Genomic DNA, 288,358 nt, shown 5'->3' with positions numbered 1-288,358 from the left:
CAATGTAGCGCTTTCTGCAATCCACAGGTCTTTTAAGCACAACATCTCCAAAGAAACAGCAGCTTTAAATGATACACTGGACCCGATGGATTTCACAGATATTTACAGAACTTTACATGCAAACGCAACTGAATACACATTCTTCTCAAGTGCACATGGGTCTTTCTCCAGAAGAGACCACAAACTGGGTCACACATCAGGTCTTAATTGATACCAAAAGATTGGGATCGACCCTGTGTATTTTCAGACCATAATGCTTTGAAACTAGAACTAAATCACAAGAAGAAGTTTGGAAGGATTTCAAATATGTGGAGGTTAAGGACCATCCTGCTACAAGGTGAAAGGGTCAACCACGAAATTAGAGAAGAATTAAAAAGATTCATGGAAACTAATGAGAATGAAGACACCACCATTCAAAATCTTTGGGATACAGCAAAAGCAGTCCTGAGGGGGGGAAATACATCGCAATACAAGCATCCATCCAAAAACTGGAAAGAACTCAAATACAAAAGCTAACCTTCCACCTAAGGGAGCTGGTCAAAGACAGCAAATAGATCCTACACCCAGCAGAAGAAGAGGGTTAAAAAAGACTCGAGCAGAACTCAATGAAATAGAGACCAGAAGAACTGTGGAACAGATCAACAAAACCAGGAGTTGGTTCTTTGAAACAATTAATAAGGTAGATAAACCATTAGCCAGCCTTATTTGAAAGAAGACAGAAAACACTCAAATTAATAAAATCATGATGAGAAAGGAGAGATCACTACTAACACCAAAGAAAGGACCTAGAGTGTATTCTATATGTTAAGCAAAGTCAGTCATTCAGAGAAAATACCAGATGATTTCACTCATATGTGGAATTAAAACAACAACAACAACAACAACAACAACAACAACAACAAACGAATATAGGGGAAGGAAGGAAAAGAGTGGGAGGTATACTATAAGAGATTCTTTAGTACAGAGAACAACAGGCTTGCTGGAGGGAAGGAGGGCATGGGATTGGCGTGGTGATTGGCAGTGAGGAGGGCACTTGTTGTGATGAGCACTGGGTGTTATAGGTAAGTGATGAATCACTAAACACTAGTCTTGAACCAATATTACAGTATATGTTAAGTAACTAGAATTTAAGTAAAAACTTGAAAAAAGTAAGGAAAGAAGACTCATGGAATGGTAAAGCTTGCAGGGACCATGGTAGTCCAGTAGCAAGCACCTTGTGCATTAAAAGATGAGGAAGGGGCGCCTGGATGGCACAGTCAGTTATGTGACCAACTGTTGGGTTCAGCTTGGATCCTGATCTCGGGGTCATGAGGTCGAGTCCCACATCGGGCTCCGTGCTCAATCTGGAGCGTGTTCTCCCTCTCTCTCTAACTCCCCCTTGTGCTCTCTCTCCCTCTCTCTGAAAAAAAATAAGATGAGAGAAATAAATCACATTTTCAGACACAGTGCAGACCCTGGAGCTACAAAGCCTCACCTATACCACATGCACTACCCTGCTTGCCTCATCTTTCCTCAATCTCCCTTTTCTGCTCTCTCTTCCTCCTTTTTCTTTCCTAGACACCATATGCTTAGTGAGGCCAGAGGACCAAGAGCTAAAAATGTCCTGGGTGTGGCCCTTCATAAAGGCTTTCAACAAAGGCACTTACCTTGAAGTGGAAGCCATGATGAGCCAGAAACAGAGATTTGTCTATATGTGCAGAGTCAAAGAACCTGTAAGACAGCAAAAGTCGATTTTTTAAAATTGTATGCTGGGCCGCCCGGGTGGCTCAGTGGTTTGGTGACTGCCTTCGGCCCAGGGTGTGATCCTGGAGACCCAGGATCAAGTCCCACGTCAGGCTTCTGCGTGGAGCCTGCTTCTCCCTCTGCCTGTGTCTGTGCCTCTCTCTCCCTCTGTGTCTCTCTCATGAATAAATAAAGAAAATCTTTAAAAAATAAAAAAATAAAATAAAATATGTATTCTTTCATTGTAAAGGGCCTTAACTATCAATTTCACTTAAAAAAATTGTATGCTAATTAGCAAGGAATAGGACCTTCTCCACCATTTAAGTGAAAAAAAAAAACAAAAACAAAAACAAAAAAACCAAAACACATTTTTAGCCTAAAGTTCACCAGCAGTAAGCAGAGGATGGATTGAATACACACAGCAGAGGGGGTCTAGGCAACTGGCCAATCAGAGGGAAAAACAACGAGCCCTCCACCTCCTGCTGAAACATATTATAGGGCAAAGGTTTTCACCGTCAAAACTACTGGCATGTGGGCCGGATGAGCCTTTGTTGGGGGGCTGTCCTGTGAATTACGGGATTTTAACAGCTTTCCGGAACTCTACACTAGATGCCAGTAAAACACGGATCCCCTACCTGTGAAATCAAACATGTTTCCAGATATTGCCGTACGTCCCATGGGGGACAAAATTGCACCTGGTTGACAACTATTATTCTATCTATATCAAGACTACCAATAGATCCTACTGTAAAAAGGAAATACTGTCTACTAGTGCTGCCCAATATGGTATGTGGTTATTACATATCTGATATATATGGCGAGTGTGATTGAGAAAGTGAATTTTCTCAATTATATAAAATTTTATATAATTTTAATTAATTTTAATGTAAATTGTCACATGTGCCTGGCCAGTGACCACCGCATTAGTGAAGTCCCGGATGTATAAAGAGCCAATTATGAAACAACGTTCTCTTAACAACCAACAGGTCAAAGAAGAAAAAATTCTTTCATAGAATAACTTAAGGGGGAAATTAAAAAGCATCTTGAGGCCATCTGGGTGGCTCAGTTGGTTAAGCCTTCGACTCCTGATTTGGCTCAGATCAGGATCTCAGGATCTTGAGATCGAGCCCTGTGCCGGGTTCTGCAGTGAGTGTGGAGCCTGCTTAAGATTCTCCCTCTCCTTTCCCCCTGCCCCAACCCACTCCTGGGTTCTCTTTCTTACATAAATACATAGTATCTCGAAACAAATGAAACAAGGAAACCCAATATACTAAAATATTTAGGCTGCAGCAAAAGATTTCTAGGAGAGCTTAATGCTATAAACACATACTGAAAAAAAAAATATATATAAGTATCTCAAGGAACTCTAGAAAGAATAGATGAATGGATAAAGAAGACGTGGTACATATGCGATGGAGTATTATACAGTTATACAAAAGAATGAAATCTCGTCATTTGGAATGACGTACATGGAGCTAAAGAGTAATACTAAGTGAAATAAGTGAGTCAGAGAAACACAAATACCATATGATTTCATTCCTAAGTGTAATTTAAGAAACAAAAAAAGAATGTGCAAAATAGCAAAAGACTCAAACTTTTCCTCTAAAAATAGGATCAAAATAAAGTTCTTTACTCTGGCCTTTCCATCAAATATAGTACTAGAAAACTTAGCCAGAGCAATTAGGCAAGTAAAAGAAACAAAAAACATCCAAACTGGAAAGGAAGAAGAATAATCATATTTGCATATACCATAATCTTATACGTAGAAATCGTAAGGATTAAAAAAGTTAGAAGCAGTAAACAAATTCAACAAGGTTGCAGAAATGAAAACCAACACACCAAGAAGCACTTGCATCTCTATATGTTAACAATGAACAATTTGAAGTGGAACTCAAGAACACAACTCCATTTACCACAACACTGAAAAAAGTAAGATATTCAGGAATAAGATTAATGAAAGAAGTGAAAGAATCATACACTGAAAATGAGAAAACATATGTAAGAGTAATGTTTTAAAAAAAAACCCAAAAATAGGGGATCCCTGGGTGGCGCAGTGGTTTAGCGCCTGCCTTTGGCCCAGGGCGCGATCCTGGAGACCCGGGATCGAATCCCACGTCAGGCTCCCGGTGCATGGAGCCTGCTTCTCCCTCTGCCTGTGTCTCTGCCTCTCTCTCTCTCTCTCTGTGACTATCATAAATAAATAAAAAAATTAAAAAAAAAATAATAAAAAAAAATAAAAAAAAACAAAAATAGATATCTTGTGTTCATAAGTTGATAGACTTAATATTTTTTTATGAGAGACACACGGAGAGCGAGGCAGAGACACAGGCAGAGAGAGAAGCAAGCCCCGTGCAGGGAGCCTGATGGGGGACTCGATCCGGGGACTCCAGGATCATGCCCTGACCCAAAGGCAGACGCTTAACCACAGAGCCACCCGGGCGTCCCGATGATAGACTTAATATTGCTGAAATGTCAATGCTGCCCAAAGTACTTCACAGGATCAAAATCAAAATCCCGATACCATTTTTTTTCCAGAAATCGAAAAATCCGTCCTAAAATTATTTGGAATCAAGGGAAGCCAAATAGCCCAGATAACTTTGAGAAAAAAGAACAAAGTGGGAGAATTCACATGTCCTCATTTCGATACATTGTCCAGCTAAAGAAGTCAAAATAGCATGGCCCTGGTATAAAGGTAGGTCTACACAGACCAGTGAAGTGTAACAGAACCAGAAAGAAAGCCTCATGTATATGGTCGGGTAATCTTCAAAAAGGATGTAAAAACTACTCAATAGGGAAAGGAGAGTCTCTCTAACAAATGCTGTTGAAAACACTGAGTATCTACATGCAAAACAATAAAGTGGGCTCTTGCCTGACATCATGTACAAAGACTTAACTCAAAATGTATCAAAGAACTAAACGTAAAAGTTAAAATTGTAAAACGCTTGCAAGGAAACATAGGGAAAAGATTCACAATATTAGATCTGCCAATGATTTCTTTCTTTTTTTCAACAGGCTCCATACCCAGGGTGGAGCCTATTATGGGGCCTGAACTCACAACCCTGAGATCAAGACCTGAGCTGACATTGAGTCATATGCTTACTGACTGAGCCACCCAGGATCCACGGACCTGGCAGTGATTTCCTGACTACGATACCAAAGCACCAGCAAACAAGTAAACATAGACAAATGGGGTCTATAAAACTTCAAATGCACCAAAGGATACAATCTAGAGAGTGAAGAGACAACGAATAGAATGGGAAAAATATGTGCAAACCATGTATTTGACAATAAGTTAATATACAAAAAACTCCTACGAACTTCGTCACAAGGCAACAAGTAGCCCAATGGAAGAAAGGACGAAGAGCCTGTACAGACATTCCTTGAAAGAAGATGTATAAATGGCCAATGAACCTATGAAATGATGCTCCACATCACTAACCATCAAAAAAGGCAAATCACAACCACGATGAGGGTCACCTCACACCCATTAGGATGACCACTGTTAAAAAATAAAATGTTGGCAAGGATATGGAGAAATCAGGACACTTGTGCATTGCTGATAGGAATGTAACATGGTGCAACCACTATGTAAACAGTATGAGAGTTCCTCAAAAAAATTAAAACTACAACTACCATATAATCCAGCAATCCTATTTCTGGGGTACGTGTAGTCAAAAGAATTGAAAGCAGGGTCGCCAAGAGACCTCCATCCTCATAGAAGCATTCTGTATCATAGCCAAGGGCTGGGAGCAACTCAGATGTCCATCAAAGGTAAATGGATAAAGAAAATGTGGTGTATACTGATTTTTATTTATTTATGAGAGACACACGGGGAGAGAGGCAGAGACACATGCAGGGAGCCTGAGGGGGGACTCAATCTCGGGTCCCCAGGATCAGGTGGGGGTCAGGGAGGGGGTCCCAGGAAGTGAGGTCACTCCCGTGACACAGAGCCCAACAGAACTTGGAACCCCCGTGACCAGGCAACCGCATCTAGTGCAGCCCCACCTCAGGCTCACTTGGCTGGAGACATCCGCTCCTGGAAGATGTTCTCCTGCTGCCGGCCCACCTCTGGGGGCTCTGGCTCCCAGGAACCCCAGGGGTGCCGCTTGTTCCAATGCTGTAGGCTTTGGCTCCAGCATAAAAACCAACGCCTCAGGGCGTTTATCAGGAGGCGCCGTCAGGTAAGCCAGAGCAGGCCAGGCCAGGCCCCCTGTGCCAGCCATCCTGGGTGGCCCCATCCCCTCCTCTTCAGCTTCAGGGAAACAGGGATGTGTGGGCAGGTGCATCCAGGCTGGGGGACGTTGCAGGGCGGCAGGTTCCCCGGTGATCCCTTCAGGGTCACCCTGAGGTCAAGGTGGGCAGGGTGCAAACAGGGCTCCTGAGGTCCTCTTACCCGCCCCAGAGTCCCCCCGAGGCCCTGCAGCCGCATCCCTTTGCTCTCCTTGGGGCGGGGGGGTGCCGCCTGCGCTGTGGTGTGTCTGGATGGGGGCCGCTGGGGGTGCGGCCCAGCCGAGGCGGCCGGACCGGGCGCTGAGGCCTCCTGCCTGGCTGCCGGGCACTGTCTCCACAGAGCTCCACCCGGGACAGGGGGCGCGAGCGGGAGGAAGGGGTGCTCTGCCCCACCGCCTCGAGGAACTGGGAAGTGCCCTGCGCAGCTAACAGAGGCCAGCGCGGGCTCAAATGAGTGCAGGGGCCGGGGCACCCCCGACACCCGGGTCCCCGATGCGGCACGAAGGGCCCCGGGTCCCAGAGGCCAGCCTGCTACTCCCCTGGGCTCCCCCCTACACTCCTGCTCCCACATGAGTCTGCATTCCCCTGCTCCCCACACTTGCCCCAGGGCCCTGCCCCTGCCTGGGCCAGATGCAGAGTCCCTGTGCACAGAGGTGTAGGAATATCAGAGCAGAGCCTTCAGGGGCGGCCTGGTCGCCCAGGGGTTTAGCGCCTGCCTTCCGCCCAGGCCCTGACCCCGCAGGCCCGGGATCGAGTCCCGCCTCGGGCTCTCTGCACCAGGGCTGCTTCTCCCTCTGTCTGTGTGTCTGTCTCTCTCGGTCTCTGTCTCTCTGTGTCTCTTGAGGTCCTTGTACTGATCCAAAATTTTTTGAACATTTATCCTCTAAGATTGTTTCTTTATCGGATAGTTTGTCTTGTTTGTGTAAGAGACAGGCAGAGAGCAGGGAGGGGAGAGGGAGACCCAGGCTCCTGAAGCAGACTGGGCCCCAAGCGCAGGGCCTGCCAGGGCGGGATCCCAGGGTGCTGAGGCCACGACCTGAGCCACAGCCCAGAGTCAGAGGCTAAGTGACTGAGCCACAGGCATCAAGGCCCGGGTTCCTGCCGGGGGCACTCCTGCCCCCCACGGCCCCCGAGAGCTCGGGCTGCGGGCTGCGCTCCCACCCCAGGCCTCCCGGCGGCTCCATGCACGTCCCCTCTGTCCCACCTCAGGGTGCAAGGGCCTCGGCCGGGAAGGCGCCTCCCATCTGCCCGACGAAGCCCAGCCGGACGGAGCTGCTGGAGCAGGAATTCCAACAACTGCTGCCCGCCTTGCTGCGCAGGGATGTCATCTCCGTTTTCATCTTTTTAGACAACTGTCATGGATTTGCCACCACCGACGAGGTGCTGGATCTGCTGTTTACGAAGTGAGCACCTGCGCCTCCGCAGCCCGGGGTGGGCCACCTGCTGGTGGGGAGGCGGGGAATGGTTCTGAGCTGCCCGGCCTCGGGCCGCTCCCCCGCCTGGAGCAGAGTCCCCCAGGGCACAGTGGGGTCCCGGAGGGCAGCCCCGGGGCCTGGCCTGTGGCGGGTCGGCCAGAGGGGCTGTGCCTGTGCTCCGCAGCCGTCCTCCTCCCCCGTGACGGGGCCTGTGCCTCCTCCCCACCGTCACCGGGGTCCTGAGCTGGCCTCTTTTCGCATTGAAAGGGAGGTTGGAGAGTCCATCGGGGGGCTGTGTCCTGGGGCAACCACACAGGGGGACCCCGGGGTCCCCGGGCGCCCAGGCCCACTCAGATATCGGCCGTGGGCCTGGCCGGAGCCTTTCATGCTCAAGCATTCAGGAGGCCCCGGCAGGTGCGGGCGCTTCTCCGGGGGCTGCCCGTGGCCCCCCGCACAGAGCTGACGGCCCCCGGGGCTCCGGCCTAGTCGGGGGTCAGAGGTGACAGCCCCCACGGTGAGAGGTCGCGGCCACAGGATGATTCGTGGGATGCCCCCGCCCTCCCCTAGATATGGGTGCATCGCAGCTGCGAGTGGTGGCGACGACGCGGTCCTGCAGCGCTGGAAACTGTGAGTGACTCCGGCCCCTGCCCGAGGGCCTTCCCTCTCCAGGAGGGCAGCGAGGGGGCTGTGGGCCGGGGTGCTGGACCCTCACCCCACACATCTGCAATTCCCGTGACAGGGTAAAGGTCTAAGGACCCTTCAGGAAAAGAGGAAAGGAGAGCCGTGAATAGGGTGTGGGCTTGGTGGGAGAGCACTGGGACCCCTAAGGGAGACTTGCTCCATGCCCGCCCCTCCCAGCCCTCTGTCTGCCCCACCCTGGGACCCAGAGCAGAGGGGGTGGGGAGCATCGCACTCCCCAATCTGGTGGCACCTGGACCCAGTGCACAGCAGGTTGCCACGAGGGCCATTGAGGGCTCACAGACCCGGTGGCCCTGGCCCCCTGGGAGACGGCAGATTAGAGTCAGTGGAAGGACACCCCCCGGGGCCCCTCATGAGGGAGGCAGCGCAGAGCCACAGGGAGGGAAAGTGGAGGTCCCAGGTGGCTCCTGGCAAGGCCTGGCAGGACACAGAGCCCGAGCCCTCCTGGCTTGGACCTTCCCAGAGCGACAGTGTGTGCAGTGAGGGCAATGACAGGCCAGACGCCCCCCATCCCCGGACGCCTGCCGGTGGATTCAAGGGGAAGTGGGCAGGGAGCCAGGCTGAGGAGGGAGCCCCGCTTCCCAGCAAAGACCGTGATGGTCACACCGCTGGGCGTGGGCTCCCCCGCACAGAGGCTTCGTGCCAGCCCCTCCTCGGGGAGCAGGCCTGTGGCAGGCAGGACCGCCAGGTGGCGGGTGGACGAGGAGCAGGACTGGCCTCCGACAGCCCCGCGCGGGAGGCCGAGGCCCCGGGTCCTGCAGGGCTTCCCCGGGACACCTCGGTGTGAGGGAGCCCTGTCTTCTGACGCCTGTGCCCACCTGTCCCTCCCCAGGGCCATCTGCTGCATCCTGGAGACATGGATGGACTATTATCAGGAGGACTTTTGTCGGCTCCCCCAATCTGCCTCCCTGAAGAAGATTCTGGAATTCATAAGGCAGCGCATGCCAGGCACAGACGTGGAGCTCCGTGCCCGGCGTTACCTGCAACAACTCAGACGCCTCCATGCATCGGAGCCAGAGGCTGGGGGTGAGGAGGCTTGGGGGTGTCCGAGCTGGGGACAGGGTGGGCCCCACGGATCCAGCGTCCGTGCAGCTGGGCCGGGAGCAGGGGTTCGGCTCACACCCCATCCCCACGAGCTGCAGGCTGGGGACACCTCCCAGGGCTCTTGTCCCCCCACACGTTGAGCGGTGGGAAGAGTGTCCTTGATTTGGGAGGGACGTGGAAAGTCCGTCCTGGTGGTGATACTTTGTCTTCTTGCAGCTACAGCTTCGGCCCGAGCAAAAGACCCTGAAGCACTTCCAGAGCCCGCCCCAGCCCCAACTGTGGGGCCTGCTGCCTCGAATGGGCCTGAAGTGCTCGAGGCCGCCCTGGCTGCTGGGGCTGAGGGCTTGGCCCCAGCTGAGGTGCCAGCTGGAGAGGCGAAGCCCCTGCAGATAGTGGTCACTGCTGTAGATCACGGCTGCGCCCTGGACGAGCCACGTGCACCTGCGGCCACCCCGGAGGAGGAGCAGGCCCTGGCACCTGCAACCGGGGTCCCCAGAGTGCCAGAGCCGCCAATTGCCTCTGGGACAACTGGCTTCAACCTCTGCGCAGCCCCCTGACCTCCTCGGGAGCCCGCCCCAGCTCCCACCGCAGGGCTCGTCATGCCTGCAGCCCAATGGAGGCTTGCCCTTCCCGTGTCATTTCACTGTTTCTATATTTTGACTTTTTCTTTAACCTGTGGCTTATGAGTTTTATTGTAATAAAGTATAAGTTAACTTCAAACAAAATTCACTCTGATGCTTTTAAATTATACATCGTGGACCTACACTTTAGGTCCATTCACAGTGTCACAGGTCCCAGAGCCCAGGGCGCCAGGGGACACAGCCCAGGATCGGGTGCTCCCCCGGGTCAGGCAGAGGCCGGGAGGACACAGGACAGCCAGGTGGCTCCTGCCCCCGGGCGGCCCGAGCTGTACAGATCGGCGGGCCCGCCCCTGGAGCATCCAGGCCCCTGCGCACTGGGAGCTGCGGTAGTCACTGCGGGAGCTGACTCCAGGGTTGCACAGCTGGCCGCCCCCACTGTTGTTGTCCCTCCTGGTGTCACCCTGTACCTGGGACTGAGCAGGGGCCTCACAGATAAACAACTCCCACTGAGCCATACACCTGGCAGGGGCCTGGGCAGCTCCCCAGGTGCACACACCTGGGCCTGGGCAGCTCCCCAGGTGCACACACCTGAGAATCAACACAGCAGGCCCCTCCCCCAAAGACCAGCTAGAAGGTCAGGGGAAAGGCAAGGTATTGACCAAGCAGCACTGGAAAGTTCCAGGGGAAGCCGAGGGATTGACAGTATATAGAATCAGAGGATACTGCCCCTTGTTTTTTTCTTTGCTGTTTGTTTCTGTTGTTTCCCCACCCCCTTTTTTCTTTTTTATTTCTTCTTTTCTTTTTTTCTCTCTCTCTCTTTTTCTCCTTATTCCTGTACAACTTGTTTTTGGCCACTCCGCACTGAGTAAAATGGCTAGAAGGAAAAACTCACCTCAAAAGAAAGAAATCAGAAACAGTCGTCTCTCCCACAGAGTTACAAGATTTGGATTACAATTCAATGTCAGAAAGCCAATTCAGAAGCACAATTATAAAGCTATTGGTGGCTCTAGAAAAAAGCATAAAGGACTCAAGAGACTTCATGACTGCAGAATTTAGATCTAATCAGGCTGAAATTAAAAATCAGTTAAATGAGATGCAATCCAAACTGGAGGTCCTAACGACCAGGGTTAACGAGGTAGAAGAACGAGTGAGTGACACAGAAGACAAGTTGATGGCAAGGGCGGAAACTGAGGGAAGAAAAGAAAGACAATTAAGAGACCATGAGGATAGGTTAAGGGAAATAAACGACAGCCTCAGAAGGAAAAATCTACGTTTAATTGGGGTTCCCGAGGGCGCCAAAAGGGACAGAGGTCCAGATTATGTATTTGAACAAATCATAGCTGAAAACTTTCCTAACTTGGGAAGGGAAACAGGCATTTAGATCCAGGAGATAGAGAGATCGCCCCTCCCCCCCGCTTAAATCCATAAAAACCACTCAACATTTAACATTTAATTTAATACTGGAACTTGCAAATTCCAAAGATAAAGAGAAGATCCTTAATGCAGCAAGAGACAAGAAATCACTAGCTTTTATGGGGAGAAGCATTAGGACAACAGCAGACCTCTCCACAGAGACCTGGGAGGTGAGAAAGGGCCGGCAGGATACAGTCAGGGTCCTAAATGAGAGGAACCTGCAGCCAAGAATACTTTATCCAGCAAGGCTCTCATTCAGAATAGAAGGAGAGATAAAGAGCTTCCAAGAGAGGCAGAAACTGACAGGATATGTGACCACCAAGCCGGCTCTGCCAGAAATATTAAGGGGGACCCTGTAAAAGAAAGGGGAAGTCCAAGGAAACAATCCACAAAAACAGGGACTGAATAGGTATCATGATGACACTAAATCCATATCTGTCAATAGTAACTCTGAACGTGAATGGGCTTAATGACCCCATCAAAAGGCGCAGGGTTTCAGACTGGATAAAAAAAAGCAAGACCCATCCATTTGCTGTCTCCAAGAGACTCATTTTAGACATCAGGACACCTACAGCCTGAAAATAAAAGGTTGGAGAACTGTGTACCATTCAAAGAGTCCTCAATAAATGCAGGGGTAGCCATCCTTAGATCAGATAAATTAAAGTTTGTCCCAAAGACTGTAGTGAGAGGTGAAGAGGGACACTATATCATACTTAAAGGATCTATCCAACAAGAGGACCTAACAATCATGAATATTTATGGCCCGGATGCGTGAGCCGCCAAGTATATCAATCAATTAATAACCAAAGTTAAGACATACTTAGATAATAATACACTTATACTTGGTGACTTCAATGTAGCGCTTTCTGCAATCCACAGGTCTTTTAAGCACAACATCTCCAAAGAAACAGCAGCTTTAAATGATACACTGGACCCGATGGATTTCACAGATATTTACAGAACTTTACATGCAAACGCAACTGAATACACATTCTTCTCAAGTGCACATGGGTCTTTCTCCAGAAGAGACCACAAACTGGGTCACACATCAGGTCTTAATTGATACCAAAAGATTGGGATCGACCCTGTGTATTTTCAGACCATAATGCTTTGAAACTAGAACTAAATCACAAGAAGAAGTTTGGAAGGATTTCAAATATGTGGAGGTTAAGGACCATCCTGCTACAAGGTGAAAGGGTCAACCACGAAATTAGAGAAGAATTAAAAAGATTCATGGAAACTAATGAGAATGAAGACACCACCATTCAAAATCTTTGGGATACAGCAAAAGCAGTCCTGAGGGGGGGAAATACATCGCAATACAAGCATCCATCCAAAAACTGGAAAGAACTCAAATACAAAAGCTAACCTTCCACCTAAGGGAGCTGGTCAAAGACAGCAAATAGATCCTACACCCAGCAGAAGAAGAGGGTTAAAAAAGACTCGAGCAGAACTCAATGAAATAGAGACCAGAAGAACTGTGGAACAGATCAACAAAACCAGGAGTTGGTTCTTTGAAACAATTAATAAGGTAGATAAACCATTAGCCAGCCTTATTTGAAAGAAGACAGAAAACACTCAAATTAATAAAATCATGATGAGAAAGGAGAGATCACTACTAACACCAAAGAAAGGACCTAGAGTGTATTCTATATGTTAAGCAAAGTCAGTCATTCAGAGAAAATACCAGATGATTTCACTCATATGTGGAATTAAAACAACAACAACAACAACAACAACAACAACAACAACAAACGAATATAGGGGAAGGAAGGAAAAGAGTGGGAGGTATACTATAAGAGATTCTTTAGTACAGAGAACAACAGGCTTGCTGGAGGGAAGGAGGGCATGGGATTGGCGTGGTGATTGGCAGTGAGGAGGGCACTTGTTGTGATGAGCACTGGGTGTTATAGGTAAGTGATGAATCACTAAACACTAGTCTTGAACCAATATTACAGTATATGTTAAGTAACTAGAATTTAAGTAAAAACTTGAAAAAAGTAAGGAAAGAAGACTCATGGAATGGTAAAGCTTGCAGGGACCATGGTAGTCCAGTAGCAAGCACCTTGTGCATTAAAAGATGAGGAAGGGGCGCCTGGATGGCACAGTCAGTTATGTGACCAACTGTTGGGTTCAGCTTGGATCCTGATCTCGGGGTCATGAGGTCGAGTCCCACATCGGGCTCCGTGCTCAATCTGGAGCGTGTTCTCCCTCTCTCTCTAACTCCCCCTTGTGCTCTCTCTCCCTCTCTCTGAAAAAAAATAAGATGAGAGAAATAAATCACATTTTCAGACACAGTGCAGACCCTGGAGCTACAAAGCCTCACCTATACCACATGCACTACCCTGCTTGCCTCATCTTTCCTCAATCTCCCTTTTCTGCTCTCTCTTCCTCCTTTTTCTTTCCTAGACACCATATGCTTAGTGAGGCCAGAGGACCAAGAGCTAAAAATGTCCTGGGTGTGGCCCTTCATAAAGGCTTTCAACAAAGGCACTTACCTTGAAGTGGAAGCCATGATGAGCCAGAAACAGAGATTTGTCTATATGTGCAGAGTCAAAGAACCTGTAAGACAGCAAAAGTCGATTTTTTAAAATTGTATGCTGGGCCGCCCGGGTGGCTCAGTGGTTTGGTGACTGCCTTCGGCCCAGGGTGTGATCCTGGAGACCCAGGATCAAGTCCCACGTCAGGCTTCTGCGTGGAGCCTGCTTCTCCCTCTGCCTGTGTCTGTGCCTCTCTCTCCCTCTGTGTCTCTCTCATGAATAAATAAAGAAAATCTTTAAAAAATAAAAAAATAAAATAAAATATGTATTCTTTCATTGTAAAGGGCCTTAACTATCAATTTCACTTAAAAAAAATTGTATGCTAATTAGCAAGGAATAGGACCTTCTCCACCATTTAAGTGAAAAAAAAAAACAAAAACAAAAACAAAAAAACCAAAACACATTTTTAGCCTAAAGTTCACCAGCAGTAAGCAGAGGATGGATTGAATACACACAGCAGAGGGGGTCTAGGCAACTGGCCAATCAGAGGGAAAAACAACGAGCCCTCCACCTCCTGCTGAAACATATTATAGGGCAAAGGTTTTCACCGTCAAAACTACTGGCATGTGGGCCGGATGAGCCTTTGTTGGGGGGCTGTCCTGTGAATTACGGGATTTTAACAGCTTTCCGGAACTCTACACTAGATGCCAGTAAAACACGGATCCCCTACCTGTGAAATCAAACATGTTTCCAGATATTGCCGTACGTCCCATGGGGGACAAAATTGCACCTGGTTGACAACTATTATTCTATCTATATCAAGACTACCAATAGATCCTACTGTAAAAAGGAAATACTGTCTACTAGTGCTGCCCAATATGGTATGTGGTTATTACATATCTGATATATATGGCGAGTGTGATTGAGAAAGTGAATTTTCTCAATTATATAAAATTTTATATAATTTTAATTAATTTTAATGTAAATTGTCACATGTGCCTGGCCAGTGACCACCGCATTAGTGAAGTCCCGGATGTATAAAGAGCCAATTATGAAACAACGTTCTCTTAACAACCAACAGGTCAAAGAAGAAAAAATTCTTTCATAGAATAACTTAAGGGGGAAATTAAAAAGCATCTTGAGGCCATCTGGGTGGCTCAGTTGGTTAAGCCTTCGACTCCTGATTTGGCTCAGATCAGGATCTCAGGATCTTGAGATCGAGCCCTGTGCCGGGTTCTGCAGTGAGTGTGGAGCCTGCTTAAGATTCTCCCTCTCCTTTCCCCCTGCCCCAACCCACTCCTGGGTTCTCTTTCTTACATAAATACATAGTATCTCGAAACAAATGAAACAAGGAAACCCAATATACTAAAATATTTAGGCTGCAGCAAAAGATTTCTAGGAGAGCTTAATGCTATAAACACATACTGAAAAAAATATATATATAAGTATCTCAAGGAACTCTAGAAAGAATAGATGAATGGATAAAGAAGACGTGGTACATATGCGATGGAGTATTATACAGTTATACAAAAGAATGAAATCTCGTCATTTGGAATGACGTACATGGAGCTAAAGAGTAATACTAAGTGAAATAAGTGAGTCAGAGAAACACAAATACCATATGATTTCATTCCTAAGTGTAATTTAAGAAACAAAAAAAGAATGTGCAAAATAGCAAAAGACTCAAACTTTTCCTCTAAAAATAGGATCAAAATAAAGTTCTTTACTCTGGCCTTTCCATCAAATATAGTACTAGAAAACTTAGCCAGAGCAATTAGGCAAGTAAAAGAAACAAAAAACATCCAAACTGGAAAGGAAGAAGAATAATCATATTTGCATATACCATAATCTTATACGTAGAAATCGTAAGGATTAAAAAAGTTAGAAGCAGTAAACAAATTCAACAAGGTTGCAGAAATGAAAACCAACACACCAAGAAGCACTTGCATCTCTATATGTTAACAATGAACAATTTGAAGTGGAACTCAAGAACACAACTCCATTTACCACAACACTGAAAAAAGTAAGATATTCAGGAATAAGATTAATGAAAGAAGTGAAAGAATCATACACTGAAAATGAGAAAACATATGTAAGAGTAATGTTTTAAAAAAAAACCCAAAAATAGGGGATCCCTGGGTGGCGCAGTGGTTTAGCGCCTGCCTTTGGCCCAGGGCGCGATCCTGGAGACCCGGGATCGAATCCCACGTCAGGCTCCCGGTGCATGGAGCCTGCTTCTCCCTCTGCCTGTGTCTCTGCCTCTCTCTCTCTCTCTCTGTGACTATCATAAATAAATAAAAAAATTAAAAAAAAATAATAAAAAAAAATAAAAAAAAACCAAAAATAGATATCTTGTGTTCATAAGTTGATAGACTTAATATTTTTTTATGAGAGACACACGGAGAGCGAGGCAGAGACACAGGCAGAGAGAGAAGCAAGCCCCGTGCAGGGAGCCTGATGGGGGACTCGATCCGGGGACTCCAGGATCATGCCCTGACCCAAAGGCAGACGCTTAACCACAGAGCCACCCGGGCGTCCCGATGATAGACTTAATATTGCTGAAATGTCAATGCTGCCCAAAGTACTTCACAGGATCAAAATCAAAATCCCGATACCATTTTTTTTCCAGAAATCGAAAAATCCGTCCTAAAATTATTTGGAATCAAGGGAAGCCAAATAGCCCAGATAACTTTGAGAAAAAAGAACAAAGTGGGAGAATTCACATGTCCTCATTTCGATACATTGTCCAGCTAAAGAAGTCAAAATAGCATGGCCCTGGTATAAAGGTAGGTCTACACAGACCAGTGAAGTGTAACAGAACCAGAAAGAAAGCCTCATGTATATGGTCGGGTAATCTTCAAAAAGGATGTAAAAACTACTCAATAGGGAAAGGAGAGTCTCTCTAACAAATGCTGTTGAAAACACTGAGTATCTACATGCAAAACAATAAAGTGGGCTCTTGCCTGACATCATGTACAAAGACTTAACTCAAAATGTATCAAAGAACTAAACGTAAAAGTTAAAATTGTAAAACGCTTGCAAGGAAACATAGGGAAAAGATTCACAATATTAGATCTGCCAATGATTTCTTTCTTTTTTTCAACAGGCTCCATACCCAGGGTGGAGCCTATTATGGGGCCTGAACTCACAACCCTGAGATCAAGACCTGAGCTGACATTGAGTCATATGCTTACTGACTGAGCCACCCAGGATCCACGGACCTGGCAGTGATTTCCTGACTACGATACCAAAGCACCAGCAAACAAGTAAACATAGACAAATGGGGTCTATAAAACTTCAAATGCACCAAAGGATACAATCTAGAGAGTGAAGAGACAACGAATAGAATGGGAAAAATATGTGCAAACCATGTATTTGACAATAAGTTAATATACAAAAAACTCCTACGAACTTCGTCACAAGGCAACAAGTAGCCCAATGGAAGAAAGGACGAAGAGCCTGTACAGACATTCCTTGAAAGAAGATGTATAAATGGCCAATGAACCTATGAAATGATGCTCCACATCACTAACCATCAAAAAAGGCAAATCACAACCACGATGAGGGTCACCTCACACCCATTAGGATGACCACTGTTAAAAAATAAAATGTTGGCAAGGATATGGAGAAATCAGGACACTTGTGCATTGCTGATAGGAATGTAACATGGTGCAACCACTATGTAAACAGTATGAGAGTTCCTCAAAAAAATTAAAAATACAGCTACCATAGAATCCAGCAATCCTACTTCTGGGCTACGTGTAGTCAAAAGAATTGAAAGCAGGGTCACCAGGAGACCTCCATCCTCATAGAAGCATTCTTTATCATAGCCAAGGGCTGGGAGCAACTCAGATGTCCATCAAAGGTAAATGGATAAAGAAAATGTGGTGTATACTGATTTTTATTTATTTATGAGAGCCACACGGAGAGAGAGGCAGAGACACAAGCAGAGGGAGAAGCAGGCTCCATGCAGGGAGCCCGAGGGGGGACCCGATCTCGGGTCCGCAGGATCAGGCCCTGGGCCGAAGGCGGCGCTAAACCGCTGAGCCACCCGGGCTGCCCTCTCTTTCTTAGTAAAGAGAGATTTTACCCCATTACAAACACAGTATGACACAATCCCTTGTACATTTTCATTAGCTTAGTCTAGACCCCCAGGTGACTCAGGGGCTGAGCTGAGCGTCCACCTTCGGCCCAGGGCCTGATCCTGGGATCCGGGATCGAGTACCCCATCAGGCTTCCTGCCTGGAGCCTGCTTCTCCCTCGGCCTATGTCTCTGCCTCTCTCACTCTCTGTCACTCTCATGAATAAAGAGATAAAAATCTTTAAATAAAAAACAACAACAGAAAATAATTCGCTTAGGCCTTTGCTGGAAGGTGCTGCTTGTTGCTCAACTTAGGTGCAAAAGTTTTAAAATCACAAGCCTATGTTTTCTCAAGGTAGAAATTTAATACCTACACACACACACCCACACCACACACACACAGACACACACACACACATGCTCCTTTTCCAAAGATGGTTAATAAAATCTCACTGAGAGTTTGGAAGGCTTTTAATTATAAGACCTAGCGAAAAAGCTTTCTAAAAATGATTTGATTAATCCTACTTAATAAAAAGTAGGATTCTAAGACATGTAGTAATTTGGGAACTTTTATGATAGAACTAGAGGCTGAAAATGTTCTTGAAGTCTTTGGAGAAACAAAGAATATAAATCCTAGTCCATGCTGAAAAATAAAAACTCTGTTGTCAGATTTATATTTGTTCAATAAGGTTTGATGGATTATTTGTTAGATAAAAATTACTTATAGATATCCAGATATCACAAGTTGTATATTCCTTGTGAAATTCAACCATCAATCACCTTACTAATTGATAGTCAACAGTATCCAGCCTAGGGTTTATAGGTGCTAGCTATATGAGTTTCTGATGTTATGAATTAGGCAGTGGAGGTTCAGTTCAATGTATCTATCTCTTCTCCTTTAAACTTCAGGATAATTAATACATAACCGTAAGCAAATTCTTTGTGTTAACAAATGTAAAAGAGATGCATTGTTTTCCAACTACCTAAATAAAATGACAAAACAAATGTAAACAGAAATATGAAAATAAGAACACCAAACAAACAAAAAGTAGGATGCCACCAGAATTATAGGCTAAAATTAATAAGCTAGATCAAAAAGAATTGTTCATGATAATAGTGACATTTTTAACCAAAATATCAGTCATAAATCTTAAATCAAGAAAAATCAGAGTATTGAAGGTTATAAACTATTAAAAAGATATTAGAATATAAGAATTAGAATTGGAGTATAAGAAAGGACTACATTAGAATATAAATAGTAAGAAACAGGAATGAAATTAGATAAATTATGATGTAATACTTTTGATTTTTATAGGAGCAAGAAAGAAAATAGATTGAGAATTGTAACATTAAACTATGCATTTGATATATAGGTCAAGCTCAGTTCTTTACAAGAATATGTCTCTTTTAAATTGCCCATAAAATGTTTTTAAAAAGTAATCATGTCAGATTTAAAAAGTTAATAAATTAAAAAGGTAAACTTTTTAATGATAGTTCTATTTTATATATTATGTTCTCTGATACAATAAAATAAAACTGAATATTAGCAATAGACTAAAAATTGCTTTCTAAAAACTTTGTGGAAGACTAAAATATATTGCAAAATAATTTCATGCTCAAAAAGTAAACCAAATTACAATTACAGCATATTTTTATTACAATATTTAGTGTTAACACCTATAAACTGTGATAAACTAACAGACCAGAGGCAAATTTTATGTCATTACACTATTTTCATTATTAAGCAGAATTAAAAATGAATGAAGAAAATGTGAGCTAATATATCTAAATCTGGAAATTGGAATAAGAACAACAGAGGTCTTGAAACCTTGAAAGAAAAACCTAATGGAATAAGAAATTAGAAGTTTCATAAAGATTCAAGAAGAGTTTAAAATTATATAATAGAAAGTTGAGGATTGGTAAATCTTATTTTCCATACTTTTTCACACAGCATTATGCATTTAAGATTTGATTTGGGGGTGGGGGGTTACATTTTACCCTTCCATCAAGGCTCTCTGTTCACTGTTTCAGAATAATGACCACCATATTTTGTTAGTGTAGGGCTAAGGGTGGGCTGCTGCAAGCTGGGCCACTTTGGCATTAAGATTATTTTGAGTTAAAAGTAATCAAAACCCAGAAAGTATAGAAAAAACCCTGTGCTTCCCCATTCACTGCCTAAATGTACATTGGAAAGGAAAGCCTGTACCAGGATGAGAGCTATTAACAAAGACTCCCTTTTGGGACGCCCAGGTGGCTCAGCAGTTGAGCTCTTGCCTTTCAAGCTCAGGGTGTGATCCTGGAGTACTGGGATGGAGTCCCACATCGGGCTCCCTGCATGGAGCCTGCTTCTCCCGCTGCCTGTGTCTCTGCCTCTCTCTCTCTGTGTGTCTCTCATGAATAATAAAAAAAAAGATTTCCTTTTACTTAAGAAACTTATCCACATGCTAGGACAAACTTCTTTTTTTGGAACATCTCCTTTTACCTTCCTGCTAATGGTATTCTCTCCTTTGTGTTCTCAAACGCTTCCCCTCTCCTTAGCTCACATTAAGCTTCCCATTGCCTCCTTGTCTTTGTAATCTCATATATATGTGGATTTCCCCATAAGTCCGCCTATTAAATTTGACTTTCTCCTGTTGATCTGTGTTATGTCAAATTGATTCTAAGTCCAGGTAGAAGGAGCAGAGGACAGAGGAAGTTATTCCTTCCAACAGTAATAATTCTCTAATCCATGATAGATAGCTGTCTTCTTAATAAATATGACTTTTATTAACACGTTTATATGTTCTGGTCTGGTCCTCTTGAAATTTTCTGTAGCTTGTACCTGGGGCCTTGATTTCTACCTTATTCTTTATATTGTCAAAAACAAAATAATTCTGACTCTTAATAAAGATGGTAAGGCAGACTTTAATCTGGATTCTACAACAATGGGGATTTGTGGTATGGTGGGGAGAGGTTGGGTTCAATTCTGAATACAAGGAAGAGTGGGGGTTTCCAGGCAAGAAACAGACTGGGGGCTTGCTTGGTGAGTAGAAAATCACTCAGAGGGTAGAGTGTTTGCTAAAGAGACCCAACAGGACCCTTGCTGATGGCAGGCCAGATGACCAGATGTCACCTGAGGGGGAAAAGGGAGGATCAGGAATTTGTTCAGAGGTTCTGACTGACCGGATCTCATGGTGGGGGTGCCTGGCTGGCTCAGTCAGAAGAACATGTCACTCTTGATCTCAGAGTCATGAGTTCAAGCTCCATCTTAGGTGCAGAGATTACTATAAAAAAACAAAAACAAAAACAAAAAAAACAAGTTTCTTCAGATACTATGGGTGGGGAATGAATTCTGTTTAAATTGATCCAATGAGATTCTTGCTAAAAGTAGACTCTACAGGATGAAGACCCAAGCCCAAGATCAGCCTCGAGGAGCTCCCAATGAGCCTGAGTACAGTTTGGTCAAGAAGAGAATCTTTGTCAATACCGAGCCCAGCCAGATGGTCTCTACTCCCAGAGGTAGTGATGAGGGCTTCTCCCTCCCACATCTCCGTCAGTATTAGTCATTATTCAGTTTTATGATGTTTGCCAATTTTATGGAGATAAGGAAATACCCTTCCTTACAAAAGGAAAAATGTTCTCTTCTATCCTCTAAAGTTTAATAGCTGAGATGTGGGAGTGAAACTGTCAAGAGACAGATTAACAGCAGAAAAAGATCTATTCACATGTACACAGGAGCCAACAAAAGAAGTGGCTAGCTCTCCTAATGGCTACATTTAAAGACTTTTTAAAAAGGATTTATTTGTTTATTTGAGAGAGAGAGAGAGAGAGAGAGAGAGAAAGCAGGTGTGTGAAGGTCAGAGGAAGAGGGAAGAATCTCATGACTCTGAGATCACAACCTAGGCCAAAACCTGGAGGCCTAACCAAATGCACTATCCAGGGGCCCCTGTATTTAAAGACTTGTATACCTAACCTAGTAAATAGAAAGGGAGTGGAGAGAGAAATGACTTCTATAGAAGAACAAATGACTTTCTTTAGGAAAGACAGTTGGGTTTTCAGAACAAATGAGAAATAAGAGAGTTTGTCATAATGTTTGTCTATGAAGCTGTGAATGATCTTTCTATCTGCTTCAAGGTCATAAAAGAACTCCTGGAGAGGGCATTTATGAAAAGTTTACCATGGTGTCTCTCTGTGGTCTCTCTCCTGGAATAGACACTGCTTCAGAAAGAGAATTTAAGACAGTCCTCATTTCTCAGAAATTTTTGCTTTTAGTCAGTTAAGGGAAGCTTTGAGAGGGCTTCTTTTCTTTCGGTATCTGTTGAATATCAAATACCTTGCTCTTAAAATAATTTCTATACCAACTCTGTCTGAGTAGGTCTCTACAACATTTTCCTCTTGTCATGTTAAGTTGTAGTGCTCCAACTTTCATTAAGGTTGAGCATAACTTCTTCAGCCCGGCAGGCTTTTGGGTCTCCTGAAGGACCTACCTATTCCTATCTCCTTGTGGAGCATGTCTGTCTTTGGAATTCAGTTATTTCATTAATTTGTGACCTCAGGTCCCAATGAGTTCAAGAAAGTTATGATTTTGTAATTTATCTAGGAGAGGTGGTAGTCTCACAAAGGGGGAGCTAGTGTGGTGGTGAAAAGTGCTACAGCAGAGAAGAATAGTCTCTAAATTTGGCTTGATATGATGTGAGAGACCAATGTTAGGAAAATGAAGTGAATGAAAACCAGAATGCAAGGAGATAATTATAATCATGGAGATGATATGGTTATAGTTCAAAGGATAGAACAAATTCACAGTTAAGATAAATATACCGGGTTTCTTCTTCTTTCCCTTGCATGAAAGCTCACCAATGTATATACAGGCTATTGTATATGATGTGCAATGTTGGGGTTTGGGAAAGAACGCTCAAGAAAGAATTCTCAAGATGTCTTTGGTGCAAAAAGAATAGTTTTATAAAACATGGAGACAAGGCCTGTGGGCAGAAAAGAGCTGCTCGGAGGTTGCGAGGAGTGACTGATTATATACTTTGAAGTTGGTGGGGGGGTGTTAGGGAGAGTGCTAAGTCTCTAAGGAATTTGAAAGCAAGGTTTCCAGGACCTTGAGGAGCTAGCTGCTGTTAGGATGAGATCATTTACTACTGTGTAGTAAAACCTTAGTCATGAGAGTCATGAGATCATATATATATATATATATATATATATATATATATATAAAATCAGTGGGCCATATGCTTGGAAGATGATTGTTAATATATATCTTCCTGGAGGCAGGGGGTAGAGACAAAGGAAGTTTCCAAATGGATTTTTTATAGGATTCTCGAGGTCAGGCTAATTTCAAGTTAAGATTGCCTTTTGCCCCTATCAAAATATTAACATTGACACAGCTAAGCTTCTTGAGGAAGGTCACTCTGCCTGTCCCAAGTACTTGACAATGGACTGTAAGTTGTAAGGAATTTTAATTTTTTCTATATTTCTTTTGCCTTTTTTCTCCTCATTAGTATATATAGTGGTTAAGTGACTGAGTGTGAAACCAGGCAGCCTGGCTTTGGATAGTGATTCTCCTTCCTCTCAGCCACATTATCTTGGGCAAGTTTCTTCTCTATGCACCAGTACCTGATCTTAAAATAGGGAAGTGAATACTACCTGCCTTGTGAGATTGTTGCAAAAATTAAAGGAGTTCATCCATAAGTCACTGCATCTAAATACATATAGTGTGTCTGTCACTCATTTTATCTTCCTAAGCAATTTCATCTCCATTTTTTCCCACTGTTTTAATGTAGAAACTTAGAGAAGTGGCTTTCCCAGGGTGACCCAACATTATATATTAAAGACTGGACTGGAAACTTCATGCTCTTCATCTCCAGGAAACTGGTTCCTTTCTAATGCAGTTTTGCTCTGGTCACTTTTTGGGACTTTTCCATGTCTTTAAAATTAAGAAGTTTGTTAATTATGTTCTATATTCACTTCTAGCAATAAAATCATGTGATCTAAATACAACATGAATTTACAAAATACACGGGTTCGTATTAGATTTAATTGTCTGTGGCAATTCACTATTATACTTCATATGCCTAACCATATGCTTATATAAGGCAAATCTTTTTATTGATTTATTTTTTTGGTTAAAAATCAAAGGAAATTTAGGTAGTTTAATGCTTTAATCATGATTCCTATTTGAACTTAAAATCATCTTTTTATGCCTTGCTCATATCCTACATTCTCTAAGAGAAAATTCACTTAATCCAATCTGTCACACAAAGAAACTTAACTCTACAGATTTTTACCAGCATTCAACAGTTAATATCCCTAAAATAAATACCACCAAAGCCTTCTCTTCATGTTATTGCTTATGGTAGGTTTATTGGTTGCTTTTCTGTAAGATATATTTTCTTTTGCTCTATACTAAAAAATTTTAAAGTCATCTACTTATAAAATCAGCTGTCAATAGACCTAGTTTAAATTCTGTATCACATAACCATAAAACAGGTATATTTTGATTAAAGAAAAAAAGATTAAAACTCAGCATAAAGCTAAGTTAATTACTACTATGGCAGTGAATATACATGATTTATAACAGATATTCAAATGAGTTTTAAATTGATCAGAATTCAAAGTTTTCATTCCATCTTTATAATATTCAGCTTTAGAATTCTCCTATGGCAATATGGTAATGGTAGCATATTAGTGAATAAATCTTGAAATAAGAAGTCAGCATTTATCTGGTAAATACTGTTTCAGCAACAATCATTAAATCCCTTCTTTTCACTATAACTACTCCAATGACTCTTTAAATACTCAAGTTTAGCATTTGACCTTTTATACCTTTAGGTTGAAAAGTATAGTTAAGTAATTAAATGTAGTAAAATGAGTTCAATCCATCAAATTATTTTAAAAGAGAAACAGTAAATGCAGGGCTGATTATAACTTTTAACCCACTGGTGCTACTATTTGAATAGTCATTCACCAAAGAAAAAGAAGTAATGAAAAAATGAATCAAAACACAGAAGCACAGTTTACTAGGGTATTCTTTTAAACTTCACTACATAGTTTACGCTTTTTTTTTTTTGCAATAAATAGCCAGCTGAAGTAGAGTCCAGAGTGATGCTAAGAGCATTTATTTTCATGGATTATTAAAAGACATGCTTATCATAGTAAGGGATAGTAGAATATACCACCCCAAAATATGCCACTTTGGCAAAAGGAATATTTTGAGTTAAAGGCACTTGAGAAGAAGCAGATATAAGAAAAGCTCTCTGCCCTCCTCTATTTACCTAAAAGCAGGATATAAATTTGTAAAACTGTCCCTTTCCCCTATCAAGTATTCCCTCCACTCTCTACCAGAGAAAAACTCTAAACCCAGGGTAGCTCTGAGACAACACCAAAGGAAACTACATAAGAAATCTTGCTGAAATTAGCCCTTAATTACCATTAGTTTCCCCCATATTATTTGCCCTCCCACATTTGCTGCCCCTAGAAGATCAAAGTCCTTTTTCTTTGTTTTGTTATTCCTTTAAAAATGTATTGTGTTTTTTGTTTTGTTAAGATGCCTGTATAAGTCCAGCTTCTAACTACCCATTTGAGTTACTCATTATTGAGCATTCCAAATGAATGTGGGAGTGTGTTAATAAACTTTTGTTTTTTTCTTGTTAATTAATCTATTGTCTAATTAACAGGACCCCAGCAACAGAACCTATGATGATAGAGGGAAAATATTTCTTTTTCTCTCCTCTACAATAGAATGGCAATACAAAAAAGGTTGGGATTAGTAGATCTATGGATTTAATTTAGATTTGTATGGAAGGAGGAGGAAGAGATACTTGACTTCCAGCAAAGAGGCTGAAATAAAGGGAAGAAATCTAAAATTAGATAACAATTTTAAAAAATGAGTAAAACATCCCAAATGATGATTCTTTGAAGGATTCATAAAATGGACACACTCATGGGATTGACTAGTTGAAAATTAAGAAAGGGAAGATGAAAATAAACCAAATGGAGGATTGATTAGTTCCTTCATTTTCTCAGTTATGCACTGAGCACATGCAAAGTGCTAGGCTCTCTTTAGAGCAGGTTGGTAGCAATAGCAAAAAATAACAGACCAAACTCCATGTCCTCAAGGAACTTGAATTAGGGTAGGCAGAGACAAAAAGAGTTAAAAATAAGTACAAAACTATGCAGTCAATTGGAGGATGATGAGTTCTGTGATGCAGAGTAGAGTGGTAAGGGCGAGGGACCAAGAGCCAACAGTTGTAATCCTAATTATTCAAGAAGGCCACAATGAGGGAAGGATATTTGAGTGAACATTTGAATGAAGTGAAGAGTAAGTCAAATGGACATTTGAGGGAAGAGTGTTTCAGGAAGGGGAACAGTGTAATGAATTGGGGGAAATTACCAGAGAGAGAATTATAGGTAAAAATAATGAAAGTGTGTTATGAAAATATACATACCACTAAAATTCTAGTGAGATAGGTTTATTTCCAGAAATTGGTGAAACTCTGGTTGAAAATAGGTGGATTTCTGGAGAACTATAAAAATTCCAAAATATGCAAGGATTAAAAACTCTGAATACTTATGCATGAAAATAACTAAAGGACCTCCCAACACAAAAGCAGAAGCCAAAATGGTATTACACATAATTTTTGCCAGATATTCAGAAAATGTCTATATTAAGTTTCTGGGGCTGCCATAACAAAATACCATAGACTGGGTGATTTAAACAACAGAAACTTACTTCTCACAGATCTGGAGGCTGGAAGTCCAACAGCAAGTGTTGACAGATTAGGTTCCTCCTCAGGCGTCTTTCCTCGGCTTGCAAATGGTTGTCTTCTCTCTGTGCACCTTCTGCACATGGCCTTTTCTTTCTCTGTGCATGTACACACACACACACACACACAACTGGTGTTCCTCCTTTTATAAGGACATCAGTCCTATCAAATTAACACCCCACCCTTATAACCTCATTTAATTTTAATTACCTCTTTGAGGATCTTATCTCCAGATACAGTCACATTAGCAGTTAGGGCTTTAACATATGAATTTTGGGGGAAAATAAAAGGCTTATTGTAACAATTTATTTCTTACATTTTAAAAGTCATTCCATTAAACACAAAAGAGAGAATTCTGCCCAGTTCATGTATTATCTATGTACTTTTTATTCAAAAACTGGACAATAAAAATAAAAGAATACAAATTATTTGCATGTGTCACTTAAAAATCCATGAAAATATCCCAAATAACATATTACCAAATGCTATTCTCCTGGATATTTGGAAGATGCCATTATGTTCAAGGAAGATTACTCCAGGAATGCAAGAGTGATTCAACATTAGAAAATTCTGTCAATGTAATTGACATTAAGAACTTAGAAAAAATAATAATGCTGAAGAAAAAATATCTAATGCTGAAGAAAAGCATGTCCTTATGACCAAGGATCTTAGACAACTGAAAATAGAAGGGAATTTCTTTAGCAGTTACACAAAAGTCACCTATTTAACAGAGAAAATGTAAATACCTTCTCTTTAGTAGTATTGTAATCAAACTAACGTGAGTTTAACTCTCTGGTAAGTCACAGATAGAAACACACCAGGTGGGTTGTTGCAAAAAGGGAAACTTATTTGCAGCAAATAAGAATTTGGAGAATTACTTCCAAAGCTGTGACTCTTTGAGCAAGGAGGGTGCATGGGTTCCTTTTATTTAAAGTCAGGAAACATATTCAGAAAGGAGAGCCTTGTCATCAGATGTAGAGGTGGGCAAAGGTCATGCATGCGCCCTTAAGGAAACATGTCTCTACATACATTGTATGTCATGGAAAAAAGCCTTGTGCTCCTTCTTGGGCAGAGATTTTAGTATTATAATGAGGTAGAGGTAATTGTTGGTCCCTCCCTTGTCCATCTGCAGAGGCATGATTTGGGGTTCAGCCCAGACTGGGTGTACTGGGCAGTCCCCTAGATTATTTTTGTATTTAAAAAATGCACTCTAGGGGTACCTAGGTTGCTCAGTGGTTGAGCATCTGCCTTCGGCTCAGGTTATGATCCCAGGGTTCTGGGATCCAGTCCTATATTAGACTTCTCAAAGGGAATCTTCTTCTCCCTCTGACTATGTTTCTGTGTCTCTCCCTGTGTCTCTCATGAATAAATAAAATCTTTAAAAAAAATAAATAAAAATGCACTCTAAACTGTGCTATGGATTATAGATTCTAGGGAGTTGTCAAAAATATTTCCACCAAAATATATAAAATGTGGAGAATCTATATTATACACCTGAAACTAATGTATCACTGCATTTTAATTATATTTGATTTAAAAAAATAAACAAAACTTTAAAAAGCTATCTATCTATCTATCTATCTATCTATCTATCTATCTATCAATCTAATTGTGGGAAGATAGTTGGAGATGATAGTATCATCCTGGTGAAAATAGATGATAACATTCAGTGACGCAGGGGTAGCATTGAAGCTGGAAAGAAATGAGCAGGAGATAGTAAAAAGTTTTAGTAACTAATGAGATTTTTGAAATGAGGAAATTATGATGTTGTTTTGGGTTTGGGCAATTGAGTATATGATGATGCCATTTAGGAAGGGAACCAGAGCAGAGGAGGTATTGGGTGGAATACGCTAAATTTATTTTGGAGGCACAGGAAAGATAAAATATCATCTATTCAAGATAGAGATGATCTTTTCAGTCACTTAGCTATTATGTATCTTTTTAGTTATATATGCTGATGTTTGCATTCTGTTTACTCTGTGCTTCCTGAAATTCTGTCCTGGTCTAAGTTGAAGGTTGAGATTGTCAGTTTTTGCTGTTGGGTATACAGAAAATCTGAATACATAGAAATGAAAAGCAATTTTAAAAACCCAAAGTGGAGGGGCAACAGGGTGGCTCCGTAGTTGAGCATCTGCCTTTGGCTCGGGTGGTAATCCTGGAGTTCTGGGATATGAGTTTGACCTCAGGCTTCCTGCAGGGAGCCTGCTTCTCCCTCTGCCTATGTCTCTGCTTCTCTCTGTGTCTCTAATATATGAATAAATAAAATCTTTTTTTAAATCCCCAAATTGGAGATTAAATATACCCAAATTAAAGAAAGATTGTGTCTTTCAAGGGTTAATGGTTATGGGGAAGGAAGCTATTATTGATTGATGGTGCTATAAATATACTCTTTACACTTAAAATATTGTTTTAAGTCTTGGTTAGAATTTATGATGTCTTAAATCTTAGATAGAATTTATGATGGCAACAGATTGTTAGTGTGAAAATAAAGAGCCACAATGAAAGGCAAATGAATATTTATTTGGGACTGCAGACTTGCAAATTGGGGAGCACAGATTCAGGTAGAAACACAGTGTCCTGCTTGTAGGGTCACAGCATAAGAGGAAAAGGAAAGGAGCCATTACTTGGGTTGAAGAAAAGAAAAAAGAAGAATTTTCCATGGGTGTTAACAAGAAAAGTTACTCAGGGTTTCATGCTGACTCCTGATTCTGTCTGTAGCAGGTCCACAAGCATTCTTGTGATTGGGATGTCCATTCTCCTGCTTAAATTGCTTAAAACAATTTCTGTTTTGTCCAGTTCAAAGGTCCTGGCCCTGTTCAAACAAAGATGAGTAAAGCAGTTTCTCTGCAGTGGTTGCTCTGGCTCTATCTTGAGATGGCTCCAGTCATGTCATTTTTTTTCACAAGGTATAAATGCTGCTATCCCAAGTACTTCATGTTCTCTAAAATTTGGTATAGCCCCTAAGAAGTAAGGTCATTCAAGAGCTTAATAAATATGTTTTTAATGACTCCTGTCTTTTACATTAGTACATGCACCTAGCTATTAAGTTTAATTGTAAGGTCAAAGAAAATGAAAAAATAATGCCCCATCCTGAAGTTAATGAGATTTTAAGTTAAGTTCTAGTCTCAGTATCAGCCATTCCTTATAGCTAAATGTTAGGAATGAAATGCCATGATGTGAACAGTTACAATGTGATTTCTTTTACAGGGCAAAAGGTTAAATTGGAAGTCGGTGAGGTCAGAGTTGGTTCCCCATCTGTGAATAACTTCCAGTTCTGCTCTGGGTAAGTGGTTTAATCTCTATGCCACACAATCTGAGCACTATGAATAAAAATATATAACTCTGCCCTCTATAATGCTGGGATTTTGTAATGCTGCCAGAAAAGAGCTTTAGGGTTTTTTTTCTCAACTACATAGTGAAGCAGGATAGCCAAATTTATCTCTCAAAATAATTGAAATTAGCTGAGTTGTGTTTGCATATGGAAAACTGGGTTTGTGTACGTTATAGAGATTCCTTTTGTTTTTTTCTGCAATGATGCAAGTGGTACTTTGTTGAAAATCTTGAAAATATGAAAAAAATGAACCATGAACAGGCAATGAAATGCCATGTAATTCCTAATTCTACCATCCTGAGATATTGGCTAGTTTCTTCCATTTTTTCCTTTTAAAATAATAAAAATATATATAATGTTAATACACATTAATACTTTGAATTTATTTTCCATTTAACATTATATCATAAGTATTTGTATTTTCTTAGAATTTCTTGGAAGAATATAGTTTTTAATTGTTGCAACATACTTGGAAATAATACTTTATCTACTGTTTGTTAATTTTGCTTTTAATTATTACCTTTCACAAATAATGTTTTAGTTAACAATCATTCAATCATTTATTTGCTTAAATCTATTTTTCTTGGGATATACTTCTGGGTATTGATAGATTTCTTAAAGAATAGTATGATTGATTATCTGACTCCAGTAAAAAGAGTAATTAGCAAAATGTAAAAATTTAAAATATTTAAGTGTATACCATTCCTTTGATACACGGAATACATTGATCCTTTTAAAATTTATTAAATGTTTGTTCTTTTGTTTTTGAGTTTTGAAACTTTAAAAAATTAACTCAATACTAAAACTATGTTAAACTTAGGAATTAAAAAAAAACAAAGTTAGGAGAGAGGTTGTTTCTGGTGTTGTGATCTTGACACAACGTGATCAGTGAGGAGAAGGCCCTATTTCTAGAGACTGAAGCAAGAAGCAGATTATAATGTGGTGGTACAGTGGGTATACACTGAGCCATGAGCTCAGTTCTTGGCTGAAACTGCTATGGGGCTTTATCCTCTTAGATCACATGGTACTTCTAGGTGAGATTCCTCCTTCAAATAAATTCGTGAAGTTTAAGTTCCAGCAAGTAACTTGTTTCACAGAAGGGATTACTAGCGTAATACCTGTTACCAGCCATCAGCCATCATGATTGAAACCATGATAATATTTTTGGCACAAAGCATTGGGCATGAGGGCTTTCAGGTTTGTGGTATACTTTTTCCTTTGTCCGTTCTATTGCTAATAGACAGGTCTATATCTCTAGAGTCTGAGAGTTAAAATTACGCAATTCAATCTATCCATATAGGAGGATTAAGATGTATCATTTCTCATAATAGATTTCTAGCCATCTGTAATGGGCTGGAATTAAAACATCGGAGTATGAATATATTAAAGGAGTTAGATTTCATAGTATTTTTCTCTTCTCTTCTCTTTTCTCTTCTGCTCTTCTTTTTAGACAGAAAGCACACTCATGCATGCACATGAGTGAGTGGGGGGGGGTAGAAGGAGAGGGAGAGAGAGAATATCAAGCAGACTCCATGCCCATCACAGAGCCTAGTACAGGGCTCAATCTCACAATCATGACCTGAGCCAAAAACAAGAGTTGGATGCGTAACCATTAAAATCACCCAGGTGCCCCCATCATATTTCTAAAGTATTTTTCTGATTCCAATATTTAAATAGGTATTTTTGGTTAAGTGCAGAAAAACAAAAAGTGGGATTTCCCATGATCCCACCTCTTCAACATATTAGAGTTACTGCCAACACTTCAATGTATATTTTTTCCAGTCTTCTAAATACACATTTGATTATTTACCTAAAGTTTTTTTATGCTACAATAATAGTACACTGAAAATAGATCAACAGAGTTTTCTTGGTCATATTTGCACATCCATTACAGATCAGCTGAATGTCAGATCTTCAGTATCTTGATTCCAGAACCCAGGCTGATGAGCAACTTCATATAGGCTCCTCTTGTCATGGAGGGACAAGTTGGAGAAGAAATAGGAGTTGTCTCTTCCACCTTCCACTTGAAAGTGACTCATGTGCCTCTACTTACACGTCATTGGTTAAGTCAAGTCACATAGCTGAAGAGGCAACTTAAGAGTGTCGTCAAGCTATTGAATAGATAGGATGATTCATATCTATTATTAGCTTATCCAGTCATCGGAGAGCAGCTCTATCAGGATTGACTGTTCAGAGACAGTAACAGCAGAAATGTTCCTGTTTAAAATTGAGTCACAAAAGCCAGATAGTCTTTTATAGAGTTTATTTATGTTTATGCTCACTTTGTTTTTTAAAAGATTTATTTATTCATTCAGAGAGAGCGAAGAGAGAGGCAGAGACACAGGCGGAGGGAGAAGCAGGCTCCATGCAGGAAGCCTGATGTGGGACTTGATCCCGGGTCTCCAGGATCACACCCCAGGCTGCAGGCGGCACTAAACCGCTGCACCACAGGGGCTGCCCTGTTTATGTTCACTTTGAACCTTTATATTCTCTGCAGGTAATGCAGTAATAGGATGTTAGGATCAACTAGAATGAAAATAGTAAATTTGAATGTACAAGATATTAATTTCTAAAAATAATTTTGTTATGTAAAGTAATATCAATATTTTTCTTCTTTTAATTACAGCAATTTTAGTCAAAACATACATTTTGTGGGCTAAGCAGTATAGGATATGGCACATGGCTTAAATTTAGCAAAAAAACTTGTCACCAACTAAGTAAAATGCAACAATGTAACCTAATCTATTTACAGCAGTTCTTCTCATTGTCAAATATTATTCCATTCATTTCATGATAAATTATACTCTCCGGGTCAGAAAAAGATGTTTAAACAAATAACTTTAGCAGGTTTCTGATATCACTCTGTTTTGTCTTCTGTGATTTTAATTATTTTTTCAGGATGTATATCACTATGAATTCAAGCCCTATCACCAAATCAGGTTGCTAACTAATTAGTTTCATATTATGCTACCATCATCATCTCCTTTGATATGATATCTTTAAGACAATTTCTATTTGGCTAATGCACTCTTTATCTCTCCTACTTTAGGCTTCCTCTAAGTGAATGGATAATGAATGTATTATTCTATTTTCATAATTTCTAAAGAAGAAATCTAGTAACTCATGAATACATTAGGCTCCTTTACCAGCACTAGTACAAGTATAAATGAAGAAATAGAATAGGAGGAAGAACTACTTTTTGATAAACAACAAAGTGATTTTTTTGTACTGTTTACCTGAGCCAGCAACTGGGTCATAATTATTTTGAACCTCAAAAAGGAGTTTGAAATCAGATTCCTATACAAACACTAAATGACACTGACCTGGAGTTCAACAAAGAAACATTTGAAAAGATAAAAAGAAAGATGATTGAAACAATGTACGTATCTCTCTTCAAATTTGTAATGTTACTAACATTTCTGCAAAGTTTCTGTATTGTATAGTACAGACATTGTACATTTCCTGATTATTGCTGATATTACCTGTGTTTTACAGAAGTCTGAGGGATCCAGACCAGCTGTTAAATATGCACAGCCAATGGGTCTGTGTCTTAGATATCTAGGGATTAAGGTTCTAAGTAGAATGACTATAACTGAAAATAGAGCTTACACTTGGGAACTCTGTTGACCTCTTTCACATGGATCACTCAACATTGTACAACTATTAAAATGGTAGAAATTCAAAGTTGGCATTAGGGGTATTATGATCTGAGAGAGGGGAAAATATTCCCTGTATATGAACACATGACATTTTTCCCATCACCTGACTCTTAACTTTCTCTTCTGAGAACTGTGCAGGGAGGTGTAAATGACTAGCTGGGAAAGGTGGTATTTGTTAGCATCACAAGTTATAATCCTGTCTTTGGGATTTATGTTAAGAATTTCACAGGAAGCAATTCTTTTTCTTGGGCACAGATGGGTCTAAATGAAAGTCTGAAGAAGGTAGTTACAATCAGCATATTCCTACTTTTTTTCAAATACTTTCTTCTTTCCTCATTTTAGCAAATGATCCTAGAGCTGTTGCTAGCACCCATGGATCTCCTGGTATCCCCAAACCCTTCCTTTACCAGATTTCTGTCCTCTTTTAAAAAAAAAAAAGATTTTATTTGAGAGAGAGAGAGAAAGAGAGAGAGAGAGAGAAAGAGATAGAGAGAGGAGAAGCAGTGGGAACAGCAGAGGGAGAGGAAGAAGCAGACTCCCTGCTGAGCAGAGAGCCTGACATGGGGCTCAATTCCAGGACCCTGGGATCATAACCTGAGCCAAAGGCAGACTTAACAGACTGAACCACCCAGTCAACCCTCTTTCTATCCTCTTTGATTCCTCTCCTTCAATGTCTGATGAATCTTGCTTTCAAAAAGTCAATACCATACCAAGGATGTTATAAAATAATCCACAATTACACACTGTCAGGTGAAAAGATTTTTCTTCCTAGGGGTTTTTGCATCTTAATGCAGAGCAATGATTAACCTAAATGAATCTAATATGGTATAATTTCAGGCAACAGAGGGTAGCCCCCTTAGGAAGAAAAGGAGTAGATTTCTAGGAATTTCCAAATACCTGTGTACTTAGCTTTCATTAGATGTGAGTTCTATACCCAGGATTTTAATTAAAACCAAAACTTAAGATTCATCTGGAGGCTGGCATTAGAATATTATGAGATTGGCATTAGGACACTTAGTGTTGTTCAAAAATAAAGGATTAAATACACTTTGATCTGTTCCACTGCCAGTGCCAGTAGAGAGTTACATGATGGTTGCTTCAGAACTGTGGATTCAAGCAACTGCAGCACATACTATATTTGAAGAGCTACAGATGGGTTTTCTCAAATCAATATCCCAGTTCAAAGTAGGAATTTAGTTATCTTTCTTAGAATTTTGCAATCTGGGGATCCCTGGGTGGTTCAGTGGTTTAGCACCTACCTTCAGCCCAGGGCATGATCCTGGAGTCCTGGGATCGAGTCCTACATTGAGTCCTACATTGAGTCCCGCATTAGGCTCCCTGCATGGAGCCTGCTTCTCCCTCTGCCTGTGTCACTGCCTCTCTCTCTCTCTCTCTCTCTCTGTGTCTCTCATGAATAAATAAATAAAATCTTAAAAAAAAAAGAACTTGCAATCTCTAGTTGACCTGTATTTAAATAAACTTATTTCTCATTATTTAAATCAACTTATCATTTTAAATCAATTTTGTTTTTTTTTAAATTTTGATTTAATAATCAAAACTTAAATTAATTTAAGCTACAAAAATTTCCTTCTAGTTTTTGCATATTTTAAACTAGCTAGACCATTCACTTGAGAAAACGTTATTAAATGAAGGAACAGTTTAAATACATTCCAGCAGGGCAGTCAAATGTAGAATTAGATGTTTTAAATTCTTTCCAGAATTCTGATCTTATACATCTCAGAAGACTATTCTATAGTCTACTTTGATTCTATTACAGAGATGCTGTCTTCTGTTTCCTGTTCATAAACCTGCTTGTAGGAGAGAATTTCCAATTTATGCCAAGACCGCAAATTAGCACAAGCTGCTGCCTCCCTCCAGCAAATCAACCCTAGGGAAACTATGGAAAAAAACACAATATGGCTTCATAAAAGTGTGAGAAATCTCTAAGAAAAAAGAAGGCTACTTAGAACTGGCATGTGGCAAGGCAGGTAGATGACTGTAGCCAAGAGTAACAGGGTTTTGGCTCAGCTGTTACATCATATATGAGAAAAGAGAAGTTTAAGTAATATCCTTGCTACTCCCTTGCCTTCTTTCTTGTTGTAGAATTTGGCAATGGTTATCCAAGCCAAAAGGCCAAGACTTCTAATGGCCCAAACCCCTATTGGGGGTGTCCTCAGGAGTAAAAATCCAAGGAGGGCAAAATTATGACAGGGTAAAAAATTAGGAAAAAATGTACTGTAAGGACTGACCAGACTTTGCTTCCCTTCTGTCAGTCATTTTCCTTGAAACTTCCAAAGCTGATGGATGACAATCTAAGGAGATGCCTTTTCCTTGGTATTTGAAGATAGAACTTTTAAAAGGTTGTTTGGTGTGGTGAAACCAAATGGGAGTGATTAATTCTGGCTTGTGGTAAATTAAATTCATCATCCAAAAATCTATCCCTTCATCTATGCTTGACCTCAGAAGACTGATCTATGTAGGCATTTTCTTCTGCCTCTCCCCAATTTATAGTAACAGATAAGCTATCCCTTCTGAGATAAGCCAAAATATTAATAGCAGCAATAAACTAATAGCTAAATTTCTTTAAATGAATAATTATAGGAATATAATATCTTTAAAATAAAAACTACAAAGTGTGTCAACATATTATTAGCAGAAGTATTAAAATTGATGAGTCAGAATTTGCAATCAAGTTAATAAATATGCAAATAGGGTCAAGGAAAGGGATTATTGATATGGAACTAGAACAAGATGTGATAAAATAATAATCAGGTAGAAATATTAGGTGCAAAAACATTAACAGAATAAGGGAATAATAGATTGAATTAAAAAATGGATACAGATAAAGAATAAATTAATTCATCATTTGTAAAATAGTATAGAATAATTTTCCTAGAAGGAGAAAAATAAGGTAGAAGAGCAGAAAATATGTAAAACACAATAGGTACAAACATTCCAGATAACAGGAGAGAAAGTAAAAAATTAAAACGGTCAAGGTAAATTTCTAAGAATTCAAAGAAAACATTTCTTAAAACTCAGCATTCCATGCAGGGTCAAATAAGTCTCAGGCATTTTGCAATGTCTGCAATGGAGCCTAGTGGTTGTGTGAAAACTTATGAAAACTTATGAAACTTTGCATATCACTTAGATATGCATACTCAATGTTTAGGAATTCCTATGGGGGATAGAGATAATCCTTTGAAAGGCACAAGAAACCACATTAGGGATAAATTTTCAAGTTGGAAAATATGGCTGGGGACTAGTTTGGTCACAAATAAATGCAGAATCCCAGGAAGGTAACAGGATATTGTTCTGATTAAGAAAATGATGAGGGGACACCTGGATGGCTCAGTTGGTTAAGCATCAGACTCTTGATTTTGGTTCAGGTCATAACCTCCAAGTCATGAGATTGAGCCTAGCTTCTGGTTCTGTGCTAAGCAGGGAGTCTCTTTGAGGATTCTCTCTCTCCCTCCTTCTGTTCCTCCCTTTTGGACATGTGCACTCTCTCTCACTCTCTCTAATAAATAAAAAGATGAGATGAGGTAAGATTAGGTAAGTCTTCATATCCATTACCTTTACCAGGACAGAGGACTCTGACTCTACCTCCAATCCATTCTCCTACTCCGTGCTGTGTTCTGCACCACTCTAGGACTTACTTTGAGGTCTCTTATATTCACTCTGAGTCTGGAGCACATGGCCTCTGTTTCTAAGTGAGAACTTTTTCATATCCTCTGGGACTTTCTCTGTGGCCTGGAGGGCATACTATGCTTTCTCCAAGATCCAGTGATGTATCAGTTCTCTCTTATTTTCCTGCTCTTCTCTCTTCCTCTTTTATTCTGGGCTAGGGAAGGTTGCTTTTGATAAGCTAAGTAGTCTCCCAGACCTTTTCTTATTTCTGAAACATCACTTTTAAAAGTCAAAGTTCAAGAAATTGGATCTTTTATTGTCTATATTGTGTGTGTGTGTGTGTGTGTGTGTGTGTGTGTGTGTGTGTATAGTGCTCTTTGAGTTTGAGGGAAATCAGTAGGGTCCTACACAACAGCAGCAGCATGCATTTTATGTGTGTGCTAATTCTGGATAGCAACTTCTGTTCTGACTTGTCTGTCAACTTGATGCAACTATATTCTTTCCGTTGCAAGAAAATTATCTAAGCATAAATTATTTTGATATAGGGCAATCTATTCTCCCATCACAGCTCTCTGATAGGGTTCTTCTACTATGTAAAATTTTAGTGTGTTTTCCCTCTAATTGAGGCATGACACATATATTGTAAAAGGACATAAGGTATACTAGTTGGAAATACATTAGTCATAAATTAAACCTCAATGAATTTTTATGTAGGCGTATGCATCTTGATAACTCCATGACCCTAAAATGTTCTCTTGTGCTGCTGTGTCATTTAATATCTTCCTCCCATTACAAAAGTAACCTATATTCTCACTTCTTAACAATATAGTTTGTCTCTTCTTGAACTTTGTATGAATGGAATAATAAATTCATAATTCATAATTCATAATTTTTGTTCTTTCACTCAATATAATGCATGCAAGACTCAACCTTGCATATGTCAGTTATTCTCTATTGTACTGCTGTGTGGTATTCCATTGTATGAAGATGCAGTACTATCTTTACATAAACTGAAAAGAAAGAGGGCAGAAGCTCAGACTTGCTCAACCTGCTGTCTGCATGAAAAGGTTACATGGTTCTCATAATAGAGTACATCAAATCTATCTTATGTTGTATGTGGTTATATTGTCACCCATTAAAGATTGTGAGTTACTGGAGAAGAGGAATATGTATTGTCATATTTTCTGTGTCTTAAAAGTATCTGATATAGTATACAGTTTACTGTTTGTTTCTTCAAAGGTTAAATATAATTCTCTAAAACTGAATGGTATAATAAATTAAATGTTATTTATGTGTGCTATTGTATATCTTTGCCCAAATAATATCCCATGTTGAGGATTTACTTAAAGTCTAGCTGTACTAATAAGAAAATTTTTGAAATTTAACAATTTTTTTCAACCTGTATTATAGAAACTTTCAGAGAATGTATAAATTACAGAAATATTTACATAGCAGGATTGATTGGTAGAGAAAAAAATCTAAAATAATTTGTAGAAAGAATTATTACTGACCATTCATAATTATTGTCACTGAAATTTTAGATTATGAAATGATTTAAGTAAACTTTTCCCTGAGTGACCTATTTTCATAAATGGATTATTAAAGTAATTATGGCATTTGGATAAAACATTAGTGTTTAAGAGAGCATAAAATTTTGCTTTGAACAGGCCATGTATGATGGTTGAATTTGACCTGAGAGGCAAACCAAGGGGGAAAGATAAATGTTCAGAAATATCCACAAAATGGTATATACCAAGATGGTATATATATATAAGCCTTCTGCTTATATTGTGATTGTGTCTGTGGTTCATTATTTTAGGTATTTTCCCCTTATATATAAATATATCAAGTAACTTCTATTTTTGTGTAGATTTTCTAGATACAAGAAGAGATTTTAGTTAAGACAACATATGCTTGTTCCTAGTGCATTACATTCAGGCACGTTAAAATCTGGAGATGTGCTGAGGAAAACAAAATGCTATTAAAGTTTCTGTGTCTCTGATATCCCCAGGGAGAATTCTCTCAGTTGAAAAGTTAGCTTTCACAAAGCTACTTCCAAAGCCATTCTGCGGCTTGCCTCCTGTTAATGGAACTTTAGTGGAAATAAAACCAAGTGCATGAGAAAAACAACAACAAAATTTCTGTTCCAGACTTTCAAAAGACTAAAGTATAAATGAAATGCTGAAAGGAATGTGAAGAATGTATACAATGTATTAATAATGGGAAATTTACATGATATTTGAAGGAAGATTTGATGCAAGAAATGGAAAAGTCCCTTCAGCTGTGGGCTGTGCGGTCTTTCCTATGGCCATTGGAGGAGATAACTTCATGTTTACATGTGAACACGATACTTTTCAATAGCAAATGATAGGATGTGGGTTGGAAAAATTCTTCATGTGAACAATCATTTAGGGAGAAGCTGTAAGATTAATCAGAATACTGTAACAGTTAAATGTAAGTAAAATCTCCTCCCCTTCCAGAAAAGAGAGATGGAATTCCTAACAAAAGATTAAATTAATTAAGGAGAAAACTATATATGATTTTTATAATCAGAAGTCTCTTTTGGTTCGCCATATAGCAGTGTGATACTCAAGATTCATTCTAACATTCTCTATGCCAGAAATAGAGCTAAAACAGGAACTAATCTGGATATTCCAAGTCAAGCATTCAAGATTGTGGTTGATTCATGAATAGGTGCAAAGAACAATTGTGTCTTATAGTCTATCTGTATTGATTTTAGGCAAATTAATTTGTTTCACTGTCATTTGTAAGAATAGCTAGACTCCTAATTTTCAGGCAGGTTTTGCTGAATAAAAGAGCTAAGTATGAGGCATGTCTTCAGACAAATGCCTGAAGTATAAAAGGCTTTCACGTTGTTTTCATTTAGTTCTGCTTTTCTGCATATTTTTGTTTTGTTTTAAATACATACTTTTTATTCACAGACATTTAATGAATGGCTCAGTTCTCAACTATACTTTGATAAAAATGTAAATCATTTTCTGAAACAATAAACAATGAGGATGAAACATAAATTCTTTAGGAAAATATCTTTGAATAAGAATGATTGAGTGTCTTGTTTTCAAAAAGGTCTTTTCTTGGAACACACTAGAATGTGTTCTTGGAGACATCTGTCTGGGGATGATAATTGCATGATAAATGTTGGTAATTTTTCATATCAGAACAATCTTCATCTAAGGGAAGTTATCTCCTTTTCTAAAGTTATCTACTTTTCTACAAATTGGTAATTTGTTGGGATTTTCCAAAAATCACATTCTTAAATTAAAAAAAGAAAATAAATAAAATCTCCCCTTCTCCCTTCTAAAAATACTGAACAAATTTTTGTGGAGCTGAGTTGGATTCGGATAGAAAACACCTTTAGCAATATACTCACTAAAACTTAGATTTATTAATAAATAGATCCTAAATCACTGGAAATTTGCCCATAATGATTGATTCATTATTCATATGATTCATTCCATAATATACTAAAAAACAGGTAAAAATTCTTAGAGAAGTCGCAATATTCCTCATACCATAAACAATGAGATTGTTTAGACTGAGACAGTAACTTATTAAATTTTTACATTATTGGAAATTGGTGTCACAAACATGACCCTCCCCTAAATTTATAAAACCATGTAGAATAGTTTGGTTTTAAAGGATATTCCTTTTGTAAATATATCCTTCTGTTCCGTAAATGTGTTTTTGTTGAGACTGTGATTTATAGTGATTGGTCAAAATGACAAAATAGTAAACTAAAAGAGAATATAATCAAAATGAATATTTTGAGAAAATTAAGTAAATCGAATACAGAATTAAAAATGAAATGAATTCTTGCCTGCCAAATTTCAGAAATTCAGTAACATTTACATTTTATTTGAATTGTGTAACATGGTACATTATACTTAGACATGGGATAAAAACCTGCTTTGATTCAAATCCTCCCATTTATAGCTGTGTGGTCTTTGGCAAGTTACCTATGCTTTACGTTACTTTGATTTCTCAACTGTAAGATGTAGATAGCAATAATACCTACTACATAGTACTATTGTGAGGATTACATAAATAAATGAAAGCATGCATGTAGAACAGTGTTTGGCATTTAGTAAACACAGAACAAAAGTGAGTGTATTAGCACTTTCTTAATATTATGAAGCTTCAGTTCTAATTTAACTCTAAGGAGAGTCTTAATTTTGCTTTGCACATTTTAGCTTCTTGGAAATCCTCCTTCATGAACTCCATAATCAGCTCAATCTATATTTGCATTTCACTGATGGGAAGAAAAGTGCTCTAGACCAGGTGAGAAGTAGCATCAATCTCATAAAGCTGAGCTCGGAGGGGCTCCCGTGGTGGCTCTGCGCGGAGGGGGCTGCGCGGCCCCGGGAGCAGCTCGCAGCGGCTCCGGCAGAGGAAGAGGCTCTGTGCGGAGGGGACTGCGCAGCGCCGGGAGCAGCTCAGAGGGGCTCCAGCGGCAGCTCCGCAGAGGGGGATGCACGGCCGGGAGCGCGAATCCAACAGTACAGGCCCGGGAGCACTGGGTTCCCGGGACACAGCCCAGGATCTGGCCTCCCGCCGGGACAGGCAGAGGCCGGGAGGGCCCAGGACAGCAAGGACGCTCCTGCCTGGAGCTGAGCAGATCAGCGGCCCCGCCCCGGAGCCTCCAGGCCCTGCAGACGGAGAGCTCCATAGTTACTGTGGGAGCTGAATCCAGAGCTCCAGAGCTGGCCCCGCCACTGCGGTTGTTCCTCCTGGGGCCACACGGGATAAACAACCCCCACTGAGCCCTGCACCAGGCAGGGGGCAGAGCAGCTCCCCCAAGTGCTAATACCTGAAAATCAGCACAACAGGCCCCTCCCCCAGAACACCAGCTAGAAGGACAAGTTCCAGGGGAAGTCAGGGGACTTAAAGTATACAGAAACAGAAGATACTCTCCCGTGATTTTTTTTTTTTTTTTTTTGCTTTTTGATTTGTTTGCTTCCCCCACACTTTTTTTCCTTTCTTTCTTTTTCTTTCTCTTTTTCTTCTTTTTTTTTTCCTTTTTTCTTTTTCTCTTTTCTTTCCCTCCTCTCTTTTTCTCCTTTTCCCAATACAACTTGTTTTTGGCCACTCTGCACTGAGCAAAATGACTAGAAGGAAAACCTCACCTCAAAAGAAAGAATCAGAAACAGTCCTCTCTCCCACAGAGTTACAAGATTTGGATTACAATTCAATGTCAGAAAGCCAATTCAGAAGCACAATGATACAGCTACTGGTGGCTCTAGAAAAAAGCATAAAGGACTCAAGAGACTTCATGACTGCAGAATTTAGATCCAATCAGGCAGAAATTAAAAATCAATTGAATGAGATGCAATCCAAACTAGAAGTCCTAACGACGAGGGTTAATAAGGTAGAAGAACGAGTGAGTGACATAGAAGACAAGTTGATGGCAAAGAGGGAAACTGAGGAAAAAAGAGACAGACAATTAAAAGACCATGAAGACAGATTAAGGGAAATAAATGACAGCCTGAGGAAGAAAAACCTACGTTTCATTGGGGTTCCCGAGGGCGCCGAAAGGGACAGAGGGCCAGAATATGTATTTGAACAAATCCTAGCTGAAAACTTTCCTCATCTGGGAAGGGAAACAGGCATTCAGATCCAGGAAATAGAGAGATCCCCCCGTAAAATCAATAAAAACCGTTCAACACCTCAACATTTAATAGTGAAGCTTGCAAATTCCAAAGATAAAGAGAAGATCCTTAAAGCAGCAAGAGACAAGAAATCCCTGACTTTTATGGGGAGGAGTATTAGGGTAACAGCAGACTTCTCCACAGAGACCTGGCAGGCCAGAAAGGGCTGGCAGGATATACTGAGGGTCCTAAATGAGAAGAACATGCAACCAAGAATACTTTATCCAGCAAGGCTCTCATTCAAAATGGAAGGAGAGATAAAGAGCTTACAAGACAGGCAAGAACTGAAAGAATATGTGACCTCCAAACCAGCTCTGCAAGAAATTTTAAGGGGGACTCTTAAAATTCCCTTTGAAGAAGAAGTTCAGTGGAACAATCCACAAAAACAAGGACTGAATAGATACCACAATGACACTAAACTCATATCTTTCAATAGTAACTCTGAACGTGAACGGGCTTAATGACCCCATCAAAAGGCGCAGGGTTTCAGCTGGATAAAAAAGCAGGACCCATCTATTTGCTGTCTACAAGAGACTCATTTTAGACAGAAGGACACCTACAACCTGAAAATAAAAGGTTGCAGAACCATTTACCATTCAAATGGTCCTCAAAAGAAAGCAGGGGTAGCCATCCTTATATCAGATAAACTAAAATTTACCCTGAAGACTGTAGTGAGAGATGAAGAGGGACACTATATCATACTTAAAGGATCTATCCAACAAGAGGACTTAACAATCCTCAATATATATGCCCCGAATGTGGGAGCTGCCAAATATTTAAATCAATTAATAACCAAAGTGAAGAAATACTTAGATAATAATACACTTATACTTGGTGACTTCAATCTAGCTCTTTCTACCCTTGATAGGTCTTCTAAGCACAACATCTCCAAAGAAATGAGAGCTTTAAATGATACACTGGACCAGATGGATTTCACAGATATCTACAGAACTTTACATCCAAACGCAACTGAATACACATTCTTCTCAAGTGCACATGGAACTTTCTCCAGAAGAGACCACATACTGGGTCACAAATCGGGTCTGAACCGATACCAAAAGATTGGGATCGTCCCCTGCATATTCTCAGACCATAATGCCTTGAAATTAGAACTAAATCACAACAAGAAGTTTGGAAGGACCTCAAACACGTGGAGGTGAAGGACCATCCTGCTAAAAGATGAAAGGGTCAAACAGGAAATTAGAGAAGAATTAAAAAGATTCATGGAAACTAATGAGAATGAAGATACAACCATTCAAAATCTTTGGGATGCAGCAAAAGCAGTCCTGAGGGGGAAATACATCGCAATACAGGCATCCATTCAAAAACTGGAAAGAACTCAAATACAAAAGCTAACCTTGCACATAAAGAAGCTAGAGAAAAAACAGCAAATAGAATCAACACCCAGCAGAAGAAGAGAGTTAATTAAGATTCGAGCAGAACTCAACGAAATCGAGACCAGAAGAACCGTGGAACAGATCAACAGAACCAGGAGTTGGTTCTTTGAAAGAATTAATAAGATAAACCATTAGCCAGCCTTATTAAAAAGAAGAGAGAGAAGACTCAAATAAATAAAATTATGAATGAGAAAGGAGAGATTACTACCAACACCAAGGAAATACAAACGATTTTAAAAACATATTATGAATAGCTATACGCCAATAAATTAGGCAACCTAGAAGAAATGGACGCATTCCTGGAAAGCCACAAACTACCAAAACTGGAACAGGAAGAAATAGAATATCTGAACAGGCCAATAACCAGGGAGGAAATTGAAGCAGTCATCAAAAACCTCCCAAGACACAAAAGTCCAGGGTCAGATGGCTTCCCAGGGGAATTCTATCAAACGTTTAAAGAAGAAACCATACCTATTCTACTAAAGCTGTTTGGAAAGATAGAAAGAGATGGAGTACTTCCAAATTCGTTCTATGAGGCCAGCATCACCTTAATTCCAAAACCAGACAAAGACTCCACCAAAAAGGAGAATTACAGACCAATATCCCTGATGAACATGGATGCAAAAATTCTCAACAAGATACTAGCCAATTGGAGCCAACAGTACATTAAGAAAATTATTCACCATGACCAAGTAGGATTTATCCCCGGGACACAAGGCTGATTCAACACTCGTAAAACAATCAATGTGATTCATCATATCAGCAAGAGAAAAACCAAGAACCATATGATCCTCTCATTAGATGCAGAGAAAGCATTTGACAAAATACAGCATCCATTCCTGATCAAAACTCTTCAGAGCGTAGGGATAGAGGGAACATTCCTCAACAGCTTAAAAGCCATCTACGAAAAGCCCATAGCAAATATCATTCTCAATGGGGAAGCACTGAGAGCCTTTCCCCTAAGATCAGGAACAAGACAGGGATGTCCACTCTCACCACTGCTATTCAACATAGTACTGGAAGTCCTAGCCTCAGCAATCAGACAACAAAAAGACATTAAAGGCATTCAAATTGGCAAAGAAGTCAAACTCTCCCTCTTCGCCGATGACATGATACTCTACATAGAAAACCCAAAAGCCCCAAGATTGCTAGAACTCATACAGCAGTTTGGTAGTGTGGCAGGATACAAAATCAATGCCCAGAAGTCAGTGGCATTTCTATACACTAACAATGAGACTGAAGAAAGAGAAATAAGGAGTCAATCCCATTTACAATTGCACCCAAAAGCATAAGATACCTAGGAATAAACCTAACCAAAGAGGTAAAGGATCTATACCCTAAAAACTACAGACCACTTCTGAAAGAAATTGAGGAAGACACAAAGAGATGGAAAAATATTCCATGCTCATGGATTGGCAGAATTAATATTGTGAAAATGTCAATTTTACCCAGGGCAATTTACACGTTTAATGCAATCCCTATCAAAATACCATGGGCTTTCTTCAGAGAGTTAGAACAAGTTATTTTAAGATTTGTGTGGAATCAGAAAAGACCCTGAATAGCCAGGGGAATTTTACAAAAGAAAACCATAGCTGGGGGCATCACAATGCCAGATTTCAGGTTGTACTACAAAGCTGTGGTCATCAAGACAGTGTGGTACTGGCACAAAAACAGACACATAGATCAACGGAACAGAATAGAGAACCCAGAAGTGGACCCTGAACTTTATGGTCAACTAATAGTCGATAAAGGAGGAAAGACTGTCCATTGGAAGAAAGTCTCTACAATAAATGGTGCTGGGAAAATTGGACATCCACGTGCAGAAGAATGAAACTAGACCACTCTCTTGCACCATACACAAAGATAAACTCAAAATGGATGAAAGATCTAAATGTGAGACAGGATTCCCTCAAAATCCTAGAGGAGAACACAGGCAACACCCTTTTTCAACTCGGCCACAGTAACTTCTTGCAAGATACATCCACGAAGGGAAAAGAAACAAAAGCAAAAATGAACTATTGGGACTTCATCAAGATAAGAAGCTTTTGCACAGCAAAGGATACAGTCAACAAAACTCAAAGACAACCTACAGAATGGGAGAAGGTATTTGCAAATGACGTATCAGATAAAGGGCTAGTTTCCAAGATCTATAAAGAACTTACTAAATTCAACACCAAAGAAACAAACAATCCAATCATGAAATGGGCAAAAGACATGAACAGAAATATCAGAGAGGAAGACATAGACATGTCCAACATGCACATGAGAAAATGCTCTGCATCGCTTGCCATCAGGGAAATACAAATCAAAACCACAATGAGATACCACCTCACACCAGTGAGAATGGGGAAAATTAACAAGGCAGGAAACCAGAAATGTTGGAAAGGATGCGGAGAAAAGGGAATCCTCTTACATTGTTGGTGGGAATGTGAACTGGTGCAGCCACTCTGGAAAACTGTGTGGAGGTTCCTCAAAGAGTTAAAAATAGACCTGCCCTAGGACCCAGCAATTGCACTGTTGGGGATTTACCCCAAAGATTCAGATGCAATGAAACGCCGGGACACCTGCACCCCGATGTTTATAGCAGCAATGTCCACAATAGCCAAACTATGGAAGGAGCCTCAGTGTCCATCGAAAGATGAATGGATAAAGCAGATGTGGTTTATGTGGAATGGAATATTACTCAGCCATTAGAAACGACAAATACCCACCATTTGCTTCAACGTGGATGGAACTGGAGGGTATTACGCTGATGAAGTAAGTCAATCGGAGAAGGACAAACAGTGTATGTTCTCATTCATTTGGGGAATATAAATAATAGTGAAAGGGAATATAAGGGAAGGGAGAAGAAATGTGTGGGAAATATCAGAAAGGGAGACAGAACATAAAGACTCCTAACTCTGGGAAACGAACTAGGGGTGGTGGAAGGGGAGGAGGGCAGGGGGTGGGGGTGAATGGGTGACGGGCACTGAGGGGGGCACTTGATGGGATGATCACTGGGTGTTATTCTGTATGTTGGTAAATTGAACACCAATAAAAAATAAATTTATTAAAAAAATCTCATAAAGCTGTCAAGAGATTTGAGTATATAAATCACTATAAAAGTACCTTATCTTAGTATGTAAATTTAACTGATACTTGCACTTTTTAATAAATGTTTTATTTCTATACATGTTTTTGGGTTCCTGTCTCATAGATAGCATGTCTTTTGCATCTACTAAAGGAGGACCAGCTGACATTTTTTTTAAGTTTAAAAGCATTTTCATTAGTCTGCTCTTAAATATGATTCATTTACATGATTAATTTTTTTAGATGAATACTCACTTATCTATGAGAGGAGGGAAGAGATTTGTATCAGGCCCAGAGCTTTTTCTTGAGGTATTATCAGATTTATAGGTCACACTTTACCTGATTGTTCTACTCCTGAGTTGGTTAAATCCTTTATTAGATTTGTGGATGTCTTTTTTGGAAAAATGTCTATTCATGTCGTCTGCCCATTTTTAAACTGGATTATTTGGGGGTGTTTTCGGTATTGATAAGTTTATACATTTTGTTTTTGTTTTTTTTTTTAAGATAGCCAGTAGGAATAGTTTTTTATTTCCAAGCATGAGAGAATGTGTGTACCTTAATAAATACCTGTTCTAGATCTCAATATATAACTTTAATTTCTAATTTGATTTAGATCAATTTCTAATGTTGGTATGCAATTCAAAATGACAATAAAAAAAGCACTTGAAATTGATGGACGTAAACATCAGTATTGCTTACATAACAGTCAGTTCTTAAAACCCTCAAACTTCAAAACACAAAAATAAATTTCCATTTATAGATTCCCCCTTCCAGCTCCAAAAGTGGTTAAAGTATTCATCATGTAAAATGTAGGTGAAATAAGTAACAATCACCCAGGGCAGGTATCAATTTAACACACAGATTTTGTGTACTGCTTTCATATTTTCCTTTTGCTTCTCTTCTAGATAAAAAAAAGCAGGATATCGTAAATATATTCTCACAAGTAAATTCTAATCCAGGATACTGGCCTTTTTGAGCACTTCAGAAAAGGTGAATCATCAAGAGAAACTCCTGAGACACAGCAATTTTCAGCATGCTACAGGAGCCACCAACCATAAGCCTCAGGAGTTCATCCCACTCAAGATGGACCAACTGTGCTATTCATACAGATAAGCTCAATCTCCTTGACCAGATAAGCTGCAAACACTCCACTAGCCACCATTTAGTTCAGAACATTTTTCACATTTTTTAGCATAGTAATCTCCCCTCTCAGGAGAGGCTAATTCAAACCCACTCATTAGCATCTTTGGTTACCAGGGCAATACAGTGAGTAGATGTTGTTCATAATGGTTCTCCCATGGCTATGTAAAGATTGGAAAAAATCCTATAGGTAGATATAAGTGCAACCTGCATTTTCCAAGCTCCTTGTAAGTCTTACATAAAGTCCAGTTCTTTTTGAAATTTTGTACATGTCCATAGCAGCCATCTCTCCATGGGACCAGCCATTAACTTCCTATAATGCAGGTCATGTGATTCCTCCAGTCCCCCTCCAGGGCAGGCTAGGTCTCCAAGGGGCATACAAAGGACAAGAACATGTCCAGCTGGTTCTTCACAATAACTTCATCTGGATGTAGCTTGTGGGGTAAATAATGAGCCAAGGTCGGGATCCCTGGGTGGCGCAGCGGTTTGGCGCCTGCCTTTGGCCCAGGACGCGATCCTGGAGACCCGGGATCGAATCCCACATCGGGCTCCCGGTGCATGGAGCCTGCTTCTCCCTCTGCCTATGTCTCTGCCTCTCTCTCTCTCTCTGTGTGTGACTATCATAAATAAAAATTAAAAAAAAAAAATAAATAAATAAATGAGCCAAGGTCATCTCCCAGGCATCAACAGGATACACTCCAAACCCTGAGAACATCTTCTGAAGGATAGTGTCCAGCTGAAAGTTGTACCAGTCACTGTTGAAAAGGATCACCTCAGACCTCATCTCTTGGGCATTAGCTGTTCGGATGACTACCACGGTCTTCTTTGATCCAGGAGCTGGAACACTGCTCGACGGATATTCCTAAGGCGACGGATATACACTTCCAAGGGGAAGGTGCTGAAATGAGACCATATAGCTATGGCAATCACCGTGTTCTTCCCTCCCACGATGCCATTCAGCTCATTTGCCACATAACAGAGCTCACTGCTAAAGACAGTTGTAAAACGGATGGGTGGACAGTTGTAAAACGGATGGCTGCGATATTTGAGCAGGATGTTGTGCTTCTGGTCCACCGCAAGGAAAGGACCCACATTCTTGGGACTTCCCAAGTTAAACTCCACTAAATCTGGAACAAAGGCAGTAAGGTATTCAAACCACTGCCTGATTGTTGAGTCACCAAATAAATACACCACTTTTCTTTGTAAGCATTCTGTAATGTTGTCAGGGTCATTAAACTGGCACATCTTAAACTTTCTGGGCCTCCATTGATCTTTATAATACCCAGAAGGAAAAATTCCTGAGCCTTGAGATAGTTCTGAATTCTTCGTTTCTTTGATGCTTGTGGGAATCACAGTCACCCAATCAGGTCCACTGGAGTTGATTGGCATTTTGATATTGACACCACTCAACCTGATTACAGAAAAGCCGTAGTTTGAAGAAACTGACCCACATTGTCTGGCTGTGTCTTGATCACCCATGGCTGACGCCATGGTACCTTCACTCCTCAAAACTCCATTTCTTTGTTCTTCTGATTTGCAGGTGAGCTTTTAGTTTTGCAGGTGAGCTTTTAGTTTAATTTGCTTCTCTTCTGCTAGTATCAGTAAGAGTTCTTTGTATGGAGGAGAAGCTGGGGTTGATTTAAGTACATTCTTCAAAGGACTCCTTTTTTTTTTTTTTTTTTTTAATGCCTGGTTCCCAAGAAGAGATGCTTATTAGAACTAAGAAATTAGAGCTTACATCTAACTTTCCTTCCAGTGTAAAGTCCTGAATTCAAGCAATCGTGAAAGCAGCACTTATTCTTGTCTTGCCATATTCAAATCATAGGTTGATACTTTTTTCATTTGTATACCATTCTTCCTTGCTGTGTCCTCAGGACAGTCTGACACCAGGGTGACGGGGAAGCCACCTCACTTCGGTCTATTCCTTCATCTCCTTTCTCAGCAGCGTCAGGCCGAGGCACCGCCAGCGGCCTGGGATCCCGGCGAGGGCCACGGGCCAGGGCGCCCACATCACACCCGGCAAGGTCGCACGCTCGTCCCCCCACGACCTGAACCCGGGGGCGCGGGGCCCCGGGGCGTCAGTCAGCTCAGGGACGCCGGGAGAGGTCCGCGCGCTGCGGCGTCGCCGGGCAAGTGGCCGCGCGGGCCGGAGGAGGGGCCCGGGGACCTCGGCAGCGGCCCCGGCGCCTCAGGGGTCGGCAAGTGCGGAGCCGGGGCTTCTCGGGCCCCCGCCCGGCGCCTGCGCACAGCCGCCCCCCTCCCCCTTCTCCCGCGCTCCCGGGGCGCAGCCGTCCGCGGGGCTCCCTCCGGTTTCCGGGCATCCGCACGCGCAAACCCCAAGTTTATACATTTTGAATACTAATCCTTTATCAATCACATGTCACTTGCAATTATCTTCTCCCATTCCATAGGTTGCCTTTTAATTTTGTTGATTTGTTTCCTTTGCTTTCAAGAAGCTTTTTATTTTGATGTAGTCCCAATAGTTTATTTTTGCTTTTGTTTCTCTTGCTCCAGGAGACAGATTTAGAAGAATGTTGCTATGTATGTCCAATGTCAGAGAAATTACTGCCTGTGCTCTCCTGTAGGATTTGTACAGTTTCAGGTTCACATTTATGTCCTTAATCCATTTTGAGTTTATTTTTGTGTATGGTATAAGAAAGTGTCCAGTTTCATTCTAACGTAGATAGCTGTCCAGTTTCCCAGCAACATTTGTTGCAGAGACTATTTCCATTATATATTCTTGCCTCCTTTGTCAGAAATTAATAAACCATATAATTGTAGATTTCTTTCTGGGCTTTATATTCTGTTCCATTTATCCATATATCTATTTTTTATGCCAGTGTGATACTGATTTGATCACTACAGCTTTGTAATATAACCTGAAGTCTGGCTTGTGATGCCTCCAAGTTTTTATTTAAAAGTTTTTATTAAAAAAAAAAAAAAAACTTTTAAAAACTTTTAAAACTTTTTAAAAACTTTTAAATAACATTTTTTATTAAAAACTTAAAAACACTTTTAAATAAAAAACTTTAATAAAAATACTTTTTTCATCTGTATTCATCCAGCTTTGCTTTTCTTTTTCAAGGTTGCATTTGCTATTAGGAGTCTTTTGTGCGGGCAGCCCTGGTGGTGCAGCGGTTTAGCGCCGCCTGCAGCCCAGGGCGTGATCCTGGAGACCCAGGATCGAGTCCGTCAGGCTCTCTGTGTGGTGCCTGCTTCTCCCTCTGTCTGTGTCTCTGCCTTTCTCTCTCTGTCTCTATTAATAAATAAAACAATTTTTTTAAAAAAGGAGTCTTTTGTGGTTCTATACAAATTTTAGTATTGTTCTATTTCTGTGACAAATGCTGGTGGTATTTTGACAAAGATTGTATTAAATCTGTAGATTGCTTTGGGTAATATAGCCATTTTAACAATATTTGTTCTTTCAGTCCATAAGCATGGACTGTTTTTCCATTTCTTTATGTCATCTTCAATTTCTTCCATCACTGTTTCATATTCTTCAGAGTACTGATCTTTTACCTCTTTGGTTAGGCTTATTCCTAGATATCATATGGTATTTGGTACAATTGTAAATGGGATCAATTCTTTGATTTCTCTTTCTGCAGCTTCATTATTGGTGTATAGAAATGCAACAGGCTTCTGTATATTGAATTTGTATTCTCTGACTTTACTGAATTTGTGTATCAATTCTAGCAATTTTTTGGTGGAGCCTCTTGGGTTTCCTATATAGAGTATCATGTCATCTACAAATAATGGAAGTTTCACTCTTTCTTGCCAATTTGTATGCCTTTTATTTCTTTTGGTTGTTTGCTGAGGCTAGGACTTTCACAACTATGTTAAATAACAGTAGTAAGGGTGGACATCCCTGTCTTTTTTCCTAACTGTAGTGGAAAAGCTCTCAGCTTTTTCCCATTGAGGATGATATTAACTATGGGTTTTTCATATATGGCCTTTATTATGTAAGGTATGTTCCCTCTACACCCATCTTTGTTGAGGGTTTTTATCATGAATGGATGATGTACTTTGTCAAATGCTTTTTCTGCATCCATTGAAAGGATCATATGGTTTTATGATTTCTTTTATTAATATAGTCTATCACATTGATTTGCAAATATTGAATCACTCATGCAGCCCAGTAATAAATCCCACTTGATTATGGTGAATGATTCTTCAATGTACTGTTGCATTTGATTTGGTGGTATTTTATTGACAATTTTTGCAGTTATATTCATCAGGGATATTTGCCTATAATTCTGTTTTTTAGTGGAATCTTTGATTTTGATATTATGGTAATACTGGTCTCATTAAAATGAACTTGGAAGTTTTCCTTCAATTTCTATTTTTTGGAATGGTTTGAGAATAGGTCTTAACTCTTCTTTATACATTTGGTAAAATTCCCCTGGGAAGCCATCTGGTCCTGGACTTTTGTTTGTTGGGATAGTTTTGATTACTGATTCAATTTCTTTGCTAGTTATTGGTCTGTTCAAGTTTTTTATTTCTTTGTGTTTCAGTTTGGGTAGTTTATGTTTGGTAATTTATATGTTTCTAGGAATTTACCCCTTTCTTCCAGGTTGTCCAATTTGTTGGCATGTAGTTTTTCATAATATTCCCTTATAATTGTTTGTATTTCTGTGGTGTTGGTTGTTTTTTCTCTTCTTTCATTTGTGATTTTATTTATTTGTATCCTTTCTCTTTTATTTTTGATAAGTCTGGCTAGGGGTTTATCAATTTTATTAGTTTTTTAAAAGAAGCAGCTCCTGGTTTCACTGATCTATTCTACTTTTTTTTTGTTGTTGGTTTCTATATCATTTATTTGTGCTCTAATCTTTATTATTTCCTTTCTTCTGCTGGCTTAGGCTTCATTTGTTGTTCTTTTTTTAGCTCCTTTAGGTGTAAGGGTAGCTTATTTATTTGAGATTTTTCTTGCTTCTTGAGATAGGCCCATATTGCTGTAAACTTCCCTCTTGGAACCACTTTTGCTGTATCCCAAAGGTTTTGAACCATTGTTTTAATTTACATTTGTTTCCATGTAATTTTAATTTGATTTCCCAGTTGAATCATTCATTGTTTAGTAGCATGTTCTTTACCCTCCATGTATCTGGTCTTTCCAATTTTTTTCTTGTGGTGGACTTCAAGTTTCATAGTATTGATCAGAAAATATGCATGATGTGATCTCAGTCTTTTTGTACTTGATAAGGCCTGATTCATGATCCAATATGTGATTTATTCTGGAGAATGTCCCATGTTCACTTGAAAAGAACGTGTATTCTGCTGCTTTAGCATGAAATGCTCTGAATATATCTGTTACGTCATCTGGTCCAATACATCCTTCAGAGCCATTGTTTCTTTGTTGATTTCTGTTTCCCACTGTTTCTTTGTTGATTTCTGTTTAGATAATCTGTCCATTGCTGTAAGTGGAGTGTTAAAGTCATCTACTATTATTGTATTATCATCAGTGAGTTCCTTTTGTTTGTTTTTAGTTTTGTTTTATCTATTTGAGTATTCCCATGTTGGGAGCATAGTTACAATTATTAGATATTCCTGTTGTACAGTCCCCTTTATTATGATATAGTGCACTTTTTCATCTTGTTACAGTCTTTGGCTTAAAGTCTAGGTTGTCTGATATATAAGTATTGCTATTCTGGCTTTCATTTGGTGTCCATTTGCATGATAAATAGTTTTCTATCTCTTCATTTTGAATCTGCAGGTGTCTTTAGATCTAAAACGAATCTCTTGTAGGCAGCATATAGTTTTGGTTTTTGATCCATTCTACACCCCCTGTCTTTTGATTTGTAGCATTTAGTCTATTTACATTAATAGTATTTATTTTTTGTTTCTAATATTTATTGTTTATTTTAGAGGAGTGAGGAGGAGCAGAGGAGATAGAGTCTTAAGCAGACTCCATATGACCTGAGCCAAAACCAAGCTTGGACACTTAACCAACTGTGCCATCCAGGAACACCATTCACAGTATTTATTGATAAATTTGTATTTAGTGCCATTTTATTACTTGTTTGTAATTGTCTCTGGAGATTTCCTCTGCTTCTTTCTTATCTTTGTCTCCTTTGGTTCTTCCTTTTCACTCAAAGAGTTTCCTTTAATATTTCTTGCAGAGTTCATTTAGTGGTCATGAACTCTCTTAGTTTTTGTCTGGGAACTTCTTTATCTTTCCTTCTCTTCAGAATGGTAGCCTTGCTGGATAAGGTATTCTTGGCTGCAGATTTTTCCCATTCAGCATGTTGAATATATCATACTACTCTCTTCTGGCTTGCCAAGTTTCTGTGGAGAGATCTTCAGCTAGCCTTTTGGGTCTTCCCTTATAAGTTAAGGATTTATTTTGTCTTGCTTTTATGATTTTTTTCTTTATCACCATATTTTGCAAATTTAATTAAAATATGCCTTGGTGCTGACATACTTTTGTTCATTTTGATAAGAGTTCTTGGTGCCTCTTGGATTTAGATGTCTGTTTCCTTCCTCAGACTGGAAAAAGTTTCAGCTATTATTTCCTCAAATAGATTTCCTTCCCTCTTTTCTCTCTCTTCTGCTGGGACTCCTATGATAGAAATGTTGTAAAAAAAAGAAAAAAGAAAGAAATGTTACCTTTGATGTAGTCACTGAGTTCCTTAAATCTATTCTCGTGATCCACAAGTCTTCTTTCTCTATTTTGTTCAGCTAAACATATTGCAGCATTGAAAGGCTTTAGTGAAATCTTTCTTATCTCTAATAATTGCTTTCTTGAATCTATGGAGGAACTGAAAAAGCTTTATTATTATTATTTTTTACAAAGCTATTTACTTATTTTATTGAGGTAAAATTCACACAATGTAAAAGTAACCATTAACCATTTTTAAATGACCTATCCAGCAGCATTCAGTACATTCCCAATGTTGTTACTAGACTTTTTTTAATATTATTTTAATTAGTGATTATTTACATATAACACCATAAGTGAGTGCCCTCCTTAAGGAAATAAAAACCTTTAATGCTTGAAATGAGATATTGTTAAGACTCTTCCTCATGTTTCTGAGGAAGAAACAGTTTCTGTTTTCCCCAAGTTTCTAGATAGTAACTCTAAAATAGGAACTGTCACTGTTTGCAGATTTTAGAAAGCAGGGTCCACACTTCTGTTCACTCAATAATCTAAAATTAGGAAAAGGAATAAGAAGGAGTAAGTGGATGCATACAGGGTATAGACTTTTTTTTTATACTCTCACTTTGGAGCAGCCTGTCCACAGTATTTAATACTCCTCACTCCTTCCTACTATAAGCTTCTTGAGGCAGCTCAACAAGAGACAATATACCACTGCCCATGTACTCTCTTGGTGAACATAGGGCAAAATTAGTTGTGGGGGCAAATTATGTGGAAGTTAGATTCTGGCCATGTGTCAAACTATGTTCTGCAATCTAGTTTTGAACAGCAATAAAGTTAATATTTTTCATACTTCTGAATTTTGTGCCCTTTTCCTTTTTCTTTTTTTCCTTTCTTACTTTAGTCTTTTTTTACTTCCTCCTTTTCTCCCTTTTCTTTTGTAAATATTCCATGTATACTTAGAAGAATATTTGTTATAATGTCCTAAATATGAATTAGATAGAGTTGTTGAATAATGTTTAAATTCCTTATAAATAAATCCTTTATTGTTTTTTATTTGGTTGTTCTGTTAGTTACTGACAGAAGTATATTAAAATTTCCAACTCTGATTAAGGATTTGTCAATTTTTCCTCTTAGGTCTCTCAACTTTTGCCTTAACTATTCTGAAGCTATGCTATCAGATATTTTCAGATTCAGGATTGTTGTTTCTTCCTATTGAGTTGGCCTTTCAATCATTATGGAATTTACTTTTTCAATTTTTTTTGTCTTAAAACCTATTTTATCAGATATTAATGTATCCACATCAGTGCTTAATAAATGTTTTCATGATAGTTGCTTTGCTTTTCCATATTTTCTTTCAACCTATCTATATCCTTATATTTAAAGGATATATACCCTTGTAAACATAATAGATTGACTTTTTAAAGAGCCATACTGAATATCTTTGTCTTTGCAGTGTGTAGTATAGGGGAGGAAAACCTTTCCCTTTACTTTTCTAGGGTTGATAGCTGGGTCTGTGAAATAAATTGACAACACGCAGATTAACAGAGAAAACTGACAACACGCAGATACACAAATTTATTAATTTTTTTATGTGCACAGGGGCACACATGGAAAAAAAGTGAATATTCAAACAGTAAGATTTGAGAGCTTATATATTCTCTTAATAGGGGAAACGGGGTGAAATGAATGTAGACAACTTAAGAGAGAGTCAATGATTTCCAGAAAAGATGAATGGGCCTTTAGAAGAATAGATGGAAAGTGTGATTGTAACTAAGTTTGTTTGGGTGTGGTACTGACTTTGAATCTCCTCTCCTATGGTTCGAGTCACATTTTGCTGGTTGGTGAAACTCCTGGAAAAGGAATTATGGCATTTAAATTCCTTCTGGAGGATCGGTCTTTAGGCAGGTAAAGAGAGTCCTTGCCTGCAGAATTATTTCTGTGGTTTTCTAATGGTGTGTTTTCTATTTACCACATTCCTTCTATATTCATTAATTGGAATTATTCCATTAGAAAGAGTTGCCTCTTTTCATTTATTTTGTTTGTTGTTTATTTACTCTTTTATTTTGTTATTAGAGGCTCATAAATACTTACTGTATTTGTTGTGTTATAATCCAATATTATTATTTCTTTTATTGCTCAAATTGTTCCAGCTTTGTTGGGAAATCGGCAACTGTGTCAATTTGACATGCTTCATCCTTCTTTTGTCTTTTGTCTTTTTTTTTTTTTTTAGCACTTCCTTTTTTACCACAAGATGTTCCAGGCTCATCTTATATTCTTGCATAGTGTCTGTTCTAGTCTCTAATGAACCATTATTCCAAGTACTTCTGATTCTTTTTGTTAGGGAAATGCACTTAGAAATAATTCATTAGAGTCTAGGTGTCAGTATCTCACCAAACATGAGTCTTATACATAAGTCTGTTATGTTCTGCTCCATGTTCCAGCCTTTTATTTACCAATGAACCATTCATGTAGAATTAAGCATATAACATAATCTATTACTGCTATTTTATATTATGTACTGCTCCCACATATACTTTTTAGTTAGATACTGATTTAGATAACAAGCACTAGTCTAATGATTTGGTTGAACTAGAATGGCCTCAGAGTATCTAAAAATTTTTAAGGAGCAGATACATTTTCTTGGAGACAGTTTATTTGACATTCAGCTACATGACTGACAAATGGTTGAAATAATGAACCCTGAGGGTGTCTCTATGTTTGAAATCACATAAAATAACAATTAATTATTAATGAATAAATCCTGGATATTGTTTTGACAGGGATCAATATTTAAGTTAGCAAGAACAGGATGAAAGGAATTGATTTGTGGTCAAGCTCAGATGCAATTTCATTCAGGTACTGTTTTTGGTGAGACAGGAATTCCTAAAGAGCACACAACATGTAGAGCTGACAAGTTTCACTCAAGCATAGCAAAGAGAGGAAAGAAAATGCTATAGAAGGAAAAATAACTCACTAGGGTTTGAGACTATAGAAGAAATAGAGATAATAACTTCAAGCATAGATTTCTAACAAAAACATAAGCATAGAAGAATATGAAGAGAAATTGAAAGAACTGAAATATAGGATCTTAAGAATAGTTAAATTGTTTACCAACATATGCTTTCATCAAAAGAAATGAGTCACTTAGAATACTGAAGTTCAACAATCACTTTTTGAGCACCAGCTATAGGTCAACTAATGAGCTAGGCAATGGGGATGCAGGGAGCATTATAGGAACTGTCTAGCATTACACCCACCTGCCAGTCTCAGCCATAGGTGGAAATGTAGTCTCTGCTAAACCTGTCAGACTCCCTCCTGGGAATATAAATGCTAAACAAAGGTTAAGAAGGAGATAAATCTGTTGGGGCTAAGCCATTTTAACAATAAAGTTCATGAGTTTTCCTAGTTAGAGAAAAGCTGCCTTGATTCCAGTTTTTTTTTTCTAAGGCCTGATAATTTTGTTAGCATTTCTTTCAATATTTTAAGCTTCTCAGTATCTTTTAAAATATACTTCCATTAAGAAATTATTGCTAGCCAGAATCAGCTTGCCAAGAACCCTAAATAACACAGTCATTGGATGAATTTTGTCATCGTGAAATCCAAATACATGTTTCTAACCCTTTAGAATACAGCTCCCTATGACATTCTAGGAGACGGAAGCTAATTCAAGAGAAGAAATGAGCCAGTGTTTATAGAGAAGTAGGCAGAATTAGTCTGAGTCAAGAAAAGTGAGGGTGACTTTCTATAAGACTGGGGCGGGGGGGATTGCAGAGATACATGTCTTCACTTGCAAGTTGGTTTTGGATAAAGGTGACTGAGATATGTCTGTAGAAGAGAATTATCACACAGACCTTGAGTAGTAGAGGCACTATATGGTTAGGTCTGTAGTTACTGAAGAAGACTGAATAAAGAAGCATTCCTTAGTCCACACATAGCCAAACAGACTTCTCAGCAACTTTGAAGAGCAAAAGAAGCATTGGTTATTATGGTGATCAGCATGGCCTGGAAGCAGGCTTCTCTGCCATTTTTATGCAAGCCTATATGCCCTCATATTCCTTTACCAACCTTGGAATAGCAGAGTCTTTCAACATTACAGCTGAAGTGTCATTCTACATTAATATAATGGGTAGAAGCTTAAGACCATATTTAATTTGATTTAAAATAAACTAATAAAAGCTAATATGTATCAAGCACTGATTATAAGCCAGGAACTCTTCTGACAGCTTCACATCTATTGACTTATTTAGTCCTTACTTTATTTTATAGATGTAGAAGGTCAGGTATAAACAATGTAGCTCAAGATCATATGGTGCATATTCCAGTGCAAGCAATCTGATTCCAGAGTACCACTCCCACACACTGTGCTATATATATTTTTTGTGTGTTTGTGTATATGTTTTAATTGTGAAGTATTTTAACCATACCACAAGAATATAGAAATAAATTCCCTGTTTTCCTAACTTTTAGTTGTATTAAATCTTCATTATATGTCACATTTTCTTCAGATATCTTTGAAATGACCACCATCATGAATTCAGAGTATTTTTACTACATATTTATGCACCCATAAATATTATTTTAAATAGTTAAAACACTTTAAACTTACTCAGAGGGGGCAGCCCCAGTGGTGCAGTGGTTTAGCGCCACCTGCAGCCTGGGGTGTGATCGTGGAAACCCTGGATCGAGTCCCACGTCGGGCTCCCTGCATGGAGCCTGCTTCTCTCTCTGCCTCTCTTTTGCTCTCTCTGAATAAATAAATAAATAAATCTTAAAAAAAAAACTTACTCAGAGGGCATCGTATTAAATATAAAATTCTGCAAATTGCATTGATGGAAACAATAATTTTCAATTTCATTCATCTTAAAATAGATAGCATTACCTCATAAAACAATTACTATAGTATGTCCATTATAATTCCTTTTTTTAAATCAATAGGCAAGTAATTTATCCTATTTTTAATTTTTTTTGAAGATTTAATTTTTTTTATTTCAGAAAGAGAGAGACAGCATGAGTATGGGTGTGGATAGAGGGAGAGGTAGAGAGAGAGAAAGAGAGAGAGAATCCTAAGCATTATCCTAGGAATCTCTGTGCTGAGAGCATGGAGCCCCAATTTATCCTATTTTCATTTTATTTTTTAATTTAAATTCAATTTGCTAACATACAGTATAATAGCAGTGCTCATCCCAACACAATTTATCCTATTTTTAATGCTTGGATTCAGGAACTGTATTTATTTAGCTTTTATTTTTCTGAGTGCATATTTGATAATACATATAATTGATGAATTGTATATTTTAATTATAAAAATATTCTATATAAGCTAAAAACTTTTTATAATTGTGAGTCACCACAAACTCAAAAGTAGTGTGAACAAATTAAGCATTTGTCTTTTCTCATGAAACAAGAAGTCTGGAGATGTAATTACTGGCACTTGTTCAGACTCAGGAATATCAGAATTGAGGCTTCTGTCAATTTCTCTGAGCTGAAACTAACACACCTACTTTTCAAGCAGGAACAAAGAGAAGGGGAAAAGCAAGCAAGCAAGAGGATGAATGCATCTAGAATCAGGAAAAAAAAAATCATCCCTATGTTATCCAAAGGAAAATGAGTGTTGAGTGGCAGTGATAGCCAAGTTTTTCACTCCTCAGTTGAACCTATACCACCTTCCTCCCACTTCTTAAAATCTTTTATGCTGAATGTAATGATTTTATATGAGCAGTATAATTGTATTACACAAATTAACGATAATGCAAACCATTTGAAAATCTCTCTGAAAAGGACTACTGAGTTTGATTAGAATTCTTAAAATCAATAACTAAGAGATGTGAGAATTATACCCACATTTACTGATACATTGATTACCTAAAAATTGTCTCCTACTTATACACTAAATAAATTTCTTTTTTATTTTATTTTATTTTATTTATTTTTTTTACTAAATAAATTTCTGATAAAATATTGGCATAAGCATCATTAATATTAGTGTGAAAAATTTAATAACTCTCCAACACTACATAAGCAAGTTATTACATAGCTATACAATTAATATTTTAACCATTAAAATAATATTTTGCAGAAATAATATTTAAGCCATCACAATATATCATGCAATATGATACAAAGTGAAAAAGGAAGACTATGATGTTTTTATTTGAAAAAAAGTACATGGAAAATGGATGGTAATAACATGCATTAAACATCAATAGGGTTGTTTTTTTTTTCAGTAAAATAATGCACTATTTATGGATATTATTAACAACAAGAGATTCCACCACTTAGAACATGTGCTGCATGAATAAAATAAATGAAAGAAATCAATAAAAAATTCATAAACTTTAAAATTTTTATGACAATTTCATAGTCACAAATAAAACTAGATAAATTTAGAGGTGTTATTTGAGCCATAGACTACACAGTTTTAAAAACTGTTAGCATTTCCCAATGACATAGGATGTGAAAAAGATAAATATTCTTTTATAATAGAAATGATGCCAAATGTAACTACACATGAAGTATTATTTTTATCAAGTTCAATAAAATTCAGGAATAAAACACATAGCTTTATGAATAAATATGCTAAGAAAAATATTCATAGGGAACAAAGCAATATTTTATTTTATTTTATTTTATTTTTTTTTAGATGGTTTTATTTTTATTTTTATTTTTTTTTAAATTTTTATTTATTTATGATAGTCACAGAGAGAGAGAGAGAGAGGCAGAGACACAGGCAGAGGGAGAAGCAGGCTCCATGCACCGGGAGCCTGACGTGGGATTCGATCCCGGGTCTCCAGGATCGCGCCCTGGGCCAAAGGCAGGCGCCAAACCGCTGCGCCACCCAGGGATCCCACAAAGCAATATTTTAATGGAACAAAGTTTATGTTGTTTTTCTTGGAAATATTTTTCCTATTCTAATTAGAAAGGCTATCTTCAATATGCTGTTACATCTGCATATGTCCTGGTCTCTTAGATTCCTAAAGAAATGTGGATGCCATAGAAATGATTAAAGAATGCTTAAAATATTGCTTCTCAGGCCATGTTCTTCATGCATAGATTATAAGCCAATATGAAAATATTGGCTTGCCTAAGATTTAAAATCTTTCCTAATCTGATATCATGCTTGATAGAGTACATTCCAAAAGACTAAAACAGCTCTTTTTGCTGATCAAAGTTGCTGAGACAGATACAATAAGAAATAATACAAAGTCTGCTCAGTGGTAGAAGTTTTTCCACAGGAGAAGAAAATGTTATGATGCATGAAGATGTTCATTAATGTGTTATTTTCAACAGCAGAAACTGAAAATATGAATTGTAAATGCATTTTCTTCTTTTTGTCTGGTTCAGTATACTGAATTTTACTATTTTAAAAAATTTATATATTTTTTCCCTCAAATTTTCATTTAAATTCTGTTTAACTAACATATCATGTAATAATGGTTTCAGGAATAGAATGAGTTTTACCATTATAGGAGGAAAAGAATTAATGAATTTTCAGAAAATTCCATTTAAAATTTAGAGCCCAATATGGGAAGTATTATTTTCTTATTAAAGATTTTTATCTTTATTCTATCTGGGCATGATATTATTCATGATTTTAAAATTATATTTTCTTGTAATATCAAAACAAGGGACTGATACTTTGGATGTTAAAATATTTTTATCAGAATATTTAGTCAGACATTTTATCAGAATTTTTTAATCTACAGTTATTTAGAGTAATGATACCATGTTTCATCTGACTTTGAATAATTTAGAAAAATAATCTTTATAGTGTTCAGATATTATTGTAGGAACATGTATGATTGGTATGGCTCTTAGTCCACAAGTTTAATTATGAAAAAACAATTGCTGGCTTGATTTTCATTCCTAACAATCTTTGAGTCAGAATAGTTATCACTGTGTGCTTTTATCCCTTACAATGTCTCACCAATATTTGGGAAGTTTACTTAGCCCCTGGAAGATGAAAGGCCTTTAGTTTCCAGGACAGATCATCATACATAATCTGAGTAGATTATACTGTCCCAATGGCAGTGGACCCTTGACCTTTTGTTCCACTTGTGTATCATCTTTGAGGTCCTGCTTTCCTGGTGGACAGAAGCATATCTCTGAGGTCTGGATACCTCACAGACACTGCCTTGGAGGAGTGCTTTAGATTCAGATCCAGACTTTGAAAACTCCCTTTCGCCCGCCATTTGGCAGAAACCTGTATCTCTGCTGTTAAGATCCTCTCTCTGTTCTCTCCCTTCCCCAGGTCTCCTATCATATTCTATTCATTTTGCTTAGGCTTTTATAAAAGACAGGCTACTTGGAGCTATTCTTGATTTTATAGCTGCCAAAATCTTTGACTCAAGAAGCCAAGAAGTCTGGCTACAAAACTGAAATAAAAAAGCATATGCAAATATGAGGGGAATTTAAAAAGCAAAATAAAATCTAGTATCTCAAAGAATAATGTATTAGAAATTAAGTGCCAGACAGTACTTAAATGCAGGGATTTAAAAATAGTCACTCAGTAAAGGTTGTTAAAAGTTGAAAGATGAGGGGATCCCTGGGTGGCGCAGCGGTTTGGCGCCTGCCTTTGGCCCAGGGCGCGATCCTGGAGACCCGGGATCGAATCCCACATCAGGCTCCCGGTGCATGGAGCCTGCTTCTCTCTCTGCCTCTCTCTCTCGCTCTCTCTCTGTGACTATCATAAATGAATTAAAAAAAAAAAAAAAAGGCCCTCTAAAATCTTTAAAAAAAAAAAAAAAAGTTGAAAGATGAGAGTGTTTGTTGAATTTATGGCTGCTGACGTCCACATGCCTCTAAATGCCATGTTAGCATCCACCTATAAATATGGGCCAGCCCTTCAGTCTGGAATGATGTTGATCTCAGATAAATCGCTCTCTTGGAGAGCCTGGTATGTTGTCCTGGAGCCCTTCTTGTTCTGATGCTCTGGTCTCTTGGTTCTTGGACTCTAATTTGGTTGTCCAGTTCTTTATGCTAAATGAAATCCCTGATCTCTGTTGCTAATACCTTGGCCCTTTGAAGTTCTGGAACTGCTAGTTGTTAGAACTCTTCTGGTTGGGATCCGGCTAAACTTTTAAGCCTTGATCTGCAATCTGGATTTGTGTTCACAAATCCACCCTTGGATTAGCATTATCTCTGCCATATTCCTATAAGACCCCTTCATCATTTGAGATATTTGGAGTGGACTTAGAAAACTATTTTAGTCAATTCTGCCGGAAACAGCAGAGTGGTAATTTCAAAAATATTTAATGGACGCTCCTTCTCTGCTGGCCTTATGGATGCCCTCACTTCTGCCCTTATTCTGATATTTACGTAAGGTATTAAATAGAATATAAAGAAGACCTTGATGGAGAAAAAAAACTAACTGTACCTTTCATATTGGAAATTTACCAGTTTCAAAGACACTGTTGCCAAACGGACTTGATTTTTATTGTTGTTGTTGTTGTTTTTAATGTTGTTGTTGTTGTTTTTTACCATTTCATACTGGTCGTAGTGTTTAGGTTTCTTTATTAGAAGATAATTTCAAAAGGGCAGCACAAGTTTGTCCTGTAACAAGAAAAGCAGATGTTAAGGTCAAGAAGCCACTGCCAAAGGGATTGTTTGCTGAGAATTGAAGATAGGCTTCCTGTTTCAAATGGTATCTGGGGAAATTTCCATTAACTCCAATGCCAGTAGAATGAAACTGAGTGAAATTGGCAGGTCAGAAATGTTATGCCAACATCACAATAGGTAGTAATTTCCTTTGTCTCTCCTTTGCTGTCCACACATTATCCAAAATTTATTCATTGCAAACAAAAAAGCAGAGTAGCCATTCTTCCACAGCAAAAACATATTACTTATTGGGATCCAAACCCACATATCACATTCTAGATTCATTAGGTGAGTATGGCTCTCATTAAGCGGGTACAGTTCTCTGTATGGCAGTGATAAATGAGAACTATGCAGAATTTATCTATATATCTACTCCCATAACACTCAGTGGATAAAAAAAGAATCTTGGTAGCAGACAGAAGAAAAGATTTTCATTTTTCACAAGGTTCGGAGTATTTAATAAGTGATAGGAAGAAATATTATTGATAACACACAAATGGCTTTTAGAGACTGGAAATTATAATAGAAGTCATACTTTTCAATTGTGTGTGTGAGAAAGATTTTGAAAAACACTTGAGTGGTTAAAGCATGTGACAATGGTGATTACATGCTCCTTATTTTGACAAAACCTGTGTCTGGATAGATTTTTACTATTTGAGGATAAGTATAAAGAAAATATCATGTTGGAACATAAAACAACATAAGGTGAAATTAAAAGGGTATATTTTTTATTGCTGCAGTAACAAAATGCCACAAACTTAGAGGCTTATAGCAACACAAATTTGTTATCTTATAGTTCTGGAAATTACAAGTCTGGGATGGGTCTCTCTGGGCTAAAATCAAAATATGGCCAAGGTATGTTATTTCTAGAGGCTCTACACACAAATCTGTCTCTATCTTTTCCATACTCTAAAGGCTGACTGCATTCCCTGGAGCATGGTCCCCTTTCTCCGTTATCAAAGCCAATATACAGTTGAGTATCTTCCATGTTATCAACTCTCTGATTCTCTCTCTGTGTCCTCCTTTCAATTATATGGACCCTTGTACTTACATTGGGCCTGCCCTATTAATCCAGTATAATTTTTCCATCTCAAGGTCAATTAGCAGCCTCACTTACATCTGCTACCTTAATTCCCTTTGCCTCATATCACTGGATTCTGAAGATTTATTCTTGGACATATTTGGGTGCCTATTATTCAATCTGCCACAGAGGGTAATATACTTAATACTGATTGTAGATTCAAGGGTGGATAAATTAAGAATCAGAATAAAAGGGATGCCCGGGTGGCTCAGCAATTGAGTGTCTACCTTTGGCTCAGGGCGTGACCCCAGGGTCCTGGGATCAAGTCCCACATCAGGCTCCCTGTAATAGTGCTGATGAAAAAAGGGACAGGAAAACAAAAATAAAAATAAAGACAATGCCAACAATGTAAAAATTCAATAAGGATACATCCAGTTTTCAGTTCTATATGTAGGGAAATTTGGAGGTTGGCACCTAGGGCTGACAAGTAAAAAGCTGAGCAGTCTGATAAATCAAGACCTGTTATAGAATCTATAAGAAAGCCAAGGACACAGGGCAAACTATTGCTCCTGAGATTGGAAAGACAAGTGAATACAAGGAGTCACAAAGAGCCATGAGCAGAAACCACCACGAGAACCAGCACCAGGGTAGAGAAACCAGAACTATAATTGGAAATTGCTGAATGCTCAGTGTGGACAACCTTGAGAGTTCAAAGTCTGAGGGGAATCCTATGAAATTTAGCTCTAGATTCTCATAGTCAATATCACAGCAAAATCCTAGGTGGTTGTCAGAGGTGGGGTGCCAGGGGGTATGGAGGATATGGGTGAAGGTAGTCAAAACAAACTTCCAGGTATGAGATAAATAAATTCTGGGGGCCTAGATATAGCATGGTCACTATAGTTAACAATATTGTGTTGTATTGTATATTTAAAAATTGCAGAGAGAATTTAAAGTTTCTCCTCACAAGAAGAAAATTTATAACTATGAGGTGATATTAACTAAACTTACTGTGGCAATCATTTCACCATATATAGGCATATCAAATCACTGTGTTGTATACTTTAAACTAATAGGATGCCATATTTTGATTATGTCTCAATAAAATGGAAAAATTATTAAAATTCATTAAATGGGTATATAAATATGAAAAATAATGCATATAAAATTATATATACATATACATATATATGGTATCTTGAAATAAAAGTCCTCATGAAACTTTGAGGAGATACCTCATTACCATATTTATAAGGTGGTATACGAAAACAATATTCCAAGAGGAGGCAAGATGGTGGAAGAGTAGGGGACCTCATTCCATCTGGTTTCTTGTAAGTTAGATAATTATCAAATCATTCTGAACACCCATGAATTCAACCTGAAATGTAAGAAAAGAAATGCTGGAACTCTACAAGTAGAAAAGCAACCACTTTTTGCAAGGTAGGAGGTGCAGAGGAGTGAATTTGAGGGGAGATATGGGAAGATAAATGGCAGGGGGAGGGAGCCTCAGTCAGAAGGTTACCAGAAAGTGACATAGCCCCAGAGCACAAAATTGCAAACTTTTCAAAGTCTGCTCCAGTGAGAGACATCCCTGCCTGAAAGGTGCTCAGGTGGTGAAGCAGGGCATAATCCTAGGTGGGAAAGTGTGGTCTCAAGATCCCCGGAGTCACAGAAAGAATAGGGGTGCCTAAGCCAGCAGAGCTCCCAAACGCTGGAAAACTTGTTTAGGTCAGTGAGCCCGGGAGGGGTTTCTCAGCTCAGTTTGCTGTAAACTGAGAACTGAGGCCCCACTGGGTGACCCTTCTCTGTTTGGGGGCTCTGCAAAGGACAGGAATGCAATGACCCTCCACCATCCCCCTGGGAGGGGTGGAGCAGGAACACACATCACCAGGTGACAGCTCTCAGTGTGACAGAAAAGGAGTGATCCTTTGCCTTTCTCTGGAAGGGGCAGGGCAAGTTTGGGTACCTGCGCAATCCAGTGCTCTCTGAGCCAGTGCCCTACAAAGTGCAGGACCATGGTGACCTTCTGCTTTTCCCCCAAGGGGATCAGTATGGGAGTGCATTGCAGGAATCTGCAGTGTGGCACACACAAAAGTGAAGAGCGCTTATCCCTGAAGGTTTACTGAAGAGAGGGGATCCCAATCTTTCAGCTCCAGAGCTGGAGATGGAGGTGCAGCCCTTTAAAAAAAATTCATCTCTAAAGAAAGCCTTTAGGAAACAAAAACCACACAATGCAACCAGAGACATCTTACACCGAGCCCCACCCCCTGGCTAGAGGAGGTGCAACTCCCTCCAGGCAAAGACACCTATGAATCAGCACAACAGGCCCCTCCCCCAGAAGACCAGCTGGAAGAACAGGTCTACAGCACCTTTACAGACCACACAGGACTACAAAATTTCAGTGCCAGAGGAAAATAGTATATAGAATTCACATTTTTTTTCTCATGATTCACTTATCTTCCAGTTTAAAATTTTCTATTTCATTTTTTTTCTTTTTTTCCCTTTTTAACTAGTTTCTTATTTTATCAACTCTTTGTTTTCAAGTTTTTAACTTTCATCTTTTCGTTTACATTTATTAGATATATTCTTCACTTTTCGCTTCCTTTCACCGTATTCAATTTTATTTTTGTATATATAAGTTTGGCTTTCTTTATAATTTTGTGATTTAGTGTCTTCTGCATGCAGACCAAAATATACTGAGGACCAAGTGGATCACCCTGTTTTGTCCACCCTGTATGATTATATTCTCTCCCCCTCCTACTTTTTTTCCTTTATCTTTATCTTTTTCTTTTATTTTTTGGATTCTGACCTCTTTAGAATTATCTAATGTGTATTGCACTTCGATCATGGTTGACATTTTTTATTCTGTTCACTCCTTCATCCATTCGTCTCTGGGCAAAATGTCTAGAAGGAGGAATTCACAGCAAAATAAAGAACCATAGGTAATACTCTCTCTTCCATAGAACTGATCTATATGCGTAAGGTAAGATGTCAGAGCTGGAATTCAGGATAACAATTATAAAGTTATTAGCTGGGTTTGAAAAAAGCATAAAAGACTCTGGAGAATCTCTTAGTGCATAAATGAAATCTAATCAGGTCATAGGTAAAAATGTTCTGAGATGCAGGCTAAATTGGATGCTCTAACAGCTAGGGTAAATGACACAGAAAAGAGAGTAAGTGACAGAGAAGACAAGTTGATGGTAAGGAAAGAAGCTGAGGAAAAGAGAGAAAAACAAGTAATGGATCATGAGGGAAGGGTTTGAGAAATCAGCGATGCCATAAAATGAAACAACGTTAGAATTACTGGGGTCCCCGAGGGAGAAAAAAGCTAGAGAGAGAGGGACAGAGGTATATTTGAGCAAATCATAGTTGAGAATTTCCTTAGTCTGGGGAAGAAAACAGGTATTCAAGTCCAAGAGGTAGAGAGGACTCCCTCCCCCTAAAATCAATAAACATAGAACAATACTCTGACTATAATAGTGAAGCTTGCAAATCTCATAGATAAAGTGAATATCCTGAAAGCAGCTTGAGACAAGAAACAAAGACAATCTACAGAAACAAGGACTTTACAGGAAATACAATGGCACTAAATGCATATCTTTCAATAGTTACTCTGAATGTAAATGGGCTAAATACTTCAAAAACACAGGGTATCAGATTGGATACAAAAAGCAAGACCCATCCAAATGCTGTCTAAAGAAACTAATTTTAAACCTAAAGACACCTCCAGATTGAAAATGAAAAGGGTAGAGAGCCATTTATCATGCTAATGGATCTCAAAAGAAAGCTGGAGTAGCAATCTTCATATCAAATTAGATTATAAACCAAAGACTGTAGCAAGGGATGAAGGAGGCCACTATGTCATACTTAAAGGGTCTTTGGAAAAGGAAGATCTAACAATTATCAAATATTCATGCTCCTTACTTGGGAGCAGCCAATTATATTAACCAATTAATAACCAGATTAAAGAAATACATTTATAATAATACAGTAATAGTAGGGGACGACTTTGACACCCTACTCACAGCAATGGACAGATCATCTAAGCATAAGATCAACAAGGAAACAAAGGCTTTGAATGACACACTGGACCAGATGGACTTCACAGATATAGTCAGAGCATTCCATTCTAAAGCAACAGAATACACATTCTTCTCAAATGCACATGGAACATTCTCCAGAATAGATCACATACTGGGTCACAAATCAGGTATCAACCAATACCAAAAGATTAATATTATTCTCTGCATATTTTCAGACCACAGTGCTTTAAAAATTGAACTCACTCACAAGAGGAAATTGGGAAGGAACTCAACCACTTGGAGGTTTAAAAAGCATACTACTAAAGAATGAATGGATCAACCAGGAAATTAAAGAAGAATTTAAAAAATTCATGGAAATGAATGAAAATAAAAACATAAATGCTCAAAACCTTTGGGATACAGCAAAGGCAGTCCTAAGAGAGAAGCACATTGTAGTACAAGCCTTTCTCAAAAAATTAGAAAAATCTCAAATACACAAGCTAAACTTCTCCAACCTAAAGGAATTGGAGAAAGAACAGCAAATAAAACCTAAACCAAGCAGGGAAAGAGAAATAATAATGATTAGAGCAGAAATCAATGAAATAGAAACCAGAAGAATAGTACAACAGATTAATAAAACTGCAAGCTAGTTCCTTGAAAGAATTAATAAGATTGATAAACCCCTAGCCAGACTTATCAAAAAGAAAAGAGAAAGGACTTAAATTAATGAAATCATGAATGGAAGAGGAAAAATCATGACCAACACCCCTTGGTTGTCATACAAACAATTTTAAGAACATATTATAAGCAACTGTATGTCAATAAATTAGGCAACCTGGAAGAAATGGATGCATTCCTGGAAGCTTATAATCTTCCAAAATTGGAACAGTAAGAAACAGAAAACCCAAACAGACCCAAAACCAGCAGGAAACTGAAATAGTCATCACATACCCTGAAAACACGAGTCCAGGGACATATGGCTTCCCAGGGGAATTCTAACAAACATTTAAAGAAGAAATAATACCTATTCTTCTGATTCTGTTTCAAAATATAGGAATGGAAGGAAAACTCCTGACTCGTTCTATGAGGCCCACATTACCTTGATCCCAAGACCAAACCATATCAAAAAGGAGAATTATGGACTCATCATATCCCTGATGACCATGGATGCCCAAATTCTCATCAAGATACTAGTCAAGAGAATCCAATAGTACATTGAAAAGATTATTCACCACAACCAAGTGGGATTTATTTCTGGGCTGCAAGGGTGGTTAACATTCACAAATCAATCAACGTGATATATCACATTAATAAAAGAAAAAGAAAGAACAAGAACCATATGATCCTCTCAATAGATGAAGAAAAAGCATTTGACAAAATACAGAATTTTTTTCTTGATTAAAATTCTCCATACTGTAGAGATAGAGAGAACATACCTCAATATCATAAAAGCTATATACGAAAAGTCCACAGCAAATATCATTCTCAATGGGGAAAAACTGAGAGCTTTTCCCCTCAGGTCAGGAACATGACAGGCCTCTCACCACTGTTGTTCAACATAGTACTAGAAGTCCTAGCCTTAGCAGACAACAAAAAAGAAAAGGCATTCAAACTGGTAGAGAAGTCAAAATCTCACTCTTCACAGATGACATGATACTTTATATGGAAAACCCAAAAGAATTCACCCCCAAATTGCTAAAACTCATACAGCAGTTCAGCAACATGTCAGGACATAAAATTAATGCACAGAAATCAGTTGCATCTCTATACACTAACATTGAGACATAAGAAAGAGAAAGAGAGAAATTAAGGAATTGATCCCATTTACAATTGCACCAAAAACCATAAGATACCTAGGAATAAACATAACCAAAGAGGTAAAGGATCTGTACTCTAAAACCTACAGAACACTTAACACTTCTGAAAGAAATTAAGAAAGACACAGAGAAATGGAAAAACACTCCATGCTCATGGATTGAAAGAATAAACATTGTTAAAATGTCTACATGACCCACAGCAATCTATATTTTCAATGCAATCCCTATAAAATATCATCGACATTTTTCACAGAGCTGGAAGAAATTATCCTAAAATTTGTATGGAGCCAGAAAAGACCCCAAGAGGCCAGAGGAATGTTGAAAAAGAAAATCAAAGCTGGTGGCATCACAATTTCAGACTTCAAGATGTATTTCAAAGCTGGAATCACCAAGAAGTATGGTACTGGTACAAAAATGGACACACAGATCAATAGAACAGAACAGAAAACCCAGAAATAGACCCTCAACTCTATGGTCAACTGGAAAGACTATCCAGTGGAAAATAGTCTCTTCAATAAATAGTGCTGGAAAAATTGGACAGCCACAGATAGAATAATGAAACTGGACCATTCCTTTACACAACACACAAAGATAAACTCAAAATGGATGTAAGACCTAAATGTGAAACAGGAATCCATCAAAATACTAGAGAACACAGGCAGCAACCGTTGTGTCCTGGGCTGCAGCAACTTCTTGCTAGACACATCTCCAAAGACAAGAGAAACAAAAGGAAAAATGAACTATTGGGACTTCATCAAGATAAAAACCTTATTCACAGGAAAGGAAATAGTCAACAAAACTAAAAGGCAATCTATGAAATGAGAGAAGATATTTGTAAATGACATATAAGATGAAGGGCTAGTATTCAAGGTATATAGAACTTATTAAACTCAACACCAAAAAACAAATAGCCCAGTCAAGAAATGGGCAGAAGACAAGAACAGACATTTCTCCAAAAAAGATATGCAAATGGCCAACAGCCACATGAAAAATGCTCCACATCAGTTGGAGTCAGGGAAATACAAATCAAACCATAATGAGATGCCACTTTACACCAGTCACAATGGCTAAAATTACTAAAACAGGAAACAACAAATGTTGCTGAGGATGCGGAGAAAGAGGAATTCTCTTACACTGTTGGTGGGAATGCAAGCTGGTACAGGCACTCTGGGAAACAGTATGGAGGTTCCTCAAGAAGTTAAAAATAGAGCTAACCTGCAATCCAGAAATTGCACTACTCAGTATTTACCCCAAATATACAAATGTAGTGATCTGAAGGGGCACCTACACCCCAATGTTCATAACAGTAATGTCTGCAATAGCCAAATTGTGGAAAGAGCTGAGATGTCCTTTGACAGATGAATGGATAAAGATGTGGTATATATACACAAAGGAATATTAGCCATCAGAAAGGATGAATGCTTACCATTTACATTGACATGGATGGAACTGAGGAGTATTATGTTGAGAGAAATAACTCAGGGAAAGACAATTATCATATGATTTCACTCATATGTGGAATATAAGAAACAGCACAGAGGATCATAGGGTAAGGGAGGGAAAACTGAATAGGAAGTCATCAGAGAGGGATAAAAAACATGAGAAACTCTTAACTAAAGGAAAAAAAAACTGAGGGTTGCTGGATGGGAGGTGGGTGAGTACATGGGGTACCTGGGTGATAGGCATGAAGGGGGGCATGTAATGTGATAAGCACTGGGTATTACATGCAACTGATAAATTACTGAACACTACATCTGAAACTAAGTATGTACTATATGGTGATCAATTGGATTTAAATTAAGAAAAAGGAAACCATGTTCTTTGAAATGTCATTATAATAGGGAAATAACTGGAAATAACCTAAAAAGTTGATCAATAACCAACAATTAAACTGATAATAAGGAATAGTTTTTTTTTTCTTATTCCAGATTCAAATGTCAATACTTCCACTTTCCAGAATCAAATTTCCTGCTGACTTTTGCTCTAGAATTAAATTTAGTTTAGGAATAGAAAAATAGTAAAAGCTCCTTTGCTGCAAACCCAAGTCTATGAATATAAATTTTAGATGCAGTCATACATATGCATTAATTAAGATATTGATGTCATATAGGCATAGAAGGCATTGTATTCACAATAATATTAGCAGGGTTTACTTATGGTGAGTATAAATTTGATATCAGAAAAAAAGGGGGGAAATTAATTTTGCAGCAACTTCAATTCTGAATTTTACCCTCAGTATGATTAATTTTAAAATTAAAAGGTTTTTAGGGGTACATGGCTGGCTCAGTCAGTTAAGTGCCCAACTCTCTATTTCGGCCTAGGTCATGACCTCAGGGTCCTGAGACTGAGCCCTGTGTAGGGCTCTGTACTGGGCATGGAGCTTGCTTAAGATTCTCTATCTCTGTTTCCTTCTTCCCCTCCTCCACTCTCTTAAAATTTTTTTTAAATTTTTAAATAATTATACTTTAAAATTCGATAAAAATATTGCAATGCACATTTTCTATTAGTATGAAGCAGAAATGATACTTCTAATAATCAAAACAGTGATACAAATTATAAGCATGAAATTTTCAAGCAAAGTCACACATAGTGTTAAAAGAGTAGAATAGGTCAAAACAGAGCTAATAAACTAAATAAAACAATGCTATTTCTAAAGTAGGCTAAAAACACAAATATAAGCAATTATCTAATACTAAATAGAACATTTTATTTTTTTAAGCAAAATCTGCATATACAAATTGATGAATTCACAACCTAGCAAAATTAGTTAATGAGCTACATCTATGTACCTGTTCTTAGCATTAAAAAAAATCTAAAAGATTTCAGTTATATAAAAACTTTTTGTATGAAGTAATGTATGAATTGGATTTCTTTGGATTATCGGAAAAATTCCAAATAAGTTAATTCACAGAAGTAAGGATCAGAAATCAATTACTTCCTACAGTTTTGAGGAAAGCAAATTATGGCCTTAATTTTTTTTCACTCAGGCTTTATGTACTAGGCAATGTGAAAATATACTGAAATAGCTAAGGTTACTGTTACTATCCCCCTATGGATGGGTCTAGAGGATGGTAAGTATAAAAAAAAATTAGAAATCATAATCATCATGTCACCTGATTATTTAGCATCACAAGGCAAGTACTTGAAGTGAGTACCATCATTTTTAATTCTGAGTACTTCATTTTACTTACTTGCCACATTTGGTAGAGTCAAGAACTCTGTATTATACTTAAGATATGAAGAATTTCCTTACAATATCCCACATGCAGTATATCTAATTTTTTTTAACCATTCTGCATGTCCTACACTTAAAAACAATAGAGCCATGATCTATGATCTAGAGTGAAAAACCAATGTTATGTAAAATGTATCATTATTAATATAAGCTATTAATAACATACATATCCACATATATAGAATGTTGTTTTTCATGCTCAAATTACTTTTGTGTAGTTCTACAGATGTGTATGATTGATTAACTTTACATTGAACATAGAGAATGACAATATGGATCTTTGGGTACTGAAAAGGCACTTTAAAGAAAAATGAGTAAGAACTGAAGTTTTAGAAATAAATTCTTGTATTTAATAATGTGGGTTTTAAAATTTTTTAAGGCATCTTCCTCATTAGAACTATAGTACTACCTTTTACCTCAATTTACTGGGACGTGTACTATTTCACAGAAGTACATCATACCCAATGGTATGGCAATTATCTTATTACAGAACATTTCTGAAGGATAAATTGTGCATATCATTCTTACAAATAATCTAAGACAGTCATTTTACCTCAATTTATTGGAATGTGTACTATTACACAGAAGTACATCATACTCGATGGGTTCCACATAAATGAAATGTACTTTGTTATGTCTGTGCTGATGGTTCAAGGATATGTTTTTGATGCCCTTAGCAGTCTAGAAAGCATTGAGCACCAAGATGCGCTTGGGCTGTTCTCTTTTTCATAATCTCCATTAGCTATACCACTCACTTCCAACTGTTTGATGTAACTAGTAGTTTCACAGTCTTAGCCAAACATGGTAGAGATGCATATTCAGGAAAAGTCTTTTACACTAACCAACACACCAACCAGACAGTCACTACAAGACTCTCCTATTTATCAATTCTAAAGCTGCCAATGACTACAGAAATGACTGTCTTAGGTTATTTATAAGAATGATATGCACAATTTATCCTTCAGAAATGCTCTGTAATAAGATAATTGCCATAGTCAAATAGAGGCCAGTGTCCTTGAAGCTTTTAATAGGGTATTTTGTCCTTAGTTGCACCAGAGGAGTTGCAAATGTGTCTAAAAATAGTGGTGGTTTAATGCATATACTTTTTCTCTAGTACAGGTTTGGTGGCTGCAATCAGTGGAGTAATGGCTTCTAAATCTTGACGTGTGTTATTCCTAGAACTTAATGAAATAGACAAGATAATTCATTTGTTCTGATTTCTGCAAGAAAATATGTGGTGTGGGGCTTTCTAACCTTTTTGTAAATTTTTTTTTCTTTTTCTTTCTGAGAGGATTCATAGTTCAATCCTTTCAGATATTGATCAGAAAATATGCTCTGTAAGAGTGTGACGCGGGCAGAAGGAAAGACAATAGGAAAAATGGTCCTAAGAGAGGTGAGAAATTAGCACAATTTACAAGAGTTTAAGTTGCCATAGGAGTGCAAAGAAAAGTTCACTGACAGAATTAAATAGGGTATTGGGAACCAATAAAATAAACAGACAGGGATCCCTGGGTGGTGCAGTGGTTTGGCGCCTGCCTTTGGCCCAGGGCGCGATCCTGGAGACCCGGGATAGAATCCCACGTCGGGCTCCTGGTGCATGGAGCCTGCTTCTCCCTCTGCCTATGTCTCTGCCTCTCTCTCTCTCTCTCTGTGACTATCATAAATAAATAAAAATTAAAAAAAAATAAAATAAAATAAACAGACACAGATAAACTCCAAAAGGGCAAGGGATTACACACACCCCCTTTTTTAACTGTTGTATCTCCAGTGCTTTCAGTTCTGCTGTCAGACCAAGTCACTCTGGAATTCTTTGTCTATATTTGTCAAGTCATTTTCTGCTTAAATAGATTTTAAAAATATCAGACATTTTAGGATCAAGAGTGAGGCTTCCCCTGGTATCAAGAGGCAAAAGTAAAAACCAATAAACAACATGAGTGACACTTTTTAACTTTTAAAGATACATTTTTTTTCACATTTAACATCTCTAAAATTAGGATGCATCTTAGAATCAGCAGTATATCATATATGAATTTCCAGTGTGTAAAAAATTGGTGGAATTCTTAGATAAAAAGGCATTTTGTAACTAGTAAGGTTGAAGAAGTGATAAAATAGGGTCCTTTTGGAATGTGTAAGATTTCTTTGGTTTGCAATTTATTAATTTTTTACTTCTTTTCTGTGGCTGCTGATGCAGTTGCCTGGTGATTTATTTCAATTTGAGTATTCTGAATTTGAAGGTGAACTCATTAGCCCTGTAAGTGCTTTTCCATCTCACTCAGTGTGGTATTCACAGCATCGGATGACTAAAGCCTCTGACTCGGCAATCCAACACATTGAAACTAGTCATTTTCTGGAAAATTATGTTTAAGATGCTTAGATTGTGTTGCCAAATTTCAAAATCATCAACTGCTTCATCAACATCAATATGGTGGAATTTAGTTTATTTAAAGGTCACCTTTATGTCTTCATGTGCTCTTTGTATGTTTTTCTTTTAAGATTATGGAGATTCCAAATATGCCTTGATTCTAAAGTGGTAAGGAAGGATGGCTGTTTCCAAGACTCAGATGAGAAAGGAGCACTGGACAGGGCATCTGGGTGGCTCAGTGGCTGAACTTCTGCCTTCGGCTCAGGTCGTGATCCTGGGGTCCTGGGTTCGAGTCCTATACCTGGCTCCCCGAAGGGAACCTACTTCTCCCTCTGCCTGTGTCTCTGCCTTTCTCTGTCTCTCATGAATAAATAAATAATAAATAAATAAATAAACATAAAAAAAAGAGAAAGGAGCACTGGAAATCTGAAGGCTAAGGAGAGGGTTGATGCTGTTAATCATGCAGACACTTTAAGGAGTTATGCACTTGACAAAAATTTTCTAAGAGATGGCTTTATTTCAGAAATGGTTTTACATATTTTCCCTTTGGGGTGTAAATATCATCACCTTTTATAGAAAATGTATGCATTTATAATACAATTTAATTAAATAATATGCAATTGGCAGCTGATTTCTGCTTGTTTGGAAATCACATTTTTTTCTGTAAGGTGGTAGAAAATTTTCAGAATGCAGATGGTAATTTGATCCCTTTCTAAAGCAGTTACAATTCACTTAAATACTCAAGTTGAGTTGCAATTTTATACAGTCTGCTTTGTTTACTTTTCCTCTTTTGTTAAAATACATTATGCTTCTTCCATGATAGATACAGCCAACGTTTTTTTTTTTTTTAAATCTGAACTTAAATTCTTGTTCCATGTTACTGCAGCCACTGCTTCTTTGTTACGGAGAGCTCATAGTTTATAACTTACTCACATTTAACAATAATAGGACCTGAGATAAATAATGTGCATTTCCATTATCATCATATTTTCCATGGCCTGATTTTCTACTTGTAACCTAAAGAATTGGTTGTGGGTAGAGAGACAATGAATAGCTTGCTTGAGCCAAGTGAGAGTGTTTGCCTCTCCAACTACTTTGAAAGATGAGAAAAAAGCACACATATTCCTGTTTTGCTTCAACTTAAGAGGTGAAATAATACATTAAGTGAATGGAGAGAAAAAATATAGAATGTTTATGTAGTCAGAGGTAGTTCAGACATGAGAAAACTAATATCTGCTGACCTTTTGCAACCTCATACTATGTGCTATAGATGTCATTGTACTCCTTATACTATTTTTTAATCTTTAAAACAACTTTATATATTAGATGCTAATATCATGCTCACTTTCGAGCTTAGACAATTAGAAGGAAGAATTAAGCAACTTTCTCAAATTCATGTAACTATTGTTAGAGTGAGAGAAGCATAATATATGGTAATATATTTATTTAAAAGCAAAGCTATAAAACAGTAAAAAGCAAAGTTATAAAATAATAACTTATTAAACTTATTAATTAAAATACATCATTAATTTTATATTGAATAACACCCACCTTATGCCTATGTAAGGATATGCTATCTATCTTGCACATGATCTACTACCTGATAAATCCTTAAGCAATAATGATGGTGACACAAAATATCTCATACAGTTCTTGCCCAATAGATGTTAGATTTTCATATGAAGGTATATACATAACAGATAAGTTTATTAACTGAACAGTATGATGCTTATTAACTGTTCATTGAGTGGAAGTGGGTCATCATAAAGGTCTTAATTCTCATTTTCTTTACATTAAGGAGGCCGAGGAAGGGAGGACTAGAAGGCGTTGGTCTTGCTGTCAGGGGTGGGGGCACAGAGGGGGAAGATGTAGAGGAGGTAGAAAGGGAAGCAGGAGAGGCAGACACACTTGGTGTAAATTTACAGAAGTACATCACAACTTTTTTTTGTGACATTTTTGCTTTTTCATTTCTCTAAACATGTTTCTATATGGTACCAATATTTCTTCCATCATTTGCTTTAGTATCACTGCCTGTATGTATATATATAATATATATATACAGTTCATGTTGCAAAGAAGTCAAAGCAGTCTTGCATAATTGGATTGTCTTCTGCCAAATTATCTAATGTCAATTTATTTTCTGGCAGTTTCTTATATATCTTCTTTCTCATCATCTGACACTGGTTTGGAAGCAATCAACTCCATTAAGTTGTCTTCTGCTAATTCCTCTGGTGTGGTGTCTATTAGCTCTTGAATTTCTCTAAGATTCATATCCTGAAGCCCTTCATAATCACCTTTTTGGCATAGCCACAATTTCTTTCATCATTTCCTTGATTGGCTCTGTTGTCAATCTTGTCATAAATTCTGTGAAGTCATACAACATCTGGACACAGTTTTTTCCAGGAGAAATTTATTGTCTGGGACTTGGTATTGTTCATGTTTTTTTTCTATAACAAAGCCATCCTTGATGCTGTCATCTTCCCAGACTTCCATGATGTTCTGTCTGTCATGGTCTCTTCCATTGTGTTGACAATCCTTCCCAAAAGGACCATGTGTAATGAACCTTATATGTCCTTATGACCCCTGATCTAGAGGCTGAGTTAGAGATGTTGTGTTTGGGAGCAAGTAGACCACTTTGGTACCTTCAGTGTTTAACTCATGAGGTTTTGGTGGATCGGGGGCATTGTCCAATATTAAAAGAACTTGAAAAGACAGCCCCTTACTAGCAAGGTACTTCCTGACTTCAAGGACAAAGCATGAATAGAACCAATGCAGAAAATGATTTCTCATGGTCTAGGCCTTCTTGTGGTACAGAAAGACTGAGAGCTGGTGTTTCATTTCCCTTCAAGGTAAGGGGTTCACAGCTTCATAGAAAAAGTCAATCCTGATCATAAACTGAACTACATTTGCACAAAATGGCAGAATTAGCCTTTTCCTTCCTGCCTTAAATCCTGGTGCTTGCTTCTCTTCCTTATGCTTACTTCTGTTCTCTTTTGTGCTTTTTTTTTTTTTTCTTCCAGAATATGGTACTTGTGTTGGCATTAAAAACCTGTTCAGGTAGATATCTTTTCTCCTTAGTGATTTTCTTAATGGTTTCTAGAAACTCTGTTGCCCCTTGGTGGGCAAAAGTTGTTTCTTCTGTTATCTTGACCTTTTTAAAAAACATTTATTCATTGATTTTAGAAAGAGAGAGCATGGGGGTGGGTGTGAAGAAGAAGGAGAGGGAGAGAGAGAATATTGTTAAGTAGACTCCTCATTGACCAGGGAGCCCCCGGTGGGACTTGGTCCCATGACCCTGAAATCATGACTGGAGTCGAATTCAAGAGTCAGATGCATAACTAACTGAGCCACCCAGGCACCCCATCTTGACATTTTTAAAAGTCAAATCTCTTTCTAAAATGATCAAACCATCATTTGCTGGCATTAAATTCTCAGCTTTAGATTATTCAACTTCATTTTGCTTCAAGTTATCACATAATGACTTCACTTTTGTCGAGTTATATTAAAATCTATAGGTATATCTTTTTTAAAATAGATATATCTTTTCTCTAGCAATACTGCATCCACATAAAAGCTGCATTCTCAATATGAGATAAAAAGTATTTTTCAAAAAGTGGAAGGTTTTCATGCTTGCTGGTGTAGCTGGAGCAAACTTCATGAATTTCCTTTTCTTTTTTTATGATGGCTCTTATTGTGTATTCATTTATCTGGAAATGGCAGACAACCACAGCCTCAGACCTCTGACTGAAGTAGAGTTGAAGAAATTCAACTTTTTTGGTAATGTCATGACTTTGCTTCTTGGCAGTACTTCCAGCATCACTAGTGACACTTCATATGGAACCCCTAGTGTTATTCAAAGTTTATGGTATTGCACTAAACATGATGAAAAATACATGAGAACTTCTTCCGTGATATACATTTTACCAGAAAGATGAACTGCTCACACAGAGATGATTAGTTTCCCAAGCATTTTAAATGGATAGTTGCAACATTTGAGCTTACTACAATAGCAACAGGATGTAGTTATGAAAATATTACTTATATATTAGTCTATAGGTATAATAAGTTTTTATAAATTTTTGTTGAATATCAAAGATTATATATAGAAGAAGAAAAGAAACTAGGATAAACTGTATTTACATCTACCAATAAGGACCTCTCTTCCTCTGTCAAGCTGTTAATACTACAGGATTGTGCCAATCTAGTAAGTAATTGAGCTAGGTTTTATTTCTGTTGTTTCTATAGTCACCTTCAGTGCACCACACATTTTATATTTTTCCATAGTCCTCTATTCATTCCTGGTGGTAAGTGTGGATTCTGGGGTGTCACAGCGGTCTTCTCCATGCTCATGTCCTGCTTTCAGATCTCAGGACCCCTGTAGCCTCATCACATACGGGGATCCCCCTCTATGCTTATGCTCCTGTACCAGTAATAAACCATTTGATATTATTGCTGGGCTGGCACTGGGATGAAGGGGAACCAAGGCTTAGTCATAAGTAGGATTTTTAAGAATGGCTCTTAGGAGTGTGGCTTTCTCAGTGCTTCTGTCTTTTTCCATCATCTCCCCTTTCCCTCATGACTGCCAACCTCTGCCTTGTATCATTTGGAGGAATTCTGGAAGAGATAATTTTCTGTCTTTCCCCTAGTTGTTAGAAGCTCCTCTTCTTGTACTGGTACAAAATTAGGGTACTTAGATTATTTCTGGTGCCCCACTCAGAAAAAGACAACTTTTGCTTTTACCCTTCCACAGAAAAAATAGATTTTTTTCTCAGGTGCAACAGAAAGGATTTCTTAATTATTCTCCGCTGTCTTAAGGCGTTTGTTAGTATGTGAAAAGAGATCAGGGAAGCATTGGTAGCATGTGACTATAGAACCCCAGGCAGCCAATGGCCACCTGAAAGCCAGTGCTGCTCCGGACTGCTTTTGCTGATACCTTGCCCACTCCTAGTCCTTCTTGTTAAGAGGAGAGTAAAATCAAGAGCTTGAAAATAGGTGCGTGCTTTCTCATTAATGAGACTCCCAATTATTCAGAATTGTCATACAAGACTATATTCAGCCTTTAAGCAATCCCTAAAATTTTAGCTGTTTTCATCTTATCTGGTTTTGTGTGTGTGTCTGTGTGTGTGTGTCTGTGTGTTTTAATGGCAGCTGCTCCTTCTTGTGTTCTGCCAAGGGTGAAACAATTTGTGTGTCCTTTCTCTGCTAGAAGAGGCTTGTTACTTTTTGTAATTTTGTTCACTTTGTTACCTTGTGACCTCCACTCTCTGATGGACTCAAGAAAAGTTATTATTCTGATTTATTTTTTTTCTTATTGTTAGGTTGGGAGTGACATTTCCTTGATCCATTTTACATGCTAAGCAGAAGCAGAATTTCATGGGGATTTTTAATGTTTGACAGCCTTTGAAAAGGTAAACAAATTCAATAATTTCAGACCATAATTAAGTGCTTCAAAAGAGAACATGTGATTATGATTTAGGTTGGCTGACACAGTGGCAAAGTTTGTGTTTATAGAAGGGTTGACAGGAGGTGAGGTCACTAGACTGAAGCCTGAATTTAAATTTGTCTAATGCAGTTTATGCTAGGAAGTCTTTATTAAATGGTTGTGGTGGTCCCTGGTTAGAGAGAAGATGTAATCCACAATATAGGAGTTTTCTTTTTCTTCACTCAAAAAAAAAAAAAAAAAGGCTTTCCTGTTTCATTAATTAGAATTTAGTTGTCACTATAAACGGTAAGACATACAAAATTTATGAAACATCAATTGCCAAAAATAAGCAGATTCTAAGTGTAGACAAATATTTTCTAAATCCATTTCCTAAAAAAATAAGACTTCAGGACTATCTTGTAGCTGTAAAGATGAACATATGTATTTATATATAGCAGTATTTTCTATGAATAAGTTCTAACTTCATTACAAGTCTACTAATAATATAATTCTTTTGGAACTGAATCAAGATTTCATTATATTAAAGATGTTTAAAATGAGAAAAAAATTTTCTCCTCACAATCCTTATGTAATAAGAAGTTGGTTTAGTTAAATAAGCTTCTAAAAAAATAATAAAAAGCAAAAGAAAAGGCTATGTTTTTTGGAACACCATGACTCGTAAATTAATTAAGTCAGATATAAACATTTTTACCAAGATGAATGTTATATAAAGCATGCAAGAATGGTGATTTTGACTGTGATAGGGATATGATAGGGATGAGAAGGGAAATATTTTGGTATTGCAGGACATTTGCACAAGGCACTGTGTAGTTGAGAGATAGGAATACATATTCTGAGAATACAATGTAATATTGAATAGCTATATTCTTACATCTCAGTGAGTATATTTTAAGTAGTGTTAAATGCTAAAGTATTTAGCTTTTTCAACTCAAGCCTAATATTTTCAAATAGCACTATTTTAGGACAGTTTTCTCCATACATCTCAGAATTATTTATGTAATTTTTATGTTGAAAGGAAAAATAAAAGAGAAAAACTATTTATGAGGCAGACAAGAAGACAATGTGAATAAACTATCTCTTCCATGACCATAATGGAGTTTTCAAAGAAATTCAGCTGGAATCATCACAGATTCCACAAAACAGCCATGTTATTCTACAGGAGATTTTAGTGCCAAAACAACCTTGCCAAAATGCTATTTCAGTCACAAGATTTTAAAATGAAATAGAGGGCAGCCCGGGTGGGCTCAGCGGTTTAGCACTGCCTTCAGCCCAGGGCGTGATCCTGGAGTCTCGGGATTGAGTCCCGCGTCAGGCTCCCTACATGGAGCCTGCTTCTCCCTCTGCCTGTGTCTCTGCCTCTGTCTCTGTCTCTCTCCTCTCTGTGTATTCTCATGAATAAATAAATAAAGTCTTTAAAAAAATAAAATGAAATAGAGTTTTTGCACATGTTAAAAAGTCTTCTGAAACCAGCAGACTAGCACCACTGTATCAATCAAGGACCTTGATGTGAGAAATATAAATACAACTTTGACTATTTACACCCAGAAGCAACTTATTTAAAGTATATTTGGTACTAATATAATATGCAAAAGGACTAGCCAGTTAGGCTTAGGAACTCAGAAAAGCTTTTGGGTGCATCCGGTAGAACTTTGTACCTTAGACATTCCTCAATATTGCTGAACAATGATGCAGGATTCTGGAATGGAGATTCTGACTATAATAGGATTCTTTATGCCACCATAATTAGTCTGAACAGTTTCAACTGCCCTTACAAATATATATTATTTCTGAAAAATTCAGTCTTGGACAGGTACATCCAATTGATTGAGCCTAGGTCATTTGTCTTTAACTCTGTAATATGAGAAGACAGTTATCTGGTACCCAGATTAGATCACCTTTAAATAAGCACCTTCTACATATATAAGCAAAGATTTACATGTTTTGCTTACTACAAAAATCCTGGACTTATGCAGAGGTGTTTGTTTTATAATTGCAAAAATCTTTTCACTCATTTATTCACCTAGAAAAGAAGCCTATAATCTGAATATAATTTTGGTAATGTTCTTTTGGCACCAAAATGTACTATAAAAAGTAATATAGTTCTTCCATGGAATCTATAAACTTTCTAGTTGAGAACATAATGAAAAGTGCTAGATAACCAGAGAGAGAGAGAGAAAGAGAGAGAGAGATTAAGGGAGAAAGAGACAGAGAAGTCCTCCAATTATTTTCTAACTCACTTCCTATCCTCTTGATTCTTTATGCTGTCTAATATTTCCTTAAACTATTTTTTTGGAAGTGGGCAGGACTTGATAGGGTTTTCTGAGTTAACTGGAGTGTCGCAAAAAGAGGCAAAAAGGGTCTTAGGGAACCTGATGAGTCAATAACCAAAAAGATTAAAATTCAACTTATTTTAAACTTCCTCAATTAAAGAGCTTGCTCTAGGCACTGAAAGATAAACAAATAGGAAAATAAATCCCATAGAATTTAGGCCTAAGATGTTAAGGCACCTTTTATCTAGTAGGAGTTGTTTGGAGTTGGAGGGAGAATGACAGGTGAAACAACAAAACCTTACAGTTTCAAGTGTCAGGATTCTATAATAAACTGATTATACTTACAATAAGGAGATACTTGACAGTCGTTCAAGTGACTTATACAAATATAAAGTATTTAATATTTTTCCTTATTTTCTTAAATATTAAAAAATCAACACATATACACATATTTCCTAAAAATGACATTTGATTTCTTTCCTCACATTTACTATGGCTGGAAGAACAGCATTTTTCAAAAATGAAAAGTTCAAGAGGCATACTTAATGAAGGGAATTAAGTGCTCAATTAAGTGCAACACAAAAAACAGATTCCATATACTCTTCAGACACTGGTATGAAGCATTATTATCTGAATTGATTTTACTAAAAACTGCCAGGAGCAATTTTTCAATGAAGTATTTTATTCTGACATCATTTACTTCTCACTGTACTTTCACCAAACCTTAATAGTATCAGATATGTATCTCTTGACCTAAGGATTATTTTTTGTAGGTAATTGAATATTAATATTTCTTTAAATTAATTTTTTAACAATATGTAGTTACTTAAAAAACAAAATGAGGTTAAATTATACTTAAGCTTTGTAAACAGTCTATATAGTAACTTGGTTAGGAAAAAAAAACTTGCTTTCCTAGGTTTTAGGAAAATTGAGTGAAATTATAAGTCAATAAACAATGTACTCAATATATGTCTTGTTCTTGAAAACAAATGGAGTATTCTTTGAGTATTTAAAAGGTCCTTTCAAGAGTAACCTTCCAAAATACCCCTTCCTTTCTTTTATTGCTTAAGATGGGCCCCATTAGAATTTCTCCAGGTAGACAGTTCCTAGCATTTTGCACAAAGACACCAGAACATCCTGGGGGATAAAGTAAAAAGCACAATTAAGTTGGGAGACAAAGGCTCATTAAAGAACTCATTTGAAGAAATGGCATCTCTACTCTATTACACACAAATTGCTTCTAGGCACTAAATAAGCTCCCTCTGTGTGAAAAAAAGTAAATCAGTCATGTTGATTTTGTGAACATTTATCTTTAGTTCTTTAGTGCAATTAGAGAAACTAGGAAGGCTGCCCTACTTAAGATGAAAGACATGAAAAATCTCTCCTCCCTTTTCATAAATTAGAATGTATTTAAGTGAAGTAGGACAAACAGAATCTCTTACCATGTTTAATATTAGTTATCTTCAGCTTTCCTTCTCAAAGGAAACGTTTGAGTGATGTAAAATTTTAATGCCACATGTGAATTTTGAGAATGTTAAACCTGTTAGTCTTTGTGTTAATACCACCTAAAAAGTTATCATCTTCAGTATCTTATCTATTTATCCAATTAATCCTGTCTTAGAGATATAAAGACAAGGTGAAGAAAACATGTAGGGGTTGATAAAATAAGACAAATAACTATCGAGGAGTTTATTTACTCTGATGAACAGGGCATGTAAATAACCTTTATATTGGCAAATGCCCACATTTGCTCTGGTGATGTTTAATTATGGGACCAAATATTTAAACATGAATTTTCAGCAGTAATTATGCTCTTTTTAAATGGGGAATGTAGTCAGTCATTGTTCTGTGACAAGATCACAAAACAAATTGTATATTTAGTGATAGTAATACCACTTGGCAAAAAAATTTATTGTACTTTTTTTTTTAGATTGCAATGATAAGTTCAATTAAAATGGAAATCTAACTCATTGTCTCACCTACTCTTAGACTTGATATTTGCCTTCAAGGGAGAAACATAATAAATTAGAATTGTGATAGCACATGAAAATGTGTAATGACATAATCAGGGTATTTAGTTTCTGCCACATGGCATTAAGTCACTACACAGTAATAGAGCAGAATCCTCTTTACAGACAGTAATGGGAAATTCTGTTCTTTTAAATAAAACAATTATTTTAAACAGTGAATTATTTTTTCAGTGAATTTTTCCCTTGAGATTTCCCCTTTGATGCTAAGTGAGGAAACGAACTTTTCAGAAATGAAACTCCAAACTCATCAGTTCTAATATTTTGGGCAGCTCTCTCTTTTTTTTTCAATTTTTATTTATTTATGATAGTCACACACAGAGAGAGAGAGAGAGAGGCAGAGACACAGGCGGAGGGAGAAGCAGGCTCCATGCACTGGAAGCCCGACGTGGGATTCGATCCCAGGTCTCCAGGATCGCGCCCTGGGCCAAAGGCAGGCGCCAAACCGCTGCGTCACCCAGGGATCCCTGGGCAGCTCTCTTAAAACAGAATATAGGAGTTCTGTACTTGGAAAGAGTTATTAATTCATTTATTTGTTCTAATTCTCATTATGATACTGTAAATTGGCTATTCAGGGGATGCTTTGCTCTTGAACTTAAATCTTTATTAGTGTGATTTGGAGTTGTTGTATTTATGTTACCATATAGAAGTTATTCTCCAAAATTCTCATTGAATTTTTGGAAAATGTCAGCTATGGTTTACCACAAAAAAATAGAACACAGAATATTTATTCTAAACCTGAGGTCTATTGAAAGCAAACATAAAACAAACTGGAAATACAATGAACTTACTAAATGGCTGACATATCTGACCAACTCTGTTATGATCTTTTAGGACCTGTATTATAACATTAATGAAGCATATATGAACAAGGACATATTAAATATTTAAAATTAATGACATTATGTTAAAAATCAGGAGGAAAGATTTTCATAATATGTTGGTCATTATCAAAAACATAGTTGAAATTCATAAAATGCCATATTAAAACAGGATTGCTTTCAGTGTCTGGCACATTGTAAGTGGCCATTGATATTTGTCAAATGCCTTACCAGATGTTATTGCTATAAAATAGTAAGTATGTGCTATACAGTCTAGAATTCCAGCCCACAAAATATTAGGAAAAAAATCACTAGTCTGACGAAACAAAAAGGTGATCTTTATTTTTATTTTTATTTTTGAATACTTGACATAAAAATCAAAGTTCCTCCAAAAACTCAACAAATATTTAAGGAGCATATGTCATGAATCCAAGATTTGATTATGAATGGTAGAGATTAAAAAGAGGTAAATGGTGTGGCTCTTACTGTTAGCTCTATTTGTAGCTGAGATAGTTTCCATGAATACAATCACCTTCCAGATGGAAATCTCTGGGACTGACTGATAATGAAATTGTCACTGGCATTATGGAAAGAGCAGAGACATAAATAGCAGACAGTCTGAATTTGAATCTCTTAGGTTGATTAATCATTCTGAACTCATCTTTCTTAACTGTGGAATATGGACAATAATGTTATATTGCAATATTATTTAAAATTATTTAAAATTAAAATTATTAAGATTTATTCACATAAATTGTGAAAAAATAGTATACTACATAATAATACTTAAAAATAATATTATGATCCTACTATCCCCAGAGATAGTTATCTTTGGGGATCCCTGGGGGGTGGCCCAGCGGTTTGGTGCCTGCCTTTGGCTCAGGGTGTGATCCTGGAGACCCAGGATCGAGTCCCACATCAGGCTCCCTGCATGGAGCCTGCTTCTCCCTCTGCCTGTGTCTCTGCCTCTCTCTCTCTCTCTGTGTCTCTCATGAATAAATAAAATCTTTTTTTAAAAAAAGAGATAGTTATCTTTGATCTATCTCAGGAAAGTGGTCATTTCTTGTCTTCTTTGCTTCAGGAAATTTTGTTACAAAGCCCTAAAATGAAGTTAATAATCAATAGAAGCCACTCATTTTCTCCTTTATCAATAAAAACAAAAGGTTACTAAGAAGAGTCATGTGGAACTAAAGGATGTGTGCAGGATGGGGAAAGGAGAACATTGGTTGTATGAAACCAAGCATATTTTCTATTCCTGTTGAACAAATAATTCAAAATTTATTACCTCAACCTTTCTTTGGGTCAGGAATCTAGGAGCAAGTTCAACTAGGTTATCTGATTTCACAAAGCTACAATCAAGATGTTAACCTAGGGTCTGAAGTCACATCAGCAAGCTCAATTGGAGAAGGATCCTTTTCCAAAATCATTCAGTGGTTTTTGGTATCATTAATTTTCCCACGTGCTGTTGCCCCAAGGACCTCATATTCTCCCTGACTGTTGGCTAGTCCTGATCAACAGGCCTCTCAAACATGGTAGCTTGCTTCATGAAGGCATGCAAGGCAAGAAGTCAATGGTGAGAGTCCAAACAAACCTGAGTCACAGTCTTTTGTAGCCTTATCACACAAGTGATATTCTTTTTATTATTATTATTTGAGTATAGTTGACATGCAATATTGCATTAGTTTCAGGTGTGCTACCTGAATTGACAAGTTTATACATTAAGCATTGTTCACCACAAGCATAGCTACCATTTGTACCATTATATTGGTACTACAATATCATTGACTGTGTTCCTTATGCTCAGCTTTTTACTCCTGTGACTTTACTCATTCCATAATTGGAGGTCTGTATCTCCTTCTCCGGGCACCCATTCTGCCTATCCCCCTAACTTCCTTCCCTTTGGCAACCATCAGCCTGTTCTTTGTGTTTATAGGTCTGATTCTGCATTTTATTTGTTTGTTCAATTTTGAAATATTCTATTTATGAGTGGAGTCATATGGTATTTGTCTTTCTCAGTCTGACTTACTTCATTTAGCATAATACCCTCTATGTCTGTCCATCTTTTCTCAAATGGCAAAAATGACATGATGTCATCTATTTTTATGGCTTTATAATTATATATATATGTGTTATCATGTATACATATGTGTGTGTATATATATATAACTTCCATATTAGGTTGCTTCCATATCTTGGCTGTTATAAATAATGTTGCAATAAACCTAGAGGTGCATATATCTTTTTGAGTTACTGATTTCATTTCCCTTGGGTAAATACCCAATGGTGGCATTATTGGATTGTGTGGTATACCTATTTTCAATTTTTGAGGACCATCCATACTAGTTTCCACAGTGGCAATACTGATTTACATTCCCATCAATAATGCATGAAGGTTCATTTTTCTCCACATCTTCTCTATTATTGTTTCTTGCCCTTTTTATTTTAGCTGTTCTAACAGATGTGAGGTGATGACTCATTGTAGTTTTGTTTTGCATTTCCCTGATGAGGAGTGAGGTTGAGAGTCTTTTCATGTGTCTGTTGGCCAATGGTAAGTATACCTTCTTTGGAAAAATGTCTATTCAGGTTCTCTGCCCATTTTTTAAATTGGACTGTTTGATGTTGAGTTGTATAAATTCTTTATATATTTTGGATATTAACCTCTTACTGGAAATATAATTTGCAAATATCTCTCAGTCAGTTGCCTTTTTGTTTTCTGGATGGTTTTCTTTGTTGGGCAAAAGCTTTTCGTGTTGCTATAGTCCCAATAGTTATTTTTGCTTTTGTTTCCTTTGACTTAGGAGACATATCTAGAAAAATGTTGCTATGGATGATGTCAGAGAAATTACTGCCTGTGTTCTTTTCTAGGATTTTTAGAATTTCAGGTCTCATATTTACATCTGAAATTCATTTTGAGTTTACTTTTCCATCCTTCCACTTTCAGTTTATCTGTGTCTGTTCCTGATGTTATAAAAAGATTGTTAAATTTTTCAAAAACCTTTTCTGCATGTATTGAGATGATAATCTAATTTTGTCCTTTATTCTTTTAAAATAGCATATTACATTGAGTTATTTTTATATGTTCAAACAATCTTGCATTTCTAAAATAAATTTAACTTAGTCATATTGCATAATTATTTTTTTATATGTTTCTGGATATGGTTTTCTAGTATTTGCTGATAATTTTCTTTTTATTAATAAGGTATATTGGTCTACAATATTCTTGTTTAAGGATCTGTGTCCAGCTTTGGAATCAGCATAATGCAGGATGAGTGGGGAAGTGTTCCTTCCATTTTTAATTTCGGGAAGACTTAGTGAAGGATTGATGATAGTTTTTTAACCTTTGGTAGTATTGACCAGTGAGGCCATTTGGTCTTGGGATTATCTTTGTAAGAAGTTTTTTGGTTAGTAATTCAATATCCTTACTTGTTATAGGTCTAACCAGATTCCTATTTGCTCTTGAGTCATTTTCAGTAGTTTGTGTCTTTTAAGAAATTTATCCACTTTACTTAGGTTTTCTAATTTGTTGACATATAATTATTATCCTTTATATTACCATAATATTAGAATTAATACCTCCTCTTTCATTTCAGTTTGAGTATTTTGAGTCTTCTCCCTTTTTTCTTCATATGTCTAGAAATATTTATTTTGTTAATCTTTTTAAAAAACTACTTATGATTTTATTGATTTTGTCTATTTTTTCTATTTTGTATTTATATTTCATTTATCTCCATTCTAATCTTTATTGTTTATTTCTTTGGATATACTTTCCACATCGCTAGTTTCTTAAGGTAGAAAGTTATATTACTGGATTTATATCTTCTCTTCAATACAGATGTTTACATCTATAAATTTTCTCTATGCACTGCATACCATAAATTTCGTTTCTCTATTTTTATTCATTTGAAAGTATTTCCTAATTTCTCTGATTTATTCTTTGACCTATTGATTAAATCAACTCTGTTCTACCTCCAGTGTCTATTAGGTTACTGTTTTTTAATCATAAGTGATGGCTATTAATTCTCTTGGCTTCTATGGATTGGAAAGATTGAGATGGGACTATGGTAACTCAAAATGTCACAAAATTTTCCATTCTTCTAAGATTCGAGCATTTTTAAAAAGAAATGTCTGTTGATTGGTGCAAGCTTTTGGTTAATTTCTAAGAATTTTTAAAAAGTTGATTCTGACAATCTTTGCCAGTTTCTCTTTGCTTTTGTAAAGGAATTTTTAGAAATTCTTACTCTGTCATTCCTGATCACATTTGAGTAAGTTTATTTTAAGTAAACTTATCTTCTACATCTAATGTGCCATCATTATTTTATATTGCCATGCTTTTATGATTTTATTGGTTATTCATTCTTGAAAGAGCCAATTTTATTCTTGCCTACTAAAATATAATATAGGAATATTAAAAAGTAAGCTACTTCACTTTTTTTCTTAGTGTTATTAGTGTTGTAAGGTAAGATGTTAAGCTGGCTGGCTGGATGAATTAGTTTTAAATTATCATTTCAGTCAATTTCCTGACTCAGTGGTTGTAAGTTATAGTTTGTGGGCCTGGGTGGTATTGAACATTTTACAACCCCATGAAGGGAATACTGTTTTGTTTTTATCGTCATGTCTAGTTTTATGAAAATAACTATATTTCTAGATGGAGAAATAGTGGGAAGAATAACATTGTTTTACATGTGCAAAAATATCTTTAATGTGTGGCTTAATAGGAGATAGCTTAATTCTAATATTTTCTTTTGTATTTAATCTTTTGAAATATGTTGTTTTGGTTGCACTATATTAAGAATATCTTTCCTTACAGAGATACATATGGAAGAAATATTTTAACAGAGTTTTTAATTCACTTTGGATATTCTTATTTGATACTACAACAAAACTATACATGGGGTACCTGAGAGGCTCAGTCAGTTAAGCATCTACTTTCAGCTCAGGTCATGATCTCAAGAGTCCTGGAGTTCAGCCTTGCATTGGGCTCCCTGCTCATGGGGGAGTCTGCTTCTCCCTCTCCCTTTGTCCCCCACCCCCATTCATGCTCTCTTTCTCTCTCAAATAAATAAATAAAATCTTAAAAAAAAAAAACTATACATGTGGCAGTTTCTTAAATGCTAGTTGTCATGTGAAATAGGAAAACATCAATATATATTTGGCATTCTCTTACATTAAAATATACTAGGTTATCCTGAATTGTGAGTGGTAATTTTTACCCAAGTATGATTTATAACATCATGCACTGGACATTTAGAAGGTATTGGTTTACAGAGTTACATATTTTCTAAATATTGATGTATTTCATTACATAATAGATTTTAAAGAACACTAAAAAATTACTACCCAACTCATCAGAAGAATTTTGAAGTACTGGGAAGCTATCAAACTCAAGTTGATTTATACAAGTGACACGTGCATTTTTATTTCAGGAATGTCTGCTGTATATGCACTTTGAATAACCATAAGAATTTTGTTATTTTTTTTTTCAAGTAAAAATGTGAAATGGAAAAAAAGTGGCTGTCAGCTTGCAAGTTAAAGTATCCTGCAAGTGTTTTTCTGAAGGCAATCATCATATAAGCATTGTATGCAGAAGGGTTTAATATACACTTCCCATTTTGTCACAAAGAGTACAAAAAATTGTTTGCTCAAATGTCGAATAAAATAATTAATATTTTATTGGTAAATATCACTACAGACATCCTTAAGTGAAACTGTCATTTTTTCTATTTTTATTATTTTTGTGAGCATGTGAAGGTGAAGAATACAAGTTTGCTGCAACAAACTTGATTTGTAGTAAGGCTTTAGCAGCTTTACCCACTATCCTTTGCATCATCAGTGCAAATTTAAATACACTGGGAAAGGCAGATATAGGCATACCTTGGAGAAATTGTGAGATTGGTTCCAGACTGCCACAATAAAGTAAATACTGCAATAAAGTGGGTCAAATTATTTTTTTCTCAGTGTATATAAAATTTATTTTATGCTACACTATATTTTATTAATTATGCAGCATTATGTCTAAAAATGAACATAATAGTATTAAAAATACATTATTTCTAAAAAATACTAACCATCAACTGAGATTTAAGCAAGTCATAATCTTTTTGCTCAGAGAGGTTCTTGTCTCAAAGTTGATGACTGCTTACTGATCAGGTGGTGGTTGCTGGAGGCTGAGGTGGCTGTGGTAATTTCTTAAAATAAGACAATGAAGTTTGCCCCATCAATTGACTTTCTTTCTTACACAATTTCTCAGTAGCATATGATGCAGTTTGATAGGCTATTACCCACAGTAGAAGTTCTTGTTTCAATATTGGAGTCAATCTTCACAAACTTTGATGCTGCTTTATCAACTAAGGTTGTGTAATATTCTAGATCCTTTGTTGAAATTTCAATAGTTTTCACAGCACCTTTACCAGGAGTAGATTCCATCTCAAGAAACCACTTTCTTTGCTTTGAATAAAGAGCTCTTAATCCATCAAGTTTTATCATAAGATTGAAGCAAATCTTCAGGTCTTCAGGCTCCACTTCTAATTTGAGTTATCTTGCTATGTCCACCACATCTGCAGTTACTTCCTCTGCTGCAGTCCTGAACTCCTTACAGTCATCCATGAGGGTTGGAAACAACTTCTTCCAATTTCCTGTTAATGTGGATATTTTGGTATCTTCCCATGAATCACAAATGTTCTTAATGACATCTGGAATGGTGAATTCTTTCTAGGAAGTTTTCAATTTAGTTTGCCCAGATCCATCAGAGGAATCACTATATATAGCAGCTATCGCCTTATGAAATCTATTTCTTAAACAATAAGACTTAAAATACAAAGTTGCTCCTTGATCTATGGACTTCAGAATGAATGCTGTATTAGCAGGCATGAAAACAACATTAATCTCATTGTATGTCTCCATCAGAGCTTTTGAGTGACCAGGTAGATTGTCAATGAGCAGTAATATTTTGTTTTTTGGTTTTTTTTGAGCAGTAATATTTTGAAATAAATCTTTCTTTCTGAGAAGTATTTCTCAATAGTGGGCTTAAAATATTTAGTATAAGTCTTGTTATAAACGGACTGTCATTTAGACGTTATTGTTCCATTTATATAACGTATAGATAATGCATAATTCTTAGCCCAAGGATTTCTGGAGTTCTGGATTAGGCTTTGGCTTAAGAAAATGCTGTGGCTGGTTAGATTTTCTATCCATACCACTCAAACTTTCTCTGTATCATCAAGAAGGCTGTTTTGCTTTCTTACCACTAGTGTTAACTGGAGTAATAACCTTTATTTCTTTAAGAACATTTCCTTTGTAGTCACACCTTGGCTAACCGTTTGGTGCAAGAACAGATAGCTTTCAGCCTACCTTGGCTTTCAACATACCTTCCACACTAAGCTTAAATATTTCTAACTTTTGATTTAAAGTAAGAGATGTGGGATTTTTTTCCTTTTGCTTGAACACTTAGAGGCCAATGTAGGGTTACTCATTGGTCTTATTTCAATATTGTTGTGTCTTTGGGAATAGGAAGGCTCAAGAAAGGAGGAGAGATTGGGAACTGCTGGTTGGCAGAGCAGTCAGAAAACACACATTTATCAATTAAGTTTGCAGTCTTATATGGGTGCAGCTCATGACATTCCAAAGCTATTACAATAGTAACATCAAAGATCACTGATCACAGATAGCCATAAAAATATAGTAATAAAAAGGCTTGAAATACTTTGAGAATTATCAAAATGGGCCATAGAGACATGAAGTGAGCAAATGCTGTTGGGAAAACGGCACTGACAGATTCGCTTGATGCAGGCTTGCCACAGACTTTCAATTTGTAAAAAAGCAATATCTGCAAAGTGTAATAAAGCAAAAATGCAATAAAATGAGGCATGCCTATATTTTTTTGCTATTATTACAAAATAGTTTTGAGATCATAGATCCTCTGAAAATGTCTCAGGTTGCCTTTTCATTTTGTGATTGTTTCCCTTTCTGTGCAGAAGCTTCTTTAGTTTGATGCAGTCCTACTTGTCTACTTTTTGCCTTTGTTGCCTATGCTTTTGGTGTCATACCTGAGAAATCATTTGCAAGACAAGAAGCTTTTCCCATATGTCTTATTCTATGAGTTTTATGGTTTCTGGTCTTACATCTAACTCTGTAATCCATTTTGAGTTAATTTTTGTATATAGTATACGGTAAGGCTTCAACTGGGAAATGGAACTGAATAGATATTTCTTCAAAGGATGCAAATAGTCAACAAGTGTATGAAAATGTGATCAATGTCACTAATCATCATGAAATCAAAATAAAAACTACAATGAGACATCACCTCACACTTACAGGATGGCTATTGTTTGCTTTTTTTTTTTTTAAGTGTTGGCAAAGATGTAGAAAAAAGAGAATCCTTGTACACTGTTGGTAAGAATGTATTTGGTGCTGCCACTATGGAAAGCAGTATGCAGGTTGCTAAAAAAGTTAAAAAATACCACTACCATACAATTTAGCAACCCCACTTCTGCTTATATATCCAAAGGAATTGAAATAGGAATCTTGAAGACATATCTGCACTACTACATTCACTGCAGCATTAATCATGATAGCCAAGATATGGAAACAATCTAAATGTCCATTAACAGATGAATGGATAAATAAAACAAGGTATATAAATAGAATGAAATACTATTCAGCTTTAAAAGAGAAGTAAATCCTTTGAGACAATATGGATGGAACCTGAAGATACTATGCTAAGTGAAACAAGCCAGACATAGGACAGAGACACTACATGATACCACTCACATGAGAAATATAAAATAGTCAAACTCATAGAATTAGAGAGTAGAATAGTGATTGTCAAGAGCTGAGGAGAGAGAAAAATGGGGAGCTATTACTTAAAGGGTACAAAGTTTCAGAGAGCTACTGTATAGTCTAATGCTTATAGTTAGCAATAGTGTATTGTATACTAATATTTTAGATCGTTTTTATCATAAAAAATAACAGGAGGAAACTTTTGGAAGTGAGATAGATGTTTATGACATCGAGTTGATACATTAAATATGTATATGTATAGTTTTTTGTATGTCAGTCACTCCTTCAATAAGTTGGCTTAAAAAATATATCTCACGGAATAGAACAAGGTTAAAGATTACTTAAATGAGAAAACAGAAGAATTTGCCTTTTCGAATATTTTAGCTAGAGTACATATAGGTAGAACACTATATTTAGGTTGTACAATTAGTCATATTTGGGTCAACTCATTTTATTCCAAATTTTATAATTACATTGCAGTCAAATTAAACATATATGATTGAAAGGCAGTCACTGAAATGAGTAAAAAAGGAAACAAATATTTCTGTTAGAAGAAAGCCAAATAGATCTACCTGAACAAGCACGATTATTTAAAGTTCTTGAACGTCAGAGAGAAGACATCAAAACTGGGCTAATTTGTGTTCTAGCAGGCAGCATTTTGTGTGTGTATACAAAGTTAAAGAGTTGGCTTCAGGACAAGTGTTACTGCAGGACCCCCAATAGCTCCTGGTCAGAGCCATTTCACAAGGGATTGGAGAGGTTAAAGTAAGAATCCAAAGGTCAAAGGACAAGTCAGAGCAAGTGCTTCCTAGCAAAAGGCATAAAGCACAAGTAGAAACAAAATAACATTGGACAGATGGTGTTATACCAACTAACAGGGTTGTTTTACTTAGTAAATTAATTAATAACTTAGTACTTTGGGCCAGCTCAAGGAATTTTGCCATGCTAGTAAACCCATAACTCTATGCTCATTCTTCCAGTTAGCCCCTATTGGCTTCAATATATTTGTCAGGGACATTTTATGAAGGGTTTATCATTCCACAATGTTGTCATAAATTCAGGTTGATGACAAGAACATTAAAAGTCAACTTGTTCAATCCCATGATTTTATTTTATTTAAAGATTATTTATTTATTTATTCATGAGAGACACACAGAGAGAGGCAGAGACATAGGCAGAGGGAGAAGCAGGCTCCATGCAGGGAGCCCGATGTGGGACTCAATCCCAGAACTCCAGGATCATGCCCTGAGCCAAAAGCAGACGCTCAACCACTGAGCCATCCAGGCATCCCAACCCCATGATTTTATAGATAAAATGAGGTTCTTGGAGATTAAGTAGCTTAAAATATTCCAATCAGGACTAGAACCAGGCATCTCTGTATTGTTTCCTACAGAAGTAGGAATACCATCATCCTACTTATTTAGTTGAATATCATCCAAGATTCCTCAAATGGAAAGTATTTCTAATCTATTTAAACAATTTTTTAAAGCATGAAAATTCTACAAAATGACATTTTTATTGCATCTGACTCAACCATGTCAAAAGCTGATGGACTATAAGAATATTAAGCTAATTAACAGGGAAGACTTTGGATTGTTTAATGACTTATACTGTCACAACATAAATAAGCTTTTATTTTTTGAACTGAAACCATGGGTATTTATTTTTGGTTTCTTTGTTCAGTCTTTTATTTAATCCAATAAAAAATAAATATACTTCTATTTCCAGAGTTGAATTCTGGAGCCATTCTACTAGGGTTTGAAAACTACTTCTATTATCTACCAGATAGGTGGTCTTGGGTAAGGCACTTAATAAATTGGTATCTCACCTACCACATCTCTAAAATGGGAGTAATGTAGGATATGAAGGATAAATGAGTTAATATATGTAGAAGATCTAATGTAGTGTCTAGTACAGAGTCATCACTATGTAAGTAATATCAATCGTTAAATTATAAACATTACTATTATCATATTTTATGCATTTTCTTTGAGAGAAAATAATATACTTTTGAGATGCCCCTTAAATTCCATATTATTTAATCCAGCCTAGGATGAACCAAATACTTACAAATTAGGATCCCATGTTGTCTCTTTTTAGTGTGTACTATAATTTTGCTGTCAATCTATTTCAGGTATCAAAACATGATAAATACCCACTGGGAAGAATATGATAAGAATGTATGATACATATGATTTGGAGTAGAAATTTATTTTAATCTTATTGTTATAGAATGTTGATATTCTTTAAGTAAGTTTAATACACTCAGTATTCAGTTTAAAGGTTGGTGTTTGTGAAACCAAGTAGGTCTGTGCTGTATAAACTAATATTCCTATTTAAAAATACAGTTAATATACAAATGCTAACAAGACTAAAAATTTTTCTGTTACTTAAATTTAAGCTGTATTTTGACAATACTTAAATACAGACCTTTAATCTGTCGCAAAAATTCCAGACTACTATGTTATCTTGTTATTTTTCTAACATATACACGTTATCTATACATTTTATTTTTTAGTAATATAATTGTTTGAACACAGACATCTAATTTTACCCAGTCCAGAAAACCTCAGTGAATTATCCAGAGAATTACAAAATTATAAGAAATATCACTTAGGAAAATAAACCAAGAATAATACAGGACATATCAGAGTCTGTTTTTTCCCCCTCAGATGCAATTTAGATCATATCATCCTAAAGAACGGCATCAAATACTCTACTAGGGAACAGGTAACATCTCAAAAATATTCAAGAATCCAGTTGTAAAAATTTAAAATTATATTTTAGAAAAACAGTGACATAAGTAGCTGTATAACATACATAGAAGTGGAATAGTTCTAGGTATTGCCACAAGCAAGATTTTTACCATAATGGAAAAAATAGGATTTATGTATGTGTCAGAATATATTCATGTTTCTCTTCAACTATAACCCAAATAACCTATATTTGAAAAGTTCTGCTTTCAAGATGATTGAAAATTTGATTAATAACTTTGGAACATTTTATATTTACCAAAAGTAGTTCCAAGATGGAAAATTTGGATTCATTCACTTAATGCTTAGCTTTGATAGAAGATGGCATAATTCAGAACATATTTCAAATTTACTACAAAGAGGCTATTGTATCTTTAGGTAATGAAACTACAGTTGACTCTTGAACAACACAGGTGTGAACTGCATGGGTTTACTTAAATTCAGATTTTTAAAAATAAATATATTAGAAAACTTTCTGATGATTTGTGACAATTTAAAAAAACTCACAGATAAACTGTGTGGCCTAGAAATATTGAAAGCACTTAAGAAAAAGATATGTAGGTATGTCATGAATGTGTAAAATACATGTAGATATTAATCTATTTTATCATATACCACCATAAAATATATATAAATCTATTCTAAAAAGTTAAAATTTACAAAAAAATAAAAATAAAAAGTTAAAATTTGTCAAAACTTATACACACTAACACATACAAGGTTGTCATTTGCAGCCAAGAGAAATGTAAAAAAAAATGCAGTGTTAACCATAACTGCATAAAACTAACGATAGTACATACTGTATTACTATAGTAGTTTCATATCTACCTCCTGTTGCTGGTGCAGTGAGCTCAAGGGCTGGAAGTATCAATCTAAAATGCCATGTGATGATAATCATCTCCACATGAGCAGTTTGTCTCTCTGGTAAATAGCATGTCACACTAAAAGTGATCTCTTATGGTTCTCATGTATTTTTCATCATGTTTAGTGCAATACCATAAACCTTGGATAACACCATGGGATCCATAAAGTTCTACTACTGATGCTGGAGTAAAGAAGCAGAGAAGAGTCATGACATACAAGAAAAACAAAACTGAATTGCTTGATAGACCATAAATTGAGGTCTGGGGCTGTGATTGCCCACCATTTCAACATGAATAAATCCAGCATAAGGACAATAAAAAAAAAAAAATCACAAAGCTGGTGCATCAGCTACACCAGGAAACGTGACAATGTGCACTTTTAAAAAAAAGATTTATTTATTTATTTTAGAGCAAGGGAGAGTGAGGGAAGGGGCATAGACAGAGGGATAGAGAAAATCCCAAGCCGACTCTGAGTTGAGCATGGAGGTGTATGTGGGCCAGATCTCATGAACCTGAGATCATGACCTGATTTGAAACCAAAAGTCAGATGCTTAATCTACTGAGCCACACAGGTGCACCAAAAATGCTGCACTTCTTGCAAAACATCTTTGTACCGTTTATTGAAAATGCAGCTTTTATGTGGGTGCAATATTGCTATAAGAAATATCTGTAGACCCTAATGTGATTCAAGACAAAGTGAAAGTGAGCTGAATGATCTAAAGCTGGAAAATTTAATGCCAGCAAAAGATGGTTTGATATTTTTATAGAGGGGTTTAGCTCTAAAAACATCAAGGTAACAGGAGAAGTAATTTCTGGTCACCAAGAAGCAGCAGATGAGTTCCCAGACACCATTAAAAAAATTATTGATGAGAAAAGATATCTGCCTATCCAGGTTTTTCATGCAGATGAGTGTCCTATTCTGGAAAAAAATAAAGCCACAAAGGGAATTTATTAGTAAGGAAGAAAAGCAAACACCAAGGTTTAAGACATGAAGAAATACGCTAACTCTACTCTTTTGTGCAAATGTGTTGGGTACGATCAGGATTGCCCTTATTTATGAAGCTGCTAAATGCTGAGCCTTTAAGGGAAAGGATAAACCCCAGCTATCAGTCTATTTATTGTACAAGAACCCCCTTTTTCCTGGATTGGTTCCATTGATGCTTTGCCCTTGAAGTCAGGAAGTAACTGAGCGGTATGTAACTAACTGCCTTTTGAAGTTCTTTGATGTTGGACAATGCCCTTGGCCACCCACAGCCCCATGAGTTCAATACCGAAGGCATCAAAGTGGTCTACGTGCCCCAAACACAATCTAATTTAGTATGTAGATCAGTGGGTCAAAAGGACCTTTAAAACTCTTTACAGTGGTACTCTATGGAAAGGATTGTCAATGCTATGAAAGAGAACTCCCATTAAGAGAATATCATGTAAGTCTGGAAGGATAAGACCATTGAATATTCTATCATTGTTAAAGGAAAAGCCATGAAAACAACCAAGCAGGCCAGTAAACACAGTGGGAGAAAACTGTGTCCAGATGTGCATGATTTTGTATGATTTACACCAGAGCCAAAAAGGAGATGATTAAAGAGGCTGTAGATATGGCCAAAAGGTGGGGGTGATGGGTTTTGAGATGGACCTTGGAGAAATTTAAGAGCTAATAGACACTATATTAGAGGAGTTAACAGATGACTTGAGGGAAATTAATGCTTCCAAACCAGACAATGAGGATGAAAATGTAGAATAAGCAGGGCCAAAAAATGAATTGATTTGAGACAATCTGGCAAAAGGGTTCCAATTACTCACGATGACTTTTACTTCTTTTAGAAAATGGACCTTTCTATGATAATGGGCACTGAAAGTAAGGCTAATGGTAGAAGAAAGATTAGTAGTGTATAGAAATATTTTTAGAGAAATAAAAAAGCAAAAAAGATCAGACGGAAATTATGATGTATTTCCATAAAGTTACGCTAAGTATGCCTGCTTCTTTGGCCTGCCCTTCCACCTCCTCCAGCTTTTCTGCCTCTGCCACCTGAGACAGCAAGACCAGTCCCTCCTCTTCCTCAGCCTACTCAACGTGAAGACAACAAGAATGAAGACCTTTATGATGATCCACTTCTATTCAAGGAATAGTAAATTATCATCATGCTGTACAGTTAATAAGCTTATCTGTTGTGTATGTGTCTTCTTCTGAGCATCTAATAACTGTGGCAAAAACTACATGAGAGGTTTCTGCATTACTATTATCATCATCATCACCTAAGAATTCATGTGTAGAATTGTGTAGAATACCATGCGGAAGACTTGCATGGAAGTGGATAGCCTGTCCTTACGTAGGCATAAGGTATGTGATATTTCATATGAAATTAATAGTGTGTTAGTATTTTACTGTTTTAACTTCACTTCCCCCTGCCCATCAACTTACATTACTATACTGACTGCCTCTTTCTCTTGTAATTGAAGAAACTGGGTATCAGCCTATTATCACAGGTAAGTGATTCTTTTAAAAATGTAATATTGGGGCACCTGGGTGGCTCAGTGGGTTGAATGTCTGCCTTCAGCATAGATCATGATCCCAGGGCCCTGGAATGGAGCCCTCAGTTGGACTCCCACTCAGTGATGAGTCTGCTTGTTCCTCCTCTCTCTCTCCCTCCCTCCTGCTTATGCACTAATAAATATTTTTTAAAAAGAAAAAATATAAAAATGTAACATATCTTCCAATATTGTATTTTGAATATAACTGTAATACTGTATTCCATAAAAATTTTATAACAACTGATACATTAATGTATAAAGGCTAGGCTACTGTGAAGCAATCACATTGTTTACAATAAGCTACCACAAAGCAGTCATATTGATGTTTCTTGATTATCAACACATAATTATAGCTATATATAAGTATGAATTTCTCTTTAACTTCATCATTTCATTTTTGATTTCTAGAGTTAGTAATATGTGTAATATCTACAGTGTTTCGTATAAGACAATATTGATGTAGGTACTGACACAATTCATCTTATAAACAGATGACATAAACATACAGTATTGATAGAGTACTGCAAATGTATTTTTTCTTAAGATTATCTTAATAACACTTTCTTTAGCTTATTTTGTTATAAGAACACAGTATGTAATACATATAACATATGAAATATTTTTAATTGACTGTTTATGTTATTGATGGAGCTTCCAGTCAATGATAGGATAGTAATAGTTAAGTTTTGGGGGAGTCAAAAACTCTATTTGAATATTTGACTGTGTGGAGAGTTGGTGCCCCATCCCATGTGTTCTTCAAGGGTCAACTATACTACAGCAGTACTCTGTCCAATGAAGGTGATGTGAATCATAAGAGATTCATAATGCTTGATGCAGCCTTCCTACTGAATTCTCTAGAAACTGACCATGAGGTCCATCCTAGTATTTGCAAAACCTTCTAATTTTAAGACACTGCAGTGATAATAAGAGATTACTATCCTACTACTGTTATCAGAAAGACTCATAAAAATAAAACCTATTTTAGTTACAGGTATTAATTTTACCGTATGTCTGTTTATCAGAAGAAATTTTAGGTAAGAAGCCATAAAAAGAAAAATACTTACCAAGGTATCAGAATGCCTAGATTATTTAACACTTCTCTCAAATTTTTGAGTGACTTTGGATGATCCTTTAAGCTTTCTGGGCTTTAGTATTGGTCATTTATAAAATGAGAGATTGATAAACTGGATAAATCAGCTTTAAAATTCAATATATATGCTTTTTTTTTATATGCTTTTAACATAATAGAAATTTTACATTTCTAGCATAAAACTCAATTATTTATGTTTTTACTAATGAATAAGGTTGTCTCTGAGTGTGTAGGATTCTTACTGAAGAGAATGAGTATAAAACCTTTAAAATTTTTTTCAAATTTTTTATTATTTGATTAGCTTACCATTTTCCAACAGGCTAGATCCCTTTCCTAAGGGTAAAGTTCAGTTCTCAGACAGATTTATGATTTCTGTAATTTGGACTCATATAGATTACAGCTGCCAATGGAGAGTTGAGCAGAAATTGCTAATAATAAGGTCATATCTTGTTTTCAACTTCAGAGATTATTGGGCAAAGGAATACCCAGGTCAGGTGTTTGTTTCTGTACCGATGGAAGGGACTTTTCTTAATTAGTCTCCGGAGTATCTAGCACCTCATTTTGTTGGATATAGATTGTCAATAAAAAGGTTAAATCTGGGAGGGACATTTTGAGCTCTGATGGCTTAGCCTATTTAGAAATGCTTGACCTTACAGAGATGGATAGTAAAGCCAAAACTCTATATTCTTTTCTTTAAGGTAATTCTTTGAAATGGAAAACCTGAAGGCCTACATGCCAAAGAGCTATGGAGAGTGAAGAAAGAATATTTTAAACCCACCCTATCCATATACAGTGGCCCACTATTTAAGTGCCAACTTATCTGTGGAAATGAGGGCTTCCAGTTTATAATACATCATTTCAGCATGCACAATAGAAACAGTGTGTTTTCCTTAGGAAGTGTTCCCTAGAAAGGTCCTTTCAATCGGAATATAAGTGTATCTCAATATAAAATTTGACTAGTCAATAGGAGGACAACTTTTGAAAGTAATTTGAACCACACCTTCCTCCCTTAAGATATTACTTCACTGAAACTTCACAATGCAAAGATTTGGTAAAAAGAAGCTAAGCTAGTTTTTCTGAATTATTTGAAAAAACAAAATGAATCTATGTCATTGTCCCTGAAAGAATTGTGATTTTTTTTTTTCCAGTAATTCTTTTCCCCACTCCAAAAACGTGCCTAACCCAGCATCTCCAGCTACTGCATACTTTACCTCATTATCTATGAGGTAAATTTGAGCTAGGAAAGATTTCAGATGATTTATATGTTAAGCAGAATTCTCTTGAAAACAAAAAATATAGAAAAAGTGTGTTAGGATTGTATAATAAAATCTTCAATATAAAATCCTGGGCCTTCTTTCGATGTGCACTAAATAACAGAGCTAGTAAATTAGTGGTTGAAATGTTTCTGTCAATAAAATTGATGTTATTTCATACTACTTGTAGGAGGCTCACCTCCTTTTACAAATCAGAGTAAGCAGTTAATTTGAACTTGTCAATGCAACAGAGTCTGTTGTAGTTCATTGATTCCTTTGATGATAGTAAAAGATACTTATATTTTTCATGGGTAGACATTTTGTATTTTAAGGCTATAGAAAAGCTCACATAAACCACATTTGTTTAGTTTGGTAGAAAGAAGCAAATATGTACAACTTTTTTATAGTCCAATTTTATAATAGAAATTTCTTTAAAACTTCAAAAAATAAATGTAAAACCATTATTTAAAAGTTGTTTACAAAGGTATAATTGGTTGAGGACATTTATCCAGATCTTACAAAGTTTTTTTTAACCTTGAAATCATCACAAAATATAATACAGCTTCAGAATCTAATGATTTTCTACTGAGCGTATTGCTGTGAGGGACAGAAAATGCATTCGTCCTGAATATTATCTTGGCTGCCTCACTGAGAAGTTGCAATATTGTTTGTTTGTCAAACAGCTTGAAAAGCTAGACAATGCTATTAGGAGTGGTATGGAAATAAAAGGTATAGAGATTATTCTTACCTGCTGCTTTGTTATTTGGTAAAGTCAAAGCAGTAATGGTTTTCTTATCCTTTCATTCTTAATGAATTGCCATAATAAAATCTGCAGATTACTTTTTAAAAAATCATGTATTATCACAGCAGTGGAAGAAAATTCATTTCAGAAACACAACATCCAGTCATCTCTATGGAAGACATTTGTAAAATGATCTGAGAAATGACGAACTCTCTGCATATTAGACAAATGAATTTTATATATTCCTCATCTAACAATTCTTTCAGTGCTTCCTGCTTCCCTGTTTAAATGCAACTTTCTATAAATGATTTTGATGTCCTGTTCAACTGAATTGTTTATTTCTACTTCTTTGCATTTTTTTTGTATTTCCTTATATAAAATAAAAATATTAAGATTGGGATTTTTTTTGGTTTAATAGGCAATTAATACAGTTACCTCTTATTTGGTTTATGGCTTAATGGGTCAAATGTGTAAAATCTTGTGAATGTAATTAGGCTGGGATATAATTCTGCTTTACTTTCTAATTATTTATTGATACCATCTCAATGTCTCATAATGGCACTTTCCAGCCAATTAAAAAAAAAAGACACAGGATTAGACTTCAAAACAGATACATGTAGGACTCTTTTGGCTAAGTTCAAGGAGAAGGAGAGAGAAGATAAATGTAATTTAAAAATTTTCAGTATTATAGTTCGATTGTATCAGATAAATTCCACTGTCCCACAGGAAAGGTTTGGGGTATAGGATGTAAAAATAAAATTGGCTGAAATGTCATTCAGAGCTATGACACATATGATGTGAGGCTCAATAATGCAGGACCAAGAGAATTTCGAGACATTAATTGGTTAATTTTAAGTTTCTGTGTTGCATTAATATTTCTCTAGGCCTGAGATATATCTATCCTCTCAACAGTGAAATCATCCCCAAATGATGCCAACATAATTAATGCAGACCTAGTTTACTCCACAGCCTTGTGCTAAGGGCAAAACTGGGGAAGAATATAAAAATACTTTCCCTTTCCTCACACATCACAGCATAACACCTTCACCTTCATATTCCAAAGGGAAAAACAATAGTAAGTTTTAGCAACAGAAAAGAAAATGAAACATGAGAGTATATAAAAACACATAAATATAGAAGTGAAATTCAAGCGACAGTTTCATTTTGTTTGATGACAGTGTGAATAATGTCTTTTCTCCCTCTAATGACAAAACTTGTTTTCCAAAATTGTAGAGATAAAATACTTTCTTATTCATGTCCCAGCAAGAGCTACCTGTATTACTGCAGAGTCTATCTTTCCAATCATAATGCTTCTTTTCCTGGTTCTGAATATGCTTTGTAGTGGGAGAAAGGACATTTAGGAATTGAGAATTGAGATCCAGTTACTCTTAGAATAGCATTCTAAAGAACACCTACTCAAGTCATCCACAAAGGGAGGCACATTCTCCTCCCAGTTCCTAAAGAGAAAGTCTATGTTTTACTTTCAAGTATCTCCTTCAGTTTCATCCAGTTTATTTACAGTAAGTAGATCAGCAATATTGAACTGTATCCTACAGCCAACGAGACCTGTATGATACATCCAGAAGGTATTTCCTGAACAAGGGTGAAGACTGACCAAATAGGAGGTTGTCTGAAGTGAAATGCAGCATCAGGGAACCCATCTCTCCAACTTATGTTTTCCTGAAGAAGGGAGAGTAGTCATTTGACTCTTGAAATATGTGGCTCTTTCCATGTTCTCTTTTCCTCCAGAATTGGCTACACTCAATTGGGCTGAGCTCATCCTTCAGTTCAAAAGCCAGTAAGGTAAGCAAATCAGGCCAACCCATTTCTTTGCTTTCATTATTGTAGCTTCTGTGCCTCCCAAAGTATATGTTAATTCACAGTCCCATGGTCACCATGGTTTCAGTTTTGGTGCAGAAAGCAACAGGATTCTTATTTTTATTAGGTTTAGTCTGGGTTTCTATTGGCTTTATCATGGATCCCTGGGATGATGGGACAGGCTTATCTGCAATTTTCTCTCTTCCTTGTATTACTACTGCTCCACTGCATAGAAAGTTTGAGGTTCACAGGGTGTCCGCTGAAGATAGCCATAAGTAGGTGTACAAGCGTAGAAAGAACATTATAACTGAGGATAATTACTTCACTTGAGGATTGTTTTGCATTGGTGTGTTTGTCATAGTTGGTTATAAGTAACTTTTCTGCTGATGTAAATGAACTTATGCTAGAAATAATGGGATATAGGTTTTTAAAAACCAGCCTTTTAATCACACAGAAACAGTATGAGTCTTAGAGTTGTTTATCTAGTGAATAATGAAATTAAGTACATAATAGTGTAATTAATTCTAATATAGTTATTTGTTTACTTGCAAATGCCAATATATAACTGACTATAATAAATTGTGGTACTCTGGAAGCTCAATAAATGTTAAACTAGAAAATTTAAGAATAGGGTATCTGTTTGCATATATGTATGTGCTTGCAACTTGTATTAAATTAGTATAAGGACAGACATTATAGTATAATAATGTAGTTATTGATTTTTAAATGGTTTTAATACTGTAGGTCCATAGTCAAAAAAGTTAGGAATCTCAAACTATAAACATGTCCCTAATCCATTCTACTTATAGATATATATAATGATTTTAAGAAACAATTTGACAAATAGTTAATTTCTAATAGTTTTCAAAAGATTGAGTTTGTGACCAAACATTTTCTAATTTGTCAATTAGCATTCTAAAAAGCTTGAGGTACTTTATTATTATTCATTACTATTTCCCATGTTGTTTATATATATTTTGCCTTCTCAAATGCCAGTTTTTAAAATAAATTTACTTAGCTCAGACTGAAAAATATTATAAATTAATCAACAGTCTCACATTAAAAAACTTTGTCTTCTTTCACCACCTTGTTTGATTTTCTAACTTTTGAGTCTTTAAAAATTTTATATACAATTTGCATTAATTTTATTGGTATAGTATTCTATGTATACTAATCTTATTTTTACCCAATTTGATTGTCAGCAAAGGGAGTTGTTATTAGTGCATTTTTAGGATCAACTTAGCATTTCCATGTCTCAAAAAACAAAACCATGAAGTTATGGGTATATGCCAAGGAAAGGAAAAGACAGTGATAACCAAAACAACAAAGTAAACAGAAGTTTGTAGAATTGAGAATTAAACTTACATTGAAGCTTGTGGACATCCAATGTAAAAGGGGACACATGATCATTTGTTTTGCTCTTGCCAAACAATAAAGAACTTACTTGTTCAAAAGGTAAAAAACAAACAAAAAAACACACATTACTTTGATGCTGATTTCTAAAAAGATACTATTTGCCAAAATTTTAAAATTTTCTGTAAAAGCATATCTCTCATATATTGACAATCCACAACAGCTAGGAATGAATTGTAACAGCATAGTTATGTACTATATACATTTCTGAGGTTAATTAACTTAGGAATCATTCTTTCTTATCTTTCATACTTCATATCACTTAATTCACCAAATACTATTCCAAATACTTCTCAAACTGTTTTCTATCATATTGCCACATCATTATCTTTCAACTTATTGTCACTCTAAGTATTTCTTTTCTACCTACTGTCCTCTCCGATTTATTCTTCCCATTGCAACCAAAGTGAATTTTCTTAATCTATAAATCTGAAAATAGTTTCTCTTATACTCATTTTTTTTACCTATTGTAGTTAACAAAAATCTGAATTCATTGATCTAACATACAGAATACTATCAATATTTACTCTTTGATGGCTTCACTTCTCAGTTTTGAGTATAGATGCAACCTAATTTACTAAACTTCTTAAAGTTCCTCATGACTCTTCATATTCCTAATTCCTATATTTGAATCTTTTCCATTTTATCTTTTATGGTTACATCCTCCTAAAATAGTCTACTATCTCTTACTAAGAGTTTCCTTGTAGAGAACTATCCTTGTTAAAAGGTAGACGTCCCATCTATGTGCTATTCTAGTGCTATGTACTTATCCCTAAAACTGCACTAATTGAAATTGCCACATTAATGCCTGTTTCCTCTAATACACTATAAACTCCTGGTGAAACACTGAATGTTTACTATTGTTTATTGGAACTAGGAAGGTCTTTGAATCACAGTCAGATTGTGTAGGTTCATATCCTACCTGAAGAGCTGTTCAGAGCTATATGATTGTGATCAAGTTCCTCTTTTTATGACTCAATATTATCATCTGTTGAATGGAAATAATGTTTACTTCTTAAGGGGTTTGGGAAGTTCACATAAATTAAAACATGGTGTTTATAACATGTGTTTAGCACATAGTAAATTCAAGTGCTTACAAATGCTAGGTGTTTTATTATATTCTTAGTGCCTAGCACAGAGTACACAGTACATACGTAATTTATGAATATTGAATGAGGAATTATTCCCATTGTAAAGTATCTTGATTCTATTTGATACAGTTTGCAAGTTCTGAGAAGCTAAATAGATGGATTAATATGCCATTTAGATTACCTCTCTGCAATAGTTTTGTAAGGATAGACTTTTTTTTGTTAAGGACTATAGAGCAGAAAATTAAAAATTTACGTAAGTGCTAAAAACTAGGTAATAAGTCTATTTAAAAATACACTGTTTCAACAAAATCAGTAATATATAAAATACTTTTGGTAGACTTTGCCAATAAATTGATAATTATACATTAGGATACAGTTGATTTGATATCATAATAGATATAAATGTTCTTTCTTTCCATTGCACTAGGAATGGTGAATAGTGATACTGTATACTTCTTTGTTCTAGATATTGGAATTGCAGTAGGAAATATTTATTCAATTAATACTTGTAATTACCATTTTAACTTAAAAGGATTTTCATCAGATTTGGGAACTTTTTAGCTATTATTCTTTTAGATATTTTTCTGCTCCTCTCTCTCTCCCCCTCTTCTTGTCTCTCATTACACTTATGCTGTTGATTTTAGCCATTCTGACCGGTGTGAGGTGATAGCTTATTGTGGTTTTGATTTGCATTTCCCTGATGAGTGATATTGAGCATCTTTTCATGTGTTTGTTAGTCATCTGCATGTTTACTTTGGAAAAATGTCCATTCATGTCTTATTCCCATTTTTAAACTGGATTATTGTCTTTTGGGTGTTAAGTTTTAAGAGTTCTTTACATAATTTGGATACTAACCCCTTATCAGATATGTCATTTGCAAATATCTTCTCCCATTCTGTAGGCTGCCTTTTAGTTTTGTTGTTTCCTTTGTTATTTAGTTCTTTTATAATCTTTTAGTGATTATTTTCTATTTGGTGAGACATTGTTCTCATTCTTTAATTCTCTAGGCATATATTCTTTAGTTCTTTCAACAATTTACAAGTGCTGATTTAAAGTTTTGTGAGTCTAACATCTGGGCTTCCTCAGAGAGTTTCTATTGACTGTGTTATTTCCTGTGTATGAGTCATAATCTCCTACTTTTCTGTGTGTGTCTTACAATATTTTGTTGAAACTGGACATTTTATAATGTGACAGTTGCGGAAATAAAATTCCCCACTTTCCCCAGATGTTGTTGTTATTTGTTGTTTTGTTTTCTGTTTGCTGAATAACTTTCTTATAATAATCCTGCAGAGTCTATATACTCTGTCATGTACAGCTACTGAAGTCATGGCTCATTTTCGCTTACTGGTCAGAAATTATTGATTTTCCCTAAAATTTCCTTGAAGAAATAAGTCCCAACGCTTTTCAAAGGGGCTTAGTGTATTTTGAAGCATGCCTTCAACATTCAAGTACTTTGAAACTAGTGATTAGCCTTCATTTCCCGCTTGTTCAGGGTTTTAAGTTCAGTCACAGGTGAGAAATTAGAGCCTACTCAGGTCTTCCCAAGCCTGCACACACCCCTGCACATGCATGGGGGTTTCTAGATTCCCAGTATGTTGGAGCTCTTCAAAGTCAACTGTGGAATTTCATTTTCAAGATCATCCTTTTACCTTTTAGATTAGCCTCTTTTTTGCCTCAACCATTACCACTCCCAAAGCAGTTGTGATGGTAAGCAATTGTTTTCAACAAATGTCTTGGAAACAGGCTTTCCTAGTGAATGTACTCTTAGCAGGTCAAATAATGAGAAGTGCTGTTAAGGTTTTGCAGGGAGCTACTAGACAGATGAAATATATGGGGCTGGGCTTTCTGAAGAGCTTCAAATCTCTTTGGCTGCTAGGCTGCTTTTTTCACTGTTGTCTTAACTGCAAATCTGTTGCTTTCAAAGTTTTGTGGAGCTGAGTGGAGAGGGATAGAGAGAGGGCAAGTCAGACTGCCACAGGGCTCTGCTGTTACTATTTAACTCATTGTCTTGAATAAATGCTCCTGAGATTGTTGGAGGTCTTTGGTTCATTTTTGGAGTTTTGAAAAACTTAATTTTGGTAATCTTTACTAGTGTTCTCATTGTTTCAATGGAACAGCAGATTCTGGAAGTCATAAGGACTCTGACATCTGAAAATTATCCCCTTCTAATTGTGTTTCATAATTTTTTTTTCACCTTTCTACTGGAACATGGCACTAGTGCTGAACCTATAAACTTTTGGAAGCAGGTACTTGGTCACTTACTGAAGATGATCTTCTCTATTCCTGGATAATCTTTCTTTTAAACTCTATCCTCAAATAGCTCAGCTCATATCAGTGTTCTGAAGTCCTCAGAGATCTGTAGGTGTTTTAATTTGAGCTAGTTTTTTCTCCCCTAATATGCAGAACAAAGCCCTGGGATATTTTCTCGAGTGGCCTTGTTTAATTTCATCTGGAGTCATTTGGTGCTGATACAGAGCTTTTCAAAATCTGGGTCAATATGTTTAGCTTTTCTAACAAAATCAGTCTTTCTGAATTCTTTTATGGTTACAAGGATTTAAAAGATATTATATATTGCATAGTAATAAATATATTCTTGGAATAAGTCTATTTAAGAAGGCTCATGTGTTTACCAAGGATTTCTCCAACGTTTTCCATCGCAACCTTGCAACCTTAAGTTCGAGTAACTACAATATTATCATCATAGTTCAATAATGAATGGCAGCAGATCTTTTTCGTGGAACACTCTTTCAGAGCAGTAATTATTGGAATGCAGGCATGTGAGAGTCATTTGTATTTAAAAATGGAAAAGTATGATTTAGTAGTTCAGTGATTGTTTAAAGCAGGGTAAGCATCACCATGAAACAGATGAATAATATCAAGTGAATAAAAGCATCAACTCTCAGTTGACTTCATAATCTGATTTAGCTTATTTTTTTTGTAGAGTGAACTCATGGGGTGAGATACATATTTGTTTTACTATGCCATATTTTTGCATGTTCAGTTAAAACACAACACATATGCTAGTGGGCAATTCTCAGAGTTCTTTAACCAACGGAAACTCTTCTGATAAAGGTTTCTACATCAAGGCTAAGTCACTCACTCAATTCTTTCTCAATTACTTTCTTGGCAAGACAAATATGTTTTTGCATGCAAAAACTGGTGTTGTATTTAATTATCTCTGCAGATACAATACATCAATACAATTTTAATTAAGTTCTTTGTGTATCTTGGAAGTAATCTGTTCAGATGACTCTTGGAACTTTTAGGTAACAAAGATACCTCCAGGCAATGTTTCAGATTTCTTTTTCCTTCTTTCTTTTTCTCTTTAGTCAAACAGAATGCTGTAGCTCTTTTGATGATGCAGTGATTCTATTTTATACAAAAACTGCATATATCCCCACATACCTATAACAACGTTATCTATATTTAAGAACTACTTTTTCAATTTTAGAATAATAAATTTCAAATAAAAATTCAGCATTACAATTATTCTAATTCACCCATACTCTTGGTCATATTTGTTTCTGTAATGTGTATGCAAATCTACTAGCATTTAGGCATGATTTGCAACCATAGAACATAGTATAATGACTGGAGAATAACTCAGAATCATGATTTTGTCATTTTAGGATAACATTATTATAAAAATATAAGGAGTTAACTCCTTTTATAATCATAATATCAAGCTAAATAGCATGTTAAAGTACTTTAGAAACTCTCAAGCACAATTCAAATACTAGGTAAAATGACTAACTTTAATACTAAATGCAGTATTCTTACTAAAACGAATAGGTTTTTATGCAGAAAAATGGTGTAATTTTGAACAGATACCTATAATAACAATAGTATAAATTTTAGAAAATAAAGTAAGATTTTATTTTGAGATAAGGTGAAAGAAGATAAGTATTGCATTGTGTTAAGAATAGATAAAGTTCCCAAATATATGACTTCTTGAAAAATGAATTACTCAAAATAATCATTAAGGTAATGAAATTTTCATTAAAAATACATTTGTCAATATACATATTAATTGCATATATTTTTGTTCATTTTCAAAGAGAAGAATTGTTGCTAATCACTGCTTTTAGGGAGAAAATGAGAATTTGTTTTGGTTCCTTAAAATATCCTAGAAAAAAATAAAAGCTTGGGTAAGTATCAGTACAACATGAAAGTTAAACTATTGCCAAAGAAATGATCATTTCAGGAACAAACTGATAATTTAAGCTCATATATTTCACAAGATGATCAATAGCTTTCTTAAAAGTTATCATATCTTTACTACTAACATTATACTATTATTATGAAGTCTCAGCTGAATATATATTTCTATTTCTTAGATTTCATTATCTTTCTTTTTAAAAAAATAAAAAAAAAAAGATTTTATTTATTTATTTGTGAGAGACACAGAGAGAGAGGCAGAGACACAGGCAGAGGGAGAAGCAGGCTCCATGCAGGGAGCCTGATGTGAAACTTGATCCCAGTCACACCCTGGGCCAAAGGCTGGCGCTAAACCGCTGAGATACCCAGGGATCCCCTCATTTTCTTTCAGAAAAGCTACAACTAACCTAATCTTTTTGTCTCTTCTGACCTCATCTTTCAAAACACATGTGAAAACTGCTTATCTTACCCCCATTGAAAAAAGCTCCTGCTTTGGAAATGGAAAGCTCTAACTTGGGAAAATTGGTTAGAAAACTTAGGTAAGTACACATTGTTGACTGCCATTCTCTTCTTGACGTACCACTGTGATTTTTGATGAAATTTACTAAACATGCCTAGAAGGTAAGAAAAAAGGATGATTGTCCTATGTGCCAGAATTCTATATTCTGGTCCTAGCCTCATTCACTTAACCCAAACCAAATATATCACTAATGCAACTAATGCCTTAGGTACCAAACTTCCTCACAGTCTCTATATCATGTTGGGAGTGGAGATATTTGTGTACAGATCAGGAGTTTGGGGGGAGAGGGGAGGGGAACTGAAATAGCAACAGTAGTCATAGTTGAATTTCATATAGCTTAGTTTTAGGAAGTGTACGAACATATGATCATGTGAAAACATTGCTAGGATCTCTCCAAGGACTTGAAATAGGCCTGTCCAAGAGAAACTTATGGTAACTGTATGGTAAATCTTCTATAAATTACAGAATTAAAAATGAGGAGCTTTAAAAACAGAGCTGATTTATATTGAAATCCCCAATGCCAACATGGTAACAGAATTCCTCATACAACCTCTGAGGTAGAATTCAAGATAATTTGAGATTCTATTTGTAATTAGTTCAATCTATTTGTTACATTATTAGTAGTCATGCATTAATGCCAATATATCAGTGCTGTTAATACCCTTAGTATAATACTACAGTAATACAGTATCATTAATATTTGTGTGCTGATAATATTTGTATTATTAGTGCCATTCACACACGGGTATTCCTTGCAAAAGAACAATTCTGGAGTAAACTATGTTACCAAACTGCAAGTATTTTCTTCTGTGAATCAAGATTAACAGGTATTTTCTTAAACATCCTGCCTGAAGGAGTTCAGAGAGATATTTTCCAAACTTTCATCAATACTATATGGGCTGCATTTTCATCTCCAAAAAAACTATGGGACAATGTGTTTAAATGGGTACATTTGCATATACTACAGGCTGAACTCCCTCATAAGAAAAGTGAAATGGTTGAATGGACAGTACTATAGCATGCTAGAAAAACTGCAGACTTTGGAACAAAGGAAACATTAATTCAAATTCCATTGTGAATTAGAAATTTTCCATGTGCTAGCTATAAGTAGTTGCTCTTGGGAAAATGAAGAAAATAATGCCACCTTACAGCTTTATTCAGAGGGAGGGAGGCTAAAAAAGGTAATGCTTGTAAAGCACCTAGCTCAATGTCACAGAATGGATGGAAAATAAATATAACTTCCCTTTGCTATCTTCACATTAGCAGATAAAACCCCTGAACATTATCTTTGTAATCCACAAATAATTTAAATGTATGGTGCCTGAAGATTTTAATTCACTCAGTCTTTAGTGATTTCTTTCTCTTTCATTAAGTTGAAAAAAGCAATAATACAAAACACCATGCTATTTTAAAGTAAACAAAATTGCAGATATCAAAAGGGAAACATTCTTCTGATGTACTGTGAATTAAGTTGCTACCCAGGTAGTAGTGAGTTTGCATTCGGAAAATAACATTTTGAAAAATTCGAAGCTAATCCTTAGGAGGGGAAAAAAAATCAGAGATATTTCTGTTACCCTTCATATGAGACAGGAAACCATGTGGAAGAAGTAAGGTAAACACTAGTTCAATAGCTCAAATCTTAGAAATAAAATGTGCTGATAGAAATGACACCTATGGGAGTTAATGAAACACTAGAACACCTTTATTGTGGAAAACTCTAGAAAAGAAATGGAATTGAATATCATACTTGTAACATCAAAATGTAATTTTCAAAGTAGTCATCAAATCACATACTTGAATTTTGTCTTTAAATTTTGACAAGATCATAGCACAAAATTCTCAGAAAAAAATTTCACACAGTCCTTATCAGCATATAGACACTGTTCTGAAAATAGGAGATCCCAAATCAGCCCAACTGAACATACTAGCAGATTGTTTAACTTCAAATACTGATTGAGAATGATTGTTACAGTGGACCTTTGAAAGTTTCCCAAGACAGAACCTCAAATACTACGCAGTATTCCCCAAGAAGATTGATGGAAACATTTACTGACATCCTATAAACTTTTTTATTTGTCTCTGTAAATATCAGAAAAAATGACAAGTTCATTACTAATTGGAACCATTGCAGAATTTAAAATTTCATTGCTTTAACCAAAAAACGTATTCTGCCTAAACATTATCACTTTCTTAGACTTTTTAACTTTCACTTATTTCAGTAATCACTACTAGGAAGGAACTGACATTTTTTAAAACTTTCAAAATTTTAAAATTATTTGAGAAAGAGAGAGAGAGGGTGAGGGTGAGAGAGAGAGAGAGAGAGAGAGAGAGAAAGAGAACAGGTGTAGGTGCTGCGGGAAGGGGCACAGGGAGAGGGAGAGAAAATCTTAAGCAGGTTCCACACTCAGTGTGAAGCCTGGTGTGGGGCTCAGTCTCAGGATCCTGAGATCATGACCTGAGCTCAAAACATGAGTCAGATGCTTAACCAACTGAGCCACTCAGGTGCCCCACATTTTTTTTTTAAGCACAAGGACACACATTTTATACAAAGAGCAAATGTTTTTAATTACATTTTTTTTTTTTCACAAAAGTTACTGCATTGGTACAAAGAGTAAATATATGGCCCAAGCAAGATGAAAGTACAGGTGACTTTTGGGTTAACATTGTAGCCAAAGGTCTATATAGTACATGAGATTTAAATCTGAACTTTATCTCAGTTCTACATGACTGCATATCATGGGCCTTTAGATTTTCTTTCTAGGAGGTAAAATCATAAATAATATACCACTATTTACTTTCAGTTTAATGGCAACATACTGGTAAAATTCAATGGAATAATGATCAGCACATTTGCAAATTTAGAGTCAAAGCATTTATTTGTACAGGTCAAAATTCCCTAAGAAACTAACAAACTATATATAATTGCTATTATGTTTTATTTTCACACAACTAAGAGTACCCTTTTATTACTTTTTTCTCAAATTGCTTAAAGAAAATGTTATCCTCAATTTGAAATAAAACATTGTTACAGAAAATAAGGGGGCTGTGATTTAACCCACAGTATCCCTCCAGTGTGCTAGTGCTTCCACTTTGGCAATCTAAAAACAAGATTGTTTTTTTAAACTTAAGATTCTGAGAGGGCCATACTGTTTTAGTTTTATTCTCCATTTTGTTTTGTTTTATTTTTATTTTATATTTTATTAATTTAATATTATTTTATTTTCTTTATGTTTGGAGATGAAAATTGCTACTTGGTCATACCCTTTAAAGACAAGCTTTCTGCCAAGGCAATTGTTGCATCATTTCAATGTCTTGATTATTGGATATATTCCTGCTGTCACTGTGCTTGTCTCGATTATATCCATTGCTATAGTTATTCTGATTTCATTGTACCTTACTTCTAATAACTGATTTGTTTTCATCCTGTAGTTGTATTTTTTCTTCAAAATTTGTATGTTTTTTTTTCTTTTTCCATTAATCTATCCATCCATTTCCTAACCATCCTCAATCTGTGAATCTTGGGGTTTCCTGGTCTTCTTCCTATTGTTTTGAATCATAATTAATTGCAAAATGGATTACCAGGTTACCAAAATAATTTATTAGAAATTCATTTCTGTATTTCTTTTATACTCTTTAACAGTATGATACCAATTAAAATACTCTTGATATAATTTACGGTTGGTTTTGCTGCCAGATTCTAAAATTATAAAATACTCAGAATTCAATATACAACTGTGAAGATTTCTGTAGCAGTCTATATGGCATATATTTTTATTGATTATAATAATATAGGATATCTCTAAGGGCTACAATTAGTAGCCTATATCTGTTACCTATATCTGTTCTAACAGCTATATCTGTTCTAAGATATACAGTTTGAAGTTACAAAGAAATAATGACTGTGAATATCTCTTTCAAAGATCAGGGTTTACTGAGGATTCAGTAAGGTAATGTCAAGCACAGCTCCCCTTTCATTCTCTTACTTCACTCCAGTTAAGCTTTTGCTTCTTCAAAATAAAAAATGCTCTTAGCATTAATATCTGTGACCTTCATATTGTTAAGTCCAATGTTATGTGCAGTCTTCCTTACTTAACTGAAACATTTGGCAGAACTGGTTATTCCCTGTTCCTAATACTCTTTCATTTTTTGTCTCCCTGGACACCACACTTACTTTGCTTTTTCCCTTTTCAATAGTCTCAGTTGTTGATTTCTCCTTTTGCCCCTGATCTGTTCAAGTCACAGTGCCTCAGACCTCAATTCATGAGTCTTTCCTCCCCACCTTCTCCTCTTCCCTCTCCTGTCCTTCTCTCGTTTCTCTATTCACATGTATCCCCTTGGTGATCTTACGTAATCTTGTGGTTGCACATATCAGTTATGTGTAGGTGACTCTCAAATTCATGTGTTTAACCCAGATTATTCCCTTGAAATGCAGACTCCTAAATCCAACTGACAAGTTACCATCTTCAGCTTGATGTCTAATAGAAACTTGACACTTAATATTGCTAAATAGAATTCCTGAGCTTTCTTTCTTTTTTTAAAGATTTTATTTATTTGAGAGAGAGAGAGAGAGAGAGAGCGCGCACAAGAGCACAAGCAGGTGGAGGGGCAGTAGGAGAAGGAGAAGGAGAAGCCAGCTCCCTGCTGAGCATGGACCCTGGGATCATGACCTGAGCTGAAAGCAGATGCTTAACCAAGTGAGCCACCCAGGTGCCCCCTGAACTTTCTCTTAAAGCTCTTTCCCCCTAGAGACTTCTTTACCTCCAGAAAATCCAATCTTTCTATTTTGGGGGGCCAAAAACTTTGGAGTCATACTGGATTCCTGTCTTTTTGTCACACCCATTATGATGTGCCAGGAAACCTGCTGACTCCAGAATGTGACTACTTCTCATCACCTGTATGGACTCATGTTGTCCTGATCTGAACAACCATCATCTCCTACTTGAATCACTGGGCTTTCTAATTCTGCCCTGTTATCCTACAGTCTGTTCTTAACACATAAGCAGGAATGCTTTTCTAAAGTAAAGTTAGATTTCATGCTAATTCAGTGCTTGGTGTCATGCAGTAGCTCACATTTTACTCAATGTAAAAGTGAAATTTTTTCTGTGGCCTGCAAGACTTCACACAATTTTATCCTTGCTGCCTCTCAGCATAGCTGTTTTCAACTGGGGGTGATTTTGTCCCTCAGGGGACATCTGGCATTTTCTAATGATCACTGCTTGTTGAGGGGGATGTAACTATTATCTAGTGTATGGAAACCAGGGATTTTACTAAATTATCTTAAAATTACAAGATACTCTTTGGGCTATTCATGTACAAAGAAATATTGGGTATAAAATATCAGCATTTGAAAACCAGATTTAGACCCTCATTTCCAAATGTCCTTCTCTTAACTCCAACATTGGCATTCTTGTTGACCTTTGGAAACAAGGCTTTGGAGACCTTACAGCCCTTTCACATTCTGGAATATCTGCCTCCTAGAAATTTACATGGTTTGCTCCTTTGCTTCCACCCATCTCTGTTCAAATGTGTGTGTCACTGAGATACTCTCTGATCACACGATATGAACTACAATGCCCTGGCATTCCTTCTTCCCTAAGCAGTTTTCTTTAGGACTCACTACCATCTGATATTCTCTGAATTCTATTTTTGTTTATTGTCTGTTTCTCCTCCTTAGGATGTACACTCTGATCAAGTAGGTGTCTTATCTGTTTTTCTCTTTTCTTTTTTTCTTTTCTTTTCTGTTCTTTTTTTTTTTTTTTTTTTTACTGCTTTTTCCCTCTAGAGCAATGGCTGGCACATCGAAGAAGACTTAATAAATATTTGTAGAAATATCATAATGTAATACAATAAAGTGGAGGACATCGGCAGGGTCTTCTGATAACACGGGAGGTGAATACTGAACCCAGCCATTGTCTGAATCAATCTGGGAACAGAAGGGTAAGTCTGAGCTATTTGGTGAAAAGGGTGGTGCTTGCCTCTTGTGTGTTTCAGATAGAGGGCATTAATGTGCTCAGAGGCCCTGGAGTTAGAGGAAGTGTGTTCCCTTGGAGAAATCACAGGAGTAAAGCCTCAGAGTGCACACAGTAAAATAATGACAAAGACATCAATCATACCACGAAAGAAATCAAGTGAGAGAGTTAAGCAGTTAAAGGAACATGCATGGTATCCTGAGTTCCTAGTAGTTTGAGCATTCCTTGCATGCAGTGGGAATAAGAAAATCAGCCAAGCAAACATTTAAGCCAAGGAATAACCTTAACACATCTGAAGTTCTGAGTGGCCAGAACTGCTGTGAAGTGGAAGCTGAGCTGGAGGACAGGCTGTTTTGAAAGGAAGATGGATGAGGGGACAGCACTAATACTTAGAGAGAATTATGTTTTTAAATATTTTATTTCTATACAAATTCACATTTTAAAGGTTTTATAAAATAGACCTATAGTACTTTTAATATGAAAATAGAGTGCTTTAGATTTAAGTAATGCATAGGTTTAACAAAAAGTTTCTAGAAATAAGGAAACTATGAAAATAGTGCTACATGACAATCTTAGTAGAATAATACTAAAATACTAAAATATATTTTCTTTGAAATTAGATACTCTCATTAGTCACCGATTTAAAGAAAGTCAAGGCCTCCTATAGCATTTCTTGTGGGGGGAGTTTCCTCACTTTACATTTGCTTTCATTGGCTTCTTTGCTGATTGATGCTGATGTGTGAGTGTGTGCAACAAGAGAAAGGGAAAGAAAGCAAGAGGAGATTTTCTGCTTTGGATTAAAATGATTTTTCTCCTATTCTTATTTCATTGGTTCCTATGCCGCTCGTATCACTTTGGTGCTTAAAATAATAATAATAAACTCACCATTCTACGCTTCCAGGGAGGAGTCCATATGGTGTTGTCCTGGATTCCTGTGGTAATTTAAAGGAAAACTTTTTAACGTGGAGAGCCCTTGAAGTCCTGCAAATGATGAAGAAGAATATCTTCAAATTTCTTGTATTTAGATTTAGAATCCATTTAGATGGTATCTACCTTGACCTCCAAATGGAACAGTACATCTACAAAAAGAAAAACAGTGGCCTTCCACATCATAAATCTGAAGAGAGAGAACCTGGGGGAAGCGTCTGCGGGGAGCTTGCAACATTGCTGCCATTGAAAACCCGGTTGAGGGGATCTCTGGGTGGCTCAGCGGTTCAGCGCCTGCCTTTGGCCAAGGGTGCGGTCCTGGAGTCCCGGGATCGAGTCCCACGTCGGGCTCCCTGCATGGAGCCTGCCTCTCTCTCTCTCTCTGTCTCTCATGAATAAATAAATAAAATCTTAAAGAAAAGAAAATCCAGTTGATGTCAGGGTCCTATGCTTCAGCAGTTCTGGCCAGTGAGCCGCGCCGCAGTTTGCTGCTTCACAGCGGCCAGCCCTATTTCTGGAACCTTCGCTAACCAGACCCAGGCAGCCCGATGGGAGCCGAGACTTCTGATGGTTACTCATCCCAGGGCTGACCACCAGCTTCTCAGACGTCATACGTTAACCTGGCTGTCCTCGCTCGGAGTAAGACCAACTCCGCTCTCCGCTGCGTGGACACGGCCGCCCCCGGCCACGGCCGCCACGGCCACCGCGGCCACCACAGGCGAGCGGGCTCCGCGGTGCGACGTGCTGAGCGCAGGGAGTTTCTGCGCAGGCGCGCTCCAATTCTCACAAATACCCGCGAGAGGTCACGCCTCGTCTCTACTGCGGCCCCCTGAAGACCTTGAGGAGGAGGACCTGGCACCTGAGGAGAAGGCTGTGTGTGACCAGGGAGGAGCTTCGGGGTGGACGGACTGCGCCACTTCCCGGGGCTAATGCTCCTCAGCCTGAGGTTGCGGACTGGCCCTCAAGGTAGGCGGTTACCCTCCGTGCCCTGCTCAGGAGGGCCTGCTCGGGGCTGTGACTGACGACGAGCAGCCTCTGAGGATCTGAAGCTCTTCTTCCACAGACTCTTAAACAGAAAAAGGAAAGAAGCTGGCGGAAAAGAAGCTGTTTCTTTTTTCTTTCTTTCCTTTTTTTTTTTTTTTATAGATTTATTAATTCATGAGAGACACACACAGAGAGGCAGAGGGAGAAGCAGACTCCTCGCGGGAAGCCTGATGCGGGACTTGATCCCAGGACCCGGGGATCACACCCTGAGCTGAAGGCAGATGCTCTACCGCTGAGCTACCCAGGAATCCCATAGGCTGTTTCTAAAGCACACACTCGTTCAAACAATATGACCCTTTTAGCAACTTTTGGTAGTCTATATGAATCGCCACAGAAATCTCTTTCCCAAACTCCCAGTTATCAGGCCACCTTTTTTTTTTTTAAAGATTTATTTATTAGAGCACAAGCAAGCAGAGCAGCAGGCAGAGGCACAGTTGGAGAAGCCGACTCTTCACTGAGCAGGGAAACCGACACATGGGGCTCCACCCCAGGACCCCGGGTCACGACCGGAGCCAAAGGCAATGATGTTTAACCATTTGAGCCACCTGTGCGCCTCCATCAGGCCACTTCTTAGTGAACTAGTTTTTTAGTTGTTAAATCCTTCAGGTTAGGAAAAAAAAAAAAAAAGTCTCCCTCAGCATTTAGATTCAGAATTTTAGTCATAGCATTTATTAATACTTGAAATGATTGCATGTATTTGTTTATTTTATTGCTTGGTAGTTAGGTTTCGGCTCATCTGTCTCCCTTTCTAGAATAAAAGCTGCTTGAGTCTTTGTCTTATCCTTGTACATGGAAGAGCGCCTAGTACAAAGTGCCTGTTCCAAGTGAGTAAGTTTCGGCTGTGACTGAATTATTCTTTTGATGTTGGAAAATTGCCTTTGAAAAATATACTTTGTTTTGAAGCAAAGCTAGGAGTTTATTATTTGGGCCTCAAAGTGTAGAAAAGTAATAGTAACCGCCAGAAAAGAGATTCCCCAAAGAATATAAATTAAGGCAGTGCTTTCTACTTACATGTGAAAACTTAGGAAGCATTTTCAGGGTTTCAGCTACTCTATTTGACAAACTCTGTTAAGTACTCTTCCCCCATTAAGCAAACCTGGTAACCACTATAACTCAATATGCTCATCTATTAAATAAAGGGATTGAATTAGATGATCTTACTGCTCTAAAATTTTATCCTTGTAGGACCAGCTGGACAATAATCTGAGCTTGCAATCATGTATTTATGTTCTTGTTCAACTTTTCTCTTTAGGTTTATGACTTTGGGCCCAGTGTCTATATTTGGGAGGGGGGTCTTTAATTCCCTCATGTAAAGTGTGAGAGGGTTTAAATAGATGATTCATTTCAAATATCTATGAAATTCTGTAACATTTATATTTCTTGAGTTCTAGCAGGTTTAAAGCTACAAAAATTAATTAATTGCACCGTCTTGTATTTTAGTTTTTGTGGTCTGGAAAAGTTAGGGAGTTACAGAAAAAGAAAGCTTTTTCAATGCACGCGTTCTCAGGATCATTGTAAATGTGGTTCATGATTGCAGAAAAATGGTAGTTTATGAGGTAGAAGGGTGGTCTGACAATAAGTTTAATTCAGAAGCCTAGAAGCCCTAAAGATGTTGGAAACCAAAGATTAGTACTCTTAAACCTGGGGTTCTTTTGTTTCTGTTCCAGATACTCTGGCTTTCTCATTTTGACACAATTAACAAAAGCACTTGTATTGATTTTTTTTTTTTTTAGCACTTGTATTGATTTTTATTTGTCATATAAATTGCAGGAGTCAAGACTTGAGAAGTTTTGCTCTGAAAGCCAGGAATTTAATCCAGTGTAAAACCCTATTGATAAACTATTTAGAAAAGACGGTGACGGACACCAGGACTACTTTATTATAAGCCACAGATGGTTAATTTGATCTTGATTAATGTTATACTAGGACCAAAACCCACAAATCTTTATCAAGGAACCTTTGGGATTATGAGAAGGTATGGATCACAAAAACTTTTGAAAACTCAAAGCTCTAAGTTATTATTGTTGAAACACAAAAATAAGAAGGTTAGCACGTATTTACTTCCCAGTTACAACAAATTATTTCCTCATAGTATTTAAGACAAATTTATACTTCTATCTTGTCATTCTAAAGTTGAGTTTCTGGTTAAGTCTGTTCACCAAAATGGACAATGGACCTTTCTCTTACATTCAAAGGTTTGTTATTATAATGGCTATGGAAATATAAACTGGAAGATATGAAAGTTTATCATCAGAAACAGCATTTTAAAATAATGGCTTTCTATAAAAGCCTAGAAAACTGTTTTCATACTTTTGTATGTAATACCTGCCATTGAAATTGCTTATAATCTCAGAAATTGAGGTAACTAACTCACCAATTATTGTGTTGTTATCTTAGCTCTGGTAATCTAGTATAGGACTGTATAGAGTCCCTAAAATTAGGAACATAAATAAAGGCATCTCCCTTAAAAAAAAAAAAAAACTGTCATTGAAGTAAGACAAGTAGCTCATGATTAAATTTAGAATATAATGCAGAATTTTGATTATCTGTAACACTCAATTTTAAGAACAGATTTTTGCATCAAAATAGCACAAAGAATGTGGACATAAAAAGTTGGAAGAAAGGTTGAAATTTTAAAAAGAAAAATTTGAATCTGAATACAGAGTCAAGACATGTTTAGTACTGGTTATGGTCCTCATAATTCTTTTTTTCTAAGAGTTGGAATAGTATTTATTTCTATAGAAATATTTTATTTTACTTTATTTTACTATTTTATTTTTTTATTTTTTTTAATTTTATTTTAGGTTTTATTTATTTATTCATGAGATAGAGAGAGAGAGAGAGAGGCAGAGACACAAGAGGGAGAAGCAGGCTCCATGCGGGGAGCCTGACGTGGGACTTGATCCCAGGACTGCGGGATCACGCCCTGGGCTGACGGTGGCGCTAAACCGCTGAGCCACCCAGGCTGCCCTATAGAAATATTTTAAAATTTATTGAAATTAAAAATTCATATATTCCTCATTTTACCAGTGCTAAACAATATTTCCTTACATTATAATGTTAGAAATTGATCATTTATTAATGAATGTCTGTATAGCATAGTGCCAGAATACTTGGTAATTACAATGTTGATCCAAATACTGAATTCAGTATTTGAAGTTTATATGTTGTTACCAATAGTTTAACTGAACTATATTCTATCATTTAATTTTTCAAGTTTTGTATTTATAATGTTTTCCTCAGATCAATAAGGTCTTTAGTCCCAAGAAATCTTCTGTGGTATCTGTAAAGAATAAAGTGCTATATGGGGAAAAAAAAATGTAATGATTACAGTAAAATTATAGGTGTTACTTGCTTTTATTGCCCTCACCAGACACCATGAGAAAAATCACCAGCTATAGTTGCCTTCCTTTCCTCAGAGGATTCCTCTAGGCTGTACCTCTCACCCTCAAATTTATAAATTTATTTTCATTCCTTGGTCCTCCTTTTCAATTCCTTTGTTTCACTGGTGATCTATTCTCTTTAACCCCTTTAGATTGCCTTGGATACTGGATTCCCTGGTTAGATACTTTCTCAGGTCGATCCTTTGCACAAGTACTCTATTGCTGATAGATGACATTTAAATCTGCCCCAGATTCTCTGGTTATTTCATCCCTGTTGATGGCATCACTTTTCTGGGAGGGAGCACCAAGCATTATTATGAATTATGCTTCCCATCAGTGATAAATTTAACCCTGAGTAAAGGTCAATAGAGAGAAAGCACATAGGTGTTAAGCATACATTTTGAAGAAATGGTGAATTTCATGTATTATTTTGTCCTTAAATAAATGTATCAGGAAAAGAAGGTAAAGTCAGTGTGTTTTTCATTGTTGATGACATAGTAAACTACTACTTGCTAGAGATTGTGTTATTTTCTTCATTTCATAATGAGCTGGACAGTCAAGGTTCAATCAAAGGAATAGAATGCTATGACTGATATGCATAGAAGACAATTTAAGAATTTGACCTTATGCTTTTGTGGAAGCTGCTTAAACAGTCTTTTAAAGCTAGTGTTTTGTGTTTGGTATTGGAGTTTAAAGTCAACGTGGCAAGTAGTCAGGAAGAGATGATATTACATAGGGTAGAGAATGGACAGGCAGAGACCCATGGGGACAAACTAAACCCTTGTCTTTTTTGCCTCTAGGTCTACACATTTGATGATGAGCATATCTTCTGGAAGAACATGGTGTTCTTCCACACAGGGCTCATAAGCACCCAGCCCAATGAGAATCCTGCAAGAGTCAGAAGAGCCATTGGAGCTGTGGACTGACTAGTGCCTCACACCACCCTGGTGAGTCAGCTGATAAGTGACAGTATGTGTAAGCTGCATCAGTGCTCGGTATTCTGAACTGATTTTTCAAGCATGAAGAACATAGCTACTGCTTTACTTCTGCCTACCAGCCTTGCATAAACTGTCTCTGGTGGCCTACATTAACTTGGAACTGTGCATGGGTACAATGTTGGGAAACATAATTCCAGTTTAGCTAAGTCAACAATACACATCCACCCAACTGCATACACAGTTTGCCATATAAATTTACATGGCCACAGACTGTGTATGATAATTTTTATTGTGCTCCCCATTCTTACCAATATTTGGTGTTATCCAGCTTTGGTTTTATATTTTTTGCTATTCTCTTCAGTGTAAAATTGTATCTCATTATTCATTTTGGTTTTGACTTGCGTTTTTCTAATTAGTGAGAAGTTGTATATGTATTCATATATTTACTCATCACCTGTATTTCTTCTGTAAAAATGCCTGCTTATATCTCTTGCCTCATCTTTTATTGGATGATCTGTTTATTGATATGGTGAAGAACTTCATGTATTCTTATAATTCTTTGTTGATATTTAATTGGAAAGTATCTTTTCCTAAATGTGTTTTATCTTTTCATTTTTAAAAAGTCCTTTAATGAATGCATTTCTTTTCAATTTTACAGTGGTGAATTTTTGAGTTCTTAATATGATAATTATTTTCTATTTTCTTTAGGAAATCCCTATACCAGGGCTATGAAAACATTCTAAAAGTTTCACACATTTGTTTCATATTTCCTTGTTTAAATGCATGCTGTGAGGGTGCCTGAGCTCAGTTGGTTAAGCATCCAACTTTTGATTTAGGCTTTGTAATATGTTTTAAAATCCAGAGGTGTGAGGAGGTTTCCAATTTTTTTTCCTTAAGATGGTTGTTTGTTTGTTTGTTTTCTGGCTATTCAAGGTCTTTTATGGTTCTATATGAATTTTAGAGTTGTTTTCAATTTCTACCAAAAGAAGCCATCGGGTTTTGATAGGGGTTGCATTGAATATGTAGATCATTTTGAGTGGTGTGGATATTTTAATAATATCAAGTGTTCTGATTCATGAACTTGGAATGTCATTCCATTTATTTGTGTATTTAATTTCTTTGAGCCATGTTTTATAGTTTTCAATGTACAGGTCTTTCATCTCCTTGGTTGAGTTCATCGCTAAGTATTGTATTCCTGTTGGTGCTACTGTAAATGAATTTAAAAACAATTTCCTTTGTAGATTGTCTTTGGTGTGTAGAAATGCATTTGGTTTTTGTATGAATTTGTTCATTAGTTCTAACAGTTAGTGTGTGTGTGTGTGTGTGTGTGTGTGTAATCTAGGATTTTCTACATATGGAAGATCATATCTGTGAACGCAAATTTTGCTTCTTCCTTCTAATTTGGATCCTTCTGTTCCTTTTATTGTCTAATTTCTTAAGCTAGAACTTCCATTACTATGTTGAATAGAAGTAGTAATTTGTTTAAGAAATAAATTCCACTTGTTTCTGGTGATTAATACTTTTAATGTGTTTTAAATTGAGTTTGCTAGTATTTTGTTGAAGATTTTTGTGTCAATATTCATCAGGGATATTGTAGTTATCTTTTTTTATTGTAGAATCTTTGTCTGATTTTGGTATCAGGGTAATTTGGCCTAGTAAAATGATTTTTGAAGTGTTGCATTCTCTGTAATTTTTTAAAGGATTGATATTAATTCTTCTTTAAATGTTTGATGGAATTCTCCAATGAATCCATTTGGTCCTGGGCTTTTCATTCTTTTTTTCCTCTCCCCTTTGATTTAAATGAACATCTGTAACTGGAAAAAAAAAAAAAGTGTCTCTGTGGAGCATACCAAGACGCCTGAGAGATTTGTTCATCTGTGTACTTACAAGTGAATGGATGGGACGATGGAGGAGGTGGCAGAGCTAGAAACAGCAGAGACAGTGATGGCAGAGAAAGTACAGGTTAGTCTAGCAGTAAGTCAGCACAACTTTTCTGGCAGAGGAAGTGAGGGTAAAGGTAGTGAGTGGGGGTCTTCCTGGCCATATGTGCTGCAGCTGGAGGGACCATTTGTTCTCTTTGAAGAGAGACCAGAGTGACTGAGGGGAAGGAAAGGAAAGAGAAGTAGATAAAGAAAATTAAAGAGGAAAAAAAAAAAAAGAAAATTGAAGAAAAGCATCTGCTGTCTTCCCTGGGAGACAAGATGAATCATGGACTTTTGTCCCCTTCCTGCTTGAGGATACCTTTCCTGGGCCTTGGGAACAGCCAGCGCCATAGGCCATAAATACACATACCTCCCCCATTCTGCCACCATGCTTTTTTTTTTTTTTTTTTTTTTAATGTGTTAAACTCTGTAAGCTCAGGTAAGAGAAAGCAAAGACTTATGTTATAGGGTCACCTTTTGGAAAACAAAAGGAAGATTCCTATCAACTGGCTGAACAGTTGGAATCCAAATAAACAAAATTTTGCCTAAATAAGAAAGGTGTTTACTACTTCAAATGCAGTGAAAGAGGCACTTCTCAGCAAATACCATGAAAAATCATAATACTATGGTATCACAAAAATAAAATTAATTTTCAGCAACTGATCCCAAAGACATGAAATATTGTGATATAACTTTTAAAAAATTTAAAATAGTTGTTATTTAAAAATTCAACCAGCTGCAAGAAAGCTTGGAAAGCAATACAGTGACCACAGGAATAAAATTAATGAAGAAAAGGAGTACTTTATCAAAAAGATTAAAATTCTAAGAAAGATTCTAGAGCTGAAGAACTCCATAAATAAGATGAAGGTTATGTTAGAATGCATTGGAAATAGAGAAAATCATATGGAAGAGAGATTAGTAAGGCCAAGGATAGAAACAGAAATAATTCAAGTGAAAGAGGGGAGAATTATGACTTTTAAAAAGTAAAGGAAAAAAAAATAAAAAAGTAAAGGAACACTAGGAGAACTTTCTGGTTCCATTAGAAAGGCCAACATAGGGATAATGGGTATCCCAGAAGAAAATGAGAGGGAGAAGGGGGTTGAGATCATATTTAAAGAAATAAGAGGTGAGAACTCCCAAACCTGGAGAAGATATGTAAGTCCATGAAGCTTATTGAACACCTTGTTATCTCAATAAAAAAGGCCTTCTTCAAGGCATATTATATTAAAACTGTCAAAAGTCAATGGTAAATAATTTTAAAGTCATCCTAGGATAAAAGGCAGGAACCTACAAAGTTATGCCCACCCATTAGGCTGTTAGCAGATTTCTGAGCCAAAATTCTACAATCCAGGAGAGAATGGAATGATATACTCAGAATATTAAAAGATAAAAATTTCTAGCCAAGAATACTCTATTTGGTAAAGTTATCTTTTAGGTATGGAATAGTAATAAAGGCTTTCCCAGACAAAAAAAAAAAAAAAGAGTTCACCATTACTAGACTTGCCTTCAACAAATGTTGAAAGGAATTCTGTAAGCTGAAATGAGAAGACAAAAGTACACAAAACTTTGATTAAGGTGAATTAGAATACTATAAGCCTTTTTTAGAATATGTATTAAAGAACATTAAAAATAACTTGGTAATAAAATCACGTAAAAATAATTTGTGACATCAAAAATACAAAAAGAGAAGAGTAAAATGCTAGGCTTCTTATAGGTTAATGAAGATTAAATTTCTGTCAGAAGGAAAAGCCTATTTTATCTATGAGATGTTTTGTGTAAAATTCGGAGTAACCATAAAGCAAAAATTTAGAGTGGAGATGTGAGACATTAGAAGAAGGAGGAGGGGCCTGAGCATATCACCATGGAAAACTGCCAACATATACATGTAGACAGAAATAGAAGGAAAATGACAATGAGAGACAAAATAAACCAAAAGGCAAAAGATAAAATGGCAGTAGTAAATCCTTACATATTAATAATCACCATAAATATAAATGGTTTGAACTCACCAATCAAAAGGCACAGAGTGGCTGGATGGATTTTAAAAAATAATAATAAAGACCCAAATATATGCTGCCTATAGGAGAATCATTTCAGCTCTAAAGACTAGCATAGGCTCAATGTGAAAGGATGGAAGATGAATTTCCAAGCAAATGGAGATGAAAAGAAAACAAGCAAAGCCAGACTTATGTTACATAAAATAGATATCAAGCCAAGAAGTATAAAAAGAGAGAAAGTCTTCATAGAAGGATAAAAGGAGTCAATACATCAAGAATATAACAATTATAAATGTATATACTCCCAACACCCAAGCACCAAAATATATTAAGCAATTAATAACAGATCTTAAGGGAGAAGTAGATAGCAACACAATAATTGTAAGAGATTTCAATATGCTACTATCGATGGATCCAGGCAAAATTAACAAGGCAAGTTTGGAATTGAAACACATTTTAAAAATGGACACACACTTCTAAATAATCTTTGGGTCAAAGAAAAATTAATAGGGGAAATAAAAATATTTTCTCAAAACCAATGAAAGTGAAAATGCAATATATCAAATATTGTGATGCAAGAAAAGCAGTTCTGAAAGGAAAGTTTATGGGAATGAGTACATATATTAAGAAATTAGAAGTCAAATAAATAACCTAACTACATTCCAAGGAACCAGAAAAAGCAGAATAAATTAAGTCCAAAGTTAGCAAAAGGATGGGAATAATAATGGTCAAAACAGAAACAAATAAAATTAAGACCAGAAAACAATAGAAAGTATCAATGAAAATAAGATTGGTTCTTTGAAAAAATAAGCAAAATTGATAAACCTTTAGCTAGACAAAGAAAAGACTCAAATGAATAACATTAATAATGATGGAAGAGACATTAGAACTGATATGAAACACATAGAACCATGTAGAAGAGATGGATACATTTCTAGAAACATGCAACCTATGAAGACTGAAATCAGAAAGAAAGAGAAAATATAAGCACACCAGTAATGATTGAATCAATGATCAAAGATTGAAGCAGTGATTGAAAAACAAAACAAAAACAAACAAAACCTCCCAACACAGATAAGTCTAGGACCAGATAATTTCACTGAAGAACTCTACTGAATACATTTAAAGAAGAATTAATGCCAGTTCATCCTTAAGCTCCTAAAATATTGAGGAGGAGGGAACACTCTCAAACTCATTCTGTGAAGCTAGCTTTACTTTGTTCTCAAAACCAGATAAGAGCAGCACAGGAACATAAACTGTAGACCAATATCTCTGATGAATATGGATGCAAGATTTCTCAAAAAATATTAGCAAACTGAATTCAAGAACATATTAAAAGGATTATATACCATGACCAAGTAATTTTTATCCCTGGAATGTAGAGATGGTTCAACATATGCAAATCAATAAATTTAATACATCACATCAATAAAATGAAAGGTTAAAATCATATGATCATCTGGGGCACCTGGGTGGCTGACTCAATTAAGCATCTGCCTTTCGCTCAGGTCATGATCCCAGGAAATCATGATCAATGGGGAGCCTGCGTCTCCCTCTCCCTTTGCCACTACCCTGCTTGTGTTCTTGCTCATGCTCTCTCAAATAAATAAAAATCTTTATTTAAAAAAAATCACACGATCATCTTATTAAATGCAGAAAAAGCATTTGACAAAATACAACCTTTCATGCTACAACCCTTAACAGGTATAGAGGGAACACACCTCAACATAAACATCCCATGTTTACAGATTATAAGAATTACTATTGTTAAAATGGCCATATTACTCAAAGCCATCTACAGATTTTGTGCAGTCACCATCAGAATACCACAGACATTCCTCACAGAACTGGAAGAAGAAATCTTAAATTTGTTTGGAGTCACAAAAGACTCTAAATTGTCAAAGCAATCCTGTGGAAAAAGAACAAAGCTAGAGTTATCACGCTTCAGATTTCAAACTATAATATAAAGCCATAGTACTAAACACAGTGTGATGCTAGCACAAAAATAGACACACTGACCAGTGGAACAGAAGGGGGAGCCTAGAATTAAACTGAAGCATATACAGTCAACTATTTGACAAGGGAGACAAGAATATCCAATGGGGAAAACATAATCTCTCAACAAATGGATTGGGAAAACTGGAGAAACATGCAGAACATGAAATTGGACTCTTCTTTTTTTACACCACTCACAAAAATTAACTTGAAATGTATCAAAGACTTAAACATAAGACCTGATACCATAAAACTAGAAAATATAAGGAAGAAGTTCATTGATACTGATTTTTTAGGCATGATGGCAAAAGCAAAGACAACAAAAGAAAAAAAAATCAACTAATGGGACTATATATCACATTTAAAACTTCTGCACCGCAAAATAAACAACACAGTAAAAGGACGATATATAGAATAGGAGAACATTTTTGCAAACCACATAACACCTAAGGGTCTAATATCCAAAATATATAAAGAAGTCATGCAACTGAATAACAAAAACAATAATCCGATTAGAAATTGGGCAGGAGAACTATATAGACATTTCTCCAAAGAGGACATCATAATGGCTAACAGACACGTGAGAAGATGCTCAACTTACTAATCACAACAGAAATAATAACAAAAAACAATAATCCAATTAGAAATTGGGCAGGAGAACTAAATAGACATTTCTCCAAAGAGGACATCATAATGGCTAACAGACACATGAGAAGATGCTCAACTTACTAATCACAACAGAAATCAAATCAAAACCACAATGAGACATCACCTCAGACCTGTTAGAATAGCTATCATTATAAGACAAGATACAGGGATCCCTGGGTGGCGCAGCGGTTTAGCGCCTGCCTTTGGCCCTTTGATCCTGGAGACCTGGGATCGAATCCCACGTCGGGCTTCCGGTGCATGGAGCCTGCTTCTCCCTCTGCCTGTGTCTCTGCCTCTCTCTCTCTCTCTCTCTCTCTGTGTGACTATCATAAATAAAATAAAAAATTTAAAAAAAAAAAGACAAGATACAGCAAGTATTGATGAGGATGTGGTATAAAGAGAATCCTTATACCTTGTTGGTAGGAATGTAAATTGGTATAACCAAATGGAAAACAATATTGAATGTCTCAGAAAATTAAAAATATATTACTATATGATCCAGTAATTACACTTCTGGGTATATACTCAAAGGAAATGGGAATGTGATTTTGATGAGATATCTGCACTCTCATGTTTCTCTCATGTTTACTGCAGCATTATTCACAATGCTCAAGATATGGAAACACTCCAAATGCCTATTAGTGGTTGAATGAATGAAAAGTATATGAAATATATATACAATGGAATATTATTCAGCCATGAGAAAGATATCTTCTTATTTGCAACAACATAGGTGGACCTTGAGTATATTATGCTACGTGATTAGATAATTCAGACAGAAAAAGACAATTACTGTATGATATTACTTATATGTGCAATCTAAAAAAAAAGCATGTGGGCAGCCCGGGTGGCTTAGCAGTTTAGTGCCGCCTTCAGCCCAGGGCCTGATCCTGGAGACCTGGGATCAAGTCCCACGTCAGTCTCCCTTCATGGAGCCTGCTTCTCCTTGTGCCTGTCTCTGCCCCCCTCCCCCTGTGTCTCTCATGAATAAATGAATAAAATCTTAAAAAAAATTTTTTTTAAAAAGCATGTAAAAAAAAAATGGTGGTTACCAAGTGATGGTAGGGCAAGGGAGGGTGAGGATCAAAGTGATGGTGTTTCAGGGTATACACTTAGAACAAATAGTAAAGAAACCATAGATATCTAATACACAGTATACTGAATGTAGAAAATAATGATTGTACTGTAATTATATGATAAATATCATGACATCAACCACAGTATGGTTGTATGTGTAGTATACTATAATATACTATTATAGTATATAAATGTATCAAAGTAACACTCTCTGTACTTTAAACGTACACATTACATATCAAGTTTATTCAATAAAAAAGAAAAAAAAAACAATGGATTACCAAAGTGTATAAGTCTGTTGAACCCAATTTAGTTTATCATATGTCCAGATGAACTACAGGTTGGTTATAATAACATTTACTTGATTAACATAGCTACCCTAAAAATTAGATAATACTATCTTCATTTTGAAAATGGGAGAAATAATCTCATAATGTTTAAGTAGTTTTCCCAAGGTTATACATTAGCAAACTGGAGGCATGAAGAATAGGTACTTGAAGTTAAAGCAAGACTCTCATTGTATTTGGAGTCTGAGCTCTGCCTGAAGGAGAAGCTGTAATATCACGAAAGGAGTGAACTCCTTTACTGGTCAGGACTGAACCTTCTGTTTGCCTAGATTGAATGTGTGGAATTAATTTAACAAATAATTTTGAAAAGCTTCTTTGTAACAGACTGCTAAGTCTCAGAAATAAGGCAGTAGCTATGAATGATGAGCCTGCCTGATACAGTTCTGGCCCACTCAGCACCAGATCTGGGGATTGTCAAGGGTTAGCTTTCTAATCAGAAGGAAAACAATACACTTTCACATTGTACTTCCTTTTAAAAATCATCTTAGCAATTTTTTGGTCAATATACAGAACAAAGTATTCTATAACTTTATTCTGATTATAAAAACAACACATGCTGTTTGAAGAACTATAGGCAAAAGCAAAGAAATATAATCAAATAATGTAACCATATAATCTTAACTTTTTTAGGTTCACATTTTGCCTCCCAAATTAACATAATTCTGAGTTTGTGTTTTGCTACTTTTTCCATTTGGTATTACATTTAAATAAATATAAAATTATTAAATACCTACTGTGGAAAAACTTCAAATATCCACAAGTATAAAGAAGAAAGACACATTAGTTACAATGTTACCATCCAGAGTTTAGCACTGTTAAAAGTCTTATCAATTTTTTCAGTAATATTTATATACATGCAGTATTTTCAAAATTTGCTTTATATAAAAGTTGATATCCTTATTTTCTCATTTAAGTTTACATCATTTGGTTTTTCTTTTATGCATTTTCTTAATTGAGGTTGACAAAATTTATAAAGCGGCTTGTATATGCTTTATATGTATATCTTGCTCCATAGTTCTATTTTTTGAATGATAAATTTGTTGAATTGGAATATGTTTAGGTGAATGAATCTAAGTTTTCAGTGCACAGGCACACAATGTCTAGTGGCTTTTCAGAATATTCTTAAAATAACCAAAAGTAGTGTCTTGAGAGATTTGCTGCCCTATATTTTGCTAATATTGGGTTGTAAAATCTTTTAGAAATATCATGACATTTTAGGGAAATTGATATCTTTTTCTTATACTAAATATCATGTTTCTATTTGTAATCTGCTTAAATCTTTTTCCATATCTTAAATAACTATTAGAATTATTCATGTGGATGACACTCTAAAGGAGTCTTCTTAGTGTAAACTTCTACTTTTGGGATTGGCCAGTACAGGTGATGTAACCAGTGGGCTCTTATGTACAGTCAGGTTGACAGGACAGATAGACCATGAACCTTATGCAGGTTCAAATTCTGGCTCTATGTCCTACCAGATATGTAAACTTGGCTCTCTGTGCATCAATTTACTCATAGGACATTTTAGTTATTATACTTTTCAGCTCCAGAATTTCTACTTGATTCTTTTTTATATTTTTTCTTTATTCACATTGTCTATTTTTTGAGACATTGTTCTCCTGGTTTCCTTTGGTTCTTTGTCCATAGTGTCCTTTGGCTCTTTGAGCAAATTCATAGGTCATTAGGAGATAATTTAAAGATTACATTAAGGGAAAAATGATAATACATGTGCAGCATTTAGAGTAATATTTGGCCCATTCATAGTAAGCCCTCAACAAATATCAGCTTATTATTATGGAAGACCAGCTCTGAGCCAGCCTTAGGGGCATTGGTAATGTAAAACTTTCATGTAATCCCTGAGGAATGTTCTTCCAAAATTCCTGTCAGTTTGCCATTGTTATGTCTATTGTTATGTGTTTATCCTTCACTGATACATATAAAATGAATCAATAGTGTATAAAACCCATTACAGAAACCACTAAAAAATGTTCTCAGTATTGGTTAGGCAAGGTTAGTCTTTTTACAGTGCCACGGTTGGTATTGGTGGACGATGAAAGAGATGGAATAACAACAACAGCAAAACTAGAATCACTTAGAGAGTCATAAATTAATGGAGAAGAGAACCCTTACTCAGTAACTTCTCTGAAATATTTGTTAACCAAGTGGCAAAAAAAACCCAAAAAGCAAAAACAAAAAAACAACCCATTCAGAACCACTTAAATTCTTACCTTGAAATTATAAATTTATATTTCTTAATGATTGAAGAATTATATTTTTAAGCCTGCAAAAATTAAGAAGAAAGGTAAAGCAAATTTTTATCAAACCTTTCAAATGAATGCCTCCTTAAAAAATATGTATTTCAGTCTACATTTAACATAAACAAAAAGCTTAACATTGAAAAACAATTACTGCAGCTGTGACATGATTAATATAAATATAATAAGCAAAATAATAAAGTAAATAAATAGTAATAAAGTAAGTAAAGCATTTCTCTATGATCAGCCAATTTTCAAAAAGAACACACTCTAAGTGGAGAAGAGAAAGTTGAGAAGGAGATGAATTAGCCTCTAGATGTTGGGGTCTGCACAGAGTCTAAGCTTCACAAAATCCATGTGAAGTAAAAACATGTTTCCATGTAAATTGGTAAAGAGACTGAAGCTAAGGGAGGTTCAGTACCTTCCTCAAATCTACACTTTGGTAATAATAGGGAAGTCACAGCTCTTCTTTATAAATATATGTCAAATTGAATCTCACTAAAAATCTTATTAAAACAAAATAAAATAATAGTATGATACTCTGCTTATTAAAAAGTCTCAAAATATCAAAGCTTCTATAGGTATTATAGTGTCATTTATAAATTAAAAAAGGAATACAAATATAAATAAACATGGAATATACCTTTGATTAATTATTTTGCATTGTTAAATTAGTCATTGTGAAGTTGGCAGCATGGAAAATTATTTGATATGAATGTTAAGTTAAAAATAAGATATTATATAGAATTAACTTCATCTAGCTTCCAAAAGAGTAATAAAAAATAATATAAAATAAATCATGTGCAGATGGTGATTCTTTATCCCATTTCCCCAATTTCCTCTATTATGCATTTTTTTCTGAAGTGAAACTCCTAAGTGTCAATTTAAAAAAAGAATGTAAAAGCATGGCATGAATCTCTTAGGTTAAAAAAAAAAATCTGTTAGTATTAATTTCTTTCCATCCCTTCCTTACCAAGGCAACACACTTTCTTTTCCAACTTGAAATGTAATAAGGGCCACCTGGGTTATATTCATATTCTCTGCCAGCTGGCACAACGGGAACATAGATTCATATTTACACAGGGGGTTTGGGGACAAGTGGTGACAGATACTGCTTTCCACAGAAACAGTTTGCTGCTATGACTCCTTATGATTGTTAAAATTACTTCAACAGTGTAAATTATGACAACTTAGAATTCTTTGATATATATTCACTGGCCGGTGAGTATAAATGATATATTAATAATAAGATCCTCAGTTTTACAAATTTACTCACACCTATGCTAAGTGGAAACTTGACACTTCAACCCTCAGTCTTCAAATGATTCTGAGCATATTCAAGGGTGCCCAGTGACATGTGTGACCAATTAAAGTGCTCTTGGAAAATATATGAGAATAAAATATTTATCTATAGATTAATGTAGAATACTAATAGCTTACACTTTATTGGGTCATAAAGATGACTGCCTCATCCTTTTCATTCCTCACTTGTTAAATCGGCTAGCCAGTAAGGAAAATATAATCATAAATTCTTTCTGGACACTTTTATAACTTATAATTATCTTCTTTGTTTTTGCTAGCTACTTTTTCTAGAAGGGATTTGTCATTTTTAAAGGATGTTTCATCTGCAGTCTTATGTTGTCATATTGCCAGTTGTCACCTTTTATGAATGCTATTCCATAACAATAATGTCTTTCTAGACACATACTTGGCCATTGAATTTTGATTATCAAAGTTTAGAGCACAAAGGTGAAACTTGCAACTAAGTCCAAAGATTTATAAAAAGAAAAACTTGAAACTCACTTTATCACAAAACTGATTTAGATTATAATCAGTTCTACCTATTGAATTTGTGAAAATAAGTGCCAGTCCAAAATAGTGTTATTTTAAAAGAACAGATAAAAATAGTGCCTTACTATATTTTTTAAAAATTTTGACACTCAAATGATAGCCTCCCCCCAAAATGTGACTACTTACAGGAAGTTTTTGATGCTACTATCATTTTTTGTAAAGGAGAGGTATTCAATCATATTTGGAATGAGGACCATTTTAGAGTTTGTCATGAGTTTTAGTATAAAGAACTATAATAGGGATAGTAAACAGTATATTTATGCAATTATACAAGTGAAAAAAACAATAATAATCTATTTTCAAAATTGTATTTTGGGTCCCAGCTATTTATTCAATGGAGAATGTGGGCATTTTAATAAATAAAAATAATAGTAATAACTGTGTATTGAAGGTATATCATAGGACAGACTTTTTAAGACAGAGGACTTCTAGTTTTCATAAAAACACTATGAATATGAAAACTGAAATTGAGGCGGGATTAAAAAAATTGACCAAGGTAAAAAGAATAAATACGGTATGATCCAATTCAAGATGCATTGTTTCAAAGATGCACCATTATCTTACATACCACTAAATTGATGCTATTAATTATGCTGTGGCATTATATGTCATACTTTGTTCTGACTTGAAATTGTGTGTATACTGAAGGATCTTCTTTAGGCTTAATTTGACATATATATGCTCATATATGTATGTTTTACATATTTAAAAGGAAAATATGAGTGAAATAGATTGGGTAAGACATTCTTAAATTTTCTTTGTATTCACAGTCTGATTTTTCTGAATCAACATATTGATGCAGAATAAGCCACATTTGTGTTTCCATATGTATTATAGTCCTCAGTAGCTCTATAATACTCTGTAATTCCATAAAGTTAATGGAACAGCATTTTTTAAGGAATACATAAAGGAATTCAAAGTTTTTTTATTATGAACTCTAAAGCTAGCTTTGTAAGTATGTACAACTGTTCTATTCCATCATTATTATTAAACGTATCAAGTCACCACTAATCCCACCTCTTCCTCACAATCACTTCCTTCTAGAATTAAAATGTATTTAACCATTGTGTTTATTAGTTTCCCAGCCTCAGAGATCCGTTCTGCTATTTTTGACTAAAACTTCTGATGCTTACTCATGTTCAAGCAATGACAACTACATCATGACTGGATGACAGTAATCGCTGAATTTTTTTCTTTAGAAATCATGAAATATGAAAAAAAATGCATCATAGATTATATATAGTATAATTGAACAATTTAAACTCCAATCCATGTTATTTCAAAGTCTACTATACTTTTCTCCACTATGTTGACTCTTTAAAATGGCAGTCTACATAATTAAAGACTGCCAGATTATAGTGTAGGGCTCTTTTAGATGTATTGGGTACTTTTCTCCCTCCCAACAGTAAAAACTAAAAACTTAAAAATGTGTTATTTTCATATCTTACAGTCTAAGGAACATGTTCTTTCTCAAGACAAACTTATTTTTGTAGTTTATATTTAGGAGACTATAAAGGTGTTCTTCAGTCGGTGCTATCTTATCTCCAAAAGTGCCTTTGATTGCATATTTCTTTCAAGTTATAGGATTTAATAAAAAAAAAAAGAGAACAACCAAAGCAAATACAAAACTGCTATTTGTGAGAAAATCAGTTGTGAATATTGAAGCTTTTTGTTAAGACCTTTCCCAAATTTGAATTTCCAACTTTAAAAAAGTCCCACCCTTGTTATTGTGTATTTTATTCATAGATTATAAATGATGGATTGCTATTATAAAAATTCTAGATCTAACATAATAAATTAACACATTACAATATATTAATATTTGCAATAATTTAATATTTATGTGATTATCTGCTATAAGGTAAAGTACCTGTATTATCTTAAAATAGAGTTTAGATAATTGAAGAAAAATGTGGACCCTTCAAAAAGGAAATATTTCATTTAAATAGGAAAAAGAATATGAATGAAAATTTAAACACCATGGTGGGAGAAATATCAATGTAACTATAGCAGTAATTCAAGTCCCAAAGTCTTTATGATTAAATAAATTAGTAGATCTTCCATTTTTAATGAATATTCTAGAGTGAAATTCAGGAACATTGGACAAGAGTGCATATATTCAGGTGATAAATACATTAAGCTATGTAAAAGGACTTCAGGTTATTATAACTGTCACTGAATTAAGTCGACAGTACTATATTTAAAGAATAAAATCATGAATATTTTTATCAGTTAAGAATATGTGATTGTGGCAACTGAACTTGATTCTGGTTAACTTAAGTGGAAATATATTCCACATTTAATGGTAGGGGGAAGGAAAGACAGTGGAAATAAGGTAAGAAGCCACACCCTGGTCATCTGCTGGTATGGAATAGATGAGCTGGTTTTCATGACCCTATAGAGTGAAGTTACATGTTGCTTTGACAGAGCCCATGGGTGGCTCATCAAGTAGTTCACTGCATTCACAGGGCAGTAAACAGCTAAACTCCAGTGCCTGACTCGCTGCACATGGCCACACTGGGTTACCTAGTTTATTTGATGTAGGCATGCTCTCTCTCTCTTTTTTTTTTTTTTTTTTTTGGTGGTGGTTTTGGTGGTTGTCATTAATACTGCAATAAAAATGGGGGTGCAGATATCTCTTTGAGATAGTGATTTCATTTCCTTGGATATGTACCTAGAAGTAGGATTGCTGAATCACATGATATTGCTATTTTTATTTTTTTGAGGAACTTCCATGCTGTTTTCCATAGTGGCTACAGCAATTTACATTCCTGCCAACTGTACATAAGGGATTCCTTTTCTCCATATTCATGCCAGAATTTCTTGTCTCTTGTCTTTTTTTAAAAAAATAAAATAAAATTTATTTATTCATGAGAAAGAGAGAGGCAGAGACACAGGCAGATGGAAGAGTAGGCTCCCTGTGGGGAGCTTGATCCATTCTAACAGGTGTGAGGTGATGTCTCATGGTAGTTTTTTAAAAGAATTAATTAATTTCACAAGAGCAAGGAGAGGGACAGGGAGAGGGACAGAGAGAGAGAGAGAGAGAGAGAGAGAGTCTCAAGCAGACTCTGCACTGAGCACAGAGCCTAATTCAGGGCTCCATCTAAGACCCTGAGATCATGACCTGAGCTGAAATCAAGAGACTGTCTCTTAATAGACTGAGCCACTGAGGCACCCCTCTCATTGTGGTTTTGATTTGTATTTTGCTGATGATTGGTGATGCTGAGCATTTTTTTTTTAAGATTTTATTTATTTATTCATGAGAGACAGAGAGAGGCAGAGACACAGGCAGTGGGAGAAGCAGGCTCCTCGTAGGGAGCCCAATGTGGGACTTGATCCTGAGCCGAAGGCAGATGCTTAACCGCTGAGCCACCCAGGCATCCCCTGAACATCTTTTCATACACAGTTGGTCATTTGTATGTCTCTTTTGGAAAACTATCTATTCATATTTTCTGCACATTTTAAAATCATGGGTTTTTTAAATTGAGTTGCATGAGTTTGTTATATATTTGGGTATTAATCCCTCATCAGATAGAGGATTTACAAATATGTTTCCTATTCTATAGTTTTCCCTTTCATTTTGTTGATTATTTCTTTTGTTATGCAGAAGGTTTTTAGTTTGATATAGTCCTACTTATTTATTTCGTTTTTGTTGCCTGTGCTTTGGTGTCATATGCAAAAGATTATTGCCAAAACTAATATCAAGGAGTTTTTTCCCTATGTTTTCTTCTAGGAGTTTTATTGTTTTAGGTTTTATATCTAAGTCTTCAATTCATGTTGTGTTAATTTTTGTTACCTGTCCAATTTCTTTGCATATGAATATCTATTTTCTTAGCAACACTTATTGAACACTATTCTTTCCTCTCTGAGTATTTTTAGTACCTTAGTGAAAATTAGTTGATGACATGTGGTAGATTTATTTCTAGGTTGTCAATTCTGTTCCATTTGTCTGTACTGTTTAGATTATCAAAGCTTTGTAATATAGTCAGAACTTTGGAAGCATGGTGCCTCTAGTTTGTTTATCTTTCTTAAGATTGTTTTGCCAGTTCAGGGTCATTGAAGTTCCATATAAATTTTAGGATTGTTTTTTTTATTTTTTATTTATTTTCTATTTATTTATGAATGATAGTCACACACACAGAGAGAGAGAGAGAGACAGAGACACAGGCAGAGGGAGAAGCAGGCTCCATGCACCGGGAGCCCAACGTGGGATTCGATCCCGGGTCTCCAGGATCACGCCCTGGGCCAAAGGCAGGCGCCAAACCGCTGCGCCACCCAGGGATCCCAATTTTAGGATTGTTTATTCAATTTCTGTGATAAATGTTATTGAAATTTTGATTGGGATTCCATTGAATCTATAGGTGGTTTTGAGTAGTATGGACATTTTAACAATACTAATTCTTTGATCCATGAACACAGAATATATTTCCATTGATTTGTTTCTTTTTTAATTTCTTTCATCAATGTCTTAGAGTTCAGTGTACAAACCTTTCACTTCCTGATTATGTATTCCTTAGTATTTGATCATTTTTGATGTTATTAAAAATGGGATTGTTTTCTTTATTTTGTTTTTAGGTAGTTTATTGTTAATGTATAGAAATGCAGCTGATAGTTATATATCAATTTTATTTATTGAATTAGTTTATTAGTCCTAACAATTTTTAGTGGAGTATATATTATTTTCTATATATAAGAACATATCATTTAGAGAGTCAATTTTACTTTTTTCTTTCTGACTTGGATGCTTTTTTGTTTCTTTTTTCTTGCCAAATTGATTTGGTTAGTACTTCCAGTACTATGTTGAGCAGAAATGGTTAGAGTGAGCACTCTTGCTTTGTTCCTGGTTCCTTGCTTTGTTTCTCATCCTTTCACCTTTGAATATTATGCTAACTAAGGACCTCTCATATATGGCCTTTATTATATTGATGTACATTACTTATATACCTAATTTGCTGAGTTTTTAACATGAAAGGATGTTGAATTTTGTTAAATACTTTTCCTGCCTGTATTGAGATAATCATATGATTTTTATCCTTTATTCTATGAACGTGGTGTATCATATTTATTCATTTGTGTATGTTGAACCATGTAGCATCCCAGGAATATTTCCCACTTGACTGTAAAGTATGATTCTTTTTTTTTTTTTTAATGGTCTGATGATTTCAGTTTGGTAGTATTTTGTGGAGAATTTTTGCATCTAATATGTACTTTAGTCCTTTAATTTAGCAATGTCCTTATCTGGTTTGGTATTAGGCTAATACTGGTATCATAAAATGATTTTGAAAGTACTTTTTTATTTTTAATTTTTTGGGGAGAGTTTAAGAAATATTGCTGTTCATTCTATAAATATTTGGTAGAGGTCACCTGTAAAACCATCTGATCCTAAACTTTTCTTTGTTGGGAGATTTTTGATTAATGCTTCAATTTCAGTCTTAATTAATCTGTTCAGATTTTCTATTTCTTCATCCTTCACTCCTGGGACCTCATATATATTGAAGTCTTCATCCATTTCTACTAGGTTATCCAATTTTTTGCGTAAAATTGTTCATAGTAGTCTCTTACCAGCCTTTGAATTTTTTTATTTAATAAATATTTTATTTTTTATTTTATAAAATGTACAGTTGATGGGATCTGTTCATGCATCTTCACTATCAGCTGGAAGATCTCCACCCTTCATTTTTCTGGTGTATATTACTTGAGCTCTGTGCTCTGAAACCAGTTTAATAATTCCTTTACTAGGGAGCTCCTGAAGGACTGCCCTGGCCAGGGAACCTCAAATCTGTCTCAGAGACAATAGCTGGAATTATAAGCTTATAGTTGGGAACTTCCTTACCGAGTTTGTCACATGTTGCTTTGTCAAAGAAGACCAGGTTATGGAGCTTGTGCCGAACTTTGTCTTTGGACCACTTTTTCTTTTTGGGATTGCCCTAGATTTGGTCACTGGGTCTCTATCTTTTTTTTTGGCTGACTTTCCAGCATCTTTCTTTTTCTTGTCATCCTTGAGTGGCATTACAAAGCTAGGAGATTAATCAGCGTCCACCTCTGCAGCCTCTCTAAGATGTCAGACAAAAAGCTATCCTTCAATTTTTGTAGTACCGAAATTGATACTCTTTTTATCTCATTTTTTGATTATATACAATCATCTTTTATGCTTCATATATTTGATTATATAAAATCATCCTTTATGCCTCATTTTATTTATTTGAATCTTTCTCTCCTTCTGCGTCTAGATAAAGGTTTGCCAGTATTTGCTTATTTTTTCAAAAATCAGGTCTTAGTTTCATTGATATTTTCTATATTGGTTTTATGGTCTCTATTTCATTTGTTTCTGCTCTGATCATTATTATTTCCTTCCTTCTGCTAAATTGAACTTAGTTTGTCATGAGTATGAGGTGGTTAAATAAGTTTGAAAAGCATCATATAATATAGCACATCTTAAAGACTTTTTCAGTGCTCGTCCATAAGGACTTTTCCTATATATATATCATTGAAAAAGGCTATTTAACTTCATTTATTCTACTGTAGAATTCTGTTTGCTAAATTCACATATGCATATTATAGGATTAATATTTGGTGTACATTCTTGAAAAGGCATTAATATAAATTAAATAAAAATCTGTATGGGGAAAGGTGAATACCAAGAGATTAAAAAGGAAAATTTTTGAGTCAGGCTAGGATATCTGGATTTAAGTTTTACCTACTTTCTATGTGAACTCAGACAAATTGTCACTTCATGGACCACTTCTGTCCACTATTATATGACTCTTAAAGATCTCTTTATGAATTCAAGAGCTGTGGAAGCTGCTGAAGCCACTTGAGATTTTCCTTTCATCATGGACAAAGATAACACACATTACCCTTAAATATAGGGGGTTAGAGTTTGCTGCAGAAAACCATTGTCTTATTACAGAATGATAATGGCAATAAGCATGAGGTAATTTAATTTTTCCCTAGTTTGGGTTCAATAAAAAAAACTCTATTTTGGTCTTTTTTAAAATATTTATTTATTCATGATAGACATAGAAAGAGAGAGGGGTAGAGACACAGGCGGAAGGAGAAGCAGGCTCCATGCCGGGAGCCCGATGTGGGACTCGATCTCGGGGCTCCGGGATCACGCCCTGAGCCAAAGGCAGGCATTAAACCACTGAGCCACCCAGGGATCCCCTATTTTGGTCTTTTTATATAAATCTATGTCCCTGAACTATATTGCAGGTACATGAATTAATTACAAAAGCAAAATTATTACTATATTTCTTTACCTCTTCTTTTATCCTTTCTGCTTAATTTATAGATTTTAAATAGTGTATATTACATTAAGATCTTTCTAAGACAATTACTTGAATCCTATGTACTAACTCTTCTTTTCCTCTTTTTCACTGTATTCCTTCATTTCCTTTTTTTCTCTCTGAGAATTCATGAGTTTATTTTTACATCCTTGTAGAATTTTCCCTTGATTTAATATAATCTAATTTTTAATCTCTCACATTATTTCAGTGCCACACTTAAAAATTTCCATTTTAACATTTGCATGTAATGAGAGAGAAAAGAAGTAGAAAAAATGCATTTTGCATGTCATTTCTCAATTACTATAAAATAACTATAGGAATTTAAACATCAGGATAATCCTGTGGCATGTATATCAGCTTAAAGGCTATCCAAAGGATAACATTGAAAAAACTTTCTGTTGCATATAATGCTATGGTCTGAATGTTTGTGTCCCCCCAGATTCGTAAATTGAAATCCTAAACCACAAAGATAATGGTAATAAGAAGTGGCACGCTTAGGGAGTGCTAGGTCATTAGAGTGGAATCTGCATGAATGGGAGTAGTGCCTTATAAAGAATGATCCAGAGAGATTCTTATCCCTTCTGCTATGTAAGAATACAATTAAAAGTCATACCTGGAACAGGACCCTCATCTCCAAGCTGGTACCCTGTTCTTAAACTTCCAGCTACCAGAACTGTGAGAAATATGTATATTTAACTATTGAAACATATCTCTTGAACTGTTCAGTGTGTGTGTGTGTGTGTGTGTGTGTGTGCATTTTGAATTTGTTTCCAATGGATCTAGCACTTCCAAAGGAAGAATAGGAATTTCAAATTCAAGGTATGGCAGAAACCCTTTGATTCTTAAAGTCTGAAGAGTGAGAGCTAAGGATAAGGGCAGATTTGGCAAAATTGGGAGCCCACCAGGTAGATTCTTTGTCTTCATAGAATGGTATTTAAGAGCAACAGCACTGAGGAGAGGCATAGTAGCTATACTTAGGGATCTGGCAAGGGAATGACATTACTCCTTGACACAAAATAGATTTTGGAGAGAGGCAGAGTTGCACCTGAATGGAGGTTAAACTTTTGATCAAATAAAAAAAACTTAAATGTAATATATTCCCCTCTTGCCTAGCACACCTGATAACTACAAGTAAACAAACAGGTAACTATGTATTTACATTTTAGCCAACTGAGAAGATTTTTAAAAGTCAAATAGCAAAATCAGAAATCAAATAAAATTTTGTATGTTCATAAATATATAAATTTAAATATTTAAGTACCACACAAATATAAATAAGTGCCTCCTTAGAAAGGAGAGAAATGGAAAGTCAAAACATTTATAACCTACATAAAAATTTAATAATATTCCTCAAATATAAATTCATTAGAGATTTTTAAAAAGATGAATAACAAAAGAAAATGGGTAAAGGACATGACAAGGTCATTCATGAAATAAATGCAGTAACAAAATGAAACTTCAACTGTTTTAGTATCAAAGAACTTGTTCAATTTTTTCTCTGATACATACATACGTCAAATCCTATAATGTCATGGGTATTACAAAGTAAGGCAGTATTAACAAGGAAAGATTAAAATAGACATCCTAACAATATTTTCCTTTTAACTGATTTTTGAGAGACAAAATATATGGATAGAAAAAAGTCTGGAAGCTCATGCAGCAACATGTTTCTTGATGAATTTAGAGGATATAATTCCAGATGGGATGATTATGGCTGGTTTCTTTCTTTGTTTCTTTCTTAACTTAGTTTTTCTAGTTTTTAAAAAATAATGCATGTGAACCAATGTACTATGCAGATTTATAATGTGAATGAAATTAATGTATACTTTTAGATGGATTCCGTAAGAAATATAAATCAGAGTTGACATATGAGCATAAATTGCCTTATCAAAAGTCATCTGAGATATATCATAAAAATTATACAGAGACTAGATAGCTTTCCAAATTTATCTTCTTCAAAGAATAAAAATAATCCACCCGAATGGCAATTGGCAAGCAACTGGATAAATGCATTTCAGTATGCTCACATGATTGAATATTATATAGTGGTCAAATTGAATGAATAGAGCTGTATTAAAGAACACATAAATATTTTCATTACGTTACTGATTGAAGAAAGTCAATTATAGAGAGCTATATAAAACATGAAACTTTTCTAAAGAGAAAACAAATTAAAGCTAAGCAGTCAGTTTTTAGAAATATAAAAACATGATTTTAAAACTGTAGTATAGAAGCAAATCACAAACAAAGAATGCAAAAGAGTGGGTATCTCCTGTGTGTGGGGCAGAGATTATCTAGGTTGAGGGAGGAATAGAGAAATGGATGTAATTTCTTGCTAGCTCTTATCTTGGGTGATGAGTGCAAGGAAGTTTGTCAATTGCTGGCCAATAAAGCAAAGAGAGACCTATATTTTATCAGTTTGGGACTGTGTCATGAAACATGTATATGATAAATACAAGTTCATATAAGTTAAGTTAAATAAAAGTTAAGCGGTAAGTTAAATATAAGTTAAGCGGCAGGAAGGCCGCTTAAAATCAAATTTTAAACAAAGAATAATTCCCAGAATGAATATTCACTCATTACATTACAAATTATTGGATATTTGTTGCAGGTTAGAAAGATGAGGAGGTATTTTTACTTCATTTTACAAAGACATCATCATCCTATCAATATAGGTAGAAATGTAAGAGGAGAAACACAATAGATCATTGTCGCTTAATCTAGCTATATGTGGAATGATGATGACAGCTTTACTGAGAATTTATATACAATAATTGAAGATAGTCTAATTTTAGGTAGTCTAAAATATAATCAAGAGGCAAAAGAAGAAACTAAATCATCTCATTGAATACTAAAGGGACATTTGATACTGTTTAATATATATTTCAGGTAAACAAATTTATTTTTAAGCTGAAACAATGAAATATTTGTACATAAGGGCAAATATCAATGTATTCACTAAGTAAAAAATTGGAAATGTTTACTTTTATTATGTATCTTAAAAGTATTCTAGATTATGTAAAAATACAAAAGATAAAGACTGGTATAACTTGTATACAGTATACACTATATAGTTCAAGAAATAAAATGTTACCAGCATTCTGGAGGCCCAGGTACCACTCTTAGATTGTATTGCTCTCTGCGTCATGAATTTGATGTTGAATATTTCCATGTATTTATTTATCCTTTTATTACATAGATATAATAGTGTCTGCTTGTTTGAATCTTATATTTCAACCTTATGTAAATGATAATGACACTTAAAGTATCATAAATGATTAGAAAACAACACATATGTATTTCTATAAAATAAATATTTATCTCTTGCTCTCTATATGTATATTTCAGTTTTTTCTACTGAACATTATTTTTCTGACAATAATTCATGCTGATAACTAAACACGTATCCATTATTTTTCAGTGTCTAATGGGACTTTGTTACATATTCAGTTCATTTCCCTGTTGTTAAAATTTACAAAAAGTTGCTATTCTTGAAAACATTTTTTAAGTATAGTATATATCTAGCATAAAGGTCTTTAACATATATATCTGAGTACAAGTCCTAAACTATAAGATAAATATAGTTTCAGCTACATATCAGTCTTTTTTCTTCCAAGTGGTTATTATAATTTATATCCAAATCACTACTGTAAGAGTTCCTGTTGTTCTGGGTTTTTATGTCAATACTTAACTACTATGAGAATTTTTAGCTTCTAACAATATAACAAAGTTATTAAATTGTATCTCAATATGGTTTTAATGAACATATAATGATTGAACAAAAATTTATGTATTTTTACACTGAAAAACAGAAATTTCCTTCTAAACTGTTTTAGCTGCATTCCAGAAGTTATGTGTTATGTATTCATTCAGCTTAAAAATATACCTAATTTCTATTATGAAATATTCTTTACATGTGACTTATTTAGAAGTACATGGCATACTTTCAAATAATTTGTTGAAGATCTGGTTATCTTTCTATTATTGATTTCTTGTTTAATTCCACAATGGTCACATAAAATACTCTGTATAATTTTAGTTCTTTGAAATTTGTTGAAACTTTCTCTATGGCATAGCATATTATCTGTGCTAGTGGAGGGTTAATCTGGTAAAAGGTCTATTTTCTCAAATCTTCCATATGAATTTATAAGGATTGCATTGTGTAAATGTGGGGCATAGGGTCCTACATATGTTCATCTGGCCACGTTGGTTGATGATATTTTTTAGATATTTTATACCCTTACAGATATTTACTTGTTTTATTAGTTACTGACAGTGATATATTAAAATATGCAGTTATGGCACTGAACTTGTCTACTTCTCATTTTATTTCTGTAAACATTTGTTTTATGTAATTTGAGGGCCTGATATTAGGTACATACAATGTTAGCATTGATGATCTTCTATTTTCAGTGGTTTGACTTATAGTTTTTCAACCTTACCCTGGTGTGAAAATGACACACATTCACTAGAAACCACTTCAAATTTTTAATTTTGATCTTTTCCTGGGCTAGTATATATGGCACGATACTCTGTCTTGATGCTGGCCAATGACACAACAGCAGCGCCCAGTCAGCCACGCAAACACAAAGGTAAACAGCTGATACACTTAGAACTGTTTTGTACCCATACATCCATTCTGTTTTTCACTTTTAGTACATTATTTAGTAAATTACATGAGATAGGCAACACTTTTCTTATAAAATAGACTTTGTGTTAGATGATTTTGCACAATTATAGGCTAATGTAAGTGTCCTGAATACATTTAAAGTAGGCTAGGCTAAGCTATAATGTTTGGTCGGGTAGATGTATTAAATGAATTTTAAATTTACTATATTTTGACTTAAGATGGGTTTATAGGGATGTAGCCCAATTACAAGTTGAGGAAAATCTGTATTATTATGTCTTGCTGTGACATTAACTCCTTTATTATAAAAGCAAAGCAAAACAAAAACCTTTCTTTACATCCAATAGTACTGGTTGTCTTAAATTCTTGTGTGCCTAACAAAGCAGCTTTGCAATATTTTTTTGCATGACATAATCATTTTCCGTCTTTTTCCTTTTAACTCTTCTCTGGCCATATTTATAAAGTCTGTCTCTTATAGGCTGCAAATATGTTGGTCTCATTTTTTGTCTTATTTTTAGATTCTAGACTAAAATCTTTTATTTGGAGCATGTGTTTCATTTACATTTAATAAAATTACAATTAGTGTGTCGAAGCCTAAAAATTAATTATTTTATTTTCTTTTTGTTATATCTGCTCTTTCTTCCTTTATCTATCCTTTCTTTTTTAAAAGTTTTTATTTAAATCTCAGTTAACATACAGTGTAATATTAGTTTTAGGTGAACAATATAATGATTCAACACTTTCATACATTATCTGGTGCTCATCAGGACAAGTTCATCATCTGTTTAACCTATCCCCCACCCCACCTCCTCCTGGTAACCATCAGTTTTTTCTCTATTGTTAAAAATCTGTTTCTCCATTTCTCTTTCTCTCTCTTTTATTCCTCCTATGCTTGTTTGTTTTGTTTCTTAAATTCCACATATGAGTGAAATCATAAGGTATCTTTCTTTCTCTAATTGACTTATTTCTTTTAGCATAATACTCTTTTTTTTTTTTATCCTTCCTTGCTGTCTTTTGAATTAATCAAGTGTGGTTTTATTATTTTACCTTAACTTTTCTGTAATCTTTTAAGTTATACATATTTAAATAATGTTTTTAGTGACTACCCTATAGATTTCAATGTGGGTACTCATTGTAATACAGGCTACTTGAATTAGTACTTTTACCACTAAATGAAATAAGCAAACATCCTGTAACAAAGCAAACCTATCCCCTCTCACCCATGGTGGTATTACTGTTTTTGACAGTTAATTTTCATTTGCGTATGTTATAAAATAATTCCTTTGGAGGTATTATTATTTTTGTTGTATTCTGTCAGTAATTGTTTATATTTACTCATTTTTAAAAATCTTTACTAGTTCACTTCCTTGCTGCACCTGCGGACTTGCTTCTGGGGTCCTTTGCCTTCAATCTGAAGAACTTCCATCAGTCTTTTCCTATAGCACATCCACTAGCACCACATAGGCATATCTTGTTTTTAAAAGTTTCTGAGCAGATGATTTAAATATTGAAGATTATCTTTCTTTCTTCACTTAAGAATATTATTTTCTTTCTTTTTCAGATGAAAAGTCCGTCATCAATTTTTGTATTCCTTCTTTGAAGAAAACATATCTATTATCTCTAACTGCTTTTATGATTGTTTTTGTCTTTATTTCATCTGTTTGATGATACACATAGATGTAGTTGTTTATGTTTTGGTTTAAAAACTATTTCTAGAGATGTGATAAGCTTCTAGAATCTGTAAATTGATATATTTGATCAGATTCAGGAAATTTTGATCTGTTGTTTTTTAAGCTGTTGCTTTTGTCTCATTTGCTTCTCTTCTCAGATTTAGTTACACTTTTGCTAAACAATGTTCATCTCTCTAACTTCCAGGTGCTATTAAACATTTGGCTTCTTAAGAATTTCATTCACAAGAATGTATGTGCAGCTTGTAAGTCAGTCAACGATTTGAAGAGTTTTCTGTCCTTCAAATCTGGCAGGCCACTTTCCTAGTCTTTTGACCCTTTTCTCTGCAGCCCAGTAAGACTGACACTTTAAGGGGTGCTTCCCTTAAGCTCCAGTTGGAAAATGCTCTTAGGGAAAAAGTAGAGGTGAACATGTCAATCTCTTTTCATGCTTCCCTTCTTTCAAGGATCATACCCTCAAATTCTACCTGGTTTGGTTGCTCTCCAGTGATTTCAACCTTTGTTGTTGCTGTTTTTACAACATTTCCCCTGGCTTTATACTTCAATGCATGAGTTATCCAATACAAGCTGTTCCCTCCTGGTCTAATTGGACTTCTCCAAATTTAAGTTTTTCCAGTTACACTAAAAATATTTTAGAGTTTTCCCTGTTTAGAATCCCATCCAGATTTCTGCATTGCAATTTGTTGTTATATATATATAAAGCTAATATCTTTTCATCTACAAGAGTTTCTCCAATTTTTTTCTTTCCGAAACACTTATCTTTCAGGAAGTCCAGGACATTAATCTTACAGAATGCTCACAGTCTAGAAGTGTCTGGGTTGTTTGCTCATGACGTCTTTCAACATGCCATTATCCCTGCTATTCCCTATAAATTGTAAATTTTTTTCTAAACCTTGGTTATGTACCTATTTAATTGTTTTGGCAAGAGGAGTTCATAGCTGACATTGTATATTTCCATTTGTCACATACCAATTGATGCTATTTGAATGCTTGGTTAAGGTAGTATTGCCAAATCCTTCCATTATAAAACTATATCCTTCTCTTTGCTATTTTCTTTGCAGGATTTGAGTTGATGTTTCAGTATTTCTGATTTAGAATTTATTCTAAGTAAACTTAAAAAACAAAAACCTTAAGTGTATTTATGTGCAAGTAAGTTGCACAAGTTATGGTTGTACAGAAATTATTTTTTTAAATATGCAAACATGCCTATTTAATCACCATCAAAATCAAGACCTAGAACATTACCAGCACATCAGAACATTCTTCATGTCTCCCAGTTATTAATCCTAAACATAACCATATTCAGATTTCTATCACTATTGATTGTTTATACCTGCTTTGAGTTTTTTACAAATGGAATGAAACTTTGTCTTGCTTTTACTCTATGTCTTGATTGTGAAATTCATCTGTATTGTTGCTTTAAGTGATAGTCATACTTTTTTTTAACTTCATAGAGTATTTTTTTTTTTAAGGATTTTATTTATTCATGAGAGAGACAGAGCACGAGAGAGAGGCAGAGACACAGGCAGAGGGAGAAGCAGGCTCCATGCAGGGAGCCAGACGTGGGACTTGATCCTGGCTCTCCAGGATCACAACCCAGGCTGAAGGCGATGCTAAATCACGGAGCCACCCGGGCTGCCCCATAGAGTACTTGAGAATGTGAATTATGCAGTTTATTTATTCTGTCTTTAAGTATTTGTGGGCTGTTTTCTTTTTTTACTAATTATAAATAGCACTGCTATGAAATTCTTGTATGTATCTTTTTTTTTTTTTTTAATTTTTTTATGATAGTCACAGAGAGAGAGAGAGAGAGGGGCAGAGACACAGGCAGAGGGAGAAGCAGGCTCCATGCACCAGGAGCCCGACGTGGGACTCGATCCCGGGTCTCCAGGATCGCGCCCTGGGCCAAAGGCAGGCGCTAAACCGCTGCACCACCCAGGGATCCCCTCTTGTATATATCTTTTGTTGACTTAAGTTTGTACTTCATTTTAGGAAGGAAATTGCTAGTTCATTGGCTATGTATGTGTTTAAATTAGTAGATATTGGAAAATAATTTTTCAAAGTGGTTTAGCTAGTAAATATTTACTCTTACAAGGATAAAAGTTCCAGCTGTTCCACATCTTTTTAAATTTTACATACTACAATGCAATTTTATTCTTGGAACTTCCGACCAAATGAAAAACTAGATACATACTAATTATTCTGAAAACCAAAAGTTGTCCCACACATTTCAAAACTCACTTTGGTTGATAACTACTAGACTATGCTTATGTTGGAAGGCCAAGTAAAGCTAAGTGGGTACCGAGGGAACTTGCCAAAGTTTAAGGCAGCAGTGTGGGGGCTCCTGTGGCCTGTAATGCTATTTGATTGTACTCATTATATTGTATTGTTATTACTTGTCTGTCTCCACATTTGAGTCTAAACTTCTTGAGTTGGCTTTGTTTGCCACTCTGGCTGGTACAAAGTGACATTCAATAAATATTTGTGGATTGAAAGAATTTCTGAATGCTTATTGCTTTAATTAGAACCCTGGCATGGCAGAGAAAGAGAGAGATTAATAGTGGGATTCTAGATGGGAAAATAAGGAGGTTAAAACTTCTGCTGTCAGGAGGTATATAAAAGTTTGCAAAGTAAGAGAAGCCATCCTCAGAAATAGAAATTGAGTTCAGAGACCTCGAGTACCCAAAATGTTCTATCTTGAATAAAATGTTCTGTACTGAATGGAAGTGTCTGTTTCACTTTGCATATTAAAGCCAGTTTTGTAGTTGTTACTAAGATCGTGTTTCAAAAAGTTTATATTGGTTTCTACATTATCTATTTTGAACAATAATAACAATAACACAATAAAACCATGAAGTAGGGGATCCCTGGGTGGCTCAGCAGTTTTAGTGCTTGCCTTTGGCCCAGGGTGTGATCCTGGAGTCCCAGTATCGAGTCCCACATCAGGTTCCCTGCATGGAGCCTGCACTCCCTCTGCCTATGTCTCTGCCTCCTCTCTCTCTCTGACTCTCGTGAATAAATAAATAAAATCTTAAAAAAAAAAATAAAAATAAAACCATGAAGTAATCTTATAGATTCTGATGGTTCATTATTCTTCTCAGGACCCCTATATTTCCTTTTTATAGGTAAGGAAAATCACTTTTTGAGCTAGCACATTTTTGTAGATGTTTTGAAAATGTCTTTGCCCTTTTTAAAGAAAAGAATATTACCCACTTGATCATATGACAGCTTAATTGACACCACATCCACATGAAATTTATGTTTTATTGCTCCCCCTTTTACCTACGGATTAACCAATCACTAAGGTTACTTGAACCAGACAGAGTCCTGAACCAGTTTCACTAAATTGTTTGACCTTTACTCTGGTAGTGAAAAAAATAGCAGTCTATCTACCACTGCCACAGAAAGCATCTTGGTATTTGTGATGGCAACTTTAGAAAAACAAAATACGAAATGTTGGGGAATAATGATATGCTAAAATACAGCAGTCTTTATTTATTACCATATAAGCAACCAAAGTTTTGGTTAAGTCTGTTTTCATCTATTATGCTGCAGTTCTTTCCTAAATAAGGAAATCTGGGCAATCAATTAAGGCTTCAAGCTTCTCTCTTTAGTTAATTTTGATATTTGCAAATGGCGTTAGTCTCATATTCTATATTTGATGATCCTTTTGGACAAATCTTACGTGTAGTATTTTATTTGTGTTTAGCATCCCAAATTACTTTTTTTTCAAACATTTCTAATGTTGATAACTGTATACTTCTAAGAGGTATGTGATTTTTGAGATGTATATATCATTGTTATCTTGTTATACTAGTTTAATTATTTTACTGCAAGAGAACAGATTGGGATTTTTGAGATCAATATATTTGGAACACAATTGTGTAAGAAGATGATGATACAAACCCTTGGTTACACACCATATATTTATACTAAAAGTAAGATAATTTGTATTTGGGAGCTCTGCCCAAACAGGAAAAGTCAAATTTAGGATCTCATCAATAGAGGATATGGCACAGTTGTTTCCCATCCATCATACGATGGCTGAGTTTTACAAGGATTTGACTACCTGAGAGGAGTTTTGAGATCAAGAAGAAAAAAAGAAAAAAAAAAAAAAAGTCCTGGCACCATAACATGTGAGGTCCCAAGAATGCCAGGGAAAAATAATATTGTCTCTACATTAAATTTTTTAGAGTGAATTGGATTCAAAGTTGTTATATCCAGATATAATATTGTATAGAGATAGGCTTCTTAGGGACTCCTCTGGACAATTATTTAATGAACTGTATAAATGTACTACATAATTGTGATTATGAACAGTCAAGAAAAAGTCAACAACTGATATAATGACTCATTTGCCTCAATTTTATGTTATAAACCTTTTGAAAATGCATATAAGTATAGTCTTAATCATAGTGTAGATAGAGTTTAGCATGCTGGCCTCTTAAAATAACATATAATTAGCATCATAGTACTGTTTCCATTTTAAATAAACCTTGTAATGATATCATTAACTCTTTCTCCTATCTTTCTTTTCCAAGAAAGACAGTATATAAACTCAAGTAGGAGCTCTTGTTTTAATTTTCTTCTGTATTACTCTAAGTCATTTGCGCAATTTGCATTATCCTCATTAATGTAGATGGAAGAACAATGGTAATGAGAATCCAGCAGATTCTCATACAATGTGGTCTGTATGTGTATGGAGTATGTGTCACATTGTATGGAGTTATATGTAACACAGCATGATAAATGTAGGAGATCAAGAAAAGTTGGCCCTGATGTTTTGAAATTTGGAATTTAATGGCAAAGAGATATAAACCATATTACAAAGAAGAAACCAATATGCTACAAAGAAGCCCAATTAATATGATATAAGCATGTACTAGATGGAGCTGCTAAAATCAGGGAAAATGGAGGAAGAAATAGAGAAGACTTCAAGAAAGAGGGGTTATGTAAATTGAATCTTGAACAAAAATTGATAGGATTTCCAACAGGGGATGTGAGAAAATGGGCTATCCAGGTTGGCAGAAGAAAACTTTCCTTTTTCATTTTCTTAGATTATTTTCTTACTATTTCAGAAAGAAAACATAAATTAAGTAGTAAGATTCCACAGGTTCATGGCATTGTCATAGATGGATAGTCATATCTCTGGATAGGAGTATATTGGAATACTCTCAGCAAATAGGAATTAGGATTTTGAAGAACACTGTACATAAAAAACATGAAAATACACTATTACTCTATAATTAATACTATTTACTTCCCATAATTTAAAATCATCTATGAATTAGAATGTCAGAAAAGTAATTAAGCATGAAAAATTTGCTTTTTATTGACACAGTAAAAACTAACTGGAAAATCTTTCTTGATATTCTATCCAGCTATAGTTATTACTTTCAAAATACATTAACTATGCATTTAATCTGCAATTTGCTTTGTCCTTTAGAGAGTTTCATAAGTTTTAGTTTTCCTTCCATTATTATTTCCCCATTTATTATTTAGAAATAATTTATAAATGAACTACATAATGCATAATTCTGGTATATATATATATATTTATAAATTAGTTAGACTTATATGTAAAATTAAAAGTTTCATATTTGCTTTATGGCATTAGAATGAGATTCATTAATAGTTACTCTAGGAACAAGTACTGGAATAAGAATTATGGCTTGAGCAAAGAAATGCAGTAGGAAAAGAAGAAGAAAATACTATTTGTTTGTTCATACTAATAAGGAAATGCCATACTGTAAAAAATATATAACAAATTATAAAAGTATATATTTGTTTAAAATTTTTTTTTTTAATTTTTATTTATTTATGATAGTCACAGAGAGAGAGAGAGAGGCAGAGACACAGGCAGAGGGAGAAGCAGGCTCCATGCACCGGGAGCCCGATGTGGGATTCGATCCCGGGTCTCCAGGATCGTGCCCTGGGCCAAAGGCAGGCGCCAAACCACTGCGCCACCCAGGGATTCCAAAAAGTATATATTTGAATAATTCATACACAGTGTATCTTAAACAGTAGAAGTGACTCAGTTGGTAATTCCTGGATAATTAACAACACTCTTCCTGAAACTTTAAAAATATTTACATATGCCTGTAAATTTGAGACTGCTGGTACCTACACCTTATTCTATTTATCCGTTTGTGTGGGTTTTTTGTAGATTTTTTTTGTTTTTTTTTGTTTTTGGCCTGAAAACAATCATCTTGAATTGATTGTGTTTATATCACCTCTAACTTTGATAGTAGATGATTTGTGAATCTTTTTAAGTTTACATTTTGTCAGTAATTCAAAGGCATAGAATGTGCTGTCATTTGCATTTAAGCAAATGTGCAAATATTATCCCTGTCATATTTATAAAACCTCTGTGAGAATATTTAATAGTTATATGATCTCTCTTCTCCAATTATATATATTTGCACTGATTATATTGGATCTAAACTATCACCCACTTAAAACTTTCTGAAAATAAAGAAACATTACTAAATAAAAGAATATTATCAACTGTGTAAAGAATAATATGTGTAAAGAATATAAATTTATAAATAAATATTTCTCTATAGAGGTATTTGTGCCTATATTCTATAGCCATTTATTTATGTATTCACTGAACAGAAATATTGGATCCCTATTGTATATATGGAAAAGAATAGCTGTCAGCAATAGAATAAGTGAGAGGTAGTCCCTGCCTGAGAGTTTACAGTCCCTTACCTGAGATAAACACATATACACAAACATTTATGGTAAAAATGTATTCAGATTATAGAGGTTTGACTAAAACACTAAGCATACAGAGAAGAAACATTCAAAATGCATGCTATTAAAACAATACTACTGCAAGAGTGGTCTGGGCAGTGAGATGCATGTTGTTTCTCTGGTGTGGCATCAGCCATCCAGATATTGAGGGAAATCCCAAGAGTTTCTTTAATCCAGTAAAGGGAAACCAAAGTGTTGTTTTCTTTGCAGCATGGTCACTGTCAGAGAGTTTTATAGTCTTACTGCTGAGAATCCCCAGGCTGTTCCTATCTCTCATGCAGAAATTAAGCTCACTTTATCTTAGAATCATAATGGACTTCATGGTCCCAAGCAAAGCCAGTTGATTCTGCATTTGACTCATTAGGGGATCAGGGATTTCTTTTGGAGATGGAGATCCAAGCAGAGTATGTCTTTTCTCTCCCACATTCCACCTGTTGTTCATCCTCAGGATTTACATGCAAGCTCTGCCTACCCTTGGAAGTTGGAGAAGTTTGACCTGCAGGGACATCGTTCAAGAAAAAAGCTGGAGTCCAGCAAGTATATTGCTTTTACTGCAGACTTAATGCAACTTAATAAATTCATTTTCAAGCCACTTTGGAGGACAGGGATAAATGTGCATATTTCCTACTTTGTCTGTCTAACCACACACATACCTATATGCATGCTTGTGTGTGCATTTTTGTATGTGATTCCATAATCTTTTTTCTCAACTATCTTATTCAAGAATATAAGATCCCTCACTTCATACATCTTGTTAAATGATATTTCAAGTAATATTAGAGGAGTGTGCGGTGCAAGGTGCTTGTTAATAAATTGTTTTGTTTCTGCCCCATGTACTCTTTCCTATTTACCTTAATGTCAATTTCAATATTCCCTATTGAGAATGAAATTGATGTAAATTATAAGTTTCATGATTTAATTTTTATAACCTAATTGCTGAATTGGAAGGCACTTGGCATTTATAATGGGCCAATTTTAAAAATAACTAAAGCATACTTTTTGTGTCATATCAATTATTCTTAGTAAAAATGTATATACTTACAGTACTTAACCCTTCCTTTGCAAAGAACATATTGTTGTTCTGGAAGATAACTCAGAATGAGTGAGAGGAGGCACACACTCTTGTGCAAGATAATTTTTGGAAAACGTGCAGGTTCAGTGCCTGTGGGAAGCCAGAAATCACAATCACTACATAGCAAGGAGGGTGATTGGCTGGTCTTGAGGAGTTACTAAGCAGATAAAGGCAATGTTTCTCAGGACAGCCTTGGGCCAGTAACAACAAGATTGGATACTGTGATTAGGCAATTTGTTCAGCTGATAGAAAAGGTACAGTGTTATCTGTGGTTAATCTATGGGCCCGGGCATTTGGGACAGTGAAAGATCATGGAGGGCACAGAACATGTATACTAAATGGCTTCCAATTATGTGCAGAGAAAATACAAGTTGATGTCTCTAAAAGAAGGCTCAATGAGAGGGTAAATGTTCTTACAAAGAATCACATAGTTGTTTAAAAAGAAAACTGGGATGGAAAAAGAAGACAGAACTAAATGCAATGTCAAGAGTAAAGGGAGAAAATTGTCTCTATCCTCAAAAATTTATGCTAATAAATGATACACACAAGTACACATAGAAGTATCTTAGTCTGTTTGTGCTGCCATAACAAAAATATCATAGACTTAGTGACTTCAACTACAGAAATTTATTTTGTGTGTATGTTGGGGTAGGGAGATTTTAAAAAGGGGGGTTATATAAAGCATATAACATTTGTGCTACATTTTGAAAATTGAGAAGGATTTAGAGTGAGAATGTAGGCATTAAGTAATAAACAATGAAACTGGTTGCCCAGAACTGATCAGAGGAGACAAGATGTAGGATATAGAGATTGCAGGCAAGGAACAAGATTCAGAACAGCTTGCTTTCCTAGGGTCAGGTCTGGTGCCATGTAGAGTCTCAAGTGAGAAGAAGTGTGCATATTGGTCATTTGAAGCCTTGCTGCTAAAAATAATAAAGGAATGGTAATAATAGCCAGTCAGACCATTACAATTTTGGTGATTCACAAAGCAACACACTGTAGAGCAAACACACACCCTTGGGAGACAGGAACATACCTTTGAAAGGACCTAAACTTCTGTTACTTGTAATATTTCTGAGTCACTTTTCGTAGACTATCCAGTCACCCAATATGGTAATTAATATTTACTTATTATCTATTTTTTCCTATCAGTTTTGATCAAGTGACTAGGAAAAGAATGTGCTAAAATAGAAATTCTTAACTATTTTCCATGTATTTATTTAACTTATCCAGGTATGAGAAGCACACTAATTCTCGAAATAAAATTAGCCTCTCTCTGCATATTTATAATAAATTAACAATAGAATAAAAAACCAATTAAGGTTGCACTAAAATTATTGAGATTAGCTAAACTTGAGGGTAAAGCAAATGAGCCAAGATTTACAAAAAGAAGAAGGATGAGGAGGAGGAGGAGGAAAAGAAAAAGTAATCAGCTTTTTTTTCTTAAATATTTTATTTATTTATTCATGAAAGACACAGAGAGAGGCAGAGACATAGGCAGAGGGAGAAGCGGATTCCCTGCAGGGAGGCCAAGGCAGGACTCAATCCCAGGACCCTGATTTCATGACCTGAGCCAAAGGCAGATGCTCAACCACTGAGCCACTCCGGTTCCTCAGTAATCAGCTTTAAATGCCACATTCTTTTTATTTGGTTCAAAAAGAGCTGAATAAAACTGCTGAAGCTTCTTTCATACAAAATTAGACTTTGGTATTTGACACCATCACCTAGGAACTTAGGTTCCTTATGTGAGTGATTTGTCTAATCATGAGAATGAGGGTGTATTAGTTAACCTATTGTGTGTAACAAATCACTTCCAACCTTAGCAACTTAAAACAATAAACATTTAGTTTTTCACAATTTCTGTGGGTAAGGAATCTGCATATGGCTTTGTTGTATGCTTCTAGCTCAGGTTCTCTCACAGGGCTGAAGTCAAATTGATGATCATTTCAGGACCCAACTGGTGGGGGATTGCCTTCAAGATGATTCACCTGGATGGTGCCTGGCTGGCTCAGTCAGTAGAGCATGTGACTCTTTATCCCTGGGGTTGTGAGTTCAAGCTCCACTTTGGGTGTAGAGATTACTTAAAAATAAAATCTAAAGAAAAAAGAAGATGATTCACCTGGTTCTTGATGGGCCTCAGGAGATACATTTGCAAAGTCAATCACATGACTGCTGGTGGACATCAGGTCTTTGCTGTCCATTAGCTGGGGGCCTTCCTCAGTTTATTTGGTGCCATGTAGATCTTCTGGATAGGTTAGCTGAAAATATGGCAGCTGGCCTCCTTCTGAACAAGCAATTAAGAAAGTAAGAGAGATCACCTAAGACAGAAGCAAAAGCCTAATCTCAGAAATGATGTCCCATCTTTTTTGCTGCTTTCTATTCACTAGAATCACTAGGTTCAACCTATACTCAAGATTATACTCAGGAGAGAGGGATACTAGAAGTGGGATTGTTGAGAGGCATTTTAGAGGCTACCTTAATATAGTCTGGCTCTGCTTTTTAAATCTCTTTAAGGAAAACAACACACTCCAAAATCCCAGTAAATGATCATGTAGCTCATAGAATAATCCTCTGTTTTATTTCCTCTCAAGTTTTTAATTTTCTGTATTCATCATGATGAACATGCAGTGTTTCTTATTTATAAAAATAAGGGCACTTAAAACACAAAGTATTACAGAATATGGGAAGTCTGTGCTCATTGAGTGTATGAAAGAGAGATAATACAAAATCTCCTCAAAACCCTTTTTTTCTTATGAAATTTATGACAGCAGAGAAAAATAGTGCTGTACTTAACAGCCTGTATGTAACTTAGCCTGTATCTAACAGCCTGTATGTAACAGCAAATAGCTAAAGGAAGTCAAAGCAGTCCTGCTCTTCAGAGGGTATCTTCCCAGGTAATATACTGGAGTTGGAATTTTATGTTAAATAAATTTGATCTGTTCATTGTTTATCCTATTTGGATGATCATAGCAATATTTTTAATATTGCGAATGCTAGATTATGTAAGATACACAGTTAATGCTGTTCTTACCTATATTGAAGGAGTAATTAAGATATATAATAAATCTGTTTTCAATATTTCAAAATCACTAATGGAAATTGCAGATTTACTGTGATAGGGCTGTATGGACTATTAGTTTCCTTACTCTGTCCACAGTTACTCATTTAAATATGGAAATTGTCACATATCAGAGGCCTTCATTAATATATGTTTGTGTGTATCTTATATATATTCATTAATAGAAGTGGTCAAATAAATTATTGGTTAATAAATTCAGTGTGACAAACAACATAATTAAATATTGGGATTTTAAAACATTGTGAAAAACAACTAGCTCAATGCAGGGGCACTTTACAAATGAAGAAAATTTGACCTAGAAATAAAACTGGCTTCTTGCTAGACAAACCTACTTAGTTGTAAATTTGCTTCTGTGACTAATTCTGAAACCTCAATAAGAAACTCCCATGTGCTCCATGAAATGATCTGTCCTTTTCAAATTATCAAGTAGGTAGACATGTTTTCACCAGAATATCTCTTGTCTTTTCCTTTATGGTCTTTCAAAGGCAGAAGTTTTAGATTTTGATGAAATTCAATTTATATTTTTTTTCTTTAATGCTTTATTCATTTTAATCTTTTTAACGTAATGCTTTCAATATACGAAATCTTTCTCTAAGCAAAACAAAAAAATTTTCCATGCTTTCTTTATCTATGATTTTGTTTTTAATTATCTTATCACATATTTTACAAATTTGTGCCGATTATCTATTTCTTCTACATTAATCCTTCTAACGAGTTGACAGAAGCACCATTACCAATCATACATGTACTAATTCTACAGTTGTGTAGAATTCTACAGTTGTGGATAGTTGTTTAGAAGACAACCTTGATTATAATTTAGTCTGACTTAAAGAATGAACAAGTTTGCTACTATATCTTGTCATACTGAGTTTTAAAAGTATCTAACGTTATAAGTCATCTAAAAATGTGGGAAGTGTTAAATATTCTTTATTTAATATTATGCATAAATCACACTAAAATGCCTTTCATTCAGCAAAAGGCAATATTTTAGATGCAGGGAATTTTAATTAGATTGGCGTAGTTAAGACCAGGAGATAAGGTGGACATCACCAGCTTATCTTCAACCCTTGCCTTTAACAGACAAATGAACACAGTTTGAATCACAGCTGAGTCTTACTGTTCTATGAGGCAGGTGAAGGGGTTTCGTCAGTATTTAAATATATTATTATAGCCAGTTGTATAAATCTAAATACAAAACCAGTCTCCTACAGATTTAGAGATGGTATTTACCATCTCTGTGAAAATCTGAATGTGCTGAACCAGAATTACTATCAAAGTTCAAAGAGCTGATCACTTAACCACAAGTCAATCTTATTTAAATTAAGACTGTCCAAGAGAAATATTCTATCAGCCATTCATGATCTGAATTCTGGTGTACAAGATCAATTTAAATGCAGTATACATTAAAAAAGTCATGAGCCATTTTTATTTTGTAATAAATAAGGCAGTGGCCAACCAACTATTACTCCTTAGTACATTTTTTGAGATAAACTTCACACCTGTTCTTTGCCTTGTCTTCTCAATGCCAGGGAAGATCACTTTTTAGTTCCAGGGATGCACTTCTTGAGATTTTTCAAATGTGCCATCAGTGTCTCCTCTCCCCAGGTGATGCCTTTGTTGTTGGTGGTGTCTGTGTAAGAAAATCCAGAGGCCTGAGCTAACTTTTGACCAAATAAACCATAGAGATTTGGCCCAGTCTTAGGTAAGCATACTTTCTCCATAGTATAGCACTGGGCACAATTCTGGACAAAAATCTTCTTGACCTTTTCAATATCCCAATTTTTAAAAAAGTTTTTATTTAAATTCCAGTTAGTGAACATACAGTGTTATATTAATTTCAGCGCAGAATTTATGATTCAGCACTTCCATACATCACGCGCTGCTCATCACATGTGCCCTCCTTAATCCTCATCACCTTTTTTACTTATCCCCCCCTCCCCCACCAGCCTTCTGGGAACCACCAGTTTGTTCTCTGTAGTTCAGAGTCTGATTCTTGTTCTGCTTTCCTTTTTTTCCCCCATGTTCATTTGTTTTATTTCAAATACCATATGAATTCACTCATATATGGAAATTAAGAAACAAAATATCGCCCAGTTTTAGATTGCTCTTTGTGGAGTGAGAAATCAAGGCACTCGCTCACAAGTCGGAGGTCCTGCTAAATTTTTCTGTTTTCTTTATAGAAGGCTTATAGTTTTAGTTTTTCTATATAGATATCTGATCCATTTCAAATTAATTTTTAGCTTCTCTATTCTGTTTATCTGTTTTGTCTACCCATGTGCCAATACTGCACCGGCTTTCTTATAGTTTATAATAAATTTTGAAATTAGTGTATAAGAGTATTTCTAATTTGTTCTTAATTTGCAAAACCATTTTGACTATTCTGGGTTTTTTGCACTTTTGTGCAGTTCTTTCAGTTTATTAAAAAACAAAACAAAACCAAAAAAACCTCCCCTGATATTTGAATTTGGATTGAGTTGAATGTATGGATTCATTTAGGGAAAATTGATGTCTTACTGTTGTCTTCCAGTTTATAAGCAAGTTATGTATCTCTATTTATGTAGGCTTTATTTAGTTTGGCAGCGATGTTTTCTAATTGTGAGTGTATAGATCTTAAACAGATTTTGTTACATATCAAGTATTTCATATTTTTTCATGTGATTGGAAATGATAGTTTTAATTTGAATGTCCAATTGCTTATTATCCGTGTAAAAATAGTTTATTTTGAATATTGATCTTGTACTCTATTATCCTGCTAACTTAGAAGTTCAAATAGCTTTTTAGCAAATTCCTTATGGTGTTGTATTAAGAACAAAATATCTTCTTCCAGAAAGACAAGTATACATTCTTTCCAGTCTTTATAATATTTATTTCTTTTTCTTTATTGCATTGGTGGGGGCCTCTAGTGTGACCTCATTTGTGTAGCTTTCCTGCCTTCATGTTTCATAGGTGTTTTCCGAATATCTCTCTTGCCCGTGTAATTCCATCTTGACATGTGCTTTTTAGAGGATTCAAGCTAACACATAATCCAGTATAGAATGAGCAATCACAATAGACTTTGGATTAGACTTCACAGAGGAAAATATACAGATGGTCAAAGAATTACATGAAAAATAGCTCTACATTGTTAATTATGAGAGAAATATAAATTAAATTATAGTTACATATTACCTCACACCACTGGAAGGACTAAAACTAGAAATATTGACAACACTAAATGTTGGTGGAGAAATATTGCAAGTAGAACTTTCATAGATTGCTGGTGATTGTATAACGTGGTATGACCACTTTGGAAAAAGAGTTTGGCATTTTTTTGTACAATTAATCATACACTTACTAAACATCTACCCTTTGAAGTATCAATTCTGCTCATAGGTATTTATCCTGTAAAAATGAAAGTTTCTGTCTATATAAAGCTTCTACAAGTATATGTGGGGTACCTTTTATTCATAATAGCAAAAATTTGGTAGTAATTTAATGTTTATCAAGAGAAGAATGGGTAAAAATGTTTATAAATTCATAAAATGGAATAAGACCCATTGATAAAATAGAATGAAATAGTGAATCTAAAACAACAATCTGTCTCAGAATAATTAAGACAGACACAAAGAGTACTTACTATATAATTTGCTTTATACAGGATTCCAAAAAAACACAAATTAATTTACAGTGACATAGAACTGAACAGTGGTTTTCTGGAGTGGGTCAGGGTAGTGAAGGCACTGAGGGACTGCAGGGAGTCAGATGGAAGCTTTTGGATATGAATGAAATATTCTGTAACTTGATTGAGGCATTAGTTTCATGAGAAGACCAATTGTTAAAATAAATTGAATTAATTTCTTTGGTATATAAATTACACCTCAGAATTGATAAAAAAATTTTTTTTAAACAGGTAGATTCAGTAAACTTACTTAAATGTTCCAACTTGATAGCAAGTATCTTTCATTTTTTTGGTGTTATGTATCAGTAAAGAGAAATAAGCTCAGAGATCAAGCTATATAGAAAATTTCAAGTATTAAACTATATAATACAGAAAAAAATTGCCAATAACATCTCACTTTTCCCCCTCATCATAAGACTGTGATCTGTGTTTTTAAATTGTGGAGGTTTTGTGATGTGTTGTATTAGTTTAGAATTGCAATTTCAAACGTTTGTCATGTTTCTAATTTTCTTCTATCCCATGATTTTATATAAATGCATTTTCTTGTATATGTATTTGAATTTATTATGAGTAAACAAACTTGAAAAATTACATCACTAGTCAATTGTTGAAAGTGCTGAGAACAAAGTTATTCTATATTCAGTAAATTTTTTAAAAAGCATCATTACAACTTATCTAAAAACCATTCCTGGACATTATTCTGATTATTATGCTCATAAATAATGATTCCATCATTTAAAATGAAATACTATTAAAGTTTTAAATGGTGTATTAAAGCAGTATGTCATCTACCACGGTTCTATAATTCTTAATAAATGCTATAGGTTTAAAATGCAGTACAATCTAGTTTGTACCTAGAACAGCATGATATCTAACATTTCAATAACACAGTGTTTGCTTTATAACATCATAGCTATATGGGTAGTTTATCTACAATGTTTTCTGTAATAAGAATATAGTTATGAAAAAAGAAGAATATAGTTATGTAATAGCATTATTATATTTTATATGACATATTTTTACAGTAAGGTATTATTTTCAGTAGCTTTTCTTAAACAGGAAAAAGCAGGTGGTTAAGATACTATGTTTAGGAACTAGAAATCCAGAGCACTTTTTCCTTCCCTACAAAATCAGTTTCTCATTCTATCATTTCTTTAATTACATACATCTGTGTATATGTCTGTATTCTGTTATGATTTGTGTTAAGGGATGTGACATGAAGGGAAGAGAAAATGGGGTGAAAATTTTGAACTTCCAGGGTTTTCATATAGATTCATTTTGCATTTCATAATTGAAGATTATGCAGTTTGACTCCTAGAAATGAGTGGAGTGAAAAAAAAGGAGGCATGAAAAAGAACATGCTTTAGATAAGTTTGAGCTTGGAGGGGCAGTGGGTTGGAGAAAACAATTTTTTTAAATTTTTTATGAAGGAAGAAAAGATATGAATAGAAATGAGAAACAGCCACTAAAGACAAATAGACTGATAATAGAGGGCAAGAAAGAGTCATCCACAGTAGTGATTTTTCTGAAAAGTCAGGGGGAAATGGAACCCAAAAAACAGTGAGACAGAGTATATGTAGGATGCAGCAGGTACATTAATAGGAAGTGAAGGGAATTAGCATCTGGTAAAAGTTCTTATTTTAATATAGAGTAAAAATAAAGTCATCAACTGAATTAGCTGGTTGATAGGAGAGTTGGAGTTTTGGAGTTTGGAAAATAATTTATTAACGACATTTAGAATAGATGCCTGCTGAACCCAGAGGTGTCGTGTTAGGCTTCGATGAGACCATGGGGGGTGTATTTCTGCGTAAACTGAAACATACTGAAATAGCACTTCATCTACCATGTTTCTGTAATTCTTAGAGGAAAATAAATGATACAATGTTAAAATTCAGTTATAAACTGACATGTAATCTTTTATGAAGTTTTCCATGAGTTGAAGTTCTATGTTTAACCAGTAGATTTGGTCAATTTGTAGAACAATCATTAATCAAAAGAAGTTAATTTTTTTTTGAAATTTAATTTTTACGTGTATAAAAGGAGTTAGACAAAATTTCTTGTTCTGATTCTGAGCTGGCACATAGTAAAAATGGAACTTAGAAATTTTTATTTTCCAGCCCACTGATTCAGTTACATTGATGAGGAAAAAACAATTCTGTCTGGTAAAACTACTTTAAACATGGCAATAAATCAATCCAAAAGCAACTTAAAGATTCCTTTATTTCTTTTGCTGACAGATTCAGCTATTGGCATCATAACATTTCTGAGTAACAAGAAACTATTTTGTACGTTCCATTGTGTCAATCTTGGTCACAAGTTTTAAATTGTTCCAAAGTGCAAATTCTTAAGTAAAGCTTTTAACGAATGTAGAACATACTGACTTAAGCTAGAGCCTTCAAAGTGATCTTGTTTTATTTTATTTATTTATTTATTTATTTATTTATTTATTTATTTATTTATTTATTTATTTTTTAGTGATCTTGTTTTAATTTCCCATTCAGTTTTATTTCCTTTTATTTTATATCAGATATACAACTCCCTCTTCCTCCTTCAAATCCTACTACTAGTCATTTAACAAACGTATTCCATGACTTAGCAAACATGTATGCTCTATCTGGTATACTTTTTTCCATAAACCTTGTGTCTGTAAAACTTCTAACCTCTCTAGTTCCAACTCAAGTACTGGCTTTGCCAAGAAACATTTCTAATTATTTCTACAAATTATTCTCTTTATTATGAGTATACATACCTACATATACATTCATATGTATATAAACATATACACACAAATAATTATGATATATAGTATAGTGTAAAATTGGCATCCCATCCACTTCTGGGAAATTCACCTCCTACCTGCGTTAGTGATTTGAATGTGATTTTCTATATTTTATAAAACTTTGTCAATAGTGATTAGACTAGTATTTGGCACGTTATGGAAATTGAGCCAAAACAGTAGCCTCTATCTTCCACTGTAGTTGTTTTATTTGGTTTAGGTATCTGCCTGAAAATAGACCAATCAAATAAACTTGCCCTGTAATGACCACCTGAATGGCTTTGTTCCAGGTGGCAAAACAGATCTATAAAGCATGATCACATGGATACCATAGGTCTTTGCAAATTTCAGGTGATAATTATTGTCTCCAAGTTTGTATTGGCTTGGTTTTTTTAATGATGAAAAAAATATTACTTTAAGAAGCCTGAAATAAAAAATTAGTTTATTTTTGAGAACAAAAACACTCATGATGCATGTGTGTGTGTGTGTGTGTGTGTGAGATAAAGAATGTTTGCATAGCAACACTAAAGCCTCATAGGCTAACTTGCTGTGAAGTCTGCCTCAGATTAATCTTGTAGCCTCTAGACCAAGACTAGCTCATTTTCATTTCAGCTATGCGTTTACCTTTGGTAAGTTCCTTAACCTCTCTCTACCCCTATTTATTCAACTGTACAATGGGGATTATGATTGTATCTGCTCCTGAGGTTGCTTGAAGATTAAAGGAGAATATATGTAGAGAGCTCCATAAAGAGGCAGTAAGACCTCAGCAGATTTTAGCTATTATTTCCACAGGAGAAGCTCTCTTAACCTACCTTTACAGAATAACTCACTGTGAATGTACTCTGCAATACATGCTACTGTCTAATTCACCCTAAAATATAGGTTCACCCTAAAAACTTAAGGTGAACCTATATACCTGGTATACCTATATACTTCTGCTCTCACAAAATGAGTCTTTTCTTCCCAAGAGCCAGTTATGTTTGCTTTCAATAAGTGCCTTCTAAGTCCAGTTTTTAGTATAATTTTGCAGTTTAATAAAATACCTTAAAATATGACTATGAAAAGAAATGCTAATCACTGAAAAAATATTTCAGACGTCAGATTTAGGCCAAATAACTATGAAACTCTTGAGGAAAGGTAAAAATTTAGATTTTGTGCTCCAAGTAGCCCTGTGAGTGTCTTTAATTTCTTCTCAACCAGAACTAGAGACCATAGGTTATAATTTCTATGGTGATTGCAAAAAAGACGATGTAACACTAGAAAGGTAAGGCCTTGACTCTTCGGGTAAAATGCTATGTAAGTTCAAATCTACATATTTATGATTCAAATGAAATATTTATAGTATATATGCACATGTAAACATATATTGATATGCGTATTTACACATGTATATAATATACCTATTATATATGTGGTACCTTTCATAACTTTATATTTAGCAAAATTTTCTCATTAACCCATCAATTACAGATCTTAATAGCATCAGATAAATACACTTCTACTATATTTGCTTCTGTTTGGAATTACAGGTCTTAATAGCACCAGATAGATACATTTTTACTATATTTGCTTCTGGTTGGAATCATATTCATTTAGCATAGCTTTACTTTTTATCTTCCACTGATCTCCTCACCCTGACAAATCTGGTATAATATCTGATTAATTTTAAGAGTAGAAAAAATAGATTATTACCTAATAACTTCATTTGTTTAGTAGATCGCAGTCAAGCACAACTGAAATGACTTTGTGAAATTAAAATCAGGATCCCTGATGAAGAAAATGTAGGCATGATTATTTTTATCTGCAGATTCTACTGACTTTGTAGATACTCTGGGGTCAGACTGCCTTGTTTTATCATTCCTTCCACTGTCTCAAACTCTGTTCTTTCTCAAGTTCCAATTAAAATATAGTCCTAACTCAGCAATCAACCTTCATCCTTGGCAGATATTCACAGCGCCACTAAATCCTCTCAGGATTTACTAATTATCTGAACACTCCAGGGACTATGCCACTTGTTCCTATACTTTAGAGAGCCTTGAAATATCTTGAGCAGCTTGTGAAAAATGGAGATTCACCAGTACTTGCCCCTAAATTCTCTGTAGCAGAACCTCCAGTGTACTTTCCAGTTTGATTCACGTACACACCAAGTTTTTAGCAGGATTATAACACTATGTATTATGTAACATTATGTAGAAGTAAATGAAACACTTCTATTCCTTATTTTCTATTCCATATTTTCTGTACTCTTTCCTCTTTAGTTGGTAAGAGCCATTTTTTAATAAGCAGTAGGGGTTATAGTCTTACCCACAAGTCTTTTTCTTCAATAATTGGAAAGGAGGAAAAATAGAATTATATAACATTTGTAACATGTACATGAAGCATGTCTTCCATAGGTGCTACAGCTCACAAGGACACTGCATGCTATTTGATTGGAAAGGTTACCAAACTGCAGTATCTGGAGATAATTACTACAGATCCAGAATTTCATTTTCATTGTAATTTTATTTATTTTTATTTTTTATTTTCATTGTAATTTTAAAAGGATGGTTAGTTGTCTTCATGTCATTGCCATTGGGTTGCATTGTCTAAGAGAAAACCCCTATCTTAAGTGCATACTCAGCTGTCACTGGCAGAAAACAAGTTGCAGAAAAGGAAACATTAATGCAAAAATTTATACATGCAGACCCTGAGGTCTCTGACTAGCTTTTTGAAATCCTATTTGACACAAGTGATTACAGGGGACGTTTCTGACACCGAAAGGCAACAGAGGGTATTTAAACATTCAAAGGCAGAATTCTCATAATCATTTTATTGGGTTTAAAGTAGTGCTCTAGAAAGTCATAGAGGATAAAGGGTTAGCATTCACTTAATTAAATGGTCAGGTATGAGTAGATTGGGGTAGGTCATAAAGCATAGGCAAGAATCTTTGGGAAAGAACCCAGACAGACACGATACCTGGTTCATCATTAGATTTAGCATGTGGCATAAGAACAAGAAAAAGGGTTGGAGACTACTGAAAATAAGGAAGTACAGCACCCTTTTTAGGTTTTTAATAATGCTGTTAACAGTGTTTATATAAATCTCTATTCACATTTTTGATAATTTCCCTAGGATACATTGTATTTTAAAATGTTCCTGGCATTTAATGTCAGACTACAGTTTATCAAATTACCCTGGCTAGCAACATTTTTTAGTTTTTGTCAATACTACTCCAATAATTCTTCCATCAATTCTTATATACTAGTACTATCTTCTTAATTATTAGAACATTTTTTTTATCTGTAAGACATGCTTCCTTTTGTTATTCTCTATTAAAAATTTGTCTTCATTTTTCTCATCATTATACTTTAAATCAGGACTTCCCAACCTTGGTGCTATTGACATTTGGAACTGGACAATTCCATGTTTTTGGCACTGTTCTGTGCCTTGTAGGATGTTAGCATCATCTTTGGTCTCTACCAACTCGACACCAGTAGCAACTTTCATGATTGTGGCATGAAAATATGTCTCTAGACATTATGAAATATTCCCTGGGGGAGGTGGGGATTGTGATGGTAAAATAGTCCTTGCTTGAGAATCACTGTTGTGAATAAACTGTGGCCTAATTTTTTTCATTAAAAATAAATCCCATTAACAATTACAGTTGGCATTGAATCAATCCTGTAAATATGGATATAAAGAGTAGTTTTGACAATATTCGTTATTCTTAATTTCTCTTGGTACCAACAATTAATTTGTAACTGCTTTCTTAGAGAAATATGTGTATCTAATATTATTTCTATTTTCCACAATATGAGAGATTTATTCTGGACACTGGCCAATGGAAGATTAGGAAGGTTAGCAATCTTAATTTGTGAAGTATTCTGTGAATATGTATGAGCATATATGTGTTTTTGTGTCTGTGTCCATGTGAGCATAAGATTGTAGATATTTTTGTGAGAATTTAGGAAAGACTAAATTAGACTCCATTTGTAACACAGGAAGAAGCTCAATCTTTTGAAAATTTGTGAGTAATAGGACATAGAGTCAGTTAGCTATGTAAGGTAAATTGTTGAGACTGGAAATGATAAGCCTATAGGAAATATCAGTGGTTTTGTGGCTGCCAGGCACGATCAATAGCAGTAGATATTCTTCTTCTGAATAGCTATTTGGCAAAACAACAAATGTTTATTTATCTCACTGTGCTAGACCCTACATGAAGAAAGAGTTCTGTAGAGACTAATGTAATCAATTTCCCAGTTTTCATTCTTGCTATTGACCTTTGGTTGTGGAAAAGTTAAGGTAGCTACCAGAAAGAGAGTATATTTTAAGAAAAAGTAGGATTGAGACGAAATAAAACTTCCATGTACATTTCCATTCAAAATGTATCATGTTTTGCATATCATAGGCCTATAATTAATCCTGTCAATTATACGAATTTTAATGTACTGTTGTTGGGAATTTTTTCTTGACTGCTATAACTGTATGCGTGAGTTCAATATGAGTTTAGTTGCCATTCATATTCAGTAGAGGATTATTTTTAAATTTGCCTCAAAACCAGACAGAATACATTCACCTACATGATGAACCAAACAAACATGTGTTCTACTTTAAAATCCTCAGAATCTTTACTCTTATGTGTTTCTAATATAAATACCAGGATTTTTTTAAGTTTGACCTGAGTTAAAATACTTAGTAAGATTCACTGAGATAATGAATTTAGAAAGTGAATACACAGTGTCTGTCTGCATCATCAAAAATCATAAACCCTATAAATTTCTAAAAATACCCTTAGCCATAATTAACTGAGCTCTAGATGAATCTTAAATAACAAAGAAAACATGTCTTTAGAGGGAAAATTCACAGTGTTAGATAAGGAGCAAAAAACACACAGACATATCTTTGTAAAGAAGTAATTTTGTTAGCAACGATTTTTCATATTGATATAAGAATGTGCTTCCTGAAGCAGAAGTGAGTACCTGGGTATGGAAAATTGGTCCTGATGTAAAAGTTGTAAGAGTTATAGATAGTTGGATTCCGTAAACTAAAGTTATCTTTAAGTGTGAGAATTCTAGTTGCATCTTTACTACATTTAGGCAGGTTGCTGCCATATATAAAGCAGTCCATGAATCCATAAAACTCACTTGCTCTGCTCTTGAGAGTGAAGGGAACACTAAGTAGCAAAAGCAAATTGGTTTTGAGAGCAAAGCAAAGAAAGAAATCTCAGTCCCAGTTTTAACTCTCGCAAAAGAAATCCATTTTATTTTAGTGATAATAAACAAGAGACACATAATTTAAAGAGCAGTTCAATCCTGACTTAAGCAACTTCAAAGAAATATGGCAAATCTTTAAATATCTTTTTCAAAATGCCATAGAGACCTCAATATTTATTATAACTATTTTTGGTTTGTTTTAGAAGAGATGATTATACTTTCTGGAACTATTTGAATGGGAATGGGAATGTGATTAGTTTTTTATTTGACCTAAGACAAAATAGGGCACCCACATACCCAAGTTACAGTAAAGTCCTAACTAAGCATACATTTAAATGATCTACCCCAAGGGGTCATGGCAAAGTTCATTGTCTTTACTCCACAAGGTGATCACTCCTTGGAAAGTTCCTTATATGTACCATAAGTCTGAGACAGTGAGTATGCAGTGGATGGGGAAGCCCATATATTGAATAGTAAGCATTGCTCCTCAGGTTTCTTTGAGAACATACAGTTACTTTCTTGAACTCATATATGTTGCTAAAATTTTTTTGGGGGGGGTTCTTCATTAATTGTTTTTAACAAAATTACTGACAGCCTTTGGAATGAAACTAAACATTGTACTGGCAATAAAAATGCTTTGAGCTGTATTTATCTGCCAGTTTGGGTCATGTCTGGAGTACGCTATTTTACTTGAAGTTTTCTCTCCTTTTGTTTTAAATACAACTTTTGGTGTTAGAATCTGACTATACAGGTTTTCCTTAAGCATTAGGTGGACAGTTTCATGCATGATGTCAGATCAGTGATTTTAAAATGACTGAATTACGGAGGTAATACTAATTGTTGCAAGTGTATGTTCAATATATCATGACATCCTACAAAGCAGAAGTGGGAAATCCTCACTTTTAATTTACTTCAGTGACTTATTTTGAGATTCATAGTCACATAAGTCAGAATACATCTTGTGTCATTCTGATAAGGAATTATTTGACATTTTGGAAAATGATCTCCATGTAATCACCATCGGAATATATAAGGATTTTTTAATGGAAAAAAACATAAATGGCTTTTTATTTAATCTGTTGGGTTTTTTTTTTTTTCTCTAATAAGCCCTTAAAAGGGCTACAAATTTCAGCAGATAAAGTTTAACTCAATTTGCTCACTGAATTTGTCTTCAGTTATTGCTTGGAATCGCAGGACTAGGGCAATCAGCCACTCAGAGCTCTTGCCTACTATCTAATGTAATATGAAAAACGCAGATATCATATTATAAATATGAAAAATGATTTCAAGGGTAAATTCAGTTTTATTTTTCTTAGAAGTTAGTGGTTTAAAGAAGTATAATATTGGAGATGAAATACAGTATTGCACCATAAATTGAGGTATGAAAAATGATCAAAAGCAAAAAACAAATCTAGGCAGAAGGAAGATAGTTGGTCAGTGAAAACATAATATTGATATCTGCAACATTTAGTCGTTACAGTATTAATCATTTATTAACTCATAAATTCATGTTTATTATCTACCAATTAGAAAATGAATGTTTTTATTATTTATCAAATTAAAATTAAGATTAAATTTATCATAAAAGATTTATCAGTGTAGCCTGTTATGATCAGAGTGCTCACTACTGAGCAATGTTTCACAAGTGCGTATCAACAGTAACTAACTAAATGCCTTGGTTTCTAAAAATACTGTCCAAGTTAAAGGTGTTTTAGAAAGAAAATTGCTATAAAGTAGGCAATTTTTACTTCAAATGTTGTATGGAATTACAGGTGGCAGGAATTGAGTGAATTGGAAGTGGGAAAGTGATGACTTAGCTGCCAGGTTATTTACTTGAGGGTAGAAGTAGTAATTATTCAATAAATACATAAGTAAATAGAAAGGAATGGCCATTTAAAAGCATAGAATAAAGCAATGGAGAGAATCTAAATTCAGTATAACTAATCAGTATATATATATCAATCATACATAGATTTATGTGTGTACATATCTGTACACATGCATATATATGTACAAAAAATGCATCAATACATAAATTCTACACATATATTCATTCAACACATTTCTTTTTTTTGCACTTTCGTAGGTCTCATGTTCCAGACACTCTTTAAGGAGCTGAGGATAGATAAAGCAAGAAACATAAAGGTCCAAAAATATCTGTTCTCATGTCCTTATGGAACTTACCTTCAGTAAGGACACAGAAAAAATAATATAAATGGGCAAAATATAATGTATATTAGCAAGGAACTAATGTAATGGAGAAAATAAAGTGGAAGAAATGGATAAAGAATGTTGGGAATGAGGTTAAACTTAACATGGTATATTAATTTTTAATTGTTGTTATAACAAATTGCTGCAAATTTAGTAGCTTCATAGCCTACAATCTAGATTTATTACTTTGCAGTTCTGCAAGATCATTCAGGGCTATATAGACTCTGTGTGAAATGGATCTCACTGGGCTAAAATCAAAATATTGGCTGGGCTGCATTCCTATCTGGATGCTCTAGGGGAAAATTCATTTCTTGTCTTATTTGGTTTCTATAGGCTTTTCTTATTATTTCGCTCATGGCTCTCTTCCTCTGTCTTCAAAATTAGCTATGTTGCATTTCTCTATGTCTTTATCCTATAGTCACATCTCTGTGACTCTGATTCTCTTTGCCTTGCTCTTATACTTTTAAATACCTTTGTGATTATAATGGCCTCACTGGAACAACCCAGGAGAATCTCCTTATTTTAAAGTCAACTGATTAGCAACCTTAATTCCCCTTTGCTATGTAATCTAACATATTCAAAAATTATTGGCATTAGGATTTGGACATGTGTCAGGGCCATTATTCTGCCTACCACAAATGATATCCAAGAAACGCCTCACTCAATTTGAGTGAGGATCTAAATGAAATGAAAAAGTGGGACACCTGAGTGGCTCAGTGTTTGAGCATCTGCCTTTGGTTCAGGGCATGATCTTGGGGTCTGGGATCGAATCCTACATCAGACTCCTCACAGAGAGTCTGCTTCTCCCTCTGCCTATGTCTCTGCCTCTCTCTCTGTGTCTCTCATGAATAAATAAATAAAATCCTTTTTAAAAGATAAGATGAAAAAGCACCACTGAAGAAATAACATGCTAAGCAAAGAGGAAGTAAGTACAGACCAGGGTGTAGGAACATGTTTAGTATGTTCCAGGAAAAGTGAACATGTTAAGTGTGGTTGGAGTAGGGAGCTCAAGATGGGAAGAGGAGTAATATGACGAGAATTCCAAGATTAATGACAAGATTTAGAGGTAGAATAGTTGCCTTATAGGTCATAGCTACAAAAATAAAATAGACTTTTATATTGATATTTAAAAAAATACCTGTAGAATTTTAAACAAAACAGTAACATTCTGACACTTGTTAAGATTATTTTAGCAACTTGTATATAGAACCAAAAGGAGAGATCAATCAGTAGGTTGTAGCAAGAATTTCTGTATAAGATGATGGTGTCCTAATACAAAATGTAGTAGAGGGAGAAATAGTTGGATTCTGGCTATATGTAGAAAGCAAAGCCGGTAAAGATTGCTAGAGGTTTCTAACTGGAACATAAGAAAAGTGGTCAAGGAAGTCTCCAAGGTATTTTTGCCTTTAGCATTTAGAAAAACTCAGTTACCCTTTATTGAGTTGGGTATGATAATGAGAAGAGTTTTTTATTTGTTCATTATGATTTTTGCAGGAGGTAATAATAACAGTCTGGGATTTGTAATGTTTAAAATGGCTGTTAGATATCCAATTTAAGATGACTAGTGGGAGTTGAATACACGAGTTTATAGTTTAGGGAATATATAAACAGTAATCAGTAACAGATTGTGTATGGTTTTAAGAACCATAAAAATAAGGTACTCAGCCACTGGTTTAGATAAGATAAAGTACTTAGCCACTGGTTCAGATAATTGTGTATGGTTTTAAGAACCATAGAATTACTCAGCCACTGGTTTACCTAAGAAATAGAAGAGATTCAAGACCAAAACATTTGGATACACCAAACAGTGGTCAGGGGAAGGAATAAGAACCAATAAAGTACTGAGAGGTGGGACAAGAACCACATGAGCAATAGCTTAGCACAGAAAATAGTTTCAGAAGAGTTATTTAGTGAGAAGAGCAGTTGCAGTGGGAGGTGAAATTGTGATTGAAATGAATAGAAAATCAGGGGATAAAAATAAGGCACAACAAATAAGACTAATGCTTTGTACACATTTTGCTGTAAAAGAAAAATTGAATAACTGGAAGAGGAATAAAGTATAGTATTTTCAAGATAAGAGAAATAATTTCATATTCTGGGAATGAATCACTAGAGATGAAAAATTAAGAAAGGTAAAACAGGAAAATTTCTAGAATATTCCAGGTATAGGTGTGAGGTATAGGTGTGAAGGTATAGACTTCTATAGGTGTGAGGAGGATGAAATCTAGTACTCGAGAAGATAACTTGGCCTTGGGTAGAAGAACCTGTAATTTAAAAGAAAGAAAGTAAAATAACAGGTGTACAGGTGCAGAAACAGTGGGTGATGTTATCTTTTGAAGGTTTTCGTCTTACGTCTTAGTGTTCTCAGTGAAAGAAGAAATAACAACAGCTTATATAGAGAATGGGTTTAGTATTTAATGCTTGAAAATAAAAAAGAGTGGACGAATGAGTGAATTAAAGAAATACAATATGACTCTGTATCACCATTGTGGGCCTATATGAAGTTAGTAACTGGAGATTTAATGAAAGATTTATCATGGTTCTGAGATTTATTTTTTTTTCCCAAGCCACATTCAGCTACATGAGAGCAGATAGACAGCATTTGGAAAACCAAATTTAACTAGGGTTGTGGTTTAATCAATGATATCTGACAATGTGATAGGAGCAAGGAAATTGGCATACTAGGTAAGGAATTCTCCCATTATATTTAACCATGTGTTAGGAGAGTATCAGGGAATTATGGGAATGAAGGACTAAAATTACACTACTATTAATGGAGTAAACATGTTGGTAGAATTTGAGAATAGTTGATATATAATTATGAAAGGGAGGGAGGTATAAAGATCATGGTGGGTTCAGAGCAGGGAATATTTGAAATCACACTTCTAGAAAGTTCTGTTATTGATGATGGGTAGGTCTTGAGTGTGAACATGGAAGTGGTAAATGAGATCACTCCAGTCCAAGATCATTGGTTAAGAAATGATTTAATAATTAGGATATGCTAGGGATGCCTGGGTGGCTCAGCATTTTTGTGTCTGCATTTGGCTCAAGGTGTGATCCCAGGGTCTAGGATCAAGTCCTGCATTGGGCTCCCTGTGGGGAGCCTGCTTCTCCCTTCTACCTATGTCTCTGCCTCTCTCTCTCTATGTCTCTCATGAATAAATAAATAAATTCTTAACAAAAATAATTAGGATATGCTAGACCTGTGGCAATAATTAGAGGCAAAAAAAAAAAAAAAGAATCATGGCTCGGTTTTCAAGTTTGGTTTTTAGTTGGTTGATAATGCCTTGAAGAAATTATTCAAGACTCAGATTCCCTCAGTATTTTCAATAAACCAGCCTCTTATTTTCATCATATCCAATATGTAGAAGAGTAAAGGTAGTGATAGAGGAGGACAACTCACTTCTTAAAAGCCTTGGTCCTAAGTTGGCACACATTGATTTTGATCATACTTCATTAGTAAGAACTAGTAACATAGTTCTATCTGAATAAAAATTTGGAGATAGTACAAGTCTAAGAAGTGTGGTCCTTATTTCATTGGAAATTTTATGCCATGGATAAAGACAATGAGTTTTTGTTGACATCACTTTGTGCTACTGGGGGTTATGGGACCAAGAGACCAGGGAGTAAAAGAATTATTTATATTATATAGTTATTGATGAAAAATATGATAGAGATAGCATTGGTAGCATTGGAGAAAAAGACAATGGTTCACAAGCTAAAGTATGTGAATGACCAGGGAAGGGGTAGATGAGAGCAACAAGGAGGGGTTTGTAGTTAGGATCTGATGGCATGGTAACCAAAGTGGATGTTCTGGGGAATTGAGAGGGAGAATCATCTGGGAATGAATATAAGGAACAATGAGGACCCATATCCATCATTTCAGCCTGGTGATGTAAGGAGCAGGAGAGAGAAAATGGTCACCATTTGAGGGCTGCAGGGGAAGCAATGTCATTAAAGGAGATTTGGGCTTTCTTGTGAATGAAAAAGCAAAGGGAGATTTCACATACAAATAATGATTTGTTTTTCCATAGAAAATTTCTTTTTTCAGCTATATATTTTTCTCTTGACTGATACAGAATGCCAGAGGGCACAGTGGACGAGTTTCAGGAGATATAGTGAGTTGGAAGGTGGAATGAAAGAAAACATGTACCTCTGTATGTGTATTAAGGTCCCAGGAGATCAAAGATGACTTCTGTTGATAAAGGCATAAAGTCCTCTAGAGGGGCAGGCATTTTTGGTGATTTCGCACTCTCTTAAACCCTGCCAAAGGGGCCCGGAAAGATGTGTGCTTTCCTATGGTGCATGGATTTCCTCTTGACTTCTGATGGAGACCCCTGGACTTGCATAAGGGTGGACTCCCTCTGAGCCCAAGGGCTCCCTTTACATTCAAGCTCTTTCCTTTCCTTCCCATTTGAATTCTGTATAACTAGATTTTCATGTTCATTGTATCACTAAACAACACTTAGTATCTCCAATGGCTGCTATGTGGCTAAATCCAATGGGGAAAGCTCAGTTATCATGTTATTTGAGCAATCTCCTGCATTTGAAAAACTGATTATTCATTCTTTATTGAATGTTTTCTTCTCCCAGATTCATGAACATCATCTGTGACTGTTTTTTTCCCCCATGTCTCTGACTTTTCCTTCTAAGTCTCCTTTTCTATATGCTGTTCATCTCCCTGACCTTTAAACATTGGGAAGTGCTAGATGTCCGTCCTCAGATCTCTTTTCCTCTCTAATTAAATTCACTAAGTGAGCTCAGTGCAGGTTCATAACTTCAAATGCCAGCCATGATCTCCAGTCCAAATCTTTCCCCTCACTCCAGTTGCTTTTTTTTTTTGAAAGATTTTATTTATTTATTCATGAAAGACAGAGAGAGAGAGATGGAGACATAGACAGAGGGAGAAGCAGGCTCCATGCAGGGAGCTCGATGTAGACCTAATCCCCGAACCCCAGGATCACACCCTGAGCCAAAGGCAGCTGCTCAACCTCTGAGCCATCCAGATGTCCCACTCCAGTTGCTTTTATTGAATGATCTATTGAACATCTCTTTTTTTAATTTTTTTAATTTTTATTTATTTATGATAGTCTCACAGAGAGAGAGAGAGGCAGAGACACAGGCAGAGGGAGAAGCAGGCTCCATGCACCGGGAGCCCGACGTGGGATTCGATCCCGGGTCTCCAGGATCGCGCCCTGGGCCAAAGGCAGGCGCCAAACCGCTGCGCCACCCAGGGATCCCTATTGAACATCTTTATTTGATAGTATGTCAGGAATCTCACACTTAATATTTCTATTATTTTTTTAAAAGTAGGCTCCTAAATAAATAAACAATAAATGAATGAATGAATGAATGAATGAATGAATGTAGGCTCTATGCATAGTGTAGAGCCCAACACAGGGCTCCATTTCATGACCCTGAGATCAAGAGTCCGATGTTTAACCAACTGAGCTACCCAGACGCCTATCACACTTCTAAAACAAGCATGATTTTTCTCTAAAGTTTGCTTTCCTTGTGACAATTCCTGTCTCAGTTACCATGGTCCAAAGCTTCAGAGTCATCCTCTAATTCTCCCTTTCACTCATACATCATATTACCAAAACATATCTAGGATTTAGCTGACTTAAATACATCACCTTTGCCAACCCCAGCCAAGCCACAGTCATTAGTGCTTGAATTATTGCTATAGCTTTCTAATCTGATACTATTGTAAAAACATAAGTTAGATTATTTCACTCCTTTGAGGGGAAAAATTTTTTACAATGGATACAGAAACCTAGATGGACCTTGACTATTACTCTGATTTCTCTCTCCTCCTGGCACCTTCCCTGATCATTCAGCTCCTAGCCTTCTTTAGTTTTTCTAACACACTAATTCAGGGCCACTACACTTGCTGTCCTCTCCATGGAAAACACTTTCTCACAAATATGTGGCTTGCACTATAACTTCCATTAGGTGTCTCCTCAACTATAATTTTATTAATGAGGGTTTATTTACCAGCTCCATGAGGCCAATTACATGACCCTCTTTATTCCTATATTTTCTTTATTATTGTATTTCTTCTTAGCACTTGTCACTCTGTGACCTATTTCCATACTTGTTTGTATAGGTCTCTCCACTAGAATATAATATTCATGAGTGTAGACTTTATATTTTTGTTCATTGCTGTTACTCTATACTCTATAACAATGCCCGTACTTAGTTGTCACCCAAACTTTTTTATGAATGGATGAATAAAGCCAGGTAAAGTAAATCAAGGTTGATATAGATCAAGACAAAAAAAAAAAAAACAAGTTGGGGGGCACCTGGGTTGCTTAGTGGTTGAGCATCTGCCCTCAGCTAAGGTCATGATCCCAGGGTCCTGGGATGAGTCCCACATCAAACTCCCCGCAGGGAGTCTGCTTCTCCCTCTGCCTATGTCTCTGCCTCTCTCATTGTGTCTCTCATGAATAAATAAAAAAAATCTTTTACAAAAAAAACCAAGTTGGTAGCTGTACCAGCTCCAAGGTGAACATCAATTAGTTGTTCTGTTTTTTATATTGATTTATAGTAAATCAATTGTCCTATTGATTAAAGTAAGATTATATACAAAAAAATTGCAGATATTGGTCAGCCTGAAATTTTGAGGGAAAGGTTGATGGAAAAACTGATACAATTTCCTAGTTGGAGAATTTTTCTTCCATCATATTCCTCTAAAGAACATTGTTGAGTAGGAGAGTTTGTTAAGTTATTTAAAATTGAGCTTTTCAGGTGCTGGTTCATTGTAGATTTGATAGTGTGAAGATAAAGTATTTAACATCTGATGATTTCTCTCAGGTTGAGGAGAGAGATATTATGAAATAATATTAGTGAACAGGACATCAAATTTATTAGATAATCATAGAACTCCTGTAAATATCGGGCAGCCCTGGTGGCGCAGTGGTTTGGCTCAGCTTGCAGCCTGGGGTGTGATCCTGGAGACCCGGGATCGAGTCCCACATCGGGCTCCCTGCATGGAGTCTGCTTCTCCTCTGTCTGTGTCTCTGCCTCTCTCTCTGTGTCTATGAATAAATAAATAAAATCTTTTAAAAAAAAAGAACTCCTGTAAATATCAAGTGTACATTTGAAGTTTTTGGTCATTAAGAGTTAAAACCTGAGTTTGGTTGGGAGAGTTCTCTCTAGCATTTTCCAGAATTACAGGAGGGGGCTCCTTGGGTTTATCTAGGGGTGGGATTTTAAGTGGCGAGTACTATGGACAGAAGGAAGGGTAAAAAACATTGAGGCTCTGGAGGCAACTTGGTTATATAATAAGCCATGGAATCAGATATGAAAAAGGAAGAAAGTAAAAATAGAGAAAACTAATATATAGTAAGGATATGAACTTGAATCTGCCTCCAAGACCCATGCTTTATTGATCCTAAGTCATGATCTCAAAGAAAATATCTACTGGCAAGTATTGTGTTTTATCCCCTCACAAAATAATTTTAAAATTATTTTTATAAGGGTGTCTGGGTGGCTTAGTCAGTTAAGTGTCCAACTCTTGATTTCTGCTTAGGTCATGATCTCAGGGTGGTGAGATCAAGCCCCATATTGGGCTTTATGCTAGGTAGAGAGCCTGCTTAAGATTCTCTTTCTACCAATCCTTCTGCTCCTCCCTGCCCAACTCCTGCTCTTGCTCTCTCTCGCTTAAAAAAAATTGTAAATATGGAAAATTATTTAAAATATCACTCATTAATTTTCTGATGTATCTTATGTTCATTCCAAAGTCTGGATGTGCAAGATAAGTAAGATATGTTTTCAATCATTAATGAGCTCGTAGCCTAATAGGAAACAGAGACATGTAAAGGAATTATTTAAAATGTTAAACACCTTATAAAAATATGATAGAATCTGGAGAGAGGAGATTGTCTATAATACCTCCCTGATCAATAGTCAGCATTATAAATACATAGTTCTATTAAATGAATGCATGGGTTTAGTAAGGATATGCATGAAAAAATCTTGCAAATATTTATTATTCATTTATTTGATTCAAGAGAGATTAAGAGTAGCTTAAAAGCACTGACATTTAAAATCTGAAAAGCCCTGTAATCAATCTGAATGTCTGCTTAGCCTGCCCCTCAGAGATTTTATAAATGTGGAACTGACTTTTAGAAAGTATAAAAGACTTATAGATAGTGCAAATATTTACCAGTCTCTCTGTTTTATGCCTTTACTGAAATCTGAAGAAAATAATACACAGATGATTGTTTGAATTTTATGTTAGACATCATTCCCACTAAATATTTGAGTATATTCTGTGTCCATATACCATTATTACAGATATCACTACTAGGGATTAAATGAAACAATGTGTAAAATGGCCTTCCTACAAAGCTAGGAAAAGGAAAGCAGTGAATTCAAGTCAGTCTCTAGCTATATACTGTTGACATCTTCTAAATACTATTTTCAAGGTTTCAGATTCTTTCTCAGATTTCTTTTATCCTCTATATTCTTCTAGGATGATTTTATACACTTGTACAAATTCAATTACTGTCTATCTGCCAGTAATTCCCAAATGTGTGTGTATATATCAAGCTTAAAGTCAGAGCTAAATCTCAGAAGGAAAGTCTATGCTTGATATATACGTAGTAGGGGATTGTTAGCAGATGGACAGTATATGGAAAGTGATTGTCTTAGCTGAGGCTGCTAAAACAAATTACCAGAGACTGGGTAACTTAAACAACAGACATTAATTTCTCACAGTTCTGGAGGTTGGATTATGGTGCCATCATGGTTGGGTTCTGAAGAGGGCCCTTTTCCTGGCCTGCAAACAATTGCCTTTTTGTTGTGTCCTCATATGGCAGAAGAAGAAGCTCTGATGTTTCTTTCTTTCCTCATAAGGGCACAATTCTGTCATGGGGGCTCCACATTCATGAACTCATCTAAACCTAATTAGCTCCCAAAATCCCCACCGACTTATACCAGCACATCGAGGGATTGAGACTTCAACGTACGAATTTTGAAGGTACACAAACATTTAATCCTTAATGTTGTATATGTTGAACATGAAATGTCAATGAAATATGTAAGTAGAAATAGCTAGTAATCACATCTTTAATCAAGCCTCAAAAAATTCTCTGCAACCTTCTGATCTTTCATCATTTCCCATCTGAGCATATGACTTCTCTGTCTATCTAGCCACTCATTCTGGAAACTAGAGATTATTTTTTACTCCTCTGTCTTTGTCTTCTTACACAGGATCTTAATAAAATAATCTACCAGAGATGTATCTAGAATTCATCTACTACTTTCTCTCCTACTACTATTGCCTTAATCAAATTTATACTGCTTCTTCCCTCTCTTACAGTAATAAGATCAGACTCAGAGTAACCATTCTCAAAAATATTATATCCTTCAAAAGATCATGGGTTATATTTATCCTTTGCCCAATTGCCAGTATATTTAGGGTAAACCTATAAATCCCCTTCCTATGACTCTATTCCAATCCACTGTATTCAAAGAGGTAGAAAAGTGCTAGAATAAACACTTTCATCCATTAGTTTTACTTCTTATCTGTTCCATTGGATTAATTAATTATTCCTAACATGTTTAGATTCAGAATCCAGCAGCAGTTGGGGGCTCGTTATTAAATGATAGTCTACTATGATTTAAAGTGAGTAAAATACTTCATTTGATTTTTCTTTGAACTCCTGACTCAGATTGGTAAGCCAGAAATACCTTCTTCTTTCTCTCTTATGCTGACCTGGATAGGACTGTGACTCGAGGTTAGAGGCTCAATGATGCCGACTGTTAGAATCCTATTGTCCTGAAGCTGGTGGCAAAGGATTGGCTTTCTTTTTTTTTTTTTTTTTTTTTTTTTAAATTTTTTTTAAATTTTTTTTATTTATTTATGATAGTCACACACAGAGAGAGAGAGAGAGGCAGAGACACAGGCAGAGGGAGAAGCAGGCTCCATGCACCGAGAGCCCGATGTGGGATTCGATCCCGGGTCTCCAGGATCGCGCCCTGGGCCAAAGGCAGGCGCCAAACCGCTGCGCCACCCAGGGATCCCCAAAGGATTGGCTTTCAACAATGCATTTTGAAAATAGCCACATCTCCTATTGTGGCTTCTAGTGTTTTACTGTCGCAATCCATAAAATTCTTATCCTATGACTCAGCCTCTTTCTCCTTTCTTAGATGGTAAAACACACACCACTATCTCACATCATATAATATTAAAACAGGTAATGAAATGGCCTTACTGTTGGGCCATTTTTAAAATCTATAAAATCCTTTATTGGAAAATCTGTTCCTTGGAGCTGTTTCATGATACCCCCTGCTCTTTAAACACCTTTTCAAGTTTCTCAAGGTCACAAAGTCTTGACCTTTCCTGCATTTCCTCTCAGAAAGTGGACACATGTGTTCTTGAGTCATGGCCTGTAAATTATATAAACCTCTATGAAAAAAAAAAATGCTGCCAGGGAAAGGTGGAGCCATTTGTATTATAGTCCAATTAAGGGACAACACCACAGTCTCATTAAGGATTATCAGAAGACTATAAAGCAATATCATTATGTACTCAGTAAGTCAGTATTGAAGGGTTTAAGAAAATATAAATGGAAATGTGGGAAGACTACTTATTGGAGAAATATATCAACAACTTTGATCATTGTTCAGACTTAAATGTAATTCATAATCTTTGGGATTTAAATATTTCTTGCATCTTCAAAGTATCAGTAGCTTACTGCTAAATCAAGTTCTTATTATTAATTCCTGGGTCTTCAACATCTTCTATATGATATACATATCAGGGTATTTAATAGTATTTTTTCTAATATTTGAAATAGAGATATCGGAAATCTAATTTTGCATGCGTCTGAACAAAAAAAAGAAGGAGGAAGGGAAGAAGGAGGAGAAAGAGCAGGGAAGGCTAGAGCAACTCTAGAATATGCCAGAAAATTTGCACGCATTATTTCTAAGTCGTCTTACTACTACTCCACAAACTACGTGAATGTATGATATTATATTTTAGGTATTTCATCCCTGTATTTTTTCTTTCCCACTCCCACCCCCAACCCATTCAATATAAACAGATGGTCAGATTTGTGCTTATGGTTTTGAGTGAATTTGGGAAAAAATGGAATATAGAAAGCTCCTGTGAATCTTCCTAACCCTATAGATGAGAGAATATTGGGACATAGATAAAATAACTTGATCATAAATACAAAAGGGAAAAGATTTCACTAAAATTAGAAAGAGTTTTTCCAGTCAAATGTGAAGGAAGATGATGAGAATGGAGAAGTTTTAGTCTGAGAATATAGGGAACATGTCCCTAGTTTCTAGCAGGGAAGCCAGAGGGCCAGCAACATTTCCACATTTCCAGAGAATAAATGGCTACAAGAGAGTGAGCAAGTGAGACTACTGGCAACCTCAAAGGAATATCTCAGTCCCTAGGTAAAGCTTGACTCAGTAGGGGGCTTCCAGGTCCTCAAGATCACACTGATGAGAGGAAAGACAGAATCTGTCAGGGTAGGTGATTCTGAGACCACATAGCACCTGTCTCAGAATTGCATAGAGTTTTAAAATAGGGACACAGATTCTGAGGAAGAGCTAAAAATACTCTTTCCCTAAAAGACTGAATAACATAAGATTGGGCCAATCTAGTATGACAGCTCTTTCTTGACTTTCTGTTTCTTGCAATAACCAAGGAAAATTGTTGAAAATACCAGAGGTATTCAGAGAATATATATAATTGAATTAAACAGTCAGAGTAATCGAGAGATCTAATCACTTCATTCTCATGTAACAATACCATCTAGCTAGCATGTATCTGCTTTCCAGGTATTGTATTGTTTTCTGAATCCTGATCTGAATCAAACTCTTACCCAGTTGGAAGCATATTAGAGTTAGACATTGTAAAGAACTGTAATTTTTCAGGATTCCTTTCTGTCATGAATTCAGTGAATAAAGTTTGCTTTATATTTTAAGGAATGCAATTGCAGCAGCTGACACTTGTTATAATGCATCCTAAAGCATAAGTTATGGTGTGCCTATTAATTTCCATCCTAATGTATTTTTATTATAATATTTTTGCTTACAAAGATTTCACTGTCACTTTATTTAATTGAAATCAAATGATGTTATTTACCTTTTAGTGATGCAGAGAAAACTGCATTTGTAAGCTACTATTATTCAAATTGAATATTCTTATAGAATGCAAAAAGTCTTTAGTGCAGAACATTTTACATATAAATTTAAGGCAAGTGCTAAACTGTGACATCTGCTCCACCAGTCCAATAATGAAGATGATATGGTAGTTGAGATTGCAATTGATTATGTGCAAGGCATTGTTGAAGTTATCAAATGACAGAAGATTCCAACAAATTATCCTCAAAGCAAAGAGAATAGTATCTCCTATCTCAGGACATTATCATCACTTTGTATAATATATTTAGTAAAATAACTGAGTAAATACTAACACAATATTATCCTGTAATGGTCTATATCTTTAGCAGCATTATATGATTACTTTTAGATCTTTAAAAGAAATATTAGCATGCATATTTCAGAAAATCAGAAAAATCAGAAAAATGCCTATAAATTGAGCCCAGTTCTAAAGAAGGTACTTTTTCATGACTGAATCCTTGAGTTACTTGGAATTATTTCTAATCTAATAGTAATTTCTTATACGATTCTGAAGTTGTGGAATATCTGGGGACTTTGGTAAACATTCTCTGCTTTCTAGTGGGATGGTTATGGTTTTCTTGCATCTTTATGTTCAAGTGTTGACCCTGGTTCTGAAGTTAGAAGGTTCCTGCAAAACCCAATGAAACTCAGGATATAAATAGGATATATGTTCTTTATGTTAAGTTCCCTATTTCTTAATACTGGTTGGAAACATATTTGGAATCTAAGTGAATTTTGGAATCTAAGTGAATTTTGCCTTTAGCTCTAGAGTGTTTTGTTAGTTTCCAAAACAACTACAAATGTCTCCCATCTCTACATGTACATTTTTTTGCAATGTGATATTGCAACTTGTCCCGTTTGAATCAGAGTCTGGCAAACCAAGTTGCTTTTGCTAGTGGGACATTAGCAGATGTAATGAAAATAGAGGCCCCTTGTCACTAACCTTCTCTTGCTGCTAAAAACCCTTCTCCCACCATGTGATGAAACAGAATGTGAGAAAATTACTGTCCCGGCAATCCCAGCCAATAAGTAAAGCTACACAAGTCTGTTCAGCCCCATTCAGCTAGCCAAGACCAAAAGAATTGCCAGATGAATCCACAGAATGTGAGAATAATACTGTGTGTTGTTTTAAGCCATTATGTTTTGATATGGTGTGTTATGCATCAAAAGCTGATGGGATTATATTTCAAGAACACCTGGAGTGCTGTAACAATGTAGTTCAGATAGTTTATCCCCTTGAGGAAGCCTGTCTGATTTTATGTTTTGACTCATTATTATAGATTCCTCAAGACTTCAACTCAGTTGAATACTTTAAAACCCTAATTTCTTTATTCTCATCATTTTTGTAGTTCTCAATCCTGGCTCCTTAGTTTAGGTTAGCATCTTACTTGCTTTGAGTAATTGCTTTTACTATTGGTTGAAAACAATACTTTTCTTTGACATGCATCTTTCAGTGAGTGCACGTATATATCTGTGGGTGTATCAGTTAAGGCTTCCTTTCCCAATTATGGTGCTATGTTCTCCCATGTTGGAAGTCCTTTGAAGTCTACTGCTCCTGACCTTGAGTTCACGGAGGTAATATCTCTAGCTCTTCTGGTCTGCTTCAGTTTGGCCCTCTTCCTTTCTCTCGTGGGCCCTTGGACACTGTCTTAAAATCTTTGGCTCAGGCACCTGGCTTACAATGTAATTTGAGGAAACACAGTTTTTTTTTTTTTTTTTTGAGGAAATACATTTTTGAGGGAAGTATTATTGTTACCTGGATCTGCATGAAGCCAGACTACACAGTGTTTTTTGTGTTACAATTTCAAGCATTTTCAAAGTTATTACTTTCTAAATAGATTGTCATTGTGCCCCAATTTTTATCTTTAAATTTACTCCTTGGAACAAAATTTCTTTGGTTTTCAGCATTCACTAATTCTGTATTAGAAAGAGCCACTAATGAATTTCATAACAAAGGGAAAGCTCAAGCAAATGTTTATCACAAAACTGGAAAAAATAATATTGAAATCTGTATGGAAACACAGAAAACCCTCAATTGCAGTCCTGAGGAAGAAGAACAAAGCTGGAGCTGTCATAATTGCAGATTTCAAGATATTTTATAAAGATGTAGTAATTAAAACAGTATAGTAATAGGATGAAAAAAGACACATAGATCATTGGATGTGGGTTTATTTCTGAGATCTCTATTCTAATACTAACATAAAAAAAGATGTGGGTTTATTTCTGAGATCTCTATTCTAATACTAACAAAAAAAAAGTCACATAGATCATTGGATCAGAATAGAGATCTCAGAAATAAATCCACATTTACATAGTCAATCTATGACAAAGTAGGCAAGAATATACAATGGGTAAAATACAATCTTTTCAATAAAGGATTCTGGGAAAACTGTATAGATAAATATAAAAGAATGAAGTTGGACTACTATCTAACATCATACACAAAAACAAACTAAAAATGGATTGAAGATCTAAAATGAAACTTTAAATCTAAGAGAGAAAATAGTAGTTCCTCTGACCTCATCCACAGCAACATTTTTCTATATATCTCTTCTAAGGCAATGTAAATAAGAGCAAAAATAAACTATTGGGACTATATTAAAATAAAAAGCTTTTGCACAACATCAATCATCTAGAAAACAAAAAGACAACTGACTGAATGGGAGAAGATAATTGCAAATGATGTGTCTAATAGGAAGTTAACAACCAAACTCCATTAAGAACTTCTATAACTCAACACCAAAAGCACAAACAATCCAATTAAGGGGCACCTGGATGGTTCAGTGACTGAACATCTGCTTTCGGCTCAGGGTATGATCCTGGGATCCTGGGATCAAGTCCCACATCTGGCTCCCCACAGGGAGCCTGCTTCTCCCTCTGCTGTATCTCTGCCTCTCTCTGTGTCTCTCATGAATAAATAAAATATTAAAAAAAAAACTCTTAAAACTCCAATTAAAAACATGGACAGAAGACCTGAATAGACATTTTTCCAAAGAAGACTTACAGATGGTCGACAGACACATGAAAAGATGCTTAGTGTCACTCATCATCAGGGAAATGCGAATTAAAACAACAATGAGGTACCACCTCACACCTCTTGGAATGGCTAAACTCAAAAAGAAACAACAAGCATTGTCAAGATGTGGAGAAAAAGGAACTCCTGTGCACTGTTAGTGGTAACATAAATTAGTATAGCCATGGTAGAAACAGTATTAGTTTCCTCAAATAATTAAAAATAGAAATACCACATGATCCAATTATAGCATATTAGGTATTTACCCAGAGAAAACAAAAACACTAACTTGAAAATACATATCCACTTCTATGTGTATTATAGCATTATTTATAGTAGCCAAGATATGGAACCAACTGAAGTGTCCACCAATAGACAAGTGGGTAAGGAAGTGATATATATTACACACACACCCATGAAATATTACACAGCCATAAAAAGATAAGATCATGACATTTGAGACAACATGGATGGACCTAGAAGATACTATGCTAAGTGAAGTAAGTCAGACTGAGAAAGAGAAGTACCATCTGATTCCACACATTAGTGGAATAAAAAAATGAATAATTGAGCAAAAAGCAAAATCAGAAGTACAAATACAGAGAGTAAACTGATGGCTGCCTGAAGAGAGGGAGGTGGGGTATCGGACAAATCAAAGAAGGAGAAAGGGAGATTCAGGACTCCAGTTATGGAATAAGTCATGGGAATAAAAAGCAGAATCTAAGGAATACAATCAATAATACTGTAATAGGTAAAGGGACAGATGGTAGCAATATTTATGGTCAACATAGCATAATATATAAACTTGTCAAATCACCAAATTGTACACCTGAAACTAATGTAAGATTGTGTGGTGCTATACCATAACAAACAAACTAAAAGAATAGCTCCTTGGAGTTAGTAGGGCCCTAAAAGTATGGATGCTGATACTTACTCTTCACATTAGTGGTTGGGGCTATGAGAACAAGGTTTGGGGAATTTCTTGGATTTGAGAAAAAAAAAAAAAGTAAGCCAAAAATGAGAAAAGACAAGATGAAAGACAAAATTTACTTCCTTTTTTGGGTTTATCTATATCTAACCTATGTCTTAATGTATAAAATATCTATGTTCTTGGGAAATAAGAGGATGATACCTGAATTTAAGTGTACAAATTCTTACCTCATCAAAAGAAAAAATAAAATTCTTCACCATCAAAAAATTAAATCTTGGAATGATTTATGAGGGAGATTATAAAGTCTTTATCTGTGTATTTATAGGAATCTGCATCTATACATACATGTATTATATATGTATGTATCTACAATCTTTAATAAACAAATATTTGTTCAGTTATTGATCTGTTTATTTTTTATTTTTTTAAATATTTTATTTATTTATTCATGACAGACAGAGAGAGAGAGGCAGAGACACAGGCAAAGGGAGAAGCAGGCTCCATGCAGGGAGCCAGATGTGGGACTCGATCCTGGGTCCCCAGCATTAGGCCCTGGGCTGAAGGTGGCGCTAAACCACTGAGCCACCTGGGCTGCCCCTATTGATCTTTAAAAACAAATTGGTGTTCCAGGTTGCCACCTGGCATTGGTCTGGTTTATAAAAATCTATGGATTCAGATAGAATAAGGGAAGTCATTATTACTTATCATGAGGCATTCCCTATGAAAGATCTCCCAGAAGTTTAGAAGAAGGCTAATTGAATATATTCAGATATACATTAAAGCCATACTATAGTGGCTCAATAGAGAGAACATTACACAGAAAGATTTAGATATTGCTTTTCCTATTCCAAGGGTCTACCTTTACATGTGTGATATCTACAGGTTTGTACCTGTTAATTTTTTTTTGGACCTGTTAATTTTGGTGCTTCACTCTTTATTCAACAATTCTGACTGCCTCATGTTCTTTTGGAATATAGAAATGGAGATGTTTCCATTTAAAAATTACAGAGTCATTTACAGTCAAAGCCTTGAATATCAAATAACAATTAAAAATTTTAGTTTGCTTCTTAATGTTTTCAGTATCTTCCCAAATAGATTTTTGTTGCTTTAATAATTAGGAAAATTAAATATGACATTTTAGGAGTTTGAGAACCAACATTATAAATGACTTTAAATATAGTAAATCAAAGAGAGATCTTAAAGATCTTTAATTACACTTTAAAAATGTGCGTTTATTTAAAAACCAGTGTTCTCAACATTTTTGTGGAGAAATAAACCTTGATTTAAGTGCATCTTAAATATAACAGTACAGGAAAAAAATATTCCTTTGTGTTAAGACTATAGGTGATAATGCTTTTCATTCACTATAATTTTCTGATATAAACTGCAAAGTATGTACATCAGAAGATAAACTAATAAACTTTAATAGGTTTGTATAAACACTGCTTTACATCACATTGTTACTTAATTTAAAGAATTAGTATGTGAACTTCTAAGTCTCATGGACCCAACTTTAAAAAAAACTATAGTGTACTTTGTAAGGAAAAGGCAGTGATGATCAACAAATTGTAGAAGCTCTATAAATGAAAAGATTTATAATCTTTAATTACATATGAAATAATTCTATTCACAGTTTACTAGTATTGACTGTGTCCTTAATAGTTTAATGCTTAATTACTTTGAAAATATCGAAATGGGACCGCTTTTCATTTGCCGATCAGGCTGCATATTATGATATGGTTTATATATATATTTATAGTATGATATAAATTATTATTTGTTATAAGAATGCAAAAATATGAAACTCATTTGATTTACTGATTATATGATAAATATATTTTTGTCATTATAAAATGTTGAGAAATTTGAGGGTCTGCGGTGTTCATGACTATGGGCACTAATTTCAACAAAGTAAAATGTGTATCATAAGACAATAGAATTCTTGTTCTCAGTAGTTTATCATCTACATGAAGAACTTAAGCATAACCAATCTAGTTCATTATTAGTAGTATAGAGCACATGGAAGTAGGAACATTTTTGAATGGGATAATATCTGAAGTAGAAGTGAATAATGAGCAATTCTTTTAATCACTCTTTGTTCATATTTCTAGACAAAGGTTAATTTCTTTAATAAGATCTTCTACTTTAATAGATAATAATTTCAATGAAAATAATTTTGAATCATTTGTTCTCTAAACTATAAAACTATAATTATAATTATAAGCACTATAAATATAATTGAAAGCATCACAGTGTGGTACAGCAGAGCCTATAATATTATCTGAAAATGATCTTTGACAGTGGGACTTTATAAAAGAACTGCTGCTCCCTGTTCAGAGCCCTCCATTAGCTCCATCTGTTTCAAGAGATTCTACTCATATCTTCAGGAAGAATCAACCTGTCTGCAGTTAATGGTGAGTGAAATTGAAATAAAATTAAAATTCCATTCAGGTTTTAGAATTAGGTTCCTCATTTCATTTTTTTTCCCAAATGTCAATATGCATTGCTTTTACTAGAACACTATTCACTAAAATCCCAACAGCGTGGTGATTAGAATATTTTGCTACTATGTTTCACTTTACTTCAGTACATGCTAATATATTTTCCATAATTTTATTACCAAAACAATCAACATAAACACAGAAACAATTATGACAGGTCTATGCTAACTGCATTAAATAATTAGTAACATAAATTTACTTCAGTTTGGATTTCCTTTTATGAAATACATGAAATACTGATAAAATTTAATTTTGACACAGGCATATCTGAGACTTCTCTTGGTTGTGTCTTTCCAGTTATACAGGATAATATATTCAATCATTTATTCTTTTGTTTGATAAAACTTACCCATGACCTATTATGGGTAAATGATCATGAGAGGTTGAGAAAGCAGAGTAAGTGCAACTCAGTATGTAGTTTAATAAGCAGGCGGGACAACCAGAAGCTCCAAAACATCATGACAGATACAGATTTATGCAGCAAGTGATGTGGAAGCACAAAAAAAGAACATTTACTAATGTTCGGGAAATCAGAGAGAATTTCTCACTCTGTGTGTGTGTGTGTGTGGAGAGGTGATGTCTGAGATTTGTGATAAAGTATTCTCCAAGTGAGCAAATCAAGTTGCATTGGTGAAGAAGTATAAATTATAGCAATAGTATGTAGTGATTTAAAACTTAGAGTTTAGGAATGTGACAAATTTAATTTGAATTCTAGTTTTCTCATTGAGTGAAGCTTTGTGATCTTGACAAGTTACTTAATTTCTCTAAAGATAATAGAAGATAATAGAAATTAAAACAATACCTATCTCATAAGCTTTATGTGAAGATCAAGAGACCTACTTATAAAATACCTAGCAGTGTGGCTAGCTTTGATAAATATTAAGTGATAACTAATTACTAAATTTTATATAGAGTTGAAGGTCAATAAGTATCATTTAGATGTTGACACAAATAGAGAAATAGAAAGGCAAATTTTTAAAAAGTTGACGACAACTTCCAGAAGAATTAAAACTTGAATGAAATGCCAATACCCTATTAAATAAAGTCAATAACAATAATATAACTCATATAGCAAAATAAATTACACATGAAAATGTTAAAACATTATAGAATTATATAAGAGAATGAAGGTCAAACATAGCAATCATGGCAGTCAATGTGAGTTATACTTTCCTACTAGAAAGAGATATTTAAATTGTGTCAAAAACTAAGGTCTAATTTATACTTTATGAAGGAAATCTGTGTAAAAGGAACTCACTAAATTCCTAATGATAAAACATACATCATTTGAACAGAAATAAAGAACAATAGTATAAGATGAAATAAAATTTAAGGACAAAAGCATTAAAATAGAATACTTTTTGTTTTGTATGCACATTTAATCAATAATTATTGATTACACCACCTATGAGTGGCCTTTCTATGTAGACAAAGTTTCTCTAGGAGCTCCAAGGGTAAGCATTCTGAAAGAAAGAGCCAGGTAAAAACCAAGCCACTGTTGATGACCTGGCCTTGAAAGTTAGGGTCATTTATCTAGTAATGCATTTGTAGGTTTGTACTAGTGTTTCTCTCCTTTGTTAAGGGAGGAGAGAGTGCCCCTACCTCTCGATGAAGGAGTGGCAAAATCCTTGAAGAGCATGTGGAAACAGAAGTATTGCTCTGGCCATTTTGGGGGTCCACAGCCTATCATAATCTCACCATCTAGCAACAAATATTCATATACTTCAGTCAAGCAAAATACACTCATTCCTTCCCCCAAGAACTGCCCAGTGTTTCATTTCATTATGGCACCAGACTGTATTGGAATTGAAGTTACCAAATAATTGATATTTAAGATTAGATGAAGTTTATGGATGCTAAACTTGCATACTTAGAAATTATGAGAATCCATTCAGAAATTATTTGGAGCAATAAGAAAGTACATAAAGGGGATGCCTGGGTGGCTCAGCAGTTTAGTGCCTGCCTTCAACCCAGGGCGTGATCCTGGAGTCCTGGGATCGAGTCCTACATTGGGCTCCCTGCATGGAGTCTGCTTCTCCCTAGCCTGTATCTCTGCCCCTCTCTCTCTCTCTCTCTCTCTCTCTCTCTCTGTCTCTCAAGAATAAATTTTTAAAAAATCTTAAAAAAAGTACATAAAGTAGCAAGTTAAAACATACAAAACATTATTAATGCTCCTATTTACAAGAAATAGCAACTTTGAAAATAAGATAAACAAATTTCTATATTAGCATATAAAATTAGTGTTAAAGACATGCTAATATTACCTAAAATAGATTGTAGTGTTAACAATATAAGTGAGCCTGGATCGTTATTTGCGAAATACCGTGAGAGAAAAAAGTTTAGTATCTTCAATACATGATAAACTCCTAAAAAAGATAAGATGAAAATATCAAAAAAAAAAAAAAAAAGAACAAAGAACATGAATAGGCATTGAGAAAATAAAATATAATAAAATAAAATAAATAAAAACCTACACTGCTGATCAAGTTCCTCTGTTCAGTACTGCTGCATCCCTTCCCTTCACAGCTATTAATTCCTAGGACATATTTTGTACCACCAACTCAATTTTAGCATCTGCTTTTAGAGAACCCAAACTGTGACAATGATGCAAATGTATAATCGAGTACTGTTTTTGGAAGGAGTTTTGCATTCTTATGCATTCTCTTTATCCAAATAATTTTACAACTGGGGATTTATTCTAAAGAAATAATATGAAATGCACTTTTGAGCTTAGGTTATATATGCAAGACTGTTATTAGTTTATATTAACAGTGAAAACTGATAATTCTTTAAATTATAATTTGGCATTAATTTAAATTAATACATTAAAATATGTTGGCTATGTATATTTATTTATTTTAAAAGGAGATTGTCATAAAGCTTTAAGTGAAAAAAAATTGGGTTATACACAGTATTTTTTTAATGAATCCAATTATTTTAACATGTATGTAAACATTTACATTTTATGGAATATTTATATATTTGATACAATTATTTGTGTGTTTTAGGTCTATATAATTATTTATGCATGTTATATAGTTATAAAAGAATTTGTAGAAATTAAGAGAAAAAGATTTGAAGGATATAAAATGTTTTGTGTTTATATCTGATAGGAGTATGGACAACAATTATTTTTTTTTAAGATTTTATTTATTCATTCATTCATTCATTCATTCATTCATGATAGAGACAGAGAGAGAGGCAGAGACATAGGCAGAGGGAGAAGCAGATTCCCTGCGGGGAGCCTGATGTAGGACTTGATCCCAGGACCCCGGGATCACTACTTGAGCCAAAGGCAGATGCTCAACCACTCACCCAGGTGCCCCAACAACTATTACTTTCTTCATAATTTTCTATACTTTTGAAATTTTCTAAATTGTTATGAGTTATTTTTATTGTTTGTAAAAATATATTCAAACCTATATTTAACCAACCTTTCATATTCATGTTGATCTACTTTTGCCACATTGGTTCACCCTAATTTGCTTTGCCAGTCACAAATAGGAGTGTTTGTATATATAAAAATGAAGGTCTGTGGGGCAGAACAGTCCAAGATGGTAACATAGGAAGATCCTGAACTCAACTATCTTCCACAGACACACCATATTTACAGCTATACATGGGACAATTCCCTCTGAAAAAGACCTAAAAACTGTCTGAATAGTTTCTTCTCCACAAACAATTTAAAAAGGTCACACTGAAATGGGTAGGAGAGGCAGAGACATGGTCTCACCAAAAAAACCCCACCTGTGGCATGGTGACACAATTCAGAGGCATCTCATAAATCTGAAGCTTCTCTCTGAGAACTAAGAAGTGTATGTCCCACATCAGACACCCCAACTCTTGAGATATGCACTAGAGATGAGCCTCATAATGTCTAGCTTTAAAAAAAAACAATGGGGCTAAAATTTAGGAGACCCAAAAGGCACTGGAGGTAGATGAGATACTCCTCTTGAGCTTGTATGCACTTATTTGAAGTGCAGCCCAGTACAAAAGCAGCATTTTGAAAAGCATCTAGACTATATGTAAAGATTCACTTGTTAGTCTTATTGCATCTGCCATAGGGCAGAGGCCTATAAGGACTCTCTCAAGGGACAGAGTTGTTAGAGGGTGCCATTTTGTGTCATCTCTCTACTTTGCTAGTGCCAGCAGGTACATGTAGACACTGCACTTTCCGGTGGAAGCACTAAAGTTGTCATGCATGCCCTGGCCCTCTGTTCTCCCCTGCCTTGCTAAAAATCAGTGGGCTATGCAGTCCACATAAGGGATGCTCCTTAATCACCTGTCTCTGTTGAATAGGTAAGCTTCTTCTCCTGGGTTCCATGGAGCTGTAACAACTGAAGAGACAGTTTGTGGCAGACTGTCACACCCCCAGAGTACTGCACAGACAAGACTGAACACATCCCATCTTTATTTGAAAGAGGCCTATTTACTTATCCAGGAGTTTTGGCCTGAGTGTCATGGTCCTGGTTTGCCATACACCTAGAAACTACAGAGATGCTCTCAGAAAGTGTGGGCTAGGGGACGGCATGTTTGTGCTCGCCCACAGTCTTGCCTATAGCTTGATGGTACCTCCCAGAAAGAAACTTACACATTTGTCTAGTTTGCAAAAATTTACTCTGATTTTTCCAACTGACAGCCAGGGGGTGTTTCCAGATCACATGATCCAGAGGTCAGCAGGATTTATGATTGGGGTCCCACAGGACCATAAGTATTTTCATACTTCAAAGCTTCTGCTTGAGGTTTTGGCTTCCAGTCAGCCAAAAACTAAGTGCTAAGTGAGACTCCCACCTTTTGGAGTACTGACAAGTTGTGGCACAACCTCAACAATTGGAACTTGTCAAAAATGAATCATGAGGGGTGCCTAGGTGGCTCAGTGGATGAGTGTCTGCCTTTGGCTCAGGTGATGATCCCAGGGTCCTGGTATTGAGACCCTCATCAGGCTCCCCACAAGCTTCTCCCTTCTCCCTCTGTCTATGTCTCTGCCTCTCTCTGTGTGTCTTTCATGAATAAGTAAATAAAAACTTTAAAAAGCAAAAAAAAAAAAAAGAAGAAATCATGATGTGTTTAGACAATCACAAAGATTCAAGAGATAACCAAGTGCTAAGGCAAGATTGAATAATAAGGTTTATCTCCTACAAAAGACCACTTCATGACTGGGAGAGATACCTATTTCATTTAATACATAGAAACAAACACAGAAAGTCAAGCAAATTGAAGAATTAGAGGAATATGTTCCAAATGAAAGAACAAGATAAAACTTTGGGAAAAAAAATCCTTAATAAAAAGAGGAGAAGTAATTTACCTGATAAAAAGTTCAAAGTAATGGTTCTAAAAATATTCACCAAACTTGGGAGAAGAATGGATGAACATAGTGAGAACTTTAGCAAAGAGACAGAAAGTATAGTAAAGTATCAACAGAAGTCACACAGCTGAGAATAGAGTAAGTGAACTAAAAAATACACTAGAGGGTTTCAATGACAAACTAGATGAAGCAGAAGAAAGGATAAATGATCTAGGAGACAGAACAGTGGGATTCACACAAAACAATTAAAAAAAAAAGACTGAAAAATAGCAAAGGCAACTTAAGGACACTGTGGGACATCAAATGAATAACATCTGTATTAAAGGAGGAGATAGAAGAGCTAGAAAAAGTATTTGAAGGAATAATGGCTGAAAACTTCCTTTACCTGGAAAGGAAAAACATTCAGGGTCAGGAAGCCCAGAGTTTCAAATAAGATATACCTAAATAGATCCACACAAAGGCACATTATAATTAAAATGTCAGTATTTAAAGAAAAATCTTTAAAAGCAGAAAGAGAAAAACAGCTTGTTATGTACAAGGGAACCCCTATAAGGCTATTAGCTGATTTTTTAGCTGAAAGGAAAATACTTCAAACCAAGAATACTCTACTTGGCAATGTTATCATTCAGAATTGAAAGAGATAAAGAGTTGTCCAGAAAAGCAAATGTTAAAGGAGATAAAGGTTAAAATGGCCTTACAAGAAATGTTCAAGGACTTAAGCTGAAAAGTAGGGTACTAATTAGTAAGAATAAAACATATGTTAGTGAAAATCTCAATGGTAAAGGTAAATGTATAGTAAAGGAAGTGGATAAATCACTTACTGGATTAGTATGAATCTTACAAGATAGAAATAGTAAAACTAAATATAACCACAATAATTAAAGAATATACAAAATAAAAAGATGTCAAATGTGACATCAAGAACATAAAACGTAGGGTAGGGAGTAAAAATGTAGCTTTATAATGAATTAGAACTTAAGTTATATTAACTTAAAATAGATTCCTATGCACAGGCAGTTATATATGTGAGCCTCATGATAACTCAAAGCAAAAATATTAGTAGTAGATACACAAAAGATAATAATAAAGGACTCTAAGCATAATACTAAAGAGAGCCATCAAGCCAGAAGGGAAGTAAACAGAGAAAAAGAAGCAGGTAAGAACTACAAAACAGCCAGAAAACAATTAACAAAATGGCAATAAGTACATACCTATTAATGATTACTTTAAATGTAAATGGACTACATTCTCTATTTAAAAGATATAGAATGACTGAATGGATGAAAAAACAAGAGCATTTATATGCTGCCTACAAGAGACACATTTCAGAGGAAGGAGCACACAGACTGAAAAGTGAAGAGGTGAAAAAAAAAATGTTGTTCCGTGCAAAGTGAAACCAAAAAGAAAGTTGGTGAACCTGTACTTATACCAAAAAAAATACTTTTTAAAACAAAAGATTTTATTTATTCATGAAAGAGACAGAGAGAGAGAGAGATAGAGAGGCAGAGACACAGGCAGAGAGAGAAGCAGGCTCCATGAAGGGAGACTGACGCCGGAGTCCATCCCGGGACTCTAGGATCAGGCCCTGGGCTGAAGGTGGTGCTAAACTGCTGAGCCCCCTGGGCTGCTCCCAAACAAAATAGACTCTAAACAAAAGTGTCCCTAAAAACAACAACAAAAAGGCATTGCATAATGATAAAAGGGTCAATCCAAATAGGGAATATAACATTTGTAAATATTTATGCACTCACACAGGGGCACCTAAATATACAAAAACAAATATTAACAAGTCTAAAGGGAGAAATTGCCAGCAATACAATAATAGCAAGGGACTCTAATGTTTCACATCAATGAAACAGAAAATTGATAAAGAAACATTGGCCTCAACCAGCACATTAGATACACAACAGAACATTCCCTCCAAAGGAAACAGAGTAAACTTTTTTCCTAAAGTGTGCGTGGAACATTCTGCATATGGACCACATATTAGGCAACAAAACAAGTCTTGATAAATTCAAGAAGATTGAAATCAAATCAAATGTCTTTTCTAACCATCATGGTATAGAACAAAAAATCAATTACAGGAAGGGAAGTTGAAAAACTACAAAAATGTGTCTATTTAACAACATGCTATTGAACAGTTGTATCAATGAAGTAAACAAAGGAGAAATTAAGAATACCTTGAGACAAAAAAAAAAAAAAAAAGAATACCTTGAGACAGAAAATGTAACTACAAAGTCATAAAATCTGTGGGATATCGGAAAAAAAATTAGAAGTTCATAGCAAAATATGCCTGCTTCAAGAAACAAGAAGAATATCAAATAAAACATATAACTTGGGGGATCCTTGGGTGGCTCAGCAATTTAGGGCCTGCCTTCAGCCCAGGGCTTGATCCTGGAGTCCCAAGATCGAGTCCTGCATCAGGCTCCCTGCATGGAGCCTGCTTCTGCCTCTGCCTCTCTCTCTCTCTCTCCTCTCTCTCTCTCTGTCTCTGTCTCTGTCTCTCATGAATAAATAAGTAAAATCTTAAAAAAAAAAATCTAACTTTACACTTATGGGTAGTAGGAAAAGAATAACAAATGAAGCCAAAGTTAGTAGAAGGTAGGAAATAACAAAGATCAGAGTGGAAATAAATGAAAGATCAGGAACAAAGTAATGATGCCCATTATCACCGTTTTTATTCAACATAGTTTTAAAAATCCTAGTCAGAGCAATAAGAGAAAAATAAAAGGCATCAAATTTGAAAGGCAGAAGTAAAACTGTTACTACTGTTACTATTTGTGTGTGACATAATTTTATATATAGAAAACCCTAAAAACTCTACTAAAAAACTGTGAGAATAAACCAATTCAGTGTAGTTGTAGGATACAAAATAAATGCACAAAATCAGTTGCATTTTAATATACTGAAAATGAGCTGTCTGAAAACAATTCTTTTTACCATTATATCAAAATGAAAAAAAAAAGTAGTAAAAATTTAACCAAGGTTTTGAAAGACCTACACTCTGATAATGATGACAGAAATTGAAGAAAACACAAATAAATGGAAAGGTATTTTGTGTTCATGGATTGGTTGGAAGAATTAATATTGTTAAAGTATCCATTACTACCCAAAGTATTCTGTAGATTTAGTGCAAACCCTATCAAAATTCCAATGATATTTTTCACAGAAATGGAACAAACGATCTTAAAATTGGTGTTGCATGGAACCACAAAAGACCCTGTTTAGAACAAACTTGGAGGCATCACTCTCTCATTTCAAACTGTATTTCAAGATTATAGTAAACAAAACAGTATCATAATGGCATAAAAACAAGACATGTAGATCAATAGAACAGAATAGAGACCCCAGAAATAAACCCATGTATATGTGGTCAATTGAGTTTTTAGTATGCAATAAAGAAACGATGGGGAAAGGACAGTCTTCAACAAATATTGGGAAATTGGGCAGCCACATGCAAAAGAGTAAAATTGGACCACTATCTCTCCATAAACAAAAATTAACTAACTCTATGGGTTGAATGTAAAGCCTAAAATGATGAAACTGGAAAGCATAGGAGGTAAGATCCTTGACATCATTTTTTTCAATGATTTTGTAGATCTGATACCTAAAGCAAAGGCAACAAAAGCAAATATAACAAGTGAGAGTATATCAAACTAAAAAGCTTCTGCATAGCAAAAGATACCATGAGCAAAATAAGACAACCCAGTGAGTACGAGAAAATATTTGCAAATCAAACATCCAATAAAGACTTAATATCCAAAATATATAAAGAATTCACACAACTGAATGGCAAAAGGATAAAGAACAAAACCCATCTGATTAAAAAATAAGATGCGTGGAGGATCTGAATAGACATTTTTCCAAAGAAGACATAAAAATGGTCAACAGATACATGAAAAAATGTTTAATACCAATAATCAGAGAAAGTCAATTCAAAACCATAGGAGATATTATCTCACACTTTTAAGGATGGCTATCATTAAAAAAAAAAATAAAAACAAAATAAAAGCAAAAAGGCAAAGTAAACAAAACACCCAAAAGTAATAGATGTTTATAAAGATGTGGAGAAAAGGGAACCTTTGCACGTTTTTTGGGAATTATATGCATCCAATTGCATCCATTGTGCAAAAGAGTATAGAAATTTCTCAAAAATTTAAAAATAGAATTATCATGTGAGTTAGCAATCCGCTTCTGGGTATTTATGCAAAAAAAATGAAAACACTAATTCTCAAGGATTTATGCACCCCTGTGTTTATTGCAGCATTATTTACAATAGCCAAGCAATTGAAACAACCTTTGCTGTCAATGAATGATTAAAGAAGATGTAGTGTATGTGCGCTCGTGTGTGTGTGTGTGTGTGTGTGTGTGTGTGTATAATGGCATACTACTCAACCATAAAAAAGAGTGACATCTTGCCCTTTGAACAACATGGATGAAACTTGAAGGTATTATGCTAAGTGAAGTAAGTCAGTAAGAAAAGATAAATATCACATGATTTTATTTATATGTGAAAGCCTAAAAGCAAAACAAACCAATATACAAAATAAAACAGAACGAACTCATATATGCAGAAAACTACAATGGTTGTTGACACGGGCGGGGGGGGGAGGTGATTGAGTATGCAGAATAGGTGAAGGGATGTTAAAGGGTACAAATGTCTAGTTATGAAACAAATCATGGGAGTGTTATGTACAATATTGTGACTGTGGTAATTTTGTACTGCATATTTGAAAGTTGCCAAGAAAGTAAATCTTAGAAGTTCTTAACAGGAGAAAAAAAGTTACAATTTTTATGGTGATGAATGTTAAGTGGACTTACTGTGGTGAGCATTTCACAGTTTATATAAATATCAAATCATTACCTGAAACTAATATAATGTTGTATGTCAGTAATACCTCAATTTAAAAAAGGGGAAATAGTTACCATTCAGGCATTAAAAGAAGAACAAGAAAATCTAGTTAGACAACAAACCTTGTCTAATAAAATCTTTTTTAGGAAAAAAATAAATGAGTAGAGTTAAAGAGAACTAATTTAATCAAAGTGGAGTTTTTGGTAGGAGTTGTTTTACATTGCTATCAGAAAGTTAAGAATTTTGGTGATATATTTAATATATGGCACAAAGTGCTGTCGTTTTGATGAGTTATTACTATAATGTATCATCAAAGCCCCATCACTTTGATATAGGATAACAACGTTTTTTGAAAAGAAGTTTGAACATTCATTAAACTAAGACTATTCTATGATAAGTACCATGAAAAAAGGTTAAGCTAAATGTTCTTAAAGACTAGTTTTTACTTGGAAAACTCATTAAGATTTAAAAAAGATAATTTAGGGGTTTTTTTTTGTTGTTGTTGTTAATCATTACCAAAGCTAAATTTCTGAAATCTTCACACAATCAGGATAACTACTCATTTTCTTATAAGATTTTGTGTTTTGGCCCAATTTTCTTAATTAAAAAACAAAAACAATACATTGAAATCATGTAATATTTGACAGTTTTTAAAATGTGTATTCTATTTTTGCCTTCATTTAGAAATTTAAACTTTTTTTCCTCTGAAAACATAAAAGAATTTTACACTATAATCTTTGTTTTCAGGTAACCATGAAAAGGAATGTAATCATGTCATATTCAATGAATGATTTTGTGGCTATGTTTCATTTATCATCCTCACTGAAGCATTATATGAATATGCATAATCTTGCTTTCTTTACTGAACTTTTACATTGTAATTTCACAAGTAAATGAAAAATGCTGTATTTAGATGGTTGGCTAGATTCCCAGTCATGATTTTTTTCTTGTGTTTTTCTGAAATTCAAGGACATTATAGATTGATTTTTTTTTCTATGTGTGCTCTGCCTTTTATAGTTAATTTAGCATGTGTCATTTCTAATGTCTTTAGTGAAAAATAGAATCATGGAGTAGTAACCTCACTTCTCTTGCTTTGACTTTTCTAATCTAGAGAATCCTTCATATATTACTATATCAATAAAATTGTTTGATTTTTTTATTATTAGTTGCAAAGATAAATAGTCTATTGAGTTCCTTTTAAATGTGCTATGCACATTTAACTAGTTGAGTTTACTATAATCCTATATAGCAGTGTTTCTTTTTTTCCTTTTTGGGTGTAAGCAGACTGAAGGCTCCACAGATGGTAGATACTGAGTCAAGATCTAAACTCAAGTAACTTTAGAGCCCTCAAGATCTTAATCTCTAACTTCTACCAAAGAATAAGATGATAACAAGCATATATTGACTTTATCCACAAATGCTTCTGTTCCTTCAATGACAAAAAATAGTGCATACATACATACTATTTTTCAAACATTTTTCCTAGGGATTCAGGTGCAGAGTGTTTCAGACAAGGTTCCTTCTTTTAGTTTGCTATTCTAGTGGAAAAAGACAAATGATATGTGACCAAATAACATGGTTTGAGAAAGTGCTAAGAGCAACAAAGAACATAAAATAGTGGCCTGGGATAGAGGTTGACTGGGGAATATTATGTTTGATAGGATAACCAGGGTAGATTTTTCTGGAAAGGAAACATTTATTCATAGATCTGAAAATTGAGAAGGAGGCAGTCATATAGCGATCCTGAGAATCAGCATTCTAGTCAGGGTAGACAATTAAGCTTTCATATTAAAACAAGATTGGTGTTTTAGAGGAATACTAAGAAATATTATTATTACTATTGTTATTATTGTTGGCCTGCTATTAATAGGTAAGAGATTTAGCATTACTAGAAGTTTAAATATCCATTGATATTATAATATTTAAAAATCATAAAAACAAACAATTTATAATAAATATCAGAATCAACTGTACCTTGAAATAAAGATAGTTCCTTTGAGATTATTATAAATGTATAAATTTCTTAAATACTGACAGTGAATTAGATTTGAAAATCTTTTTCTTTTTTTTCATTTTTTGTTTTTTGTTTTTTGAAAATCTTTTCAAGGGACACAAAAGGAGAGTCTGTTGAAAACTCAGCTAAAATCCTACCTCATTTTTAGAGTGGGGTCTGAGAAGCACCAAGACTTAGAATCTTTGTGGGTAAGGGGGTTTTGTGGAGAGAGAGATTGTATGGATTTTATTAGTACTCATGGGTTAACATTCATTTTCTGCTGTGCTTAAGAGATAAGAAATTTAAATACTTTAAATAGGAAAACATTGGGACACCTGAGTGGCTCAGCGGTTAAAGTGTCTACCTTCGGCCCAAGGCATGATCCTGGAGTCCCAGGATTGAGTCCCATGTCAAGCTCCCTGCATGGAGCCTGCTTCTCCCTCTGCCTGTGTCTCTGCTTCTCTCTCTCTCTGTCTCTCATGAATAAATAAATAAAATCTTTAAATAATAAATAAATAAATAAATAAATAAATAAATAAATAAATAAATAAGAAAACATTTAGGTAAGTTTTTTTAAGCACCGTATTAGTATTAAGAAAGGCAATTTGTATATACAGCTTGGGTTAGAGTGGTTCCTTCAAGAGGCTCCTCAACATACCAGCTGATGTAAATTTAGCCTCATTAAAGTAACCTCATACCTGAGCACAAATATGCAGTGCAGGACCCTCAGATCTAACTTCATTAACTCCATTTGTCCTTGCCATACTGCTTTCAAAAAGTAATTTTATCTATAACCTCACTTCACAAAACTCATAATATTTTTCCCTTTCCCTCATCCCTGATTTTCCTCTTTTCCAGTACTAATAAGTAAAAGAGCCCTAAATTTCCTATTTTTTTATCTTTACTTCTTACTAATACAAATAAAAAAAATACTGCAAGAGTAATCCAAGATAATCGGAGATGCCACATCACAATTTTAAGATAATTTGGAAAATCTGTTATTCCCAAAGGTATTCATTTATCAAATTCCTGATTCTGTTTATAATTGAATCTTTGAAGTTCTCAAACATGTGATTAATTTATAAGTAATTATATACCTTAATATAAATTAGAAGAGTGATCATAGTGACATTTGAATGTTCCTTTTTTTTGAAAATGGACATTTTTAATTTGTTGAGTGTAATTTTCAAAATCTTTGTTTTGGGGAAGCAAATTAGCTTTGTCATCTTTCCATTCTGTTGTATATATTTTCAGCTTCCCCAACAACTTCAGTGTTTTTTAAGGAGTAGCTAAGGCACTCAGATATATTGTAAACACCAGACTAAAAGATTATAAATGTTTTTTAGCTATGTTTTATGAAAGAAAGGACTTTCCTAATAAGTTCTTAAAATATAGTATGAATCTTTTATCAAGTTACCTTTAAAATGGCAAGATTTTAAAGTTTAAAAATTGCAAATAATTAAAGATTACAAATATAGAACAGTTCCATTATGTACCCTGAAACATTTGCATGGATAAGATATAAGCTATAAATGGCCAATAATTTTTTTTAGAGAGGCAACTCCTAATTAAAAGGCTACCAAAAAATGAAAAGGAAAGAAATATGTACTGTTTTTGATCAGGAATGTTTGGTGGAATTCTGGATAGACTACAGTTTATAGAGGTAATGAAAGGGTAACAAAGCAGTGAAATACTTCGATACTTTTAAAAAATTGAAACCTGTGTTCAGTGAAAACTGTAATTTTCTGAATGTTTAATGTTAGAGTTTGCAATACAATTTTTAATTTAAGATGTTAATCATTACTTTTATATTCATGACATATCAGTCATATACCAGGAAATGTCTTGAATATGGAATTAGGTACCTTTCTCTATATTAACTATATGGCAAGGTAAGTTATAATGATCTATTGTTCTATTAATATTTTGCCTTGCTACTCTCTCTTCCTCTGTACATATAAATTCTTTTAAGTCACCAGAAAGTATAATACAGAGATGGAAAGCTAGTCAAAAATTCTGAGTTTCTAACTGGCACTCAGTTTTTACAAGTGCATCCAAAAAAAATTCATTTTATTTGTGTTGTACAAGTCTATCCACTTTATTTCTAGTCTTTTTTCTTTGTAATTATGATTATTTTTAAATTTGAAAATATTTGGGGCCACTTTGTGATTTTTTTTAGGTGAGATGAATTACACAAGAGCAGTCTGGAATAAATACCAGATCTACCTTCAGTCTATGAGGAAAAGACTGAAAGAATTTATATAAGCAATATGAACAAAATGCTAGAGCTGCTAAAAATATTAGAATATTTTAAAAATATGCATTTATATATACACATACTCATAATTTATTGCATATATATCATATATAATCTATACCATGTATTATATAAATAATACACATTATGGCTAGGTTTATGGTTATATTTATATATGCATTCCAAATGAACAAAGATAAAAAGTCATAGTTTAAGCATAAGATCTCAGGTTGAAAATTACATCTAGTTCTGTTCTGGATACTGACCTTGAAGGATGTTGGTAAATTAGTATGCATTCAGATTAGGAACACTAGAAAAGAAAGGAAATGCTGTGATTGTGGGCTTTTAATATGTTTCAGGTATTACTAAATGCTTTTATATACATTACCTAAGCTTTATTAAAAAGCTGTAGTGTTGATATTTCAGTACATTTTTGTTTCAAAAAACCTGAAGTGACTTAATTAACTTGATGAATATCATATAACCCCATTTTAGTAATTTCTACCATGTACTTCAACAACGAACTCAGATATATTATAGCAACTTTCATGGTTACTATTGGATATATTTAGCCACCAAATGAGTCAGCAAACTGTCAGACCAAACTGATGGCCCGACCTGTCAGTTTGTAAACCTATTTGACACATTTGAAATATGGAATATTTAGGGTTTTGGACTTCATTTTAAATATGGAATATTTAGGGTTTGGCCTTCATGATTTTAGGGCTCCCATTATAATTAAGGATTCCAAACCTGTTAAGGAGGAGTTATCTCCAAGTTGTAATCCAAACCTAATATTTGGAATTCTGGAGAACTGAGAAAAATGTAAATTGACACTCTAGAGTTCTAGAACTGGTAACCAGGGTAGGAATAGTTCCTGGAATATTAACATTGGCTGAAGAAGAGAGAAGTAGGTGGGAAGCACCCAGGATTCTCCTCCTCACCATGGGTCAATTTTTCAATTGCTTTCAAGACACAGAATTTTTCCTCCACACCCTAATCAAATGTGGCTTAATGGGATCCCTGGGTGGCACAGCGGTTTGGCACCTGCCTTTGGCCCAGGGTGCGATCCTGGAGACCGAGGATCGAATCCCACGTCGGGCTCCCGGTGCATGGAGCCTGCTTCTCCCTCTGCCTATGTCTCTGCCCCTTTCTCTCTCTCTCTCTCTCTCTCTCTCTCTCTGTGTGACTGTCATAAATAAATAAAAATTAAAAAAAATGTGGCTTAATTTTTTAGAAGATTTTATTTCCCCACACTTTTTATAACTGCGAGAAGATTCTAATTTTTTGGTGATTTCCAATTCTAATTTTTGAGATTTCTCTGTTTTATTTCCCCACACTTATCTGTTTATTCATTTGTTTGCTTTTGGTAATTTTATTTGAAATTTCTGAAGGCTGTTACTTGCTCTCTAGTTGTTGTTGTTATAGATTATAACTTTCTATAGCTTATTCTTTCTCATAGCTGCATAGGCATAAAGAAGAAATTGTTTTCTCTGAATAGATTAGTTTAAATTCAATATTTGTTTAAATTTTCCCTTTTTTTCCTACATTGATTCTATTTCCTTCTAGCTTGTTTCATTATTTGTTAATTTTGTGCCTTTGTTTTATAATAAAGACATTATTAAAAATATTGGGTGATTTTTTAGTGTCTCTTTATATGTAAAAAAGAGATACTACAAAGATTTGTGGTCTTGGACAGAATTTAAGAAATAGTCATTTTCCTTGTAGTGTGAGTGATGAGTAGCCAGGGATTTTCATTGCAAAGAGTTTTTTAGATTTTTAAAATTTTATATTAATAATTACGGTTTTGATATATTTTGGTCAAGATTAAAATTTTTATATGGATAACATCTCAAGTTTAACTGAGGATGTTTCTCTTTAAGATCCTTCATTTTTTTCGGGATCTTAACATGACTTCATTTTTTCAATATTTCAAATTTTACACACATCTAAATAAGCAATTGGTTGGTACATGGTTTATGTTGGACAAGTCATTACTTTTTAGTCTCCTCTTGGATAAATGGGAACAATGTGAAGATTTTTATGTATGTGTTTTCCTATTTGGGGCACCAGAACATTAATTCTAATACTCAGAAATGGGACATTTAGATCCTAGAGGAATTCTGTAAATTATAGAATTAATAAAAAATAACTAGAAGACACTGAGAATGATTTAAAATGTAAAAAGTGACTCTATATCTTGGTTACTGTTGAAGATTGGATAAAAATATACCTTCTTTTAGTCAATGCATACATATATATGTGATTATAAAATATTTATATTATCATCTATAATATTTTGCATTTATGACATTCATGGACAATCAGTATGTGATCCAGTGGGTATGTAATAAACTTAGAATACCTTTTTACCAAGTAACTTGAATGAAAACATTGGGATAATGGTTTTATTTTGGAAATATTTATTGAGTTATTTTTATATTATAGATACTATTCTAGGGGATGAAAATTCATTTGTGAAAATTATAAACTCTAGTCTGATACTCTTGGAGCTGATATTTTATGGAGGAAGACAATAAACATATAAACAAATAATTGCATAATAACATTTCAGGTAGTGATATTTTTATGAAGAAAATCTATCTTTGTTCTGGCTTGGTCTGCATTTATCTTTGCATGTTGTCAGATTTTCCTGATAATAGGCAGTAATTCTTGATTTTCATTTTCTACACCAGATTGATTGTTTTTTCTATTATTTACTGAATTTGTAATTTTTGTCCACAATTCATTTGTGGTATTAACTCTTGATCATATTAAAGATGCTTTATATCCCTAGTATAGTCAGTAAAATAACAAATGTCTTGTGAATAATACCTATTGGGTTACTTTTTGAGGTATCTTATCTGTCATTTTTGCTTTAATATGAAAGATTTATGTCTACTTATTTTGCATTTTGTTTCTAAGAATCGACATTTTGCATTCTTTGTATGTGGAGAGGCTCGAAAACGACTTTTAACCAAAAATTTCACTTTGACTGCCATATCAGATGAATATATCTTGTCATTGAATATAAACGTGGACACTATAATGCTTGCTGTGTAATATCTAACTCCTCCTCATTTTGCCTGCAATAGTGTAGTGCTTTTAGTAATTTCATATTTATTGTTTATATGAACTACAGGTAAGACCAGTATAAATACACTAATATCTTAGGATTCATAATGATTTTATCCAGCTAACAGATAATTAGATTTTCCTCCTTCTTCTCTTACTTAAGAAGCAATATATGTTACCTATATATAGCATACACATATACTTGATGTAGTTAGAAATGGTTTGGATAGTACAAATTCATATACAGACCTTCCTGACTCCTGATCTTCAGTTGTCTATTTACCAATCAGTACTGTTATCAGTTTATACATGTTTATAGACTCATTCCTCTCTGTACAAATAATTTCACTGCCTATACTGCTCCTTACCACGCGAAGATACTCTAAGTAAACTTCACTAAGAAATCAAGCCTGAGATATCAGTGGTTTAACCAAATCAATAGTTACTTCTTGGTTGCAAGTTATCCCTAATCTTTACTGACAGATGGGAAGTGGAGAGCTTCTCCATTTGCTCAGTGACCAACCGGGGCTGACAGTTTCTATCTTTCTTTTTGGTACCAACTGGAAGACAGGGCTCTGTCATCCACTGCAGGGGAGAAGAGAAGGAAAGGAAATCATACAAGTGATTAAGGGCATCAATTAAGTCACTCAGAAGCAATTAAGGTGACCTATGTCTCTTCTGCTCACAGCCCTTGACCATACCTAGTCAGATGGTCCTGAAACAGCCAAATAACTGGGCAATATGGGCCTCTTGAAAAAATGTAGCCTTCATATGCCCAGAAAATAAAAATATATTGAACACTAGTCTACCTCTTTTATCTCAGTCCTTTTTTAAGTATATGCAAATATATATTTATTTAATATATATGTGTGTATGTATGTATACATACATTTATGAATATATTTACACAGATGTGTACATGTACACACATATGTGTGTATAGTGTGTATATATATGTATGTCCTGGAGCTCATTCTGTATTAGTAATTATATCTCTGATTTTAAAGGCTAAGTAATGTCTCATTGTATGAAAATATCAAATTTTACTTACCTAGTCCTACACTGGGTTGTTTCCAGTCTTTTGCCAGTATAAAAATGCTGTAGTGAATACCTTTTGTGAACAAGTACAAACATGTTACTGGAATGTATTTCTGGAAATGAAATTTCCACAGCAAATTGTATGTTCATATAAAATTTTGAAACATATATTAAAACCATTGATATTTTTGGGGTACTGGGTGGCTCAGTCAGTTAAGTGTCTGCATTTGGCTCAGGTCATGATCTCAGCATCCTGGGTTTGAGCTCTGAGTCGAGCTCCCCACTAAGAGGGGAGTCCGCTCCTCCCTCTCCCTCTGCCCCTACCCCAACTCATGATCTCTCAAATAAATAAATATATCTTTTAAAAAATTTTATTTTCTTTCATATGTATTGTCTGCGTCTTCAGTACATTTGTCTCCTTTTTTTGATTTGTTGGAACTGATTTATGTGTTTTGATTTCTGAAAATTCATGTTGAATTATTTGGTACATAGATATTAATAACTATTATATCTTCATAACAAAGTGCATTCCTTAATACATTTCAAAGGGCTGCATTTAATTTCGGTTTTATTAAGAATGTGATCCTGTTTGAATGGGAGAAGATATTTGCAAATGACATATCAGATAAAGGACTAGCATCCAAAATCTATAAAGAACTTATCAAACTCAACATCTAAAGAATAATCCAATCAAGAAATGGGTGGAAGATGTGAACAGACATTTCTCCAAAGAAGACATTCAAATGGCCAACAGACACATGAAAAAATGCTCCACATAACTCAGCATCAGGAAAATACAAATCAAAACCACTAGAAGATAACACTTCACACCTGTAAAAATTGCTGAAATTAACAAGTCAGGAAATGACAGATGTTGGTGAGGTTACATAGAAAGGGGAACCCTCTTACACTGTTGGTGGGAGAGCAAGCTGGTGCAGCCACTCTGAAAAACAGTATGGAGCTTCCTCAAAAAGTTGAAAATAGGGCTACTCAAGACCCAGCAATTACTCTAGTAAGTATTTACCCCAAAACAAATGTAGTGATCTGAAGGGGCATCAGTATCCTGATGTTTACAGCAGCAATGTCCACAATAGGCAGACTATGGAAAGAGCCCAGATGTCCAACGTCAGATGAATGGATAAAGAAGATGTGGTATATACACAATGGAATACTACTGAGCCATAAAAAATTAAAAAAATAAATCTTGCTATTAAAAAAAATCTTGCTATTTGCAACAATGTGGATAGGACTAGAGGGTATTATGTTAAGTGAAATAAGTCCATTAGAGAAAGATAATTCTCATATGATTTCACTTCTGTGTAGAATTTAAGAAACAAAACAGAGGATCCTAGTGTTCCTCTTCCTAGGGGAAGAGAGGAAAAAGTAAAACAAGATGAAATCAGAGAGGGAGACAAATCATAAGAGACTAATAGGAAACAAACCGAGGATTGCTGGATAGGAGATGGGTGCTATAAGGAGCACTGGGTTTATAGAGACTGTTAATCACTGGCCTTTGAAACAAATAATACATATGTTAATTAATTGAATTTAAATAAAAAAAGAAAAACTAAAAAAAGGTGACCCTGTTTTCATTTTGTTGGTATTGTTATTGTCCTTCTTTTTATCTCTGGATTCTGTAGCAACTTTATTTTGTATCCAGCATGGTATTAAATTTTGCTTTGGAATTCAATTTAATTATTTTCTGTTAGACAAATTGAATCAGTTTACAGTAATTATCAAATTCCATCTTTGTTTTACCATATGTTGTGTTGTTTTCCCCTCTTAAAAAGCCTTGTGATTTATTTCCTTTGTTTCTCCATTTACTTCTTCTTATAATTTGGAAGAACGTGATTTTTTATTACTTCCTTTTTCAGCTATCACTTTATATAACATATACACTATCATGTATTTACTAGTATTTATTAACTTCCTAATATAAGCAGTGATAAAAGTAATACAATTCATATTCTCTTCCTTTCTTTACTCATTTTGATTAATGATATCATGAATTGATTCTTAGTTCTAATAATTATCAATTATAGAGGATATATTTTGGTACCTTAGATATAAAATTAGAGGAAATTCAGAGCTCCTACGCTGTCTTACACTCTTTTCTGTTCCACATTAACTTTTTATTAGTTTTATAAACTTCTACCTTGTCAGAGGATAAAAAAATATATATATTCTCTTATCATCCATCCTAAATTTATTTTATGTAGGAATTCATAGTCATATGTAAATCCTCTTGTTGTATATTATTTTTTATTTTTAGAAATATATCCTTTAGGTTCTAGAAAATTCTACAAAGTGGAACTCATGGGAACAACATTCTTAAGTTTTTTTCAGGATCTCAACTATCTATTTTTTATCTATCTTTAATTTTTTGTCCAAACTGGAGCACTTCAGAGTGAGAGTGGGATGCCACTAATAACTATATCAGAGCAATGGGTTTTAACTCAACCATATCTCAAGCTAATAAAGATGTATAGACATTCCACTTGATTGTCAATGTATAATTTTAATATGAACATTACAATATTTATCTTTTTTCTAAAACAACACTCTTTCTAAAAGTTCTTTTTAAATTTTATTTCAGAAATAAAACATTCTGTAAGCTATAAATGGTAAACTAATACAACTCTGAGACAAAATAAGCTTTTGATTATATTTAAGAAAAATGTTTCATTCCATTGTTTTATCTCCCACCCCCCAACTTGAGGACTACTAATATGTATACATGTTGGATTTCCATTTTCTTTCTCATATCTTTATTTTTTCCCTAAACTTAAAAAACTATTGATATAGTTCTATTACATTGTTCCTAGGTATATTATTTTTATTCTCTATCCTACTCGTATTTTTTTACTTTGTATCCTCTTTCTTATGATGCTTCCAATTTTGCCATCATTTATATTATTATTTTATTTTTTTCTTCTCAAACTTTCCTGAACTCTGGTAGCTCATATTCAGTCTCCTATGCATGATTCCTTTCAAGGCACTTGTGTTTCTGCTTTGTGCTCTCTATATAAATACAGAAATGATTATTTCATATGTTTTTCCCACTATTTATGGTCATTTGGATTATTCAGTCACAATTTACAGTATAAATATTCTTATATTAGTCTTTCACATTTTGTTTCTTTTTTTTGGATAGTATATTTCAAATCATCTCTTCCTTTTTAAAATAATACACATCTTTGAATCCATTGAGTTTTCTCTAAAAAAGTAATTTGTAGAAGTTTATTGTAGAAATCATGTCAAGTCTTGCTCTAGGCTAATTTTTTTTCCTTTGTGACTTAGGAAATTATATGTGAGTTTTTCACTTTTTATTTCATTCTAGACATTGGAGTTAGATAGCTGTGGTAATAATAAAACATACTGTCTTATCCTAACTTTTGTATCTCTGTGAAATTTCTGCATTTCATTCTTATCTTTAATAAATATTTTTACTGGATGTAGAAATATCGGTTGAGAGATTTCTTTAAAACATTTTGTAGGGAAACCTGTGTAGCTCAATTGATTAATCATCTATCCGCTTTCAGCTCCCAGCTTAAGGAGTCTGTATCTCCCTCTCCCTCTGCCCCTCCTCCCTGCTGTGCATACACACACTCTCTCTCTCTCTCTCTTTCTCTCTCTCTCTCAAATCAATAAATAAATTCTTTAAAAAAATAAAAAATAAAATAAAAAATAGAACATTTTGTAGGTGACATTCCATTATCTTCTATCTCCTTTTCTCTAATGAGAAATCAACAATAATTTATATCATTGTTCTCTTATATGCAGTGTGTCTTTTTGTTGTCTCCTTTCAACATTTTTCTCTTTATCCGTTTGATTTTCCTCCGTTTTCCTCCGTTTGATTGTAATGTATCCAGTGAGGTTTTCCTCCGTTTGATTGTAATGTATCCAGTGAGGTTTTCTTAGTAATTATCTTGGTTGGTATTCAATAGTTATTCATAAATATCCTAATTGAAATAATTATTTAATTTTTTAAATTGTATTTGGAATGTATTCTTTTTTAAAAAATATGGAACACTTCATGAATTTGCATGTCATCCTTGTATAGGAGCCATGCTAATTTTCTCTGTATCATTGCATTTGGAAAATATTCTGTTATGTATTTATTATTCTTTCTTTATTCTCTGTCCCTTTTTCTATTTAGATTCTAATTGCATATGTATTATACCATTTGCATATGAATGGGCAAAGCATGTGAATGGATAAAGACAAAATGAAAAATGTTAGTATTGTACAAAATAGCCTTTAGGGTAAAAACATTAATAGAAAATATTGAGGATTAGTTCATAATAATAAAAAATTTAATTTACCAAGAACTAATAATAATTTAAAACTCTATGTACCTAAAACTATAGCCTAGGAGTATATAAGTAAAAATTTTCATAATCACAGAGGAGAGAAAAATCTCAGAAACATAGTGTAAAATCTTTACTATACTTCAGTACGTGAGAGAAAAATAAGACAAGAAAATAAACAAAACATCACTATGAAATAATCCTGTTGATTTCTATTCATACTATTTTGCCTTAAAGTCTATTTTATTTAATAATAGCATATCTATGTCAGCTTTCTTTTCCTTGTATATACATACTGTGTCTTTATTCATCCATTTGTCATCATTCCATATTCTTATATTTTATGTTTGTGTCTTACAAACAGTTTACAGTTGGACTTTTAAAAAAAAATATGTTATTTATCTATTCATAAGAGACATACAGAGAGAGACAGAGACACAGGTAGAGGGCGAAGCAGACTCCCTCTGGGGTGCCTGATGGGGAACTTGATCCCAGGACCGTGACACTACGACCTGAGCCAAAGGCAGACTCAAACCACTGAGCCACCCAGGTGCCCTACAGTTGGACTTTTAAATCCAATCTCAAATATCGCTATTCTAATTAGTATATTTATTCTATTTATTTAATATCAGTCATGTTAGTTGTATATTCACTGATTTTTGTTTTCTGCTTTTTCCATCTGTTCTATTTTAATTTCTTCTTTTATGTTACTTTTAAGATTTTTGTTTTTATTTGTTTATATTTTTTAAAAATCTTGAATGCACGCTTTCAATTAGTTGTCAGAGTGTAATAGTAAGATATAAAAAAATCTGTATACTTAGTCTTTGGTGCCTCATTCCAGGCACAGATTTAGTTAATCACCCATAATCAATGATTTAATAAATAATGCCTATATAATGGAGTTTCCATAAAAACCCTCAAGAGTAGTATTTGGAGAGCTTTCAGATTGGCCAGCATATTGAGGTGCACACCTAGAGAGGGGATGGGAATTTTGTGCCGCTTTGCTTGTGTGTTCTTGTGCCTCTTTGTTGGGTTTGACTGTTCTTGAGATGTATTTTTTATAATAAACCAGTGAGAGTAGTAAAGAGTCTTCCTGAGTTCTGTGAGCTGTTGTAACAAATCATTGAACCTAAGGAGGGTATTGTGAGAATCCCCAATTTATAGCTGATTGGTAATAAGTACAAGAGGCTCAGGACTTGTGATTGACCTCTAAAGTTGGGGAAAGTCTAGTGGGTTTGAGTCCCTAACCTGCGGGGTTTGCCTTAACTCTAGTAGTTGGTGTCAGAATTTAATTGAATTTTAGGACACCCATGGTGTTCAGAGAGTTGGAGAATTGGTTATTGGTATGGGAAAAAATCCACTCATTGGTGTTAGAAATACTGTGTATAAAAACAGTTCATACACGGAAGTTACAAAATGTGTACAAAACTAGTTAAAGTCTAAATTACCAAACCCTAACAATTCCACAACCCCCCCCATAAGAATCATAAACATTTTGTCTTCACTGGATCTCTCCTGTTTACTGTTATTTTTGTCATATTTTCTACTTTTTTTTCTTGTTTAATAAACCCTGGTGTTAAACCAGTGTGGCTATGATGCTTCAGGATGTGTTGGATTGCTGGTTTCCTTTTGTTTCAACCTTACACTGCAGCATCTCAGCTTAATCTAGGAAGTCACTTCTAAGGCTGTATGACTTAGTCAGGCCCTGGCTCCAGACACATGGTTGTTTCTACCAGACCCCAAAACTGAAGCCAACTTCTGAGTGGATAAATCTTGTACTGCATCAACTTCAGTGTTTGTGTTCTCCACTGGCTTATATGGGACCTCCTTTCCCTTTTGTTCTGACATGTACTTTACTACCTTTGGAAAATTTTTATGTTCCTAAAAAAATGTATATTTTTAATCAAGCAGTGTTCATTGTTTTCAGTAAGAGAGGGACCTAATTTATAATGACTGTCCCCCTGACCCTGGAATTTCAGTGTCAAGAAGGAACATTTATGATGTTTTCTAGGAAAGTCCCAGTTAATATATTTAAGTAATAATTTAACCCATAACTTTCTCACGTATGCATATCAATTCCTATAATGTGGGAATCCTTTACAGTCTACATGAAGTGGAGGCTTCTTCAATCACAACTATCCACAACAATCAATCTCCCTCTCTTCCTCCCTATCTCCCTCTTCCCTGTATGTGCTCCTAAGTTGTCTCCACGTTAAGTTAGTAGCATAAGAGTAGGGTTCTTTTATATTCATTTTATTTTATGCATTATTTATATATATATTTATTTCATTGTACACCTATAGCAACTAGAAAAGTGTACAGAATAAAAACATTCAGTATCTCCTTACAATAAATAACATTTTCTACACTAGAATATCGTCATTATGAAAACAAAGTTAACATTTTTCAATTAAATTCACTTTATGCTGTAATTTATAGTGATCTTTCCTGAACTATTACAATTAGAATATTGTACTTCTCTAGAAAAAATGAAAAAAATACTTGAAGATCAGCAAAAAAAAGCACATTAATATGGATAAAATTCCGATGTTCATTAGGTTTTTTAAGTACAGAGATTTATTTTAATTTTGCTGTGAATGTATAAGATGTATATGCTACTCTAGTATATTGCATTTAAGGTATTTCACAGTTCAACATGAAAATGTCAAGTTATTTTGGAGTTCACATCATTCTTGAAGAAGAGAGAATACCTTTAATCCTATTATTTCAACATTCTTTTTTTCATAATAATTTTGTGGAACACCTATATACTCTGTGTGATTTCTTTCTAACTGAAACAATAGATTATAGTTTGACAAAACAATTTTTTTTCAATCAGGTTTCAGTTCACTTTAAAGAGAATTGCTTTTATCCCTTCCTTATAAAGGAATCTATTATGATGTTTGAAGTTAAACAAAATGACCTAGTAGAAAATATGTCACTTTAGAACTACAAGATTTGTGATTGAAGATATCATTCTGAATTTTCAGAATATGATGGAAACATTGTTTCAAATGTCCTTTAAAAATGTCTTACTGAATTCACAGAGAAGCAGTAGTTTTTATTTTTTTAATTGGTAGGATATTTACAAAAAGAATTTATATACCTGGTTAAATTGCTCAGTAAAATGCAATGTTAGTATAGCTCAAGACCCTTTTACTTACTTAAGAAATGAATCCTGTATTTGTACAGCTAAAGTAGAGTTATAAGTTTTAAATTGCAAATTATAAAACTGGAGAAGGTTTAATTTAAATAGAATAGAAGAGATCAACTAGTCAGACTCTTGAATTTAAATAAGAACAAATTGAGGCTTAGTGTAGATAGTAGAATAATAAAATTAATGGCTTAAATAAAAGTTTAAGAATTAACCATCATTCTTTTATTTGTTTTATTAATAGAAATATTACAGTGTTATTTAAGCTTTAAAAAGTTATTGATTTAGAACCTTTTAGAAATGGAAAGACACATCTCTGACATTAATAACAGATACTTCTAGTGCAGAAACAGTGCATCCATATGTTGTTTCTTTACTTAAAAGTTCATATATCTAGCATGTAGAAGAGAAGAGAGAACTTAAATATCATCTGTGTGTTCAAGTTAAAATTTCTCCCAATTATTTCAGCACCTATATATTTGGGAGATAATCATCACAGTTTTGCTTCCCAGGGCCTTTGTATATGTTTTTTTTCAGGTTGTGGACTGCACAACCCTAGCTTGCAGCATTTACACTGAAATCTGAATGTAACAGTGGCCAATGGATCATGCAGAGCATAAACAACAGGACCTCAGTCAATCTTTCTTCCAAAAATTAGCTATTATTCTCTATTTAGAGTTATATAGTTTTCAGTCTTGCTTCACACATGCATCCTTAATTTATCAAACAGCAATTCATTAGCAGTATGAAGCAGAATAACCTATTTTTTCTTGAAGTACAATCTTCAGCCACTCTAATGAGATTCTCTTCTATTCTCAAGCCCCCATAATTAAACTTATTTAATATTTATGGATTTATTTTTTTTAAGATTTTTATTTATTCATGAGAGACACAGAGAGAGAGAGAGAGAGAGAGAGAGGCAAAGACATAGGCAGAGGGAGAAACAGGTTCCTTCCCTGTGAGAGCCTGATTCGGGACTCAATTCCAGGACCCTGAGATCATGCCCTGAGCTGCAGGCAGATGCTCAACCCCTGAGCCACCCAGGCATCCCCATATTTATGGATTTATGAGGCAGTTTTGCTAAATTCTGTCTAGAAAAAACCCACACATAAGTAATCAATTAATTTACAGCAAAGGAGCCAAGCATATACAATAGGGAAAGGACAGTTTCTTCAATAATTGGTGCTGGAGGGATGCCTGGGTGGCTCAATGGTTGAACATCTGCCTCCAGCCCAGAGCATGATCCTGGGGTCCTGGGATCTAGTTCTGCGTTGGGTTCCCCATAGGGAGCCTGCTTCTCCCTCTGCTTATGTCTCTGCAAGTCTCTTTCTGTGTCTCGTATGAATAGATAAATAAAATCTTAAAGTAAAATAAAATAAAACAAAATAAAAGGCGCTGGTTCAGTGGACATCCATATGCAAAAGAATGAAACTAGACTACTATCTTGTACCATACACAAAAAGTAACTCAAAATAAAGATTGAACATAAGATCTAAAACCATTAAATCTGAAAGAAAAACCATAAGTGGTAATCTTGACATAAGTCTTGACAATGAATTTTTAATTTTTTAAATTTTTACTTATTTTTATATTTTTGAGAGAGAGAGAGAGAAAGAGTGCATGAGCAGAGAGAGGCAGAGTGAGAGAAATCTTAAGCAGGACCCATTCCTGGTGTAGAGCCCAACACAGGACTTGATCTCACAACCCTGAGCCAAAGTCAAGAGTTGGGTACTTAACAACTGAGCCACCAAGTTGGCAATCATTTTTTTTTCTGGCACTAAAAACAAAAGCAGCACAAGCAAAAATAAACATGTGACTACATCAAATTAAAAAGCCTCCTCACAGTAAGGGAACCATCAACGAAATGGAAAGGGATCCTATGAAGAGGGAGAAAATAATTGCAAATCATATTTCTGATTAGGGACTTATATTGAAAATATGTAAAGAACTCATACAACTCAGGAGCAAAAGAAATAGGCAGAGGATCTGAAATGACTTTTTTTTCAAAGAAGACATACAGATGGCCAACAGGTACATGAAAAGATCCTCAACAATATTAATCACCAGAGAAATGCAAGTCAAAACCATGGGGTATTACTCCCAGCAGTTAGAATGGCTTTATTCAAGAAGATGAGAAATAACAAGTGTTGGCAATGATGTGAAGAAGAGGGAACCCTTGTGCACTGTTGATGCGAATGCAGATTGGTGCAATTATTATGTAAAATATTTATGTAAATTATTATGTAAAAATAATTATGTAAAACATTAATTTTGCCTCAAAAAGTTAAAAATAGAATTGCCATATGACCCAACAATAGGTATTTATGTAAAGAGAGCAAAAACTCTAATTGGAAAAGAAAAAATGCACCCCCATGTTTATTGCAACATTATTTATAATAGCCAAGATATGGGAAAAAACAATCTTTATCAATGGATAAAGAAATAAAATATGGGAAATAAATACAAGGAGTATTACCTGTAAAAAATGAATTAAATCTTGCCATTTGCAACAACATGGACCCTGAGACATCATCCTGAGCAAAATAAGTTAAACAGAGAAAGACAAATACTGTATTCTTTATATGTGGAATCTAAAATAAATTTAAAAAAAAAAGAAAAAGTCATAGATACAAAGAACAGATTTGTGGTTGCAAGAGGTGGGAGATAGGAGAAAAGAGTGAGTGATTTTTATTTTAGTTTAAATAAATTGCTAAAAATTGTAAAAGCCCAAAACAATGGATTTACATTTTTTTTAACAATGCTTTGACAGTTCATACTGTCTTTAATTCAACTATTAAATGATGCAGTACACGTGCAGTTCTTAGAGAAGTGCTTGGCACATAGTAAAGGCCACATAAATCTTGGTTACTATTGCTATTATTATGTAATTTTTAAAGCTATCTGCGGCACGGCATCAACAACTGGTAATTATGTCCATTTTGTTACAAATAATTAATGATGTTTTCTCCTTTGTTGAATATTATTTTAAAGCATTTTTGTTTTATATTTTCCCCTTTATTATTTGAATTCTTTGTATTATCCACACTCGACAAAACTATTTCTGAAACCATTAATTATCTCTGACCTGCTTCTCAACACCTTAGGTAGTTTTAAAATATCTGTTCATTTGTCCTTCATTCTTGCTACTTTTTTGTACATTATTATAGTTCAAACTCTTTTAGCAATTCTAACCGTTGTCAATATTTATTTGTTGTCTCATAAAATCAGTGTTTATTTAACCATCATTTATCATATATTTGTCCATCTTTCTGCGTCCTCAATCATTCCTTTATGATTCAGTTACCTTATTTCTAAAGAATGTCCTTTTATGGAAAAATCAGTAGTATAGTATTTTTCAGAATTTTCATCAAAACAGTTATATGTACTTTTTACCCTTCAGTAGTAACTTAGCTGGCTCTGGAATCTCAGGTGACGAGTTGTTTTCTTTCAATATTTGAAGATGTTTTTTCAATGCTTTTTGGCTTTTCTTTTTGTTGTTGAGAAGTTTATTGTCAACATCACTGTTTCTATATTGCTGAAGTTTTTCTGTTTGTTGTAAATAGATCTTTGCTTTTGAAGTTGTGCAATTTCTGTTTATCAGGATTTATTGACTGATTATTTATTGATTGATGAGGTTTATTTTTAATTATCATGTTGAGGAAGTATTGTGCTTCATGAATATGAGGATTCATGTCTTTTATGAAATCTGGACCATTCTTTGTCATTTACTCTGGATATTACATCTCTGCCCTTGTCTTTCTTTCCTTTCAGGACTCCAAATAGATATTCATTAGAAGATTTGATGCTTTTTATCATGACCCTGTACCTGATTTGACATTTCTTATTTATTTCCCTTTGCTACCTTCTTTGTAATGTTCGCAGGTTGACATTTCATTACATATTTTTTATGATATTGGCTATTCTAGTTTTAAAAAATTACATTTTTATTTCAAAAGTTACTTGCTTTTCTAATATGACTTCCCTTTATTTTTGTGTCTTTACTCGTTTTATATTTCTGTTTTAAAATCTCAATTAGGGGCACCTGTGTGGCTCAGTTATACATTTGTCTTTGGCTCAGGTCAGGATCCTGGAGTCCTGGGATCTAGCTCTGCATCAGGCTCCCTGCTCAGCAGGGAGTTTGCTTCTCCTGTCACTCACCCTTCTCAAGCTTGCTCTCTGTCTCTCTCTCAAATAAATATCTAAAATCTTAAAAAAAAATGTCAATTAGAATTTCATTAACTGAAGTTCTCAGATGTCTATTCTGAAGGTTTTTTTAGGAGCCTTATAAAGAAGACTTTATATATGGAAATGCAGCAAAATCTGAGAATGTTTCCCACTGCAGCAGATAATCTTTTACTTTTGTTGAAAGCAACTGATTTTTGTGTTAATTTCTCACTCAGAGTTTTCAGAAAGCCTAAGTGGGCATATTTTATAATAAGAGATTCCTTTTTTTTAAAAAAAAAAAACCAAGGATCCTTGTCAAGGCAAACAAACTTCCTTCTACTCACTCAGGGCTAGTGGAATTTTTTTCTCAGCCTATTCTCTCTGTTGTGGGTTAGCTTTTCCAAGAGTCCTGGCTTTACACCATAATCTCAGTTAAGATTTCAGTTTTCCAGAGGCCCTAGCTTAATGTGCTGTCACTGTATTTCAGCTTCCTCTTGATTTGGGGGCTTAGATGGCTTTTCTTATTTTCCAAAGAATTTAGTTCTATATTTAAAAAAGTGGCTTCTATACTATATCTTTCATTTCAAGATACTCATATTGTTATTCTCAGATTATTAATTTGTTATATTGATATAACCATTAATTAGTACAAGACGTTTTGTTCATTTGAAAGAATAATCTTACTGTGTTTAGCCACTTTAAAGGAGATTTTTTAGGATTGGAGGATGATAAAATTATTATTTTCCGAGTCACTTAAAGTGTACACATAAATTATTATTGCAAAACTTTTAATGTAACTTTAACCACAAAAGCAAGATAAACATGGAAATAGGATTACAAAATACAGAATTATATATGTGATTTAAATACATACTTTTTATATTAGTATATAAAGTTAAGCAGATATTTTATGTGAAGTTATAAGTCATTCTCAAGATTTATTTTGAAAATAAAAATAAAACATATATATTTGAATAACGATGTACATGTAATGTTTTATATGGTTATAACAAATTATTTTTCTTTGGGAATTAAGTCAAGATAATGACTTAATAAATTCACATAAACATGAATTAATAAAACAGGGACACAAAACAAAGTAATGAAAACAATATATTTATTTGAAGTCTAATTACAAACATTGAGTAAACTGAATTTCCAACATTAATATAAAAATATTAAGGTAAGTCTTTGCTGAGGGTCACATTGAGCTGCAAGGTGCTGCCGGGGTGTCTTTAGTCAGCACCAGGGCAGAAGACATCAAGTCCAAAATCAAGAACTACCAGACTGCCCCTTTTGACAGCCACTTCCCCAGCCAGACCAGACTAGGAACTGCTGGCAGAACTACCTGGACTTCCACCACTGTGAGAAGGCAGTGACTGCTAAAGGGGGTGATGTCTCCGGTCAAATGGTAGGTGTGTGTACAAGTCCCTCTGCCCTGTATCCTGCTTCTTGGCCTGGGATGACCGCCGGGCAGAAGGCACATTTCCTGGGAAGATCTAACTGACTACACCGATCTCTCCTGTGTCCTCCATCCTTCTCCCAGGGTGGTGAAGGGGGACCTGGGTACATGGTGATCCCCACCCTGGGATCCTGAATCATGGCTTAACTAATAATAAATACTCATTGGAAAAGTGTAAAAAAAAATAAGGTAAACCCATTTCCTTGAGGAAGTAGTCATAATGAAATATTAAGTGGATATACAAGTTATACAAGAAATGCTTCCTTTCAGCATAATGTTAAAAGTATTTATCTGTGGGTCAGGGTTTTGGATGTTTAACACTTTTATTTTAATATTTTGCTATACTTGCTAGATTTCCTTAGAATCAGTATGTATTTTTTTAATAATAATGAAAAACATTAGCTATTATAAAGTATCTCTGTTTGGGTATTTTCCAACTTTTTGACAATTCAGATTGCATCTTTTAGTTCGTTTATTTTCTAGAAATAATTTTGTGGTTGTCACATACTAGTTTATCAAATATCCTAGGTGTAATAATGTGGCAAATTGATATTCTCACTGAGAGTTATTTATATTTTATTTACAACAACTGGATTTATGTGCTATATCTCAGGAAAGAATTGAAAAGTACATAAAACAGAAAGAAGTTCATTACTTCCTTGGAGTCCTCTATTTTAGCTATCTTTTATTTTATTACTTTATTCTGCCCTTTGAATTTTTCATATAATGTGAATGCCATGGAAATATTTCCGTTTTTAGCCACTATATTCAAATCAGAATGCATCTTAAATAATTGTGGGAAATTATAAACAACTTTGAAGGATAATGATCCTTTGTATTTTAAATCAGCTAATGAAATGCAAAATAATACTATTGTAACAATCTTAGGTTTTTAGATATTTGAAGTTTAAATATTTGAAAATTTTACTTATATTATCATATATTAAATTAGCTTGATTTTTATAATTTGACTTGAAATTTCATACTCTTGAAACCACACCTTGTCCAAATAATTCTCACACAATTACTGTATCTTTAAGACTATTCCTTTGGTAATTATATTACTTTGATTACAAAAAGAGCTAAAGGGATCTTATAATGAGAAAATAAGGTGATCTATCTCTATTTCTATCCCTTTTTCCAATGCCAGTTCTCAGAAAAACACATCAGTTTCAATCATCTCGTACATCTAAAGACATAAACTCCATCCATCAAACTGGAATTTAAATAAAATTAACCAAAGAAACAAATTACCAACTTTTTTTCCCAGGGTGCAAATGTGAAACTTTCTGGGTATGCAATTGCTAGCTAAAATAAATATTTCACTATTAGAAAAAAATTTCTCAGCTTTGCCATTTCTAGTTCTGAGAAAAATAATAGTACTTCCTTCTTACAGTTATTTTAAGATTACATGACTTAATTTATGTAAATCTTTTATTACTAAGGCAGGCACTTAGTAAATAGCAATTACTATTATTGATGTCTGTCATTTTTGCTATTGCTTATAGAATGATACAAAGTTTTAAAACAAATATTTTGGGATCATCATTTCTTTTTCTTAAAAATTGCTATATACCTTGGAGTACTATATGAAATAACTTCCTCTGTTCCTGTGAGTATTTAAGGGATACCAAGTATGTCTGCACGAGTACTTTTTTTTTTTTTTTTTGGCTCAATATGAATGGCAGTGCAAGTGTTTGGGGAAATGGGAAATAGTAACTATATTGTGTACTTTTCCACCTCACAGTACACAGAGATCTCAGAGTAAATTTGGCACATCAAACAGCAGATGATCAAATTTGTTAACAGGAAAAGCATGTGTTATCTAATAATTTCATCATAGTTAATTTAACTGAAGCATAACCTTGGGGTGATTATGCTCTTTAGGACTTTTCAAAAGCACAGACATTCTCTAATTTATGAAGTTGTGAATGAACTCACTTCCTGTTATTTAATAGGAACATGCAACTGGCTTTAAGTACAGAACAATTGCTTTCTAAAACGAAATGAAGTATATCATACCCAGAAATGAATCAAATTATGTATAATTGATATAACAGTGCCTAAATACATTCCCGCTGGGACATAATTCTATGTATTTGAAATTGAAAATATATAGCACAGAGCAAATATGATAGTGTGAAGGTAGTGTTCTTAATTTAGTAAATATTAAAAAAGCATTGCATAATTTGACATATGGTTTTTCTGTTTTTTAAAATAAACCTCAAAAGCTATGCATTTAACATAGTTTCTGTGTTTAAAAATAGTTATATCCAAATAAGTAATCAAGGACTCTAGCAAGTGCTTTTGTAAGATTATTCATGGCTTGGGAAACAGTTGGATGCCATCAATAATTTTTAAATATATATATGTGTGTGTACATGTGTATGTATTGTTTCTCAGCAGAGTAATAACCTTAAAACCTTCCAAGTTTTTAAGTCTCATTATAGTTATACTGAATATAAGCTAGAGGTTTACTTAATATGCCTTTCTGGGTTTAAAGGAAATTTCTGCCAATGGGAAGACTTTGGTTAGAGCTGCAAGCACTCCACAGAAATGCATAATAGAGACTGGGAAAATGTCACAGTGGTCTGGTTTTCCAGGAGTTTACTCAGGGGTCATGTGTATGAATAGCCTTAACTTGTATTGTGGAGGTAGAGAAATACGGTTTTTACCTTCCTGCATTTTAAGTACCCTACATCATGAAGTTATAAATATTTGTTTTTAGGATCTAAAGAATAGAAAAGCATTTGCCTCAATCACTTTCTTCTGGCTATAAAATTTTTTTGAGGATCAGCTCCTGTGCTAATGTGGGAGTGTGTATGTATGTCTGTGTGTGTTATATTCAACTCTCACAGCATTCCAGGATAAAAATTCTATTATTTACTTTTATAAATTAGGAAACTGAAACAGAAAGGCTACGTGAGTGATGTAGGATCAGAGTCAAAATTTGCACCTGGTCCAGGATGGCTTCTCTAGGACCAACACATGTTCAGACTCTAGCAAGCAGGAAAGAGAAAAGGGACAGAGAAGTCATGTCCTATCCATTTGAGACCCCCTCCAGAATTTGCAGAGTTCACTTTTGTACTCCATCCAGTTACCCAGGGGTTAGTGACATAGCCATGCTGAAGCGGTCTTTATTCAGACATGGTGTTCTCACCTAAATTTTCGAACTAAAAGGAAGGAAAGCAGATTTTGGTGAAAAACTTCACAACAAATGTCCATCAAATTTTTCCATTTAACAATTATTCTTATGCTTTCAAGTGTTTTTTATGACTTCATCAATGGAATCTGTCACCAAGAAGATTTGTGAATTAAAGATCCAATACTCTACATTTCTAATTGCTAATTTTCCTTAAGATTTAATTCCAGGAATGATCTCCTGATTTGGATTAATGAGGATTCACTCAAACATAATAGAAAAACATATACATTCGTCCATTAAATATTTGCAAAATGAACCTCATATGAACAAAAACCCAAAAACTTGAATTCATTTCCTATCTTGTGCTGGGAATTAAACATTTTCATGAGCAATTTCAGATGCAAAATTTGAGACAGTAGAGTTTAGGAGGTCTTAGAAGTATAAAAACAATTTTAATTCTTACTTTCCCACATATAAGGTGTACAACTGTGGGACTTAGATTTCTTATCTGTAAAGTATACCTAGAATAATAAAGGCTTTATAATGATTTTAAGAATATTAAGCTTACTAAGGAATATATATGGGTGTACATATATATATATATTTAACAAATCTGTGTGGTAGTCATACTTAATATACTACTTGATAACTTTTTCCACTAAATTATGTATTATAAGCATGCATTTCATATTTAATAAAGTGTCTACACTGATATTCTTAATTGATTTGTGGTGTCACATTCTGCTGATCTCAGGGCATATAGACCAGTGCTACTGATAAAACACACAAGAATTGGGAAGGGAAAAAAAGCAAGTTGTTTGTGATTCATAGGTTACATGCCATTTACATTAAAAATCAAAGAACATTTGCAATAAATGATTTGAATTAATAAGAAACTTTGGTAGGTAGGTATTTACATTTATCTAGTAAATATTTAATGAACATACATGTGTGCTTAGGATACATCGGTGAATATAATAAATATCCTTGTCTTATTGGAGCTTACATTCTAGCAGGTAATACAAGAGATAAGAAACATTAAAAATAAAAATTAAGTAAATTGTATAATGTTTTAGAAGATGATACTGCTATGGAAAAAATAAATCAAAGCCAGAAGATTCAGATATGCTAAGGTGAGGTAAGACTTCCCATTTTAAATATAATATTCTGAAAAAGCCTCTTTGAGAAGGAGATATTCAGGCAAAGGCATGCCAAAAAGACAAGATTGTCAAGCTATAGAGAAAGGGCACTATAAGAGTGGGAATAGTTAGTGCAAAGATCCTGAGATGACTGGATGTTAGCCTTATTTGAGGAGAAGCAAGGATGCCTATATGGATGGCAGAAAGGGAAGGAGGGGTAAAGAGGCAAGATATGTGCTTAAAGAGTAATAGGGAGATGAGTGCCCTAAGGAGCCTTGTTGGGACTTTGGCTGGTAGTTAGGACTTCAACAAATGAATTTGGAGAGGGGAATAGTTCAACCCACAACTGGAGAACAATGAAGAATGAAAGGAGGTATGTGGATTCAGTCAGTAGGTAGAAATCACCCTTTGAGGATTTTTCTGTAAAAGAGGAGAGAAGTGGTGCAGCAACTAGTTAAGGAATTAAGAGCATTTTTGTTTTGTTTTTAAGATAGGAAAAATATAAAATTAATATGTAGATAGGAATGATTTAATAAGGAGGGAAAGAATTGTTACTACAGGTAACAGATGGAAGAATTTCTGAAGCATTGAGCACACAATAAAAATAGGATCTAGTGCCCTTAAAGGGGCTGCTTTTAGGCAGAAGACAAATGGTTAATTTCTAGAACCAGGAAGGCAAATACATATGCAGATGGTGGTAGGTAGGCATCCATGGGGGCAATATTCTGTAGATTTTACTTCTGGTTGTTTAATTTCTTTCCAGTGGAGCAGAAAGGAGGGTTTACAGCTTATAAAGAAGATGGGGAAAGAGATCATTGAAGATTGAAGATGTAAGAGAAATGTGAAATAATCAGCTAGAAGACAGAGTGATTGGACTAGGGAAGTATATTGTGCTTGCATGAAAACAATTCTTGGGCCTAGTTGAAAGCATGTTCTGGAGGCTAGAAGTCTGAAATCAGAGTGTCAGCAAGGCCAGATTCTCCCTTATGGTTCCAGGGGAGAACTCTTCTTGCCTTTTCTAGCTTTTGGTGTATGCTGGATTTCTAGATACATCATGCTCGTCACATGGCCCATCTTTTCTCTGTGTTTTTACATGGTCTTTCCTCTCTGTGTCTCTCTGTCCTAATTTTCCCCACTCTAATGATCTCATTTTAACTTGAATATCAATGTAAATATCCTATTTCCAAACAAAGTCATATTTTGAGGTACTGGGGGTTAGGACTTGAACATATCCTTTCTGGAGGATTCCATTAATCCATACAATTATATAAAGAGTAAAGAAGAACATAAAATTAGGTACTGTGTACCTAAAATAAATAGAGCTGGCGAGACTGGGAGATGAGGGACAAAGAGGGATGGGTAACTAATGTTCATTGCTCTCCTTTGATAGAACAAAAGAGATTTGGAAAAACAAAATGCTTGTTTTCACTCCTATAGTACTCCCCTTTGCCTATAACCAAAGAAGTCCTGAGTAACTCCTAAAGGGCTATCTTTTAGCAATTTCCAACAAATTTTAAGAAATGTTCTTAATAGAACATTCTCCTTTGAGTTATTTATATGCTAAATAATCACAGATTGACTTTGATCCACTCTTTAAATTCGTTTTTGCTAAGCTTTAAATTTGAGTTGGACATATCAAATAATGCACCAGCAGATTCAAAAGAATCTTTTTTCATCAGTTTCATTAGTTCCACTATTAATCTAACTCTTAAGGAATGACATCTTTAATTTCATATGCAATGCTGTTGTTTGTCACTGAGCTACAAATTTCTGCAACAGGGAAAATGAAGGATTCTGGGCAGATATGTGATTGAGCTAAAATCCATGTAAGCCACATGTGTTTCAGAAACTGAAAAGCCACCATTTATCTGAGATGAAAAACACTGAGTTAAAAGAATATACTAACTCATTAATTTCTAATGCCTTTCATGTAGGGTTTATTTTCTATTACTTTATACGTGTACTTATGCATGATCTGGGCTGAGATGGCATTAAATAAAGTAGACTGGGAGGTTCTCTCACACAGTCTTGGACACATTTACTGAAGGCATAAATTTATAGTCAAGAATGACAGAGGTTTACACACTAATAAACTAATTTCTTCTTGATTATTTTTGTTAATTAGTACACAGTTAAAAACCTATAAACTGATTAAAAGGCTAAGATTTGAATTAAAGTATTAAGAAAACATGTTAGAAATAACAACTTTAGGGGCACCTGGCTGGTTCAGTCAGTACAGTGTGTGTCTCCTCAACTCAGGTTGTGAATTCAAGCCCCACCTTGGGTGTGGAACCTACTTAAAGAAATATTTATTTATTTTTTTTATTTAACGGAGAAAGAGCATAAGTAGAGGGAATGGCAGGCCGAAGGAGAGGGAAAAGCAGACTCCCCACTTAGCAGAGTCTGATGTGGGACTCAATTATAGGACTCTGGGATTATGACTACAGCTGAAGGCAGATGCTTAATTGACTGAGCCACCTGGATGCCCCAAGACGTATAAAACTGTAAAACACGTGTCCATATTTCCACTTTTAGAAGTTATTTTGAAATCTAATTAATAAAATGCAAAAAAATAAGTATTTAAAGCCAAAGGTGGAAGTTTCTTTTCCACTCCTCCCCTTGACTCACACTTAGTATAATACAAACAGAGATTTTGTGAGGAAATTTGGTATTTATACTTCCAGGTCCTTATGAGTACATTTATATACAAAAACATCTTCACATTAAATAAAATTAAAATAAAATGTATTTGATATTGCTCTGCTTGCTTTCTTCTCTTGACAATGACTTGAAGAACATTTTACATCAGTTCTTTTTTTTTTTTACATCGGTTCTTATAGTTCCTTTTCATTTTTCTTTTTAATTGTTAAAGAGCATTTGTATGCAGAGGTTTGTTTAGCTAAATCCTATTAATGGATATTTCACTAGGGCATGTAATATTATAATGACCTACCTACATTCTTCTTTTGTTTACATTTATTTCCCAGGGTCTGATAAAGAAAAGTGAACTGGTGCCTCCCTGGGAATACATATTTACATTTTAATAGATATTGTCAAATTCCCTCCCAAAGACTTTATACATTTAGGCCCTAACCAACAGCAAATAAGCCTACCAATTTTCCATGTGTTTGAGAGTTCCATCTCATGAAAAAATATTTTAGCAATGACATAGAAGAAAATATATGGTTTTGTTTTGTTTTTGTTGTTTTTTTGCTTTATCTTATTTTTTTGTACGATTGGTAAATTTCACATCTTTTATTGTGTTTCCTGGTAGATTATAATTATTTTTTCCTGAATTACCTATTCATATTCTTTGAACATTTTTGATAAGGTTTTTTTTCTTATATGCAGAATATCTTTGTCGATTCTAGAAACATATTTTTAGCTCTCTATTGATATTACATTTTCCTAGTTCTGTGTTAATCTTTTACATTTTCTTAAGCCTCCTATTGTTATGAAAAGAATTTGCATTTGTGTGTATTCAAATATATAAATACTTACCTTTATAATTTTTCATCTTTTTTGTATGGAAATCTTCTTAGGTGTAAGATAATGAACACATTTTTTTCTTATTTACCTCTTTGATCTTCAGGAATTTATTTTTAGTTTCAGCATGGGATATTTTTCTAATAGATAAAGAGTTCCCTCCATTAGATATTCATTCAATTGTACCATCACAGTTTTTGGAAGAGTCCATATTTTTACCAGGAACTTGAAGTTCTTCTCTATAGCAATCATTGACACTTCTACACAGTTCTGTTTCTGAGTGTTCAATTCTGTAGTTCTATTTCCTTTTGTCCTGCACTAACAACATTTTTAGTGACTCTAATTTTATATTCTTGTTACCTGTCAGACAATTCCCTCTTTAACACTTCTTTCTCTTTCAAATATCTTATAAAATTAGTTGTCAAATTCCATAAAAAGCCTTTGTTCAGATTTCACTGAATTTATATATTTCTGAGAAGAAAAATAACACTTTTAAAATAGGATATTTTTCCCATCCACCATCTTGACAGGTATCTCCATTATTTGAGGTTAAATAGTATGTTTTTTAAAATGTACATTTAATAAATTATTAGCCATAAATAGCTCACATTAGTATAGATTTGATTATTGTGTTTTATAGACGTGTTGTTGTGAATGGGATATTTTCTGTTTCATTACATTTTCAGTTGGTTCTGAATCATGTCTAGCAAGGCATTAATTTTGTTGTTTTGATGACATAGTAATCTTGCTGAACTCTCTTCTAAGTGATATTTAGTTTACAATTATTTGTCTTTATTATTAAGTAGAATATCATAATCTCTCCAAATAAAAATGGCTTTGCCTTTTCCTTACAAATTCCTTCCTCATTTCTTTTGTCTTGGTTGAATTGTTGACTTAATGGGAACACTTGTAACTGTTCAACATAAAGTATGAATCTGTATATGTTTCTCACAGATATCCTTTATCAAGTTTTGGAAATCTTACATACTAAAATTTTTACAAATTTGGAATGGACGTTAAATACTACATCTAGATCTTCTCATTTTATTGTCATCACTTACATAGTATTTCTTTATTTAAAAAAAACCTTATACTGATACTTACTATTAGTTCTTATTCTTTCTCTATTTTTAGTTTTACTAAACTTCCAACAATTAGCCTTGTGACAACAATTTTTTGGTATTTATTATAGATTAACCATACTTTTTATTGATTTGCATTTATATTTATTTTAAAGTTAATTAATTTCCAATTTGTTATTTATTTTTATTTTCTATGGACTTTTTCCCCTAATTTTTTTTTTTTTTTTTTTTTTTAGATTTTAAGGCTGCTATCATAAAATACCACAAACTGGGTGGCTTAAAACTATAGATTTTATTTTCTCATACTTCTAGAGGCTGGGAAGTGAAATCAAGTTGTTAGCAAAGTCTTGTTTCCTCTGAAACTTGTAGAGGAATTCTTATCTCTCTTCAGCTTCTGGTGACTTATTGGTAATCTTTGGCATTCACTCATTTGGAGGTACATAAAACTCCAATCTTTGTTTTCATTTTTATGTGGTGTTCCTTCTGCATGTCTCTGTGTCTTCACATGGTCAACTTATAAAACACCAGTTATGTTGGATTAGAGATCCACCCTACTACAGGATGACCTCATGTTAACTAATTACATTTTCAATGACCCTATTTCCCAATAAGGTTATATTCTATGGTGCTAGTGGTAAGGATTCTAACATTTTGGGGAGGTGGACTTCAACCCCTAACAAGGGCTTGATATTTTTATCCTTAATCTCTTTGTTTCTATATATTAATCCTCTAAACTCTCATCTAAGCATTATTGTAACCACAGCTCCTAGGCTATGATATGTATCAGAGAAAATTATGCACAAAGAGTTCTATTATTAACTAATATTTAAAAGATAAACATATTTCTCTTTTGAACTGAAGGAAGTATTTTTCTTGATAAAATTATTATAGAAAGAATAGAAATTAAAAGAATCCCCTGTGGAGAATATTGTCAATAGTTAGGGTAAGAGATTGTATGTGAAGAATAACATAAATAAAAAGGATGTTTGGTACTGAAATATCATAATGAGAATGAAACATGAAACAATTAGTATTCCAAGGGGTTGACAGAAAATTACAATGAAGGAATAACAGAGGCAATATGGTAAAGCCAATCAAATGAATAGATAGGTGACATTGAAGAATGATGGCAAATGGCAGTGCCTCTACTATGACGTGAATGATCAGCTTCAATAGAAACTCCCACGTTGGTACTGGCAGAAGTAAAGCAGTTTTAGTTTTATAGAAAATTGCCTAGTAGGAAAGTTCCCAGAGGGAAGTTAATGGGGAAACTAAAGTACTTATTATAATTGTACAGAAGGAAGAACACCCTATGTCCTTATTGCCATGTTTGAAAATTTTCTCTAGAAAGAGATCAAGGCTGTCTGACATTGTAATCAAGGGTTCAGTAGCCAGCACTCTGTTGTACGTGATGGGGACCTACAAAAATATATTAAAATAAGCAAAATCAATCAATGGTCTCTGTTTATAGAAAGGAGGACTACAGGATGTGGAAGGAGGTTATAGCATGCATATATCTGACATAGCCCTAATGGCATATTTGCATATCTAATATTGAATTATATGAAAGGAACAAAAATTGTTCAAAATAAAGCAGGTATTTTGAAAACCCTAAAAAACACTTTACTCACCTTGCTTATGATTTTTAATGGCTTTTTTATGGTAACCAAACATAGCTCTAAAAATGATCATTTAAACAGGATCATCATGAATAAATTCTACAGCTTTATATGTATAATCCCACACCTAGTTATGCAGACGTCTTTTAAATCTCAATAAATTAGATAGTTACGTAATATCAGAAAAGTTAAAGCAAATGAAACATGTGAAATGACACTAGTATTTATCACATAAAATTTAAACAAGTTATTGTTATGTTTACACTTTATATATATAATTCAGTCCAAACTGCAGGGAAACCCAAGAAGGCATTTATGATAATACACTATGTGCTTCAGAATTAATAACTTGAGACTTCTCACTAAAATTCTTTATTATGTATTTTGGAGAAAAATACATAATAGAAAAAAGAGTATATAAGCATTCTATTTTCACAGAGTATGATTACTTTATCAAGACTGCTTGTAGATTTGATATTCATGAAGTAGAAAAATGGCATTAATATACTTATTTTGTAGTTTACTCTGAATCTTTTAATAAATTCTGTTTATAGAATTATAGGAGGAACAAGAGCTATTGCCCTGATTTCAGTTTTTCAGGATACACTACTACAAACTACAGAAATCTAAGCCCTCAGGAAATAGCAAAGAAGTCACAGTGAGATGAGACATGGACTCATCACCTCTGTTTTATAGTGTGATGTGTGCTGAGTGCACAGTAAAGCACAAAAGATTTTGCTGCTGAAATCTTAATCAAAAATGCATTCTTTTCTCTGGTTCATGAACAATTTTTCTACAATATATGTTGTTTATTAAGGAGAGATTATTCTAAACTTTGTAGCACACACAGTTTTCAAGTAAAACAAACAGTAGTTTTGAAAGTGATGTGCTCCTTACTCTGTTCACTTAAATCATACCTCACAGGCTTATCTGCTTTTCCTATGCTGAACTAGCTAATTCCATTGTGTTTACTCATTTTTTCTCATTTCACACAATAAAACTCTAATAGGATAATTAACATATATGCAGCACTAACAATTATATTTGGAAGAATCAAACACCCTCACTACTACTAACTCTTGCTCTGGATAAACTTTGTTCATCCTGTTTTCTAGTTCTTTTTTTTTTTTTTTTAAGATTTTATTTATTTATTCATGAGAGACACAGAGAGAGAGGCAGAGACACAGGCAGAGGGAGAAGCAGGCTCCATGCAGGGAGCCCGATGTGGACTCGATCCCAGGTCCCCAGGACCACACCCCGGGCTGAAGGCGGAGCTAAACCGCTAAGCCACCCGGGCTGCCCCTGTTTTCTAGTTCTTAAATGGCATTTCCTCAAGCAAAGATTTCCTGATTAGCTCTTAATTAGGAGACTAGCTGGTCTCTATCCTAATCAATTTCTCCTTTTGTATTTATAATTTTATGTTCTTTGTATGTTCACTATTTTATTGAATATCTCTACAAGGACTGTAGATTATTGTCATCTACTGCTTAGTGCATAGTAGGCTTACAGTATTTGTTAAATGAATGATGATTGGACTGTTTATATCCTTAATAAAGAAATAAAGATTAAAAGGGTTATTACAAAGCAAGTAAAATAGTGACTAGCCATAATTTTTTAAGTTGAGAGTTTTTATGTAGGATGAATTCTCAGAAGTGGAACTGGTGGAACAGAGAGTTTATGCACTTGTTTTTTAAGTTATTGCAATTAATTAACTTTCTTGAGGTAAAATTTATATCCCACAAGTTCACCTATTTAAGTGTACAATTTAATGATTTTCTATATAAAGATTTTTAATGAGTAAAAATAAACTCTAATATATGCCCGACTTCTATATAACAGAAATGTAGATCATATAAATCAGTCATTTTGGTTATTACTTTTTTACCTAGATTCTAACTTCAAAGGCACAATTTGGAAATGATTGGAAAAATAAATAAGCATAATCTCCATCAGTTTTTCCTATGCCTCAAATCACATTTCTTAGGGTAAGGGATATTTTCATTGTTTTTTGGTGTTAAATAGTAGAATTGGCTGAACAAACCTTAAGTATGGATTATGATATGCTGATTTACTTAACTAATGTTCTATATTTTATAAAACAGTGGTGAGGTAAATTGTTACCCCAAAGAGGGTAGTTTTCTTAGTCCTAGTGTGGCTACTCTGATGATTTCTTCATGAAATTCTGGATCCCATGAGGTTTAAATTGTATGCTTAAGGAACTGGAAGATATTTCATATTGTTTGTTTAATTGACTAAGTAAAACTTGGTCCCTGTGGTATACTGAGATACATGATTTTGAGGAGCCAGAAATTCCTTATTGTAAAAGAAAGAACCTAAGACTTAGGGAGATACACACACACACACACACACACACACACACACGAGTTGATTTATCTATGTGTGATTACTCATTTCTTACCACTCCTTGGTAAGAAGCTGCCAATCTTATCCCTGTGGAAAGCTGCTTTCTTCCACAATGTGCTGAGAAATAATGTTGGTGTCAGGAGCATCAGCATCCTTTGGTACACCCCAGTAGTTTTTCATCGTCAGCCAGTGATGCAAGGAGAAGATAATCCACTGGAACAAGCTCCCTGATTTCAGTGGAGTAAGAGGTAGTACAACAGCCAGTGTAGGAATGGTTGTCAGGGCAGTAGTGTTCAACAAAATGGTTAGAACTTTGTGAATCTTTAGTTGAGGATAGTTGATCATATAACCTCTAGACCCCCAAAGATTGGAAACTCACTGAGACCTATCTTTTTAACTGAATAAATTCTAGATATGGTGGGGGGAAAAAAAACACAACCAAAACTTGACTGAGGTACCACTCTGGGTAGTAATGAGCCTCACTCAATTCCCACATCTAATCATCTTACAGCCCCATCCCCTTGAGTGTAGGAGAATATGCAGACCTATGAGAAAGGTTCTTATGGTACTATTATCAAAATATTATAGATTTTCCTCTTGTCTTTTTCTAATGACACAAATGACCATTTGTTTATCAGAATCACTGTGCCCACCTGATATTTGAAGAGATACTAACTTCTGGCTCTGAGATGATTCTAGTATCCAGGGCACAGACTGCCATTTTCTTATCTTCTAGGCAGAGTTTGCCTTCGGGTCATCAGTTGATAAATGGAGTTTTGTCCTAATCTGTCTTGCAGTCAGCCTAGAAGCTCATGAAACAATTCTAAGTTAATTTCCCAAGTGCTCCTGAGTATAACTGACATTATAGCAAATTATAGGATGTTGGCAGGGATGCTTGATTCTCATTATCAATGTGAAATATAGTGCCTTTCATGCAATGCAGACATGAAGTTGAATCTCTGGAGTCCAGGTCATCTTCTGTCAAGGGATAAAAATTAAGAAAAAAACAAATCTTGGGTTGGCATTCTTCTAAGAGATCAGACATTAGGAATATAGATTTGGATCACCTCCAGGTAAGAACCTTGGCTCCCTGAGGTGAAGACTGAATGAAAAGGAACATTGATTGGATCAAGGGAAATAACATCATAAATACTGGTGAAACCCTCATGAACAGGGGCAGAAATGAGAGCAATAATAGCTATGGGTAACCTTAGGTATTGCATATGTTTATTGCATTAGGTATTGCATACCTTTAAACATATGTCCTTTTACTTCATTTCCATTTCTCTCCTGTTTTATATTAAATGTTTGGGGTTATTACCTTTTATAATTTGTTCATAGTTTAAAAGAAATGAAGACAGCTTTGTGACTATAAGAGACTTAACATTACACAGAATTAAATGTAATAACTCATGAGAGTTTGGGTCTTCCCTTTCAGAGAGACAATAAGCATGCTTTCATTTCTCTGAGGATTAATTGTGTCCTGCGGGAGCATATTGCTCTTACTATTACTTGAAAGTTAAATATGAGAATAAACCTGTGCATAAGTGTGAAGAAGCTAGAGGGCTACTATTATAGATAGTTTTGGTCAATATTTATCTCAACATCCAAAATTAGGCTCCAGATGTGACTTAGGTTCCACCTGAACAAATTTTAATTCAAAACTAAGTTACATGGAGAGAGAGGGAAGTATCCATTTAACTGGCCTCTGTCCTGAGAGAGGTGGGTTTGCTCTGGCCCCCGCAGCTACAGTAGCAGCTTCTGGGTTTTTCCTTTTTAACTGTGAGCTAATTAGCACTGAAATTATGTTGGTGCTCCAATTTTGTCTGTTCCTGCACATTTCAAACAATTAATTGAATAATCTATGTTCCTTACTACTTAATTCAATTTGAAATATTGATCTTATCTGAAATTAAGAAACCTGGTTCATATAGGAAATACTATTACAGCCTCTTACCATGTTGGTATTCAAATACAAAGACAAATTTGCAGTATACCTGTGACATTTCTAAATCTGTTTACAGTTTTTTGAGGGTAAGAACTTATTTATTTATTTATTATAAAAATTGTATATGGTTAAAGTGTATAGCATGATGTTTTGATGTATATATACATTGTGAAATGATTGTTATAGTCAACAAATTAACATATCGTCCACCTCACATAGTTACCATTTTGTGTGTGTATAAATGAGAACGTTAAAGATCTATTTTCAGAAAATTTCAATTATACAGTATCATAGTATAAAAAATAAACATCGAGTTGTACACTAGATCTCTAGATCTCTAGAATTTATTCATTCTATGTAAGTTAAACTTTGTACCTTTTGGTGGAGGTAAATAAAAAAAATTTATTCCCTTTTTGAAGTCTCTATTAAATTCCAGTTAACATACAGTGTAGTATTAATTTCAGGTATAGAATTTGGTGATCCATCAAAACTTTGTACCTTTTTTACCAACATCTCCTCATTCCCCCATCCTGTTTGCTCATCTCTGCCTAGCTGTAGTGACTGTTGTTGGAATCAAATGGAGGTGAATATGAACATTATTATGAATTTTAAAGCCATTTACAAAGTTTAGAGGTTAACATTGTTTTAGCTAAAAGAGAATAGGGTTATAATTGGAAATAAGTCTATATATAATAAGTTGATAAGTGGAGATTGTCAATATTTGAATGCTTCTAGAAAAGTTCCAAGGACATATATGTATGAAAAATATTTCAAATGTCAATACTCACTGAATTCTTAGAGCTAAAAAGTGGCATAAATAATCAAGATAGGGATAAAATTAAATGGAGCAATAGGAAGTGATGTTGAAATGCATTTCATTCCTGTTTTTAATTAGTATAATTACGGTTGAGAAATAAGACATTCTTAAAACACAAAAGTAAGAACAGAGGCAACACATGAAAGTATAATAATTGCCAGAGAGTTTTATACACACACAATATTAAAAAAAGTATTTTTGTTCGAGAAAGTGCACTTCATTTTTCAGTTTCATGCTACAATATCAAGTTATCAACTATATTTTAATATGGAGAGAGTAAAGAGGTCAGAACAGGTAAGCTGTGAGGCAATTTCTTTCATATGTCTTCTTTGAGGTAGCTTTTGTGCTCAGCATTATGCTATTAGCTCAATAGCTATTTAATAGTGTAATTATGAACAGTGTTATAGAGAAAGTTATCACAAGAAGATTTAAACTTTCATTTGAAAAAATGCAAGTTAGGGTTATATTCTTTTTTTTTTTTATATAGGGTTATATTCTTAACCAAAGGCAAAGACAATCTAATTCATAGTTAAGATCAATCATATAAGCAAGGATGTAGCACAGTAAACTCAAAGATAATTTAAAATTTTAAAGCTATACACCACATTCTATAAATAATGCATGTGTTCTACATTTGTTTTTTTTTTTTTTTAAGATTATTTATTTGAGACAGAGAGAGAGAGAGAGAGAGAGAGAGAGAGAGAGGCAGAGACACAGAGGGAAAAGCAGAAAGAGAGAGAGGGATCCCTGGGTGGTGCAGCGGTTTGGCTCCTGCCTTTGGCCCAGGGCTTGATCCTGGAGATCCGGGATCGAATCCCACATCGGGCTCCCGGTGCATGGAGCCTGCTTCTCCCTCTGCCTATGTCTCTGCCTCTCTCTCTTTCTCTCTCTGTGACTATCATAAATAAATAAAAATTTTTAAAAAATTAAAAAAAAAAAAAAGAGAGAGAGAGAGAGAGAGAGAGGCAGAGACACAGAGAGAAAAGCAGGCTCCACGCAGGGAGCCTGATGTGAGACTCGATCCCGGGTCTCCAGAATCAGGCCCTGGGCTGAAGGCGGCGCTAAACCCCTGAACCACCCGGGCTGCCCTGTGTTCTACATTTGTACATGAAATATATGCTCTTAAAGTATGAAGATTATATATAGCATAAATATACAGCTTTTATTTGTGGTAAATTTGACCTAAATCTGATCCCAGTTTATATGCTTAAAAGGGGCATAGGTAAGCCTATATTTAAATCTGCTTTACCAATTAGTTTTAACTGTATGGTCTTGGAAAACTTCCTCAATCTCTTAGACTCCTGTGCATCTTATTATTCAATTAATTAATTATATTCATTACTTTTATAACTTATTTTAGAAATTTGACTTATTCTCTTTTCCCTAACCACTGCTCCTTTATTGTATTGTGTTCCTATTTAAAACGTCACATTAACTTGTATCTTTAAATTGTCATATTTTATTTTTTTAAAGTGCTCATCTGTTGCCTGAATTACCTCTGTTTTCTATTAAATCAGTCCCTATCTCTTTTTTTTAGTTTTTCTCTCTTTATGATATTGTTTTTTCCCCAAATATGTGGTATTTATATTTTGGAATGAAGTTCTAAGTAGACAGAGTATAACATTCTTTGGAAAGTGTTTCTGCTTTGCCTGTTTAGATCTGGTTTCACAAACATTCATTCTTCTGAATAGGAGAGCTGAACATGAGTTCTGCGTAGGTAAGGGAAATATTTTGCTTGGGACAAGGCTTCTTTCACTCTTGGGTAGAATAAGCCATCTATATATATATATATATATATATATATATATATATATATATATATATGTGTGTGTATATATATATATTTTTTTTTTTTTTTTTTCCACAGAGGTTTAGCAGATTTTCCTTTGTGGGCAGAATAGGGAGAGGTTTTAATTAACTTAGCTCTTCTGTAAATAGTTCTTTAATAAGTTACCTGTGGCAGATTTTATTTTACAAATACAATCACAACAATATCTTCCATTTTATATTATCTTCTTACATATACACACTTCTTACAAGTGTTTTTGTTTCTTCTCCCAAGGAAAGATGGAATCCATGATTCTTGTCCTTGAATTCTCAATGGGTTTGTATCTATGGTAGATATTGGCTTGTTAGGCAGGGTCATGAGAAGTTACAAACTTCTGTCTGGTTCCTCTTGGATGCTCATTCTTCTAACCCAACTACCATGCTATGAGGAGGCTCAAGCACCAACGCAGAGAGGCCCTGTGTACATGTTGCAGCCAGTGGCCACAGCTGAGGTCCTCTGATAGCCAGTAAAATCAGACAAGGGAGTGAAGGAGAGACTTTAGATAATGTCAGCTCTCAGCTGGAATGCTTTCTACTCTTCAAGTTATTCCAGTCATTGAATTGGCTCCAACTTTGAAGTTTTCCAGGCTAAAGCTTCAGAAATGTAGAATAGAGACAAGGAAATACTTTTCTTTTTTTTTAAATTTTTTTAAAAATTTATTTACAATAGTCACACAGAGAGATAGAGAGAGACAGAGAGAGGCAGAGATACAGGCAGAGAGAGAAGCAGGCTCCATGCACTGGGAGCCCGACGTGGGATCCGATCCCGGGTCTCCAGGATCGCGCCCTGGGCCAAAGGCAGGCGCTAAACCGCTGTGCCACCCAGGGATCCTGGAAATACTTTTCAAATATTTAACCAAGAGAATCAAGGAGTAGAGTAAAATTAGTACTTTCTTTGCCATTATATTGTGATTTTGTTCACATAGTCATGGCAACTTGAACTGTCCTCTCATTTTGCTGCCACAAGCCACTCTGTTGTGTGTTTTTACTAACTTGACTTTGAACCTAGAGACTTATTTGTGCATCCCAGAGGAAACAGACTCTGAGGCACCTCTTGTCTGTGTTTATCACAGTGGTTATTGTGCTGAATCTTGTGCATCAGTACATATCATCCAATGTCTGTCTTCAAGAAACCCATCAAAATCTCCATTCACTAATTATAATTTGTCCTTTTGTCAGGGATTCATATATTTTTATCAACTGAGTAGAGATTAGATAATTTGATATATGTGATCTCTCTGCCATCTTGCATCAGAAATCCAATAGTCTCATTAACAGGAGCTTCAAAAATCTTTGTCACTTAAAACAAAATGCTGCTTGGAAAAAATCAGGATTTGATTTCATGTTGCATTTACATTTTTTACTACAGGGGCCATTATCCATAAAAAAATATGTTACCAGTAAAAAAAAAAAAGCAAAAACCCTAAAACATAATGAGACAATGTGGAATGATGAACACTGAGACTAAAAGCAAGGAAAGTTAGGAATGCTTGGAAAATATTATTAGCCAGATCCTGCCGGCAAACCAGTCACAATTAAGGATTTGACTTTTCAGGAGGCGTATTGACTCTGAAATCCCATTAGTGTACCATGAAGTGAACTACAGATCGATTTCTCCTAATGATTTGCAAGCTTACTTATTGAGTTAAAATATGAGAAATGCCTAGCTCAATGTCTGGAACATGGTTAGAGTCAGTAAGAAGTTGTCACTTCAATGTTTGTAAACCAAATGGGTTACTTGAATATGGCCAGAATTATCTTTTTACTAGTATCTTCAGGTATTTCTGTAGATTTTGATTATCAACATTTAGCCAATCATCAAATATTTTGATACTCTATTAGGTGGTACTTTCACATAATGACAACTATTCAAAAATGATATATGTGCCTCTATAAAATTTGACCTTTGCTGGAAGTATTCAATTAGAAGTTATAGACTATTTGTTGCAGGCATTGAACAAAAAAAAATTAGATCTGGTAACTTTTAAGATACCTTTAAACTATGAAGTATTTTGATGCTGTGAAAACATTATGGAAAAAAACATTATGGGATATTTATAATTCCATTTTGTTATGCCTAATTGTTTTAAAATTAAATTTGAAACATTTTTTTAATAAGTGAACTTGATTTAATATGATAGTTTATTCTTCTAGTGTGAACAATATGAAACATTAAATTCTTCAATGATAATGGCTCTTTTTTTAGATTTCTAAAATGAAAGCAAGTGATTCACTTTGCAAACATACTTTGGAGATTAATTGGATCAAGAGAAAACTGAATCATTTTATTCATTTCAGTATGATCTGAGTAGGACACATATACAAACATTACATTCTCTATAAATCTAGTACTTTTTATAACTGTCCAATATCTTAAGACAAAGGTAAATAAATTGAGTCATAAAAAGTTATCTGTTAATGATGGAATGACACACATTAATTCATAGAATAAACTGTGAAGACTGTTACTTGGGAAGTATCTAGGTGAGGAAAATAAGAAATAAGAATAAAAAATATTTTTATTCCTAAATGTTGATTTTTTAATATTTTAAGTTATACATTGCTAATAAATATGTTAGTATTTTTGTATACCAAATATTGCAACATATATCTAATTTTTTGGTTATCTGCATATTAAACTCTCAAGATTTGTCCTCCAATACATGTAACTTTAAGGTATATAGATTATCAATTTTAATATGATATTAAAGAACATCAGTGTCTAGTTTGATATACAAACTTTTAAAATTATAGATGTTTTAGTTTTCTATTTCTTCTATAAAAAATTACCACAAATTAAGCAGCTTAAGGAACATAATTTATTGGGATGCTTGGGTGGCTCAGTGGTTGAGTGTCTGCCTTTGCCTCAGGGCATGATCCCAGAGTCTCAAGATCGAGTCCCACATCCGGCTCTGTGTGAGAAGCTTGCTTCTCCCTCTGCCTATGTCTCTGCCTCTCTCTCTCTCTCTGTCTCTCACGAATAAATAAATAAAACCTTTTTAAAAAAGAATATAATTTATCTAACAGTTCTGTTAATCCGTGGTTTGACATAAGTCTCAATGAGCTAAAATGAAGGAGCTAGTAAGGCTATATTCCTTTCTAGAGGTTCTGGAAGAAGATCTAGCATAATCAGTCTTCCATCTGGAGGCCCCACAGCCCAATCACATGTGCAAAATAAAATCCCTTTTGCTGTGTGAGGTAACATATTCACAGGTTCTGAGAATTAGGAAGTATTTTGTCAGGGAGCGCTCTTCTGACTACCACAATAGATAGAACAAATCCAAATAACTGATCATTTTAGAATTATTGGTCATATTCATTTCAGCCTCAAAAGAGAGCATGTGGCTATTGGAGCTTTGCACATATTCTCAAAATAATTTCAGCTGTTGACCCTAAAACCAGGGAGATTAATTTATACTGCTCAAAGCATAATTATTTCACTACCGATTCCTTCCCAAGACAACATGTTCTTTTGCCTCTTTTGATTGTTATCCCTTCCACTCCAAACTTCTGGGTCCCTAACTATTCAAGTGATGACAGCTCACTATAATAAAAACCAAATCAATAACAGCAACAATAATAATGGTAACTCTCATCTGTGATAAGTCTAATACATGCCAACCCTGTGCTAGAAGTGCTAGTGCATTATCTTTAAGATCAGCTCTTCCCTCAAGAAAGCTTTGAGTTGTCCCACCTCAAAAGCCAGAGTTAAAACCAGATACAAAGGACTCCAAAGTCCAACTTTTCACAACAATTTTGAATTGTTCCCCCATTCAAAGTGTAATTTTAGCTGAAAAATAAAAATTTGAGTTATAAGTAAAAATTCAAAGATATTTCATGCAAATTGAATATTATTTTTATAAAATTTACATGGCCCATGATTATGTCAAGCTAGTATATCATGGTAGTATGGTGACTATGACAGAGGTAATTCTTATTATTTTGAACAAAATAATACTAAAATGTTATTTTAAAATACCATTAGAACCTTCCATTTTAATAATAACTTGTAACTCTTCCTTCAAATTATCAAGTCTAACTCTATAAAAATTATTTTTTTTAAATTAAAATTCTTGTCATTAAAAAATAGGAAATAGGAAAAAAATAGGAAATAGGGGCACCTGGATGGTTCAGTGGTTGAGCATCTGTCTTCAGCTCAGGTTGCGATTCTGGGATCCTGGGATCGAGTTCTGCATCAGACTCCCCACAGGATTAAGGTTATCCTCCCTCTGCCTATGTCTCATGAATTCATGACACAAGAGAGAGAAAGGCAAAGACATAGGCAGAGGGAGAAGCAGGCTGCCTATGCAGAGCCTGATGTAGGACTTGATCCCAGGACCCTGGGATCATGACCTGAGCCCAAGGCAGATGCTTAACCACTAAACCACCCAGTTATCTCAATAAAAATCTTAAAAAAAAAAAAAACTGATTTATTTCTTTAGCCTGTAATGTGACTGCATTTATAAAAAGATTTAATTTAACTCAATGGGTTTTCTCATTTCCTAGCTCTATTTATACCTCTATTGATTACTTTTTTCCAGATTTTTTTTCTAATACATGAAGAGATTTCAGTTATGTTTAACAATGGATCTGTGTTAGACAAACACATTCAGTATCAGAAACTAGGTTGCAAAATATTGCAAGCTTATAAGACTGCCATATGTTGAGTCTCTGTCCCTGGGCATGGTACAGAACTTTGTTTAAAAGAGATTGGCAATTAATAAATTATAAAAAGAAAGAAATTAATAAATGTATTTTTAAAAAGCAACCCCTAATTGGCTAATGAATCATTGATCATATTCTGCTTTTGTCTCAGTCTTGGTGGAAATATAAGCTGTGCATTTCAGATGAGAACCTTCTATGAATCAATATGAAAACTTTTTGAAGAAAGTACAATGAGTTGGGTAGATGCAGGAAGAATATATTGACAAATTTCACCATTATGTCAGGATCAACTGCATCTCTCACTAATGACCAACTTGACCATCTAATGTGTACTATTTATACCATGGAGTCATGGTTGAGAATAATTGATTCTGCCTATTGATAAAATTATCAGACAGATTATATAGTTATGTTCTGATTCCTACTTCAGTTCAACCTCCTGCCTTAGACCTGTGGTTTACCATTTATATTTGGGTAGATAACTGTCACATGATTAATCAACTTTTATAGTATATGATGCCTTAGAAAATATGATTCACTTGGCACCAGCTACCTATACCTCATGACATTAGAACCCATTAGCACTTGACCTTTGGTGGGAAATGAAAATGCGATGTTGCTCTCAGCATCTTCTTATTTTATTCTACTGTTTTAACTGGTACTTAAATTTCAAGATTCTACCTTTCATAACTGTCAATAAGCCATATTTTCCTTTTTGCATATGAGTGTTAGCAGAGACATCCTCCACCATTCTCCACAATTTCCCCATCTGTACTAGTCTGCATGCATAGTAAGTCACATGTTGCCTCAGTTTCATTGTGAAGCAGAAATTTTACCATGATTGTGTGATAGTCATTCTGTTCCAATCACAATCATTCATATTTGCTTTTGATCTGAGCCAAACTTCTGAGCTGTAGAGAGATGCATGCTCAATAAACTTACCTTTCAGATTCACTGGTCTCATCACCATGTTTGCCAAACCTTTCCAACTTATTCCTTTAAAAAGTAGTTTGAAGCTCCTTTTCTGCAGCAAATATGGACCCCCAGTGAGTGAGATGAATTAGAAAATCTGCACATGACACAGTCAGTAAATGTGTTAAATAGAGTTAGTTTGGGCTATTGCTACATATTTTAATTTGAAATTCTTGTATCTGAATTATCAGTATCATAGCTCAGATACTTTAGTTCCCCATTATGCTGAATAAAACCAGATAGCAGATTTTGTCTGTCCCCAATTCAGCTATTGGTGCTAGTTAATTTGATTCTGTTACTTCCTTATGACATCTCAGTCCATTCTAGAAAGACTCAATAGCTTCCTCTAATGTCCATCCCTGCCAAATATCACTAAGCAGTGGCCTTCTTAAGGAAAATAATTCAATAAATTTATTGAAGAAAAAGAAGAAGAAAGATAGAAAAGGATTAAGGAAAGCCTGAATAAAAAAGAAAGAAAGAATATGGAGATTGTGTAAGCAGCATTTACTTTTATATACATTTAACAATATTGGGCCATAGGGTATAGAAGAAACAAATGTGATGCAAGAGTATGGCTTTTTTTGCAAATAAACTTGAATTTGATATCTAGTCAACTGCTTTATGGACACTGAGTAGTGTTAGAAGATGAGTTTTTTCTTATGCATAAAATTAAAATGTTCCTGCATAATTTTATTGAGAATTAAATGATATAACAGAATATGGCAAAAAGTCTAACTTTTTCTTAATTTTTAAAATAATTTTTTGTCATACGCAATTGACACATGTTACATTAGTTTTAGGTGTTTACCTTAGTGATTTGACAAGTTTATCCATTATGCTATGTTACTCACAAGTGTAGCCACCATCTGTCCTGTTACATTGCTATTATGTTATCACTGACTATATGCCTTATGCTGTGCCTTTTATGTTCATGACTTTTTCATTCCATAACTGGATGCCTGTATCTCCCTCTCCACTCACCCATTTCGCCCATCTCCCTGCCTTTGTCCCCTCTAGTAATCATCAGTTTGTTCTCTGTACTTAAGATCTGATTCTGCTTTTTGTTTATTCATTTTTTTCAGATTTTACTTACGAGTGGAATCATATGGTATTTGTTTTTCTGACATTTCACTTAGCATAATACTCTCTAGATCAATACATGTTGTCTCAGATGGCATGATCTTATTCCTTTTTATGGCTGCATAATATTCCATTTTATATGTATACCACATCTGCCTTATTAATTTATTAATGGACACTTATGCTACTTCCATATATTGGCTATTGTAAATAATTCTGCATGTGATATAGGGCAGCATATATCTTTTCAAATTAGAGTTTCCATTTTCTTTAGGTAAATACCTGATAATGAAATTATTGGATCATATATTTTTATTTTTTGAGGAACTTCCATACTGTTTTCCACAATGACTATAACGATTTACATTCTCACTAACAGTGTACAAGCATTTCTTTTTTTCCCACAACCTCACTAATGTTTGCTATTTCTTGTCATTTTGATTTTAGCCACAAAAACTCATGTAAGGTGATAGATAGCTCATTGTGGTTTTGGGTTTTTTTCTTAAGATTTTCTTTATTTATTCATGACACACACACACACACACACACACACACACACACACACACACACAGAGGCAGAGACACAGGTAGAGGGAGAAGCAGGCTCCATGCAGGGAGCCCAATGTGGGACTCAATCCCGGTCTCCAGGATCAGGCCCTGAGCTGAAGGTGGTGCTAAACTGCCTCCATTGTGGTTTTGATTTGCATTTTTTTTGGATTATGAGTAATAAGCATCTTTTCATGTGTCTGTTGGCCATCTGTATCAGTCTTCTTTAGAAAAATGTCCATTCAAGTCCTCTGTCCACTTTTTAATAAAATTGTGTGTGTGCGTGTTGAGTTCCATAAGTTCTTTATATCTTTTATATATTGATCCCTTATGGAATATGCTTCTGCAAATACATTCTCCTATTCAGTAGGTTGTCTTTTTTTGTGATGTTGATGGTTTTCTTTGCTGTGCTAAAGCTTTTTATTTTAAGGTAGCCCCAATAGTTTATTTTTTCTGTTTCCCTTTCCTAAGGAGATAGATCTAGAAAAATGTTCCTATGTCCAATGTCAGAGAAATTACTACCTCTGTTCTCTTTTAGGATTTTTATGGTTTCAGGTCTCATATTTAGGTCTTTAATTCATTTTGAGTTTATTTTTGTATGGTGTTAGAAAGTGGTCCAATTTTATTTTTTTACATATAGCTGACTATTATTCCTAGCACTATTTAATGAAGAGATAATCTTTTCCTTATTGCATGTTCTTGCCTCTTTAAACCCATATAATCATGGGTTTATTTCTGAACTCTATTCTCTCCCATTGATCTATATCTGTTTTTGTGCCAGTACCATATTGTTTTGATTACTACAGCTTTTTAGTATGTCTTGAAATCTGGTATTGTGATGCCTCCAGTTTTGTTCTCAGGATTGCTTTGGCTATTCAGTCTTTTATGGTTCCATATAAATTTTAGGATTATTTGTTCCAGTTCTGTGAAAAATGCCATTGGTATTTTGATAGAATTTGCATTGGATCTGTAGATTGCTTTGGGTAATATGGACATTTTAACAATATCAATTCTTCTAATCCATGAGCGTGGAATATTTTTCCATTTGTGTCATCCTCAACTTCTTTCATCAGTGTTTTATAGTTTTTGGGGTACAGGTCTTTCATTTCTTTGGTTAAGTTTATTCCTAGGTATTTTATTCTTTTTGGTGCAATTTAAATGATGTTGGCTTTTAAAATTTCTCTATCTGCACCTTCATTATTACCTTAAAGAAACATTACCAAATTCTGGGGATTCATTTTATATCCTGACACTTTACTGAATTCATTTATTAGTTCTAGTAGTTTTTTGGTAGAGTTTTTGGATTTTATATCTTTGGTATTATGTCTTCTAAAAATAGTGACAGTTAAATTTTCTTTACCAATATAGATGATTCATTTATTTTTCTTGTCTGATTACTGTGGCTAGGACTTCTAGTATATTTTTGCTAAAAGCATTGAGAGTGGACATCCTCATCTTATTCCTGAACTTAGAGGGAATGCTCTCAGTTTTTCCACCATTGAGGATAATGTTAGCTATGGATTTTTCATATGTGGCCTTTATTATATTGAAGTATATTCCCATTAACTCCACTTTTTTGAGAGTTTTTATCAGAAATGGATGTTGAATCTTGCCAAATGCTTTTTATGTATCTATTGAGAAGTTCATATGATTTTTACCTGTTTTTTTTTTTTTGTTGTTGTTATTCTGTATGACATTGATTGAGTTGTGAATTATTGAACCATCCTTGTATCCTCTGGAATAAATCCCACTGCTTGAGGTGAATGAATTTTTTATTGTATTATTGTATGCCATTTACTAATATTTTGTTGAGGATTTTTGCATCCATGTTCATCAGGGATATTGGCCTATAGCTTTCTTTTGTTGCAGTGTCTTTTAAAAAAGATTTTATATATTGATTCATGAGAAACACAGAGAGAGGCAGAGACACAGGCAAAGGAAGAAGCAGGCTCCCTTAGGGGAGCCTGATGTGGACTCGATCCCAGGACCTCAGGACTACAACCTGAGTGAAAGGCAGATGCTTAACCACTGAGCCACCCAGGTGCCCCCTTTCTCCTTTTTTCTTGATGAGTCTGGCTAAGGGTTTGTCCATTTTGTTTACATGTTCAAAGAACCAGGTCTTTGTTTCATTGACTGTTTTTTCTTTCTCTTTTTTAGTTTCTATATCATTTATTTTCACTTTAATCTCTATTTTTTTTTCTCCTGCTTACCTTGGGCTTTGTTAGTTCTTGCTTTTCTAGTTCTTTTAGGTGTAAAGTTAGATTTTTTATTTGGTTTTTTTCTTGTTTTTTAAAGTAGGCTATATACTTCCCTCTTAGAACTGCTTTCTCTGTGTCCCAATGATTTTGGACTGTTGTGTTTTTACTTTCATTTGTTTCCTTGTGTTTTTAAGTTTCCTGTTTGATTACTCTTCTGATTATTGGTTCTTTAGTATCATGTTGTTTAATCTCCATGTGTTTGTGTTTTCTCTATTTGTGTGTATGTTTGTGATTTATTTTTTATACTGTTGTGATTGGAAAAGATGCATGGTATGATTTCAATCTTCTTAAATTTATTGAGGTTTAAAGAAAAATTATTGAGGTTGTCTTTTGGCCTAAAACATAATATATTTTACAGAATCTTCCATGTGCACTTGAAAAGAATGTGTATTCTGTTGTTTTGGATGGAGTGTCCTTATCGATCATGTCCATCTGATCCAGTATGTCATTCAAAGGCATTGCTTTCTTATTGATTTTCTGTCTGCATGATCTATTCATTGATGTAAGTGGAGTGTTAAAGTCCTCAACCATTATTTTATTGTATCAATCTCCCTCTTTATGTCCATTAATATTTTCTTTATGTATGTAAGTGCTCCAGTGTTGGATGTATAGATATTTACAATTGTTATATCCTAGCCTATTTTTAATTTTTAACAACAGTTTGGATTGATCCCTTTATCATTATATAATGCTCTTTTTTGTTTTTTATTTTTTTGGGGTTTTTTTGTAATGCCCTTGTCTCTTATAATCTTTGTTTTAGATCTATTTTGTCTGATATAAGCAGTGGTCCCTGGCTTTTTAAAAAATTTCTTCTATTTGTATGGTGAATAGTTTTTTTTTTTTTTTTGTCCCTTCACTCTCAGTTTGTATGTGTCCTTAAGTCTGAGGTGAGTCTTGTAGACAGCATATACATGGGTATTGTTTTGTTTTATTTTATTTCATTTTCTGTCTTTGACTGGAGGATTTAAGTCATTTACATTTATAGTAATTATTGGCTTTCCAGAGTGGCTGCACCTATTTGTATTTGTACCAACAGCATGGGCTAAGCTAAATGGGTGATAGGTTTTAAGGAGAGCACTTATAGTCAACACTGGGTGTTATGTATAGGTGATGAATCACTAAATTCTGCTCCTGCAACCAATGTTACACTATATGTTAACCAACTAGAATTTAAATAAAATAAATTTGAAAAAAAAAAAACAAATTATTGGTAGGTATGAACTTATGGCCATTTTTAAATTTGTGTTTTGGTTGTTTGTAATATTTTCATCTTTCTTTTCTTGCTCTATTCCATTGTGATTGATGAATTTTTATAGTATTATATTTGGCTTTTTATCTTTTTAATTTTTTGTATCTATAATAGGTTCTAGGTTTGTGTTTACCATGAGGTTCATATATAACATCTTAGCTAAATAGTAGTCTATATTTAATTTGATGGGAAAGGGTCTAATATTTGATCGCCAAAAATACTATGTTGTTTTCTCCTAGAGACATAAAGATGTTAGTGTCATTAAAAATGGAAGGTTGTGATGACAAAATGTATTCCAAGCTTCAATTTGGGCATAATTTAGGGAATGATAAGAACCAATATCTTATGAAATCAACTAAAGTAGTGTTAAGGAATATTACCTTTACTACTGGCTGAGTTGTGAAAAGATAGTATTTCTCCTGTACCTACCAATAGATGCAGGACACAGGACATAGGAGAGATTCTTAATTTTTATTTTTGGACAATATTTTTCTCTATTTTATTGCTACTTTTCAGAAAATTCTTATATTTCCAGTATTAACTTTCAGGAAATCTAAGAGGATATTACCAGTGAGACCACAGGGACGGGCAGAGTCATAGCCATAGCACTAGAAGGTGCCTGGAAGTTTATACACCAGACTATTAATAGAAGCTATTTCTGGGCATGAAAGTGTACTGGAATGGGAGATTTTTACATTCTAATGTAAATAATTCTGCTCTGCATTTGATTAACTTTTACTCTGAGTATGCATTGTATTTTTGATGAAGATATAAAAAATAAGTATTGTAATTTTCAGGATGCAACAAAGTAGAAATAAACTATAATAGTTTTATATTAAGTCTAATATGCTTAAGTAATTTTATACTTAAGCTTATTAAAAGAGGGCATAAAAGAAAGATATACACCTTAATTTATAGATGTTTGATTAATGTAGGCAGAGAATAGCATCTCCTGATTTAACATTTTTCTCCAGGAGTTCCTGCTTATCTTAATTGCTTCATTTCATTATTAAATCAACAACATATTGTTAGCATCATCCTTGTGTTGGGTGAAGGTCCTCTGGTAACCAAATTATGCTTAGAGTTCTCTTACCATTGAGTTGACAGTTTATTATAGGGAAAGACAAAATGAACTGAATGCCAAAATAGAATAATATATTAATAATTATGGTAAGTGCTATGAAGGGAGAGAGCACAGCCTTGTGACAGGAAAGAAATAGGACCTGGTAATCTGGGCTAGATTGGAAGACCAAGATGCCTATCTGAAAAAAATCTTGTTGAAGTGTGACTTTAACCTTGAATAGGGGTTAATTGCAAAGTGGGAAAAAATATTAAAGATTGTGTGGGGAAATAGTTTACTTCATTTTCTTCTGAAAGCTAGCCCCTCTCCTATACAATGAAGTAAAGGAAAAGACATAAGCCCACCATAGCTGGAAAATAGAGATAATTAAGAAATCAGGAGGAAGGGAAGGAGGGAGGGAGGAAGGGAGAGGGGAGGGAGGGAAGGAGGGAGGAAAGAAGGAAGGAAGGAGAAAGGAGAAAGGAAGGGCAAGAAAGAGGAAAGAAAAAAAAGAAATAAAGAAATGAAAGAAAGAAAGAAAGAAAAAGAAAGAAAGAAAGAAAGAAAGAAAGAAAGAAAGAAAGAAAGAGAAAGAAAGAAAGGAGAAAGAGAGAAAGAGAGAAAGAGAAAGAAAGAAGAAAGAAGAAAGAAAAGGGCCCATTCCAGGCATATGAAAACCGAATAGCATCCAGATTTTAACTGTAACACTGGAAGTTTAATCAACTGAAACTATGCTTTCAAAGTTTGAGGAAATTTTTTTCCCTTCACTTTAGAAGTATGTGCCATGTATAGTTATATATATGAGGATAGAATAACAAGGTTTTTCAGACAAGGAAGACATCAAAAAAATTATTTCCATTGACCAATTCTCTGGAAATTATTGGAAGAGGGCCTTCCCAAAGTAAAATAGTGAAATTAAACATAGAATCAAAGGAAGAGGGAGGGACCTCAGTGCAAGAGAAAGGAGATTATGGAAAAACAAAATCTCTGGGCAGCTGCTGTGCAAGCAGACCTGGAGAGTCTGTCTTCTGTTCTTGACTGAGGGCTCTGGGGCAGATGGATGTAAGAAAATGCCAATGATATCAGACCTGGTGTGTCTGGATAATCCCAGGGAAGATTTACACTTATTGAAGGAATTTAGTGTGAATAATTGATAGGTACATAGCAAACAAGCAGGGTAATTTTAAACTCCAGTTAAATGTAATAGAAAATAAAAATTATTTATACCACATGGCTTAGCTGTGAATAAATTTTCAGTTATGTTTTCTTATATGCTGAATAAGTGCTAAATAGAACTTTCTAAATTTTGATTTGAGCAAGTGGAGTTTGGGGCCATTTTCTGAGATGATGAAAAATGGAGGAGCAGCCAAAAGAGAAGTAGAGTTAGTTTCTTTCTTTTTTTCTTTTTTTAGAGTTAGTTTCATATGAAACCATAAAGAACCTAGTCACAGTAGAAGTGATAGAAACTATTCCAAACATCAAGGCTGAAAGTTCCATATCCTTTATCCATTTCCCTGTTTTTCCTTGGGAACCTATTCCTATAAAGTCAGGGACAAGGATGTGCCCAGCTGAAAAGCTACATTTCTCAGATTCCCTTTTAGATAATTTTGGCCATTGAGATAGAGAATCTCTGAGGTGGTGATTACAGAAAAATATTTTTTAAAGGGATTAATCTGGGAGGCAGACAACTTTCTGTGCTTTACTTTCTCCTTGAAAATGGAGATGGTTTTCCTTTTAAGGAGACGGTTGACCTCTAGGTTTCTTACAGTGGGGAAGTGAGGGAGGAGAGGGGAAAGGGAGCAATTTTATTAAAGTTATTTGGGTTTCCAGATTTTTATAACTAAACCAAACTGATAGAACCATCAATCTTTTGTTTCAGTATTAGGTCTTCAATCCATGTTTATCTTCCTCATTTTTGCCTCCTTGAAATGTTTTTAGACATCTAAATGTCTTTAGATTTTCAGCCTCACTTTATCTTTTAAAGAAGAATTCTTAAAACTATCTGCGGTGAAGAGCAAGTTTATTTGCAATTTCCATAGTGTTGCAGACTCAGTTTTGTTAAAATATGTAATTGCATGCTTGCATGTAATAGCAATGCCAAGGTACTATTAAAGGTGTAAATGCATATTCTCAATTTATACTAAATGTCTATATTTATCTTGTCCCAGACCAGTAGTGATGTGTATTACATTTTGACTAGCACTACCGTAAGGGAGAAATCTCTGTATTTTATGTCTTTATATCATCTATTTATTTTCATTTTCATATTTCAAATGTAGAACTGTAATTTTAGCTGCAGTTGGAAAGGAAAAATCAAACCAAAGACAATAATTTTTACTTATGAACAAAATTTTTCATTTTCAACCTTATCTCTTCACGGAAAAAAAGAACATTGAAATCATTCTTATGTTTCCTTTTTCAGTAGTATACATTTATATTTCAAACTACTATTTTGATTTTTATTTAAGATTTTATTTATTTATCTGAGAGAGGGAGAGCAAAGGGGGAGAAGGTGAAGCAGACTCCCCACTGAGCAGAGAGCCCAATGTGGGGCTTGATCCCAGGACCTTGATATCATGACTCCAGCTGAAGACAGATGCTTAACTGACTGAGCCATCCACCCAGGCACCCCACTATTTTGATTTTTCAAATTAGATATTTCTAAGATTGTTTCTCTTACTCTTGAAGTGAACATTTCACCTGGATATATATCTAGATATATTTAGATATGTCTTTTTAATTATACTGCGAGGGTAATCAATGTGTAGACTCATGGATTTGTTCAGCTTAGACCAGTTCTTTTCTATAAGAGATGCTTTCATTACCTTTTGTTTTCCGAGTCTGCCAGTTATTACAGTTTGGATCTCCAGACTCAGTCTTACTCATATACCATGTTCTTGCTCATTTTTCATGTTGTGCTTCTGACTTTGGGAGAACTAAAGTTCTACCCTGGCCAACTCCTTTTCTAAGGTTTATTGCCCAAACATCTCATCTCTCATATCACAAGCATCCTTGTATTCTAAAATGCATTGAGAAAATGGAACATTTAAAAAAATTATTTATTGGGGATCCCTGGGTGGTGCAGCGGTTTAGCGCCTGCCTTTGGCCCAGGGTGCAATCCTGGAGACCCGGGATCGAATCCCACATCGGGCTCCCGGCATGGAGCCTGCTTCTCCCTCTGCCTATGTCTCTCTGCCTCTCTCTGCCTCTCTCTCTCTCTCTGTGACTATCATAAATAAATTAAAATTAAAAAAAATTATTTATTATTGAAGTATAGTTTATGTGTGCTATATCGGTTTCAGATGTACAACAGTGATTTGACACATATATATTATGAAATGCCACAATAATTGTAATCACCATGTGTCTTTATGCAAAGTTATTACAGTTATACTGACTATATTACCCATGCTGTACTGTTCATCCTCTTGACTTATTTAATTTAATTTAATTTTATTTTATTTTATTATTTTATTTTTTTAAAGATTGTATTTATTTATGATAGACATAGAGAGAGAGAGAGGCAGAGACACAGGTAGAGGGAGAGGCAGGCTCCATGCCGGGAGCCCAATGTGGGACTCGATCCTAGGACTCCAGGATTGCACCCTGGGCCAAAGGCAGGCACTAAACTGCTGAGCCACCCAAGGATCCCCAGACTTATTTATTTTATAAGTGGAAGTTTGTACCTTGTAATGCTCTTCATCTTAACTCCCCAACTCCCCCCAACTCCACCCTCTCTGTCATCACATTGTTGGATGTCCCCTTTATCATTATGTGATGCCTTTCCTTCTTTGTCTCTTGTAACATTTTTTTGTTTTGAGTCTATTTTATCTGATGAAATATGGCTACTCCAGCTTTTTTTCTCTTCCGTTTACATGAAATATCTTTTTCATCCCTTCACTGTCAGTCTTTTTATGTCTTTAGTTCTGAAGTAAGTCTCTTATGGGCAGCGTATAGATGAGTCTTTCTTTCTTTCTTTCTTTCTTTCTTTCTTTCTTTCTTTCTTTCTTTCTTTTTTTAATTCACTCAGTCACTCTATCTTTTGATCGGAACATTTAGTCCATTTAAATTTAAAGTAATTATTGATAGGCATGGACTTACTGCCATTTAGTTAATTTTTTCCCAGTTGATTTTGTAATTTCCTTTGTTCTTCTGCTCTTGCTCTCTTTTCTTGTTATTTGATGACTTTTTATTGTTATATTTGGAGTCCTTTCTCTATTTTTTGTATAACTATTATAGGAGTTTTTTTCCATGAAGTTCATATATAATGTTCTATGTATATAGCAGTCTATATTAAGTTGATAGTCACATAAGTTTGAACATATTCTGAAAGCACTACATTTTTAACTGCCCTCTGTGATTTATGTATATGTTGTCATATTTTATATCTTTTTATGTTGTGTATCCTTCACAAATTCTTATAGATATAATTATTTTTACTACTTTTGTCTTTTTTAAAAGAATTTATTTATTCATGAGAGACACATAGAGAGAGGCAGAGACACAGGCAGAGGGAGAAGCAGGCTCCATGCAGGGAGCCTGACATGGGACTCAATCCCAGGTCTCCAGGATCAGGCCCTGGGCTGAAGGCAGTGCTAAACCGCTGAGCCACCCGGGCTGCCCCTACTTTTGTCTTTTAACTTTCATAGTAGCTTTATAAGTGATTGATTTACTACCTTCACTATATATCTGCATTTACCAGTGAAATTTTCTCCTTTCATAGTTTTCTAGTTATGGCCTTTTCTTTTCTACCTAAAGAAGTATTTTTAACATTTTTTTATAAGGATTGTTTACTAGTGATGACTCCTTTAGCTTTTGTCTCTAAGATTTTTTTGTCTTTATTTAAATTCCAGCTAGTTAATATACATTGTAATATTAGTTTCAGATGTACAATATAGTGATTCAACACTTCCATACAACACCTAGTGTTCATCACAAGTGCCCTTCTCAATCCTCATTACCTATTTCACCCATACCCCCACCTTCTTTCCCTCTGGTAACCATCAGCTTGTTCTTTATAGTTAAGAATTTGTTTCTTGGTTTGTCTCTGTCTCTTTTTTTTTTTTTTTCCGCTTTGCCCATTGGTCTTACTTCTTAATTTCCACATATAATTGAAATCATATGGTATTTGTCTTCCTCTGACTTATTTCAGTAAGCATAATACTCTCTAGCTCCATCCATGTTGTTTCAAATGGCAAGATTCCATTTTTTATGGAAGAGTAACATTCCTTTGTATGTATGTGCATATATATATATACAAATGTATACACATATGCACATATCTATGTATATATACATACATACATACAGATACCACATCTTTATCCATTCATCAGTTGATAGACACTTGGGCTATTTCCATAATTTGGCTATTGTAGATAATTATCGTATAAACATGGACGTGTATCTATCTCTCTCGGTTAGTATTTTAATACTCTGTGGGTAAATACCTAGTAATACAATTGCTGGATTGTAGGATAGTTCTGTTGTTAACTTTTTGAGGAATCTTCATACTGTTTTCCAGAGTGGTTGCACTAGTTTGCATTCCCAACAGTGAATGAGGGTTCCCCTTTCTCCACATTCTTGCCCACACCTGTTGTTTCTTCTGTTGTTGATTTTAGCCATTGACAGGTTTAAGGTGATAGCTCATTGTAGTTTTGATTTGCATTTCTCTGATCAAATCTTTGTTTTTTTTTTTTAAATTTTATTTTATTTTATTTATTTATGATAAGCACACAGTGAGAGAGAGAGAGAGGCAGAGACATAGGTAGAGGGAGAAGCAGGCTCCATGCACTGGGAGCCTGATGTGGGATTCGATCTCGGGTCTCCAGGATCGTGCCCTGGGCCAAAGGCAGGTGCCAAACCGCTGCGCCACCCAGGGATCCCTGAGCAAATCTTTGAGCATCTTTCCTTGTGTCTATTTGCTATCTATCTTCTTTGCAAAAATGTATATTCATATCTTTTGCCCATATTTAAATTAGATTGTTTTTTTAGGTAGTAAGTTTTATAAGTTCTTTATATTTTTGGATGCTAAACATTTATCAGATATGTTATTTGCAAATATTTTCTCCCAGTCCCTAAGGTTGCCTTTTAGTTTAGTTCATTGTATTCCTTCACTGTGCAGATTTTATTTTGATGAAGTCCAAATAGTTTATTTTTGCTTTTGTTTCCCCTTGCCTCAGGACACATATCTAGAAAGAAGTTGTTGTGATTGTCAAAGAGATTATTGCCATGATATATTCAAAAGGGCTAAATGGGAAAAATCTGTAGTCAAGCATATTCTAATCAGTAAGGCTATAATTCAGTATAGAAATACTAATAAAGAATTCCCCAGATAAACAAAACTAAAGGAGTTTATGATCACTAAATCAGCTCTGCAAGAAATATTAAAGGAGACACTCTGAGTGCAAAGGAGTGACCAAAAGTGGCAAAGACAAGAAAGGTTCAGATAAATCTCCAGAAATGACCACAAAAAAGTAATAAAATGACAATAAATACATATCTATCAATAATTAGTTTGAATATAAGTGGACTGAATGCTTTAAAAGGGTGTAGGGTGTCAGAATGAGTAAACAAACAAGATTCATCTATATGCTGCCTACGAGAGACCCATTTTAGACCTAAAGACAAATACAGATTGAAATTGAGGAATGGAGAGATATTTATCATACAAATGGATAATCTGGGAAACTTTTTTATCTTTCTTTTAATTCTAAATGATAATCATGCCATGTAGATAGAGTATTTTTGGTTGCAGGCTATTTCCTTTCAGCACTTTGAATATATCATGCCACTTCCTCTGGCCTGCAATGTTCCTGCTAAAAAAATCAGATGATAGCCTTGAGGGGTTTCCTTTGCATGTAACTAGTTGCTTTACCCTAGCTGCTTTTAAGATTCTCTCTTTATTTTAAATTTTTATATTTTAAAATTACAATTACTTTGTGCTAGTGTGGACATCCTTGGGTTTATCTTGTTTGGGGTGCTCTGTTCTTCCTGAACCTGTATATCTGTTTCCTTCCTTAGTTTAGGGAAATTTTCAGCTACTATCTTCAAGTAAATTTTCTGCCTTTTTCTCTCTCTTCTCCTTCTGGGATGTCTGTATTATAAATATTAGTATACTTGATGTTGTCACAGATGTCCCTTAACCTGTCCTCTCTTTTTAAAAAAAATATTATTATTAATAATAATAATTGTTACTGTTACTATTATTATTGCTTTGGGCTTGGTTGCTTTCTACTACCCTGTCTTCCAAATTGCAATCTTTATCAAGTAGTTTGCTTATCTCTATTTTGTTTAGTTATTTTTCTGTTGTTTTCCCTTTGTTTATGTGGAACATATTTTTCTATTTCTTCATTTTGCTTGATTCTTTGTGTTTGTATGTATTAGGTAGGTCAGCAATGTCTTCTGGTCTTGAATGTAGTTGCCTATTTAGAGTGTCCTGTGGTACCAATAGCATAATCCCAATTGGTGAACAGAACCAGATGCTCCAGAGATGTGCTCTGCATGTGCTGCATGTGCCCTTCTATTGTGACTTGACTGCAGTTACTGTGGGTGCAGATGTGCAAAGGTTGCTCCCTCCCAGCATGGCTTACTAAGGCCAATGTAGCTACTACAGGTATACTGGTAGGTGGGGCTTGCTCTCCCCATACCCAAGGCAGGAATCACTCTGAAGGGTCACCATTCCTGGCTGGGCCTGCCCACTGGGTGTGGCAAGACAAATGTTGCTCTAGGGGCAACATCACTTTCAACTAAGTCTGCCTGCTGGGTGTAACAGGGTAGAAACCTTTTTAGATGGGCACCTGCCAGCATGGATAGGTTGGATCAGATGGGTCTGCAGGGGAATTCCAGTGGTTTTACACAGTAGATGGAGAGTATCAGAATTGGCTCTTCTAAGCATCCAGCCAGCTAGGCTGAAGGGGAGAAAGAAAAAAATGCGCCTATTAGCAGTTCTGTCCCCAAAGAAGGTTCCTGCAGATTCCTGCCCCGCTGGCCACATATCCTAAAATTAGTCAGTAAATCTTCACATATAGCCCAGGTAGTTTTCAGACTTCTGCTTTTGTACTGGGTATAGCATTCTGGCCCTCTAAGATCTTGACTGAGACTTCATTTCCTTACAACTCCCTGGCTTTTATGGAGTTAAGTCCTACTGATTTGCAAAACCAAATATTACAAGGATTTTCTTCCCTGTACAGAGGTTCCCGGTGAGGGGCTTGTGCTGCTCACTTCTCCATACCTGTGATATCCCTCCTGCTGTGTGTCACATGTCGGGGGTTTGGTTTCCAGTAGAGTCTCTGCCCCTCTTACCCTTTCTGATGTGTCCTTTTCTTTATGTCTCTAAGTATAGAAGATATATTCTATGGGTCTTAAGGTCATTTTCAGCGCGAGCTGCATTTAAATGTTGCCTTCAGCATCCTTCTATTCCACCATTTCCCTTCCACTCTACTAACTTCCTTCTACTCTACCAACACAGCTGTGTCGCTCAGCTTCTCCTTTAATGGCAGAACAGATTATATTAAAATTAGCATTTGCTTCTTTTGTGGAGACTTCTGTCTATGTTTTGAATACAGGGTTTCTTATTTTATGTTGCCTAATCTTTTTAGAAAATTGCCATTTATTTTATTTATATATTTACTTACTGAAATATTTTTTTGTGCTTCATTGGAAGCTAATTTAGGCCTTAAGTTTGTCTTTCAATAGTATGGGCAAGCTCTTCATATTGTTCTTCACTCTCCTCTTGATTTCTGTTGGACCACTTCTTTATATTAACTGGAGGGCAGGTTGCTGTGTTCAGCTCCTAGATTGATTTTAAGAATCTGACAGAATTTTTCTTTTTTTGTCTGTATGCTGACTTGAGAAGGTGTCTCCAGAACTTATAGCCTGTTTGCCAATGACTAAGAGAGTCTGTCCTTATTACTTTTAGCAATTTTTTGTCCCTCCCTTATCAGGAACAATTCACTGTAAAGGCTGTGGAATGTTAGTGTCCCTGGGGCTTTTGGATAAAGAAATGGCCATAAAATCCCCTGTGGTCATTGCTGGATCTGGATCTGAAGGAAAGGAGAGGCAAAAGGTCACACTTTGATAATCTGTAACCTTCCTAATATTCTGTTTCAGGATTCTTAACCAGTGACACACCTTTTCATCTTTCCTATATTTTAATAAGAACTTCAATGAGAAGTTAGGTGCCACTAACTCTACTTTAGGCTAGGAGTTACACTGTTTTTGCTGCCTTCTACTTTGGGCCTAGTTACCTAAGGATGAAAGAGAAAGAGGGAGAGGGAGGAGGTGAGAAAGAGGGAGAAGAGAGATTAATTGATTCATTATAGCTACCACAGTTTCCCCACAGCCACTCAAGTTGAATGCATTTATATAAAGCATTTTGGTCTTGCTACAAAAACAGTCTATCATTAAAACAAATTGCTGCCATTTGATATATTTCCATTTCAATTGTCAACATTTTCCTCAGTAGTTTCAGAACTGGGATATGCAGGCGTTTGGATGTACAGTGTAGAATTTCACTTTTATTTTATGTAATGATTATACGGCTTACAGCACGTTTCTACATGTTTCCTAATTCAGAAATGCAGTTTCATAAAAGCTGTACCTCACAGGAGATGGGAGCTCAGTTCAATCTGGAAGAAACCACAGGTCTGAGGTGAGTCTACCATCTTTATGGCCATTATGTATGTTTTATCTACTGAAAAAGAATCCTGGGAACTTTCTCCTATGTTTTTTGATATAGCGTCCTTGGGGTCTTAGTCTTAATCATTTTATTTGCTTTTTCTAAAAGTTGAAATGGGCAGTCATTTCGCATCACTTTTCTATAGTAATTGAGTTCAAGCTCACTGGGGATGCTTTTCTGTTTGAGTTTCTAACAAATTCACTGTGTAGTTTTAGGATACACATATAGTTTTACAAAAAGCAGTTTCCTATTTTGGACTACCACAACTGTATTTCCTTTCTTTTGTATAATCCTTTAATTTTTCTATCATTTTACTTATTTTACTGGTATAATCTGAAGTCAAATTTATAAAGCTTCCAACAAGAAAGCACTGTGAAAATTGAATCAATAAATAAAGGTGCATTTAGCAACATTTTTCTATCACGCTTTATGTGCATTTATTATTATTCATAATTTAACATTTATTGAGCACTAAGAATCATACTCTGGAACAGAAATGTAGATGCTATCTCTGTCAGTAGACTTCTATTCTCATGGAGAATTCAATTTGTACAATGTCTCAAAAGTTAACCCTCACTGTTAGATAAATAAAAGGGGGAAATAGATTGTAAAGTTTGAACAGACTTTGATTAAAATTTATTTTTTCCCATAAAGCCATGACTAATGTTTATGTGGAGATAAAAATTTGATTAAAAGCATGATTGGCATGCAAGAGAATTAACTAAAGGGTGTGACCTTCACATCTGTATTATAATACTAGAAGTTTGAACTTTAAGTGAATTTGGTTAAAACAGGATTGAACAACATAACTATCTGCCCCAGATACAAAGTCATTTATATTTTAAAGAATTCCAGGCAATTTGGTCTGTTTCATTGTTGCTGCAAACATTCACTTTTAGTTTCGAATAGGCTTTGGTATCCATTTTAGTTGAAAATAGTAGCTTCACTAGTTTATTTAGGGAAAATTCACTGGTAATTCCACAATTTGTGTGTCTACTTTTGGTTTTATGATTAGGTACAACTTAATCAAAGATTAGGACTGATCAAAACTGTAAGGAATGCTTAATGTCTAAAAGCAAAAACACTACCTCTCTGTACCCCATTTTTACCCCAGTCCAACTTGGAACTCTACTTTAAAAAAAAATTTTTTTTAATTTAAATTCAAGTTAGTTAACATATAGTGTAGTATTGGTTTCAGGAGTAGAATTTAGTGAATCACTTGCATATAACACCCAGTGCTCATCTCAACAAGTGCCCTCCTTACTATGCATCACTTATCTAGCCCAAACCCCCACCTACCTCCCCTCTAGCAACCTTCAATTTGTTCTCTATAGCTAGGAGTCTCATGATTTGTCTCCCTTTTCATTCATCAGTCAATGTACATTTGGGCTTTTTCCATAATTTAACTATTATTGATAGTGCTGCTATAAGCTTTGGGAATGCATATACCCCTTTGAATTAGCATTATTTTAATCCTTTGGATAAATAAGTGCAACTGCTATAGTATAGTTCAAATTTTAACTTCTTGAGTAATCTCCATACTGTTTTCCAGAGTAGCTGCATTATTTGCATTCCAACAACAATGCAAAAGAGTTTCCCCTTCTCCATAAACTCTCTAACATCTGTTGTTTCCTGAGTTGTTAATTTTAGCCATTCTTATCGGTATGAGGTGGTATCTCATTGTGGTTTTGATTTGTACTTCCTTGATGATGAGTGATGTTGAGCATCTTTTCATGTGTCTGTTAGCTACCTGAATGTCTTCTTTGGATGTGTCTACTCATGTCTTCTGCCCATTCCTTAACTGCATTGTTTTTTGGGTATTGAGTTTAATAAGTTCTTCATATATATATATATATATATATATATGTGTATATATATATATATACACATATATATAAAGCTATTTATATATATTTATATATATATAAATATTTTATTTATTTATTCATGAGAGACACAGAGAGAGAGGCAGAGACATAGGCAGAGGGAGAAGCAGGCTCCCTGTAGGAAGTTCGATGTGGGACTTGATCCTAGGACTCCAGGATCATGACCTAAGCCAAAGGCAGATGCCCAACCACCAAGCCACCCAGGTGCCCCAAGTTCTTTATATATTTTGGATACTAAACCTTTATCTGATATGTCATTTGCATATATCTTCTCCCATTTTGTTGGTAGCTTAAAGCTTTATTGATCATTTCTTTCACTCTATGGAAGCTTTTTATTTTGATGAAGTACCAATAGTTCATTTTTGCTTTTGTTTCCCTTGCCTCCAGAGATGTGTCTAGTAAGAAGTTACTGTGGCCAAGGTTAAAAAGGTTGTTGCCTGTGTTCTTCTCTAGGATTTTGATGGTTTTAGTCTTACATTTAGATCTTTCATCTATTTTGAGTTTATTTTTCTGTATGGTATAAGAAAGTGGTCCAGTTTCAAATATCAGAGAGGTGACAGAACATGAGAGACTCCTAACTCTGGGAAACGAACAAGGGGTGGTGGAAAGGGAGGTGGGCGGGGGGTTGGGGTGACTGGATGATGGGCACTGAGGGGAGCACTTGATGGGATGAGCACTGGGTGATATGCTATATGTTGGCAAATTGAACTCCAATAAAAAAAGATAATTAAAAAAAAAGGTGTAATGAAGACATATGAAAAAATAAAGATCTCAATAAAGGTAAATACATGGGTAATTATAAAAGCTAGTATTATTGTAACAATGGTTTGTAATTCTACTTTTTGTTTTGTACATGATTTTTTACAGTAATACATTAAAAAAATTAAATGTCAAAAAAAAAAAAAAAGAAAGTGGCCCAGTTTCATTCTTCTGCATGTCGCTGTCCGGTTTTCCCAACACCATTTGCTGAAGATACTGTCTTTTCTTCCATTAGCTATTATTTCCTGCTTCATCAAAGATTAATTGGCCATTGCTGGGATCTCAATTCTGTTCCATTGATCTATGTGTCTATTTTTGCCAGTGCCATACTGTTTTGATGATTACGGATTTTTAATGCAGCTTGAAATCTGGAATTGTGATGCTTTTCTTTTTAAACATTATTTTGGCTTTTCAGAGTTTTTCTGGTTCCATACAAATTTTAGAATTGTTATAGTTTTGTGAAATATGCTGTTGTTACTGATAGGGATTGCACTAAAAGTGTAGATTGCTTTGGTTAGTACAGACATTTTAACAATATTTGTTCTTCCCATCCAAGAGCATGGAATGTTTTTCCATTTCTTTGTGTTTTCTTCAATTTCATTCATGAATGTTCTATCATTTCCAGCATATATATCTTTTACCTCTTTGGTTAGGTTTATTCCTAGGTATCTTATGATTTTTGTTGCAGTTGTAAATGGGACCAATTCCTTGATTTCTCTTTCTGCTGCTTTATTATTGGTGTAGAGAAATGCAGCAGATCTCTTTACATTGATTTTATATCTTGTGACTTTGCTGAATTCATGTAACAGTTCTAGCAATTTTTTGGTGGAGTCTTTTGGATTTTCCTACATAGAGTATTATATCATCTGCAAAGAGTGAAAGTTTGACATCTTCCTTGCTGATTTGGATGCCTTTTATTCCTTTTTCTTGTCTGATTACTGAAGATAGGACTTCTAGTATTATGTTGAACAACACTGATGAGAGTGGACATCCTTGCTGTGTTCCTGACCTTAGTGGAAAAGCTCTGTTTTTCCCCATTGAGTATGACGTTAGCCTTAGATCTTTTGTATATGGCCTTTATGATGTGGAAGATGTTCATTCTATCCCTACTTTCTTGAGGGATTTTATCAAGAAAGGATGCTGTATTTTGTCAAATGTGTTTTCTGCATCTATTGAAAAGTTCATATGGTTTTTATCCTTTCTTTTAATAATGTGGTGTATCACGTTGATTGATTTGTGGATATTGAAACACCCTTACAGCCCAGGAATAAATACCACTTGATGGTGAATAATCTTTTTAATGTATTGTTGGATTTGATTAACTAGTATCATGTTGAGATTACTTGCATCAGAGTTCATCAGGGATTTTGGTCTATAATTCTTTTTAGTATTATCTTTGTCTGGCTTTGAAATCAAAGTAATGCTGGCTTCATAGAATGAGCTTAGAAGTTTTCCTTCCATTTCTATTTTTTGGAACAGCTTCAGAAGAATAGGTATAAATTCTTTAAGTTTTAGGTAGAATTTTCCTGGGAAGCCATCCGACCTTTGACTCTTGTTTGTTGGGAGATTTTGATTACAAATCCAATTTCTTGGCTGGTTTTGGGTCTGTTCAAATTTTCTATTTCTTCTTGTTTCAGTTTTGATAGTTTATATGTCTCTAGAGATTTATCCATTTCCTCTAGATTGCCCAATTTGTTGGCATATCAATGCTCATAATATTCTCTTGTAATTGTTTGTATTTCTGTGGTGTTGATTGTGATCTCTTCTCTTTCATTCATGATTTTATTTATTTGTATCCTTTCTCTTTTCTTTTTGACAAGTCTGGCTAGGGTTTATCAGTTTTGTTGATTCTTTTAAAGAACCAGCTCCTAGTTTCGTGGATCTGTTCTATTGTTTTGTTTTTTTAAAATTTCTGTATCATTTATTTCTGCTCTCATCTTAATTATTTCTTAATTATCTGTTCTTTCTCCAGATCCTTTGGGTATAAGGTGAGGTTGTATATTTGAGACTTTTCGTGCTTCTTGAGGAAGGCCTATATTGCTATATATTTCCCTTTTATGGCTACCTTTGCTATGTCCCAGAGGTTTTGGACTATGTTTTCATTTTCATTTTCTTCCTTGTATTTTATTTCCTCTTTAATTTCCTGCTTCATTTTCCATTGATTCTTTAGTAGGATGTTCTTTTTTTTTTAAGATTTTATTTATTTATTCATGAGAGACACAGAGAGAGGCAGAGACATAGGCAGAGGGAGAAGCAGGCTCCTTGTGGGGAGCCCTATGTAGGACTTGATCCCAGGACCCTGGAATCATGACCTGAATCAAAGGCTGATGCTCAACTACTGAGCCATCCAGGTGCCCCAGCAGGGTGTTCTTTAGCCTCCATGTATTTGCTTGGGTGGGTCTTGTTTTTTTGTTGTTGTTTTTTTTTATTTTATTCATTCTGATACCCTATGTCTTTTGATTGGAGCATTGAGTCCATTTACATTCAGAGTAATTACTGATAGGTATGAATTTAGTGCCATTGTATTACCTGTAAACATGCTGTTCCTGTAAATTGCTCCTGTGTCTTTCTAGTCTTTGTTGCTTTTGGTTTTTCTTTCCTGCTCAAAGGGTCTTCTTTAGTATTTCTTGCAGAGCTGGTTTAGTGTTCACAAACTTCTTTAGTTTTTGCTTGTCTTAGAAACTCTTTATTATATCTCCTTTTATTCTGAATGACAGCCTTGTTGGATAATATTCTTAGCTGCATATTTTTCCCATTTAGCATGTTGAATATTTTTCTCGCTGCTGAGTTTCTGTGGACAGGTCTTCTGCTAAACTTAATTGTCTACTCTTGTAGTTTAAGGACCTTTTGTCTTTAGCAGCTTTCAGGATTCTCTCTTTATCTTGGTATTTTGCAGGTTTCACTATGCTATGTCTTGGTGTTGACCTGTTTTTGTTGATTTTGAGGGAGAGTTCTCTGTGCCTCTTAGACTTGAATGCCTGTTTATTTCTCCAGATTAGGATGTTCTTAGCTATAATAGACCTTCTGCTCATTTTTCCTATTCTTTTTCTTCTGGGACTCCTCTATTATAGGGATATTATTGTGCTTTATGGAATTGTTGAGTTAAGTGTATATTCATGCTCTAATAGTTTTGATTCCCTTTTCTTTTCAGCTTCATTTTTCCCATAATATTATCTTCTCTATCATCTATTTGACCCTCTACTTCTTCTGTCCTCTTTGTGATTACATCCATGCAGTTGTTTTTTTTTTTTTTTTTTTTAATCTGAGTTATAACTTTTTAAAAATTTTGTCCTGACTAGTTTTTAGGTCTTTTATCTGTGCAGCCAGGTTTTGTCTGGTGTCTTCTATGCTTTTTTTCAAGTCTAGCTAGTATTCTTATGACTATTATTCTAAAATCTTGTTCAGATATATTTCTTATATCTGTTTTAAGCAAATCTCTGGCTGCGATTTCTTCTTGATCTTTCTTTTGGGGATAATTCCTCCATCTTGTCACTTTCTCCAGGTTTCTGTTTCTTGTGTATAGTTATGCAAGATGGTTAGGTTCCCTGCTCCTGAGAGTAATACTATGTTAAAAAGGAGTCAGACACTGCTCAGGGCCTGGCACTTCAGGAAGTATTTTTGGTATGTGCTGTGTGTACTCTGCAGTTGTGTTTTGGGAAACTCTATAATCAGTAGACTTGGTATATTGGAGAGCCTGTCTTGGACTTCTGAGGAAGAGGCACAGTGTGCTGGCTCACTGTCAGACCTGTCTTTGTAAAGATGCCCCTGCCTTTCAGAGGGGGCAGGGTTTGGTATATGTGACTCCAGCCTCCAGTTAGAGACCCTGTATTTCTCTCTGAATTTGACTGTGCTTGGGTGGGTGTGGGGGTTGGTTGTGGAAGATGACATTATCCAGTTATCTTGTGCCGGGGGATGGAAACTTGCAGCTTCCACTGTTTAGGACGCTCTCAGAGAAAAGCAAACAATCTCTCTCCTCTATTCCAGGCTTTTATAAGATCCCTGCACTTAACGTGTCTGTGTCTGACCATTGGCACACATGGTGCTACAGTTCTCCTGTGTTTTATCATAGACTGATGGCAAGGATTCAAAACTCAAAAATCTTAAAGGGCCTGGCAAGGCAATGTGTGAGCCATTCTACCCTCTTAGTGGAGAGCCTTGCTGCTGGTGCACCCAGCATGGTTCTGTCCTGGAAAATTAGTCTCACAGTGTGCACACAGTGGCTGGAGCCTATTGTGATACACAGCAAAAAGCTAGATCAGGTTTTGTGCCCTCCGTGAATGCCTCTCTCCCCTGCTCCTGAATGGTTGCTCAATGGCCCCCTGCAGGTCCTTTGTCCTTAGAAAGGCAAAATACCCTCTTCCAAATGTACTCCAGGAAGGAGAATAATCTCTCCCAGTGCAACCCAGGGGATCCCTTCTCCACAGTGAATTGTGCAAGTCCTACATGCTGCTCTCTTCAGCTTTCTCCCTCTCTCTTGAATTTGCTCTGCGGAAAAAGTTCCCTCCTTTTTGTGGCACCCTGGCTTTCTTTCCCCCAATTCATGGCTCTGAATCTCGCATCTGCCATGTTCTCTCCCTCCAGTTGTTCAGATTGTTTTCTTAATCCTCTGATTTCCTGGTTGTTCAAAAATGATTTCATGTTCATCTAGCTGTGTATGAGAGACGAGGCAAGCTCAGGGTTTCCCTACTACTCTGCCATCTTAACTCCTCCTTGTCTGGAACTCTACTCTTGATTATGACCGAATAAGAAAATTAAATTGTGAGGGTGAAGTATCAAGCTGTAGCTATCAGTGGCTTACTATTTTCTTCTGAAAGTCTGTCTTTTACAGACACTAATGAATTGATCTGCTATTTGCAGCAGTGGGAGCAGAAAATAATTAAAACAATCCCATAGTTCTCAACCTTCAAAAAAAAAAGGAATTGATCCAGTTAGTTTAACTGTTCTTTTTTCAGTCTCATACTTACTGAAGAGAAGAATTAGTACCTATAAATAGCAATGATTCCTATAATAAGTAGGTCTATAAACTAGAAGGGTGAATGACTACTCATCCAGAAGCCAAGGTATCATTTGAGGTGGCTTCAACTTCAAATAATAAAAATGCTTGATTCATATGAGCATTTGAATTATCTCTTTCTACAGAAAATCTATAGATAGGGCAGACTCCAGGTTGTCTATATCAAAACTCTGGTTGTCTTTGCTCTACAATTCTCTTAGTTTCAGTTACTTCCATTGCTTAGCTTTAATACCATATTGGTGGAAATACATTTCCAGAAATGTCCAGTTTTAGCAGTTGCAGAAATCACATACAGAAATGTCCATGTCCTGAAAAAATAGGAATAAATTGTTCTTTGTGTCTGTTAAGCAGAGGTGAGGACTGTTTCTGAGGAGCTCTTTTATAGCAAACTTTCCTCATTCCCTGTTAGCTGGGTCTGAATTATTTGACCTCTCCTAAACTACTCACTGTAAAGGGAAATGACATTTCATTTGACATTGATAGATATTGAAAATGGAAGCATCATGATTATTATAGAATATCACCTGTGTATGGTAACAATACATGTAGAAAAAAGTATGTCAAACTTTTTAGAGTGGTATGATAAAAGCTTTGTCTTTTTAAAAGTAGCATAATTCCTAATGGTTTGATTCTACTTTCTATTTGGAGCCTTAAAAACAACTTTTTAGGGGCACCTGGGTGGCTTAGCTGGTTAAGTATCTGCTTTTGGTTCAGATCATGATCTCAGGGTCCTGGGATCCAGTCCTGTATCAGCCTCCCTGCTCAGTGGGGAGTCTGCTTCTTCCTCTACCCCCACCCCCTGCTCATGCTCTCTTTCTCTTTCAGATAAAAAACAAAAACAAAAAACCTTCTTTCATATATTTCCTTTGAGTTTTTTCTAATAAAGTTTTTATAGACCTCATACCCCTTAGCTTTATATTTTTACTTACAATTGTCTCTATCAACATAAATGTTGATAATGTATCTTTTCTTTAAAATGAAAAACTAAAAATCTGCTTTTGAATTTCCTGTATTTTAAAAATTGCTTCTTACAAGGGCACTGGGGTGACTTAGTCAGTTAAACATCTGGCTCTTGATTTTTGCTCAGGTCACGATCTCAGGGCTGTGAGATCAACTCCCACGTTGGGCTCTGCACTCAGGATGGAATCTAGTTGGATTCATTCTCCCTCTGTCTCTCCCTCTGCTGACATGCATTCACACTTTGTCTCTAAATAAGTAAATTATTAAAAACACTTTGCTTCTACAGTGTTTGAAGAATAAAACTTGACTTGTTTAGTCAAATTTCTTAGATTATTTTATGTGTTTTAAATTATTTTGAATAACATGGTTTTAATTTGCATAGTATTTTATATTATAATTTTGAAATTATGCATAATTCTTATTGAGATGTAGTTGATATGTATTATATTAGTTTCAGATGTACATAATGATTCAATATCTGTATTTATTATGAAGCGACCACCACATTAAGTTTAGTTATCATCTCCATACATAGTTACAAAAAATTTTGTTCATTTGATGAGAAACTTTAAAATTCTCTTAGCAACTCTCAAATATGCATATAGACTAATTAGCTGTAGTGGTCATGCTATACATCTCATCTCCATGACTTATTTATTTTATAACTGGAAGTTTGTACTTTGGCTCCATTCACCCATTACATGTACCCCAACCTCCCTGCCTCTGCAACACCAGTTTGTTCTCTCCATGTGTGAGCTTTGTTTTATTGTTTGTTTTATTGTACACATAACTAGTGAGATCATAAAGTATTTGCCTTCTCTCTCTGACTTATTTCACTAAGCATTATGTTGTACACCTGAAACTAAGATAAGGGCCCCTTAAGTTTCATTCATGTTGTCACAAATGGCAAAATCTCCTTTTTTATGGCACAGTAATCTTCCACTAGCCATATATACCATATTATTTTATCCATTCAACTGTCAGTGGGCACTTAAGTTGTTTTCATATCTTGACTATTGTAGATAATGCCACAATGAACATGGGTGTTCATGCTTCTTTTTTCTGTTAGTGTTTGTATTTCCTTCAAAGAAATACTCAGAAATGGAATTGCTGGATCATTTGGTAATTCTATTTTTAATATTTTTTTTTTGGAAACTCTACAACATTTTCATAGTACTTGCAACAAGTTATCTACCCCCACCAACTACATGAAATGTGTCCTTTTTCTCCCTATCCTTGTCAACATTATTATTTCTTTCTGATAATAGCCATTCTGACAAGTGATATCTCATTGTGGTTTTGATTTGCATTACACTGATGATTAGTGTTGTTGAGCTTCTTTTCATAGGTCTGTTGGCCATCTGTATGTCTTCTTTGGAAAAATGTCTGTTAAGATACTGTGAGCATTTTTAATATTCAGTTTTGTTTTTTGCTATTGAATTGTATGAGTTCTTTGTATGGTCTGGATATTAACTTTTTATCAGATATGCGATATGAAAATACTCTCTTCCATTCAGTAGATTGCCATTTCATTTTGTTGATGGTTTTCTTTGCTGTGCTGAAGTTTTTAGTTTGATATAGTTTTGCTCATTTATTTTTGCTTTTGTTGTTTTTTGCTTTTGGTGTCAAATCCAAAAAAATCATTTCCAGGGACCAGTGTGATGTTGCTTACTGCCTATGTTTTCTTTGAGGAGTTTTATGATTTCTGGTACTACATTCAAAACGTAAAGCCATTTTGAAATAGTGGTGCAGTTAACATTCTTTTGCATGTGGCTGTCCAATTTTTCCAACATTTATTGAAGAGACAGTTTTTCCTCATTGTATATTCTTGACTCTTTTGTGATAAATTAATTAGCTATATATTCATGGTTAATTTCTATGTCCTCTGTTCTGTTCCATTGACCTATGTGTCCATTTTTATACCAATATCACACTGCTCTGATTACTATAGCTATATAATATAGTTTGAAATCGAGAAGCATGGTACCTCTGGCTTCATTCTTCTTTCTCAAGCTTGCTTTGTCTACTTGAGATCTTTTATAATCTGATCAAAATGTTAGGATTATTTTATCTACATGTGAAAAACGCCATTGAAATTTTGGTAGGGATTGCATTGACTCTGTACATTACTTTTGATGGGATAGATATTTTGACAATGTTTAATTATTCCAGTCCATGAGCATGGAATATCTTTCTTCTTATTTATGACTCCTTCAGTTTCTTTTATTGATGTCTGATAGTTTTAGTGTCCAGATCTTTCACTTCCTTGGTTAAATTTCTTCCTATTATTTTATCCTTTCAGATGATTTATAAATGGAGTGTATTTTTTAAATTTCTCTTCCTGATAGATTTTTTATTAGTATATAGAAATGCAACAGATTTCTGTATATTGATTTTGTCCTATTGATCCTGCAACTTTACTAAATTCTTTATTAGTTCTAACAGTTTTTATGTTTTTCTATATAAAATATTATGCCATCTGCAAAGAGTGATAGTTTTACTTCTATCTAATTTGAATGTCATTTATTTACTTATTTGTGCCTACTTTCTCTAGGTAGGAATTCCAATACTATGTAGAATAGAAATTATGGGGGTAGATATTCTTCTCTTGTTCCTAATTTTAGAGGAAAAGCTTTCAGCTTTTCACCATTGATTGTAATGTTAGCTGTGAGCTTGCCATATACAGTCCTTATTATGTTGAGGTACATTTTCTCTACCCTATTTATGGATAATTTTTTATCATAAAGGGATATTAAATTTTGTCAAATTCTCTTTATGAATCTATTGAGATGATTGTTTTATTTTTATCCTTCATTTGTTAATAGAGTGTATCACATTCATTGATTTACAGATATTGAACCATTTTTGTATCCCTGAAATAAATCCCACTTGATCATAGTGTATGGTCCTTTTAATGTTTTGTTGAATTCACTTTACTAATATTTTGTTGAGGATTTTTGCATCTATGGTCATCAAGGGTATTGACCTGTAATTTAATTTAATTTTCTTTTTTCTTTTCTTTTTCATTTCTTTTCTCTCCTTTTCTTTCCTTTCCTTTTCTTTTTTTTCTTTTTTTCCATTTTTTCCTTCCTTCCAACCTTCCTTCTTTCCCTCCTTTCCCTCCTTCCTTTCCTCCTTCCCTCCTTCCTTTTTTGTGTAGCGTCTTTGTATAGTTTTGGTTTGGAAGTGTTCCCTGCTCTTCTCTTTTTTGGAAGGCTTGAGAAGGACTGGTATCAATTCTTTTTCGAATGTTTGGTAGAAGTCACCAGGGAAGCTGTCTGGTCCTGGATTTTTATTTCTATGGAAATGTTTGATCACTGATTCAATATTCATACTAGTAATTATTCTGTTTAGATTTTTTTTATTTCTTTATGATTCAGTCTTGGTAGCTTGGATGTTTCTAGGAATTTATCCATTTCTTTTTGCTTGTCCAACTTCTTGTCATAAATTATTCTTAGTAGTCTCTCTTTTTTTTTTTTTTTTTTTTTTTTTTTTAGTAGTCTCTTTTTGATCCTTTAAGCTTCTCTGGTATCATTTGTAACATCTCTTTCATTTCTGATTTTATTTATTTGAGGTCTCTTTTGGCAGCTGAGGCATGTCTAACTTAATGTTTGTCAGTTTTGATTATCTTTTCAAAGAATCAGCTCTTGGTTTTATTGTCTTTTATTACTCTTATTTTTTTATTTCTATTTTATTTATATCTGCTCTAGTCTTGTTCACATCCTTCTACTCAGTTGGGGGTGTTTCTGTTCTTTTTCTAGTTCCTTGAGATGTAAAGTTAGTTTACTTGAAATTTTTCTAAGTTTCTTGAGGACCTATCCTGGAGAATGTTCCATGTGCACTTGAGAGGAGTGTATATTATATTGCCTTTGCATAGAATGTTCTGTATATACCTGTTACGTTCATCTCATTTAATGTGCCATTTAGGGTTGATGTTTCCTTATTGTTTTTCTTTGGAGTATTAAAGTTCCCTGCTAGTTTTGTATTGATATTTGTTCCTTTATGAAATCACACATAATTTGATGGAACTCTTTCTTGTATTTCTTTAGTACTTTCCCTTTAGAGAGATCACTGGCACTGCAGAGTGCCATTTTTCCTGCTTAATAAATCTAAAAGTTGAAGCAGCTTGAATCATGATTCATTTCTTATACCTAGGAAATGAATGCTAGGTCATAAGATTTAGTCTTGCCTACATTTATAAAAGACAAGATGGAAAGAGTTTTTCAGTAGTGCTATGCAAACTTTGTGTTATGGATTGAATTTATGTGATAACCCCACCCCCACCCCCAAACAGACAAATTCATATGCTGAAGCTCTAACTCCAAAATGTGATGGGATCTGAAGGTAGGGCTTTTGGAGTTAATTAGAATCAGTGAGGTCATGAGGCAATAAATATCTGTTGTTTAGGCTCCCTTACCTCCATCTATGGCATTTTGTTATAGCGGCCTGGACTAAGACACTGGTCTATAGGCAGTGATGTAATATGTTAAGTTTGTTAGCAGCATGTGATAAGATAAATGATGAATCTAGAATAAATATTTAGTTTACTACATTTGTTGAACAGAGTATAGATCCATTAATATAGTATAGGCCTCACAGGGCCAACTGACAGTCAAGAGAGCTGTATCTTCCATGATACATAGTGTTTTAAGGCTAGTTTGTAAGTTGTAATTCAAAAGTATATAAAATCCAGGATCTACTTATTTCAACAAAAGATAATTGTAATTGAAGTGTAACTTTACAGGTTAAAATACTTGAGCTAGTTACTGATGAAGAATTGAAAATGAATTTTAGAGTATAGAATCACTTGCTTCAATTTAGATAAACATTAAAGACGAATATGCTTAGTTTACCAAAACTGCTTTAAAATCTCTTCTTCTACTCCTGTTTGCATATCTTAATGAGACTGCTTTTATGTCTAAGTATTATTAAGATAGTTTAGATATACATTTAATGCTAAATAACATTTATTTATTTTTAAAAGATTTTATTTATTTATTTACAGAGAGAGAGAGAGAGAGAGAGAGAGCACAAGCAGGGGAAGGGGCAGAGGGATAGAGAGAACAGGCTCCTCACTTGAGCAGGGAGACCAATGTGGGGATCAATCCCAGAACCCTGGGATCATGAACAGAGCTAAAGGTGGATGCTTAACTGACCAAGCCACCCAGGTACCCCAATAACTACATTTAGTAAGCCAATGAGGAAGAGACAAAACCATTTGACACATTAACAAGTATATTGATAGATAAAAGTACCAAGTGTGTTTATAGTTATTTAATATGGGTAATCATTATTTCAAGCATAACTTTTTCTACAAGTAAGATTGTGGAGTGAAAAGAATTATAACATATATGGATGTTATAATTGTTTTGTTTTTCCTGTACTTTATTCTCCTATGATATATTTTATTATATTTGTAGCATTTCCTTTATGTGTCTCTATGCATTGTCTTAATTATTCATTTTTGATGTTAATAGAATACTGATATATAGTAGATTAGAAAGAAAACAACTCTGATCCTTTATCTCAAAATATTTTGAGAAGCACTGCCTTAAGGAACAGGTTATCTCTAATCTAGTTTTATACCGGTTTGGTATGTATTAAAGATGCATATGCCTATTAAAGAAAATTAAGCTTTAAATTTAAAGGAAATAAGAAATAGCCATATAGGTTGTATCTGTGAAGATCTCTGGAAAAAATTACTCATTCCTGTCTGGAAAATACTAATCGTGAGGCCCAGCATCCCAAATTTTTCTTTGTAAATCTGCTGGGTGTGAGGAAAGAAAGGCAAATAAGCACATTATAACATAGACTTATAACAGAGATGTGGATGAATTTAGGGGCACTGATATAGAGAATATGTATATGAGGAGAGTAAGCAAGCCTATAGTCAGGACAGAGAGAAACAAAAGGGAAAACAGAAAACAATGGTGAGTGCCAAGGAAAAATAATTAACTTTTCCTCCACCCTGTTGAGAAGATCTTGGCATCCTATGTGTCTTGGATAGAAAGTAGGCTACAGAAGCAGTAACTACTTCTTAAAGTGTGATTTCCCAAGGCAGGCAAGTTTTTAAAAACACATTAAGTGAGGTAGGAAAATGGTGCCAGAAAGAGCAGACAAGAGTGAAGAAAGGCCAAGTGGCAAGAATGCTGGCAGCCTTAATAGGTCAGGAAAGTGAATGAATCCTCAGATAAAACAATTCTAAGATAGTGAAAATAAGTCCATTTATTTGCCATTTGTAGAGATAATATAATAATATTTTAGGAGAGCTCCTTTGTGAGACAAAATTGACAGACGTATACAAAATTGCTCACAGACATATACAAAATTGCTTTCTAAAGGTTATTTTACTTAATCCACATGCCAGTCCTATGAGTTGTGATATCATCTCCATTTTATTAATAAGGAAACTGGATCTTGGAGGTTTGTGGCTGTTAGATGCTTGTTATTCTGCTTCAACAATTATGATATTTCTTTGCGTTTGGGTTGAGTTCTTTTTTTTTTTTTTTTTTTTTTGGGTTGAGTTCTTATTCCATATTTCAGACACCACCACAAGTTTGGCATGTAGGGAAGGAGATCTGCATTAAGACCACATCCTGAAAGTAATTTCCCTGGAACATTACATACGCAATTTAACAAATATAAGTTCTATACATTTTGGAAGCAAGGAAATGGGTAAAGGTAAGGGACAGATGCAGATTTTTTAAAAAATTAGACATATTAGACTGTTTCCAAGCAGTGTTTTGAATGTGTTCTACCTAACTTCCATTCATCCCAAAAAGTCTTTTAAATTAATACATTTCTCAGAAGAAAAATTGGAAGAAATGAAAACACATTAATTTCCTTGAGCTGTGACCCTTTATACAGAGGATAGTATGCATAAATATAGTTAACCCTGCACTTTGTTGGACTTCCAATATTAGAACTGGAGGTCTACTCTTATCTTCTGTTCTTATGATGTATATCATGGATCAGGACTGTCTTTCTTCCTGAGTTCAGGTTGGACTTCAAGATCTCAGGATTTGGCACACCAGAATGCCATTACCTGTCAATGGATTATAGTTGATATAGGAGACGATCCCTTTTTGGCATCCATGTGTCAAGGGAAATCCCACACAAGGCTTTATTCTCAGTTGTATATTTGTATATTTGTTTACTATAAAGTTGGTAAAGTATTATATAAATATGGAGCAGAATGTTGTCGTAATAAATACAATGTCAGGGGGCACCTGGGTGCCTCAGTGGGGTAGGTGACCAGCTCTTGATTTCAACTCAGGTCATGATCTCTGGGTCCTGGGATCGAGCCCAATGTCGGGATCCCTACTCAGCAGAGAGTCTGCTCTGTTCCAGGATTCTTCCTCTCATTCTGCCCCTCCCCACTTCTCTCTAAAATAAACAATCTTATAAATGAATGAATGAAATAATTAATGAATGAATTAATTAATGAATGAATGTTAGTTGCCTTAAACATTTGTCAAAGCTATTCCATCTACAGGAAGTCTACAACCAAAAAAATTTTTTTATAACTTCCTTAGGCTTTGAGCATGTTGCTTTCAAATTTTCCGTAGTGAACTTTGTTTAGCTTTTGAGCTCTGACAAGAATAAAGCCTCAAGTGGAACAAGGAAGAGGAGAAAACTTTAGTTAAACAAAATATTGACAAATAGTGCTGGCCCCTAAGAAAAAAGGAAAAAGAGAGTAGGAAAAAGTGATTTTTTTTCCAGTTTTGCTTCATTTGCAAATTGTAAATCACTCAAATCATTGATATGGAAATATCTACACTTTTATTATCTGCCTTGCTGCCTTTTCTGCTTTTTAGACCCTTAATGGCAAGTAAATGTTTATGTCTTATGAAAAATAGAGAATACGGATTATATAAAGAGTGTCAAATCCTCAGGGGGAACATGTTATATTGCCAATTTTATAAGGCACTACTAAATTGCTGAGAGAAGAAAATTACATTTGGATCAGTGTAAACTAATGTTGAATGAATAATTATACCTATGACTTTTCATATATTGTCTAGAGAACCTGCAGAACACATTTTTTTCCTTAAAGGATTTATTTATTTATTTATTTATTTATTTATTTATTTATTTGAGAGAGAGAGAGACAGAGAGAGAGAGACAGAGAGAGAGAAAAGAGCACCAGAGAGCAAAGCAGGGGGAACAACAGAGGGAGAGGGAGAAGCAGCTTCCCCTCTGAGCAGGGAGCCAGATGAGGGGCTAGAGGTGGGGGGGCCCTATCCCAGCATCTCGGGATCCTGACCTGACCACCCAGGTGCCCCACATAACACATTTCTTAACGCCAAAACCCTTTAGTTTGTTTTCATTGAAAAACAGAAGCTATCGGACTTGCCATGCTGCTCTGAAGGCTAATAACTAGCTTTATCGGAAACCATGCGGAACATATATATCCCTGCTGCTAAAGTGTGGTCACTGAAATGTGGTCAGGGAATCAAAAACAAGCACCTTCAGACAGATCACATCACCAGCCTGGACTCTCAAGTATTCAGTTTGTGGATGATCTCAATTCACTGTTTCTCTTTCCTTAAGCTTTTATGCATAGACCATACCCCCAGAAGGAAGGCAGTATACCAGATTTTGTATAGTGGGTAGTCCCAATTTAGCATTTTGTGAAATAGTGGTTTATCAATGTGGTACAAATAAGATTTCTGGTTAGTGTGCATTTCTGATTATTTGTGCAGCAGTCTCCCTGCTGCAAAGTCATATGAGATCACTGATGTACACTGTTTCTGGCATTTAGAGTGGTACTCTTTGTACATTTTAAATAAAATTTGCAGTGAACAAAGACACTGCTATCTGTCATGCTTATGTAATTTAGATTTCTACGACCAGTCCTTTATAAAATGTGGCTTATTGCACATATTATAAAGCTGAAAATGTGAGTCATTCCTTATCTGGAATGGAATGAGATTCAAAACCCTTTCTTCCAATTCAGAAGGTCCAGAACAGGGGATCCCTGGGTGGCTCAGTGGTTTAGCACCTGCCTTTGGCCCAAGGCATGATCCTGGAGTCCTGGGATAGAGTCCCACATCGGGCTCCTGCATGGACCCTATTCTCCCTCTGCCTGTGTCTCTGCCTCTCTCTCTCTGTGTCTCTCATGAATAAATAAATAAAATCTTAAAAAAAAAAAAAAAAGGTCCAGAACATAGGCTATTTACCTTAAGGCCAATTATAGTCTTAATTAAAATTAGTTTTGCATATTAACTTCTACCATAGTCAGTATCAGAGTTGTAGTAAGCTGTCAATTAAAAAAATGTATCATAAGTAAGTAGTTTTTTGATCTACTGCTAATTGTATGACACATACTTTGAGTCTATACAGTTTATATTTTGATTGATCTTCTTAAATTAATTTTTGGTCAGTTTTGGCCATGTTACTGTTCTTAGCTAATTCTTTTTAACATTCAGTTCAATCAAAGCAATTTGATCAGAAATTAGAAATAAATTCAACCAAATTTACTACAACTGGCTCTTTTCTGCTGACATTTCTATAGCAACAGGATTGAAATAGTGATTGTAAAGCACAGGCTGAATTAATTGTAGTTATGAATAAAATTAGGATGTGTTTGGTATGATTAGTAGAATTTTCAAAACAGATAAACTTGATTGAAAACAAAAATCTTATAGTTTCTTACAAGGGAAAGCAATTTTTGGTCTGTTTACTGATCAATAAGCCTGGTCTCCTTAAATACTTCTGTTCCTATAGCAATATATTTCAAAAGATACTCACATTGAACCATTACTTAAAAAATAGGAATTGAACATGCACTATGTGCTAGGTACTATTTACATCAGAGACTAAAACATAAAAAAATATACTCTCATAGAGTTTTATTATTGGAAGGACACAATCAGGTACATGTGAAAAATATATACCATCATGATAAATGCTAGGAGTTGAAATAAAGTAGGGAAGTGATGGCATTAGGAGGAGAGGAGTTGTAACGATTCATAGGGTGGCCAGAGAAAGTCTCATTGAAAAGGTTACTACTGAAACAAGCTCCTGAGGGAACAATGTATCTGAAGGAAAAGCTTCCAGGCAGCAACAGCAAATGAAACTGAGGTGGTTTCCTACTAAGAAACAGAAAGGTGATCAACCTCTCCTGGATGGAACAGAGGAAATATGAGGAGGTATCAGAGGTCAGTGTCAAAGTTTTGAAGTGAGGGTGAGTGAGAGAAGCAACAGATCATCTGAGCACATAGGGAGGGTCTAGATGGTGCCATGAAGATTTTTACTTTTATCTGAAAGATATGGAGACTCATTGAAAGGTTTGAACTCCAGAGTGAAGGGATCCTGTATTTTTACGGTATCCCTCTCACTGCTCAGTTAGAAAGTTTTTGCAATAATTTTAGGAGAAAGAAGATAGTATCGTGGGCTAGGATGGTGAGTTGAAAGTAGTGAGAAATAATCTGACTCTGGGCATACGTTTTAAAAAAAATTAATGTAAAGTTCACATAACATAAAATCGACCATTTTAAGATGTGAAATTCAGGGCGATTTAGTACATTCACCTCTCCCTAAGTCATTTTCAGGATTCCCGAAGGAAACTCTATATGCATTAAATGATCACTTTTTCTAATCTACTTCCTCTTTAGACCCTAGCACCACTAATCTGCTTTTTGCCTCTATGAATTTCCCTATTCTGGACTTGTGATATAAATGGAATAATACAATATATGGCTTTCTTTTTGGCCTGGATTCCTTGACATACTGTTTTGAGGTTCACCCATGTTGTAGTATTTATCAATACATCATTACCTCTTTTTCTTCTTTTTTTTTCAGAGAGAGAGAGCAAGAAAGAGAGCAAGAGTGGGGGGGAGGGGCAAAGAAAGAGAGAATCTTAAGCAGGCTCCACGCTGAGCACAGAGCCACATGTGTGGCTCAGTCTTACCACCCTGAGATCATGATGTAAGTCAAAATCAAGTCAGATGCTTAACCAACTGAATCACCCAGGCACTTCCATCATTTCTTTTCATAGCTGAATAACATTCCATTGTATGAATAAACCACATTTCATTTAACCATTTATCAATTGATGGACAATGCATTATTTCTGCTCTCTAGCGATTGTGTAGGGTGCTCTGGATACATTTTAAAAATCGAGCAAACAGGGCCTGTTAAAAGACTGGATAAACCTCTATAATATTTAAATAGTTTAGATAAGCCTCTTAAGTGATACGTAGTTTAATACACAATTAGTATTTAATGAAATTCTACTGAACTTAGTGATAAATATTAAAATACTCTTGAGGTTTCTTCTTTAATAGCAAAGAAGCAGAATGTAACTTTAGGAAACATTTTTTTCCTGCTAATATATAATATAGTACACTATATAATGAAAAACCAGCATGTATCAGCAAATCATGTATCAGTTAAAGATCCGAAGAAACTAATACTAAAACAAATCACATAGACTACATTATTTGCTACTGAACAAAACTACAGCCTTGCTAATAAGTTTAAATTAATGGGGATTTAGTAGATTCTGTTTCAGTAATGAAACACTAAAAGCTTTTTTTTCCCCCAGCCCCTAAAGCAAAAGTGTTTTGAGGAAAATTTGATTTCAAGAGTAAATAAGTTGTTAATGAATGAAAACAAAACAATGCTTTAGACAAAAAAACTTGTGTAAACGAAACCACTATCAGAATTGCACCTTTGAATAGAATTTTTAAAAAGATATTCTGCAGAGGTAGTAGCACTACAAATGAATTTCAATCACTGCATCAATCATAAGCAAGAAGTTGAAGCAAAGAAGTAGAAGTCAGAAATGCTACTATATGTCTCCACTATGGTAATTTTTTAAAAGCAATTCTTCAACCTCTGGTAGGCTATTCATAACAATTTTAATCAGCTGGGAATGATCAAAACTTCACTGCTTTTTTTTCCTATAAAATACTTGTATAGAAAAAAATAAAATACTTGCATAGATTTTATTGCTACTGTATAAAATGTATTTTATTTTTATATATTGATTTTGTACCAAGAAACCTGATATTGCAGAAATTATTGGGAGATTTTATTTTTTATTTTTTCCACAGATACTTTCATCATATGAAAATAATAAAACCTATATTTGATTCTTTCCAGCTGTTGCAAAACTGTATTCATTTTTCTTTCCTTACTGAGCTGACTAGAACACTTAGTACAATGTCAGATAAAATATGTTATAGAAGTCGGCCTTGTCCTGTCTCTCATATTGGAGTGGATATTATCTTCTTTTCCTACTAAGCTTTTTGTTTGCTGTAGATTGATCAATTTATAGAAGTTTCATTTGGTTCATAGTTTAAATTTTTTTATGAATAATTTTTTTTTCACGTTTGAGGTGATCAAAAGGTCTTTAACTTCTTTAATGTGGTGAACTTCATTTTTTCTAACGTAAGATTAACCTCTTATTTCTGGGATAGATTTATTAATGTTTTGTGAATAGCTGAGTCTATTTGCTCATATATGGTTTGGTGAAGTTTGCGTCTCTGTTTATGAGTGATATAGACATGCTATTTTCCATTTTTTCCACTGTCTTTGTCAGATGTGGATACCAAGTCAAACTTAACAGTCCTGTAAAATGACATGGGTAGTGTTTCTGTATTTGTCTACTCAGAAGTACTTATTTAAAATTAAAATAAAAAAATTAAATTAAATTAAAATGATTCCTTAGATGTTCAGTAAAACTCATCTGTATAAATGGGTTGGTCATCTTCTATATTAAGGATTAAATTTTTTTTTTTTAAATTTTATTTATTTATGATAGTCACATAGAGAGAGAGAGAGAGAGGCAGAGACACAGGCAGAGGGAGAAGCAGGCTCCATGCACCGGGAGCCCGATGTGGGATTCGATCCCGGGTCTCCAGGATCGCGCCCTGGGCCAAAGGCAGGCGCCAAACCGCTGCGCCACCCAGGGATCCCTAAGGATTAAATTTTAAATGCTTGCTTATTTCATCAAGTTCCCATCTTTCAGAGTTTTATTTTAAATTATTCTTTTTCAATATGTTATATGGCAGGGGACCCCTGGGTGCCTCAGCAGTTTAGTGCTGCCTTGAGCCCAGGGCCTGATCCTGGAGACCTGAGATCGAGTCCCACATCGGGCTCCCTGCATGGAGCCTGCTTCTCCCTCTGTCTGTGTCTCTGCCTCTCTATGTATCTCTCATGAATAAATAAACAAAATCTTTAAAAAAATATGTTACATGGCATTTTTAGATTATTTTCAATGAGCGAATATGTCAAGAGTATTTATTCTACTATCAGAAATGGAAGTTCTGTCTCCTCCATGTTAATAGTATCTACTCTTACTCTCGTCTTACACAGAGATTTCTGCTTTGGAGTGGCAGGAAAGATTCCTGTATGGGGAAACAGTATTTTTTTCTACTTAGCT

General features: G+C 35.1%; 1 protein-coding gene, 2 long non-coding RNA genes and 3 pseudogenes across 6 annotated transcripts; 3 read left to right on the top strand and 3 right to left on the bottom strand.

Moving 5' to 3' along the window:
- Positions 1–5,655: 5,655 nt before the first annotated feature.
- Positions 5,656–9,816, top strand: LOC112675775 (ral guanine nucleotide dissociation stimulator-like). Its single transcript, XM_025472561.3, has 5 exons — positions 5,656–5,903; positions 7,162–7,355; positions 7,935–7,994; positions 8,899–9,092; positions 9,327–9,816. The coding sequence occupies exons 1-5, from the start codon at positions 5,766–5,768 to the stop codon at positions 9,665–9,667; spliced, it is 927 nt and encodes a 308-aa protein (XP_025328346.3). The 5' UTR covers positions 5,656–5,765; the 3' UTR covers positions 9,668–9,816.
- Positions 9,817–122,193: 112,377 nt separating this feature from the next.
- Positions 122,194–160,955, top strand: LOC112676310 (uncharacterized). Its single transcript, XR_003146452.3, has 3 exons — positions 122,194–122,369; positions 126,631–126,777; positions 159,669–160,955. It is a non-coding gene; the product is annotated as an uncharacterized LOC112676310 (long non-coding RNA).
- On the bottom strand, positions 122,834–210,979 carry LOC112676073 (uncharacterized). 4 transcript variants are annotated; one of them, XR_003146366.3, is made up of 7 exons: positions 210,961–210,979; positions 210,474–210,517; positions 164,871–165,001; positions 162,412–162,576; positions 160,263–160,382; positions 136,983–137,035; positions 122,834–123,047 (listed from the first exon to the last, which is right to left on the bottom strand). It is a non-coding gene; the product is annotated as an uncharacterized LOC112676073 (long non-coding RNA). The 4 variants fall into 4 exon arrangements; XR_007402704.1 differs by lacking the exon at positions 122,834–123,047 and adding an exon at positions 128,283–128,582; XR_003146284.3 differs by lacking the exons at positions 122,834–123,047; positions 136,983–137,035 and adding an exon at positions 156,821–157,667.
- LOC118351016 (40S ribosomal protein S25-like) lies at positions 143,262–144,870 on the bottom strand (annotated as a pseudogene).
- A 3,435-nt stretch (positions 210,980–214,414) lies between the features above and the next one.
- On the top strand, positions 214,415–227,589 carry LOC112670824 (cytochrome c oxidase subunit 6B1-like; annotated as a pseudogene).
- Positions 218,339–218,438, bottom strand: LOC112664662 (U6 spliceosomal RNA; annotated as a pseudogene).
- Positions 227,590–288,358: the final 60,769 nt, after the last annotated feature.

The sequence above is a fragment of the Canis lupus genome, chromosome 16, assembly GCF_003254725.2.
Source record: "Canis lupus dingo isolate Sandy chromosome 16, ASM325472v2, whole genome shotgun sequence".
In the NCBI taxonomy this organism is placed as follows: domain Eukaryota; kingdom Metazoa; phylum Chordata; class Mammalia; order Carnivora; family Canidae; genus Canis; species Canis lupus.
The sequence above is the reverse complement of the archived record's forward strand: the minus strand, read 5'-3'. Positions and strand labels throughout refer to the sequence as shown.

What these genes read in the sequence shown, in the direction of transcription:
- LOC112675775 (XM_025472561.3), top strand. Translation starts at nt 5,766, where the DNA reads ATGTTCTCCTGCTGCCGGCCCACCTCTGGGGGCTCTGGCTCCCAGGAA. An exon ending in GTCCTGCAGCGCTGGAAACT is followed by an intron (nt 7,995 to 8,898) that starts GTGAGTGACTCC and finishes GTCCCTCCCCAG; the next exon opens with GGCCATCTGCTGCATCCTGG. An exon ending in ATCGGAGCCAGAGGCTGGGG is followed by an intron (nt 9,093 to 9,326) that starts GTGAGGAGGCTT and finishes GTCTTCTTGCAG; the next exon opens with CTACAGCTTCGGCCCGAGCA.